The sequence below is a fragment of the Pleurodeles waltl genome, chromosome 3_1, assembly GCF_031143425.1.
Source record: "Pleurodeles waltl isolate 20211129_DDA chromosome 3_1, aPleWal1.hap1.20221129, whole genome shotgun sequence".
Lineage (NCBI taxonomy): Eukaryota > Metazoa > Chordata > Amphibia > Caudata > Salamandridae > Pleurodeles > Pleurodeles waltl.
This window is the reverse complement of record NC_090440.1, coordinates 1,655,944,573-1,656,188,365: the sequence shown is the minus strand read 5'-3', so window position 1 is coordinate 1,656,188,365 and position 243,793 is coordinate 1,655,944,573. Positions and strand designations below refer to the sequence as shown.

At 44.7% G+C, this 243,793-nt stretch overlaps 1 protein-coding gene across 1 annotated transcript; it reads left to right on the top strand.

Moving 5' to 3' along the window:
- The first annotated feature begins 1,758 nt into the window (after positions 1-1,758).
- CHRNA1 (cholinergic receptor nicotinic alpha 1 subunit) lies at positions 1,759-149,868 on the top strand. Its single transcript, XM_069225388.1, has 9 exons — positions 1,759-1,899; positions 50,769-50,911; positions 51,001-51,045; positions 68,368-68,477; positions 69,419-69,614; positions 77,597-77,834; positions 85,646-85,869; positions 103,728-103,967; positions 148,911-149,868. The coding sequence occupies exons 1-9, from the start codon at positions 1,854-1,856 to the stop codon at positions 149,040-149,042; spliced, it is 1,374 nt and encodes a 457-aa protein (XP_069081489.1). The 5' UTR covers positions 1,759-1,853; the 3' UTR covers positions 149,043-149,868.
- Positions 149,869-243,793: the final 93,925 nt, after the last annotated feature.

The window sequence follows — 243,793 nt, the reverse complement described above, 5'->3', positions numbered from 1 at the left end:
CTAGGGACATTTGCGATCACTGCCACTAAGAGCCTTACCTGTGGGGGAAGATGGAGCACCCTAGTCTCCTTGTTACTATACCCTTCCCCTTTGTTGGACCTTTCTTCCTGACAATTGGCATGCTCCCTATCACCTCTATTCCCTAAGATTTCCCCAGCCCCACCAAATTTGGAATGGTCAATGATGTCCTGCTGTTGCTGTACCAGAGTAATTGCTGTAGGAGCAGCCCCATATGACTCAGTAGCTGCTCCAGGAGTAGCGCAATCAGCAGTGCTGCCCAGAGCATTACGACTCCCTTGTCCTCCAGCTTTTGCATGGCGGTTCCACTGTCATGCAAATGCTGGCTGAGACGTGGTGCCAGGGGCCACATGGGGGCCCAGGCACTTGGCATGGGCAGTGCAGGGGCCCCCATGGGCAGCCCTGTCACGCTTTTAACTGCCTGAATTACAGGCAGTGAAAAGCGCGATGGGTGCTGTCGCACCCCACTCACTGCAACATTGCCGCCGGTTCGATTATGAGCCGGTGTCAATGTTGTGGGCCCAGCGGGAAACTCATAATAGGGCCAGCGGGTGTAAACCCGAAATGGCGGTCTTCTGACCCAACAAGGGCCTCAATCTCCCTTTCGAGGGCTCCAACGGCCTTTTGTAAAAACCTATCCAAGGTATTATTCCTCATCAATTTATCTGCTACTGAAGGAGGTATACGATTGCCTATCTTGCTCTGTGAATTTGATAACTCAAAACACAGCCACATTCAAGCATTACCCCTGCCCTGCTCACAGTATAGTAGGTAAAATTGATAATAATAGCGATTGCTACTTACTGCATGATCTAGGGCTGGTACCAGCATTAAGGGGGTGGCCTAGCCCAGCCTCTTCAGGGCAATGACGGGCTCGCTCTTGGCCCAGTCTTCTGCCAGGCGCATCCCGTGCTGCGGGCAAAGCTTGGTAGTTGCATCCCACGCTACGGCAAAGCGCCGTAGTTTTATGCGCCTCCTGGTGCTCTGATGAAGTCAGCGGCTTGTCCCTGGCTGCGGGCAGTGCTGGGAAGGCGAGCGTTCAAGGCCCCCCAGATTCTGTAAGGAGTGTCCTGGAAAATGACAACCTTTTTGTTTATGCCCATGTGTGCCACAATACCGCTTAAACACTGTACAACAGTGGTTCCCAGCTTGTGGTCCGGTGACCCCTGGAGGTCCGCAGAGCCTCCTCAGGGGGTTCGGGACTGCTTAGAAAATGTAATAATATGAACAGATTAGGTCCCCAGCTTTCAGTAATGACTTATTGGGGGGGTCCCTGGATTCCAATAATGATTCAGTGGGGTCCCCGGGTTCCAGTACTGATAAAGTGGGGGTCAATAGAAGTCAAAAGGTTGGGAACCACTGCTGTACAGCATAACCGCTAAAATGGCATGGATTTTTTTTTTACAGGAAGGTAATCTTCCTAAGATTAACTGTAGTAACACAAACATGGTCCTTGTAAAACAATCAAATTGTTGTGTGTTTTTATTAGACCAAAAATACATTTTCATGACTAAATTAATCAAGGCGTGGGGCAGTCGGTTGCAATGTGCAGAAACATTTAATTCTTTTGTTTTTCAAGCTGTTCCAATCCTGAGCGAAAGTTCTCTGGTGAGAACTTGTGCCAACTGCTATGCCCCTTCTGAGGCTGGCCAGCTCCGTGCCCCAGCTGCTGTGCTGAAGAACAGGTGCCCGACTACAATACTCCGGCGCTTTCATCCCATCCGCTTTGACAGGAAGCGGCAGAGCCTTCGCCTCTGACGGGACACTGCCACTCTCAGATCTCACACGTCCCTTGCGGAGCGGAGGCAGCCGGAGGCCCCGAGACTGCAGCACAAATGCGGTCACTGCCATTTCTCCTCGCCTTCTCCTTGTGTTGCGCAGGTAAGAAGACATTGCGGTGTTTTGGTTTGCTATTTATTAAATCCCTTTGGTCTAAAGTATTTCTCCTAAAATTGTTTTGCAGAATTAGGGAAACGGAAATTACGTTTTTAATTTTTCTTCGCCTGTGGCCTTTCACAAGCGTTCACGTTATCTATGGCGTACCGAAACTGGAGGGGCCCCCCATGCACTGAACATGGAGGGCCCCCACCCCCTCCGAGCTCACTCCGCCTAGGTGCTGTGCTGAGGGCCCCCTGGAACTCGGACCATCCCTCCAGCCCTCCGCATTTCGGGAGCTGCGGGGGCATTTGTTAGGACCCTGCTATCTTTACCTGTTTCTAAACTTCATCTGGCAGTATTACAAAGTGAAAGCAGAAATCGTTAATTTTAAAGTAAATCGCAACATACGTCCTAAAAATATTGTGTTCACTGCAGTGATGGGCCATCGGATCTTGATGGACAGCAGCATATGTGCTTCTACATGCATCTGTTATTTATAGTGTGGGCTGAATAACTACGTACAAACTGGGACATTTTTTCATTAGTAAACAACATTAATCCAAAAACATATTCAGGAACGAGCACGTTGGGCAACGGAGAATCATTTTATCTTTTCCATCTGTATTCCCCACGGTTGTGAAATCAAATATGACTTTGGAAACTGACCAGGGATCTCAGGCCTGAGACTGAAATATTACACCAGATGCCATAGCCCTGAACTTCCGTCCTGCACAAGTGGCGGATGCTTGGCCTTCTGTTAGACTGTAATAGGAGTCTCGTGACTGGCAACGTAATTTAAACTATGAGTGCACAGAGCTGGGCTCATTTGGCAAAATATTGTATGAAGCAAAAATTAAATACATTTTCGAGTATTACTGCAGAGGTAAAGTAACAACTTACAGCCAACATTGTTGTCAACCTTTACTTCTAACTCGACCCTCTCAATTGGGACTGTACAGCTCTAGGTTGTGGATATAGTTAAAGAGGCAAAGCGTGGTACAAAGCAACACAGCACTAAAATAACAAAGGGCTGAGGGGCTACTAGCAAGGTGAACGCAAGAAGAGAGGCTACAAGGGGAAAAAAGATTCTCGAGGATTTGGGAGTGGGAAGAGGTGGTCAGTGGGGAGGTACTATGGTGCTGTGATTTATTCTCTGAAGAGAAGTGCTCCCATCGTGGGCTATTTATTCTCTGAAGAGAAGTGCTCCCATCATGGGCGTCCATAGAAATGTTTTCGGGGGGACTGGGCATAATTTTAGCATCATCGGCCGTACTAATGCAGGCAGCGTAACAGTACGGCGGCCATAGTGTTACGCTGCACTGTGAGCCTGCACACCAGGCTGTACCTAAATCCTCTCCTGCAGACGCCTATCGACCCCATTTGCACGGGCCACCCCAATCAGGGGGGCCGCTTATGGCAGCGGCGCCGGGCCAGGGGAGTGGCGGTGGGGGTTGGGAAGCGGCAGTCTCCCCAGCCCCCGCCCTTGTTACAAAACCACAGCCGATTGCCTATACTGGTTCCGTGGCCCCGGATGCCGCACACCAAGGATGATGTCACGGGGGCTACCTTGATAAGGCGGATGAGGTCGGCGAGCGCGTCTCTTGCTTGCGCTCGCCAACTGGACCAGGGGCCCCAGCGACCACAAGAAGAAGGGAGTGGGGGGTGAGTGGTGTTTGGTGGTAAGAGTCCTCTGCTATACCCGGCCATATGCTTGTGTAAGTGGAGGAACAGGGTCAATTTCAGGTCCGGGCTGCGTCTTTTTCCAGACTCCCTCAGCCTAGCAGAAGGAGGCATGCTGCCTGATTTCTGCCTGGTTTGGTGTTCTTGCATTCATTGGTTTTCAGTGTTGCATTTCTGTGACTCCAGGAGCTGTGGGCACCACAGGAGAGTTTTATCTTAAAGACCACCTAAAGAGGGGCATCTCTGAGCAATTCTTTGTAAACGAGACAGCATGACTTGAAGGTGGTGGAGGCTGGCAGGGAGGCAAGTGAAGTTCTCTGACAGTGGAAGTTCTTGTTAAACTTCCAGATTCACATGACCAGCTGGGCTGCTATGAGGTTGATGCTTTCTCAAAGAGTGGATGGTGGATCCCAGCTCTTCCTTCAGTAGGAGCACATTGTGCCAAACAAATCACATATTACATATTTTTGACCTCTGCAATTGTTAACAGCGGTTAGCACTCTCTTCTAGAGGTGTTAACCACTGTTAATTGTCTACTCCTCATTTATGGGTTCAAGGCGAAAGCATAAGTATAGATTAGGGAGAAAATGTATTTGACAGTGGGTAACTTCAGGCAGAAAGTGGGTAGAAAATGTATTAGCAGCTGTCACTCAAATCTCTCCATCTCTATGTAGACAACATCCCCTCCCCCCCCCACCCAAATCTGCTTCTTATCCCTGCTTCAGGTTTTCACGTAACTTAGAATGCATGCAAATAATAGCAGTAAATGTCGGCATTCTAAAACTTTTAATTCGCTGAGCCAAGCTCAATCTTACATTGGGGGTGCTATTGAGTAATTTCTAACGAATACAAATTTTACCTTTTTGTACCAGTACTCAGAATCATTTGTTCTTAAAGTTACTTTAGAGTTAAGGTTAAACTTTCTTTGTTCTGTAAATTATTTACTTAAAAGGTGTCTTCATATCTTCCCAGAAGTTAAAATGAAAATGCCTGCCTGTAATACATGTAATAAAAACAATTTCTTATGCTCCTGCCCACAATAATACATTTTGTGGGTTTGATGGTTTTGGAGAGTGTAGGGTATAAAGTTGTATGTTTTTCAAGGCTTTAGAGATTCTTTTTTTAGTTATGGGCTACGGGAATTTGTAGTTTTCAGGGAGGAGTTATGTTTTTGAGGTTAGTGGGTTTTTAGGGTTCAGAGGTAGGAATGAGTTTAGTGTTAAGGAGGAATGTTAGGGTTTCAAGGAGTGTTTGGTTAAAATGTTTAAACATTTTTTGGGTTCAGGGATGAGTATAGTTTGGGAGCTGATGGGTTTTTAGAGTACCGGGGTGGAATGGTTTCAGTATTAAGGAGGAGTTTCTTGTTGTGTGGAGAGTTTGAGTATAAAGTTTTATGCTTTTTTAGGTTTCAGGAATGGGTTTTTGATTACAGGTTTGTGGGCTTTTTAGGGTTCAGGGATCAGTAACGTTTCGAGAGTCCAGCAATATAATTAATTAAAGAATGTGTGTTGCTTTACACTTCAGAATAACAGAACTATGCACTTCAGGACAATTTAGGGCACAGCGTGAAACAATCACTCTCAAACTCCTTAATAAGTAGAATAATCAAGTTTATTTATGGGGCAAGTTCTCTTATAGCAAAACTGACCACACAAAAATATTATGAAAGATAACATGAGAATAACTGCAAGAATATGAGCACTCTGTGATATCATGCTAAATAACCTGAAAGTAGCTGCAAGAATAAATGCATACTACACATACACACACAATATGCTCAAATGACTATAAAATGAAAGGCTTCACCAAAAAGAGGTTCTGCATTCCTCCGCCATACACCAAGCCGGGAAACCCAAATCGACTTGCGCAGGGAGTCTCGTTAGGGACAATCAGTCCTCCTGGCGTTGTGTCCAACCCAGAAGAGAGTTCCTGAGCTAGTTCATAAGGGCTCCTGACCTTTATAGTATTTACTAACGCCCAGGAGTCTTTTCGAGAAAAAGACCCCCTCCATTACAAATTGTGCAGTCGGCGGTACCTTGTTCACCCTTTGAGACATCTCCTGGGAACGGGCCAGGTTCCCAGAAGAGGGCTCCAAGGTGAAGCTTGCATTCCTCCTTGAGTGCAGGTGCATCCCCCTGTCCTAACTGATAGCTTGTGAAATGTAAATAGCGCCCTCCGTACCAGGGAGATGGAGTGAAGTTGAGCAGAAAAATACCCCACCCTGCAGCTTGCAGAAGCTTGTGGAAAAACACAGAATAGTGCTTCACGCACAGAACCAGACTCGATAAGATGGAGTTGTGAGCCAATGTAAAATGGAAGCAGAGGCCAATGGTCCATCGTATATTACTATGCATTATTTCATTGCCCTTACACTGCACCACTGTTTACCATGCACGTAGTGCAAGTAGCAATACAGAATGTTAAAAGTAACAATTTTAAAATTACTTTCAAAACAGTACATACATATATATGTATATAAATATGTATACGTATGCGTTTGAATATATATGTATTTATATGCACATTCAAATATATACTTAAAATATACTTACCTTTTACGATGTGCAGTAAATGCACTCCAATGTACAGGTACTCCCACTGTGCTTCCAGCAATTTACTAATATAGTTTTTGTATTTGAATTTGTAGAGCACATTCTGGCCATAGCATCGAAGCGCTAGCAAGTGAGAGGAGCAGAGCAAAGTGATGGAATCAGGAAAGAGCAGGTTATTGGGAAAAGAACCAGGTTTTGTGCTGTTTCCGAAACAACATAAAAACCTCCAGCTTTCTAATATATAAAGGCAGAAAATTCCAAAGCTTAGCTGCTGCAGCAGAAAGAGCCCTGTCTCCCCATCTGACTCTCCTACAGTGGGGCACAAGGGCCTTGAAGAGACCTGCTGATCTCAGTTGGCAGCTAGGAGTATACCACCTTAATGTAGAGCGAAGATATTTGGGGCCCTGGGAATGCAGAGTCTTGTATGTAATCCAAAAAGCCTTGAAAGAAATACGCTTTCTAATCAGCAGCCAATGTAGCTGTCTAAGGCTCTCAGTTGCTGATGCCGCTCTTTGGAGACTCAGAACCAAACGTGCTGCAGCATTCTGTATGAGCTGTAGCTTATGCAGAGAGCCTTGATTAATTTTCAGCAATAGTGCATTACAATAATCGAGTCTGGACATAACCAAAGAAAGGACTATAAAAATCCTAAGATCCTTAGGGTGAAAGGGTAAAATTTTCTTTAAAATTTTAATCATCCAAAAACTGGTTTTGGTAGTTTGTTTAAGCTGTAGGTCAAAAGTCAAAGAGCTATCGAACAGAAGCCCTAGGTTTTTAGCTACTTGTATTGGGGATGTTAACACCCCACAGGATTCAGGCCACCAGCAAGTGCCTCAAAAAGATCTGTCTGTACCGAAGATCAAAATCTTGGTCTTCTCACTATTCATTTTTAACCAGTTCTGGCTCATCCACTTGTTCATCTCACTCAGGAGTTCACCTCTATAGTCCCCACAGCTCACAATAGTGGATCTCCAGCTCAAAATGAATACAGTATACCAAGGTTGGCATCCCTCACCTCTGCCTGATGCAGACGTTGCACCATCAGCTGTGGAGATATAGGGGCTTATTACAACTTTGGAGGAGGTGTTAATCCGTCCCAAAAGTGACGGTAAAGTGACGGATATACCACCAGCCGTATTACGAGTCCATTATATCGTATGGAACTCGTAATACGGCTGGTGGTATATCCGTCACTTTACCGTCACTTTTGGGACGGATTAACACCTCATCCAAAGTTGTAATATCCCCCATAGTATTAAATGCCGACAAAAGATCCAATAATATCATGATCGCTACTCCTCCTTGATCCACTTGTTGGCAGATAGAACCAGCAGGGGCAATTAAGGCAGACTCTGTGCTGTGAAACCTCTGGAACCCAGATGCTTCTGCTGCCACCCTCCATCATGAAGACCTTCTTAATCCCAGCTCAGTTGAGCCTGCACTGCATTTTGCCCTGCTTTGCCAAATGCAACAGAAAGTGAAGTTGGTCTTCATCCACATGTGTCAGTTGTGCCCTCGATTGGCTCTAAGTAGCTGCTAGGCCAGAGAGGATTAGAATGGAGAGAAGATATAAAGAAGCAGTGACATAGCGCCCAATTTGTCATAAAGCGCTTCATTGTCTTGTCAGGTAGTAAGGCTACATAAACTAAATTAAAATAAAATAAGTATTAAAGGAGAGGCAGAGAAGGATACGGATAGAAATTTAAGTTTACAATGAAACAGAGATGAGAGGAAGCAAAAAGAAGAAGAAGAACTAGGTGGAGGCAAGAGGGAATAATGGAGTGGGAGGGATTAATAGCAAGAAAGGTAAGGGCCAGAGAGGAGGCAGAAGAGCCTGAGAAAGGAAGAGAGATGATGGGAGAAAGAGATCAGAGATAGGCAGTTGTCCTAGGTCAGATTTGTGCTCTTCCAGTGCTGGGTTTTGCATTAGATTCTATGGACCTGATTCACAAAATGCACTTTGTAGTACTTTTTCCAATACTACAAAATGTACTACAGATTGCAATTCGCAAACTACTTGCAGAGTTATACAATTCCTCATGACCTATACTTACATGTGCAGAGTTCTGGTTTAGGGAAGGACATCACCCCCCACACAAGACTATGGCAATAGCACTACTCTGGGGTTGGAGACATGTAACTAACACTTTTGCAGTGTTTACACTCGGGCTTTGTGCATACTGAAACTAGTACACTCTTAACATTTTACATATTTTTTGGGGTACTTAATCTAGTGAGTTATTTTATAATGCGTCAGAAAACAAAGTGTTTGATATTTTTCTTGCTATTGCTTTTCAACAAATTTTATGTCATTGGAAATGTTCTTCTAAACTTTTATAGATGGCATGGTGGAATAGTGTTTTGTATCACCATAAATTAGATACTTTATTTTTACATCAATGTTCTAAGGAGAAAAATGCTCAAGAGTTATGGTTACCATTAACCAATTTTTTATATAGAGAATACATTTCTATTCTGTGACAGATGGCATATTGTCAGAAAATTTTCGTCCTCCCTGAACTTGTCTCTCTGTCCTTTAAACGTTTATTATTGTTTTGCTTTCACTAATGACCGAGCTGACAAAAATCTCTGGAATGCACTTCTCAGTTCAAAGAAGACATTTATTATTATTTCACCATGAGGTTCCTAAAAAGTGAGATTAGTAGGTTGAAAGCAAACGTTTAAAAATAGTCACAGCAATGAAAGGAAAATATACCCAAAATGATTCTCAACTGCAATGTACACAGCAAATATATGTGAATATATGTGATTATATTATAGCATAATTGCAAGAATAAAGTAAAAATTCATCACTGTAGGGCCTGCCAAGCTCTTCATCTTTCTCATGCCAGCAAGAAGATAACCCCGTTCAACTGCTAGAAAGAGATATCCACCCTCACGGGACAACTGTGTGTCAGGCATTCTATGTCTAATCCTGACCGAGGTCTTGGAGATTCCACCCTGCTGAGCAGGGCCACCTTTTTATATCTTAAAGAACCGAAAGGGCTTTCTGGAGAAAAAAAACTCCCATGAAAGAGAAATATTCAAACATGATGGCTACTGTAGGTCAGAGTTGGAAGAAAAACATTGAAAACTGGCCAAAATCCCAAGGCTGCCCTCCCAAGGCCGAACCGTTCCCTGCACTGAAAAAATTTACATTCTTATCATGCTGACTGACTAACTGATCGTGTTCGGTGAAAAAGAATACGAAAAACAAGCACAGTTTACAATGCGGAAAAACACAGCTCAACTGCAATGTCTAAAACCACGATAAAATCAATAGGCAGCTAAACTGAATACAAAATGTAATCTGCAACTAGTGAACACTGAACAACTAATCCAAATGCAAAGTGGTGCAACACAAAGTCAGTGGTTAAACATGTATATTTCCCTACATTTCCACCCTTTGATCAATGTGTACTTTTCTCTTATTTAAATAAAAAAATAAAAAATCATAAGCAAATCAGGTTTGCATTATATACAGCAATATAATGCAATGATAAAAGCAATCACTAGAAAGCAATGGAAGTGGATTAATGTATTGATCTTATAAACATTTAAACCAGACACATCTACAATGAAAAGACTGAAGCTTATATACTCTGATTGGGATAATAACTAATTGAATAGTGTCTCTGGGATAGCAAGTTGGTGTAGAATTAGATTAAAACATCATGAGTTCTAATCATGTAAAGGTACACGGTCCACCTGAAAGGTTTGCTGGAATATAAGTAAAAGTGAGGTTCCCATCCGAGAATAGTCAGCCAAATGGCAATTTTGCTTAATGTGACTGGCAGCAGTCATCAGATGATAACAAGCCATGGGTTAGTTCCAGTGGAAAAATGTAATCAAACAGGTTGACAGAACATCCATGGTACTCTGCATTGATCCCATGCAGAACTTTGATCTGTAAAGCACAATTTGCGCAAAATGGATCCATAGGTTTTGTGCTTTAAAAGAAGCAGGAGCGTTGCACAAAGGTTATTAATCAGGTTCAGGTTGGTGGGGCGGTCCCTCCCCTGACCCCACACGCAAACGCCTGAAGGGAGACCACACAGCACACTCATGGTCAGTGGCAAGTCGTAGTAAGATCTGTAAAAGAAACAAGTATGACGTTTCTTACAAATAACACTTGTCATCTGAAATGTGCTCTCCTTTTTCCTTTCCTGGTTTTATAATCAGCAGGACATTATTGGCACCCTTTGCTATAATCTCTGCAGGTTCTGGAGGGCCATTTTGGGATTCAACCCACACCTTAACAGTGATGTTTTTATCTGCTGAATTACAGCTTCCCTTTCCTAGCACTGTCAGAAGTGCTGGGGCAGTCACTTTCCTTACCAATCCTCCATACACTGCACTTACGACAAGTTGGACAATTCTGTCTCTAATCTGTATGAATAAATCAACTTTTCCACTATTTAACAGAATAGCTTTGATTTCTATCTGTCCTAGTAACTTCCCTCTCCCCAATTGATCTTTGACTGTTTGTGGGACAGAGCCCTGTTGTGTGTACTGACAAATAGGACATTGCAAAATTACAGTTTTGATCCAATCGAGGAAAATGTGCATCCCTCTAATCTCTTCTCCCAGGTGTCCACATTTCTGGTGTGCCCACTTAGCCATCCCCACCAAGTCAGAATTCTGGGTTGACACTTCTGCCTCTGAACTTTTGTCTTTGACGTCTGCAAGGGAATTGAACCAGAGTTCTAGTGAGTCAATGGGAAAATGAGCATCTATGACTTTCCTCTGTTCTAACATTTCCCATATTTCCTGCAACAACTCTTTGCTCCACATCTCCTGTGAATGAATGAACCAGTTATGTGCATGCCATGTGGAAAGCCAAACGGCTAAACCATTGGTAATGAACCAAGAATCAGTGTAAAAATGGCACGTCCGAGGCAGCTCTTGCTTTAGAGTCTGACACACAGTGTGCAACTCTGGCTACTTTTTCCTTCTCCTGGGGTAGACAATGTCTTTTAGTACCCACGTATTTGAATGAATCATTAGGGAACCAAACATGCTTTCTATCCTCAGGGGGCAAGAATTCAAATAGTGCACTCCATTTCACTGGTGACTCTTTTACTTGTAGTACCTCCTGTACTCTCTCCTCATCCTGTACAGGGGCTTGTGACACCTGTTCATGTAGGGCTGCAGTGCCCGCCGGTCCTACTCGAGCCCTGTCTTGTATGTACCAGATCCAGTGTATGATACTAGCCTCTTGTGCATGTCCTATACGGTGAGATTTAGGTGAACTCATCACCCACTGCATGATTGATATTTCAGGTTGCAGAATTACATTATGACCTAGGGTTATTTGCTCCGTATGCATTAGAGCCCAATAACAAGCCAAAAGCTGTTTTGTCAAAAGGAGTATAGAGCTTCCCAAAGTTTTCTAATCCAAAATCCTAGGGGCACTCTTGTCCTCCCCTGTTTCTGCCACATACTCCAGTTTGCATATTGTCCCTGAACAGTTACATGTAACTCAATGTTTCCCTCTTGCACTGTACACAAGTCTAAAGTCTGTTGAATTATTTCATTTGCCAAAAAGCACACAGCTGCTCCTTACTCCATTCAAACTCATGTTTCTTCCTAGTTACTTTGTACCAAAGGGTTAAGATTTTACTCGGATGAGGACTATACTGTTTCCAAAATCAAACAATTTCATGAAACTCTGTGTCTCTTTCTTAGAGCGAATAGTAGCAAACTCCAAAATCTTTTTATTTTACCTGTAACAACATTTCTCTGTGTTCTGGATTCCACTGAATTCCCAGAAACTGTACATTTTGCAACAGTACCTGTGTCTTGTTTGAATTAATTCTACACATCGTACTCTGCAAAAGTGGTCTGAATATACCGGTAACATTGTCAACTTCTTGCGCAGTGTAATCTTTTAAAGAATGTATTTCAACTCTTGCCAAAAGGGGGGTGTGGCTTGGCCTTCCAGCAAATGGCCACCATTACGTGAGGCTCTGCTGTGCGGGGGACCTTATCCTCCATTTCTCCTGCTGGAGTCGGCCATCGGACGTCAGATTGGGGCCCTCTGCACGTGGGGCCGGGGGCACACCTGCTCAGACCTGGAGCACCGCGGATTCCCTTGCGGGACCGGCAGTAAGGAGGGCCGAGGCGGCTGCTTCGCGGGAGCGGCCTGGTTCTCGGCGCTCCCGCGGCTGGTTGTAGGGGGCGCGCCCCTCTCGGCTCCTTGCTCCTGGGAGCTGGGAGAGGCTGAAGGTTGCGGCCGTGTGGAGCACCTGGCAGGAGGGAGGTTTGCGGGGCCCGGTCGAGATTTGTTGCTGCTCCGTACTGCACATTTGGGCCTGCCGGCTGGATTGGGCATTTGGGGTGCCCTGCTGCCGCCCGGATCTCGGACGGAGGGGGATGTTGTGGTGTGGGGTGGTGGTGCTGGCCCTGCCGCTGGCGTGAGTCCCTATTACTTACTCTACGTGGCAGTGGCCCTTGGATGAGAAGACTGGCCTTGCGGCTCTGAGCGGTGGGCCCTGCACCTGTTCATCCTCTGGCACCGCTGCCTGCCGCTGGGATTCGCGGTGGCGCCCGTTTATCTTTTGCTGAATGCTGTCCTTTCAGCATGGTGGCTGGGCCCTGTTTGGTGCGCTGAACCAGCTTTTTTTGGAATTGTCGACCCTGGTGTGCACCTCTAGGCCTATGTGGGCAGCGGGTGTGCCTTCTGCGCATTTAAAAAAAAAAAACTCTGGTGTGGGCATTCGAGCAGGAATTTTTTGGGTGGCCGCTGGTTGGTGGTGAAGTCTGTGCCCAGAATGGCGAAGGCTGATCAGAAGCAGCCCAAGCTGACGTTCGAGGGCAAGAAGAAAAGTAGTCAGAAAAGCAAGTCATTGGATGTCCTTTCTCATGAGGAGGACATGCAGTCGTCCAGTGTGAAGGCTATGTTTGTAGACCTTAAGCATAGCCTGGCCAGTATCGATGGCAAGTTTGATCACTTGTCTGCGCAGATGGACCGCCTGAAGGAAAGGGTGGATGGTCATGCCACCCGTCTTGATCATGTGGAGTCTCAAACGTCAGATTTGGAGGATGGCCGCCGTGAGGAGGGAGAGAAATTGCTGAGGATGGAACGTGTGCTAGTTCATTCGTAATAAAAATGAAGACCTTGAGGCCCGCTCCTGCCGTAATAATGTTCGTATATTGGGCCTACCTGAGTAGACTGCCATGGGACGCATGGAGGATTATACGGAGACTATGTTTACATCATTGTTTCCAGGCGAGCTCTCTCTGGTGCTGGTGGTAGAATGGGGGCATCGATCACTAGACCCTAGGCCTCCACCGTGGGCGCCGGCGCGGCCGATCATTGTGCGCTTACTAAACTATTGCTACAGGGATGCCATACTTCGGCTGGCTCGTGAGCGTCGTTCAGTGATTTACAATAATAATGAGCTCAGCATTTTTTCGGACTATACACCTGGGGTACAGGCTACGCGCCGGGCGTTCCTCCCGATCAAGCGTACCCTAAGCCAAACTGATGCTAAGTTTTCTCTTATTTACCCTGCCAATTTGCGTGTGATGCACAGGGGCAAGCTGCATTTTTTCACAGATCCAAAGCTGGTGGCTAAGTATGCCAAGACTATTCCTAGGACTGCGCCTCCAGCTTGTGTTCCGGGTGAGGAGGCGGAGGATGCACCTCCTGATGGCAGTGATAATGATGGATTTTTGGCTGCTGCCGCTGATCGCTCTACGCCTCTGCCTATGGGCCGTGCTTGAATTTTGTTTTGTGAGGAGCCGACCAGCTGGTGGCTGATTCCAGACTATGAACGCTATCCTGTTATCCCCGCTCACCCACCCCCTACTGGGGTGGTTATCGGGTGGCCTTGCTGACGCCCTGGTGGATGTATCCAAATCAGTCTTTTGTTGCTTTGCTGCAGTTCTTGAGTTTGGGTGGGGGGTGGGCTTCTGAGCTGGCTTGATTGGAGAGCCAGCGTGGGTGGGGGTAGCTGCTGAGTTCTTTGATGGAGTTGTTGCTATCACGTCTGTCTCTTTTCCCTCTTTTCTTTTCTTAGCAGCTGTTGCTTCTTGTTGGCTGATTGGGGTTGTTGTACAGTTGAGGGATTGCCAAGATGGTGGCTAAAGATGCGCCTGCTATTAGATGCCTTACTTGGAATGTCAGGGGACTGAATGATAGCTGAAAAATGAGACTGATATCTGCGTATGTACAGCGCCATTCGATTGATGTTTGCATGTTACAGGAAACTCATCTGTCTGATGGTATGAAGGTGAGGGTGAGGGCTGGCTGGATTGGGGAGTGTCATATGGCGACATATTCGGGGTATGCGCACAGTGTTGCGATTGTGATCCGGAAGGGCCTGCCGTGGTGCACGGGAAGGGTGCTGTTAGATCCATGTGGCCGCTAAGTCATGTTGAAGGGCACGCTATATGATAGGCCATTTTGCTTCGTCTCCCTTTATGGCCCCAATGTTGACGATCCTGGGTTTTTTGTTGTGGTCTGGCGCCTGATCGGCTCGCTGGGTCCTGGTTCTCTGCTGTGTGTAGGAAACTTCAATGTGGTTCTGGACCCTGTTGCGGACCGGGTGAGTAGGGCCAGACCCCGGCATGTAGCTGCGGCGAGAGGTTTAGTGCATATTATGGAGAAGGGAGCCTTAGTGGACTTATGGAGAGCCAAGCATGAGGAGGAGAGGCAGGGTACGTGCATCAACCATGCGCATGGTAGCTGGTCTAGATTAGATCGCTGGTTGGGTACCAAAGATGTGGAGCTTTGGGAGACCTCTGTTGAGCATATGCCTCAAACACTGTTGGATCATGCGCCGGTCTTGTTGGAGTTGCGTGTGCCCGGAGATCCCGGCCATGCATTTTCATGGCGGCTGCCTTGTGGGGTGCTGCGGGATCCTGTTTTCTCAGACGAAATTCATACTGCTATCGTTGATTACTTCAATATTAATCAGGGCTCGGTGTCATAGGTGGGCACCCTTTGGGAAGCCTTCAAGGCTGTTATTCGGGGAGTCTGCCTTGCTAAACAACATGGTGTGCTAAGTGCATTCCGTAGAGAACTGGCGGGGTTGGAGACGCACTTAGCTGATTTGGAACGGAGATTAGCCTCTGCCTGGTCGGCGAGTCTTCTGGGCTGAATTTCGGGAAGCATTGTCCCCGTATGAGGAGGCGGCGCAGTGTGAGGTTTGTTATCTGGGTAAAGAGGTCAAAGTGCAGCGGTATGATGAGGGTGAGCGGGCTGGGAAGACGTTGGCGGCTATGCTCCGCAGACCATGGGTGGGGAACTATGTTGTTGAACTCGTTGACTCTGGGGGGACGCTGCGTACGGGTACGGCTAAGGTGCAGCGTGTCATGACTGACTTTTACTCGGAGTTGTACGCTGAGTGCCTGGGAATATCTGCCTAGGATGCCGTTAGTTACTTTGAGGAGATTAGTCTGCTTTGGCTGGAGGATTCACACAGGCAATATCTGGACGTCCCCTTCACAGTAGATGATGTGGTCCAGGCTATATGCGGCCTCTCTGGGGATAGGGCCCCGGGTCTGGATGGGCTGACGCCTGCCTTTTATAAGGCATATGCTGATGTTGTGGCGCCACATCTTCTTGAAGTTTATGCTGACGCCCTTGAGGGCGATGTCTTTCCACCTTCGTTGCGAGAAGCTCTCATAGTGACGATTCTGAAACCGGGAAAGGACCCTAGCAGATGTGATTCTTACCACTGCGCTCGCTCATAAACATAGACACTAAGATCTTGGCGAAACTCATTGCGACGCGACTGCAGCCGCTGCTGCTGTCCCTGATATTGCCAGACCAATTGGGTTTTGTGCCGGGTCGCTCTACCTCCTATAATCTCCGTACCTTTTGTGCGATCTCCCATATGCTCGGGCCTGAGGATTGTGCTGTGGCACTTTTTCTGGATTCTGCGAAGACGTTTGATTCACTGGCCTGGGTGTATATGTTCGCTCTGTTGGCTAGGGTGGGCCTTAGCGTGCGATTTCCTCAGCTGATACATTTGTTGTACTCAAAACCGACTGCTCGCTTGGGGGTCAACGGGTCGCTATCGGACTCTTTTATGGTTGCCCGGGGTATGTGACAGGGCTGCCCACTCTCACTGCTTCTTTTTGCGATAGCTATGGAAACCCTTGCGGCTCGATTATGCCAGCATCACAATCATAGGGGGTTGGCGTTCCAGCAGCGTCCTGTTCTGATTTCCCTTTACGCAGATGATATTACGCTTTATGTCCGCGACCCGCACCTTCAACTTGATATCCTGCTGGATGAGGTGGTCCATTTCAGTTCGATCTGGGATTATGATCAATTGGTCCAAGTCGATGGTGCTGCCCTTAACTGATGCAATGGTGCGATGTCCCTCTGGCTACCCTGTATGTTGGGCAGACCGGGCGGTGCGATATTTGGGTGTCTGGCTGAGCGGGCGGGCGGACGAGCTGTGGACTGCTAATTATGGAGCGGCGGTTGCGTGGCTGGAGGAAAGTGTGGCGGTTTCGCGCTCGTTGCCGCTTTCTCTGACTGGGTGGATTACAATAGCCAAGATGGTGGGACTGCCTAAGTTCTTATACCTTTTTGTTAATCTGCCTCTTGTTCTTACCACCAGTTTTCTGAGACGGCTTCGATCCCTGCTTGTGACTCTTGTATGGGCCGATAAACAATCCAGAATTCTCTGGGAAACAATGATGCTGCCATTTGAGCGGGGTGGTCTAGCAGCTCCGGACCTGGAACTTTACTATTGCTGTGCGCAGGCCCACTTTGTTTATTTGTGGCTGCATCCTGTTCGCTATCTGCCACTTTTGGCTCCTGAGGCTGATTCGGTGTGGCCGGAGAGATTGGGCGGGGTGATTGGTAGGCCTCCTCGGCCCGTAGCCAGAATGTGGACACTGTGGAGTGCTCGGCAAGGGCCTGGTCTTGCTTACTGCGGCGGGCTAAGTTGCGTGAAGTCTTCGCGCCGTCTATGCTGGTGCGGGATGTGGCGGGCCTGTCCCCTTTGAAGGATGGTCAGCTTTCTGAGTGACTTCAGGAGTTGGATATGACTACACTTGGGGCTTGGTTCCAGGCGGGGAAGTTTGTCTGGCTGGAGGCTGCGTTGGGCGAGCATGGTGAGTCCGTGATTCATAGGCTACTTTTTTATCGAATACAGGTTTATTGCGGGAGCGGGACCCCTGCTTCCCTGAGGAGCCTCCACTCTGTCGGGCGCTGGAGCTACTCCTCACGGTGATTTCTGCTTGACGACTTATCGCACGTTTATATGTCTGTTTGCAAAATACGGTGCCTATCACTGAGTCTAGGGCTCTAGTGCGCTGAGAGGCGGAGCTGGCTGTGTTTATTTCTGAGGGGCAATGGAGTTACTGCTGCGCCCAGATGAGGGAGCTCTCCCCTAACTACAGACTTCACCTCATACATTTTAATTTTTTGCAGCGGGTGTACTACACGCCTGGCAGACTGAAAAGAATGGGGTTGCGGGCGGATGCTCACTGCGAACACTGTTTGGCTTTGGAGGCGTTTTTTTACTGCATTTGGCGTGGGGCTGCGGGGCGCTGCGTGAATACTGGTCTGAGGTGCTGGCCGCGCTTGACGAGATGACTGCCCTGGAGCTGATGCGCACCCTTTTTGTGGTGCTTCTTGGTTATGGGTGGAAGGTTCCCCCTGCCTTTTGTAGGTTGGTGGGACTATTGTTGCCTCTTGCTAAGCGGAGGGTGGCTATGTGCTGGGGCCAGGGGCGGGTGCCCCGCTATACTGACTGGCTGAAGGATGCTGCATACTGTCAGGAACAATTGGTTATCTCTTGGGAGCTGATGCCGGAGGGATCCCGCCCGCGCGTTATATGGTCCCCATTGCTGGCGTATCTGGCCACTCATGCTCAAGGAGTGGATTAGCTTCTTGTGCCTCCCCTGTCGTTTTTATTCTGAGGTGCTCGATTTCCTCTGGGGATGTTGTGATAACCTGATCCCCTCTTCCACTGTTGCGCTTTTCTATGTCTCTCTCTTACCATCTTTTTTCCATGTATACATGCCTTGCACCTCGATGGATGTTCATGTTATGATATATGACTGCATTATCCTGTTACTTTCTTTATTGCTTAAATGTGTGTTGACTTTGATAGAACTTTTGCAGTCTACATTGATCTTTTGTTGGTTGGACATGGTCTTTACTTTGTGTGTGAGTTGTTGTATATCTAAAATGCAATAAATACCTAAATTAATTTAAAAAAAACACTGCTGCCAAAAACTGTGGGCTACTCTGCGCACTAACTACACTATGCTCATGCAGCTCACACTGGCCCCCACCTTTTTTAACCTCCTCATTACTGGAATGTGAAAAGCCAGATTCTCCTGTAACAGCTTGGTAAATTTCAGCTTTATCTTGCAATAATTTTCTCTGGCTGATTAGCTCACTTAGGGGGTCATTACGACCCTGGCGGTCCATGACCGCCAGGGCCGGGGACCGTGGAAGCACCGCCAACAGGCTGGCGGTGCTTCCTGGCCAATTCTGACCGCGGCGGTAAAGCCGCGGTCAGAAAAGGGGAACCGGCGGTTTCCCGCCGGTTTTCCCCTGGCCAAAGGAATCCTCCATGGCGGCGCTGCAAGCAGCGCCGCCATGGGGATTCCGACCCCCTTCCCGCCAGCCTGTTCCTGGTGGTGTAAGGCTGGCGGGAACGGGTGTCGTGGGGCCCCTGGGGGCCCCTGCACTGCCCATGCCACTGGCATTGGCAGTGCAGGGGCCCCCTAACAGGGCCCCATAAAGATTTTCAGTGTCTGCTTGGCAGACACTGAAAATCACGACGGGTGCCACTGCACCCGTCGCACCGCAGCAAATCCGCCGGGTCCATTCGGAGCCGGCTTCATCTTTGCTGGGGCTTTCCCACTGGGCCGGCGGGCGATCTTTTGCAGATCGCCCGCCGGACCAGCGGGAAAGTCGGAATGGCCCCCCCGGTCATCTGACTGCGGGGCGGTGTTTGGGCGGTTTCCGCCCGGCGGGCGGCGCCCGCCGGGGTCGGGATGACCCCCTTAATTTCTTATTTTCATATTCTAACTGTTTACATCTTTCATGCATTTTTCTCTAAGCATACAAAAGTAACCAAACCCTCCTGTCAAGAACAAAAGGGACATCATTTATTTCAAAAAACACCTTTTCTAAACATGTAAAAACATTCCACACTTTTGTTTTATCCAAGCACCCATCCCAAAACTTAGAAAGTCCTGATAAACAAGAAAATACATTAACCAAAACATCATAAGGAATTTTAATTTCACATGCATTTTCAAACATGGTTTGCGGTTCTTCCTTTAATTCTCTGAACAAAAACATATTTACACTTTTAAATCATGCACCTCCAACCTCCAACCCCTTTTTTTCTTATCCTGCCGATCTATGCCAAAATGTTTTGCTTTCACTAATGACCGAGCTGACAAAAATCTCTGAAATGCACTTCTCAGTTCAAAGAAGACATTTATTATTATGTCACCATGAGGTTCCTAAAAAAGGAGATTAGTAGGTCGAAAGCACACGCTTAAAAATAGTCACAGCAATGAAAGGAAAATATATCAAAATGATTCTCAACTGCAATGTACACAGCACATATATGTGATTATAATATAGCATAATTGCAAAGCAAAGAATAAAGTAAAAATTCATCACCGTAGGGCCTGCCACGCCCTTCATCTTTCTCATGTCAGCAAGAAGATGACCCCGTTCAACTGAGAGAAAGAGATATCCACCTTCAAGGGACAAATGTGTGTCAGCCATTCGACGTCTAATCTTGACTGAGGTCTTGGAAATTCCACTGCTACTGAGCAGGGCCACCTTTTTATATCTAAAAGAACCGAGAGGGCTTTCTGGAAAGAAAAACTCCCATGAAAGAGAAATATTCAAACATTCTGGCTACTGTAGGTCAGAGATGGAAAAAATTTTTGGAAAACTGGACAAAATCTCAAAGCTCTCCTCCCAAGGCCGAAACGTTCCCTGCACTGAAAAAAAATGTACATTCTTATCATGCTGGCTGACTAACTGTTCGTGTTCGGTGAAAAAGAATACGAAAAACAAGCACCGTTTACCATGCGGAAAAACACTGCTCAACTGTAATGTCTAACGCCACGATAAAGTCAATAGGTAGCTAAACCGAATATAAAATATAATCTGCAACTGGTGAACACTGAACAACTAATCCAAATGAAAAGTGGTGCAACACAAAGTCAGTGGCCAAACATATATATTTCCCTACAATTATATTCACTAAATTTCTATGTTATTTACTTTTATACCACTCAATTTTGAAATTTCTATTAATCTGCTTTAAATATGAGGATATATATTTGCCCTTACCTATCCTTCCTAAGTTTACCCAGAAAAACTCCTAAAAACAAATGACTTTTATTGTATCTTTCAAAGTTTCAATTTAGACGGTTTAATAAGAAATCACATGTGATATGACTTTTCTATGTTTTTCAGATTTTCTAAATAAAGTCTTTTAAACATAATATATTCACGTCAATTGCATTCCCATTCTTCATTTCTCAAAAAATGCAGACTGTCAAGGACGCCGATTCCAAATGCACCCAAAATAGCCTATTTTCACAGTGGCGTCACTTTCCAAGGCACATTTGCGAGGATTTTTTGGGGGGGGAGCTTGAAAGGGATGAGTATCAGCATGAGATGGTAAACCCTGAGAGGTCTGTAACATATGCCTTTGTTACAATCACCGTGTTGAACCACACCATGGATGACGAGGGAAGCTCTGTGTCAATCTCAAGATTGTTTCAGTCCATGATCAGTGCTTAATTTGTCAATAAAAAGTGCTGGTACCCAAAGCTCTCCTCTGAAACACGCGGCTGTTGCAATTCAATGTGCGAGCACAGAATACTGAGGCAGCATAATAATGAAGCCATCTTGTGCCTCTTTAATCAATTTACAGCCACTCCCTGCCCCTTTAGCAGACTCTTGCAGCTTTCTGCTTTATCCCTGTGTGGCGCATTTTTGAATTTCTCTTCCTCTGTCTTTTCCATATGTGTCTCTCGCTCACAGTAAATGCTAAATAAGTGCCGGCCCTCAGATATAATTGCCAGTGCCCCCCACCCGGATCCACCACCTCATATTAAGCACTGTGCATGATGGTTTGAAACTGTGCTATTTCTCCATCCTGAGGACTAAGGCCTAGATGGCAGTGGCTAAGCTTATACAGAAATAGGGATATTTTGCTGTGGGCCATGGCACTGACATGCTTGTAAACCTGGGGCAGTTACTCAAATGTTAGACTTGTTATGCTGAAAATTTACAGTGCTGGTACAGGCAGTAAGTCACAAGTCGGGCTTGTGCCTGCTAGGGCATGGGAAGAGACAATCATGTCAGGGCAGTATCTCTGAAAGCAGTGGTGTAACGAAACTTGAGGGGGGCCCCCTCTGGACTCAATCAGGAGCACTCAGGACAGGGTACGGTGCTGAGGCGGCCCCTTGAGCTTGGGTGAATCCCGCACTGCGGGCCTTTGTTACCCCACTGTCTGAAAGGCCCATGGAACTGTTGCTTCTGAAATACCCGTGGCATTGGACGGTTAGGACAGAGAGAGACTTGTGATATTGAGGTGCTGTCAGGGCATTGACAGAGACATTTGCATCTTAGACATGTCTGACAGGTGACAGGAGCACGAAAGCCAACTTCCAATCAACTGTAACCAAGTCAGATACACACAAACATCAGTGGAACGTATCTATCAGGCCAGGTGTGGCATCACCTCTCCCCAGTCAGTGAGCCTCCACTAAATAGCACGTTTGCTTAAAGGGTGAGTCAATAATCTCTTTACTTTAGCATACACACTGCATGTGTGAGTGGCAGGAGTTACACCTTGCCACAAATCTATATGCACAGTATGTCTGCACAGAGGAAAGACAAGAGACATTTCCTGCTCTATAGTGAAAGCTTTTTATGGCCCTATGCCATAGACCTGCAGTGGTAAGAATTGCGTATTCTTAGTATTCTGCCTTCTACCTCATCCTGTAAGGTATTAGTAGTCTGCTGTGTGAGTCTGTAAAACCTATCTTCCCTATAGGTTTGTCAGCTGTATAAGCACCGAGATTGTTAGGGGTGCATAGTGTTTCCTTGTTCCCCTCTTTTCTTGTCAGAAGGTTCATAGTAATAGTTTAGGCCTGTAAATAACCTTGGAATGGAAACTGAAAGCAAGTGGAAGGTAGACTTAGAGGAAGATGCTATTTACTTTTTGGAAAATGATAGAGGCCGTGTCATAATGTATATCTAGATAGAATTGTCAGCACAATTTCTGAATGTATAGCCAATCAGGAAAATACACTCTCGGACCAAAACCCTCCCTGAGTAGGGTCAAGCTTCCTCAGCTGATCACAAAGTTATATTGTATGAAAGCCCTCCTGAAAAGCCTATTTTTTATTTTAATTAATATCGCTGTAAATTGTGCTGCAAAATGCCTTATTTCCCCGATAGTTGATGTTTTTTCGAATTTCTGCCAGGGAGCAGTCCCTGAATTGTCCAGAGGAGACTCACTTGCTTGAGACAATTCAGACCTCCCCATTTTTTTTCTGTCTTGTATGTGCAAACGTGCGAATTGTACGTGATCCTGACCTTGGTGACGATCCTGTTTACCATCACTGGCCATACATGCTTGTCATCACGCGGCTCACATGCCAAGCCTGAACACAGTTCATCAGTTTATCTTCCTCTGTGTTTAAGGACCTGAAGCGGTGATCTTTCACCTCTCATCAAGTTGGCGCTTGGTTGAGATATCCTTGCGGAGCCCGATCTTCATTTTCCCTTTGCTTGAGCTGCTGTATCGCAGTGGGGCTTGGAAAGCAGTATGCCTTGTTCTAAATCAAATCAAATCATTAGCATTTGTAAAGCGCGCTACTCACCCGTGCGGGTCTCAAGGCGCTAGGGGGGAAAGGGGGGGTTATCGCTGCTCGAACAGCCAAGTCTTTAGGAGTCTCCGGAAAGCGGAGTGGTCCTGGGTGGTCCTGAGGCTGGTGGGGAGGGAGTTCCAGGTCTTGGCCGCCAGGAAGGAGAAAGATCTCCCACCCGCCGTGGAGCGGCGGGTGCGAGGGACGGCAGCAAGTGCGAGGCCAGCGGAGCGGAGGGGGCGGGTGGGGACGTAGAAGCTGAGGCGTCTGTTGAGGTATTCCGGTCCCTTGTTGTGGAGGGCTTTGTGTGCGTGGGTGAGAAGACGGAAGGTGATCCTTTTGCTGACTGGGAGCCAATGCAGGTGTCTCAGGTGTGCGGAGATGTGGCTGTTGCGGGGTACGTCGAGGATGAGGCGGGCCGAGGCGTTTTGGATGCGTTGCAGGCGGTTTTGGAGTTTGGCGGTGGTCCCGGCGTAGAGGGTGTTGCCGTAGTCCAGGCGACTCGTGACAAGGGCGTGGGTCACGGTTTTTCTGGTGTCGGCGGGGATCCAGCGGAAGATCTTGCGGAGCATGCGGAGAGTGAGGAAGCAGGCGGAGGACACGGCGTTGACTTGCTTGGTCATGGTGAGAAGAGGGTCCAAGATGAAGCCGAGGTTGCGGGCGTGGTCTGCGGGGGTCGGTGCGGTGCCGAGGGCCGTGGGCCACCAGGAGTCGTCCCAGGCGGACGGGGTGTTGCCGAGGATGAGGACTTCCGTTTTTTCAGAGTTCAGCTTTAGGCGGCTGAGCCTCATCCAATCTGCGACGTCCTTCATACCCTCTTGTAGGTTGGTCTTGGCGCTGGCGGGGTCCTTGGTGAGGGAGAGTACAAGTTGGGTGTCGTCGGCGTAGGAGGTGATGATGATGTCGTGCTTGCGTACGATGTCGGCGAGGGGGCTCATGTAGACATTGAAGAGTGTCGGGCTGAGCGATGAGCCTTGAGGTACGCCGCAGATGATCTTGGTGGGTTCTGAGCGAAACGGAGGGAGGTAAACTCTTTGGGAGCGGTTAGCGAGGAAGGAGGCGATCCAGTCCAGGGCCTGGCCTTGGATCCCGGTGGAGCGTAGGCGGGTGATTAGGGTGCGGTGACAGACGGTGTCAAAGGCAGCCGAGAGGTCGAGGAGAATGAGGGCGACTGTTTCACCGTTGTCCATCAGGGTTCTGATGTCGTCTGTGACTGAGATGAGGGCGGTTTCCGTGCTGTGGTTGGTTCGGAATCCGGTTTGTGAAGGGTCGAGCAGGTTGTTGTCTTCCAGGAAGGTGGTCAGCTGTTTGTTGACGGTCTTTTCTATTACCTTGGCTGGGAAAGGTAGAAGAGAGATGGGGCGGAAGTTTTTCAGGTCGCTTGGGTCAGCCGTAGGTTTCTTTAGTAGGGCGTTGACTTCAGCGTGCTTCCAGCATTCGGGGAAGGTAGCAGAAGAAAAAGAAGAGTTGATGACGGTCTGGAGGTGCGGGGCGATGATGTCGTCGGCTTTGTTAAAGATGAAGTGCGGGCAGGGGTCCGAAGGGGCGCCGGAGTGGATAGAGTTCATGATGGATTTGGTTTCTTCCGTGTTGATGTGGGTCCAGTTGTTGAGGGTGATGTCCGGGGAAGCGGGTTCAGTGGTGTATGGTTGGGTCTGGTGTCCGAAGCTGTCGTGGAGGTCGCTGATCTTGCGATGGAAGAAAGTGGCGAGGGATTCGCACAAATCCTGTGAGGGCGTGACGGCGTTGGCGCTGGCGCTGGGGTTGGAGAACTCTTTGACGATGCTGAAGAGTTCTCTGCTGTTGTGGCTGTTTTTGTCTAGTCTGTCGGTGAAAAAGTTCCTTTTGGCAGTGCGGATCAGGTGGTGGTGTTCGCGTGTAGCGTTCTTGAGGGCGGTCATGTTGTCAGCGGTGTGGTCCTTGCGCCAGGCCTTCTCAAGGGCACGACAAGTTTTCTTTGATTCTTTGAGGGTGTCAGAGAACCAGAGAGGTTTTTTGGTGTTGGTCTGTCGATGCGTGCGTTTGAGGGGAGCAAGGTTGTCAGCGCAGTTGGAGATCCAGTTTGTGAGGTTGAGAGCTGCGTCGTTGGGGTCGGTGGTGAGGGTGGGTTGGTTGGCGGCGAGAGCGGAGAAGAGTTGCTCTTCAGGGATCTTGTTCCACTGTCGACGAGGGATGGGTTGAGTGCGGAGGTGGGAGGTCTCGCGTCGGAATGTGAAGTGGACGCAGCTGTGGTCGGTCCAGTGCAGGGCAGAGGTGTGGCTGAAGAAGACGTGTTTGCTGGCGGAGAAGATAGGGTCGAGCGTGTGTCCGGCGATGTGGGTGGCGGTGTTCACCAGTTGTTTGAGGCCGAGGTTGGCGAGGTTGTCGAGCAGGGTGGTGGTGTTGGGGTCGTTGTTTTGTTCCAGATGGAAGTTGAGGTCGCCTAGGAGGATGTAGTCCGGTGAGGCGAGGGCGTGCGGGGAGATGAAGTCGGCGATGGCGTCGCTGAAAGAGGCGCGAGGTCCGGGAGGACGGTAGACGAGGGATCCTCTGAGGGTGGTCCTTGGGTCGGTGCGAATCTGAAAATGCAGGTGTTCAGCGGCGAGGGGGGGGTCTTCGGTGGAGGTGGTGACGCTGATGGAGTCTTTGAAGATGATGGCGACACCTCCTCCTACTTGGTTGGTGCGGTCTTTTCTGGAGATCTTGTAGCCTTCGGGGATGGCGGGTAGCGATGTCTGGAGCAGAGGAGGCGTTCATCCATGTCTCCGTGATGAAGGCGACGTCCGGGGCTGTGGAGTCCAGGAGGTCCCAAAGTTCAACGGCGTGCTTGTGGACGGAACGAGCGTTGACCAGGATGCACTTGAGGTGGTTGATGGCGCGTGGGCTTGTGGTCGTGGTAGTTGCGTGGTGGAAGATGCGTTTGCAGGAGTTGCAGGCGAAGGGTCCATGGGTGCGTTTGGGGTGAGCTAGGAAGCAGGTTTTGGAGCGCCCTGGGTTGAGGGCGTGGAGGGTGGTGGGGTCGTAGCGGATCAGCGGGGCTTGGGGGAGCTGGGGACCAGGGGTCGTGGCGCTGGGCGCGGGCCAGGCGCGGACGGGCGCAGACGGGCTTGCCTCTGGCGTGCCTCCGGCGCGCCAGCGGCGCAGTCGCGCAGCGGCCGCCACAAGAGGTAGGAGGGGGGGGGAGGGGTCAGCTGGGGGCGAATGGGAGCTGGGGGGCGGGGGCGTGCAGGAGGTCGCGGCGGGAAAGCGCGAGGGAGGGGGGGGGGACAGGTAGAGTGAGAGGAGCTGGGGGAGGGGGTTTAGGGTGGAGGAGGGTGAGTGTTAGGAGGTTTGGAGATTAGGGAGAGAGATAGGAGTAGGGTTGTGAAGATAGGGGAGGGGGGGTTGTAGAGGTGGGTGAGGGAGAGAGGTAGAGTGAGAGGATAGGGAGATAGGTAGTAGAGGGGGTGGCGGGAGGGGGGGAGAGATAGAGAAATAGATAGAGAAAATAGATAGAGAAGTCGATAGATAGGGAAATAGATAGATAGACAGATAGGTAGGTAGGAGGAGGTGGAGAGTGGGGGAGTTAGATAGTGAGATAGGGAGCTAGAGAGATAGGAAGATAGGAGGAGTGAGGGAGGTAGATAGCGAACGGGTTAGCTAGGGGTGAGAGAGGGGGAGGCGAGTGAGGGAGGGGGATGAGGAAGGAGCAGGAGGGCAGGCTCGGGGGAAGAAGACGGAGGAGGTAGAAGAGCCGAAGACAGGAGAACAGAAGACAGGAGAACAGAAGACAGAAGAACAGAAGACAGAAGAGCAGAAGAGCAGAAGAGCAGAAGACAGAAGAACAGAAGCACAGAAGAGCAGAAGAACAGAGAAGAACAGAGAAGAACAGAGAAGAACAGAGAAGAACACAGAAGAACAGAGAAGAACAGAGAAGAACAGAGAAGAACACAGAAGAACCGAGAAGAAGAACACAGAAGCACAGAGAAGAACAGAGAAGAAGAACACAGAAGACCGGAAGAACACAGAAGAACATTTGATTTGATTTGATTTGATTTGATCTTTCACCTCTCATCAAGTTGGCGCTTGGTTGAGATATCCTTGCGGAGCCCGATCTTCATTTTCCCTTTGCTTGAGCTGCTGTATCGCAGTGGGGCTTGGAAAGCAGTATGCCTTGTTCTAAGGCATCCGCCATGTTATAGTTCATTTCAAACCACTTATACCACTCCTGTAGACTTGAGGCGTTTCCAGGCCCTGCATTCACTTGTAGCAGTGAGGTCACGTAAGTGAAGCCGTTTGGTTGCTGTGTGTAGGACTGTGTGAAGCTCGGGAATGGAGTGTGCGGCGTAGTGCCCAGCTATGCTAATTATATTGTGCTATACCCTATTTATAAAGTGCTTATCCCACTTTAAGGCCACTTAGATTTTCTGGAAATCAGTTGTAACCATGATGGTATGTAAACAGAACCACTTCAGTATTGTGTGATGACATTTGCATATGTAGCATGCCATGCATTACACCAAGGTGCCTCTGGAGTGTCCTTGGCTTGAGTGAGGGGTGGGGGTGCAGAGAGAATGTTATGGTGTATAAATAAGAGCGATTATGTTACTGTGTATTCCCCGTCTTGCTCTACCATGCATCTATACCACTTCTTCATGGTCCTGCCATTTCTGTCTTGTAGCCGAAAAACACACAAGTACTCAGTCAATGAAATGCATATCAAACAATTAAACAAATTATACCATTAAATACCAAATTACCGGCACTGTCATGCACGTTAAAATGCTACATGCACATTCCAGTGCAAATATTATTTCCATGAGCTATACCGTTTCCAAAATGTCATAAGCGTAGAGGCCATAACACAAACCCCCGCGGTGCGGCGGTGGGAGGCACCTTTTTAAGCTATGAATATCTGTGAGGCATGGGGGAATAAGGGGCGCCCTTTACAATCTGCGAGGGTCCCATTATTTTGCGCTATGCCCCTGCAACCCCTTTTTATTTATGCCTAGATTTCAGAACCAGTGTAGGACGTGTTGTCCGGCTACACAATTGAATAGGATCACACATTTTGCTAAAGTGGGGAAGCTAGGATTCATACCAGGTTTTCTGGTTTCACACTATGCAGTTCACCCACCATACTGCACCCTCCGCCCCCCACCTAGCATCAGTGCGGCCCCCGGTCACATCACAAACCAAACTTTGTGGCCCCTGTGAAAATGTTTGCGAGTACCCATGCCCTAATGATACCATGTGTATGCGCCTTATTTACAAAACGGCTCACCATGGTCGGTCATCTCCACATTAGCATCATAATTTCTAATGTGGCGCTTTGCTGGATTAGCACCATGAATTGTAGCACTAATGCAGCAAAGCACAGGGAGGCCCATTGTTTTCAATAGGAGCGTCATCTTAACGCCTGCCTTAGGCAGCCGTTACTAATGAAGCTAAAAATGGCGCAGTGAAATCTAGTAAATTTCACTGCATCATTTTTCTGGGCCTTCCTACGTGGGAACACCCATTTGCATACATTATGCCTGGTGCAGGTGTATTGTGGTACAAGGGTTTACAAAGTGGTGCAATGCTTGCATTTCGCCACTTTGAAAATATGGCATGTGGGAAATGCCATCTTAACACCACATTTGTTTAAAAAAAAATTACACAAATGTGGCACAAGGTGGCGCTAGGTGTAGCATAAACATACTCCATAGTTTTTAAAGATAAAATCAGTAGGTTGTGATCATGCTATTAAATGTCTGCTGATTTGCAAGTGATGGGTTTGTGAGTAGTCGGTCTACCTGATCATGAACAGATGCATCAGAATGTTTCCTGGATAAGTACTTGGGAGTTAGATTGATTTACTACATGCTGTCGTCTGTAATCTACTCTGCACCAAATAAAGATTCTTTGGCTCGAACTGTGGGGATAGGTATTAATATTGTGTTGGGGAATGTATGACAACTGTCTATCCCTGGGGAGACGGGCATGAACCCATTTTGGCAGCAACTACAGATTCACTGGTAACTTTAGTATTACTGCCAGTGGTATGACCTAAGGTGAGCTGTATTTCAACTGAGTACCATTTGGATCAAGTGAATCAGATCTGTATTCTTTGCTTAGGAATCCACCTGCCAGCTCTTTAGTGACCAACTAAAGTTGGGTAAAGTCACAGTTTTGACCTTTTTATGAACATCTCTTGCACCCGCCATGATATCATTGAATATTACAGAGTAACGGTGTCCCATTTACCTTATCCAGTATCTGATTGTAGTGATTAGGGATTTGTGATTCTTTTTACATGGGTTCGCAGGTAATTTTGGGACTCCTACCATGTATACCAGGAAATACACCCATCCATAAAGTGATTAAGTGACCTCCCATTTGTGAATTAATTGAACTGTGAAGTGATGTAAACAGACCCAACCTGACAAATTCCCTATTAGTAACAGCACAAAGAGTTTGGAGTTCTTTCCATTTATTCAAATGTTTTATGAATATTCCCTGAATATTCAAATTTTAGATATTTTAGGGCCAATTGACAAAGGCATGTAAGTGTATGTAAAAGAGTACTATTGTGCTCTTTTAACAAGCTCTTACATGCCTTTGGGGATGTGTGCAAGAAGCCAATGTAGCCCTTTATAACCATTGCAAACATTGTTAAATAGAGTGTTCCCCTGGTCCAGGTTTGTAGCTTTGAACATGTTGGTAGGACTATAGGACGGACAATCACATATGTTGCTGTGGCTGCTTTTTAATCAGATGCAGATGTAAGCGCCAGATCCCCCCTTCTGCGAAGTTCCTGGTATATGTTTAAGCTCAATTGGTCCTAAAGTAACTCCTGTCATTCCTAACCATTTTTGCTGAATTGTGTTCCCGGAGTATACATTGACGTTCATGACTTGTAATGGTGTAACCTTCACCTGGGGTTGTGTACCTGATTTACACAAAAAGGGTTATTCAGATTTCTGAACATTTACTTTGTATTGCAAAAAGCGCCTCTGGGACGGTTGGTGTCAAGCAATCCAGATTTGGATTTCCTTCCATTCCATGCAGCCTTGTTGTACACCCATTATCGTCTCGATTCACATTATTTGTGGTTATTTTGAAAATAGAGACAAAATCAGAGGTAGTAATAAAATAACAAGCAGTAATAAGTAGCACCTGACTCACCAATTGGTGAGGGGTTAGTTTTTTGATTACCATTTCAATACCCTACTTATCAAAGAAATAATTCATTTTATGTGTATTTGGCAATTGCTTTTAGTAAATAAAATCCATATTACAACTAGAATTTGAAAATCTTTTTTTTAATTACATTTCCGTATATAAATACACAGGTCCCTCCATTGACTATACAACTACATTTGATAGACATATATCAAAACATTGTATTTTGACAAAATGCTATGGAGCCTTATGGTTTTCAGATCAGTCTGAGCTGGCAATGGCAGGTACTTCTTGCAAAGGTTTAGCCTTAAGTTGCTTATAGAGGGCCATAATAGAACGTTCATACATTGTTGTTTTTGGATGGGCTATGATTCACAATAAGTTGTAACATGGGTAGCTGCTTTTCTTCTCAGAAAGGGAAAGGTGGACAAACCATTGCATTTTTTGCTATTTTCATGAGTGAATAACTTTTTTTATTAATTCGACAAAGCAGGTGATAGTTAGCTTTGTTTCTTCTGAATATATAGAACAGGGTCCAGACCCAGTTTTGAAGCATTGGGTAGCCCTTTCGAGAGACTTGCTGCCTTTTCCAAAGATTTGCGTTGAGCACCCTTGGCATTCCAAGCTTTAGAATTGGCCAGTGCAAACTGGGACAGAAAATAGTCCAAGAACCAAAATAAAAATGGCTCCCAATAGCGAATCAGATAGACACAAAAGTAGCCCATATTGGAAAATGGGGCAGTTTTGAAAACGTAAACACATGCTGAATAGGTGTTTTGCAAGATAGGGAAGACTGCATACACTTGTCCTTGCTACAGGTAAAGTCTGGGTTAATTTCAGTGTCAGAGCCCCTTTCAGAGGGCCACAGGGCAAACAGAAGCTACAGGGCCCAACTGTGGGGGCTGTAGCCTTTTACTACTGATGTCCTGGGACCTGACATACTAAGGGTCCTGAGTAACTGGGCCAAGTACTACCTCACCAACAATTGACTCTAGGATAATGCCAAATGAGCAAGCTAAGGCTGATCAAGGGGAGGGAGGTGCAAGATATGGGAGGGCTCTTAACTTAAAATAACCCCTAGTGACCCCAATAAGATGATTGCTTGGCCAAATACTGGTCTTTAGTGTAAAAAGCAGTATTTATTATACAGACTAAGTTCAGCACACTAAATAATCCACACAATAGTCTCTTAAGGCTAACCATCTAGCAATTGTCAGGGCGGTGCTCCTCCAAGAAGTCCTCACCTCCTCCACTCTATATTCTGCATCCCTGGCAGATTCCAGGAAGTGAACCCAGGTGCTGCTCGGACATTTCACATTAAAGTCTGAATTTGACCTTGAAGGTTTCTCAGCTCTTTGTGTGGTAAACCGTAGAGCCCCAAAACACGTCTCACACCACCCTGTGGCCCTGCTTCTACCTTGCCCAACCACGGCCTTCAGACGAGTCCAGGAGCTGGGGTACTTCCTTCCCCTGAGCAGCACACTGAGTAGTTTGAACCACACCTTTCCCAGGATCAGCAGAATCAATGCGTTGGGCAGTCACAGAAAATGTTGCATTCCTGGTGCAGCAACTCTTTCTTCTTTTCAATTCTTGCAAGTAAGTTGGTGAAGCTGCAGAGTCCTTGCAGGCAGCTTCTGGACTTGTTCCCAAGCCTCTTCTTTCACTGGGGGGGGGGGCTGAATCCTCTTCAGAGCAACAGGCAAGTGGTGTTTGTGGCTTCCTCCTGGCATTCTAGGGTCAGAGATGTAGGCAACTGTGCCGATCAGGTTGGTTTCTCGGGGCAACGACCCCAACACTCTCATTGGGCCCCCCCTCCTGGCATATGGGATCACATATGGGATCACAGGCGATGGCCCACAGCCTCAGTTGCACAGGTGATGGCTCACAATCTCAGTGCAAGAGAGCAGAAAGCTCTCATGCATACTGGTTCAGTTTCGACCATGCGCCCTACTCTCTACTCACCGGCAGAATTCCTGCTCGGCCTAACTCCCTCTGGGTTTTCTCCTCCTCACACTGCTCTTAGCTGACAAGCAAAAGGCCGGTGCTCCAGGCAAAGAGCATGTGTTCTTGGCTGCTCAGTGATGGCCCCTTACTCAGATAGAAGACTAGCAAACCTTATTCCCTTGTTCAGGTTCCAGCAGCAAAATCTGTTGGTGATCTTCCCTCTCCTGACAAGACAGTGCTGTTCAACAAATTATGAAGCACATGCTTCAACCTTTGTAGCTCAAAATCAGACACATATATGATTTAATATCTGGTCTTTGAAATTCGTGTTTAGGGTGTCAGCTCTCTTAAAGTGCTCTCCACTGTGCACTGCCGTAAGTCAAAGGGAACGTCTGTCCTAGCATGACTACTCCAACTGAGTAACTGGGAATCACATCTGGCTGTCAGCCTGTACTGAAATATGATCTATAAAGGTTCAAAGGATTAGGCCTTCCTGTCTAGCAGATTCCCTGGTAATGCAGGTGCTTTTAGTCCCGCCATGCACCTGACAATGAGCCCAGGCCTCACTGGCCAATAACACATCTTTTAATCAGAGTCCCTTGTTGTGCATAGAATAGGTTCTGCTCCTCTCCCTTAAGTGTGTGTGTCCAACTCCAGCACCAAGGAATGTTAGCAATACACATCTCCTGACTGGGGGAGGCAGCCCTCACCTCTCCACTGACATCAAGCCTTGTGCTTCTAAAATGGAACCCACGGCCTCCACGTTATGTATCATCCACAGCACACACAAACATGCGCCCAATTATCATGTGCTGTCTGACACTGCACAACCCACTCAGGCCAAGGTTGAGGTAAGTACGCTTCTCCAGAACTTTACACAAGTGGGCCAGTAGGCCCCATTCCTGTGACATGTAATAAGGCCTGTTCTAATTACTGATTCTACTGAACACAAAAATGGTATTCTTCCTCTACGTGCACGTGTCACTTATCTCCAGGGAAGGGCAGTAGCCCCCTACCTTCACAAGTTTTTTGCTTGGTGTGCCCTTTCCAGTCTAAGCAGACCACATTACTGTGAGACAGGCCTAGGTCATGGTGCACACACATGATCCAAAAATCAGTGTCAGGGATCCAGATATCTTTTGCAGCTGGAGCACTTAGGGCAGGGGTGCATATCCGTCTTCATGCAGGGGACTTTTCAACAATAGGGGAAATCATTAGTAAAACCAATCAACCAAACCATATAACAGGCCCAGAAATAGCCAAAACTCAGCCCACACCCAGATCTGACAGACAAGCCATTCTGGCACAGCAAGATTGCCCTATAGGTAGTGCGCCCTGCATGCAGAGATGAATAGCCTTGCACTATGTGAACAGCTGCGCCACCTGGTTCTTTTTTGATTTTCCAGTAGTCCATGTGTTGTTGTGTTTTCACATAACCTGACAACTGATGAGTGCTCTGAGAGTGTGTCATGATTGTTTGACATTCCCTGACAGCTGAACAAATAGTTCAGGAGCAGAGACGTTATTCATTTTATCCCTGGAGAGAAAAGTCTTCCAGCTCCAAGTGTAATCTGCTCAGCCAACACAAGTGGGATATTTAACTCGCACTAAGTATTCGAAGTAGTTTGTAATTAGTTGTGCGTTTAGCTCACACATGCTATGCAGGGAGGCCTTGTGCAGTATGACTGCTATCCTGTCATTTTCCGCACACAGTCCATTTCCTATCCTGTGGAAGTTCCTCTGGTTGGGCCTTAGGGGCTCTATAGAAGTTTCAGCTTTGTCTGGTTTCTCGTTGTTATGTACAATCAGCCCAAAGATTAACTACAAGAAAGACTGACCTACAGTGGTTCTGCCAAGTCACAGATTGCCATACAAATCTGCTGGGAGATAATCTGATAACTGCACAGTTGGGTTCTCCAGAACCTGTCTGCCGCGAAACTGTCTGAAGGTGCCTCCTGGCCCCAGAAGGAGGTAGAATGTGTTTTTTATCTGGGTCATCAGTGATGAATGATAGTCACTGCTCTGTAACCACTGGATGTCCCAAACGTAACCCCAGAACAATATTGGAGACTACTATAGCGCCACAAATTTCCAGATACAGAGGCACTGTCGACAGAGACCTGTATTATTCAATTCAGTTTTTGTCCTGGTCCAGTAGGAAAGAAAAAGGAAGGAAGGCATGTTTTAGATTATATGAACACATCTTGCAGCACAAGCGCAGGGCCTTCAAAAAGTGCAGGGCCTGAGGAATTATAACCCTCATGCATAATTCTGCTACTCGTATAGGGTCAGACCTTCGCGCACATGTAAAGTGAAGCCCATGTTTTCAGATACCCGTAACTTTAGGAAATGAACTGTAAAAACAATTCAAACATACTCTAACCAAATGCCAGATTTTATATTTCAGACTATAATTTATAGTTTTAGTGTGGTCTTATTCCATCTTATTCAGATGATTATCATAAAGCCATGTGTCACATTTACAAGTGCAGTGCGCGGGCAGCGTAACCGGGCAATGGTTAAGGGATTAAAGACATTTTGTATTGTATTCAAAGAATCATTTCAAAGCATTTCCTAAAAGCTTCTAGGAGTGGTGGTGCACTTTATGAGATCCCGGCGGCAGCTTGAAAGAGTTTTTCTGGTTCTAGCGCGCATTACCACCTCTCCCCATGGGAGGAGGGGGTAAGTTTATAATTTTTTCCAGGGCTGTTTTAAGTTCCCAGACAGGCCCTGGTGTTTGCATGCCCATTAGACACTAGTGTGCTCAGGACAAATATTGAACACCCTGCAGAAAAACATGTTTAAAACATAGTGCAAATATAGTGAAAATGTCCCGGCTGAGTAAATGGTCATCTTCGATCAGGTGTTAATATACTATTTGCCGAATTATCTAATGGCCATACCAACAGTTCAGAATTCTCATGTTAGAAAAAAAAAATACAATCACCATTGAGGTGACGAGGAGGTGGTCATGAATCCTAGTTACTGATTTAAAAGGGCAGAAGGTGGGGTACGTTCTTGGGACCAAGAAGCTTTACAGGGTGTGTGTTGTGGAGCCAAGAATATCTGTATCGGTGTGAGGGCATATTTGTGTTGCTCAGTTAAGGTTAACAGGGTAACTCCTGTGATTAGTGAGGCAAAGAATTGTTTCCTAGGAGGAGTGAGTGGCTGAGGATGAATGGTTGTGTGTGGATTGCAAGGAAGAGGTTATCTGAATCTGGAGTACATAGAAAGTGATGCAAGACGAAGAGAAGCAGATAATATGCATCATGGAGTTTCAAGGTGAATGCTAGGGTGGATGCTGTGTTTCATAGTTACATGGAGAGGGCAAGAGGTAGGGGCAGATGGTGTCTTTGATCAGACAGTTGGAAATATCCCAAGTGTAACGAGCAATGAGGCAATGGGTGTGGAGGGGGCCATTGATAGGATAGACCAGGATAGACCAGACTGACATTCCAACAAAAGCCATAGCAGCCACCTCAGTGTGCTGTTGGATGCAAGATATAGGTCATGCTATGCTTCTAAGACGCTACTGATGCAAGAACCAGGGGCAATGCAGGGTTTATATCATTGGGATGCTGTTATCCGTGACACACCTAAGTGCCCAGGTAGCCTTGGAGTTCAGGCTCAGTTCTGGTAAGCCACATGTAGTAGCAATCAAACAACTGCAAACTTTAGAGTGGTGGAAGTCAGGTGGTTGGGCGAGGTCTTGAGTAAGGCTTGCTGTACCACAGTATATGGTGTAACCAAGATCAAGGCATGTTGATGGAGAGATATAAAGCTTTGGGAGTTAGGGGAGCGGACTATGCAAACCATTTAAAGGAGGGACACTTACTAAAGGAGAGAAAGATGGTTACAGTGCAAATACAAGGATCAGAGAAGTAAGAATGCAGTGACTATAACAACACCGTGGGCAATATCATGAACAGCTGTGCTGACTCAGAGCAGGGCACCTGTTGGGGGTTTGCCCTATATAAAGTGTAATCTTTTAACCGGATAATTCTCTGAAATAGAGTATTATCCTTGAGACAGCACAGCCCAGAAACAGGGATCATAGTTTACATCTTTCTGTTTCCAAACTGTGCTGACTAAATATAATACGCTACCTTGAAAATGTTCTTTAAACTGCGCTAACCTATAAAAACAGGGGGTTGAATCTACAGTGCACCAACACAATTGCTCTTGATATAACCCCAGACCTTTCAAGCAGAGTGTGTTGGGCAAGATGTACAAGGCTAAACAACCAATGAGATGGCCTACCTACGTAGGGAAATTCTAAAGATATCACCAATAGGGAAAAGGAAAGGTAAGAGTGGTGCATGACACCAGGCTATCACGGTATCAAAAATTAAGAAAAAGACAGAAGTTGGGGATTATGAGCAGGAAGCTCACATACCTGATTCTCTGTGTTGCAGGTAAAAGGAGTCGTATGGTCTCTTCTAGCACTGGTTAGGACTATTGACCTCTCCACTATTGTAATGAGAGACTGGGAAGCAAAGGATAGAAGGAAGATCATGACTAGTAAACATATCCACTTCACTTCCAGTTGGATGAGGAGGAGGCAGAAGAGCCAGGGGACTGGATGTACTGAATAACAACTGTGACCAGATCAGAAAGAGAAAAACAGGATCTTTCTTGCAACTCTGTTGTACAGAATTGAATAAAAGAGTACTGCGCAAGAGAAACGTATGTCCCTTTGTTCATATCACCGATGAGGTGCAGAGTGCTGGTGCACCCACACCAGGCCGATCACCTGGCACACAGGAGACAATGTTTCTTCAATATTGTCTCCTTGCTAGTCAGGTGCAGGAATTTGTAATGGTGCAATGCATCAAGGCCACCGACCAGTGACACATTGATTGGATGATGCCCCCACTGCTTTAGCTATGGTGTAATGACCAGAGCAGGGCCATCATCTGATCAATTTACCTGTGGTTGGTGGCCATGACCTCAGTGTAATCTCTCTTTCCTTTGAGCTGCTCGCTACTCTAGGTGCCACAAATAACCGAAGAGCTGTAATTTAATGATACTCAACTTACCATCATTCTGAGAGATGGACAGCTGAGTTTGCCCTATTGGGATTCAAATCTATGACCTTCAGATCACTGGTAACACCTGTGACGAGTGTTAGCTGAGCAACCCTGCTGGATGCCACTGGCCCTCTCCCTAAGAAAAACAGAAGGAAAGTGATTTGGGGAAAAAGACAAGTCTTTCTTTTGTAACTAAGACTAGCGAGGAGTTGCTCTCTTAAAATCAAGCAAGGACAGAAAGGAACTGAGAAGGTTGTGGTCCGCTAGCTATGTGTAGCTTCCAAGCCAATGCTTAGAGGAAACCTGCAGTACAAAATGTGCAGCAAGATGGGACTGGCATAGCAGCTGCTAACATTAGATCAAAATAAATAGTTAATCACACAATCTCGCAGCAGCTCACAGCTCGCAGCTCGCAGCAGCTCATCACACTGAAAATTTAAGTTTTACAAAATTACTTTACAAAACACCATCAACAGAATGAGGTAACTGTGTGATGTTCTGGAATGTACCTCTGAGCGATCGCCAATAGTTGAGACTAATTCAAGCATTCATTTAATCACCTTGTTGGTTTTGCAGTAGATGCCTTAAGTGTGATGTGTATGCCCATACATGGGTGCTGTGCTCACTTGCCATAGGACTCAAGCAATACCACACAGATGAAGCCTAAACAGATCAAAACTTTTCTGTGGCTGCATATATTCCCATCTGGAAGGGGTGCTGGTCTGGCAGTTTGGGCTCTACTGTTCCTATTGGAGCAGGGACAAGGCTGTTTTGCTAAAGGAAGGTCTCTGTCAGAGTGGCATACCTCATCTTACTACTATGATGTCCCAAATAACACTTTCTAGACTCTTTCCTCTTCTATCCCTCCAATATCCTATCCAATCCAGCTAACAGACATTGATCAAATTAACTTACATTTCCCTACGCTAATCCACCACTAATCATTTTGGGCTCCGGAGTAGCGTGCTATTTGCCAAAAATCGGTCGACTCCTTATCAGAGGTGGTTCGCACTGTATAAATACAAATACAATTACAAAGTATTGCAACTACACTTGCACTTGTATTATTTTAAACTTCTGTGTGGTATGCTTACATTTTGTAAGCATGTTCAAAATGGAGGTTGTCAGGCCTGTTACCAGGCTGGTCATTCAACTCTTGGTCACAAGTTGGCAGTCCTGTGCTACAATGATGAGGCATTGTTCCTGAGGCATGATCAATGAGTACAATAGCACAAGGCCCACCTGGAATTATATGATTCTACAGCCTCAGCATTACCTGCATAACAATGGATGTGCCATTTTCCCACAAAATCCATCATCTGCTGCATAATCTGCAGATTTTTCCAAAACGTGTGTTTCAAACTCATTCAGATCAAAAGTTTTTGAAAAAATGTACCAATACATGTGCCTGCGCAGTGGAATACCCTTCGTAAAGATCGACTGCTCATCTTTCTATTCCTTATTGCTGTATTTCAGTATTAATCTTGTATTAACAAGGGGCAACATTTACCCAGATAGTATTACCATGTGTAAAAATGACAAAATAATGAAATATTGCTGTCATAAAATGTGCTGAGTTACACTACATAATTTGTCTTTTCTTGCCTCATATTTTAGACAAGCATGCCACATAATTTGGTCCTCCCTTGCCAGGCTTAGCACAGAAAATACAATATTGTGCGTTTCCGCGTAGTCAGAGTTGCTGTTGGGAGACAAGATACTGCCATCAGACAATAGATCTCCTTTCAATAATGGACATGCTGCGGCCGGAGATTACATTAATGCTACTTGTTCAGGGCCATGTAGAATCCAGAGACCGTTCCTCTCACTTGCTAGGACAGATGGAGACGGCCTCGCCCCCCTCCTGAGCCCCTTTCAGCTGCTGCAGCCTAGATTTCATCACTACTGTACATAGTAGATCCTTTTATCCTACGGGGCCTGGCACTTGTTTCCCAGGCATCATCTGCAGTGCTTCTGATTGCTTCTATTGCCAGAGTAATTCAGGTCACATCAATGTCACCAAAGTCTGCCAGGTTAACTTAAATTGCTCTGACGCGCATGTTGAACCAGGAGCATGGACCACTGCGGCATAGATGGCCCTGGTTTTTCCGTGGCTGAGTCTTGATTCTGTTTCACCCCGTGGTATCTCTATTGGTGCTTAGTTTGTAAAATAAATAAGTGCCTGGTCTCTAGGTTTTTCTCAGATGCCCACGGCCTACACTGCGGAATGTCACAGGTGTTAAGTACAAGGGCTGTCTAGTCCTGATTTAACGTCATGCCTCTTTCATCCTTAACAACTCATTCCAGGGGCGGCTCCATTGCAATGGCAAAGGAGCGTCGCTTCCCTTGCTGAGCCAGAAGTTGAAAGATAAAACTATATTTCTTTATTGTTTTAGCTTTCAGCTGCTGGCCCAGTCAGCAGCATGTGAAGGGAGGGGTGGATTGGGCTACAGGAGGTGGGATGGGGGAGGAGATGAGATGAGAGTGCACATAAGTGCACATGTGTGTTTGGCCTGCTGTGTTAGGTCAGCTAAACATGTGTGCAATTAGGTTTCTCCACAGCCGGGCTGGGGTTTCTCGACAGCCGGGCTGGAGAAACTTCACAGACCCCAGGGCAGTGTCTGAGCAGCAATCCAAACTGCTCAGACCAATCCTGATGCTGCTTTCATGCTACGTTTAGCATGAAAGCAGCACCAAGATTGCTGGCGAGCCTGTGCAGGTGTCCCAGTGAATTCTGGGATACCAGAAGAAGAGGAGTGAGGTGTCAGGAGGCAGCGGCGGTGACAGGAAGAGGTACATTTTAAAAATATTTTTTATATTTCTCACTCCCTTTCCCTTCATTTATCTCTGCAAGGTCCTTTTTCATATCTACTTTCACCCTTTGTCGCTGTTTTCCAGTTTTCCTCTTCCTTCTTCTTCTGCCTTTTCTACCTTTCTCTCTCTTGTTGTGGGTCATAGTCTGGAGATAAAAAATAAGTTCAGGTCCCCAAAAATGAGTGCCAGTGGGCCCCCCCGGCAACCACAAGCCTAAATTAAGCACCGGTTTCTGCACCACTCCTGACAATTCCATGTTACTACATAAGTGGAAGTACTTCAAGGGCTCGCTGCATCAATATCACTGCTTTGAATACCCTTACATCTAAAAGGTATTTTTCTGCTACTTCTCTTTTATTTTGTTATCTGATGGGATATTTTTTCAAATGTAATTGCAACATAGCCCTCATTTTTAATGACATTCATTAGTTGAATTATTTTATGAAATCAACAGCTAATATTAACCCTAACATTTCTTTTGTCTTAATTACAATTATTTTAATCAATTGAATGCCCTTTTCCTTGAAAAGTCAGGTCTGTAGCTTTTTGCTGAATTCAAGAAGTGAAGAGGAGGCTTTTATGTGTAGCGGAAGGTCATTTTATGATTTAGGAGCAATGTAGGAGAAGGTGAACTGCTGGATCTGGTTTTCCTGTGTGTGTGGGATGTGTGCAAGTAGGAGTCCAGAAGAGCAGGTGTCTGGAAGATTTTTGAAAGCAGATGCGCATGTTGAGGCTGGAGCAGTGTTGTGTAGTCCCTTGAAAGTGTAGTGGGGAGTTTGAATTGCGCATATTTGTGTATGGAGAGCCAGTGGAGCCCCTTCTGGTGTGGTGCAATGTGATTGCGGCATGGGAGGTTGAGAGTGATTCTGGCTGCTGGGTTCTGAATGGTCTGCAGCCTTCTGGTGAGTTCTTTGTTGATCCTGTCATAGCTAGTGTTCCCATAGTCCAGCTTGCTTATGACCTGGGCGTGAGTGATGCTTATTAGGAGCCATTTGAAACTCTTTATCAGCATCTTCTGGAAATAGAAGCATAATGCAGTGACTGGATTGACTTGCACTGTGATGTGGAGTTTGTTGTAGATGACAATCCCAAGGTTCTTGGCATAGGTGGTAGAGGTGGGTGTTTGTCCTAGCTCAGTTGGCCACCTGATGAAGTCCCACAGTGAAGAGGATCTGGATTTCTGTCCTGTCGGTGTTCAGCTTTAGACAGCTGGTCTTCAACCAGTGGGCGATTTTGATCATGCACGCATTGAACCTGATCCAGGTACTTGGTTTCTGGTCCGTAAGGGAGAAAAATAGTTGTGTCTCACCAGCATATGAGAGGACGTTGATGTTGTGAGCAGATGATGCTGGTAGAGGGATCATGAATTAGTTGAAGAGGATCAAGTTGAAGGAGGATCCTTGCGGAACACTGTAGATGAGCTTGCAGGCATCCGATGTGTCTGGAGCTAGGCTGAGTAACTGAGTCTTTCCAGACTGGAAGGAACAGATTCACTGCAGTACATATCCTTAGATTTCAATGTTGTGGAGACGTTGGATGAGGATGGGATAGAAGACCATGTCAAATGCTGCAGAGAGGTCCAGAAGAATGAGTGCTGCTGTGTCTCCTGTCCAGAGTCATGCTGATGTCATCTGTATGGTTGGGTCTGAAGCCAGACTTAGTGGTGTGGAGGAGTTTGTGTTTGTTAAGGTATTTAGTGAGGCACCTATTAATAATGTTCTCCAAGACCTTGGCTGAAAATAGTAGCAGGGAGATCGGTCTGTAGTTGGTGAGCATTGAAGGAGAGGCTGCTATGCCAATAGGAAAGAGGTATATTGGAGGTAGGTGTACAGTCACATAGTATGTTCATCTCACTAGTTGTGTATTCAGATTTGTACAGATTCATCCAGGAGGGCACATTTGTATGCTGTGTTTACCTTGCCTTTAGTGTATAGTGTTTCTTGCAAATTCACCAACAGAGATACAATTCAACGGGGTGGGCAAAAAAGTTATAATTTGCTAATTATTTGCTAACCTGCTGTAGACTGCCAAAGTCAGATTTGCACAGCCTTCAAATGTTCATAGCACAGGTCTGCTGTACGGCCTAATCGGTAGCCTGGTTAAAAATGTTATTGGTGAACCATGTTCTACCAGGTTTGTTCACCAAACTTTGGTACCCTGGACTCAAAATGGACAATAGTACCTAAAAACATCTTTGTTCAATGGGGGCCAATATTTTTAAATGTAGGTCTATGGAAAGTCTAAAGACCTTGCTTCGAGAGGCTAACTAACAGTCCACCTATCTCTTGCTTTCAACCATTTCAAGCCTACTAACACATTATTGTAAAGCTCATTTTTTTTAAACTACTGTACAGATTTACTCAAAACTAAGTAATTGCACTTCCCTTAGTAAAGGTTTAGTTTCATTCCAAGTATGCAATAATTTCCTTCAGGCTAGCATCTGGGGATCTGCTGAGTTGTGAAAATGCCTGCTCAGAATTCTATCCTTTTGAGGTCAGCAAATTAAGTACTGTTGAAATGGGTAATAGTTTGACCTGATGTTTACACCTTTTATTTGCATGTTTTGTAAATTACACATTCATCAAAAATGGGTTTCTTGTTGAAGATGAAGGTCGCACAAAGCAGAGCTACACATACTAATAACACAAGAACATCTTTTTGAGATGTTTCCCAAAAGGTGAGAGCTTAAGCATCAGCGAAAGCTGGAATGAAAGCTAGATCCACAGGGCAAGACTCAAAACTAAGAAGCCCTTTTGTGCACTCCCACTCACATGAAAAAGTTACAGAACGTTCATTTTTCAGCCCCTAAAAAGGGTCATTGGGGCCTCTTTGCAAAGGTAACTTTGGTTGTAAACTTGTGTTTATGGCTAAAGGTATATTTTTCATGCCTACCGCAGGGATTCCGGGCAGGTGTTAACCATTTACAGGGGCTGAGATCTCTGTTGCAAGTGCCAAGATCCCCCCAGCCATAAATCCAACGTAAGGGTTCGGAAGTGGGCATTCCAAGGACTGGTTTACCTCTGAAACTTGGGCCCATATTTATACTTTTTTAGCGCCGCATTTGCGTCATTTTTTGACGCAAAATCGGCGCAAACTTACAAAATACAATGGTATTTTGTAAGTTTGCGCCGATTTTGCGTAAAAAAAAGACGCAAATGCGGTGCTAAAAAAGTATAAATATGGGCCTTGGTGAGGCACACAAAGATGGTAAATTGTGGGCATTTTACATCCCTTTTGCATCCTGGAAGTGCTTGCAATTTTACTTTAGCAGAGGACTAGAGTACCACCCCTGCCAAGGTAGGAAGGGGAACAAATCACCCCAAATATGTGGGGGTGGCTGGGAATGGCTTTCTCCAAGACAAAAAATATTTTCCTTGTGGAGGAAATAGATGCATATTTACGCAGGCAATCTTATTCCTGCTGTGGAGAGATCTCCGCTATGGAGAAAACTGCATAACATAAGTAAGAATATGAGCCCACATGGAACGTCACATGTCCTTCCAAGAAGTACACACAGAAACCTGATCCTTCCCAGGCACATTCTGGGAATGTTTGTGAATGGAAAAAGTAGGAAAAGTACACTGAGGTGGAACTCTCCGACCATACATGTCCTACTTTTTTGTGAATCAGAATCAATGTGTTCAATCAAAGTTCTAGGTTCAAAGATAGCAAAGCCAAACTTCTTTACCTCTTTTTTCACAAATTGTCTTATTTAGAATGTATTACATAATTGAGAATTATTAGCCTGTACTACGTTATGGACCAGTGCTTTGTTCTCCAATAAGATACTCAATTTTGAAATAATTTCCTGTGCACCAAATGCTCTAATGTACACATTTATCAGCTTTCACTTGTGCTATTTAGATACAACACCTGTTTTGCATAACGTATTATTCAAGAAAATGATCAATATTTCATAACATTGTATAAGTGTAATATTTTATTATACAAGTCTTCAGCTCACACTTCAATCACTGAATTCTATAAGTATTCAAGTCCTGGTTGGGTAGAGGTGGGTGTGACCTCTGGTTCATGTTTCAAGCAATTAACCGTGGAGGTGGGGGATTGATATAGCAACCACTTGTTCACACTTAATTCACCTCCTGACATCAAATTTATGACTTGGTGCTTTTAGATGGGCCTGAAACCTGTGTTGGTGGGAACAATCAGTGCTTTTTTCAGTGCATTCCCCCACATTCTATAAATATCTCTGCAGCCTCCTCAATCTGCCTTTCACTTCATGCAACTAAAAAAAAAAGATCCCCCCTCTCAGCTCTCATTTATGATGAGAGCTGCCATGTTCCAGTAGTAACAATTAATGACCCACGTGTTCACTAAAGTAGTGCTCTTTATCTGGCTGAACTGGTTAGTAGGGCCTCTAAACTTTGCCTTGCTATCCCTCTTAACCAGAAATGTAACTGGCTCCCTTACCTGATGGAGTCCTGTACTCAAGGAAATATAGTAACACCATGCATTTCATAGCTATATGTCTTCTTTGAAATCTAGAGAGCAATCACGTTGGTCCTGCAGGATTTGTGCATCTGAATTACCCAAGACGTTTCCATAGATTTCCTTATGTTTAAGTTAGTATGTTTCGCAAGCTAGCAGTCAATGGTATGCCATTCTTCGTTCCATTAAAATACATTCACACATCTGGCTTCACATAGTTCATGAACTAGAGGGAAGCAGAAACGGCGTAGTGGGTCAGGTATATATTTTAACACATACCATTTATTTCATTTCTGAAAATGGCATGCTCTTAATTTCTATCTGGTGGAGGCCCTGAACCCAACACTGCCACTTCATTAAGCCCACCATGTCTCTCTCAGAATGCACTAGAAGCTGTAGTATACAGCATACAAACAAACTCATATCTTCATCTAAAGAAGATCATATATAAGAGGGCAGTCATTTCCTTTCAAAAGTTTCACAATGTCATGACAGCGGAAAGAACCACATATCAGTCAGTTCCCATTGATCACTTGAAAGAAAAGTTGCAGAACCATGAACATGTCAAGTATGATTATTTAGTCACATAGCTTTTAGGTCGAGCCTAGGCAGCGCTTGTGGTGTCTCTTCAAGACATGTTGTATGTACTTTGTGGGCTTACAGCCCGCCCATTGCTTTTTGATTCATCCCTTTGATTGTCCTTTAAAAATGCTAACTTGCTAGTGATGAATCCTTCCTCTTGTTCCTTCCTTTTTGTGGTCTGTTTCCTCCCACAGAGCACCACCCAAGTACTAGTATCTTTACGCTTCTGTGTTTATGTGTTTGTTTTTGGGACTATTTTTTTATTTCTTTCCTGATGGTGTTGCACTGTTTGCTTGCCTTCTGTGGGTGCATGTTCAGCTTTGGCAGCCGTCACTTTTTGCATTTTATTGCATGTTCTATTCACTTAATCGCCCTATGCCATTCCCCCACCACCACCTCCCGTCATCGCTGCTTGTTTTTTTGTTTTTATAATCTCCCTGTGCCGCCCACACCACCACCTCCCGCTGTTTGTTTTTACTGATCTTCCATCAGGAGAGCACATGTTTTTTCTTACTTTGCCTTGCTATCCCTCTTAACCAGAAATGTAACTGGCTCCCTTACCTGATGGAGTCCTGTACTCAAGGAAATATAGTAACACCATGCATTTCATAGCTATATGTCTTCTTTGAAATCTAGAGAGCAATCACGTTGGTCCTGCAGGATTTGTGCATCTGAATTACCCAAGACGTTTCCATAGATTTCCTTATGTTTAAGTTAGTATGTTTCGCAAGCTAGCAGTCAATGGTATGCCATTCTTCGTTCCATTAAAATACATTCACACATCTGGCTTCACATAGTTCATGAACTAGAGGGAAGCAGAAACGGCGTAGTGGGTCAGGTATATATTTTAACACATACCATTTATTTCATTTCTGAAAATGGCATGCTCTTAATTTCTATCTGGTGGAGGCCCTGAACCCAACACTGCCACTTCATTAAGCCCACCATGTCTCTCTCAGAATGCACTAGAAGCTGTAGTATACAGCATACAAACAAACTCATATCTTCATCTAAAGAAGATCATATATAAGAGGGCAGTCATTTCCTTTCAAAAGTTTCACAATGTCATGACAGCGGAAAGAACCACATATCAGTCAGTTCCCATTGATCACTTGAAAGAAAAGTTGCAGAACCATGAACATGTCAAGTATGATTATTTAGTCACATAGCTTTTAGGTCGAGCCTAGGCAGCGCTTGTGGTGTCTCTTCAAGACATGTTGTATGTACTTTGTGGGCTTACAGCCCGCCCATTGCTTTTTGATTCATCCCTTTGATTGTCCTTTAAAAATGCTAACTTGCTAGTGATGAATCCTTCCTCTTGTTCCTTCCTTTTTGTGGTCTGTTTCCTCCCACAGAGCACCACTCAAGTACTAGTATCTTTACGCTTCTGTGTTTATGTGTTTGTTTTTGGGACTATTTTTTTATTTCTTTCCTGATGGTGTTGCACTGTTTGCTTGCCTTCTGTGGGTGCATGTTCAGCTTTGGCAGCCGTCACTTTTTGCATTTTATTGCATGTTCTATTCACTTAATCGCCCTATGCCATTCCCCCACCACCACCTCCCGTCATCGCTGCTTGTTTTTTTGTTTTTATAATCTCCCTGTGCCGCCCACACCACCACCTCCCGCTGTTTGTTTTTACTGATCTTCCATCAGGAGAGCACATGTTTTTTCTTACTCCGAGTGCCGTTGTAAAGAGATCTGTAAATCACTCTCAACGCGAGACTCAGAAAAAGGCAGTTTCTCGAAATAGCACTACAGTGGAGTGGCGTTGTCTGGAAATCAGAGACAACTGATTACATAAACTACGTACTTAAGATAACAACAAGTTGTGACACATAAGCCAAGTCTACCACTCCCATTTATGCCAATACTGCAAGTTCTGTCTGATGAAAGAATGAAACAACGCTATTAGTTAGAAACAATTTGCATTTTGAGATTGGACGAAGCTGGTGATGACTGAAATGTGTGTTTGATCATGTGGAACATTGCATGCTACACGTCTCCTTGCTAATCGTCCACTTCGACCAATCAGCTTGTCTCTTTGCCTCCTTCATAACCTACTGGGAGGTCCACATTTATTTTGGGGTGGTTCCAGAGATAATGCAGGTCAGTACCTGACGTTTTGATGTGAAGAGGTGTGCTAACACTTTAATATGGGAATGACCGTTTCCAGCACAGTTGTCATGCATTTCCCAGCATCCCAAGATGTGCAGTGTTCTACCAAATGAGGCAAACCCATATGACCCTTAGACCTGGGTAGTTAAACAATAAATACAAATTTGGTCAACCGGGGGAAGTATATGCCTAGACTTCCATGGCATTTATAAATAATTTATTCCAAAGGCTTCTTGCATCTAAAATATAATAGCCTTAGATTAATTCATGTCACTTTTTTTTAATCTTTTATCAAAATAATTTTTCTTTATAAAAACGAAACTTCAATTTTTCAAGAATTGGTGCTCCTAAAACAATGACGCAGTGAAAGTGATTAGTGTGATATTAAAGTGCCAAAGTGTTATATACAATATTTACAAAATGTGGTTAAAAAAACATAAGAAAAAGTGAACTTCAATGAGACCCCTTTATTCCAGGTGTCCTGAAGTCACTTTATATATTTAATCCACATACAATATAGTCAACATTTCGACCCTATGTAAAGACATAAATAATTTGCGGGTCTTCTTCAGGACTGAACAATTCTTCTAGCCAGTAACACCTATTGTTCAGAATTTTTTGACATGGATTTATATAAGTGATTCTTAGTAGTCTACAGAAAACGTATCATCATTTTTGTAAATTTCAGATTTTAACAGCAAATATCCCTTCTAATTGGTCAAACTTCTTAAGCTACGTAGAGTCAAAACTTCATTTAATTTCACCTTAGTCAGCTTTCTCTGTCTGCACTTTGAAAAACAGATGCCGTTTGTAGATGTGCAGTGCACAGAAAGCATTGTACGTCTGTGCCTTTTGCACCGGAAGATGTGCTTAATCTCTGCACCTAGTATCTTGGGATATGTAGTTCTTCTGTACATGTTACTGTGACAATTATAATGTTGCATCTACAATAGGACACAAATGACCTATTTAACCGTTCTTGCCAGCATAGAAAATGAGACAGTGGGGCACTAAGTGAAAAATAATTTCAGTGTTGACACACAGTATTGTGTGGGTTACACAAATTTCTATGTATTCCTGCAAGAATACATACAAATACTTGCCTCCCTCTGTATTTAGTCAATTATTTTTAAGAGCCAGGCCATCTGTGACATTTACAATAAATTGTGCTAATGGGCACTGGAAAGCATGACCTATGCTGTCAAATCCCAGACTTCTAGTCACTCTATGTAATGTTTTACCTCTGCAGTTACCCAAGCAAATTGCAGAATGTGAGACTTTTATTGAGTTTATCCTTAGTAGACCGTATTCAAATGCATCGAACATGCAAGATACTTTTGTTCCAATAAAGACTGTAGGCCTTGTGAATACTGCTTGATGTAAACACCTCAAGTGTGACATAGCATAAGTTAGACTCACATGTTTTGAGATCTTAATGAGATCTTGCACAGAGCAGGCTGGAACCCTTTATGGAGGCAACAGCCACCACAATAAGGAAGCCATATACATTATGGACATTAATACTAGTCTGCTATAAGAGTAGGTGTGCACGTCAATGTTTTCCATTCATGGTAAACACTGCGATGATTTTTAGAAATGTTTCTAATAGTACCATATCTGATTAATTAATTCCATTCCATTTCTTTGAGAAAGCACATTGGCTTAAAGCAAAAGTCAATGGTGCAAATGTATTATATCCTGGCAGCTGATGATTTCAGTATTGCCTGCAAATTATTTAAAAATGATATGCTTATCAACCAAGTTTGCAAATCAACCATTTAAATCACAAATAACAGTATAAATAACAACGTAAATAAATTAACTGTTGATCTTAACAGGCTGTTTCTAAAGAACTCTCTTTACTGCCTCATCCATTTAAAAAACACATACAATCGAAACTCTCTATACACATTCACTACTGTAAGGAAAAAAAACCCTTGCAAAGGTGAGACTTTTTGGCTTTGCCAATGCTTGTTTAGAAGTGATATAGCTGCAGTTTCTCATCAAGGAGACTGCCAATAACTCAAGAAAAAAGCTTCTGCTCAACACCTAGAATAAATGCCTGCCTGGAAAGGAGCCAACAGTGCATTGTCCTCACAAATAGTTTAGCTCCATAAAAAAGCAGACATACTCATTTGACATTTTTCAGATATCAATGATCCAATGATTGTTTCTACAGCAGCGGCTGTGCCACGGCAATCTTTCAGTCCTCCGGGATAATTCTTAAGGCCATAGCGCTGCTGAGGAGATGGACTAGTGCCCCAGATATAGATAGGAGAATTTGCTTCATCAACCTTGCTGGCAGGAATCCACACAAGGTCCGTTATTTCTAGCAACTTAGGCTCTGACTACAAGAATCTCCTCTGGTATCTTGAGTAGCGAGAACAACCCATACAGCTCACATCATGAGCAGACTCTACCGGCTCTGTCTAGTAACCACTTGTAATATAATGCACCCTGCCTTCGGGCTGAAGGCTATTGTAGGGGTGACACAGATATTACAAGCATTGTTTTAGGGGACATGGCACACAAGTGTTTTCAATTTTGGGAGCATCTTGTCATGCAGCTTGCAATAGCAATCTGCATAAAGTTGGTTCTGGGGCCCTCAGAGTGGCACAAGTTGTGCTGCAGCTCTGAGATGCCCTCTTCAGTACCCATGCCCTAGATACCAGGGGTACCATTTACTAGGGACTTAAGGGGGGCTGAAGGCCCTGGTCACTTAAAGATCAAGTGACAAGGTGTCTTATTTTAGGGATAGGAACAATGACACTGGGGACCTGGTCAGCAGGAACCCACTGCACTTCAGTCGAAGTTGCATCTATAAACCAGGCAAAAAGTGGGCGGGTACTGTAACCAGAACCCAGCTCTCTACTATTAATGCAGCTCAGCTGATCTTGAGGTTTGCATGTAATATACTTGTGAAAAAAGTCTCTAGCCTGGTAGATGTGGAATGGGTAGTAGTATTGTATTGTGCTGTATGTGAGCTTCCATGGCCCCTACACATACATATTCAAAGATCGAGAATCTTCAACATCCTTATGAGGTAACCTTGACATATTTGGTAGCTTAACCCTGTAAGGTGTAATGAAGGGCACGAGAAGAAACAACAGACACCAGCCATATCATTTTGAAAATATTACATTGTCAATACCATGAAATCCAGAAAACAATAATAATCCATTACCTTGCAATTTGCTTTTGGTGATAAATTAAAAGCCTATTTTCATAGTCTGTTAATTGTTGATTTCAAAATATTTAAGAAAAACATTTCAAGACAGGCCTAAAGGTGGCATCGAATTTAGTCATGTTGCCTAGTCAACTCAAGTGTTCAAAGGGCTTCGTTTTCATAAGTGTGACCAAGACGCAGGTGGTCCAATAAAGTCTTGTCATCCTTGGATTGGCTAGATAGAGTCTTGTGATTCTGAAGCCTGGGTAAGGAGATCCTCTTACTGGCATAGTCGTTTCTCTTGGTGGATGGATATTCAGTGACAGTAGAAATTCTTCAAAGTACGGACTGGTGAAAAGAGTGTCAGAGAAACCAGTGATGTTCATTGCTGGGGTTCACAAGGCAATTTCCGGATGTGCTTGCAGTTCTTTAGGGATATTTAATTTTCATACTTGGAAGTTTTCAACTGGTAGTCTAGGTGCCTGTTCTCCTTCCCCGTGTTGGTATGGAAGTATAATGACGATTGATGTGAACATATTAATATATGAATGAACCAACTTGTTGTGCTTTTTTCAACAGGACCTGCATTTTGTTCCAAAGATGAAACTCGTCTGGTCTCACATTTATTCGAAAATTACAATAAAGTTGTTCGCCCTGTGAAACATTTCAAGGATGCAGTTGTGATAACAGTTGGGCTTCAGCTTATTCAACTCATTAATGTGGTATGTGGGTGCAAACCTGTTTTTTTTAACAGCGTGCCTCAATTTAGCGTGCCACAGTGACTAACTACATTGTATCTTTCTATCCCTAGGATGAAGTTAACCAGATTGTGACAACCAACGTGCGGCTGAAACAGGTTTATCATTTGAACATTTTATTATTTGACTGCCTCAAAGACATTACAAGTTTTTTTGTTTATTCGCTATTGTTTTATGATTAGCCAGTGGAAAGAGCAAGTAGGCAATCAAGCAGGCAGGTGATCGTCAACCTGCAAGATGGGAGCCTACGAGTTACGCCTCAAGAAAAGTTAAAATGTTATTAGTGGCATTTTACTGACATTTGTAGGAGACAGTGTGTGCCCATGTTCTTGCCTAAAGGACCTTTGACCTTTTGGTGCTGTCACTTTACATACGAAATTGAGGCCACATATACGACCATCAGAGTTAGTGTCGCCAATTTATAATTTTTAGCAAACTCTAATGTACAACAGTGTTTGAGACACTGTTTGTGATTCCCAAATGGGTCACAAGGGACCTACCTCATTAATATTCATGAGGCAGGTCACAATTTGCGGCCCATTGGGATTGGCTGTCCCTCACCAGGATGGTGGCCCGCTGGGGTCAGCAGACGGCCATGTCTGTGACTGCTTATAAGTAAAGCTGTTTTTTTAATGCAGCCCATTTTCCTTAAAGTAAACCGAGATGCATTTCAAACAAAAAAAAAACAAAAAAGTTTTGTTTTAATTTTTTAAGAGTAGCAGTGGTCCATAGGAAAATGTTGGCGCGCCATTCACAAAGGGGAAGGGACCCCTTCCCATTTGGCTTATCACCACTTTGAAATTGGTGGTAATCTGCAAATGTTTTGCAACCGCATTCCGGTCGCAAAACATTTATACATGGCCCTGAGAGTTGCTATTAGGAAGGGATGCCCTTTACAAGCCCCTTCCTAATACCGAATCGCAAAAGCAAAATGTGATTCGCTAACAAGCTACTGAGTCCAATTTTGCCTTTTGTAGATGGCAAAAAGCATTTTACCCATTGCAAATGGACCGAAGGGCCGAGTGCGACCGGTAAAATGCTTTGCATATCTGGCACATAGTTTCTAAAGAGACAGTTTCCATAAATAAACTTGTGCACTGCCGAAGGACAAAAGCTTGAGAGTGACTGGCACGCTTGCTGTGCTGGGGGTGTCACAATGTTCAGTGGTGTTGATATTTTTTTAAGATTATCAAGGAAGATGCTAAGGAAGGAGACCCTTGGTGGAATATAATTGAGAAAAATCAGGATGGGTGGAAAAATATTTTATGATGTATTTCTTAGTGTTTATTTTGATCTTTTGGTCCATCACTTTGTAAATTGCATTTGACATTTTGATGGAATACAGTATGGGGGATAATGCTGTGTGCAACTGCTTTGAATAAGGGGATGCCCTTGATATTTGCTTGATAGCTCAAAAGTAAAGTTAACCTGGGCCTTGAAGATTTTAGGCACACACAGATGAGTTATACCTTCTTATTGATGGGTGCTGGTTTTGTGGTTCATGGTCCAGGCATGGAATTAACATGCATGAACAGGAGTCAGAAAAAATCTCCTTTATATTCCCATGCCTTTATGAGGTAATGGCAGCAGTATCTAAATGTTCTGGGTCAAGTAAGTGAGACTTAAAGACGGGTGTCTTCTATAGAATTTATTGATTACTTGTGTAAATATCAGGTAAACATACAGTTTTTTAATGTAATGGTCATAATGAAGATGTGAAAAAAGCAATGTGTTTTTGATCAAATCACATCATCTGCTCAGATTTGGGGACACAAAGTATCATGTTTTAGTTATATACATTTTTGTGTGCAAGAATGAGCAGATACTAAAGGCGATGGGCGACACATCATACCTAAAGAGAGTTATTAGCCACCTTGCTTATTATATAACTGTACATTATAATGACACATTAACAGAGTGGTAGATACCTGTTGAAACGTTTGAGCCCTCAAAAACATTCTAACTAGGTATTAGACTGTCACATAAATACCGTCCAAGTCCTTCATCGAAATAGAAAGAAAATTACAACTCAAAGGGAAGAACTGGCAAATATTTGAAGCATTAGAATAATTGAAGTGCAACGCTTCAGTCAAAAAAAAAAAATTTTGAAGACAAGATACGTTTGACATTTATAATGGTACAAAACTGTTGTTTGAGTGTGCAGGTGACTGTGAGATAAAACGGTCAAAGCTTCATCCAACTAGTCTACAATTAATGACTGCAGAAGTCCAAAGAAACTGCACCAAATTCCTTGACTATGTAATTCATTGGTTCTCCTTTTACCTTTTCAACCAGCTCCAGTATGTTCAGATGGGCACCTCCAGATCCCAAAAAATCCCATCACCTGTGGAGTCCCCCATTCCATACTGTCCCCTATCATCTTTAGCCACTATAATGGAGTCACTTGGGGCCCTGCTCACATACAACAGCATAAAGATTCATTAATATGCCAATTATACCCAACTCTACTTGAAAGCCTTCTCTGTCTCAGACATTCAAGACCTCAGACACTGCCTGCACACCATCCAGACCTGGATGCACAGCATCGACTTGAAGCTCACCCCAAGTCAGAATTCCTGCTGTTTTCCACAAACAAAGAAAAGACTATAAACCTGGCTCAATGAATTGAACCATGATGGCTTTGAACCCAAATGTATGCCAAATGCCAAGTCATTTGGATTCACCATGGACACCGACCTCACCATCAAAGAACACATTGCAGAAAAGAAGCCCATCTACTCTTGAATCTGGATGGTGGTAACGCCCTGCACTATGGCAACCAAGATTTCACACTGACTCCCCTAAAGGTCATCCCACGTGCCACAAAAAATCCTCATCCAGTGCCTGAAGAAGATGATGACATCACCCCTTCTTGATAGAACTCCCTTGTGAAAGACTCACCTCTTTAAAGAACACTACATCACAATGCATTAATTGTCCACAAACCAGCAACCTCACCTATCACTCTTTGACTTCATACTCCTCATAGCCCATGTACAAAACCCTGCTGCATTTTGGCTCTGTTTATGCTATAGAAATATCACATACATACAGAGATACATACATAATACATACATACATAGAGAGAAGGAAGCCATGGCCAGATGCTCTGGTACATTGTCTGCAGTGACTAGAGGCAGTTATGTTACTTCGGGTACCAAGCATCTGTTTTTTTTGGTCTGGGCTAGTCACTGGAGCAGTCTAAAAAAGACCTATTGTTTTCAATAAATGTGTAGTGGACTTTGGGTCACCCCCTTTGAACTACCTACTTTTTAGCCAGCCTTTCTCAGTCATTGGCTTGGAACTTTGTCAAGCACCTCATGGGTCACTCCAGAGGAGTATTTCTCTTTCCCTTAATGCTATTTGCTGTTTTGATTATATGTTTCCTCCTCAAAGTAAATGCATGCTTTGCAAGGTATGAGAGGGTATTATACTTCTACCTGCCTTGCCCTCTGTTGGCTCCTCGTTGCTAATATGTTGCTAACACATGCAGGAGCTGGAATGCTCAAGCTCACACTTGTGCATGCACACCTATACTTGCTATAGCTCATTAATACCAGACCATTGGCATTGACAGTGCTTGTTTATGTAAAAAAACGACTGAAGCACCTACAATTATATAGTTGATAAGTTTGCCTGCACTATAGCTGAAACTTTGGCTGCACTATACTGAAGGATTTTTTACAGTACCGATACACAGGCAAGTTAGTGCTATCCTGAAGATTCTAAGGTTACTTGGTCTAAAGAGTGTAGTGGTCTTTTCTGAAAAAAAAAAAGATTATAAATACGCATTTGTTTCTACTTGCCATTTCGATTTAATATACTTATTACACAGTATAACTTCACGGTACATATAACAATTATCTCCATACTACACAGCGATACAGCATGTTAATCTCATTTAAAATAAAGTTAAAATGTTTTATATATTACAACACACAAAGCTAGCTTTTTTGAGGCATCAGATAATAGTGGCATGAGCTAGTCGTAGTCATCATAATCACTTGTGAAATTCATGCAAACACAAATTATCTTACTATGTGATTATTTCCTAAAAATGCCATATTGATGGGAGTTGGGGGCATACCAGTGTACACAAAAATACGTCATTTGAGGTCACAGTATTTACTGTGAATATTGTAAAGAAAAATAATTCCACTGTAACAAGAATATAGCCATTTAACAAAAATGGTAGCACCATACATTAAAAATCAAAAATATGAACTATTAACCATTACAATAGTTTTGCACATGTTTTATGTCGTAAAGCACTGGTAGTTCCCATTACTCCGAATACCCTGTTTCTCGTCCCAATACTTACGTCATTAAAGTAAGTTTTGGGACGAGAAATAGGGGTGAGGAGGTAATAACATTATCGCAGTGATTTATTGACACATAGCATATTTATATTTATATATATATTGTGTTCCTTTAACACCGACAACAGGTTTTAGAAAGTCCGCAGGTTGTGAGAACGGCAGCTGAAGCTGGATTGATTGCTTCGTGACTTTTATTACAAGGACGTTTTACTATTGTAAACCGGAAACATCAAGGCCCATATTTATACTCGGTTTGCGCTCAATTAGCATTATTTTTTTTACGCTAATTCAGCGCAAACCTAACTCCATATTTATTCTTTGGCGCTAGACAAGTCTAGCTCCAAAGTTAAGTTATGGAGTTAACGTCGTTTTCTGGACGGAAAAACCTACCTTGCGTCAATGAGATGCAAGGTAGGCGTTCCCATCCAGAAAAGGATGATATGGCCTTTGCGCCATATTTTTCCCAGTGCCAAAATCCAGCACGGGGGAATGGGGGCCTTAAATAATGGTGCTAAGCTTGCTTAGTGCCATTATTTAACTCCTGGGTATGGGCAGGCGTAAGGGGACCTGTAGGCATATTTCCATGGTCAGAGACCATGGAAATTGCCCACAGGTGCCTTTCCCTGGCCCCAGGGACACCCGCACCCACCCCTACCCACACCCAGGAGAACACCTAAGGATGGGGGATCCATCCCGGGTAAGTCCTTGTAAGTATATATATTTTTTTCTCCAACACCGCTCAGTGGCCCTGACTTGGGGCTCCCTGCACGGCGCTTGTCACCTGGGCATGGCCATTGGGGTGGTGGGCATGGCTCCTGTCTGTACTAAGACAGGAGCCATGTCCACGGGGGTTGTGCGCCAGATAATGGCGCTACACTGCTTAGAGGCAATTTTTCTGCCTCTGAACAGTGTAGCGCCATAATTCAACGCACAAGCCCTGGTTTCCCCTACGCCTCCCCAGCCCTGTTAGCATCCTTTCCAAGGACGCTGACAGGGCATTTGCGCCGACTAGTGCCATACTATAAATATGGCGTCTGGCCAGCGTCTTGGAATGGCGCTAGCGATCCTATACTTTTTCACGCAAAACTGCGCTAATGCAGTTTTGCATGAAAAAGTATAAATCTGCCCCCAAATGTCACGCTGTAGATGTACGGCTTTGCATTAGACACCAACACATCGCAATGCGATTAAAATAGTAACCCAGTGCTAGAGAAGGCTTAGTGACGTAGGGATCACAGGATAGGGTTCACATACTTCTCTGCTCCCTCTCATAGGGTGACCAGATTTTGAGGAGCAAAAACCAGGACAGGTCAGTCATAAAAGAAGGACTAAAGATTTTACTCTCACTTTTATATCTGGCCTGTCCCTTTTTTTGCGTAGCTTTGTGAATGTGTGCCTATACATATGTGTGTGTTTATATATATATATATCGATATATATATATAAACACACTCACACACACATGCACACGTTCACAAGACTACATATATAAAATTTGCTATGAGTTGACCTCCCACCCTACACCACCAACCCGCCCCCACCCCCCTCTATCTGCTTCCTACTCATCTCTCTGCTGGGAGCAGACAGGGGACAGTGTTGCCTGACAGTAACAGAAACATTACTTTAATTATTTCATACTTTACTTATGCATCCCTACATGACCTGAGCTTTGTCCCAAAAACCGGGACATTTATTTAATGATCTGACCTTTGTCCCAAAAACCGGGGCATTTGTTTAAAATTAAGAGAAGCGTCGGGAAACCGGGACAGTCCTCTAAAAACCGGGTCTGTCCGGGGAAATCCGGGACATCTAGTCACCCTACCCTTTCACCCAGACATGCTTGTGTTGTACGTATAAACATATCACTGCACCGTGACATTCCATATAAACAAACAAGACTTTGGAAGAAATATTTTTTTTTAAAATTTGAACTCCAGGCCGCATGCCAGCCTCTTTTTAGCGTCTTTAAAAAAAAACATTTTTATTATCTTATGTTGCATTACAAACTACCTGAAGTACATCTGTTACATTGCACTATTCAGATTAATGTATCTTGACAATATTACATGAGGAGTCTTCATACATATCAATACACTCATCACTGGAGAGCACCCACTGAAGGCATTCAAAGCAACCTTATATAAACCTGGTGATTCTATGGAGGAGTCTGCAGAGGTATTTTCTGCCATTGAATCCACTCAGTACTTTCAGTCAGAATTATTTATCTGGTCAACTATTTGTGCCTCTACGGAATGTGGGATTATATGTCTGCTAAGAGGCAGGTCAAACCTGCCAATCTCATTTCTGGAAATCGAGGTCACAGTTACATCGCAAATGCGGGAAAGTCCGGTTTCCTCTTCTCTCTTTTGGTCTCCATATGCAGCACCTTGCTGTCACATTCAGCATTTTTTTAACACCTTCTGCTTACTCAGACTGAGTATTTCTGGTCCCTCCAACTCATTGTGATTTGATATTTCTCATAGACTAGGGGCAAATCCATGAATCTGTTAGTAACAATCTCTCTATTGAGACGCCCAAATAGCCCTAGATTCTGGTGTTTGCTCTCTACTTCAGTCAGTTAAGGAGTCTAGTGGCATTCTCCTTGTAGTATAACAGGAAAGGGCAGTTCCAGAACATAAAATAGTACTCCAGTAATCCAGATAGTAATCCAGATCTACTTCCTGACATGTTGGGCAATATGCTTGTGTGCTTGTGTAGGATCTGTTGATCTTGAGTGTTATAAATGCCTTATGTTGGTAGTAAAAATATATTCATCTGAATTTGGCGTTTCTGAAAATTTTGAGGGCATAACCGAACATAGGGCCAGATGTACGAAAAAAGCAATTTGCGAGTTGCAAATTGCGAGTCCCTGCGACTCGCAATTTGCAACTCGCAAATTGCTATGCAGTACGGTGTCTCAGACACCGACTGCAACTCGCAATGGGGTCGCAATGACCCACCTCATGAATATTCATGAGGTGGGTCGCAAATTGCGGCCCCATTGCGAGTATAGGCACTCGCTAACATGGAGGCCTGCTGTAGTCAGCAGGCCTCCATGTTAGCGACCTGCTTGTCAATAAAGCAGGTTTTTTTTTTTTAAAGTGTAGCCCGTTTTCCCTAAGGGAAAACGAGCTGCACTTTAAAAAAATCCGAAACCTTTAGTTTCGGTTTTTCAGGGCAGGGAGTGGTCCCTTGGACCACTCCCTGCCCTGAAAAATTAATATCTGGTCCAGTCACAAAGGGGAAGGGGTCCCATGGGGACCCCTTCCCGTTTGCGACTGGGTTACCATCCACTTCAAGTGGATGGTAACTGCGAGTCCATTTGCGGCCGCTTTCGCGGCCGCAAATGGAATTGCATACCAGTGCGAGTCGCTAATAGGAAGGGAACACCCCTTCCTATTAGCGAGTCGGAAATGCATTTTGCGAGTCGGATCCGACTCGCAAAATGCATTTCTGCATAGCAAACCCACGTTTGCGAGTCGCAAACGGCGATTTTCGCCGTTTGCGACTCGCAAACTGGTTGCTACATCTGGCCCATATATCCTTATTTCGTTACTGATAGATTTACTGATGTCCAAAGTCCACTTACCTGTCTAGCGAATATTTGGACTGCTCAACTACTTCGCTATACATAAGTGTTACTGCTTTGTTCCTACCACTGGTGGTGCAAAATTTTCGGAGTCCCTAGTGTACTAGTGGCTCATTATACCCAGTCTTACAGGACTTTTTGTATTGCAGCGCTAATTGAGCTGTGTAAAAGGAAGTGTCTCCAATAGCTTATGATCTCTTAACACTTCCCTAAAATCTTATAGTGTCCTTCCCGCTTTGTTTCTATTGCTTTGTCTAGCCATGGTTGTGCCCGCTCCAGTCTCCCTTATATTGTAGGACCTGTATGCTCACTAGTGGAAGTTTAGTAGTATGTGGTACAAGTGTGTGCCCAGCACAATTTTACCTTTCTCAGTTGACTTGGTGTTCCCTCTGTCTCGCCTCTCGGTCTTAGTTGTTAATAGGATACATTACAGGTGGGGTTTCGGCTATTTGTTTTCTTGTGAATTACATTTTCTCGTCCATTTCACTGCTCATTGCATCTGGGCTACTAGATTGTAAACTCCTTAACCCTCAACAGCTATCCCGCCTTCATTCACAGGGAGTCAGACTTTGAATAATGTTGTTCTATTTATTAGTACCCCCAATTCAGTACTAGTATAGTGTTGATATCCATAAATAATTCCTTTGGTATTCTGATCGGCAAAAATGTGAAGCAATGCCATAATTTTCAAAAGGAGCAATCTCTCTGCTAGAAAGTGGTAATGTGTTCCAGAACGTTAACCCTCCTCTTTGCCCCTCTATAGCCGGATTTATGTTCCCATTTAGTAGATCTACTATGGATCTGTAAATTTGTACACCCGGGTATCACATCATAGTTGATTCCCACTTCAGCCAAGAAGCCAAATCAGATAATTCTTTATCTTCTAAGATCCTGTGGGCTGGTAATATGCTGCATTTACTCCAGTTAACTCGATCTGGAGACCTCCCGACAATGTTCTAGGGCTCCTCTATCCCCTTCTGTGTGTATGTGTGCTTCATTTAAGAAAAGCAACACGTTTCTGCATAGAGTCACATTTGGTTGCTTATACCCGTGATTGTGATGCCTTTAGATGAGTTCTCCTATCTCAACAAGCTCAGCAATGGTTCCACCACAATGGCGTAACGTTGCGGAGATGGCACCTCTTGCATGTCCCCTACTGACTGTGAACACTTAAATTATTTGCCCTGTTCAAGGAAATGGCAGGAGTCTAGCAGCTAGTATTTTACTCAGCGCATCATAGTCATTGTTGAGCTTGAGAGGGGCCTGTATGATGCCATTTCTGTTTTGTGTTCACTCACGTTTGGGAGAGGCACCATCACCGCCTCTCCAACTGTGGGTGGTGACTGCACTCATTTCTCACAATACGGTATGTCTGAGTGAGAACCTGAGTTAGTTGATCAGTGTATGCTGCATACAATTCTACAAGAAGGACATCAGATCCCGTTGTTTTCAACTTTGCCATACTCATTAATGCAACCTTGATTTAATTTTCCATAATATCTTCCCCTAAGGATTCTGTTTCGTCAGGAGATGCTTCTGTAATTCCTGACTCTTGTATACAATTTTGCACCAAGTGATCATATGTGCCATCTTGTACTGCAGTGAAGACGCTACTTATTATGCTTTAGAAATATTCCCTTTTTATTTGGTCACTCGATAGCCATGCCAAAAATCATCCTGCGCTGTCACACCTGTCATGGGTCTTTGCTTTATATTCTTTATACGTCGAAGCACCTAAGTGTGTCAGGGAGGTAGGCTAACCTTTCCTTCTGCCTCCGGTTTTCGAGTCTTTCGGTATTATTTCTTGCTTTCCATGACTGATACCAGCATCGGCCTAATTCCACTCTTGTTTTAATGCAGTGTCTGTGTATGACTGTTTTCAAAGCTTCCCATTAAACTAAGATTGATCATGCTGTGACCTTTCCCCCCAATATAATTTTGAATTGTCATGGTTAATGATTGTTTAAACTTATGATCTTCTAATGCCTTTGTTTTTAGTTTACAAACAGGAATGGTCACCCTCGTTGTGCCCCACCTTGATTTTAGGAGTAATGGGTTATGCTCTAAGAAAGTTGTAGATAAATAATCAACTTGGTCTACTGTTGGATGTATTTATGAGTTACATACAAATGTGTCTAGTCTAGCATGTAGGTCGTGCATGCCAGAACATTTGTAATACTCATTATTTGAGCGATGGGCCCTCCAGGAGTCTTTCAAGTCCCTCTGTGTCAGCCTTGTAGTAAGTACTCAAGCTGTCTTTATCATCGCTGATGTAGGTAGCAGATGTGAGATCTATCCATATTTACATTCGCCACGCAATTAAAGTCACCATATAGAGCCTAGAATGGATTCTTTAAGCACATAACTTGGAAGGGGAAAAACACAGACGAAACCCAGAAATGGCTAGTAAACTGCTTTCGGCAGACGGGTACAGTTATGGGTTTGTAGGAGTGGGATAACTTAGGAATCTCAATGTTAGGAAGAATATAACTACCTCCAATACCATGAAATCCTTAGAGGAACTGAGTGAGAAGCTTTGTCTAGAGATTTCTCAATTCTTTCATTACCTAAGCCTGCAATACGCAATTATGCTACATTTAGCAACCAACACAGAGATAGCTGAATTTAACCCCTTGGAGGCCAAGCTTTCCACTTATCAATTACCCCCTTGGGCCGAATACTGGTACTATAAAGATCCCTTGCCATAAACACACCCAACACTTTCTAAACACTTGGGCAAGATTGGGAAAAAGAACTGAGCCTACTTGATGACGAGGACTGGACCTTCACTTTGATGGCCACTAGCAAATCAGCAGAGTCTACTCAATAGCATTTTATACTCTTTAAATATCTACACCAGATTTACTTGACTTGCAGAATATTTGATCCTTTCTCGGGGGAATAAGAGATACATAACAAACAGCAGTTGGCTGACCAGTAGACTAAAGGCCGAAATTCCTCTATTAAATAAATATATGAAGATTTGACAAACACTGGAAAGATCCTGCTCCATCTGTACCTTGTTGTTGGGAAAAGGGGCATTGCCCAGAATTGTAGAAACACAGATTCCCCCCACGAAAGTCAATATGGAAAGCCAGTTTACACATGTGCTATATCTTGGAAATACTGACATGTGTGGCACGTAGATACACCCGGAAGCACGGTAGGGTATGGAACACTTGGTTTCATTTCGAAAAGATGTTGGGCCATAACAAGGAGGGAAGTACTCCTTCCATCCTATTTGATGCTGAGCCTGTGTGTAAAACACTCTAGGAGAGCAGTATGCCAGATTGTTTATCAGAGTTGAACCACCTGCAATGTTGGAGTGGAGCTGAGATAAGCTTGGGGTGGGATGGGTGATGAGGGTTATGTCCATGTTCATCTACCTATAATGTCTGTGCTGAAAGTGCCAATAAAAAGAGTGTTTAAAAAAAGTTCCCATCCACAAATAATGGATGGTGAGCCAAATTTGTGAGATGGATCAATATTTCTTTCAGGAGTGTGGGTTGGCCAACATTGAACGCATATATATTTATTATTGCAGTATATTTCCCATCTAGTCTAACTGTGACCATAATGTATTACCCCTCCTTGTCTTTCATCGCTGCTCTAATAGAGAATGATACTCCCAGATGATGCCATAGCAATACTGCCACAGCACTAGCTGAGTAGCAGGTGTCCTTTCCATTGCTTTAAAGTGCAACATCGGTGTAGTCCTTTCATATTCCAAGTGAGGATTTAAATTTTCATATGATCTCTACTCATTTTAAGATTACTGTCAAGGCTCCTGGGATCATCATAATTCTAAACCCTGCAATGTATAGAGGATCCCCTTCATGGTGTTGTCTTCAGTAGACCCCAGCAAGCTTTGTGCTGTTTCCCTGTACATGTTACCCCGGGATCTCTGCAATTGCAGAACAGTTAACATCCCCAGCCATCACCCCCAGGATTGAAAGGCAACGGGCTCCTATCCATTCTTAACTCAACATTTGTTTTTATGTTCCTCAGCAGCTAGCTAGGGGGCAACACGGGTTATACTGTGCCCTGTCTCCCAGGTGACCCCTCACAATCCAGTCAATATGGTCCTTAGGAGAGTCAGACATTTCATCGGAAGGCTCATTGGTTCGACCCTTTTGCTAAAGTTTCTTTCTCGTTTTCAATGCATGTCATCAGTGGTGCGCAAAGCCAATTTAGGCATTTACTGTCCTCCCCCAGAGTATTGTGATTGATCTGAGTAAGAGTTCATTTATTCCCCCGCTGTGTCCATGGTTTACCCCGCTGTTATGTTCTCTCGAACCCTTGCTGCTGCTGACACAGTTCTCTCTCTGTAATGTTGCACTTGCAGATGTGGTGTACTCTTGGGGTAGCTTCCTTGCTCCTAGAGTTTTTGTGACATTGTGTTCGAAATCTGCCACCTTCAAGTTGAGTGAATTTCTCAGCCAAGTCCCATGTTATCTGTTTTTTTTTAAAAAGTATGGCACCCAGTTAGTCCATTGTCTTCATTTCATGGGGTTCCAATTGGAAGGTTGTGAAAGAACCAACAACGGTCCTGCTCCCCTGTATTCTCTGATCTGCATGCACAGCTTCTTTCATCATGAAGTGCCTAACTGTTGGAAATGGCCTTTTTTCAGGGTTATCCCCAAACTTTTTGCCTCTGATATCCTGTTTTTGACTGTGTGCTGCATTCTGTTTTTACTCGCTTTAGGACTCTGGGCACTTTACCACTGCTGACCAGTGCTAAAGTGCAAGTGCTCCCTGTCTAAATTGTATTGGTGATTGGTTTATCTATGATTGGCATATTTGATTTACTAGTAAGTCTCTAGTAAGGTGCACTATGTGTGCCCAGGACGTGTGTATCAAATGCTACTAGTGGGCCTGCATCACTGATTGTGCCACCTACATTAGTAGCCCTGTAAACATGTCTCAGGCCTGCCTCTGCAAGGTGTGTGTGTGCAGTTTTAAACTACCATTTCGACCTGGCAAGTGCACCCATTTGCCAGGCACAAACCTTCCCCTTTATTACCTGTATATTACCCCTAAAGTGGGCCCAAGGTAGCCCCATGGGAAGGGTAGAGGGATTTAAAAGGTAGAACATGTAATGGTGTGTTTTACATGTCATGACAGTGAAATACTTCTAAATTCATTTTTCACTATTGCAAGGGCTATCTCTCCCAGAGGGTAAAATTGGAATTAGATTGAAATATCGTTCAAGTGTAGATTCCCATTGGGAGCAGATAGAGATGTGTAGCTTGGGGTCTTTGAACTCACAATTTAAAAATACATCTTTTGGTGAAGTTGGTTTTTGAACTGTGAGTTGCACTTTTAGAAAGGGGGCATTCTCTTGCTTAACCATTCTGTGCCTCTACCTGTCTGCTGAATACACGTCTTGAGTCAGGATGACTGTTGGGCTGTTGTGCATTCACACAAAGGGAGCTGAGGTGTGCCCTGCATATCCTGATGGCCCATCAACAGGTTGATGGGTCTTCCTGAACTAGAGTGGTGGAAGTAGCTGAAACTTGCACCTGAATAGGGCTGTGTCGGTCCACACACAAACAGTCTCTAACCCCCTGGAGTGTGTCTGGGGCCAGGGTAGGGAAAGGTAGGGTCTTGTGCACTACAAAGACTTCTCTGAAGTTTGCTTACTTCAAAGACAGAAATGGGTGTAAGTACTGGACCTCTGACACCACATAGAACCCTTCTGGACTGAGGAAATTCTGCCAGGAGGAAGCGCTGGATGCTGTAGGAGGCACTGCCAATCTGTCTGTTGCGTTGTTGTGCTGACCTGCTGCTTGCTGCTTATGTCCTGGAAGTGAAAGGACTGGACTTGGCTTTCAGCATCCTGCTTCCAAAGATTCACTAAGGGCTTGGACTGAGCTTGCCTCCTGTTATGAAGTCTCAGAACATCAAAGACTTCACCAGCCAGTGCCTGGGTTCTCTTTCTGAGAGTTTTTGACTTGACAAGTAGTGCTCAGTCCAGTTCCTGGGCCCTTGGGAGTGAGTTCTGGTGCAAGAAGGAAGAAACTAGTGCATCGACTTTGAGAATGACTTCGAAACTGGCGTCGCACTCTGGCTCCGCGCCGCTGCCTGCACTAGAGTCGTGGTCCCTGCTGAGTGCAACGACCGTGACCTGCAATGAGGCCCGACGTCACCGCAGGGCCTCTGAAGTCCCGTCACAGCATGAGTCCGAAGTGCTGTGTCACCGACGTCCATGGCACCCGACTCCTACTCCGCAGCAGCACCTGTGGCCCCATGCTGTGGTCGCGACACCGCAAAGTCGACGTCACACGTATTGACCTGCTGGATTCATCAACCCCTCCTTGTCCTAAGGAACTGCCACCACTATGCCAAAAGTGCATCACCTCCCTTGCAACCGTAATACACCAATGCCTCACTTCTCTTGCCTAGCAGTAAGGAACTAACACCTCACCTCCCCGGTGGCATGAAGGAACCGATGCCACACTGGCTCCTGGCACCCTGCAACATCTTTGTTTCCTCAAGGTACTGTAACCAGTGTCTATAGGACTCCGTAGCCGGCCTGTGCTCCCTTGCAGGTGGTGCCAGAATGCTGGAAGCCACTCTTTGAAGCCGTTGTTATAGCCCCAGTTGGCGCTATGTGTTTGTAAGTGCTATACTATATTTAATTGTTGAAAATTCATATCTTTACTTGTGTATGTTGGATTTTTGTTGTTTTGGTCTTGTTTTGCTCAGATACATATTGGCTATTTTTCTAAACTGGTGTGGAGTACTTTTGTAGTGTTTACACTGTGTTACTCTGTGTGTGTATGTGTACAAATATTTTACATATTGCCTCTGAGATAAGCCTAACTATTTGAGCTAAGCTACCAAGGAGGGTGAGTAGAGGTGATCTTAGCTGTGTGACTCCCTTACACTGACTAGAGTGAGAGACCCAACTTAGAACACTGCCAACTAGAGACCCCATTTCTAACACTCGGCATTGGCAGTTTATATGATAAACCTCACTTTAGACGTGGTCTACAGTTTACGAGTATGCTTAGCACTGATCTGACACAGTCACTGCCAACTAGTTGAAAGGCACTAGCTAATCATCACTCAGTTTTCTATCTTGTCAATTGTGGATTGACTGAATGCTTGTATTGTCTATGTAGGACTGTTCAACTTCATCTCACTGCATTAGTGACAATTCCTCAGCTGTCCTCCCCACTCTACTCAGTGTCATGTCATTCTTAGTGCAAGTGTGAGTTACGTCACTTTATGTATGGTGGTAGTATACTAAATGAGTCAGCTTATGCAGGTTGAGGTGGCTTTAGCGCTAATGACATTTACTTCCATTGGTTTCATAAACTCCTGCAGGACGTGGGGTGCCTTTGCCGATCCTCCTCTTTGCTATGAGTGCCTTAGTGTTTTGGGCATTACTGCAGTTTTTGAGTTCTCTTCTCCCCACAGTGGGCCACTGCTTACAATGATATACTCTTCTTGTGTCTGTAAGGGTGCTCTATGAGTATTTCCAGCAGTGGATATTTCATTAACTGTGCAGGGACATAGGGAGTGGTACTTCTCTCACATCTTGCAGGGCTAGCTCTCTAACCACATCAGGGGCCCTATTACACAGAGTGCCCAGGGGGCGCAGTGGGTGTTTGCACATGCTTTTCACATCCTGGGGCACTTTGGTATTACAGAAGGGGCCTCAGACACCTGTGCATCCCCTTCTGTAATACATATAGTGCTTGCTCACATATAGCACCATTGGTATTATCAGAGGACATTCCCTCATTCGCATGGGAGCGTGGCCCCATGGGAATCTCCTTGCCTCTGTGCCCGTGGTATATTATAGACATGGGCGCAAAGGCGAAGAAGCTATCAGGAGGTGCACTGACAGAGTGCCACAAAAAGTAGGTGCACTATCATTGCACCGCCTGCTGCCAGCCCTCTGGGGAGTGGTGAGTCCTATTGACCCCCCCCAGACATCCTCTTGCAGGTGGGTGCAGTCACTTACCTCACCCGCCTGCAAGAGGATATCGCACCCCTCTTAAAAGTGCAGGTGGGTTGCCATTTGCACAGTGAAACACCGAGCGGTTGCTTTATAGCCACTCCATGTTTCACTTGCATGCACTGTCCTCAGGGCAGCATGAGTTTGCGGCTGTCCTGGGGGCAGTGCATTCATTCTAATGTGGTGCACTCTCCTTGTTTGTGCCCGGTGCACCTTTTGAAAGGATGCCCTTTGCAAACGAGGGGAATGTGCTGCATTTGTAATACAGCCCCAGGTCCTCAGCCCAGTCACACTTGCTCTGCTTAACCATTGCTGCTACCGATTGGGAACAGTTACTCTACTCCTTTATTTATCATCCCTCCATCTCCAAATAGCGTCCTTGTCGACTTCAGTGTCGACCCTGGGGATCCATTTTCCCAGTTTGGGCCAGCTTCACTGCTGCTAGAACTTTCTGGCCATTCTCTTGTTTTTTTCCTCGCTGAGCGGCAGCTTTCTCCTTCTAGCAGTTTTTTCATCTGAAGTGATGCCAGTCACATTAATGATTCGGGTCCCAGCAGCACCCGAACAGTGTCAGCTATACGTGTAGGGTACTCATTTTATTGACATCGGAAGAATGAAAAGCTGATTGTAACATTTTTGGAGCCAGTGGAATACAACAGGGCAGTTGAGGTGGGCTCACATTTCCTGAGGTGAAGCTAATTCTTACTGCTTGATTTTGTATCCTTTGCTGTTTCTTTATTTGCAAGTTGTACCGACCTTCCCAAACGCTAAAGCTGCAGTTATATTATTTTCAAAATGCATCACAGGAGAACATTTATTTTATTAATTTCTGCAATTTGTCCAACACCACCATTAAGAAAATATAGACACATCCGGACGGATTCCCCTACACTTGGCACTGGGTTGTGATGCAAACCCAGCGCACGGCGCTGAATTGGAACTTAATTTTCCGGATGTGGAAGTGTATCTAAAATAACAGAAAGCAGAACTATACTTTTTGGTAATACTTTGCATTAAGGGGACGTATCTTGGGGATAAAGTGTCACTAACCAGTGTGTTGTATTAAGATCAACTTTTCAGTGCAAAACTTGCACTGGAAAGAAACACTACAGTAATGCAAACCATTACTTCGAACAACTTTGCTTCATGGGGGCATACAAGAGGGAAGATTTGCCAACACTTTGCCCCAACACTTTGTCACAAACGTAGTGCAAAGCAATGAAAAGTGTTATATTGGGATTTCTTTTCCAAAACAATACAAGTTTTGCCCTGGAAATTAGCTCTACATGAATTTGCACTACTTTGAATCATGGGGGAATGGCACTCCCATGCAAACTATCCATGGATGTTGATGCAAATACCTATCTACTAACATTGCTAGACAAGGATTTGCATAAAAAGATGAATGCCTCTTCGAGGCAGGCGTAGAGTTTGTGGGGTCCACGTTATGAGATTATTTTTAAAGTTTATGTTTGATTTCACAATATTTTATTTGGAAAAGTGTTAATAGTAAATATTTTAATTGACTGAATGTTGTCTACAGAAATGGAGAGATATTAATCTGACATGGAATCCAGAAGAATATGGAGGCATTAAAAAAATCCGCATTCCCTCTGGAGATATTTGGCGCCCTGACCTTGTGCTGTACAACAAGTGAGTAGAAAATATGTATAGGGTACCACATTAGAGTTTTTAATATACGTTAGTGAAAATGTGAGTGCAATTCATGAGCGTAATGTTCAAGACTACTCAGGATGATATTCTAAAAACATTATGACTTGAGGGTGTATCTTGAGTGAATATTATAGGCGTAATAATCATAAAGTTACTTAAGCGCATAGCGTTTCAGCATGGCAAGATACCCTAAAACTACTCTTATATACAGTAGCACTTTTGTTGTATCTGTTAAGTCATCAGTTGAGTTTCTGATTTGAAAACAGTGCAAAACTGGAAATGGTTTTTTCCCTTTAATAACCGTATCAAGGTTTGTGTGTACAAGTGTGCACCTTAATCAAAATCCTTGTACACGTCATGCTGTTCCTTACCTTCAGAAGCTAAATATATCAGGGGCGGTTCCGCCATGAGGATGGAGGAGTGTTGCTCCCCGCCAGCAGCAGCAGCAGCTGCAAATCCTTTACAAGGAAACAATAATAAACACTGTTTATTGCCACGGCAACGGGGGTGACGAGTGGGCACTCCCCCTCAGAGTGCATGTGTGTTCGGCCGGCTGTCTCGGGCCAGCCAACCACACATGCCCATAGGGCTCTCTCCAGGGCTGGGCTGGAGAGAGCTTGCACAGGCTCCGAGTCTGCCTGGGAGTGCCCTGGCTGAGCGCTTCCAGCTAATCCGGCCGCAGGGCAGGCTGGGAGCCTTTGCCTGCCTGCAGCCAGCAGAGGAGAGGAACGGGGTGCGTCGTGTCATTCAGGTAAGTTTATTTTTTAAATTTTATTAATATTTTCTCCCCCGTCACCTCCCTGCCCCCTCCCTGTGTGCCTCCCCACCCACTTTAACACCTTCGAGCCGTGACTAAAATATATTACACTTGGTATAAAACAAATGTGAATACTAACAACACTTTTTATTTTTGGTTTCAGTGCTGACGGTGATTTTGCCATTGTGCAGGAAACCAAAGTCCTGTTGGACTACACTGGAATGATTACCTGGGCACCACCAGCCATCTTCAAAAGCTACTGTGAAATTATTGTTACACACTTTCCCTTTGACCAGCAGAACTGCAGCATGAAGTTGGGCACTTGGACATATGATGGTACATTAGTCATTATCAATCCGGTAAGGCATCTGATTAAAGTATCTAAATAAAGTAGCACTCATAAATCAGTACCAGCAGACAATTATATCAGAACCATATAAAATCCAATCTTCTGGCGTAATGTGTCTGGCTTAACTGGATATCTATGCTAACTGGCTTGGGCTAGCCAACTTTCTGCAAGTATCTGTGATCTTTGAGACAAAGTGAATGTCTCACAAAATTGTGCATGACAAACATTTTTTGGGGGAATGCATAAATTTTAGATGTGCATTTTTGCAAAAGAAGAAAAAGTATAAATGTTGAAACTTTTGCTATCATCCCCAGCATCATGGGGGGACGGGATAATAGGAACTGGTTGGAGGGTAGAGGAAGATTTGGACTCGAGGAGGAGTCTGTGAGTGCAGTGACCCCTAGCCTGCCGGATATCAGTGCACCGCATTAGGGTGCTTGGAGCAACTGTAAGCGTGTGTGTGTTATACAAGCCTGCCTGATAACTGTGGCACAGTGTAGCAGCGCCGAGCGAGTGAGTGGGAGTGACCACCTGTGATTGACTACACCGCATGGCGTTGTGGCGCACCGATTATTTCTTTGTGTGAGGACTATCACGGTTGACATTGAGTTTTACCTGTGCGGCCCGACTGAGGAACTATCTAAAAGTGATGCTGTGATATTTACACAGCAATCCAAGTATGCAGTTCTTGCTTCACTTTCCTGACCCCACCATCCTCACTGGGTGCTAGTGTTTCTAGGATGTCTGACTGTGCCCTGTTAATCCTCTACTGTCATTGGAGGCTATCACAATGCGTTGGAATGTGGATATGGGGTACCCGATGGCGGACAACATAGTTCTATGCCCAAGGAAGTAACATGTTATGCTATCCCCTTTACCACTTGAATTGAGTAGCTCCTGTCCAACTAGAATTCAGTGAATGACTCAAAGTTTACGGTGACTGCTGCATCCCTTGAAAAGTACTTGAGGGGTGTTTTCAGTAGGGTGAAGTGTCGGCACAAGTGAGTGGCTACCAGACTGACGATATCCTGGTCACACTAAGTCACCTTGTTGTCCTCTCAAATGAGCTCTGTAAGCATGTATTATTAAGATGATCCTCAAATTCTGAAATTACCATCTCACATACCTTGCCTTACTGTGAGACTAGTAATAGCAACTAGTGGCGGCTGTGAAGATGAGCAGGTGGATGGTTTGGAACCCCGGAGGCCACACGCTGTAGGGAAACAGAAAGAACCGCTGAGACACCAGGAATCCCTAACGTCATAGAGGGGGCCATCGTTGGTGGAAAGTGGTCCCCTTCCACCCCGTGCGAGAATACATAGACCAGGATCCAGCCAAACGCTGTAGAGCGATCCTAATGGGGAAACAACCCCCTAAACCGCAGGAGTCACAAGAGGTTATCCCAGAAATCGAGCAAAGTACCAGGACAGTGACACAGCAGATAGCATCTCAGCGGCCCTAAATGCAAGGCACCTTACAGACGATCTTAGAGGCGATTGTGGACTCTAAGGACACCCTCAAGCAAGAGATGGGGAAAGTGTCGGCCGAGCTGGGTCTTCTGAGAACTGACCATCGGAAATTGACAGAGAGGGTGGAAAACACAGAGGAAGAAATGAACGAGCTGGGCACGTCGCATCGGACGCAACAAGGCAAACTCGCCCACCTGACATACAGAGTAAGGAGACTGGAACACAGGGTAGAAGACGCAGAGGGCCAAAGCTGGCATAACAACGCCCATATCATAGGACTTCCAGAAGGTGTAAAGGGCGCTGACATGGTGGCTTACCTGGAGATCGGATGAAAGAGCTTATGGGTAAACAACAATTCATACCATTCTTTGCCCTGGAAACAGCACACAGAGTCCCAGCCAGGCCTCCTCCACCAGGGAGACTCCCAGATTGGTTCTGGCCAAGCTGCTGCACTACAAAGTTCAGGACTTACTACTTCGGAGAGTACGCAAAATAGGCCCCTTTGATGTAGAGAAGAGCAGGGTCAAAATGTTCCCGGACTACAGGTCAGCAGTACAGGCCAAAAGGGTGTCCTATACAGAAGTAAAGAAGCCCCTTAGAACAGAAGGAATTCGGCATGCCCTGTTATTTCCATCGAAATTAAAGATAATATGGGACTCCCACACCCATTTCTGCCTGAGCCCAGAAGAGGCATGGGCCTGGCTTGAAACGTATAAAGCTGGAAAGGATGACCAGGAACCGCATGAATCCCCCACGACTAGACGCCGGGGAAAGAAACACTGATCAAGGGATCAGTCTTGCAATGACAGAGTGGTTAGGCCAACACAAATGAAAGCAAGTCAGGGAAAACGTGAGGCGATTATAGCAGATGCCTCCCTGACAGAGTCGCCCACATCAGACAAAGACAAAGATAGCCACACAGATGCCCGTAAGATGGAGTACTCATCTGATCATGAGTTGGTTGCAGACCTCCTTGGCGATCTCCCACACGTGACACCTCAGACAGCTGAAGACATTATTTAGTAGATGCTATCTTACAGCATTGTAAAGAACTCCTAATACGGGAGCGGCATCCTGCATACAGAGTCCGAATGTTCCGGACACCATCAAAAATTGCCACTATTAAGATGACACATGGCGAGCACCCCCCCCATTCACCTTAGGATTCCTCCAGCAGGGTAAAGAGGATGGCCTGTCACAGACTGACATCATGCGTTTGGGCAGTCAGACGTTGCCACATTGCCCTGGGATCGTGGGATGGGGGAGTTGGGGATGGAATAGTCCTGTCATTGTTATTGTTGATGCCCAAAGAAATGATTGGTGTATGGGGTTGGGATCGGGGTGCCTTAGGGGACCCGGGCTAGAGGACATAAAAGATCTATCATGCATACTAAAACCACTCTTAAATTGATGTCCTGGAACATACGGGGCTGGGCACCGTGTCAAAGCGCCATAACATCCTGACATACATGAAGAGAAGAGGAGTCCATTGCTATGTTGCAGGAGTCACACCTCACTAAAGTGGAAGCTGACCGCCTCCATAAACGTTGGCGGGGGCAACTGTTTGCCACCACTTACTCCGCATACGCGCGGGGAGCATTGGTGTGGGCCGGAGTACCCTTTGAGTCTGTCTCGGTAGACACAGACAAGGAGGGCCGGTATATATTAATAGAGGGCCATCTGTATGGACGATTAATAGTGCTGCAGAGTATATATGCCCGAATCAAGACCAGGTTGCCTTCCTCCACACGCTGTCAGCCCGTCTGGCCAGATACCCAGATGGCCCCTGTCTCTTGGGGGGAGACTTCAGTAGCGTCTCTGACTTAGATATGGACCACTCTACTCCTCCTGTGCAAGGGGTGGCGGCAATCAGAGTGGCAAAGGGTTTGACGAGGTGGAGATCTGAGTGGGACATGGAGGACATCTGGCAGATTAAGTACCCCCTCAGTAGGGAATTCCCCTACTGCTCCCACATTTATCAAATACACACTAGGAATGACCATATGTTCTGTGCAGCACCTTCATAAACTTACAGTACCTGGGCCGCACAATGTCCGATCACAGTCTGTTACTAATAACAGTGCAGACATTTGGGAAAATATCACTGATCCAGACGTGTACCCCAGATCCATGGAAGATGAGGTCTTCCAGGGCACCTTAACGGCAAAACTGACAGAATATCTTACACTAAACACAGGACAGCCTCAACTCGAAGGGTGGAATGGGAGGCATTGAAAGTAGTGATCCGGGGCCATTGCCTGGGTCAAACGGTGGGGATCAGGAGGGAACTAAAGGCCGACACCCTTCGTATAGAAGCAGCCTTATGCAGGTGGGAACTGGAATTAGAAACCAATCCGGAGGCTCCCTGACAGCTCTTAGAAACACAGGAAGCTCATAATGAGGCATTGGAACACCTTAGATGTCATGATTATAGAACACACACGAACAGGATCCACGAAGAGGAGGGGAGGGCGGGAAGGCTGCTGGCCTGGCGGATTAAACCATAAAGCAGGAGAACGCCAATCACTCATCTGACAGCTCGGGATGGGACTATGCTGTAGTCGCCGACACACATTAATAATGAGTTTAGACCTTACTACATGACCCTGTACAGAAAGCCGCCGCCGGCAGAGGGGGCACACTTTATGACTACCTGGAGGGCCTGCACCTGAAAACACTATCGGTGCAGGAAAGCGAATAATTAGAGGCACCAGTAGATGTGCAAGAGGTGCAGACTGCTATCAGAGCTCTGGCGACGGGGAAAACACCTGGGACTGACGGCCTCCCCCCAAATTTTACCAAAGATTTGTAGGAGTATTGACACAGCGACTGGTAGAAATGTACATGGAGGCCTGTGAGAAGGGAGAATTACCTCCCTCCACTAGGGAAACATTGGTGATACCCCTTCCCAAGGGGAAATAGGACGAGGCAACAATTGCTGACGACCGCCCACTATCAATGCTAAACACTGACTTCAAGATACTTAGCAAAGTGCTAGCGAACCGAATGCTCCCACGTATGAGGGACTTCATACATGAGGACCAAAATGGGTTCATCCCTGCACGGAGCACGTCAAACAATCTGCGGCAGATCTACACGCTACTGTATAACGAAAGACACCAGTCTGACTCAGCAGCAATGATAGTGTCAGTAGATCTGGAAATGGCCTTTGACACAGTACTATGGGACTATCTGGAGGCTGTGATGTTGCACATAGGCCTGGGACCGGAGTGGGGGGATGGGTTAAATTACTTGACACCTACCCTACAGCAAGGGTCAAAACTGGCCGCACGATATCCACCAATTACGTTATTTACAGGGGGACCAGACAAGGCTGCCCGCTCTCACCCTTGCTGTATGCTATGGCTGTAGAACCGCTAGCAGAGTGTTTCAGGGGCAGGGGGCGGGAGTGGGGTGCATTTAGAGGGGGGGTTCCACACATCATTTCCTTTTATGCAGACGATCTCCTTATTGATGTACGAAATGGGAATGCTGTGCTCCCACAGGTGCTCCAGATGCCGGAAGACTTCAGTAAACACTCTGGCTTACAACTCAACAAAAGGAAGACATGTGTTCCTGATGCTCAAAAGAGTGGCGCCCCCACTCCCATGCCCGGAGGACGTACAATGGGCTTCCCGAACATTTCGATATCTGGAAATTCAGATTTATCACGATCGACAAGACCTTAGAGAGGGTAACCTGTGGAGGGCATATCAAGCTCTGAAAGCAGAGGTGGCTTTCTGGTGCTCCTTAAAGTTACCAGTTATGGCCAGAGTCACACTTTCCAAGATGGTGATGCTCCCTAGACTCCTTTATTATTTTACCAACCTGCCGCTGCACATCCCGGCATCATGGTTCCGGACCCTAGTCACACATTACTGTGTGAACTGGTGTGGGACGGAGGACGTCATCGGGTAGTGCTGGGGACTCTCCATCTGTCACCCGAGAGAGGGGGACTCAGAGTCCCTGACTTCGAGCTATACTATCTGGTGGCTCAACTGCAGTGGCCGGTGCGATGGCTAAATGGGTTAGATTTATTAGAGACCACACTGGACGGCAAAGCTGAGGAAGGGGAGGAATTCTTTGTACGACTGCTCCAGGGGAGACAAGTACCTCCCAGACCAAACATATTTGTATCCACAGCCATGGTTGCGTGGTGTAGAGCCCTTAAGAGAACAGGCACAACTAACCCCTATGCTTCAGCACTAGCCCTTATTGGAATTCCACATGGTGAAACTGGTACCTCATTCACTCCCAGACAACTGAAATATTGGACAGAGGTAGGGATCACTACAGTGGGTAACTGCTATCAAGGGGGGATGCTGGTACCTTATGGGGATTTAACGGATCAAAAGGGTTTGCATGCTGGCCTATTCTTAACTTATGAGGCTGTCGCACATGCTCTGAAGGAATTGTGGGGTGACAGCAGTGAGGAACCACCTACGACGGCAGCCCTCCAGACTATGCTGGTTGCAGGTGAGGGATCTCACCTGGTCACATGGATCTATAAGGCACTGAATTGGATGATTGAACGACCACTAGATGGACTGCGACTCAAATGGGACACAGATATAGGCAAAACCATGACGGACACTGAATGGACTAAAACCTTAGCCTCTTTACACAAGATTTCACATAATACACAACTGAAGTATATACAGTACAAATACGTACACAGGACCTACCTCACTCCACGTAGAACTAATCGGATACATGGGGTGATGACAGGAGCATGCCCCCGATGTCAGTTGTCTGACGCAGACTTATGCCATATGACTTGGGAATGTCCAACGCTAAGACACTATTGGTGGGGAATGGTTGCCCGTCTCAACAACGTTTTAAATAGACAACTAGACGATAGGCTGGCGTTATGTTTACTGGGACTTTTTGATAGGCCTCTAATTTAAAAAGTGAGGAACAGGTTTGCTGGCCTGGCATTGGTGCTGACATGCAGGAGAGTGGTGATGGCCTGGAAATATAAGTATGGGCCTAGGCTGGACACATGGTTGCGGATGTTACTCACTGAGCGAGGGCAGAGGAAAGGGCATTAAAGAGGGAGGAGATGAGGGGACTGAAGTGCCGACCAATAGCCCCCATGTGGGCAGAAGTGGTAGACACCTGGGAGACCCTGGATGGTGCCACGGATGATGATTCTGATGGGACACCAGTCCAATGTGAGCCAGAGATGGACAAGCGCTAACCCCGGCCAGTCCACAATGGGTCTACATAATGAGCGAGGCCTTGCCTGCTCCCTATCCCCTGTCTCTTCCCCCCCCCCCGGTGCTCAGTCTGCTTGGTGGTCCCCCATGCCCAGGTCCCTCCCCCCAACTGGAGAAGAGGCACCCACCGGACAGAGATCGGTGGAGGAGTGCACAGGCATGCGCAATGCGCCTTGGTCTGGCAACTGAAACCAGACACCACATGAATGATTTAATGATGTATGGGCAAGTTAATCGGTTATTTGCTTATTTAGTTATGTTTACTTATATTTCTTTATTGGTTTACGCTATGGCGGAAGACAGGTATACAGGTTTGTAAAGCTATCCTTCGTTTGATGTGTTCTTGTATTAGATCATCCTTCAATTAACTGTTCCTTTTATTTCCCTAACCTTATTCCATTTAGCATTCCACATTTTCCAGCCATTCCCTTTGTTCCTCCCACACTTACTACTAAAAAAGTACCATTACGTATGCAGAGACCATTTACAGAAAAGGTAGAAGGCAGAAGTGTTCAGTCGTAGGTGTGTCACCAGCATTATTGTAGTATGTGAGTAGTACTACTGTAGTAATACTTTATGAACTACAAAATACAGTTTCTGAATTGGCCCCATTGAGTTTTGCATAGTGAACTGCAGAGGTCCTGGTCATGTCACACACTGCATTTGCACTGAGAGGTACATGCTTGTTCAAAGGGGCCTGAATTCTGTCCCCATGCGGAAGTTATTACAATGTGATTTTCTAAAATGTTGGAATATATTTGTTATGGTTTATTAGAACAAAAATCAGTCCTCCAAAGATACACGAAACTCCTTATAAGAGATCACCAAGTTAAATATGTTTTTCTATATTAGTGTTCTCATTCCAATAATACCATATGCCTTAAAAAATGTAAATGTCCTATTGAGGCTCATGTGCAGGATTTTCTCTCGTTTTTACAAATCAATAAACAAATCACAAAAAATACAAACTAGTCGACCTCCCACTTCTGCTTGTCTTTATTTAGGCCAGTCTTAGACTTAACGAGATCGTTTGCAGAAAATATAACGAAAGACAGTGATGACAAGCCGTGGCTTATATATGCTCGCCCACAGAGGGCCGAGGTCTGACGTTGCATTTATGTCACATTAGTGTCCAAAATAAAAACACGTTTCATGGGCTCCACTTTTTCCATTTTGGTGTGTCCTTATTTTTTTGCTTGTGCAAGCATAAACCCTTTCTGTCCGATGTACGAGCTTATGTGATTTCAATTGCAATTGACTGCTCGGTTAAGTTAATGACACCGCTGTGTGATGTTTAATTTCAGGAGAGTGATCGTCCAGATTTAAGCAAATTCATGGAGAGCGGCGAATGGGTTATTAAAGATTACCGAGGTTGGAAACACTGGGTGTATTATGCATGTTGTCAGGAAACACCATACTTGGACATCACATATCATTTCCTCATGCAGCGCTTACCTCTCTATTTCATCGTAAACGTCATCATTCCTTGTCTCCTCTTCTCGTTTTTGACTGGCCTAGTATTCTACCTTCCCACTGACTCAGGTAACTATTCTTTTCATATTTAACAACAAGCCTCTCGTGCAATAAGTACTGTAAAGGTATTTTATATGCCCTAAGATTTGCAAAATGCCCGCTAAGCAAGTGCAATGTATGTTACCTTATTGTATATGGCATAGTGTGTGAGTCTAACCTACTGTTTTTATATTCATAGCCTTACTTATGGGCTGCAGTTGGAAGGAAAGCCAATCTGGGTAGTACATGAAACAGCACTTTCTAACAGAGGCAATTAAAATGATGATGCTAATAATGCGCCAAAAATGAGGAGAACTGAGAGAAACAGTCGAACTATAACATTTAGGAATGGATTTGACAGAGTAATGCTCTGAAAAGTGGTTTAAAGTGCGAAAAGAGTAAAGGCCTGATTTAGATTTTGGCGGAGGGAGTTACTCCCTCACAAAGGTGATGGATATCCCGTCCGCCGTATTATAATCCCATAATAGCCTATGGAGATCATAATGCAGTGGGCGGATCACCCTTCCGCCAAACTCTAAATCAGGCCATAAGTCTAAGAGTCTGACCGCCCATAGCTGAAACGATTTATGCATGTCAAGAAGCCAGTTCTTGATCTGGTGATATTCTTCAAGCCTGCCAGTGTTCTCAGACTAGATAACTGAAATGGGCCTTTGTTTGTAAAACCAGATGAGATTTTTACATCACAAATGGAGTTATGTTTTCTGATTGCTGATAGTTTTATCTGAAGTTGATTGCTAGCTGTCGTTCTAGACAATGGCAGTGGAGCAATACTCTGCAGCCTGAAGGGCAGCTACCAGCCTGAGGAATCAGAAAAGTTGGGTAAATAGTCTAAACATTGTAAATTGCTCTCATGTTGAATATTTGCCTGTTGAACTTTGAGATATATTTTAATCTGATGTATTGTTTTGTACAAGGAATACAGTTGTGGGATTATATATACATAACAACAAACTCATTGTACATTAAATGGTAATAGCCTTGCTCACTCCTGCCCTTGCTTTCCCTACTTGCTACTTCTCACAAGGGAGCATTAGGAAGCTGAAGTAGGAAGATTAGACTTGATATTGCCACCAGTGGCTATAGATCTGAATGACTACATATCTCCCACCAGTACATTAATAATGCCAAATTATATTACAGTATTGTCAGTTGATGATGATGTAGGAGTTCTGATAGGATATGGGGTCCAGAACAACATCCCTGCATCCATCAGGACTGCCCCAACTCTGATCCAATTTAAAAAAGAGCTGAAGACTCACCTCTTTAAAGAACACTACAGTACAATACAGTACACAACAGTACCAGTTCACTTATGCTCTCAGAAACCAGCTGCCCCTCCAACCCAGTATATCTCCAACATTGTTTTCATTGTCTCAATATCTCAGTTTTATACACAAACGCGATTTAAACTTAAAGATGGATGTTGCAAATTAGCTCAAAGTTCTAACATTTCATACTGAATATGTCGAATTTCTACATAGTACATCAAATTAAGCCATTTTTTTCTGTATCTAATTTTTATTTATTGAACAGCCACTGATGTTTCTTGACTGGGCATTGGTAGGGCACTTGTGGTCTTCCTGGTTGTATACTTGCTCCACTTCAATCTGCTTTTCCCATGGCTGCTAAATTAATGATTGTTATTCAAGTTAAGTTTACATACATTGTTTTCAAGGCACTTGTCCTGGAAGACACTGCTGTAGATAGTTCAAAAGCCTCAGACTGGTCATAGTACCACACAAAAACCGAAAGTTGGTGTTGCCACTGGTGGTCCTCGGAGACAAAATAGACACTTACTTAAGTAAATATTTTCCAGTTTTGATATCCTATTGTAGAATTCAAGTCTTTGCTTTATAACTACTGCCCCAAACCCGTGGGTATTTTAAACAAATTGAAATCTGTTATTTTCCAGCTCGTTTTTCCAGAGTTGGTGGGGCCTTAAATTTAGTAGTTTTTATAGCTGGGCAGTAGTGTCATTATTGGCGTGACTCTCTTTCACTTATTTTGTAATTGGATTTTTATTCTGACTTTAATTTTTGAAATGGGTTTTTATTTTTTGATGTTACTTTTTTTTTTCAAACTTGGAGCTCGTTCAGTCCTGGTCTTTCTTCATGAGGGACGTTATGTCTTGAGGCCTTGAGATCTTGTCAAAATCCAAGCTGTACTAGAATCTTGACATAGCGATTCCTGACTAGATTTTATTCTCCCTTAAAAGTGTGGGCCAAATTTATCATAGTATTGCATTGTCCTTGCATCACGCATGGTGTTGCAAGGGCAACGCAATACTACAGTCAGATTTACCAAGCAGCGGAAGGCCACCTTCCGTGGCTCTGTATTCCTTGTAAATTCAGAACAACGCAATGCAGCACAAGTCGCTGTCTTGTGCAACTCTGCTCTGGGAAATGGTTTCATCGGTGGAGCATTAGCGTTCCCACGCGTCCACCCATGTATTTTGGGGATTCCCAGATTTACCTAGACTGGTAAACCTGGGAATGTGTCAAAATGCTACACTTTTCCAGAAGAGCACAATGAGGAGAAATATCTTTATTTCTTCTTGTTGTTGCCTCTTCCTTAGTGTGCTTTATTTCTCCTTGTTGTTGTCTCTTCCTTAGTGTGCTGCATTCCTCAGAGGATTGTTTTTGTGCATGAAGGAGTGCCTTCCTGCACAAAAACAATCCTGTCTGCAACATGGACACCCTTGCACCATGGCGCAAGGGTACCTGCATTGGTGCTAGGCAGCAGATTGCACAGCAGAGAAGGCGGAGAGCAGGAATGTGCAATATATTCCTGCCCTCATGCAACTCAGCAATGCAAGTTTACTTGCTGATTTGCATGAAAGATTGATAAATCTAGCCCTGTGTTCCTGCCATGCATATCACAGGGATCTCGGGACGACCTAACCACACAGTGATGGAGTTTCGAATGAAACAGGCTTTGAGGGAAATGGCAACTGGGAAAACTGTGAGAGTTGCGCATAGAATTTTACCAGACCTTTGTGAAGATACTGGCACCATGATTGGTAGAAAATGTATTATGCTGCTTTGGATTTAGGGTACCTCCTGGAATCAACAAAGAATACTTAATAGTCGTACCTAAGCCATGCTGAGACCACCTAGATAGAGCTTAGATTTTCTAATTTTCCACCACTTCTGATGTTGAGAAGTCATTGGCATCCATTGTCTCAAATGGATTCATAAAGCTTCTGCCAATCACATGCCTCCTTGGATCTGTTGAAAATGGAGGCCTTGTCTCCAGCAATCACCTTCTATGCTACAGGGAGCAACAACATGTATTGTAGGCCTTTTTCTCAGAGGCACTTCTTGACTTTGACAAAGGATGTTGTTGTCTGATGCACTTCTGCTGTGTAATCCAGAAAGATGAAAACTGTGTTTTTCTCCAGCCAGAGCTGGCTAAGGGTGCAAGCCCTCTGTCTCATGAAATCTCTTTCTTTGTTGTGCGCAGACATACTACCACCACCAGCCGGTAGGGTGAGCCCAGAGGTTTCATATGACTCTGAACATTATAGGCACTTTCAAGGGAATATAATTTGGTGGCATAAGAACAGTCATCTGGCATTTTTCTTTAATAAGTGACCATATAGCTTTCTTCCACCTTATTGTGAAGATTAACTAGTAGCATAATATTATTGTGCTTAAATCCTCCCTCAGCATCCTAAACTCTATATTGGAAGAATCATAAAGTGTCTGTAAGCTCCAGCAACTGTTTCTGTAGGGCGTTTGCTCCTGCCCATCATTCACTCAGTGAAACCTCTATTTGTTTATCTTGATCTGCCAACTTCCTCTAGTTGTATCACAAAAGCCCAATGGCACTCACTACCATGTCAATTGTAGTTTCCAGTGTCTCTCTGGTGGTGGTTATGGCTTCAACAGTCTTTTTCAACTTGTCCGACAGTGAGTTAGATGGCCTCCAGCCTTATCCCTTCAATGTATGCAACCGTCATCCTTTGTAGACCCAGTCACCTACAGTTGTGATCCTGAGGCATTCATCTGCTCTCTGATGTTTCTCAGCTTGCCCATTTTCGTGTCAAGTCCTTAACATCAATGTTCCACTTATGAGGTCAAACAGACCCACATTTAGATGGCAGTTGTTACAGTTTGGGCCTGCAGGACAGCAGTAGTACTGGATGCTAGATTTACACCTGTCATATAGGGCCACATGTACGTATGGTTTTTTGGTCGTAAAACAGAGCTTCTCTTAAAAAATGAAAAGGAAACTTTTCATTTTTTTTTTTTTAATGCATCCCATTTTCCTTTAAGAAAAACAGGCTGCATTAAAAAAAATCTGCTTTATTTTAAAAGCAGTCACAGACATGGTGGTCTGCTGATTCCAGTCGCCCACCATCCCTGTGAGTGCGGCTATTCCCAAATGGGTCGTAAGTTGCAACCTGCGTCATGAATATTAAAGAGGCAGGTCCCTTGCGACCCATTTGCAAATCGCAAACAATGTCCAAGACACTATTGTACAGCAGGTTTTGCGACTTGCAATTTGTGAGTCGCTAAAGTGTTGCAAGTTGTTAGTCACAAAACCTGATGTCCCTTATAAGCTGTATTTATAGTTGTGCATAGCCAGGCAGAGTTCTTCACCTGCCCATCGAGGAGCAACTTGCCAAAGTTACATACCTCAATAGGGGTCCTATAGCAACTTTGTTTTGGGACCAATAGACTGCTTCCAGTGCTTGTGCATGTCCTCTAAATTTCTTCTGCACAGGCTAATGGCAATGGTACATGTATTAACGTCTTCTGTCATGATTATAGTGCAATGTCCTCCTCACACTTTAACAGCTATTCAGCAGCACATTGGCAGAGGGCAACAAGCCAGTCATATCTACAGCAGGTGCTTCTCAGTACACATGTTTTAAGAGTGAGCCCGGAAAGGTTGGCCATGGCAACTATAGCACCCAGCAGGCCATAGCACCATCCCAGCACACTGTGAAGACTCCTTCTCTGCTCGGCCCTCTGTTTTTAAAGGTCTTCAGTCCACACTGTTCAACACAGGCCCTCAGTTTTGGCTGCATCTCACAGCGGGTCGGCAGCCACTTTCACTCACACCGAGCCACATCCACAATCTTGGACCTAGGATGCACCGAGGCAGAACACCTCTTCTTACGAAAAATGTAGACCAGGGGTAGGTAAGTAACTTCCAAGTGGTGACACAGGCACACTGGGCAACTTCCACTGGAAGTCTCAAAGTTAGAGTTAAAGCTCCTGCCAGGGACATCAACATCCTCATCTGTATTTCAGTTTCATTATGGCTGCTCCTCCATAATATTCAATCTCTCTCACAACCTACAAGCTTCCATGATACAATGAGAGGATCGGGTGAAGCTCAATGCTTTCATCACCCTGGGGCAAAAGACAACCCAGATTTGGTCCATAGCAAGATCAGAACTATCTGTAACCCTTCAAATAATTACTTAATAATATGTAATAACTATCTTAATAATATATACTAGTTAACGCAAAAGCGTCAGTGGTCGTTCGCCAACGATCAAATGTTTGGTGCTTTTTTTGTATTTAGTACAGTATGTGTCTAGTTATCAGGAGATTGACATTAACATATTGCAACATTGATAAGTTTACAATGGGTCACCTGCACAGCCTGGGCAGGATGATGTATCAGAATTTGGGAATGGAGGCACTGAGATTCATAGTAATGAAACTTAGGGGCAGATTTCCTAATAAGTACTGGGATCACAAAAGTGATGCAAGCCTAGACAAAATGTTTCGGTTTACTTTCCAGCGCAAAGCTTGTTTTGCACTGGAACGGTGCGTTAAAGTAATGGAAAGCAACACTTTTTGCTACTTAACATTACTTTGTGTCAAGGGGCGATCCATGGGTGGTACATGGGAGTTCTTGTGCAACAACCTATGGTTTTTGATGTAAACTCCTATCTGCTTAAAATAGTAGACAGAACTTTGCACCAAAAAAATCCTCTTTCAAGCTGGCTTTAAAAATGAAAAATGCTTTTAGTTCTCCTAACTTTTCCCACTTTGCAATAAGTGTAAACTTATTATTTTGTAATTAAAGCGATCTTCCAGTACAAAATCAGTGCAAGACGTGATGAAGACACCTTTGTACAATGGTGCAAAGATGTTTGGCCTAAGACAGCTGTTTGGGTGCCAGCAATAGAGGAGAACAAGACAGTGCCATATATTAGAAGATATGGCACTTTCCTGCTCTCTACCTCCAACGCAAAACAGTGCAGCAACTTTGGTTGCTGTGCTGCATTGTGAGACATTTTTGCAAAGAGGTCCCTTGGTTTTCTTGTTCACCTCATCAGCATAGTCAATGTACAATTAAAAGCTCAGCTTGTCTCCCCACAATAAGGTGAAACGTTTGGACTGCTGGATTCTGTTTATCACTGCCATATATGTATAATGGAATGGATGCACTTCCATGTAAGGAATAAACCTTAAATACTGGGGCGACACATTACTGTGTCCATTTGTTCCGTAAGCCGCCAACAGAAGAACTGCTCTTACGTACATCAATTTACTACTAAAAAACATCAATAATCTGCAATAACTCAGGTCATATTACTGTTAACCAACATGTATGGAGAACACTGGACCTACCTCAGAAAAGTAAACAAAATTTAGAAAATTCACATGGCTGAAAACAAACTGTTAAACTTAAGGGGAAAAAGTAAAATTATTTTCAAATTTTCCTTTCCATTCTTGTAGTAATCAAGAAAAGCAATGCTATTCAAAGTTCACTATTAGAAGAAACGTTATACTCAATGGTCTTTGCAAATGCACGGGATAAATCAGTGGCTCATTTGAATCAGTGGCTGTGCCTATGCTTCTAATGAATTTGCTTTCAGTGGAGAGAAAAGGAATCCTCCCACTAATCCTTTCAACACTTGGTGCTTTAAGCTTCTCAGTGTTTTTATGTCACCATGTGTTTTACATATTAAGTAGTTTATTTTTACATTCACTTATTTCACAAACATAATCCGCGAGTGTATCTTACCACAAATCCTCTTTTAGTCTTCAAGTGGCAAGATCCTGTCTTATGCACTGTCCCATCATGTTTGTGAGGCTACTTCGAAAAAATGCTTTCAAATTTCCAGGTGGTCCAGTATATTGCTCTGTGAGTAATATTGTCTCTGACACTGATAGCGTCACTGCAAAGCTTACATCTGTACTCTTGTGCCCAGTAACAAAACAAGAAGACTTCTGAATCCTCTAGCTGATCAACAAAGCCATCCAAAGCCTAGACTATTTTTCCATAAAGTTTCTACGCAGTTTCTACGCCTAACAACTAAACAGATACCTGAGGCCTGAACCTCTAAATTTGCTCACAACCCTTAAAAAAGCTATAAGCTACAAACGGGAAATCTCTCAACACTGAAGTGCTACTTTATCTGGACCCAGAACACATCAGGTTCAGGAATATGTTGAAAACCTGCCTGTTCCACCCCACCTTTTGTCTTTACTGACCTCTAGTCAATATCCTCTGTTGGGATCTGGTTCAGGGGCTTAAATATTTCCAGGTCTCTTTGAATAATAGGATACAGCCTCTTATTGGTGTCAGTGAATTACTAATTCAGTAAATAGAAATAAATATATTGATAGCTCTGACCAAGATTTCAGCTAGGAAACCTATTATTATGTGAGCTCATAATGTTATAAAATTACATTAATATCATAGTTGTTTCATAATTTAAGATTCAGCATTTTCACACTAAATATTGGTGCTCTATGCACCAGACACCACATAACTCTGTATTGTAAATGCCAGTATAACAAAACATTACAGTTACACTTTTTCTCTAACTGTATGTTTTTTTGTTGCAGGCGAGAAGATGACTCTCAGTATTTCTGTCTTGCTGTCCTTGACTGTGTTCCTTCTGGTTATTGTGGAGTTGATTCCATCTACTTCCAGTGCAGTACCCTTAATTGGCAAATACATGTTGTTTACTATGGTATTTGTCATAACATCTATCATCATTACGGTCATTGTCATCAACACTCACCATCGCTCCCCAAGTACTCACATCATGCCCCAGTGGGTGAGAAAGGTAAGTTTTAGCAGCACAAAAAATGGAATACGTGTAACTTTGTCAATCAGAAAGTGATATTTACCCTGTCAATTCCTAATAGTAATTTGTATATGGGATCTATAAGTGTCAGACCTATCCAAAATATTTTGGGTCTGTAATTCATGCAAGGTATGTTCTGAGTCACAATTACTGTGCTGTTCCAGACTGCCTGCATGTTTGAAAATGTATGGAACACACCATTGTGGTAGTAGCTCAGGTCCCGCTCAGAGGTATCTACATAATTGTATGTCTGGGGGTGTCTACTCCAATTGTAATTTTATTGTATTGTAATTGTATTTATACAGAGCTTACTGTCCCTGATGAGGCGTCCAAGCGCTTTTCGGCGAGTAGCACACTACTTCAGAAATCCAAAAGGATTAGTGGTAGATGAGTATAGGGAACTGTGAGTACAGTATTAGTATAGGGAGGGATGAGTTAATTAGAGCAGAGGACATGTGAGTCTGTTAGTTGGATTTAATAGAATAATGAAGGGATAGAGTAGGGAAAAAGCTAGAAGTGTTAATTGGGAGATCATAGGAGTAAGATGAGGTTTGAGATGAGTAAAGGAAGGATGGAGAGTGAAAGAGTATGTAGAAAGGGATTAAGGAGATCATAGTAGTAAAATGGGGGTTCGGATGAGTCAAAGGAGGGATAAATGAGGGAGAATTCCTTAGTAGGAAACTGAGATTTGGAGTGAGCCAGGAGAGGTAAAGGAGGGAAGAGTCTAGGAGGTTATTTTGGAGATAGTAGTAGAATGGGTTTGGGATGAGTCAGAGGGTGGAGATAGACGATAGAATGATAGAGGTATAGGATGATGGTAAGGCAGAGTAAAGCTTTCAAGAGAGTCTTTTTTGTATTTTTTTATTATTACATTGTTTTTCCTCTTGTACAGTACTAGGATTAAAGTACTAAATATATACATACATGATTACTTAGTAAGGGAATATATGTGCAAGGAATATAATATATTGAAATTTAAAGTTGTGTCATATAAACACAGACTTTCAAGAGTTGCAGTATTTGAAGTTCATTTATTTGTGTACTTTTATAACATTATTTTACCTTTCCATCAATATTTCAATAGTGAAATGTTTGTAGATGAATAGTTAAGATATTTACCTATTGAGATAGATCAAATAAAAACAGACTCATAAGCATCTAATCAAACAACTTAAATGGAAACTATGCAATGACCTATGAACATGTGACCGTACAATATACATATATATAGATATATCGACATATATCTATATATATGTACATACCTACATACAAATATACATAATACATATACACACACATACACCTACATATACACTTTTCACCATAGGTAAAATGTACATTTTGTAAATAGGTCTAACGAGTATGTATATATTTTAGGATCAAATAGTTATTATACATATTTGTACAAAGAAATAATCATATTTAGATATATACATATAATCAGATTATAAAATGTTTACATACACAGGGATATGCAGTTCACTGCTGTTTGAGTATGGTGGTTATGTAGGAAAGAGCCAATTCTTCAGTAGTCTTCTGAAGATAAGATAGTTATCCGTAGATCTTGTATTTGGGGGTAATGAAGAACAGAGAAAGATGTACCACCTATTGTCTTTTCCTTGTGTAGTAGTGTTTTGAGGTGGGGTGTCAATCTTGAGCCGAGGTTTTTTTGTTGAACATATTTGGTGATTTTATTCCTGATGAAAATCAGTCCTGTTCCATGTACTGCTTTGTGAGTGATGCAAAGCAGCTTGAAGGTGGGTCTTCTGGTAACCGGTAACCAATGTAGGGCCCTCAAGGCAGGGGAGATGTGGGCTTGTGGCTTTACATGTAGGAGTAGTCTGGCAGCCGAGTTCTGAGCGTGTTGTAGTTTTTTCATAGCAGACTGAGATGATCCATGGTAGAGGCATTTGGCATAATCCAGTTTAAACAATATAAGGGAGATAGTAGCTTGCACCATGTGCAGAAATGCGAGGTGGGGAAGATGGGTTGCAGAGTTTTCATGGTGATGAAGCTTGGTTTTGCTAATTTGGCCAGCTGAATATTCATCATTAACTTGGAGTCCATGATAATTCCAAGGTTTCTTACTTCCTTAGATACTTTAGGAGGTGGTCCCAGATTGTCAGGCCAGGCGCAGAGTGGGTCATAATTTTTCCAGTCTCTACATGCGAATATTTCTGTTTTGGAAGCATTCGGTTTGAGATGGCTTCATGTCAACCACTGACAACTGAAGATTTGTGAGTTTCCTATGTATTTGGGGCATTCCATTTTAAGGAGTATTTGTGTGTCATCTGCATAGTTGTAGCATGTGAGTTGATAATCATTGATCATTGCCGGTAATGACATCATGTAGACGTTGGAAAGCATGGGTGAGATGATTGAGCCTTGAGGGACCCCTGCTTTTGTGAAATAGTGTTTGGACAAAAAAAGGGGAGTATGGATGGCATTAGTTCTGTATTGAAGGTAGGATGTGATCCAGTTGAGAGCAGTCCCCTCTATGCCGGCTTCATAGAGTCTTTGTATTCGGGTGTCATGGTCAACTGTGTCAAAGGCAGTAGAGAAGTCCAGGAGAAATAGTGCAGCAACTCCATTGCAGTCTATTGTGTTTTTAAGATCATCCAGTATGGTGATGAGGGCAGATTTAGTGCCTCTTCCTGGGTGGTATTCAGTTTGATAGTCTGAAAGTATGGAGTTATCTTCAGTGAACTGTGATATCTGAGAGAATACTGCTCTTTCTATCAGTTTTTCCAGGAAAGGTGCATCTGTAATTGGTCTGTAGTTGTTGGGGTAATGCGGGTCCAGGTTTTTTTCATTAATAATGAGCATGTGTATGCCTATGTATGCCTTTTCACGGTTGATGAAAGGCAAGAAAATGAAGGGCCTGATATAGGCCCATATTTATACTTTTTGACGCACAACTGCGCCAACGCAGTTGTGCGTCAAACATTTTACCGCCGGCTAACGCCATTCCAAAGCGCCATGCGGGCACCTTATTTATTGAATGACGTTAGCCGGCGCTGCGGACTGGTGTGCGTAAAAAAAATGACTCACACCGGCGTAGGGGAAAATGGAGGTTGGGCGTCAAAAAATGGGGCAAGTCAGGTCTGAGGCAAAATTCAGGCCTCAACCCCATTTGCGCCATTTTTTTGGACGCCCAACCTCCATTGACATGACTCCTGTCTTAGCAAAGACAGGAGTCATGCCCTCTTGCCCAATGGCCATGCCCAGGGGACTTATGTCCCCTCGGCATGGTCATTGGGCATAGTGGCATTTAGGGGGGCCCAAATCTGGCCCCCCTATGCCACAACAAAAAAACGAAAAAAAATACTTACCCCAACTTACCTCAACTTCCCTGGTATGGGTCCCTCCATCCTTGGGTGTCCTCCTGGGGTGGGCAAGGGTGGCAGGGGGTGTCCCTGGGGGCATGGGAGGGCACCTCTGGGCTCCTTCTGAGCCCACAGGTCCCTTAACGCCCGCCCTGACCCAGGCGTTAAAAAACGGCGCCCATCAGGCTGGGCGCTGTTTTTTAAGGCCTGCCCCCTCCTGTGCGTCAAAATGACATCAGAGTATAAATATGGGGCACAGGCCTTAAAGTCATTTTTTGGAAGGGAACGCCTACCTTGCATATAATTAACGCAAGGCTGGTTCCCCCTTCCAAAAAATGACGCACATGGTGGAACTTTGACGCCCGCGGGGTCGGACGTCAAAGTATAAATAAGGGGCAGGGTTTGCGCCGATTGTGCGTCAAAAATTTTGACGCACATTCGGCGCAAACAGAGTATAAATATGCCCCTCAGACTTTCAGGGACCACTCACTCTGCCTCATACAGAGTACAGAGTACTTTATCTGCAAAACTAATGTTGCAACAGCTGTAGAGTCAGGCAGATCTTCATGTTTCTTCTGGGGGTTCCCCCACTGGCTCTGCCATCAGAAACCTATTACAACGGCCTGATTAACTAAGGGCCATTGATATACGTATCAAACGATTCACCATATTTAGAGCCAATAGTCTATTGTATTTTTTTTCCTCATTCAAACCGCCTGGAAAAGCCTGGTGGTCCCAAACAGCATTGAAGAAAAATCACCCCTAAGCCCCCTGAACAAAACTACAAAGGTGTCAGGATCTTTAGTATTTTGTTTTACAAAAACACATTCTCGATTTGGGAGTTAATTTTGTAAAACAAAAAAGTTTGCTGAACTGTTGCATGGAATATAGTGGCCCCTCACCAAACTCTCATTGCCCACAGAGGAGTAGCCATGATGGCTTCTCTGAACAACCATATATGTCCATCAGTCCAGTGGAGATTTCTAAATCTGGCGGGCAGTAATCCACGCAGTGGCAGAGGCAATGATCTCCTTTACCCTGCCACAAAGCAACCTGTCTCGAAAAACTATATATGAAACTCCACTTGATTCGTTGTCGGGATGGCAGCTGCCCTGACACTGACCAAGTAAAGTAGTTACAAGCACAATCTCCTGCATGATACTGTCCTTTAGGCCAGCAATAGAGGTAACTCTAGAGGCCTGTTAAAGATGCACCTGAAGCTTAATATTCAAACAAGTGGTGGTTTGTTTTATGGTTCGCAGCATGGAATATAATTGTTTTCCGGCACCTAATAACAAGTCTGCCGAAATTTAAATCCCATTGGATATAATGGTATTTAGATTTTGGCAGAGGGGATATCTGTAACCCGTCCGCCAGTATCTAAACCAGGCCCCATATAAGATGCAATAAAACAGACAAAAAGAGTTTGAAGTCATATAATTCATATTCATTTGATTTATCAATTTAAAATCTTCAATTTATCAAAATAATACTAATTCTGATGTGTCAGATTTGATTCTTAAAGTTCTCAATACATTATTTGATGTCTATTGCTTTGGCTACAGTGAGTATCTCTACAAAGGCTAACACGTATTTCACGACATTTATTTTCACATCACTTCCTCAGGGTCTTTCGTAACATTTTTTCTTGCAGCAATTTCAACCTTATAGTGTGGCTGTGGGTATCCTTTGATCACAATAGAGTTCATCTTCAGTCTGCATAGTGAGGCATTATAATTTCCAGTGTCTTTCTCCACATTTCTTGCGTGTGCAGTTTTTAAAAACTGCAATTAAAACTGTACCGAAAGGCCCTGAAGAAGAGAGGCGAAAAAGTAAATAAGTAGCAAAAAAACGTGTCGGCTTAGTTACAGATTCTCATTGTAATAAAATAAATCGATATATTATTCTTTGCCTCAAATAAAGTGTTGAGAACTTTAGGGAACAAATCTGACACATTCGAATTAATTTGATTTGCTAAAATCGGTGCCAGTGTTCATACCACTGAAGTCTCATGTGTGGTCCAAAACGCAAGGAGTAATGTGCTACCCATCTACCGAAAGCACCTTGCCACCTCGTCAGAGGTGTGAAGCGTTATAAAAAAACAAATACCAATGAAAAAAAATCCACCTGCGGTTTGTCTGCACAGTCACCGACCCGGCTTCATCTGTATACCCTGCATCAAAGGCATGAGTCTAGAAAAACTGTTTTTCCAGAATACTCTGGAGGTCCAAAAACTAATTTATATTGATTAATGCAGGTGCTGCAATGTCTCTTTCATCTCTCTACCAAAAGCTTATTTCCTATTACCACCCACATCTAAAAACGTATTCACCGTTTTAGGGAAAGTCGGTAGAGCATTTCAGATTGAGAATAGATTCCTAGTATAGTACACATAATAATGGTCTTTTCCTTGATGCTGCGAATGACGAAAATATAATCTATTGAAAATTAGAACCATCAAATTTCAGAAACGGCTCTAAGCTTAATTTTAGTCCTTAGAACTCTCTTCATTGAGCATTTACGCACATTCGTTAAATAATTACATTTCTAAATGCAATAGAAAACAGAAATGTTGTATGAGATGATGAATGAGCCGCCTCAGAACGATAAACACGAAGATGTGCACAGCAGAGCAGGGAGGAGGGCTGAAATAAATCACCAGGGTACCATTAACAATGTATTCTGGGCCTGGAAGGTCGGAACAGCAGCTCACGCGACTTAATGGACCTTATCACACAGACAGAGAAACAGCGCACGTCACGTGGGAGAAAGGTTCATTTTATTGTAAACGAGCATAACGACAGAGATACGTCAGATAACAGTTAAACAAAATAAAATACTGAGGCATTCTGTGTCATGGACACGAATGTAAGCTGCACAGAAAATCACGTGAGAGTAATGTCAGAGCAGTGTGTGGTTTGAGAAGACAAGGCAGAGTGGGAATCTGATTTAGAGTTTTTATGTATTGCAACACGCATCATGACTGCCACGCTACGCCATGTTGGACCAAGTTCTAACTCCGCGACTTTTTTAACATCTGATAATAAACATGAACAATTCTAATATATAATTTCATGTCATATCGTGTCATATCATATCATAACATATCATACGTCTAAATTGGTCGTTAAAAACTTATCAGCACTGAACAAAGCAGATAAATGTCTGAAAATAAAAATGACACCTCCCACAATATGCAATTTGGGGACGAAGGATGCCATACCGCCTTATTGTGTGTGTAAAAGGCCTCTTTATTGGACACAGGCGCACTTACAACCATCAATTTACTAGCCTAGCGCCTCACAAAACTAATACCTCACTATACATCGAGTTATCCTATCATCCCTCCCCCTCCCCTACCCTACCCTCCTCCCTCCCATTCCATACCACATGGCCTCTTATTAACCTTTCATTGTAATGCATCGTTGCTAAAGTCCATTGTCATGTCCATAGTCTCCTGCTGCTTCGTACCCCCTGAGCACACAAATCCACCAAAACCCTTGAATGTCCGCCTCATGCTTTCTGAGTTGTCCTGCTGCCGTCCAGTCCTTTCCCACCTGTCAATGCCTTGTCGGTTCTGCCGTCCTCCCTGTTCTCATAGCCCTGTGCACTGTTGCAGTTCCCGCTTGCACCTGTTCCAAGCGACATCCGTAGAACCATCTTGTCACACCTTTGCACCCATCTCCAACCGGGCCAACATAGGTCTGCCCCTGCCCCCCTTACCACGCCGAGGAACCCCCCAAAAATACCCCTGACCTAAACCCCAATACCAGGGAGGGAGGGAGGGAAAAAGCTGCTCCGACCTACCCGGGGCACAACTCAAAATGGCACCTGAGGCATAAAATGGCCCCCTATTCATACCTCCCACCATAGCCCAAAGCGCCCAAACGGCGCCCAGGGCTATTCCACTTCCCCAAACAGCCCGGGGGGTGGATAAGCCGTGAATCGGCCATCCCCCCCCGGACCTCCTTGGGGAAGAAAGACGCCATACCGCTTTATTGTGTGTGTAAAAGGCCGCTTTATTGGAAACAGGTGCACTTACAACCGTCAATTTACCCTTGGCCTAGCGCCTCACAAAACTAATACCTCACTATACATCGAGTTATCCTATCATCGCTCCCCCTCCCATCCCCTCCTCTCCCCCCTCCCATTCCATACCACATGGCTTCTTATTAACCTTTCATTGTAATGCATCGTTGCTAAAGTCCATTGTCATGTCCATAGTCTCCTGCTGCTTCGTACCCCCTGAGCGCACAAATCCGCCAAAACCCCTGAATGTCCACCTCATGCTGTCTGAGTTGTCCTGCTGCCGTCCAGTCCTTTCCTACCTGTCAATGCCTTGTCAGTTCTGCCGTCCTCCCCCCCCTTTCTCATAGCTCTGTGCACTGTTGCAGTTCCCGCTTGCACCAGAAAAAGGAACCCGTTCCCTTTTCTGCCCCCCCCCCCCAACTGTAAGGGGTGTCACCAGGAAAAACTTCATCTCACCGTTCGCCTAACAGAGCTTTTAACACTTCCCTTACCTGGAGCAGGTACGACTCCATACCCATGAAGGATAGGTGTACACCGTCGCCCTGGAAAAACTCACGATCCTCAAAACGAAGATCCTCATGTTCTAACACCGAAATACCATAGGACTTATAAAAACCCTTCATCTCCTTATTAATCTTACGCCGAGCCTTCTCAATGGCCCCTGGCTTGCGTGCACCTCTCCAAACCCTACGCGGGACAAATGCCGTCCAAACTAAATGGCAACCGTACCATTGCCTCCATATTTCCAGCAAGTCAGCCTTCATGTCCTTCAGCACATCCAAACCCGTCCTTTCAACCAAGTCATTCTCACCCAAATGAATCAACAAAACATCAGGGCAAGGCCCCCGCCCTTTTTCTGCCTGTAAAGTCCGCAATAATTGATCCCATCGCATTCCCCCTTTACCTCACCAACGCACCCTATAACGGTCCACAGCCAACCCTAAATTAACCCCCATGGCCGTGCTCCCAGCTTGTCGTTGTGCCCACTTCACAAAGGAATGTCCGAAGAACCAAATGTGGAAGAAAGGCGTCTCAGGACCCGACCCCGAACCTGCAGCAGGAGAAAAATACGTTAATGCTCATTCTCCACACCAGGACCCCCACACCTCACATAACGCCTGAAAGCATCTGATCTCCACCTCCCCAACTTCATAATTCGCCCTGTGCGCCAGCCCCGTAAAGCCGCCTCTGTCGCCATGCCAATACGAAAGGAATGCGTACCAAAGCGGGATGCATCCTGCCCCAAATAACGCAAACTTGCTCGCAGTACCGCTAAAAGCTGACGCGCCGTTGTCCTACTCCCATTGTAATGCTGGAAAACCTCTGCTCCCCTGCGCCAACCCCGTCGCAGCGCTCTACCCAGATTGACCGGGCACAACTCCTCCACGGGATACCGTGGCAACACCACATGCGTACCTAAACCGAGTTGGTCTGCCTTCGAACTCCAAAGCCTCAGAAGTACCGAAGACCCCTGAAATTCCACGTCATCCCAACGCAAGCCAGGCTTATGTCCCAACCCCAAAAGCTCAGACACCCTGAACGCCCCGAAAAACAACCAAGACATCAGCGTCTTGAAGAGTAAAGCTTCTTTCTCGTCATAACACACCATCTCGAGACTATTCACGACTCTCCGTAAGAGCCGCAATAAAATGGGCTGCCTCCCATTACCTCGTTGTCCTGCCTCCTTCTCCCATCCATCTAGAATCCGCTGGAGTTCACCAGCGGGTGGGGCGTATCCCCAAAAGAATTTTCCCCAAAACGCGACTCCTGCTAACTTCCCTGCAATCGTTATCCGCGACTGGTTTCTCTCCACCAGCGCCATGATAAAGCGCAACATGTCCTCCACTCTCCCTTGTTGATCTGCATGCCACCGCGCCCCGGACTGCCTGAACTCCCTCCAGGCCCGCACATACGCTCGTCTAGTAGATGGAGCCAGAGAATTCAAAACCAACCTGAACATCCTCTGTCTCCCACTGACCATAAAGCCTCCGGCATCCTAGTTCTGGACAAGATCTCGCCCGCAACGAGCCCATGGAATAGGTCCCACTGTGAACGAGACAAAGCATCCGCAATGTCATTGTTCACACCTGGCACATGCCTCTCCTTAAATTGAATATCATGACGCAGGCAATGCAACACAAAAACACGCAGCAGCTGCAGTACCTGCGGATTACGAGCCGACTGCCTGTTCACTACTCCCAGCACCACCGCTAGATTGTCCACTCTGAAAAGCACTCTCTTATGTTCCAACAACGACCCCCAAATTACTTCTGCTACTACCAATGGGAAGAATTCCAGAAATGCTATGCTCCTCACCCCTCCCGTCCACGACACCGGCCACGTTTCCACGCAAAACTTCCCCTGCCAATACAAGCCGAAGCCCGAAGCCCCCGCCGCATCTGAAAAAATCTGCACATCCCAATCCACTATCTGACAAGACCGCAAGGGAATCCCATTGAACTGTTCCAGGAAAAAACACCACATCCTCAGATGCTCCTTCGCGCCCACCTTAAGCCATACGTGATGGTGTGGCAACTGCTTCCCGGCCAGAGAAAGTGCCAAACACCTGCAGAAAGTCCGCCCCGCCTGCACAACCCGGCACGCAAAATTAAAATGCCTGAGCAATACCTGCACCTCCGTCACGTTAACCTTGTTCTTCCGTACCATCTGTGAAATTGTCACAATCATGTTCCGTTGTTTTTCCAATGGCAACCGAGCCAACATCATGTCGGTATCCAGTTCGATGCCCAAAAAAGTCAACACCGTAGCAGGTCCCACTGTTTTCTCGGGAGCCAGGGGCACACCCAGGTCCCCCATAAGATCTTGGAACTGCCGCAAAACGACCGCACACTGCTCCGAGTCCGCCTGTGCCACGAAAAAGAAATCATCCAGGTAATGCGTCACCTCCTTATGTCCTGTGACGCGAGAAAAAATCCACTGCAAGAAAGTGCTGAAACGCTCAAACAAAGAGCAAGAAATGGAACAACCCATCGGCAACGCTTTATCCACATACCATCGCCCCTGAAATTGAATGCCTAGCAGCTCAAAATCATCGGGGTGCACCGGCAACAGGCGAAACGCAGACTTAATATCTGTCTTCGCCATCATGGCCTTCTCGCCAAAAACCTCCACCAGGCCAATCGCGACGTCCACCGACACATAAGACACCTTGGTCAAGTGCTCTGGAATGAAATCATTGACCGAGCTCCCTTCCGGCCAAGAGAGGTGATGAATAAGACGAAACTGACCAACCTCCTTTTTGGGGACCACCCCAATCGGAGAAACAATAAGGTTGTCCAAAGGCCACACATCAAACGGACCCTCCAGCCTGCCTTCAACAATCTCCTTATTCAACTTCTCCTGCACCAATGCCTCCTTGCCCACAATTGATTTGAGGTTGTCTGCCCATCGACGCACCTGCGGACCCGCGTACTGCAATCGAAAACCCTCCGAAAAACCACGCAACAGCAAACGCGCAACTTCAACGTCGTCGTATTGTGCCAGCCAATAACGCAGCCTGTCCAGCCTAACCGGCGTACGAGCTCTTACCCAGCGCGCCCTGACCACCTCGATATCTGCCCGCCGCTTGGTTCCCGGAGCTGGCCCCACCGGTTGCGGATCCCGAACTCTGTCCCGACACCCCGACATTCCCGGAAGCATAACAGTGGAGCACTGCATGCCTCCCGGCACACCGCAAGCATTCGTGCCGAAATTTACAATATTCCCTTGTACACAGCCCTTTGTTGTAATCCCAACAAGCCCCTGACTTGACATTTCCCGAGGTCCCCGTCCCGGCAGTGCCCTTAGCCGATGTCCCTGCCCCACCCTGGGTGGGGCGATCCCGAAAGGGCCGGTAAGTGATGGGGAGACCGCGAGCTGTAAAAACCGTCTTGCCGAATTTGGCGGGCCCCATAGTATGATGCCATAGGTCAGCATCAATTTCGCCCCACAAAACCGAGTCGTCTGCCGCTAAACGCGCTCAAAACTCCTCATCATACTGTACCCACGCATAGCCGCCATAATTCAATTGAGCCTTCCTAATAACGTCCATGTACTTTAGCAGCGCTACAGCCCTCTCTGGGAAGCGCTCACAATAGACACTGGCATAAATCAAAAAGCCGCCGTCCAATTCTCAATGGTTACCGGTACCTTTGGCCGCTTTGCCAACTCATATTCTTCTTCCTTCGACCCTTCTGTAGAGCGCACCTCTCTATGCAGTAATTTCAACATACTCGCCGCGCCAAATCTTCTCCTTTGTTGCCAACATCAAGTGCGACCCCAGCAGCTTAGCTGTACCCATGTAAGGAAGCTTTTTACTCTTATCCCCTCCTGTCCCAGTACCTGTGTCCGTTTTCTTCTCCTCCTTCCCCTGCGGAGGTGCACTCTGACCCCCCGCTTTGTCGGGCCCCACCCCTACATCCGACACATAAACACCTTTGTGCAGGCGCTCCTGTCCCTCTTCAACTTTTGCCTCCACCGTCACTGACACCACAGCAGCAGGTCTCTTACCTGACAACAAGGGCCGGTGACGCTCCTGAGTCACTCGCCCCTTCCGAATTCGTCTGTCCATCGTCATTGCGGTGTCCTGAAACGACTTAACAATGTTAGACACCCCCCCCTCACACCACCATTCCTCCTCTGCACTCTCCCTCAACTCTCCTTCTTCCATACTGTCCTCGTCACACTGAAGCTCATCCGACCGCGAGACAGGCTCCACAGGCAGGGCGCCCCCCAAATCCCTTGCCCGTGCATGACCCGTCTTACCCCTGGGGTGCACTACCACCTTACCCCATGAGGCACCTCTCCGCAACGATGGTTCCACGGCAGGTCGCCACTCCTCCACGGGTGCGTCATCAGGGGCGAAAAAACCCACTCTGCCACGCCGGCCCCGCAGAGCAACCATACCTCCACCAACTTCTGCGTCCGCTGGACTCCTCTCCGCCATCCGGCTAGCCGCTCTGGCCCTGCCTTCACTTCATCCTGGGGTCTATGGGCCGCTCCTGCCCGTCCCAGATCCTGCCGCCCTGCATCTTCGCCCTGCTGTGGAATTCCCGTTAACCCGCTTATTTCTTCGCCCCGTAATGCCTTGCGCCCCATCCCTGCCTGTATCCTACCATCCCTGCCTGCCTCTGGCCTGTGAGACCCTACATCCCGCACCAACTGCTTCTGTAGACACCTACTCTTCCCATAAGTGCGAAGAGGAGGACGTACCTTTAACGTAATCCCGTCCTCCTCCACCTCTACTGACTCATCCTCCTCACTCCACTCCCACAAGAATGAAGTAGTCACCTGTGGCCCCCAACTATCTACAGGCTCCTCCCCCCCTCCCCAAGAACCATCTTCTGACTCCCCCTTCTGGACCTCCTCTCCTAAATCCTGCCACTGGGAATCATCATCATCAAAATCCAAAATGGTCCCTTCCGGGCTGCTGGCCAGAGAAACCAGCTCCTCCTGAAAGCTCACCAACGAGCGTGGCCCCACCCCACTCCCCTCCCTCCCGCCCCCGCACTCGTGCCCTCCATGGGGCTGTCTTCCCCATATGAAGTTGGCTCAATTCCTTGTCCCAACACGCCCTGTTCCTTAATTAGTGGCCCACCTCGCCCTTGCCACTCCTCCGATATCTTCAGCGACACCTGCACCGGCCGCATCTGAGCCCCAGCCGCTCCCCGCCCACGCGCCCGCCCGCCAAACGGCCTGCGCCTTCCCCTTCCCAACCGCACTCACCTTCCTTATTCCGGCAACGCGGCGCGGAGGCGAGCAGGCCATGACAACTGCCGCCACCCCGCTCGCAGCCTTCCTCGTGGGCCGGGCAGCCGTTGCTGCACCCGGCCGCACCAGATCCAGAAGGCCCGCTTCCTCAAGCAAGCCGAGCGCTTGCTGGACTTTTGCTTCCACTGCCATACTCTGCAAACGGCACTCGCGGCACAACAAACAGTGCCGGCTAACCCCTCCGAGCAATCCGGACCGTGACGGCAAACACCACAGGTAACCACACGCCGCACAATTTCTGTGTGCCGCAACCGCTAACAATTATGCACTACTTGCCTTACTTTAATGATTTATTTGAGATATAGATCACTGACAAACCTAACAAAAAACTACTCTAATCGCCCAGAAATCTGAAAATGCCAAAAAAGCTGCTCCGACCTACCCGGGGCACAACTCAAAATGGCACCAGAGGCATAAAATTGCCCCCTATTCATACCTCCTGCCATAGCCCAAAGCGCCCAAACAGCGCCCAGGGCTATTCCACTTCCCCAAACACCCTGGGGGGATAAGCCGTGAATCGGCCACCACCCCCCACAGGACCTCCGTGTACGACCGCCTTATCATTCATCCTTATCGGAGTACTTGCCAAGTGACGGTTGCCTCATTCAAAAGACAGGATTTATTTATCCTACTCCTAAATGAAAAGACGCGGTCACCCCCATTCCCTAGGCGAGGTCATTCCCCAGTCCCTAGGTATGGTCTCCCCTCCTCTTCCTGTCTGCAATAAAAGGCAGCTTGGGTAGAACAGTTCATGCAAACTTCTCAAACACTGCAGGTGGACTCAAAAGGGAATGGAGGCAGGAAAGCCAGGACTGTGAGGAGGAACACCAGTACTCCAAGTAAAAAGGCTTATTAGTAAGTTATTGGAGCATTTATGCAATCACAGGTTTAAGATATGCCACTGGTAATGTTTGCTGACCTGTGCTAAAAGTGGTCCATCGAAAATGTTTATTATGTTAAGATCTTCACTTATTGTTTTGTAACTTTAATAATATTTTCTTATACAACTTTTACCAATATTTCAACAATAAAATATACTGTTGTCACCTTATATCAGTTTTGTTACTTTGTAGCCTAAACGTAAGGAAGAGAAGAGAGAAATAAGAATATGTGTGTACTTGTGTCTCTGGCCCTTCCTCAGCAGTGTCTAGGTATCTTTGTGTATGTTGTCCACAGTCACTATTCACCAATATAATTTCATCTTGTCCACACATATCTAGTCAGATTCACTTACATTGCGCTCATATTAGCTCCTTCACAGGAGTGTCTAATTTGTCATATCTTCAGGTACTATTGTGATATCCTATTCACTTCTAACCCCACCACTGAGTTCATCACGTTGAACCATATGGTTATATTATTAATAACATTTTCATCTATCCTGACCACCCACATCCTTAGTTCCTCAGCCAAAGCCCATTCTAGTAAATCTTCCTCCCACGCTTCCTCTACAGCATCTCTGGCGCGGCGCCCATGGATTGCTATGATGCAGTAATCCCATTGAGGCAATTTATGGTGAATTCCTGACTCTTTTCGACCAGGTGTAATACCTGATAGACACTGCATTGTTGGTGTATCGATGTTTAATAGAACATTAAAATGTTGAGAGCTCCACTGAGAACAACGGAGGAGCAGGGGCCTAAAATCACTTGCATAGGACCACTGCTGTTAACTTTCCAATGTCCAGGTCCACATCTTCTGAATCTCCCTCCCCCCAGGGGATGTGGATTGTGCAGGGTTAATAAGAGAGCCCGAGGAAGCGGATGATTAAGGGCACACAGCCAGCTCTCCCTGCTACATAACCCTATTTCGCTTAGTGACACCGGAGCCTCAAAAGGAAGAAGGGGTAAATTCCGGTCAGCTTCTGCCTCCCTCGGCTCTGCCAAACATAGAAAAGGTTTTGCAGACCCAGAGGTGAATTAGGGGCTGTCTGTTGCCCACTTTCACAGCTCTTGCTGTGCACGCTCACATTGGCAGCTGTCAGGCACACACACAACAAGAGCGGTGAAAGCCACTCAAGCGTCAGAGGTGCAATGAGTTATAGGCCCCCTGCGTGTCCCTATAAGCTGCTTTTTTAGTTATGAAAATCTGCCCCTATGGGGCAGAAGGTTCTAATAGCCTTCTAGCATGCTATGGCGGGCTATATCAGTCAATAAAGGCCTCCTTTGTTATAGGCCCTTGTCTTTGGCTCCGGCCTATAATGCTGGAGCAGGCCTTTAATAGGTGATACCACATTAAAGAGCTATTTGGCTATCTTGTTGTGACCATTTTTAGGGTCGAGCCTGCGTCGCATGCACTCGCGCATGCGTATCGCAGCGAGATGCTTTAGGTATTAGAAAAGGGCTCGGAGCCCTGTCAACGTCACGTCAGTGTTTTTCATTGGTTCGTGTGCTTGCCTATTAAAATCTGCTTGCTTTCATTGGTCGAAGGCATGCATAGGTCATGCCTTTTCCGGTGACTAGCCCTCCTCGAGCGCATCGACCAAGTACAGAAAACATGCGAGGCTCGCTGTTTTCTGTCCGGCTCGTGGACTACTTTTTCTCTATTTTCCTAGCGCAATTTCGCTTGGCAGAAGTCGAGCGCTTTACACAGTTAATTGCACTTTTTCGGGTTACGTACATAAATGCACTTTTGCCGATAGGTGAAAAGTCGGGTTAGGAGTTTACAACGCTATCAGCTCTAACATGAACAAACGCGAGACCCGTTGCATTGCAAATGCTTGTTTAATCTTGCTGTTACTTGTTTTCAATAGCCTGTCAATTTTTCGACAGGACCATGTCATATGTCCTGTGTTTATTTTTAGTAAAAATATTTTCTGTTAAAGACTCCTGCAATGCAAGTGACTGTTATTGCTTTTTTAACTTTTTCTAGGTCCTTTTAAATTTGGACTAAAATATTACTCACTCTCATTTTAACTACTAGTGTTTTGCTAAGTGATAATTTATATTTAATGTTTGTTGATAGTGTCAGTGGTTATGAATATTATTGATTAAATAAAAAATGCAGTTAAAAAAAAATACAACACGTTTTGCGTTTTACCAATCGTTAGTGGCACTGTAAAAATCCAATTGCTTATTGGTTGAAGGAAAGTGTGCAACCTTTGCATGTACATTTTTAAACGTTTGTATTTGTAGTTTTCCTTTGTGGTTTTGAGTAATGATTTGTTTCGCACTCAAAATCAGGTCACCAGTTTTGAGGTTCTCAGAGGTACACACGGTATGGTACCATAAAACTATGAAGTGTAGATAGTCCCCTTATTTCCTTATTGCAATTCATCAGAGTGCCATGAAAATATAAGAAGGGCCACTGGAATTATTCAATCCTGCAGTCACAATATTTTCTGCATAATTATGGATTTACTGCACTTTCCACATAATCCATACTTAATGCATACTTTGCAGATTTTAACCAATAAAATATTGATCCTAACTCAAACTGAGCAAAAGTTACTATAAAAAAACACATGTGGTGCTGCATAGTGGCAAACTCTTTAGAATGGTTGCCTGGTAACCTTTCAGTAGCTGGATGCTGTATTCTGGCGTTAAACTGCAAACCACGAGGGGGAACGTCTGCCCAGAGAGTAAGAGTAATAATGTGTGTTAAATAGTAAAACAGCGAAAAAATACTACCACAGATTGTGGCACATAATTCCAGTAGATCGGAGTATTAGCAATAACAGCATCATTTCTCTATTGCGTTTTACATTCTTACTCCACCATCTCCAATTGCAGCATTTGCCATTAATACTGCCATCAGATCTTGCTACAAGAATAAATATACTTTTGGCCCGTCCAATCCTATCTCATTGAATAATAAAACATACCATAGCTGCTGAGGGTCATTCTTGCAAAACTCTAAGCTAGGCCACGCAAGACTTTGAGTTGCTCACTGTGGTATGGTAACATAGAAGAGGCAAACAGGGTGAAACTCATCTACCAATCGCTCCCTGTTATGACTCGTGTGGGTAACCTAAGACCACAGTGGGGACAATTCTTTATGAATGAGCCATCTACTTATTCATACGCTCCCGCTTCTAACATAGCCTTCCTCTGACGTCAGCGACACTGGAGTAGGTTAAAGATAGAGGCATGCAAAGAAGGAGTTGTGGCACATTGTCAGAAAACTTGCAAAACTGAGAGCTCAAGCACAGGTTTCTATCCATTGTAATTCATAATTTGCCCTCGGATCTCAGATGCACATAGAAAATTGTGCATTATATGCAAACAATTTGGTGGTTTATACCAAGAATTGCAGAGTATTCTCTAGCTCGACGACGGGAACCTTTCACTTGTTACTGTTGAAACAATCTATTAATTTCGGTTGTCTAAGCGCTTGTGTCCTTTGCTGCACTGGACTGTCCGTCTGGATCAGCAACAGCTGAAGACCAGAGTAGTGAGGACCCAAAAAAAACACCCTCAGCATTTCGGCTACTTCAGAGTGCCAAGGTTATATTAAGTGATGTCTGAGCCATAAGATACTGGTTTGTAATGTTCAGTAGGCAAGTAGATAGTCAGGTGTGTTCCCTGTTCTCAGATGCTCATCAATTAATAAGTCAGCTGATAAAAGAGACGTTTAATGGCCTGTAAAAGGTACTAGAATTTCATACATTATTGCTCAAATATTTATAAAAGTGGGAAAAAACAATGATAACGTGAATTTTTTATTTAATAGACTCTAGTTCATCACTGTAAAATGTGTTTTTTCTTCCAGATTTTTATTGAGACCATCCCAAATGTGATGTTTTTCTCCACAATGAAACGGCCAGCGAAAGGCAAACACCATAAAAAGATTTTCACTGAAGACATTGACATTTCTGAAATCTCCGGGAAGCAAGGACCAGCTGCAGTGACCTACGATTCACCGCTCACTAAAAATCCAGATGTGAAGAGCGCCATAGAGGGTGTCAAATACATCGCCGAGACAATGAAATCCGACCAGGAATCCAGCAATGTAAGATGCATGTACTAGTCGATTGTTACGCTCGTTTTTAAATTCATTCACCGCTCTGTGTAGACTCCAGTTACAATCTTGAGAATGTTTCATATGAAGTGATCCTAAAAACAGTCTACAAACTGGTACTACGTTTTCAGTGTTGTTGGGGGCCCTACTTCAATAAGAAGTTTTTTTTTGCTCTCCTCGTCCTTGATAAATAACAGCTATATAAAAAATTAAGATAACCATATTTCGATCAAATTCAAATCTTAACTGGTATGTGCATTTGTCACAATAACTCCATCATGCAGTCCTTGATAGGCTTTCTCACACTGACACATAAGTGCATAATTTAATGGGCATCTGCAAAACTTTGCTACACGTTCTACTACAACCATAAGAAGAACCACATATAATATCAGTGCATTCGGTAATTAATACAATTGAAAAACACAATTGCATTGTCCCTACATTTACAGGGTAATCCTAGCCTTACCTGTTCAAAAGACACGCTCACTATAGCACATACAAGGTCGCTTGACTACTTAAATAATTTCTAGCACCACACAACGTTTGTTGGCACAAACTGATGAGTCTGTGTTTATGATGCCTGAGTATGAATCATTCCAGAGGACTTTAAAAATCATGAAGAAAGACCTAATCCATTCATTGTTCATTAACAGTTTGATAAATGTGTTTATTACGTCTTATAAGCGCCTTTTTGCTGTTGACTCGTTTGTTCACATGAGCGAAGTATATTAAGATGGTAAATGAGTTAAATGCATCGAGTGGTCAAGACTTCTCTAAATTACAGACAGCTATACATGGGTGTTCGTTGGGACAACTAGGTAGGGTGAACACGTCAGTGGAAGGATTACTGGAACATTGCATTTTTTTTTTTTTGGCATTCAGTAGGAGAGGAACGATGGAGTTCTATGTTGCCTGTCCTTTGTAAGAGTCAACCGCTATTGGCTTGCAGCATCTAGTGAACACTTCTTTTAGATTCTGGATCTTAGAGCAACAATTGGTATATAGGGGGTGATTCTTACCTCCGCCGCCCGCCAAAGTACCCCCGCCAGAACACCGCACCGCGGTCGTCAGACCGCTGCGGTGATTCTGGGTTTTCCACTGGGCTGGCAGGCGACCGGCAAAAGGCCGCCCGCGAGCCCAGTGGAAAAAAACCTTCCCACGAGGACGCCGGCTCTGAATGGAGCCGGCGGAGTGGGAAGATGCGACGGGTGCAGTTGCACCCGTCGCGAATTTCACTGTCTGCAATGCAGACAGTGAAATTCAAAGTGGGGCCCTCTTACGGGGGCCCCTGCAGTGCCCATGCCATTGGCATGGGCACTGCAGGGGCCCCCAGGGGCCCCACGACACCCCATACCGCCATGGTGTGTCAGAATCCCCATGGCGGCGCAGCAAGCTGCGCCGCCATGGAGGATTCTTGTGGGCAGCGGAAAACCGGCGGGAGACAGCCGGTTTTCCACTTCTGACCGCGGCCAAACCGCCGCGGTCAGAATGCCCTGCGGGGCACCGCCAGCCTGTTGGCGGTGCTCCTGGACCGCCGGGGTCAGAATGACCCCCATAATGTTTAGTTTCTTAGTGGAAAAGGAAGCTTTACAGATTAAACTTTGCTTCCCGAGGTTTATGTAATTGATCTACTTTGTAGTCATTTTGGTGGGTGGATAGGCAAATATTTTTTCAGCAAATGAGGCAGGTGTTTTGTCTTATTGGAGCACTGCGATGAAAAAAGTCACCTGCATGTAGACATTTTTCCACATTAATTACAGGTTAATTTCTGGCCGGGCAATGGATGGGATCTTTGTGATCATTGTAATGAATTAGGGAGAGTTCACACGAATTCTAGCTTATGAGGTCGAATGTTTTCTTGAGTATTTTGATGGGATAGACTATTTAGTTTTAATTCTTCTCCCCCTTCTGCTGGTCGTATTTATGGGCTTTGTAAGTGTCTATACTTGATTGTTCTCTTTTTGTCTTTTTACATATTTGGTGATTTAACAGTCCAGTGATATAGCACAAAACGAAGGTGCCCCATTCCATTGTGCAAGGCATTCCACGACCTTCCTATCACCCAATGCATAGCTCCTCAAACTTCGCAGGTCACCCTTCACACCTCTCTGTTATAATACCAGTGGCTGCGGCCCTCGGTTTTAATGACAGTAGGAGCCTGACCACCTTAGATTCCATGGTGCCTGTGTCCTGGGACTGGTGAGTGGAGCCCCCCCCCTCTTGGGGTTCCCTAGGGCGTGTGTGCGATCCATGCTTTTAACTTGGAACTCTTTTTTTATACCATCTTCCTGACCGGCAGTCATTTCTCCCGCTGCCCTTCACGTTTCTTGGGGATAATAAACATATATAGATATATTCCCTTTTTAACGTATGGCTTTGTTTCTTAAATCTAATTTTTTTGACACCTTCTAGCCGAAACAATAAACATGTTTAAAAAAAGAGTTCTTATCGGTGGCAGCCTTGCGCCATCCAAACACTAATAACATAACATTATTAATAGCTGCTGTTGTGACTTCCCAGGATCTCAGTGGCCCAGCATGTGTCTGAACCCGCAGGTCATCCATCAGGCTACCAGTTCGCCTTCTGGTGTCATGCTATTTTCAGATGTCAGGATAATCCATAAAGCCCACCCAAAGGACCTTACACAAGTAAAGAAGGCTCTGCCCTCAGATAGCCTTGCGAGTAATACCTAGGATTTGTAAATCTGTCTCTTGCACATGGTGCTCTGAATGCATTGCAGCAACCGGTTGAAACTCATGAAACTGACCAATCCCACTGTGACTCCATTTGCTTCTTATCATGCAATAATGATGTTCAAATTCCTCAATTTAGGCTATGAATAAAATCGCTTTTTACCAACAGTCCAGTTATCTACAGCGATGATTAATTATTTAAATGAATTATGCGTGCAAGGGCCCAGAGTTTGCGTTAGGAGTCTACTATCATCGAGAGCTAGTTACTGACTAGAAGTCTGGCTAGTCTTCATCCACTCCGTGCCCCTGTCTTCAGATCCTCTAGGATTTTGTGGCACAGATTAGCAAACTTTGCCACACAAAAATGTATATTTTGTGGCACACAGTTGCACTTTTGTGCTGCACTATTGCACCACTTTATTTTATTTTTAATCATTCCTTTTCAGCCTTAAATTAATGGAAACTACTCCATCAGAGTATTCCACTTTGGAATAATCATGTTTTATGTATCTGAGGGTGTTTGTTATTGTCATTTATTTTATCATCATCAAAATGGTGAAAGTCTGAACTGATTCTGCCAGGATTCAACCTCATAACCTGCTACTTATCCTAAAATGTAAGCCACAAGGGCTTCACTGCTCGAGTTACTTTGTGCTAAAACACCTGTGCCTTGATATCTAAAGGTTTTGCAACAGGTTTATGTTACTTTTTTAGCGCATATCTGATGCAAAATCCTAACAACAGTACCTGGAGGGACTCTGCTGCATGCTCAAAATGTTCCTTGCATAAGCTCACAGCACCCCTCACTTTCCACTCTACGGGGGGCCACTCTCCTCCCTGCACAAACTCACAAAACTCCATCACTGCAGGAGCTCCCTGCACCACTCACTGACCTCCCAGAAGGAGCACTGCAGAAGGAAAGGGTTTGCGTGAATAGTCCCTTGTCTTGGTCACTCGTTCCTTGCCTCAGCTACCCATTTTATCCCACAACCGACTGATACCTACATGTAAAGGTGGGTGAGATACTGAAAGCTCGCGCCAGGGTCGATTTTGAAGCCTGGCCTTGGCTCGGTTTGAGATCCCTTTGAAATCTTGAGCCCACTGACAAGCCAAGCTTTCATATCCATTCTGCCTACCTGTTATGACTCTGTCGTCCCATTTCTAGGGGGCGCTGTAAGGGGACTGTCGTAAGCCTGGGAATCACCTTGAACACTTATCTAGAGTCCCTTCCTGACTCCCGTTTGTTTCTCTTTTCGCCATGGTGTGCTTTTGTAGTATTACATTTGCTTCCTGGGACTGCAAATCCCATAATGCACAGCCTGGTAGTCAGGAAAGCCTGGATTCTGTTTCCCATTGTTTTCTATGGGTGAAGTCTAGTTTCTCCTTTTCACTGGATCCTCTCCTCCAGGGCTTGCAAGGGTCTGAAACTACACACACCTGAGACCTCTCCTGTGCAGCCCAATCATGTGATTCCACCTGGGGTTTTCTGCAGCTTGGAACTGCTTATAAGCAGCCATTTCCTCAAGATTCCCATCGTGCATTGGAGTTCGATTCCTTTGTGTTACAGACCCCTTATCGGATGGTATTCCAGTCTTGTTCCTGTTCTGTTCCAGCTTGAACCTGTTTCCTGTTTCTCTGCCCTGCTCCTGATTGTTCCAGCCAGAGTCTGCTCCCTATCTCTTAGCCTTGTACCTGTGTGTTTCTTCCAGAGCCTACTCCCTGTTTCTCTGTCCTGCTCCTGCCTTGTTTCAGCCTGAACCTGCTCTCTGTTTCCCAGTCCTGCTTACTGCTTATTCCTACTTCCTGTATTCCAGCCCTGTCCTTGCCTGTTCCAGTCAGAGCCTGCTCTCTTTTTCCCAGTCCTGTCTATGTTTGTTCCAGCCAGAGGTTTACGCCCTGTTTTCCAGTCCTAGTCCAGCCTTTGCTTCAGCCTGAGCCTGTTCACAGTTCTTGCCTCTAGCCCTTAGTTTGTTCCCTTCTGTTTCCATCCCTCTCCGTTTTTGTGTCTGGTAACTGTTCTATCAGTCTTCACCAGTGTATAAGTGTCCTCCTTTGTACTGGGGTTGGCTCCTGGTTTCCAGGAGGCAATTCCAGCCCCCAGTCTTGTCTAGTGTTATACGTTGTCTTTCGTGCCTAACAGTGACAGTGTACTATTGCTGTTGTTCCAGGAATTACCACTGTGTTTCCAGCTGGACCCACAAGAGCTTGTCTTGTGTATGTAAGTACTATCCTTGTTTGTGCTCTAGGGTCCAGAGACAGAATCACTTCTGCTGCCTCCTTTCTATGGGGCTGGCAGGGTGACTATCTGTAAGAGCAAACTGCACAGAGGCATTGACATTCCCTGTCACTGTGGGAGGTTCTCGCCCTACTATGTGTACAACTCCAGCGTGTTTGTCCATTAGTAATACGTTTCCTGTTTGTTCACACAAGGGTTGCTCTGCTTTTACTTTCCTGTTTCCTGTGTCTGTCCATAGCTGTCCTTTCCGTGTATGTCTTTAGCTGCTCTTCTCTCCCAGTACACTACCTCTTTAGTATATTCGGTGACCTCAAGGGGTTCCCCAACCAGAGTCCTGATCAGACTCTCCAAAAACCGTGACACTACCACTCTTGCATCCCCTCATGCACCAAACAGTAAAAACAGAACAGTAACCATTGAAATAAGAAGGAGAGACATTTAGTAAACGTTTTGCACAAGTTAAAACCAAAAAACCTGAACTAATTGCAGCTTCTTCTCTTATCCAAATAGTGTGATCCTAGACAAATCTTTTATTTTACTGATCTTCCTGTTTCTTCACTTTCAGAAATCAAAGCACCATCGAATACTTGACTTCAGAATACCAGCTGTACAAAAAACGAATGCACTTGATTTAATAGACTGTAACATTGCTCTGTGTACAAGAACCTGTGCCACATACAGGGTTCACATGACAACTGTCTTGTCTCTTAGTTCACTAATGGCACTACATTGATGTTTAAAAACTCACTTTAAATAAATATTTTCTCAGTGCAGTGCTACAATGTTAAGTATTAATGGCAAAGCATCCACATTTTAACATTACATGCCATTTCCTCCTCAGCACCTTGATGGTCCACTAAGCCTCAAGACCTTCATTTTTGCCTGCACGTGTACTCTTGCGAAATCTTTTTTGAAGAAAAAAAAATCTTAAAAGGGGCTTAGAGCCCACCATTTACTTACCTGAACTTGTCATTCGTTCATGCCAACGTCAATCTCATTTACTTGCTTCTCATTGGCCAGCACGTTGTCTCACGTCATCTGCTATCAGTTCCTGCTTTGCTTTAGCCGTCGATGTCGTTGAGTGGAGTCTAGACCAAAAACAGCTTCGGGTCACTCGTTCTTGGCTGATAGCCAGTGTCCTTCCACTTGCGACTTTACTGTGCAGGTACTTTTTTTTCTTTACAATCGAGGACTCCATCTGCACTGCCCTTTTAAAAACAGTAATGAAGCATGTTTTTACTGTAGTTAAATGTTTCAGGCAAATTGAAGCATTGCCACTCTAAGTTGTCCTTCGCAATTGCTCTTATATCTTTAATTGTAAATACATTAGTCAAACCATACAAGCCACTTCTCAGACATATATATACCTTTTTCTCACAGGTGTAAAAGTAGAGGTGCACCAATCCCCCTAACAACATCCTTGTGTCATAGCCTGTGCCTGTGGGACGGCTCACCGCCCACACTCTGTTATCTTAAAAAGCTGCAGTTCACCCCTGCATTGCCCGACTGCAAGGAGTTGGGAGCAACAGCGAGGAGGGATCATAGAGCATTCACTGGGCTCTGCAGTGTCCTGTCACAAGTCGGCCTGAGCGTCTGCAGAAACAGGTGGGTATATCAGGACGTTTCACATGCCCCTAGGGCAGGCGTTAGACCCCTATACATGTACTTTCCATCTCTTCCCACCCATTGCATAGGGTGCAATAGGCGCTATTTTACTGGGCTATATGTATTCATAATTTCCATGTCAAAGTAATAACTATTTGAGCTAAAACTTGTTATTTAGCGTAAGAAACTAGGGTGATGAAGTAGTTCTGGGAGTTGTGACCCAAACATAAGTCTGTTTGTTAAGTCCTTCCCTCTACCGATGTTTCATTATTGGCCAGGTGCACATAAAAGAATTTACGAGGAGCTGGCATAGCATGAAATCTTATGACGAAAAATTAAAAGATACAAGAAGCACAGTACCATCAGGTAACTTGGCATACCCTTACCTAACGCAGCATTATATAATAAGATGGTGTAATGTAACTGCGTAGCACAACAAAACAAGCAGAATATAACACTGCATAGCAAAAATACAGCATATAACATTGCATAACCTAGAACATCATAACCTAACATTACTTAACATAACGTAATATAACGCTGTATAATGTAATGTAACCTAGCATAACATAACATAACAACATAACATAAAAAAGACTCAGTAAATTAAATTTCAGGCATAACATAATACAGTGTTGCATTTTATGGCATAACATGACTTTGCATAATGTCATACAGCACAATATACCATTAGGATAGCTAACACAGAGGATGACATTACATAACATAACATACTCTAACACAGCTCAACACAGCATAACACTAAAATATGCAACATAAAATGAAAATAAGGTAATACAACACAACATGAGGTAGCATTGCATCACATAACACCTTCTCACTGCATCGTAAAGCATTCTCAAATATCCTGTTACACTCTACTCGAAAAGATACAGAGAGCGCATATACGACTAAAGGAAAGTAACCTGCACAACACTGTGAAGGACGAACACATTGGGTCTTGGGGTAAGCTATTGTCTGTGGCATCTAGCTCCTTAAGTTAGAAATGAGGGAAAATTGTGTGATACTGGGGAAATCGGCAAACAGACCTCTGTCTCGCATCTAAACAAACATTGGCAAAGCCATAAGGTTTTGCCTCTACAAAATCTGTTGGTTTTGTCAATGTTTTTTAGACATGTCACACAAAAGCGTCATGGTGGTTTTAAAAACACTTTAACTAAGACATGCTGTGCAGCAGCTATTGTCGCTGTGTGACATGCCTAAAAGACATTGACAAAACCAATAGATTTTGGCAATGCTTGTTATTTCTTGAGGGTGACCTCTTAAATCCTCTGCCCTTTTTTTAAGCCTCTTGTCATGCTCCTTGCTTTTTGCTTGGGGCAACTGCTCTGTAAAAGGGAGCAGCTACTACTCAGGGCTGTATCGAGGCAGGTAATTCTGTTAAGAGTCATTAACTACTGAGCCATCCGTTTTTCCCAAAGCTTATTATTGGCCTCACTCTGTGCAGAAGATATTTTACTTTTCATCCAGGAGCCTGAGTCAACCTCTCTCCATTAATAGAGGAAGTTCTCTTTCATTTGTTCTTGGGGCTCTCCGTTAATTGGAACAAATCATAAATTTCCCAATTACCGCTACCACCACTCCCTGCACGCTTGACTACCCTGTGGTCTGGTGCGAGGACTCCGCAAAGTACCCAAGTATATATTTGCACAGGGACAGGGCTGAAGTGATACAACGCAATTACGGGGCAGTGACTGAGAAATTATCAACCAAAAGCGATCAATGGATCTCCCTGCCATTATCCATAGCCGGTGAGATGGCCATTATTAAAATGGTGGTCCTTCCTTGGTTTTTGTATCTATTCCTGAACATTCCTATTGCCCTTACTAAAAATTTCTTTAACACCCTATGCAGCCACCTTAATCGTTTAATATTGGCGGGACGTCGACATTGTACATGCTGGAATACATACTATCACTCGCGCCCTCGCCATGCAATGCTGATTACCCCAGATATTACATCACTGATGACATCCTCTATGACATCATTGATAATATCACTGTAACATATGCAGTAAAATTACTAATGAGAAAACTGTACATGGTGTGGGCACGAGTTATTGTTACCTTAGTGCACGGGTTATAGTTAGTTGAAATAACTCTAACTATAAAAGCTGAATTTCCATGGTTTTGTGTGTGCAAAATTTGAACCTACTATAACGTCCCTGTAAACTTTGTTTTTTTAGTGATACATACATATATAAAATTCACTGAAAAAACAAAGGTTACTGGCATGTTATAGTTAGGAAATAAAACTAAAGAAACCTTAGAAATTATAGTTAGGTTCTGAATTTACTCATGCAAAACCATAGGAATTTAGCCGTTATAGTTACAGTTCTTTCAAGAAACTATAACTTGTGCCCTACGGTAACTATAACTCGCACCCTCACCATGCGCAGCTTTTACTTCAAATATTTGACTGCTAATGTTTCATTTATTCTTTTAAGTATGTTATAGAAGTTGGGATGACTGCTGTAATATGTGGAGTAATTAGCAGTGCATGGTGAGGGTGCTGCCCTGTGCTTTTATCATCTTTTACATTCTCGAACATTCTCCTAATGTATCCTGTTCCTTTCACACCTCTTTCCTGAACAACTTCTTTCTCACATTTCTTACAATAGGCCTACCTCCCAACCCCTTATTTCCCTCTTCTCTGTATGGTCATCCCTCCTTTTGCCTGCTACCTGACCTGCCATCTGCTATCTTTTCATTTTTAACCTATTCTATCTTGTCTGTCTGGAAGCTGAATCAATTGAAACAGGAATAACATCAGCTACGAGAAATCTCCCGGATAAAGAATTTTGTGAAATGATGGGCTTATCTACGGATGCGGTGTCAAGGAGTGGATGCAAACCTAAGTCCACATTCTGCGCTCAACTGCCGATAGGGAATAAAATTAACACATTTACAGAAATAATGATGAAGCGTTAAACAAGATCTCTAGGAACAGAGGAGGAGGAGGACAGCACCATGATTATAAAAATAAAATGATAAAAGATGAGTGGAAGGCTTTGTAGGAACTACAAGACAATACAATAATCATCAAGCCCTCTGATAAAGGGTACAATATTGTAACCATGGACAGAGAGAGATATGTAATGGAAGCAATGAGGCAAATTGGGAACAAGGAGAACTATAAATTGCTCATCCAAGAGCAGATCATGCAAGGAGTCATCATCATAAGCTGATAAATTGTCATGAGAGAGGCCTAGTAGATCACCAGGAATTTGCATACTTTAAAAAAGACCAGCCAGTGATGCCTACCATCTATTTCTTGCCTAAAGTACACAAAAATAAAGAAAATCCACTAGGTGGGCCGATAGTGAGTGCCATAGGATCCTTGCTAGAAAATACATCTAGGTTCATTGACATTTTTCTATTTCCGTATGTACCTGCTCTACCATCATACATTAGGGATTCAATTAACTTTATGAACCGTATTAATGGAATACCCTGGAATAAGGAGTATTTGATGGCAACAGTAGATGTGCCATTATTCATTTCAATAGAGTAAAACGATGGAATAAAGTTGTGTAACTACTATCTGATATCCCAATCAATGAGTCTTCTAGAACATGCAGAGATGCTGTTGGAGATGCTGGAGTTTTGTTTAACACATTTTTGTTCAATGGCATATATTATTCACAAACCTGAGGAACAGCTATGGGTACTTCATTCGCACCAACATATGTGAATTTACTGATGAGCCATTGGGAGGTGGAAACTATTAGGTAAGATGACAATACAAAGATCTTAGAGAAAATAGTCTTATGGGTACACCTAAATGATTTATTTTCCTTATATGGCATGGTGAGGAGTAGGAGTTGACAGAGATTATCAAATTATGGGAGAAGAATTTGCAGAAACTCAAATTCACACATGAAATCAGTGCGACAAAAGTCACAAACCTGGATATTTCAGTTTATATTGAGGGTGAAAAAGTATGTATCAGCATATATAGGAAACCTACAAGTAGCAATAACCTGTTGCACATCAACAGTGGACATCCACAGGCCCTAAAGTATAGTATTCCATATGGATAACTTCTAAGAATCTAGAGGAATTGTTCAGAAGAAGAAGTGTTTACATCTGAGGCAACAATAATGTGCTAGAGACTTTGCAAAGAGGATATCCATGGATTGTGGTAGAAGATGCCTTGAAGAGGGCTAGGATATGCAAGAGAGATGAGTTGTTAGTCCCCCAGCAATCTGCAGAAGAGAATGTTGAGACAGAACAGATATGTCACTATATAATGAAATACAATGCCTCAAGTACATCAGTTAAACAATCACTTCAGCAACATTGGCACTTACTGAGGATGGGTGAGAATATGAGGAATGTGTTACCAGAACACCCGAATGTGACGTATAGCAAAACAAGATCTCTGGGACAGTACCTAACTAGTAGCTTCATGAAAAACTATTGAAAAGGAAGAAAAAATAAACTGGCTACAAAAGTGACAAAGAGCTTTTTGGTGCTGTCAACGATGCAAGGCATGTTAATTTGGCTGAAATGTGTTCAAATGTAAATCACAAAATGGGACAACATTTAAGATAAACGTTCCATAAATTGTGATACCCCATATCGTGTTTGCATTTTGAAATATGGTAGCAGAAAACAATATGTTGGGAGCACTATTAACAAGTTAAAACTTTGTATTCTGCAACATCTGAGAGCAATTCAAAACAAGGACATGACTTATGCAATTGCTAAGCATATTTGGGAGAGCCATGGTGGGGACAACACAGGTCTCTATTACTATGGGATCCACCATATCATTAAAACACCAAGAGGTGGAGATTGGGAGTGTACCCCTAAGCAATCTCAGTCAAGATGGATAATATTGATAAATACTGAGATCCCTTGCGGTTTGAACTATGATACTGAACTTCATGTATTTTTACGATGAGTACAGATATTTCTTTTCTAACTTCTTCACAGGCTCTGCTTTTTTGCAACATTGATTGAGATCTGAATTCTTTTAAAGAAAGTTGTTGATGTGCAATTATGGATTGACGTTTTTCCAACACCTTTGTGGGATTAACTGTAGGCATTAGCATGTAAACTAAAAAATAGGGTACTTGGAGTACTGTGATGACATGATTTAAGGGGGGAAAGAAAAAAGGGGTGCTCCCCTTTGCCTCTTTTATATAAGATAAAATGTGGGAACGACAGAGAGTTTTAGTTTTGTTTCAGAGTAGAAGATCACAGTGTAATTATGTAAAGGTGCTATATCCAAGACCAAGAGTAGAAGTATCAAATAGATATTTGTCTGGAGAGGTTGTTTGTTGCTTCTTGGGGATTTGTGAGAATATGGTTGATTGCCCAGATATGGATGAACTTTATTGGTACTTTAAGATCAATGTATTATTAAGGTATTGTAAGAGACTATGGGGGTCATTACAACCCCGGCGGACAGTGGAATAGTGGAGATAATACCGCCACCAGGCTGGCGGTACCTATGTACCACACCGACTGCCATGGCGGTAACGAACGCCTGGCCGGAGACTACAGCCTCCAGCCTAATGGCCGTCACTAGGCCGCCCATGGCATTATGACCCCGTCCACCGCCATGGTTTCAGTGGTTTCTGTACGCACACTGAAACCATGGCGGTAGGCACTATCAGTGCCAGGGAATTCCTTCCCTGGCACTGATAGGGGTCTCCCCCGCACTCCTCCCCCCAGAATCCTCCCCCACGCTCCCCCTTCCTCTCCTAACTCTCCGCACATTTACACACATACACGCACACACATACACACATGCATACACACATTCACCCACACATTCATACACACTCAGAGCAACACCTACGAACATACATCCAGGCACACACGCAATCTCATGACACAACATGCACATCCACACACACCCACTCATGCACACACGCATTCCACATGCATGCACACATTCACACACACTCACACACCCCAACACATGCACACAACACTCCCCACCCCCCTCTCCTGTCAGAGAACCTGACTTACCTGCATGCAGGGGGTCCTCCGGCAGGAGATGGGATGTGGCGCTGCTGCGAGCAGGCGGCGGCCGCCAGCAAAACACCGCCAGGCTATATCATGGAACATGATACGGTAGGTGGTGTTTTGCTGGCGTGGCGGTGCTGCTGGCAGCAGCGCCACCTTACCGCTGTCCGCTGCCATGACCGTCGACAGAGTTCCACCAGCCTTCTGGCGAATTCCATCTACGGTCATAATGGCATGGACGGTCGGTAGCCATGGCAACAGTATGTTGGCGCCATCGCTGTGGCGGTAGGCAGCATTTGCCGCTAATGTCATAATGAGGGCCTATGTCATATGATGTGGTATTCCAATGCTCTAATTATTAACAGTATCATCATTGCATCAGCTATGGAAATGAATATTGTCAATTTGGTGTTGTATTTTTAGAGCATATGCAATGTCTCTATATAGTAATTATGCACTTTTATGAAATATGCTATGATGTATTCCTTAGAGCATATGCCACTTTAGCAATTTATAAGATTTATGCACTTTATTCTAGCACCTGTCACTTTATTCTCATGTATAGCAAGTATCAAGGTATCCTCTAAATACTAAAATGTATCTGCTCTGATTAAAACTTTTGCATCTCAATAAGATCCCAGACATATAACATATGTATAGCACATGTCACTTTGTCAGGTACCATTTTGGTCCAGTGACAATTTAATGCTTTGCACCTTAGGAGAGGAGTTGGCACTTTGATTAATATCATGCACTTTACCAAAAAGGCTGATGTTGGGGACCAAACAAATATAGTCTTGCTCAAGGGTCGGTATAACGTCTATTAAGCTTGTGACTGACATTTGAACATTAGGAAGAGGAAGTATAGAATGTGTAGTGGACAAGTTACAGGAATGGGGCTAATGCACTATCACTTATCATTCTGAATAGGATTAACAGTAATTGAACATTGAGGTCGTCAATATTAAGGAAGTATTGTGTATCATTGTGGAGGTTAAAATACAATCAGTTTCAAGGTGCTCAGAATAAGGTCCTACATACACGGGGATGAAATCCCACCCGATTGTGCCGCCTCTTGTCTAAAAGCCACTCCATGCCCCTGTAATTGGAAGTAGCTGAGAAGTGAAATTGAATTTTATATATATCTATATATAAACATATATCGATATATATAGATATATATATTTTACCTACTGGTATTTGCAAGTAGGTAGTTATATATATCACCTACTGGTAGTCACCAGGAGGTAGTTATAGTTAGATGCTAGTCTCCATAGGAAAAGAGTTGTTTGATTTGGCTTTATCTTTGGCACCGGTTGACAAATGTTAATGAAATCTTTCAAAAAAGTGTCCTCTAGGGTCTTGTTGTGCATGGAAAGTTTCAGGGTGATCTGTGAAGCGGGCCGAGAAAAAAGGGGGTGAAAAAAGTGTGTTTCCCATGTTAATTTACATAGAGATTTTAGACACGACTGCAGGCCGAATCACTGAACTGAATTACACCCAATTTGGCAGGAAGGTAGCTCTTAGTCCAGAAAACATGCTTTCTGTTATTTGGTGCAAATGCATTCAGTAGTTTTTAAGATATTAAAGGAAAACAAATGTGTATATCTGGGTGGAGCCTAAGCACGTATCTCATAGTGAGATCTGATTGACTTTCAGCACTTCAACCAGAAAGTGAAGGCAGCCATCTTGGGACCAAAATACATGATAGCACTCCACTGAAATGCATTGTAGTGAATGGCAAGTTTTGAGGGTCACAAAAAGGAGAACGTATAAGGGATGATAACAGATTTTAGTTAGGATATAAATCATTTGTTGCTAAGGTGATTTTACCCTTTGAAAAAGCCTTCTGCTGGGGTCTCATGAATCATGTTTAAGTGAAAACTGGGATCACCATGAGGACAGCATTGGAGGGACTGCAAGTCCCTAGTTGCATTTGGGGACCCGGGAGGCGGCCCTCTACTGGCAGCAGCAGCACCGGACCGCTATGCGCATTCTGCCTTTGATCTGTGCGGGATATGTATGGCGTGGGCCGCACCCGGGCAAAGTCCGGGCCAATGACAGGCCCATCCTGTGCCTGTCAGTGACAGGAAGAGGAAGGGCAGGGCCACCCCCCATTCACTCTGGCCTTCTGCAACTCTACAAGCTATTGTGACTGCTGTATTACTTTCATTACCCTGTGAAGTTACTCCAAGAGGCAGTGGTGGCCCGCTCTCCATAGAGGACGTCTTGACACAGAATCCCCCAGCATGAGTAAGTGTAAAGCAGTGGAACAGCTCCATGGGAAACAGAAGAAAAGCTCAAAGGCTGCCCCTTCTGGGGGTGATTTGAAGTCTACATCTAGCGTAACGCTGGAGGACATTGACAGTCTATTGAAGAGGTCAAGACTAATAGGGAGGTGTAAGAGTGGGAAAGGTGAAAAGCACTGTAAAGTGGATGGGAAGTTATCTCTGGTCTTTGTGCCTAAGCAGAGGACTCGTTACCAGAGCACTTCCCTAAACCTAAACCCTAGACAAAGCAAATGCTGCACACTTAAGCCTGCCTGAGGGATTTCCGGAGGTAACACAAATGGCACCTCTAATCATGGGCATGTTCCTTTAGAGCTGGTTATTGTCTGCTCTAACAGATTTGCAGCACTGACAGACATTCAACAGAGCTCTGCAGAAGAGGGGAAGTTAAGGAGGATGACAGGGAAGGGCACCCAGCTGATGAGGATTGTGGTGACTCCATAGTGTCAGCCCTAGATGTAGGCCCAAGTGAGGGGTTGGACATGTTTAGACGTGTCTAGAGTCATATCTTTGGTTAAGCGACTACAGGATGAAGTAATGGAGCTGCAGGCTCAACTGGTGTTCGTGGTGTTCGTGGTGGGGGAGGTTGTGAAGCTAAAATGAGCTGAAGTAGCTGCGAATGGACAGCAGGCCCCCACCTGCTGACTAGCGCATACTCAAGATTGATGACAGATCAAAACAAAAGGAGGGACTACCCTGCTGTAGTTAGTTACCCACCCACCCAGAGGCCTCACTTAGTGCAAGCCAACACTAATTCACTGTGATTCTACCCTGGCCCATTCCCTCTTGGCCTTAATAGGATCTATGTACCAACCAAGGGTAGCAGGAGCGATGGTAAAAACAAAAGAAAGTGCTATAATGATGTTCATATTCCTACATGCGAATGTTAATGGAGTGTGTGGGAGGTACGGATAAGGATTGAAAGAGTCTGAATAGCATCCTTCTGATGAATGCTCCAAAGCTTGCTAAAGGGGCAAAGGAGGATGAGGCGCCCTTATCCAACAAGTGCATTCACTACATAAGGCATGTTAGGAATTGTTACTCTGTAATTAGGGCAGACATTATATATGCCAAAAAACTCCACGACCCATCCCACTAAAGGGGCCAAACCAATTGTATTGAGCTTGGTTTAAGAAGTCCCAAGTTAGTAGAAGGGCTTGTGGGGTTGGAGTTGCAGAAAATGCCCTCAAATAGTGCTTTTATGCAGTTTACGTTTAAAGCTAACACACTTCAAGCATTCCTCCCACCGCCTGATTGTGGCACTGGTGCTATGCGGCTCAACAGTGATTCTGGGTTGTCACAGGTTGATTGACTCAAGGCTAGTAAACATTCCCCATCAAAGAATGGTAAGGCCCTACCTCTAGATAAAGGCACCGGGCAAGGAGTTTGTGGTCATGGTTGCGATTCATGTGGCACCCCCTACCCATATGCACAGTGTTAGACGGATAGCTTGGCAAATGATCCCTAATTCAGGACCCTAAGTAATATCAGCATTTGATCCTGGAATGTGGCGGGGTTGAGTTCTAAACTGGGTGACGAAGAGTGGGAATCTTTTATGTATATGTGCCTGTCACAAGAGACATGGAGAATGGATCCCATTCATAGGCCTGGCTATGCTAGCTTCTTTATGCCAGCAACTACTGCGGGGAAGGGGTGCCCCTCGAGTGGGTTGGTTGTATGGACTCGTATTTCCCAAATGCAGTATCTAGCTCTATATGTTCCATCCCCAGATTAAATACTACTAGTGGGCCTGCAGCGCTGCTGGCGCCACCCACTGAAGTAGACTTTCAAACCTGTCTCAGGCGTGCTAGCGCAGGGCCTGTGTGCGCAGTTTTCTGCCACAGGGACCTGGCATCTAAATTTACTTGCCAGGCCCAGAACTCTCCTTTTACTACATGTAAGTCACCCCTAAGGTATGCCGTAGCTAGCCCTATGGGCAGGGTGCCATGTATGTAGAAAGGCAGGACATGTGCCATATTGCATGGCCTGTCCTAGTAGTGACAAACAGCCTAACTTGGTGTCTCACTGCTGTGAGTGCTGCCTTCTCATAGGATTGCATTAGAAATGCCCTGCCTTATGTGTAAGGGGTATTGTCTGATTTATGAGGGGTAGTGTAGGCGTGTTTGGTATGGTTGTGATGGTGATAATAAATGCTGCTTACTGGTGTGGGTGTATTTTTTATTACTATCACAGAAATGACACTTCTAGAAAGTGCGCATTTATCGGTGCTTATGACTCTGGTGTTTTGCAGCTTGACTCCAATCCACGTCTGGGCAGAGTGACAGTCGGGGCTTTGTGCATACTTTTCAGACAGCCTGTACACAGGGAGGGTGGAGGTGTCGCAGAGGTGCATCTGCATACTGAATAGTCTTCCTGGGCTGAGAGAAGGGAGAGGCGGGTCACACCTGCATTTGTAAAGACTGTGCCCTGGCCTCACACAATAGGGTTGTTAACCCCCCACTGATGTTTGGAGCCTGTGCTGAAAGGAGAGAGGGGGCACTCCCAGAACCAGTTGTAACTGGCTGGAACCTCCTCTCCCTACCATTGTAAAACACTGTAAGAACTGACTATAAGTACAGGGGAATTTTCCCCACAATTTGGAGACTCTTGGAATCATCTTGGAACTGGACACCAAAGGCTGAATGGACTCACCAGGAACCGCCATGGACTGCTGCTGCTGTGCTGACCTGTGACCTGCCTGGTCACTGTGAAGGACTTGCCGCTTGCTGCCTTTCCCTTGTGCTGGCCTGTAGCTGGGCCCTCCACCTGAGGAACTTGTCTTAAGATTCTGCTCCCCAGGGGCAGGGTGCTGTGGCCCCTGACCCCTGCATCCATTTCTTCACGAGGGGTGCTTCTCCGTGGTTGCGGCTGCCATAGCACTGATTGCAGCGCGCTTATGGAGCCTTGGGAGCTCGTAGGCTCCTTGCTGCATTGTGCCCCTTTAAATAAGATCACCGCAGCAGCCCGGGAAGCTGGAAGAACACTCGCGCACCGCATCGGGTGCAGGCGAGTGTCTGCTCAGGCCCCAGGAGGGGTCTGATCTTCTTGTGGCTTCACGGCAGGACCAGGGGAAGGTGCGGGGCGTGCCCCCTTCCCCCTGGCCTCTGCGTTAGGAGCAGGACGCTCCTTTTCCGCTGTTAGGTAAAACGGGCATTATTGTGCCCCCCCCCCCCTTGGTGGAAGGGCCAGTGGAGGCCCGGGGGCCCCCAGAGATCGCGGGTCCCGGGAGGAGCCTGTCATTAAACCGGAGGGGGTGCGTGGTGCCCCCCTCCTGCCCTAAGTTGTTTTTGCTGGCTTTGGCCCCCCTTTTGAGGGCAGGTTGAGGCCCTGGGTGGCCCCCAGTAATCACGGTCCCCGGATGGGCCTGTCTATAAAAGAGAGGAGGTGCATGTCGCCTCCTCTGACCCCAGAGTATAAGGGAGGCCCCCGTTTTGCGCATAGGAACGCCGGGGGCCCCATTGTTCACCTTCTAGGCACTGGAGGTGCCTTCATCCAACCAGGTACTGTTTAAAGGACCAATATAGTTGCAATCCAAAGTTCTTTCTACAGACTTTTGTTTGATTCATATATTACTTACCTGCGTTTGATGTTTTTACATACATGTATGCAAATGTTCCTTTTATGGACATGCTTGCTAATATGTTTTTCTAACTTGCCATATGTTTTCTAATGTTCCTACTATGGGCATTTTATGATATTCTTATGACAAGTGCTGTGATGTAATAACGTGTTTTCCTGACTACTGCTTATGTTGCAGAATACTGAGTAACCTGTGTGTTATGTGTGACTACTGCTAGGTTGCAGAGTAACTAATGTGTAACGTTCTGACAACTGCTATGGTAGCAGGATAGTACTGATATGTGATGTTTGGTCTGATAATTGCCTTGTGTACAATACAGTATATTTTCATATAATCTGGTGTTGTGTTTCCTTTGTGGTGGGGATATTGCGTCACATGTGTGTGTGTGTGTTGTGCAAACGCTTTACACATTGCCTCCAGGTAAAGCCTGACTGCTCGTGCCAAGCTACCAAGGGGGTGAGCAGGGATTATCTTGGACGTGTAACTCCCTTGCCCTGACTAGAGTGGCTAGGTTCTGCCTGGCTGAGGTGCATACCCTAACCAACCAGAAACCCCATTTCTAACATTGGTCGTCAGCGGTGAGGATAGGACTTGCGCTTGCACAATACCATTGTGACTCATTATTTCACTACAAGGATTGCGTTTAGACCATCACATATTTGGCTTCTCTTAACTTTCTTTCTCTGGTCATTTTTCCTGTTTTCAGTTCTCACGCTTGGGTATTGTGGTTGTCACATTTGAGTTATTTGTACCTTTTCAAGATGGGGCTTACCTTTGATTTAGAGGACCTGCCGTTTTACACGCAGGAGGAATTAGAGGGGTTCTGTAGCGAGAGAGGGCTGCCTGTAGAAGGGGACCTCAGGAGATCTCTGAATTTCTTTGAAAGGTTTGTGACATATACCCAGGGAGGGAGTGTGCTTAGGGGGTACCCAGAGGATCCTGAGTGTAGCGAGGGCTCCCAATGGGAGGCCTCCCAGACCTCATCCCTAGAGAGTGGTAGAGAGACTGATCAGGAGGGTGAGAATGACCGGTTGGGGATGCCAGTTGACAGGGAAGGCCCCAGTGATAGGGAGTCCCTTGCTGGGTTCAGTGTAAGAAGCAGGGCTACCTCTCATTCCTTGACGCCTGATGAGCTAAAAGATAGGCGGGAAGAGAGGGACCTGAAGTTACAGTTAGCGCACCTAGCTGTTGAGGAGAGAAGGGCTGAGGTAGAGAAGGCCTTAGTACAGGAGAGGATGGCAGAGGCGGAGAGGGCCTTTGCCAGAGAAAATACTCGCTCTAGAGCGCAGTCTGAAGGTTCTGGACTCACCAGCGCTGCAGGTGGAGTCCAGTGGTGGCAGCAACGTAGAGTGCTGTAGCAAAGATGTTCCTCACATACCCATAGATCTGGTACCTAGGTTCCAAGAGGGGGGTGACATACGTCCGTGGTTAAAGGAATATGAGAGGGCCCTGGTAGAGCGCACGATCCCTGAGAAGGATTTGGGAACTGGCCTAGGGAGTTTTTTTCCTGAGGAGGGGAGGGATGCCCTACTGACTCTAGAAGAGAGTGACAGGGAGGGGTACTCCGCTGTAAAGAATGCACTGATTGTGAAGTATGGTTTTTCCACTGAGGAATACAGAAAAAGGTTTAGGGGTGGTAAGAAACTGTCCCACCAGTCTTGGGAGGAGTTTGTGGAGGATTGCTGCATTGCACTAGATGGATGGGTGAAGGGTAGCACAGTAAACAATTTTGAAGGGCTGTTTAATCTGATTGTCAGAGAGCACCTGCTTCGTTGTTGTTTTTCAGAGTTACGCCAACACTTGTCAGTGTGTGAGCTCTCTGACACCAGGGAGCTTGCAAAGGAGGCAGACTGCTGGTTGCGTACCAGAGGGTCTGGTGTGGCATTAGGGGGTGTTCCTAATGAGAGTGGTCTAGGTGTTTCCCAACCAGGTGTGGTGGGAAAGGCCTGTGTCCCAGGTAGGTCCCAGTGTATTGGGGCGGGTAAGGCACCCCATGTCCAGTCTCAGAGGAGAGGGTTGGGCTGAGGCCCAGGGTACCCAAGCTCCAGTTCCAGGTCTTGGAGGGTTCCATGAGTGAACGCCAGGAGGTGAGCCTAGCCTGTGCCGTAGGGCCAGCTGTTCAGAAGGATCCCATTTTGTCATTAGGACTTGGGCGGGCGGCTGGTGATAGCGTTCCGCCGGTCCTGGTGTCTGGTAGTCTCGCTCTACAGCGGAGGAGACGGAAATCCAGGCATAGGGTTGAGAGGGGGCTGCGGGCCCCAGTGGAGAACCTGTAGGGTCAGGGGTCAGCTCTGAGAGCAGAGCCCCCCAGGAATGACCTTGGTGAGACCATTTCTGGGCTGGGGGAATCCAGACTCTGTCAGATGGGCAGAGGTCAGGAGACCTGCGCCAGCCAGACTCTTGTGTGGCCCTTGGGGAAGGTGTTTCCCTGGTGGGGGGTAGGTGTGCCCCACAGGAAGTCCTGGTGCGCCAGGCAATGATTCAACCGCAGGGTGGTGACTCTGGGTTGGATGATCAGGTTCAGGGGGTAAGCTCTGATCTGGTAGGGGGTAGGTGTGCTCCCAAGGAAGTCATGGTTCGCTGGGCAATGGTCCAGTCTAAGGGTGTCGTCCCTGGACTAGATAGACAGGTTCAGGGGGTAAACTCTGACCTGGTTGGGGGGGGGCGGTTAGTGTGCTCACCCCGTGTGAAACTTCTGGTGGCTTCTCCCGAGGTGGGGAGACGCAGGACTCTGGAAGTGGGGTTCAGGGAGGGGGAAGCCCGCCCCGGACCCTGGTGCAACCCAAGGGTGTCGTCCCTAGGTTGGGTGGTCAGTCACCAGGTAGTGATCCTGGGCTGGCGAGAGAGTTGTGCAGGGCTGCTGTACCCAGCACCCTGGCAAGTGTGGATTCTGGTGATACCCCTCCTAGGAGAGGAGGGCGGGATCCTAGACAGAGGGGTAGAGGGAGGAGAGCCTCGCATCTAGCCCCTGCAGAACCTATCGGTGCGGACCCTAGGTTGGTGGATCAGTGGCAGGGTAGAGCCCCTGAACTGATTGGAAGTGGAGTGGAGACAGGTTGCTTTGCACCTGGGGCTACCGCCCCCCACTCGTTATGGTTTCAGAGACCAGAGGCTCCTAGATGGCCTGGGGCCTGGTTCTGGCCATTGGCAGCTAGAGAACCCCAGTGGGTTGGTCTAGGCTGCCTGGGAAGCATTGACAGAGAGATCCAAGTGGAGTCAGGAAGGCGTAGAACTGGAACATGCCCCTGCTGTGGGCCTGGTTCCTTGTTCTATCGCCCCAATCAGGGAAGTACATCAAGGTATTAATTGTTCTCCCCTGGCTTTTGGCTGGTAGGGGGTTGTGTTGGACTTTTTGCCATACGCAGGGTCATCCCCAGTCTTTTTGCCTCCTTCCTCCTGGTTTTTCTGACCTCTCGCAGTTGGCTCTAGGACTCTGAGCACTTTATCACTGCTGACCAGTGCTAAAGTGCAGGTGCTCTCCCATCTAAAGTTGGTATGATTGGCTTATACCTAATTGGCATATTTAATTTACCTCTAAGTCCCTTGTACAGTGGTATCTCTATACCCAGGGCCTGTAAATTAAATACTACTAGTGGGCCTGCAGCGCTGCTTGCGCCACCCACTGAAGTAGACTTTCAAACCTGTCTCAGGCCTGCTAGCGCAGGGCCTGCGTGCACAGTTTTCTGCCACAGGGACCTGGCATCTAAATTTACTTGCCAGGCCCAGAACTCCCCTTTTACTACATGTAAGTCACCCCTAAGGTACGCCGTAGCTAGCCCTATGGGCAGGGTGCCATGTATGTAGAAAGGCAGGACATGTGCCATATTCCATGGCCTGTCCTAGTAGTGACAAACAGCCTAACTTGGTGTCTCACTGCTGTGAGTGCTGCCTTCTCATAGGATTGCATTAGAAATGCCCTGCCTTATGTGTAAGGTGTATTGTCTGATTTATGAGGGGTAGCGTAGGCGTGTTTGGTATGGTTGTGATGGTGATAATAAATGCTGCTTACTGGTGTGGGTGTATTTTTTATTACTATCACAGAAATGCCACTTCTAGAAAGTGCGCATTTATCTGTGCTTATGACTCTGGTGTTTTGCAGCTTGACTCCAATCCACGTCTGGGCAGAGTGACAGTCGGGGCTTTGTGCATACGTTTCAGACAGCCTGTACACAGGTAGGGTGGAGGTGTCACAGAGGTGCATCTGCATACTGAATAGTCTTCCTGGGCTGAGAGAAGGGAGAGTCGGGGCACACCTGCATTTGTAAAGACTGTGCCCTGGCCTCACACAATAGGGTTGTTAACCCCCCACTGATGTTTGGAGCCTGTGCTGAAAGGAGAGAGGGGGCACTCCCAGAACCAGTTGTAACTGGCTGGAACCTCCTCTCCCTACCATTGTAAAACACTGTAAGAACTGACTATAAGTACAGGGGAATTTTCCCCACAATTTGGAGACTCTTGGAATCATCTTGGAACTGGACACCAAAGGCTGAAAGGACTCACCAGGAACCGCCATGGACTGCTGCTGCTGCTGTGCTGACCTGTGACCTGCCTGGTCACTGTGAAGGACTTGCCACTTGCTGCCTTTCCCTTGTGCTGGCCTGTAGCTGGGCCCTCCACCTGAGGAACTTGTCTTAAGATTCTGCTCCCCAGGGGCAGGGTGCTGTGGCCCCTGACCCCTGCATCCATTTCTTCACGAGGGGTGCTTCTCCGTGGTTGCAGCTGCCATAGCGCTGATTGCAGCGCGCTTATGGAGCCTTGGGAGCTCGTAGGCTCCTTGCTGCATTGTGCCCCTTTAAATAAGATCACTGCAGCAGCCCAGGAAGCTGGAAGAACACTCGTGCACCGCATCGGGTGCAGGCGAGTGTCTGCTCGGGCCCCAGGAGGGGTCCGATCTTCTTGTGGCTTCACGGCAGGACCAGGGGAAGGCGCGGAGAGTGCACTCTTCCCCCTGGCCTCTGCGTTAGGAGCAGGACGCTCCTTTTCCGCTGTTAGGTAAAACGGGCATTATTGTGGCCCCCCCCCCTTGGTGGAAGGGCCAGCGGAGGCCCGGGTGGCCCCCAGAGATCGCGGGTCCCGGGAGGAGCCTGTCATTAAACCGGAGGGGGTGCGTGGTGCCCCCCTCCTGCCCTAAGTTGTTTTTGCTGGCTTTGGCCCCCATCGTGAGCGCCGGTTGAGGCCCTGGGGGGCCCCCAGTAATCACGGTCCCTGGAGGGGCCTGTCTATAAAAGAGAGGAGGTGCATGTCGCCCTCCTCTGACCCCAGAGTATAAGGGAGGCCCCCGTTTTGCGCATAGGAGCGCCGGGGGCCCCATTGTTCGCCTTCTAGGCACTGGAGGTGCCTTCATCCAACCAGGTACTGTTTAAAGGACCAATATAGTTGCAATCCAAAGTTCTTTCTACAGACTTTTGTTTGATTCATATATTACTTACCTGCGTTTGATGTTTTTACATACGTGTATGCAAATGTTCCTTTTATGGACATGCTTGCTAATATGTTTTTCTAACTTCCCATATGTTTTCTAATGTTCCTACTATGGGCATTTTATGATATTCTTATGACAAGTGCTGTGATGTAATAACGTGTTTTCCTGACTACTGCTTATGTTGCAAAATACTGAGTAACCTGTGTGTTATGTGTGACTACTGCTAGGTTGCAGTGTAACTAATGTGTAAAGTTCTGACAACTGCTAAGGTAGCAGGATAGTACTGATATGTGATGTTTGGTCTGATAATTGCCTTGTGTACAATACAGTATATTTTCATGTAATCTGGTATTGTGTTTCCTTTGTGGTGGGGATATTGCGTCACATGTGTGTGTGTGTTGTGCAAACGCTTTACACATTGCCTCTAGGTTAAGCCTGACTGCTCGTGCCAAGCTACCAAGGGGGTGAGCAGGGGTTATCTTGGACATGTAACTCCCTTGCCCTGACTAGAGTGGGTAGGTTCTGCCTGGCTGAGGTGCATACCCTAGCCAACCAGAAACCCCATTTCTAACATCCAGTATATCAGAACAGCTGGAGCAAATAACCTTGAGGTCTTACTGCTCTTAATGTGTAATGTCTATACCAGAGGGGTCAGAGATGGTAGCGAGACCACTACCCTCAAGCAACTAAGGGTGATAGAGAGCACTATGTTTTTTCTGATAATGTGATCATCGCAGGAGACTTTAACACTACCTTTGAACTCATGGAACTTGACGTCACTTGCTTACTGAGGAGGAAAATGGGGAATTTGGGGGTTTCTCTCTCTTGATATCCCACCGGTGAAAAGATGGACAGAGGCTGCTTATCAATTGCCCTCTTTTAAATGAGTGTATGGGTTGAGGGCTTGTAATTGGCATACCAATCTGATGTGCTTGCATCTGACACTTACAACTGGCATAACTGTTACAATAGAATTTATCATATTTTGTTCACTTGGGCCTTCGCCATGCACTGCTAATACCCCAGACATTACATCACTCATGACATCTTTTATGACATCATTGATAATATTACTGTAACATTTGCAGTAAAATTATTGATGAGAAAACTGTGCATTGTGAGGGCACAAGTTATAGTTACATGAGGTATAGTTACTTAAAATAACTCTAACAATAACAGCTGAATTTATATGGTTTTATTCTTGTAAAACCTGAACTTAACTGTAACGTCCCTGTGACCTTTGGCTTTTTAGTGATACAATTATATATACATATATATATAAATTCACTGAAAAACCTAGAGGCAACCTAGTGGCAGTTGCCACTAGGTTGTTATAGTTAGGACCACATTTCTATAGAAAAAGTGTTTTTTGTTTTGCTAATAACTTTGGCGCCGCTTGATGAATCTTCACAAACTTTTCCAAGAAAATACAATGCTCACTTGAGCTACTGTCTGGAAAGTTTCAGGGTGATCCGTCTGGTGGAGATGATAAAAAGGAGGGTCACAAAACGTTTTTTTCCCCATTCATTTTTCCATAGGGATTTGAACAGTGATCGCACCAAAACTACTGGACAGAATTTGGCAGAAAGTTAGGCCCTGGTCCAGAAAGCAACCTTTTTTCATTTTGGTGTAAATTTATTCAGTAGTTTAAGAGAAATTAAAGAAAATAGAAATGTGTATATCTAGGGACGCAGAGAATTTGCGATTCCTCCTGATCTCGTGCTGAGATCTGACTAGCTGCCAACACTTCAACAAGAAAGCCGTTGAAGTGTTGTCAGCCATCTTGGGACTCAGCTGAAGCCAAGTCCCAGAAAAAAATCATTTTAAAACATTTTTTTTATTGTGAATTTGCAACAATGTCACCAATGCACTGTAAAAAAAAATTTAAAAAACAAAAGTGGGCTCCTGTGCTTGTTTTTAACTAAGCCCCCAGGTGGGTCAGGACTTGGGTCACTCTTTTCTTTTTAATAGGTGGGATCTCCTGGCCCCCCACAGCCCCAGGGACCACCAACCCAGGGCAAATAGGCTTTTAATAAGTGGGGGAGGCCTGATGGCCTCTCCAACAGCTCTGGGGACCTCCACCTCCCTGGGTCTATAATAAAACATGAGCGTGGGGCCCTGCCAGTTTGACAGGCTCCACTGTAAGAAAGTGGTGCTTTCATCTCTGTTCCCTGCACGCAGGTAAGAGTGCAGGGAACAGAGATGAAAGGATTGCTTAAGCAACCACGGAGCTGCTACATAAAGCATCTCCTTGGTTGCTGAAGCAGTGGGACAGCAGGGGAGGCCTTGAGGCTTCCCCTGCGGTCTCAGATAGCCCATAAAGGGCTTGCAATAACATTTTAAAAAAAGAATAGTCAGGGACTGCGGGGGGGGAGGCCTTGAGGCTCCCGCAGTCTCAGATAGCCTGTAGAGGGCTTATAATAAAATTAAAATAAAAGAATAGTCAGGGCCCACTGGGGAGGCCTTGAGGCTTCCCCCCACGTCCAAGAAAGTCTATAAAGGGCTTGTTACGAAATAAAAAAGTGCAGGGACCGCAGGGATGCCTTTGAGGGCTCTCCTCACAGACCCAGATAGCCCGTAAAGGGCTAAAAAAAACTATTTGTTTAAAAAAAGCTATAGCTCAAGTGTTAAGGTCACAGACCTTCACACTAAGCGTTCCGAGTTTGAGTCCAGCTAGACTTGTTTCCCTTTTTCAAGTAAAAATGTTTAAGGCTCATACTAAAAAGGTTCTTCTCACAGTCCCAGATAGCCCATAAAGGGCTAAAAAAACTATTTGTTAAAAAAAAAGCTATAGCTCAAGTGTTAAGGTCACAGACCTTCACACTAAGCGTTCCGGGTTTGAATCCAGCTAGACTTGTTTCCCTTTTTCAAGTAAAAATGTTTAAGGCTCATACTGAAAGGTGATATTACTCTTTTTAAGTAACAAATACATTTTTCTTTTCAAATTGTGCAGAAATATTGCATTCTAAGTATATCACAAATCAAAACCTAAAAAACTTGCTATCTCTCTCCCTCTCACTTTTTCTCTCTATCTCGCTTTCTATCTCTTTCTCCCACACACACCAACTCACACACTTATGCACCCACCAATAGACCCACTCAGACACCCACACACCGACTGACAGACCCACTCAGAGCATTGTGCACCAACCCACAGCCCCAATCAGACCCTCACGCACCCACTCACAGACCAACTCAGACAGTTACACATCCACTCTCAGACCCACTCAGACTCACACACCCACTCACAGACCTGCTGACAGCCTCATGCACCCACTCACAGACCCGCGTCCAACCTGACGCACCCACTAAAACACTGATATACGCTCTCTCACACCCAGAAAGAAACCCACTCACACCTATTCTGACACCACAGGGCCGTGCACTGCATGGGGTTGGGTGTTTAGTTGGTGTTGGCCGCTGGGTCTGGCTGCAGACCACGTCTTGCGGGAAACCTCTGCTCCTCATGGGCAAAGGCCGTGCAAGGTGTAAGATTGAGTGCTTATAGGGGATTGGCCTCAGGGTCTGGCCACCGGCCAGGCCCTTTGGCCAACCAAAGCTGCGCATGGCCAAAGTTTTTAACATGAAGTAATGAAAATTACTGTACATTAAAAAAACATAGAAATTCACTGAAAAAACAAAGGTTACTGGGACGCTATAGTTAAGAAATAGATTTTTTTTTTAAACAGAGAATTTCACTTAAAAAAAACAAATGTTACAGGGGCGTTATAGTGAGGCTCACATTTTAAACATACCAAACCATAGAAAATCACCAGTTATAGTTAGAGTTATCTCAAGTAACTATAACTTGTGCCCTAAGGTAACTATAACTAGCTCCCTTGCCATGCACTTCTAATTACCCCACACATTACTGCACTACACTCATATAATGTTTGATAACATCCTTCATAATATCAATGTAATAGTTGTAGCTACATTTTTGAGGAAAAAACTGTGCATGTGAAGAGGTGTGACTTATAGTTACACTAACATGGGCACTTAAAAAAAAAAAAAAGGGTGATGATGGTGACATCCATCCTTGATCAAGGCTCGTCTGTTAGAGCGGAAACCCGTAGGTCTGTGGTGGCCTGCCATTTGCTGCAATTGAGAAATAAAGTACTTGAATGCCTGCACCAGATTTGGGTGTACAGCACTCTTCCTTCTGATTTCCTTCTTGGGATATATATATATCAATATCAATCAAAGCTGATTCCCTGAATCTGCCAATCTTTTGTTCCCCACACACTTTTCAAATCAACTGTTTTTTTCCAATACTCATAGCCTTCAATAGCAAGCCAGGAAACAAAGGAATCCAAATAGATTAAATTGCTTTTTGTCAGTAATAGTTTTCTCACTTTACAAGGTGGCAATTTAAAGTAGTATAACTCAGCATTCCTACCGTTATGCCCATTAAAATATTCAAACTTTTCTATATATGTTTTAGAACTGGTAAAGTCCGGCAATGCTCCCATTGTGTGTAATTAAAGACTGATCTTGCGGTACTAGCTTGTTGTAGAAAATAATGTCCGTAATGATGATAACAAAAGATTTCCTCATAATTCGCTTTGTTCATACACGCATCTTCACTTTCAAATACAGTGTAATATTCAAGCACAGAAAGCATAGAATCAACTGTTTTAACATCGCAGTGGTCGGAAACAATACCCTGAGTAATAACATCACTCTTAGAAATTTTAAACACATAATTAATTTTGATTACCTCAGTAGGACCATATATGTCGAAAGGTACTTTATCCCAAACAATTCCATCTGAGATCGGAACTGCTGAGAGGACAAGTCTCTACGGACCTTATAAGAAGAGAAGTAGGGTGTTAGTACCTCATCCACCTTCTCAACGGCAGAGCACTCAGGAACATAGTGACCATTTATTAAAAGAAAGAAAACAATGATGGAAGCACTCCAAAGCAGAAAGGCAAGCAATGTCAATAGTATCCAAAGATAATATAATGGATAAAACCAATAATTGTTTTTAAGCCACATGAACAGCTCACATGTCATTGATACAGTCAATGAAATAACCAGAAGTAGTCTGTGCAAACACAAGAGCCGATGCAGAGCTGGTGGATGGACCAATTGGTGGCGGTTCATAATAGACAATGTTAACAGTCTGGGTCGAATTGGAGTAGTAAAGTTCCACATCTTTGACATTTCTTGTCAAGGAATTAGTAACAGGAATTAAAAATTCATTTTCCACCCTCCCCATGCTTGAGGAGGCAATTGTAGTATTGGTGCTTGCAGAAGCATTGTTTACTGCTTGTAGAGGTACATCCTGTTGGGCAGTGAGAAGGGAACGGGAACTACCCAACGATCCTCAGTCTACTGTGCAGGATTGGCCACATGGTTCAATTTGACGTTGTCAATTGAAACAAATCTGTTCTCATTGGAACCAGGCAGCGTTGGTAGAATGATAGTTCTGGTACCAAGAACTCCCAGGACTGGAACCGGTGTTCTGTAAGATGGGTCAAACTCCTTTTTTACAGCAATCTTTTCTCAAACTAGATCCCCAACTTTTGGAATCCAGCCTGTTGATGTTGATGGCAAATCCCTCATTCCCAAATTGGTGGCATAGGCAGATTAATTCTCATAACAAAATTGCTGTAGCTTCTGTAAAACAGCTACATGTTCATTTATGTCAAACGATGTGTCTGCCGTTACCGTGCCAGGGCCTTCCAGATCTGGGACATACACAGGTATCCCAAATAGGACCTCATATGGGGTGCATCCTCCCAAAGACCTTCAGGGCAGATTATTTAGTGATCTCTGGACCATACCCACAGGAATCTAGAACATGAGTCAACAGTGACTAAGATATATTTGTATGCACCATCAGGTTATAAAGAACCACAGTGGTATAGGTACACACATTGTAATGGTTTGTTTGAAATTAAGAGTGATGTCTGCTGTGGGCATTTGACGGTGGATCCCTTTATTTGTTGGTAAATGTCACAACAAAGGACATACTGCTTAGTCTGTTTATATAGAACTGGCCACCAAAAGCATTTTTGCAATAGAGAAATTGTGGCTGCTGGACAAGCATGGGCAGATGCAGCACCATCATGTGCTGCTTTAATGAGATCTATTCTCTGTGCTTCGTTGGGGTTCACATGATCTACCATCCCTGGAATGGTTGCGAAAGCAATGTTTTGAGCACTAAGATGATAGGAATATTTTACAGGGTATGCTTTTGGTAAAGACTTGCCGTCAGTTGAGGCTTTTACAGAAGCCAGTGTCTCATTATCTAATCTCTTATGAGAACGAGTAATTGCAGCAACAGAAGCTGTAGCTACTGCAGATTTGGCAGCTTCATCAATCAAAGTGTTTCCTACACCATGTACTCCTACACATTGATGGCCCAATGTATGTACTCTATTAGCTTTTGGTAGTCTGTTCTTATGATCAGCTACCCTTACCCACAAGTTGTTATGTTTTATGGTGTTTGCTTTGAAATCTGTGAACCCATCCAGGTGCCAGTGGTGTAGATAATCATTATAGGACTGGACACAGTAGTAAGAATCACACCTAATCAGTGTTCGATGTTCGGGATCTGTATGTTCCAGTGCCAAAACAAGAGCCTTAACCTCTGACGATTGTGTAGTAGAGTTCCCTAGGGTGTGTGGGCAGGTATTCTGAGGGTGGAAGATACCATCCCTCATTGTCCTATATACTGCTGCGCAACCAGCTGAGCATTGATGCTTAGTAACTATAGCTGGTTGTGCTGAACCATCAGTATAAGATGGTTCAATATTGATCAAGTGGTAGTGTGTTAGCAGGTAAAGGGTATTCCTGTTCATATTGGAGGAATACTTGGGTCTGAGATTTTGGGTAAAAAATGTAATCAACATCAGTGGCAGTCAGGGAGGTTGTCCATTGAATGAATCCATTGTTAATGTAATGCTTTAGCATTTGGAACACTTGCTTTGGTGTCCGCCTCAAGGGCGGGCACTGGGGTAATGAAAATAATGCGTTTCCCTTGGGCAAGTGGCCTTTCCTTGATGAAAGCCATCTGTACAGCAGACAAAAGTTTCTCTATTGATGCAAAACGTTCTGCATTAGAATACAAATGAAATTTGTATGCTATGGGTACAGTGTCACCCTCATTAAATGTGTCATAGGTGAATCCAATGGCACCAGCAATTATTTTGATGACCAAATTTGTTTTGTTGTTTCGTGTGTATAAATGTTTCGCTTCTAACATGTACTGTTGCAATTCTCTGAGAGTGAATGTCTGTTCTGCTGTCCAGTGTTGGCTTGAAAAGTCTGGACAAATTAAATCATAAAGAGGTTTTATGTGCATAATCTGTAATGTTTGTTCTGCCAAAGTTAAAGAAACCCAGCTTTGACTGTAGTTACTTAATGGTGTTTGGAGTTTGTAATTGAATGCATTTCTCAAGAAAGGACGGGCAAGGCTCTTACCTTCATCTGATAGCTCGTATCCCAAAAATAGGGCACTGAGAAAGGCAATTTTTGTTTTCTTGAAATTGAATTTATAGCCCTGGATGGCGAATCCTAACACGATCTGATCCACCTTGGCCAAATGTATATTGAGGTTGTCATCTATGAGATAGATGTCATCCACATAAGACAACGCCTCTGAGTCAATATCATGTAATATTGATGTTACTCGGGCTAAAAACAACCCAGGGCTGTTATAACCTAGAGGCAAACGACAAAAGTGAATCAGAGAGCCAAGTGTACAAAGCACTAAGATCATGACTTTCAGGCACTAGATTTTGGCAGAAAAATCTACTCGATATATCCAAGGTTGTTTTGTATTTTTTGCGCACTATATTGTTTATTAGTGCTGTACTGTGTGTGTTTTGTATTGCATATGTGTGTGTATGACTGTTCATATGTCTACAATCTAAGAATATTCTGTATGAATGGTCTGGTTTAGCAACAGGAAATAACGGGTTGTTCATTGTAGAGACACAGGGGAAATAACAGGTTGTTCATTGCAGAAACACAGGGTTCTATTACCCCCAGTATTCAATTTGTGTGAGAATTTCTTTCACTGGGGCTTTTGCCTCATGTTTAATGGGATATTGAGGTTGAGGCTGTGGTGTGGACCTTATAGGTATTTCAGGGTAAGGGGAATCTTTATCCCACCCTACGTGTTTATGGTACAGTGCGGGAGCCTGCGCCAAAGCCCAGATCAGCAGCATAGGCTTCCTTTACAACATCTGTAACTAGGACTGAGAAAGAAGGAATAATTACATCTTCCCCTTGTGGGAGTATGCGGACAAATTCAGGTGGCCAATCCTTTTCAGTCAATAATATATCATAATTTTGTGTCAGTTTTCACCCAAAAATAACTTTAAGGGTGTGCACTTTGTCTCCCTCGTTCTGGATATTTACATCCTCATTAAGAGCGTGGCGGTCTGAGGACTGCCACACTCTCGGTGACGGTTGGACCACTGCACTCCAAGGGGTCCAACTGCCACATTACAACCCTGGCAAGCGGACTAACCTAAAGACCTCCGCCCCCACCAGGAACATGGTTCCCAACGTGGTGACGTTGGCCTGAGTTGTACTCAGCCAGGGCAGCCCTGTGATCAGCACCGCCTGACTGATTACAACTCAACTTTCCACCAGCCTTTCCATGGTAGTTACCCTGCCATCAAAAGGTTGGCAGAAAGCCAGTGGCAGGGGCCACAGGGGGGCCCCTTCACTGCACTGCCCATGCCATGTCAGAATGCAGTGCAGGGGCCCTGCACTGTCAGAATGCGCAATGTCTGCTTTTCAGACAGTGCACATTCCAAGGGTGCAGGAGTGCTATGATTTTGGTTTCGGCTCCCTTAAGGCAGCCGAGACCAATGTAGTAGCACTGTTCCCGCCAGGCAGCCCGGCGGGAACCCTGTTTTACAATGTTTCCAACGGTCAGCCCAGTGGGAACATTGTAATACACTCAGTGGGGACATTACTGCCATGGCGGTGGCGTCCTCCCCATGAGTTTGGTGGTCCTGTGGTAAGATTGCCAAAGTCATAATGAGGCCCATAGTTTGTAAACCCTATCAGGTGGGGAGACACTCCTGTCTGCTGTCTCGACTTCAAGGAAATTGTTAGTTGCTGTCACAGCCACAATATCTATAAAATTCTGACGACGTATTGTGACCTCTGCGGTGCTGTCTAGCAGAGACACTGCCTACGTCCTGCCCTTCAACACCGTTCTCAATATGAGTGGCATTTTTGACTGAGATTGCAGCCTCATTTTTTTGTTACATTGGGACTTCTGTTGAGGAGCCTTGTCCTCCTTTTAAACATATGTTTCTGAGGAACATTGTGAGACCTTTTTCGTATTCACGTAGTCACGTCGGTGTTCTGACCGTCCCACTCTGTCACTCTGTTTATCTGTGTGTCCTGGAAGGAACAAGATGGGCGTGTGTCAGAATATTGTTATCTGTCAGGAGTTTTTATAGTTTCTCTATTTTTCAGATCATGGGGGTCATTACAACCCAACAGGCTGGCGGTGCTTCCCAGGGTATTACGACCGCGGCGAATGCGCCGCGGTCGCACCGCCGGGACCGACGGTTTACCGCCACGTTGGTCCCGGCGGTTTTAATCCGCCAGAGCAGCGCTGCCCACAGGATTACGAGTCCCCCTTCCGCCAGCCTTTTCCTGGCGGTTTGAACCGCCCGGAAAAGGCTGGCGGTACTGGGAGTCGCGGGGCCCCTGGGGGCCCCTGCACTGCCCATGCCACTGGCATGGACAGTGCAGGGGCACCCTGACATGGGCCCGTGCAGCTGCAGACAGTGAAAAGCGCGACGGGTGCAACTGCACCCATGGCACAGCCGCAAAACCGCCGGCTCCATTAGGAGCCAGCTCCTGTGTTGCGGCCGAGATCCCCGCTGGGCCTACGGGCGGAAACCAGGTTTCCGCCCAACGTCCCAGCGGGGATCTCAAAATGACCATGGCGGGAGTGTGGCCGCATTGGCGGCCGCCCGGTAATGAGGGCCATAATCTTCTTTCTCAGGTGTTTGGTTCTGGAGATTTTCCTCTTTGACTTCTTCTACCTTTATTCTGTTTTTATCCCAGCATTTTTTAGAACCCTCTTGTGCTTGTTTAGTACCTTCCTTAGAGGTAGTACTTTGAATTTGTGGTTTTGTTGGTCTGGCCCCCATACTATCCCAGCCTATACTAGTATAGGTCTCGGAGATAATCTTTGCCAGCTCACGCTCCTATTCCTGTTGAGGAATCTCTTGGAGCCATTGGTGAATTGCCAAGGCTGCTGCTTCCCCTTTATTATTACTTAAAATATTTGAGGACACTGTGTCAAAGCTACCCATAAGTTTCATCGCCAAGTCCAGGGCTGGGGCTGGCCCATGTTCATTTTGAATTTGTATTAACACTTCCGGTAAATTTGAAGTGTCAAGGTACCATTGCTAGTGGTATAGATTGTAGTGAAGACTGAACCGCAAGTGGCACACTCCTTTATTGAGGGAACAATTCCAAATGACAAGCACATTGTGAGAATTCTATGTTTATCTTGGGGTCCTGTATGGGAAAACACTGCTTTCAACTGGTTTGTTTTCTGTGCAACCCAGAGTGGAATCTTACCCCGCGAAGTGGGTGTGTTTCCCATAATGGATTGGACTGTTTGTGGATTTATTCCTGTAACGGCCAATTGGTGAATGGCTGGATCAGCCCTCGCTGGGGCAGTGTTTAAGGTCTGCATCACAAATTGTATTAATTGTCTATATATTGCTACCAGCTCATCATATAATGTGCATGCATCAGTTGTTTGCATAGCCTGCACATTGGGAAGTGGTGTGTATACAGCAAATGTTGGCCATGTTGGTCCATCGTTACTTAAGGGACCTAATCTAACAGGTTGTACTACATGTGGGAGGGCACCAGTGAACCAATTATGGTGTTCTTGATAAGTTATAGGTATTTCTAAGTATTGGTATGCTCTGTAATGTGTGGTACGCTTGCAATTCTGTATGTGTGAGATGTATTTGAGTCTGCATTTACTTCAGGAAAGGTGACACATGAATAAAATATTTTAGTTCTGTATGTGTTGTTAGCTTCAACAACAAATGTAACATCCCCACCCTCATTTGTTAAGCCATTAGCTAAAAGAAACTGTGTGACTGGCTGTCTACAGTTGTCTCAGATATTGACTGACTGTGCCATATTAAACAGTAGGTATCAAAGACAGGAACGCCAGTGGGGGAATCCTTTTAAGGTTCAAGCTTGAACAACCCCCACTTTAGATAGGTAGCACCACCGCTTGCGGGTGACTGAGTCTCTCCCACACCAGTTCAGAAACTGTTGGCCAATCCTACCGGCTTGCTGGCAGGACCTCATCCAGACACAAAGGGTGAAGGTGATTTGTAGCAGTCTAGCGCGTGACATTCTAGTGACTTCTCATGAGAGTCATAGTGAACGAGCCACACTCCTTTCTCTCATCAGCAATGGGTCTCTTACACACACACACAGGCAAAGATGGAGATGCAGGATAGTTTTCAATAGATTTATTAAAAAGACTGCAATCCATGATAAAATATATGAGCTAAAATGATGAGGATAATGAGACATGAACAAAATTAGGATTGTGACAATTAGTGACGTAAAAATGAACAACCCCAACATACTGCAATAAACATAGACAAATGCATCCTACCTAATGCCTAATCTCTAGCCCATGGGTAGAACATGGCAGTGTTAGCCCAATCTGTCCATTTTGAGTCCACGAGAGATGCACCCACCCCCATTACCTTGGCACAAGGGTCTGCCCTCCATCTCCATATCTGCGGCATGGATAGAAATTCCTGGCCAGAAGGACCCCTCTAACGACCCTTGGCCTACATGGTGTTTATATAGGTAAACATGTTTTGTTCTGTGAAGTTGGCCTGACGTGAACATGCGCCTAAGTGTTACAAATGTTAACGCAGTCTTGTGACCAAACATCATCTTGTGCCATTCTCATTCTGTTCTTGTCAACCCTGGGGCAAGGAATAAGATGAAAAAATGTCATGCATAACAATGAAAATAACTTGTTCGCTAAATGACAACTGATTAGGAAACTAAAACATTACAGCTGAAAGCAAGCTATTCTAAAATGAATAAATGAAAACAGTGCATATTATCTAGGTAAAGGGGCACAGGCCGCAGGCCTCAGCTAAGTTAAAACATGTGTGCCCAAACAAGACTAAAATGAATCCACAACAGAAGAAAGACTGTATGAAGTTGGGCACATCTTTTATTTATGTTTTTTTGTTACAAATGCACATGGTCACTTTTAAAATAAGTGAGCATGGTGGCGCCCATCTGTGATCAAGGCTCGCCTGTTACAACTGAACCACATAGGTTCGTGGCGGCCTGCCATTTGCTGCACTCCGGAAATCAAGCACTTGAATTCTGCACAAGATTTGGGCGTACTGCATTCTTCCTCCTGCATGAACCGAGGAGATATATATATATATATATATATATATTGAAACCACACTATCGCGTGCAGTCTGCACCCAGCACGGCAGACTGTGAATGGGTCGCGAACCCTATTCAATTTCCAAATCACTTCTTAAATCAGAAGAGGACTTCACAGTCACTTACTTGCTTCCACAAAGATTTATTCAGTCAGGCAGGTAGACAGATATGGCAGTAATTCACTCCAACGCATTTCAAGAGACTCTGCTCCCTTGCTCACTGAGACATTCCATTCCACCACGACTACAATAAACCCTTTCTCGTAAACACTAACTTCCATTATTTGACTTTAGCACTACATAATAAATATCACTACAAAGTCAGCCGGGGATGGACAAAATAAGAGAAATCTGAAAAATGATAATCAATGGAATGAAAAGAACGTTTTTGAAAATTAATGAGTATATAAGTCAATGAGTAGTAGATCAAAATTGTATGATTTTAGTTTAAATATGGACGTAGAACTACTTATAAAGTAGCCCATGCTTAATTAAGTAAATAATAAATAAGTAATACCTTCATATGTCTAGCATAATTAGTGAAAAAACAATAGAAAATAAAGTAGTGAGGAATTATGAGCTAGAAAGGATTGGAAGAATATTGAAAAACAGAAGAAATGAGAATTATGGGCCTCATTCTGACTTTGGCGGGCAGCGGAGGCCGCCCGCCAAAATACCGCCGTCAGAATACCGCTGCACGGTCAAAAGACCGCCACGGTAATTCTGAGTTTCCCGCTGGGCTGGCGGGCGACCGCCAGAAGGCCGCCCGCCAGCCCAGTGGGAAACCCCCTTCCACGAGGATGCCGGCTCCGAATGGAGCCGGCGGAGTGGAAAGGGTGCAACGGGTGCACTTGCACCCGTCGCGATTTTCAGTGTCTGCTATGCAGACACTGAAAATCTTGGTGGGGCCCTGTTAGGGGGCCCCTGCAGTGCCCATGCCATTGGCATGGGCACTGCAGGGGCCCCCAGGGGCCCCACGACACCCGTTACCGCCAACCAGGTTCTGGCGGTCAAAATTGCCAGAACCAGGCTGGCGGTAAGGGGGTCGGAATCCCCATGGTGGCGCTGCCTGCAGCGCCGCCATGGAGGATTCCTCAGGCCAGGGGAAAACCGGTTTCCCTTTTCTGACCGTGGCTTTACCGCCGCGGTCAGAATAGGCCTGGATGCACCGCCAGCCTGTTGGCGGTGCATCCGCGGTCCCCGGCCCTGGCGGTCCATGACCGCCAGAGTCGTAATGACCCCCTATGTGTTTTAAAAAATGGGGTTTTGATTTTTTTTTTATTGTAATTGTAATGTGTGTGAACTACGATATCCAGAAAGCATTGTGCATGATGAAGGGGTATTGAGTATAAAAAGAAAAAGTAAAAAAGGACTCACTTACCGTGAACAAGACTCCTTGGGGAGTTGAAACGCGTTGGTGGTTGTTACTGAATAAAGTATACGTTACTGGTGCCTCGTGGAGTGCGGTGAAAATCCTTGGTATTATATAAATTTCGAGATTGGTCTTCTCTGTCACTGGACACCGGGAGTGGATTGCGCCACCCAACAACATTTCGACCCCTTTGTTCTACTATATATATATATATATATATATATATATATATATATATATATATATATATATACACATATTTATATATGTGTATATATATCAAGTGTACTGCACAATATCCTAAACTGATGTAACACTTTGACAGTCACGAAAGAGTTATTGAGTTTGAGTCATTTCATTACTAAGGATATTATATCTATAGCGATGGGCACTGGCATGACTGCCTAGGAAAGAGGCAGTCTATATGCCTATAAGCCCACATCAGCAGTTGTCAGCCATCATTATCTTTCCACACTGAAATGGCTCTTCTCTTGGTTTGCCCTAGAGAACAAGAACAGAAGAAACTCCATGGAAGCTTATATGTGTACAGCCTTAATTCGAGGAGGACTCAGTCTAAAACATGTAGCTTGGTATCAACAAAACATAGGGGGTCATTACGACCCTGGCGGCCGGCGGTAAGCTGGCAGTAACACCACCAACAGGCTGGCGGTGTTCCGCCAGCTATTATGACCGTGGCGCAATAGCCACGGCCATACCGCTGACCCCTCCAACATACCGCCAGGCTTCCGCCTGGCGGTCATAATCCCCAGAGCAGCGGTGCAAGCACCACTGCCCTGGGGATTATGAGTCCCCGACCGCCAGCCTGTCCGTGGCGGTAAACACCGCCATGGAAAGGCTGGCGGTAAGGGGACTTGGGGTGCCCCTGGGGGCCTCTGCACTGCCCATGCACTTGGCATGGGCAGTACAGGGGCCCCCAGGAATAGCCCCGTCACGCATTTCACTGCCCGAATTTCGGGCAGTGAAATGCGCGACGGGTGCTACTGCACCCGCTGCACATCAGCATTGCCGCCGGCTCTATTACGAGCCGGCAGCAATGTTGATGTGACTTTTACGCGGGGCCAGCGGACGGTAACACTGTTACCGTCCGCTGGCCAGCGGAAAAGTCATAATAGGGAGCCAGGAATACTGCCGGCAATGGCGGTATTCTGGCTCCCGCAGCCTCGGCGGTCTTTTTGAAAGACCGCCGAGGTTGTAATGAGGCCCATAATGTTTCTTTACGGTACTGTATCAGTCATTAAATATATCGCCCTGACACCCATCACATTTAGTTTGCATTATATACAACTCCAAGTAAATAATAAAGAGAATTTTAGGAAAATGCGAATGGGGCCACTAATTAATCCACATGGAAGAATCCACATCCACTTGTACCAAGCCTACTAACCTCTAAGAGGTTAGTAGGCTTGGTACAAGTGCAAACGTTTTTATCCAGATAATTAAGCTTGAGAAGCAGAGAAGCAGAGAAGGCAGAGGTAGCTCACAATCATTCTACCTGACTAGGCAGGCTCTATAGCCACTTAAGCGTGCCTTCAAAATTTGCATTTAAAAATATCAAAGGACCTGAGGGGATTGCACTAGTGAAATAATAAAACCTTTAGTGCACTTGGATACAGTGAGAAGCAACAAGCTGATGCCATCACAGCCTCAAAATAACAAAAGAGAATATTCTGCGATCCCAAACTCTGTTGGAGGGCTGATACATACCGCATAACACAAAATTCCACATAGTGAAAAATAACAATCAGTGGGGGTTGTAGGAATTATGTGATTTTGTGTTTGAAGATGTGTGGGGTCTGAGACAGTCAGGGACACTTCATTTTAGGTGTATTTAGGGCTTCAACAAAGAACATGGTGGAGTTGTTACTGTATCACTATTAGACCACATACGGATAACTAAGGAAAGTACTTTAACACTGAAAATTAAGAAATCATAAAATGCTACAGAGCATCAATGTCTCCAGTTCGGCTCAAGGCCAAGGTCTGTCGACATAGTAGCAAGAAATGACTAATCATGAAGGTCAGACACCTTCTATGACACTGTAACACAACAAAGAGACCCACAACACCTTTGATGGCAATCTTAGGCAGTCACAATAAGAGATGTGTGGTTATAATGACTATAAAAATGACGTAAATGACTATAGAAATGCGGGAAACCTTCTTCCCACCTCTGTGAAACCCACCAACTCACCACCAACAACAGGCAAGGCTAAGCAATCCAACCAGAACAAATCCCCACTTCTAACCATGAACCCAGGAGCTCCTAGATGATGACTTGCAGAACAAACATTTCCTGAAATTGTCGACTATTCATAAAGCTCCCACCAAACATCAGAAACAAAGTATTAGAAGCACACTAGCCTGTCAAGCAATTAGTAACACTACCACCACTAAGATATTACCAACATGAGGGTAAACTCTTGTATGTCATACATGCAAAACGTGATGGAAGGAATGCTCGTAATTTGTCTAACCACTGGCAATCGCTTGGGGTAGAATTCCAATTCATCTTTCTTTTGCACACCATGCCACATCAAGGTAGACCCAGCCATGTGCAAATAGTCTTGTTCCCACTCCAATATGAATAGTCCAGGCTGAACTTCAAAGACAGGTCCTCTGTGAATCACAACAGAAGCAGCCAAAGACCGGCTTCACCCTTGTTGGGGCTCTTCAGTCAGGTGCAGCTTAGTTCCAGTGGCACAGTGAGCTACGGACCCACAACTGAGATTATCCATGGCCACTTAGGATGGTGCATCAAATACACAAAAGGTGATGGGAGGAAATCTTGCAATTTGTCTAACCACTAGAAAATGCTCAGAGTAGCATTCCAACCCATCGTTCTCTTGCCTACCATGCTTCCTCAGATTAGACCCAGCCATATGCAAATCAGTCTTGGTACTGCTCTAATCAGAACAGTTGAGCCCGAACTGCCAAGTCAGAATCTCTCTGATCTGGAAAACACCCATCCGAGTGTTTCACCCTAGTTGAGGTTCTTCATTTGGGTGAAGCTTGGATCCAGTGGAACACTGTGCAAGGAACCCATGTCAGGGCATATCACTGGCAACTTAGGTTGGTATATTAAAAACACAAAAGGAGAGTGAAAGAATGTCGCAATTCTACCATTGCCCACCACTCCACTAGATTTGTACAAGTCATGTGAAAATCAGTCTTGGTCTTGCTCCAATAGGAACTGTCTATCTGTACTGCCAAGCCAGGTCCTCTCTGAATCAGAACTCAAGCAATCCAAGACAGTTTTTCCCTAGTTGGGGCTTTTCAGTTGGTGTAACTTTGTTCCAGTGGCACCGTGAGCAAAGTGCACATGCCTGGGCATACCGTTGGCCCCTAGGGTGGTACATCAAATACACAAAAGGTGATGGGAGGAATGTTTGCAATTAGTCTAACCACTGGCAATCACTTGGGGTAGCATTCCAACTTATCATTCTTTTGCCCACAGTGCCATTTCAGATTAGACCCAGCTACATGCAGATCCTTATTGGTCCTGTAGGAACAGCCCAGCCCAAAACTCTCCTATGGGCTCCAGCTTCTCCCAATAAAGACAACAATGCAAACTCCCGACATATTTTTTAGGCGGATCTTCTGGGTAACACAATTCAATCAAATATAAAACCCGTCCATTTTGTACTTCTTCAATGAAAGCCATTCTAGTGACAAATATAGATCACACGAAGACCTATTAATCTTCTAAATACAACACTCACACTCACAATCTAATCAACAAAAATTACTACACAACTTTACTTCATGAAATCATGGTTTGCAAATATTTTGGTAAATATTCTGGATGAGGTTCTCCCACGAGGTCACAATCTCATGCATATGAACACTGAGACTGGAGAGCACAAAAAATGTTGGTAACAGTCCCAAAAGAATTGTCATGTAAGGAGATCTAAGATAAGACATACTTTATTTGTGTTTATGGCTACTTGATGTAAAGTTCATGCAACTATATTGTGCACTAAAGCAATAATATTCTGCACTCCAGTTTAGGTGATTTCTTCTTAGGCAAACCTTTTGAATTATCTAGCACCTAGAATCCAATGGCAGGAAATTCTAATAGAAAACTATAATTTAGAGACTGTAAGATATGAGTACAGGTGAACCCCAGAATTAAAAGAGAACCTGGAAACCCCCAACGTTATGAATGTACTGCACAAACAGAAAACCACAAGCTGAACTTAATGGCGTCTCATATACACTCAAAGGTTAGCAATGCACCCTAATAGAGCTTGACAGACTATTCTCTTATTACGCTTCGGTTTTCAAGCTAAATTACTAGCCATTATACTTCAGCAAGTACGAGCCTGACCCAAGCTCATTTAGACACATAAATTAAGCAAGAATGAGTTAATTAAACACATTTCATTTTAGGACCAATAAGAGGAACAATACCAAAAGATGTGCTATAAGACTTTAATCTCAACACAACCAACAATCGGAGTATCATAACTAAAATGCAAATACATTTTTTTTTAAATACAAGTAGGCAAACAAAATCTCCAAATGATGCCACCCCTTAGTGGTTACCAGACTGAATTTGATAAAGCAGAAACCTGAAACTTCAATGCATTCAGTACATCATGACTGTAGGCAAGACATTGAAAAATACACACAAATGGAATTTATAAAATAATCTAAAGAGAAAAGGTCAAACTGTGGCAATCTCATCAAAGAAGCAACCAAGGAACTGACAAAATAGTCGAGTATTTTTGGGGATTGCCAAAAATGGAAGCAATAAAAACAGCCCTCATGTAACTCAACACAAATGTGAGGAACTATTGACATTTCTAGTCTGATGTATAAGCATGTATATGATATATTGCTATTATGTTCTAAGACGTGAATCTTGACCTTTCTGGTAGTTACCCCACATACTTTTGTCCATAGTATAGATGGTCAAATACACCACGAAGTCCATTTGCAGGTGGTCAGTTTTCTTTGGTCCTAAGGGTGAGTGGTCTCAAATCAAGTGTGTTTAAGGTTCTCTTATGTTTACAGATACTAGAAGCACTTTAAGGGTAATGGCCTTGTGCTCTAGGTAAGTACCACAACGTAGGTCGGGAGGCCACAAATCCTGGATACAATGGGCCTGTGTGGACCAACTGGTCACTCAAGTTACTCCCGCATTTGAAGGTATGCAATGGGAGGACGGAAGGCAAGTTCCCACTGTTAATAATCCTCTAATATTTGCTGATGAATTTCTTACGCAGTTTTAACTCTGATGAATATGTGTTTACAAAGGTGATGTTATTGTGACCCTCTTTTTTCGAACTTCTTCTGTAGAGTGTCACTGTTATTAGAGCGAGCTCTTTTTATACCCCATCTAATGATCTTCTTTGGTAACCTCTTAATACTAACTTGGTGGTAAGAAATGCTAACTGATTATCAAATGTGCTCAAGTATGCACAACTGCATCTGATCCAACCTAACTGATCAAAGGATGGCAACATTCAGATCTAGGCAGTGTGCTTTTATCTGCCTTCTTGGCATGGACTTTACTAGTCAGTGAAGCACATCAGCATATCACAAGGGATGATTTGTAAGTTGAAAGAGTATGTTAAGAAGATGTTTTATGGTGAGGTTAAGGGATTCATTGGGATGAGGTGGGCCGGATAATGTGTTGCTCTCCACCCGTTTTATAAATTGTGGAAAGAGTTGTCTATCGAAGGTGGCTGAATTATGGCAGGGAACAAGCTTGCACCCTGCTCTGGGCTGAATAGTTGTCCATGGCAAAGAAAGGAAATGTTTGTTTAATATGCTGTAAGAAATGGTCAAGAATGGGTATCTGTTGTCTCAGCACAGGCCACAATGTGGAAGCATGTGTGCTACGCTCTGTTACAAATGATGTGTACTTTGATTTCTAGTAAAGTGCTTCAATGTTTGAAGCACTTCAAGCCTGACTGCTACCATCTACGAAAGAATGGGCAGGGTGAGTGTGCGAAAATCATTGTGAAGGATTCTATCCAAATGACTTACGACAGGGATGCATTAGTTGACGATGCTGCCCGAGGATGGTAACCAGCAAACTAGATCACACAAGCAGAGTACACAACCTGAGTTACAGAGGAATCACAGAGCAACCTCTGTTTTGTTTTCAGGGTGCCAGGACCTTACAAATTCACAGGGCAAAATAGTTGAGGAAGCAGGTAGAAGAATAACAGAAATTACAGGCAGTTACTAGTTACAAATGAGTGGAAGAAACAATATGGTGTTCTCAGAGTTTGTAAAAGTTGGCAAAATGTCTGGGAATGCGGTAAAAGGAACATCGTGCAATGTGGAATGTGTGCTAAAAGTAAGAACCTGGATGTAAACTTGAAAAGAGTTGTTTCCTTTTCATTTGCCTTGGTTCTGAGAAGAAGAATGTTGCTCTTCTTGGTTGTACTAAATGTTCAGGTGTAGTTGCAGATACTGGCCAATGGACAATTATGTATTGCAGTCAAAGTCATAACGGTTCAGGAAGTCCTGGTTCTATCACTGATGGTTTGGGGCAACTGTTGAGAAGAATGGTAGAGTTAAAGCAGGAGGAGGAAGGTAGGACAGAAGGAAGTTAGTAATAGAGGTTCCCATGTGAGGTTAAGATGGCTGTGCCAATTCACAAAGTATGTAAAGTAGTATTCCTGTAGTATTTTCTTATATACTCTTACACTCCTTTGTGAATTTCCCTCAAAACATCTAAAAAGGGAGTATTCAGGGAAAATGCATACACAGTTATCGCAAACAGAAAGGATTCTGTCCTCTTTCCCATTTTACTAGAAGAGAGTAAGGCCTTCCGTGGCAGCTTCACAAAGGCTTATAAGAGTATGTAAAAGAGTACTCCTTTAGTACTATTGGCAGTTTCTCATAAATGCTTTGTGACTTGACCCTGATACTTTTTGGAAATAGATGTAGAGTCCTGATCGCATTCTGAATAAGCATGAACATGCATGGTGTACCATGTATGAGTAGTGGTGGAACTGGAGTGCGAGCACTAGGGGGGTTTGTGAGATGGTGAGGATGAGAGGCATAATGGAAGACTATAGAAGCTAGAAGTGTTTGCCTGATAAAAGATGCTACATCAAGCTTCTGCCCTACGGTATCAATACTTTTTGATGTTTTATGAAAAGTCTGTGGGACTTAACATTGCAAGGCAGCAAGATCAACTAGTGTTGGTTCAAGGAGGGGACACCTCATTGAGTAAGTTGTGTGATTTTCAATTCTGCATATTTGCCACTTACCTATCTCTCTTTCTTTCTCTGTCTTTCATAGGCCGCTGAAGAATGGAAATTCGTGGCAATGGTGATTGATCATATTCTGCTTGGGATATTCATGTTAGTTTGTATTATTGGAACACTTGCTGTGTTTGCAGGGCGTCTCATCGAGCTCAATCAACAAGGATGAGGCTCACACTAACACCTATGCCTCAATCCACAGTAGGTGGAATTCCTGTTGGACTGCCTCTTCCCAACCAAAGGACTATCACCGGTGTCCAGCTAATGCAAACGTGTATTTGGTGTCAGTTTGCCATCATCACAATATGGTCCGATTTTTAGATTGTGGCACTAGGATTGTCTTGAAACATTTGCAGACACTGGCATGGCACGCAGTAATATGTTCTGTTATTGCACAACATTGTGTGTATCAAGTGTTGAGAGACTCGAGAAAGGTTTGAGGCAGTCTCATATTTTCTACCCTTAATTAGTTTGTGTTAACCAGATTTATCAAGTGCCACGTGTGGGCGATTATGCTGCTTCGGAGTTTTTTGGGAAATGTAAGCAATTCCAAAATTACACAAGGTAACACAGAGAACAGTTTTACCTGTGGAGATTCTATGCACAAATACGCTACAACTTTCTGTCTACACGTTTAGCTGGGATAAATTGTCATCTTTGAAAACAACAAAGAGCATCTGTGTGAGACATTTATCGATTTATGATTACCCATTCCCAATCAGATTTTGCATGTAAACTATGTGCAGTGCACTTTTTTGATTTTTAAAAGAAAACTGCTCTTACTCAGACTTTCAGAATTAAGGGCATGTGTGTGTTAAAACATTTTGCTACAATTACTTGAGTTATTGTTGTAATATTTCACGTACGTGTTCAACTAATTCCAAATCTCTTAATGAGTCGCGTGGGAAAATGTTGTTATCTATTCCTGTGTAAAATAAAGAATTCTAACAAACTTCACAAACGTTATAATAAAAAAAAAACCTATGTGACTGCAGAATTTACTGAAGCCGAAGTAGGAAATCTTTTCTCATTGACGTAGGTAGCAGTACCGCCTTGTGGAAATATTGAGAACTGCAAGGAGTGGTTCACAAATGTGATCAGGCTGAATAAGGATGTTAAATATAAATAGTTTAAACTAACTTTTTTTGGCCTCTGATGCACGACACACTAAATTTGCCGAATGCACGAACTTCGTATACAGAACCGGAACCACCAATAGGACACCTTCCAATTTTATTGTGGAATCGTAGCTTTGCAGCTTTGCAAATCGTGCAGAACGCTTTGCTGTGGATTGCGAAATCCCTTTATCCCTTACATGGTCAGGTAATGATGCAATCACAGCACAGTAGGTAATAGCTGCAATAAACAATGTAGCTTTGGTCCCACATTAAATGTTAAGAATCTGTGGATCTTTATAGTTCTGGCACAAGGCTAGCTTCTGGGAAAACGAAAAACATTTTCCGAGTTTCGCAAGAATGATTTGTAACCATCAAATAGAAAGAAAACTCGTGTAATTATTTTAATAGTTCTTGAAAGCATATCTCTTTTTCAGTTTAAAAAAAATATTTTATTTACTTTTTCAGGTGCTTTTGCACTGTATATTAACTTTCTCCCCAGACATTCTCTGAAATTGAACCTTGAGTAACCACACATAATCTACACTGTTCTTGAGATTCTACAGACACCTCATCTCCATTTGAAATGCTGGACACTATCTTGGATAAGCAGTCCGCTGCACTATTGTTGACATCAGGAATGTAATACATATTAAGTGTATATTTTTGCACTTCATCCACGCATTGGTGAATGCGAGCAGAAATAAGATTGAGCCCTTTCTTTAAAAAGATTTTCTTTAGATGTGTATGATCTGTTCCAACTGTAAACATGTTCCCCCAACAAAACACCAGAACTTCTTAATGGCCAAACAACAGCAAAAGCTTCTCTTCCCTTAATCTCAGCTGCTTTTGGTACTCTTGACACATGTGCAATTACTTTTTCAACTTGGCCATGTCTTTGAAAAGAACTGCTACTAAATCCTTACCACTTGCATCATACACTATGATAGACTCAGCAATAGGAACAAATCGACCCAGCCCAGGAGCTCTCTCCAAATCTTTTTTTAAGAAAGATAAATTCTTGTTCACACATTTGACTCCAATCAAATATGGCATTCTTTTTACATAATCCTTAGAGATTAGAAGATTTAGCTGACAAATTGGCAACAAAATGATCATAATATTCAACCATTCCTAAAAAGAATAAACCTCCTTTTTGCTCTGAGTGGTCTCTACATTGTGAATAACATTAATAAACTCTTGTTTTGGTGTAACACATTTGTACATCAAAGAATGACCCAAATAGTCATTTTATCATTTTCAAAGTTGCACCTATCCTTAATGTTAACGTGGCTTACTTGAAATATCTAAGTACATGTCTAACTCTATCATTGTGCTCTTCTTTCCATATGCTAGAACATCAACCATTGTATTTTGTAAGTTAGCGCCGCTTTTGCGTCAAAAAATTACACAAATGCAGCGCTAAAAAAGTATAAATATGGCCCATAGAATCTAAAACTCGGTTTCGATTAACCCACGTGTTTTTTGTTTTTGAAAAGGGCACACAAATTATATAATGTGTACCAAATATGCATGCTCAGGTCCAGAGATGAGGCCACCCCTTGGCAAAACCAATAGACATGCCTTATGTCTAATGATACCCCCTTCTATTGTGATTTATTATAGGTGGGGGTGGCATTGTGATTATGGGGTTTAGGACCCAGTCGGGGAGAAATGTGATATGGAAGTGTCACCAAAGGTACTTCCTTCTACCTGAAGTATATATTTCTATCTTAATTCATGGTATTTACTAGCATGTGTAATAAATGTACTTTTACTTTTTAGAAGAAAATGTACTGACTGGATAATACGTTTTTGGATTGTTGTTGCGTGCCAGTGAATTGGGATTGCAGGCCCACACCACATCCCTCATGTAGGCCTAGGACTGCTCTGCTTCGCTACCCTGAGAAGGTCAAATGCTTCATTGGGGTATTTGTTTCTTAGTGAGGGGACAATTGTAGACCTATTACTTTTGAAGGACCAACATACTTTGCAACTAATAACCCAATTTCTTACTCACATGTTCTTAAACTACACAAGCAGCTTATCCGAGCAGTCCACTGAGACTTTTGTTCTTAGTCTTTATCACCATTACCTGTCATCTATACATCGACTTCCCTTTCAGCTTCCTTTTAACAGAGTAATTGCAGTATTGTGAAATATAATTCCTAGTAAAACACTCTCTACTAGCACTATCCACAAAAGCATTTTTGTCATATATGCATCACTAATATATTTATTAAACAAATAATTTTAGTTGCATAGACTGAGGTGTGGTAATCTGATACTTTACATCATATTCCAAATTTACATACCTACCCAGATAATACAGCTGTCTCATTCCACAATCACCTCATTTTTTACTTTAGCAATAAATGTTTGCTATAAAATCTGCTAGGCTCAATTAATCTTGATGGGAGAATATTTGGGCAAAATGTTCCTACTAACTATCCATTCCACCATTCTCAACACACTGTTGTTAACAATGGGGGTATTTTGCTTTGTGTGTTTCAGGAGAGGGGGGAACAATATGACAATACCTCGGAACTATGCTGTTAATAAAACAAAAACACAGCCATTGAATACATCCTTCAATATATTATATTCACAAAGCTGGAAGCTTCCACCTTCCTTCCTGTCCTCCTTTCGGTTCCTGTCAGTTTACTATATGCCCATTGGGGTTTCTTTGATTTCTACATAAATTTCAAAAACTCAGCAAAAAATTGCTTTTATAGCTGACTGCATCAAGACTAACAATTAAGGAGAGCAATCTAATTTTTAGAGTCCTCAATAGCAAATTCTATTTATTATCGTTAACGGGGGAACGCTCCCTGGTGCTGGCATAATGTAGCGCAAAGGGTTACAAAGTGGCACGATGCATGCATTGTGTCACTTTGTTTATATGGCATAGCGTTTTTGGCCTTTTAACGCCACATTAGCTTAAAAAATTACGCTAATGTGGCGTTCGAAAGGTGCTAGGGGCTCTTAGATATACCCTAAAATGTCTTATCTGATCAGCTGTACAGACCAAGATATGAACTGCATACAAATCTATGCATTATGACCAGGAATTTAACACAGGTGGTAACAACGCAGGAGAATCTGCAATTATTTTCACCCAATGACTTCATGTAGATTGCAACCAAATAAAGGCTCAAGGGACCTCCATGTTTGCGTTCTTTTGTTATTGTCTTCAACATGACTGCCGTTGACTATTGAAGAAACTTACAGTGAATAACAAAGTGTCTCTACACTCATGGTAAAACGGGCTGCCTTTCTAGAGTCTACAGTTATTAGTACAAGATATATTTTTTCAACTATACCCTCACTCAAACATGTTTACGTGCACATTGCAATCTGGCATAAACAAGGCTATTCTTCAGCTGCGCTACTATTCCCTAGTGGTCCTGAAAGTAGGGTAAAATGCCTGTGAATCTACATAAAACAAAGGAATGTGATAAGTCAATTTTTTCAAGTAGATATTTTATGTAACTTGTTGCATATACCACTTGACCCAGATTCTTTGCGGTTGTCTTGTCCTTTGATAACACACTGTACTCCAATTTTGTTATGGTGGGCAAACATGCTATTGCAGATGCGTTGTCCCTTTGGGTAATTCTTGTTGCCAAACATGGGATGGAATGGTATCAGAGGCTCTTATGGGTCTGGCCAGATGACAGTATGTTTTTGGAAAAGAGCTTCTCACAACTAGTGACACTGCTTAGATCTGCATGTGGTCTTTCAGCTCATCTGCCCGACCAACTAAACGCAGACTTAAAATTAAATCAAATAATCATATCTGCGAGGAGCCAAACACACTGCTTACCAAATGACTCAGTAAAATACCATCTTAGTTTCGACTGTCCTCCCAGGGAAATATATACCTTAGGCCCAGCAGCAGGCAGATGGGGAATGAACACCACATGTCAATGGAAGATCCCTGATATAGGACAAGGATCCATCCACTATGCAAAAAGTAGGGAGGGGAACAAGATTAGTTGGAACTTTGCAGTTTGAGGTCTAAATTAAAGGACAACGAATGGATTGCTGCTTCCAGGAGACCTATGGCACTTGAAGAATTTACTCTTGAGGGGTTTACTGCCCATTGACTTCAGGCTACAAAAGGCAAGATGGTAAGGCCGAAAGTTTGGATTTCACTGAGCCTTCAAGTCTATGTGCGTGCAGAAAGCTTTTCGAGGAATGGAATTCATCTGCAATATCTGGAAATCACACATGATGCTTGGGCCCTGGACTTATTTAATGTCTACATCCCCCCATGGAATACAGATTATTATCCAGCAAAGTTACAAATTTTAAGTTCCTTTCTTACTAAGGTTCCCACTTAACTAACACCAAGAAGTCCCACAGCCTCCATCTTGTTCCAGTATGTGGGTTTTTAATACAAAACCAGACATATCCATGCTCGATCAAGCAAAGCTGCAAGCCTAAAGATCTCTTTCTTTGTCATGCTTTCCATCATTAGGATCTTCCAGAAGGGAAAGGGTGTTTAATACTTTCTTGCTCCAGAATACCCTCTTTATACTTAATGGTCATACTCGCTTAGATCACCCTGACAAATGTACTTTTAGGTCTGGCAGTCTAGAAACCCTAATAGATTATATACAAACCCACCAGGATTCATTGAGCCAAGTAATAAATATGATAATAACTAGGAGAATTGAGAGTGACCATGATCCATTAATTGATACTCTATACTCTTATATTTCCTCTCTCCCCCATATCTGCGGGGTCTTTTCTGCACAGAAGAGAAACAGCGAACCTGATAGTAAAACCTGGTGGGAAAAAGATTCCATGGCATAAAAAAGTACAAAAAATAATAATAAAAGGGGCTGACCCACTCATTGGAATCAAGCCTACAAGGATATGCTAACTGAGTTGGATAACCCCATTCTGACCACCATCGAGAAATTTCAATTACTGATAAAAGAAACACACTTTGTTGAAGATGGTGCAGCAGGGCTTAAAACAGTGCTAGGGTCCCTCACTTCCCTGGCAAATGTAGACTGGTTCACTGATGTGCAAAAATGAAGCAGACCCTTTCAAAAGCCCTTTGTTACAGACACTCCTGGAAAGAAGGGGAAGCAGGCTTAAAATCTCAGCGACAGGAATAAAAAACACTAATCAAACAAGAAACCACACATTCGCTTACGAGCTTGGACCACCCTCGAAAATGCACTTAGAGACAAGGATAATACATGCTTCTGGAAAATTGTCAACTAGGGTTGTAAGGGCCCTGTAACATCATTAGATCATTAGACCCAGTTATCACCTCAGCCGAATGGGTCAGTCATTTTGGGGCAATATACAAAAGCTCAGCACCATCCATGAATACAATTGTTCTACCCACCTGCGACCACAGTCAAAGGCGGGACACCCCATTTCCAGGGAAATATATGCTTATACCCGCAGTTGTTTCCAACAATAGGAAATGGACGAATACTTTTACTGAAGAAGAAATTCTGGTGGGCATCTTTTCTTAAAAGCCAAATAAGGCCCGGGCGGTGTGCCAAGCGATATTTTTTGCTGGAATGTGTCCCTATGGGCTCCTGTATTAACAGCAGTATTTAATGCAGTTTTGGTAACAGAGAAGGTGCCAGTTTCTTGGACAACAGCAATTATAGTGTCCCTCCATAAAAAGGGCCTGCTGAATGGTTCAGCAAATTACCATCCAATCTCATTGCTTGACGGTGCTGGGAAGATTTACGTAAAGGCAGCCCTCTCCAGGACTGAAACCTGGGTTGAGGATATTAATTTACTGTCAACATTCCAGGCCGGCATCAGGAAAGCCCATCGCACAAATGAACAAGCACTTAGGGGCATATTTAAGAGCCATTAGCACCTCCTTGTGCCACATTAGCATCATTTTGTTTTATGCTAATGTGGCTCAACGAGGCCAAAATCACTGCGCCACATTTCCAAAGTGGCGTAATGCATGCATTGCGTCACTTTGTAACCCCTTGCACCACATTATGCCTGCACCCGACATAATGTATGTAAGCGGGAGTTCCCCCGTTAGGGGGACTGCAAAAATAGTGCAAAGAAATCTAAAAGATTTCTTTGGGTAATTTTTTTCAGCATTTTTAACGACTGCTCAGAGCAGGTGTTAAAAGGGGGGCATGTCATTGTTTTCAATGGGCCCCTATGTACTGTTCAGGGTTAACACCAAAATTGTGGCGCTAACCCTGAACAGTATGTCAATAGCGTCAGAAATTCTGATGCTATTGCCCCCTACCCTGCACCATGGTCACATTGTATTTTAAATACGGCGCACACATGGTGGCAGTAGGGGGTGCAAGGGGCTGCAGGAAAAGTGGTGCTACAAGTAATGTAGCACCACTTTTCTTAAATGTGTCCCTGAGATTATGCAATATTTGTCTTAAACAAACCATCATAAAAAATACAGCATTGCATATGATGTTTACAGACCTTAAGACAGCATTTGACTCGATTGAGAAAGCCATTCTACGTCAGTCTATCCACAATATAAATCTCCAATAGGGGGGTCAGACAATGGTGCATCTTGGCACCCTTATTTTTTAATCTTTTCAAAAATGATATAGGTAGCGTGCTTCAAAGTTTAAATTTGGAGATTCCTCAAATCGGTGGAGACAAAATACTAATATTACTCTATGCAGATGACGCAGTCCTCATTTCCTGCACTGAACTGGCAATGAATAAACTATTGGGTTGCTTTAAGAGCTACTCCACCAAGAAACATTTTGTGATAAATACAACAAAAACTAAATTCATGATAGCAAACTGCAGGGACCCTTAGAGGTCTACCTGTAAAATATACAATAGTTATCGGTCTGTTAATTTTTTTGACTACCGGAGGATGAGAGTCAAAGACAAGTTATCATGGTCCAAACAAGCATCAAAAAGTGAAGGCACTCGCTCCATTATATTAATGCAGTAGGAAGAGGTTTCCTCAAGTGTGGAAGGAGATTAGTAGCCCCTGCAATGCAAGCCTATCAAATGTAAGCTGTGGCACAGAAGTCAGGAGACACAAAAACCAAAAAGGAACTTGACATGGTGGAAAACAGATTCCTACATCATCTTCTCTGTTTTGGGGGCAAGGACCCCAATGGATGCCCTTAGGCTCAAATTGGGTAATGAAATCAATTAAACCACTGTTGGCTCTTAAACCAGTTTTATATTCGGTGCGAATCTGGACAAAGCCCGACTAGGAAATTTACCGAAAAGCTGTCCGTGAACTATGGAGGAGTGATAGAGTGAACTGTTTACATTGGTACAAACATAATTTTAAGACCCTTGAGATGTTAGGATACAAAAGGGCATATTTATACTCTGTTTGCACTGAAATAGCGTCAGTTCTTTAACACTATTGCAGTGCAAACTAACCTCCATATCTATATTTTGATGCTAGACATGTCTAGCGTCGAAATATTGGATTTAAAGTCATTTTGTGCCTGCAGAAAACTACCTTGCTTCAATGAGATGCAAGATAGGCATTCCCAGGCAAAAATTGACTCTAAGGCCCGTGCACCTTATTTATCCTCCCGTGCAAAAATTGTGCACGGGAGGGAGGTGGGCCTCAATAATGGGGCTAAGCCTGCTTAGCGCCATTGTTTAAGGCCTGGGTCAGGGCAGGCGTTAGGGGACCTGTGGGCTTATTTAATGAGTCCACATGTGCCCTCCCCATACCCCAGGGATACCCCCACCCACACCAGAGGGACTGCGGAGGGCGGGCGACCCCATCCAAGGTAAGTTCAGGAAAGTAAAGGTAAGTATTTACCTTTTTTTTTAATGCCATAGGGGGCCCAGATATGGAGCCCCCATACATGGCGCAGGGTGCAATGGCCATGCCCTGGGGACCCTAGTCCCCTGTGCTGGCAGTTGGGGGGGTGGGCATGACTCCTGGCTTTTCCAAGGCAGGAGTCATGTGGCATGGTAGGTTTAGCAACACAAAATGACGCTAATCTGGTTAGAGTCATCTTTTTTTACTCTAACCAGCCTTGCATAATTTTTTTGTTCTAAACACCCATCTCCCATACTGCCACCCCCACCCGTCTAATGTCATTTTCTTTGACGCTAGCCCACTCTTTGCGTGGATTGCGCCATTCCATTAATATGGTGCCCGGCTGGCGTCCTGGAATGGCACAAGCCGGCGCTATACTTTTTGACGCAAAACTCCGTTAGCACAGGTTTGCGTCAAAAAGTATAAATCAGGGCCAAAGTTTATTGGACTAACCCAGAGTCAATGACCCCTGAAACTGTGCAGCGCCTGAAGGATAAATATTATGGTACTTCCGCTCAATGGCAGGAAACCATTTGCTCACCCAATCTCGGAAAAATGAAATCACCTTCGTTGTCAGAATTTTGTATAGACAATTTGTTCCCTGTTGTGAAAAGATCACTTTATATTAAATTCACCTGGGTATTTTGCCGGTCAAAACAATTAGTGAAAATTTGAAAAATCACGAGGCAGCCTCTACCAATTGTGATTGTAAGAAAGGAGGAGAAGAAAACCCTGTTGCACTTTATGTTGGTCTGTACTAAATCTTCACCATTAAGCAAGACATATCTTAGGCCGCATTTTATCAAGTATAATATAAGACAATGTAAAATAGTTATGTTATTATGCCAGTAGGCCAATAGCGTGTTAGTCTACAGCCTGTTGGCTGAATATATTTACGCCGGCCTAGAGATTAACAAGGGACTACGGGCAAATTGGTTAAATTGGTTAGGCTTGATTAATTAGGACCTGTAAAGCACTTACATTAGGGAAAAAGCATTTGCAATGCAATGGTCTCGCGTTTGCTCGAGGTAGAGCTATTAGCGTTGTTAATTCCTAACTGGACTTTTCTTGCCACACAAACTGGAAATAAAAAGTAAAACAGTGGACATAAGCAAGCTGATTCAAAATGCCGCTGTGAACGCAGAGAGAGAGACAAAAGAAAAAAGAAGTTCACTCGCAGTCAAAGTTATTGGCAAACGTGCAATTATCCATGTAACAGGGTCAATTGCCAAGGCAGTAACAAAGCCACCCTAAGGAAGGACAAATGTAAAGCATTTACCAATGATAACAATGGATTTTTGAAAGGCAAGCCCATGAACGAGTGATAGTGATTGGCATGTGGTGGGCGTGGTTAAAAGCCCAGACACAATCCAACACGTTGGAAAAGCAGCGCTTATGCGCTGCAATGCTCAACCTAAAAAGGGACAGGGACAAGAACAAGCGGTGTGTGGAAGGTGCCTCTTGGGGTAATACCATGTATAATGTGTCCATAGACATGGATGGGTGGCAAAGAACTGTAGCTGAATTATTTTTTAAATAGTATTGAGTTTTTAGGCTGAACAGATGGTGTATTTTAGGCTATCTCAGACAAACTTGCTATAGGGCCATTAGCATGCCTGTGTTGCCTTTTTACTGCTGCTATTTGTATTCAGCTATGATGAATTGTTGATTAAATTACTAGATCTTTACACTTAGCAGGATAGTAGGACAATTCGTCTACGATTTAGACGTGATTGCACAATGTTTATAAGTCATCTGGCAGTGAATGTGTTTTTGTTTTGCTGGTTATGCTGCCTACGTGTCTAGGCATATCTCATAGCAAAGTCCTGGTGTGTTAATGTTGTAGATTTCAAGTGTAGTAAGTCTGTTTAGACCTCACCTGTTTTAATAAGTCTGCTAGTGATTATCCTGAAGCTCCTTGCTATCAATTATTTTAACTTGATGTGATGACTGACTGATCAAATACCAGATTCAAGAACATGGCACTTTAGTAGTCAGAACTTGTAGTGAAATTTCAGTGTATTTTAAGTGTGTCAAATGCTTATACACTTCGTCTGATTTTGTATTGTATGGTTTATTTATATAAGCTGAAACAATAAACTTACTTGTTGTTACGGATAGATGTTAACTTGCTATATTCAGATAAATTTGGAGCCATTCCACGTCTCTCAAAAAATCATTTAGGCCCACATTTATACTCCCTTTGCGCCGGATTAGCATCATTTCTTTTACACTAATCCGGCACAAATTTAACACCATATTTATATTTTGACACTAGATCCGTCTAGTGTCAAAATTTCAGAGTTTGCGCCATTTTCTGGATGCATGAAACCGCCTTGCGTCAATGAGATGCAAGGTAGGCGTTCCCGTCCAAAAAATGACTCAAACACCTGTGCACCATATTTATCCAACCGGGCAAAAATGACTCACGGCTGGGAAGCGGACCCGGAAAATGACACAAATCCCAATTTGCGTCAAATTTTAACACCTGGGTCAGGGCAGGCATTAAAATGGGGCAAACACACCACTACTTAAGGAAAGCTCACACAAGCAACATCATTGCTCAAGAAGGACGACATTGAGGTGATACTCATGCAGCATGCCAGAAGACGCAGAGCAAAGGACCAACAGCAGCAGCTACCACCACACCAACGTGGACCCCAAAGGCAACACAGAAAGCAGGAGAGGCTATTCAGGACCAAGACAACCCTCCTGGGCCTCAGGGAACATGATATCATCCAGAGATACAGACTCAAATGGCAAGCCATTCAGCAGCTGCTGCGCCAAATTGAGCCACAGTTAACAGCCACCCCACATTATGCCATCAGAGACCAAGTTGCTAGCTGTCCTGCACATGTTGGAAAGTGGCTCATTTCAAACTACTGGTGCCCTGGTTGCAGGGTCTCACAGCCCTCATTCTCCAACTTCCTTCCCAAGGTACTTGATGCCATCATCTCCCTCACACCCCACCACATCATCTTCCTCAACACACAGCAGAAGCAGCAGGAGACCAAACATGAGTTTTACCAAATTAATGGCTTCCCACACATGCTTGGTGCCATTGAAAGCACACATGTCCGGACTGTGCCACCTGCTGCAACCGAGCACCTATACCGCAACAGAAAGCACACCCACTCCATCAATGTGCAGGCCATTGTTGATCACCAGGGATTGTTCACCAACATCATGGCAAAGTATCCTGGGAGTGTACATGATTCCTTCATCTTCCGCCACAGCACCATCAATCGGCACTTTCAGGATGGACAATATGTCAATGGCCTTCTTGTTGGTAAGTCCAGAAACCTAGTAATATACACACAGCACAGCAACCCTGTAGGACACATAAAACATACACTACTACATTGACAAGTGGGCAGGAAAACACTGAGGTGTGACACTGGTAGTTATGTTTGATATCTTGACCCAATGGGATTCACACCTATGGACAAATGACTGCTGCCAAAAACAATTGGTGCCACTCTAGAGCCACCAGGGACCAATTTAAAACAACACAGTGACAATGACATGGCCTTAACTGGCAGTACAACTTGGAAGATTAACCATTCAATATCACATAAGGCCACATAGTCAATCCCACACCCTTCCAAGCAATATGTCCTGTGTAAGGGGTGTGCAATGTGTGTTGCTGCAGGTCAAACACCATGAGACACATGGCATGATGTCGCGGACTCAAATTAAGGTGATGTGGAATTATTGAGGCAGTACCAGCATCCCACATCACTCCTGGGGTGACATAGCCAGCTAGCAATAAGGAAGTTGACTGCGCAATGATAACATGTTGCTGTGACACTAATGCAAAGTGCACACTGCTACACATACTGAAAGAGACAATTCCCCATCTACATAACAGGTGTACAGGGAGATGGGCCTCCCTACACAAAAACATCCAACCCCACAACCAAGTTAGCCAGCTCACCTGGAGCAAGTTCAGTAGTGTAGGTGAACGGTTGCACATGAGCCAACTGGGTGAGGGAACAAAAACAGGTTTGCATAGAACTAGTCACACATGGGACAATTGTGCATTGTCAATACTGAACACCTCAGTGCTGCCAACGTATGGAGATGTGTTGCGCATTGTCACCCAGCCAAATCAAAGGGCCTCACTGTTGCATTTCATCTGCAATTACATATGTCTAACTGGATGGGATGTCCAGGCCATGTAGTGCAACCATGTTACCACCACAGTGGAATCTATTGTGTGTGCGGAAGTATCATGTCACCTCCAGTGAATGCACACAAAAACATCTTGCTCACTACATAATGCATGGGAGATACACACTGAACTGCAAGTTTTAAAATATACCAGATATATCAGGTCAATTAGCCAAACACAAGTTTTGCTAGTCAAACAACCCAATGCAGATAGAACCTCACAGAAGCCTAGGAACCCACACAATACCACAAACACATATGAGTCACAGACGATAAGAACTGCCATGCAAAATGACATTCCTGGTGCAACCAACAACAAAATACTTACCCCCATTTTCTCTTTCAACTGATCAGGGTTATGGGATCCAGCCATGGATCATAACCCCATTTGCCAACCCAAGCACAGCAGCAGAGCGTGCCTATAATGAGGTACATCGGAGGACATGCACCATAGTTGAACGGACTCTTGGCATCCTGAAGTCCAGATTCAGGTGCCTGGACATCACCGGAGGCAGCCTCCTATATTCCCCAGGAATGGTCTGCAAGATCATTTTGACCTGTGCCATCCTGCACAACATTTGTGTTAGGAGGAACATTCCCCTATATGCACCTGAACAACAACTTCCAAAAGAGGAGGAGGATGCTGTCCAGGAAAACGAGGGGGAACATCCTAACACAGCTGCAGGAATGCGTTGCAGACAACATATAGTACAAAATATTTTCCAACAATAGTCGCTATCACCACTTTGTAACGATATGGAATTAAACAGCTCACTTTATCACTCAATCATGCTCTGTGTAATTATTTATACATCACATGATCTCTAGGAATCATAATCAGAGTATTACCTCAGGGAGGTTGCAGAAAGACACATTTGCATACTTCAGATGCCACATCACATTTGATGGGTATTAATGTACAGCAAATATCACACACAGTTTTTATGAAATACATCCTGTCTATTTCACAGTTGAAGGGCAATTTCATAGGACCACAGTTATGAGACACATCCATGTTGCCAACATGGTCCATTGCAGCATATGACACCCAACTATGTCACCATCAATCATAAGGTGAAAAAGTGCATCATACATAAGGCAGTGGATGTGAAATTGCATTGGTAACAGGAATGTATGACCAGACCCTTGACAGCAGTAAGTGTAACATCGGCTATCTCTGCAAGGACCATGTGTGACAAGAAGTGCATCAAACCTGAAAATGGATAGCACGAGTGCCCCAGGTATGACAAGCAATGCTCACAAGACATGCCCTGCGCAGTCCATCCCAGGTAATAAGTCCTGCCACTGCCATGTTTTAAGTCTCTGCCCACCCTTCTCTAGGGGGCGCTGTAAATGGACTATCTGTACCCTGGGAATCATCATCTACACTCACCCAGACTCCCATTCTGACTCCTGTGTGCTTCCCTTTTCAGTTTGGCATGTCATAGTTCTACTTCATCTGACTGCATGGACTTCAGGTCCCATAATGCACTGCCTGGTAGTCGGTAAGACCTGTAATCTGTTGTCCATTGCTTCCCAAGTGAAAGGTCCGGTTGGCCCCTTATTCTAGATTATCAACTCCAGGACTTGTGAGAGACTGAAGCTGCATACACCTGTGAGCACTCTCATGTAGCCCAGCCATTTGACTCTGCCCTGCCCCTGCTGCTGCCTATGAACTGCTTAGAAGCTACCATTTCCTGAAGCTCCTTGTTGTGCATTGGAGTACAATTCATTTGTGTACCAGAGCCCTTGTTGGATTGTGTTACAGTGCTGAGTACACCTGAAACTGCTCTTTGTTTCCACAGTGATGTTCCTGCTTGTTCCAGTCAGACTCTGCTCACTGTTTTTCTGACTTGTTCATGTTTGTTCCTGACAGAGCCTGCGTCCTGTTAGCCAGACTGGTTCCAGTATTTGCGTTAACCAGAGACGTTCCCTGTGGCTACATTTGCCTCATAGTTGGTCTCCATGCCCTCCGTTTCCTGGGGTATTGTGTCTGGTAAGTCTATGATCAGTCCTCAACTGAATAGAATAGTTTAATTTGTTTTCTTATCTTTTTTTGTACCAGGACATGTTTTCCAGGGGATGAATCCAGCCCCCATCCTTTGTCTGGTTTTGCATGTATTCATTAGTGCCAAACAGTGACAGTGTGCCATAGCTGTATTCCTGGATTTGGTACTGTGCCTCCAGCCCAACAAACAAGGGCTACTAATGTGTATGTAAGGACAATACATGTTTGTGCCCTGATGGTCCAGACACAGATTCACTTCTGCCACCACCTTTCGATGGGGCTTGCGTGGTGACTAGCTGTGAGATTAATCTGCACAGAGGCACTGATGCTCCCTGTTGCTGTGGGAAGTTCAGAGCCTTACCATGTACAAATGTAGTGATGAAACCTGCCTGTTTGCCTGTTACTGATGCATAAAGTATTTGACCACAAGAAGGTTGCTCTGTCGTCACCCTTCTGTAATTTCTGCTGTACCATAGCTGCCCTATCCCCTTGTATGCCGTTAGCTGATCTCTGGCTTTAGGTCAAATCTGCTTTGAAGGATACTCTGTTAATTCAAGGATTGGCTCCACAGACTCCTGACTAGACCTGCGTGTAACCGTTACACCATGGAGGCCTTTACTGACACAGGGTACACGTGGCCACACACTTGAACTGGACACTTTTTTGCAATGAACCACTGGAAATATGTGTACACATGCAGCCTGGGCTGCTGGTCCACCACAGCCACAGGAGGAACATAGCTCGTTTACATTAGTCAAACTGTGCTGTACATAACAATGGTATGATTGGATTTGAGGCTCTGTGTCACAAACGCTGTAACTACCTAACATGTTCAAATGCCTGACTCCTTGGTAGTATACACACAAGTGACCATCAAGTGGTAGCCAACATTTCAAGAGATGTGAGGGATAACATGTCTGACATAGCCCTTATCAGCCGTCCTCAATCTTTCCTGTGAATTGTTTGTCATGGGAAATGTATTGTCCCCAAAGTCAAGCAACTACACACAGCAAAAGAGGTAACAGACATTACAAACACATATCATGACTGATGTACCTCATTGATTGGTATCTGATGGTGATTTGTAACACATACAGACATGAACATTACGCCAAATGTTTTGCATGCCGTTCCCCCAAAGGCACACAAATAGTTTTAACAGTCAATTCACACAGAAAACACACAGGCCATGGATCATTTTTTTGTAGCGTAGTTTTAACAGTCAATTCACACAGAAAACACACAGGCCATGGATCATTTTTTTGTAGCGTAGCTTTGCTGTCCTCTATTGATGCACCTGCCCAAACTTTAAAAATCCATTTTAATTTCTAAAGTTTGTGCTGCTGTTGCATCAGTTGAGAGAGCTAATCCTGCACAACGATATGAGTATTATGGGCCGCAGTAGTATGGTCTGCCACATGTGCCCAAACACTAGAACACACACTGCAGGTCATACCATCCTTTGTCTAGTTATAGGCTGCATGCATGTTAAAAATAAGAAAAATGACGCAAGCACAGTTTGAATCAGAAATATTGACGCAAACGCGTAAAAAAATGACGCAAACGCACAGTATTGTCAGGAATCCCCAAGGTGCCTCCTGCGTTATCTGTCAGCATTCCCAGGGATTAAGGTTAAATCATATCTCTGTTCTTGGTTAAACATTCATGTTTCTAAGTAAACATAATGTGCTGTGTTACACAATTGGTTTTATCAATGCTTGTAGGTAATAGTCACAACACCAACCCCTGTGCCCTTAGCTCCTCCAGAAAGGTTTTTTGGAGATAGTGCCAAGTTCAACATGTTTCTTAACCAGTGCCAGCTACAGTTTTTGTGTCTGGCAGCTGCATTCCCCAACGATGCTGCAACGGTAGCTTTTATTATCTCTTATTTAGGAGGCAATGCAGCTAATTAGTCTATGCCGCTGTTGGAGCGCAATGACCCTATACCATATGATTTCAACCGGTTGAAGGAAGCTGTGACGGACTGCTGCTACAGCAAGCCGACCCGTCTTGCCGGGAGGAGGAAACTGACACTGCCTCTTCCGACCGAGAAGAGCAGAGTGCGACACTCAATCCCCTTGCACTTCCGGGTGCAGAAGGGCAGGGGAAGCCAATGCACGCCTTTCTCGGGCGTGAAAAGGAGGACGATGCGACTGAAGGGGGCGTCGGAGGAGAAACAGGCGAGGAGAAGGAGACCTGGAGGAATACTGACGACGACCAAGGAGGAGGACGTTTCGCTGCGGCAGACTGCACATCTGAAGGCCTGTCCAAGGAATCGGAGTCCGGAATCCGTGGCGCGGGTGGCGCCCAGCGCAAGCTCCGGCCACGCTTGAGGGAAAGCATGGCCACATCAGGTGCGTGGCTATACTAAACTGGGGGAGGGAAAGGGAAGACAGTATGGGAATAAGGAAGAGCACGATAATTGGGTTTTTTCATTGTTTTTGTTGTTTTTGTTGTTGTTGTTTGGTTTCGGGGAAGGGGTCGTGCCGACCAATGCAGGAGGGGACACAGTACATGATTGCCTGATAATGAAGGGTAAATAACACAGGCAGGTTATATCAGGATACGCTAGCCAATCCAAGGGGCAAGGCAAAGAGGCAAGGAAAAGGGAACATATTACATATGAAGGTATATGGTCAAGGCATTATAATGCATAAAAATAAACAATAAACGGGAGCCGCTCGGAGTAAAAGGAACTAAGGAAGAACTACCGGCCCAGACAGAAACCCTAAGAGATGAGAAGCGAATGAACAGGCATGAACTGAGAAAAAGTACTAGGTACAGCTCTAGAAAGAAAAACCAAAAGCGCACCCAAAAGAGAGATAAGGAAAGAAGAGAGGAAAAGAGGAGGAGGCAGACAGAACAGGCCAAAGGGAAGTCGAAGGAGAGCCTGACAGAGATACAGAAAAGGACGGAAAGAGACAAAAGAAAAAGAAGAGAGAAAAGAGTAACCATAGGAGAAGAGTTGAACCATAGCAAAGGACCAACCACTTACCTGTATTTTTCTCATTTTTGTTCCCACATGCGTCTCCTGGGAGCCCTGTAACAAGAAGACGAAGGGAAGAATTAAAGAGACATTCATCATAAATCAAAAAAACAGAACTGTGTGGAACAAATCTAAAAACCTAATAAAACTCACCATAACATCAGCCACTGACTACTTGTCCTCATTGCGCCAACCTGTCACAAGTGGTGTCAGAAGTGGGATCAGGACTTTGACGCAATGGAAGAAAAACCCACCCTTGCAGACAGCTGGCAGAAGGACAACAACACCTCCAGCTGGTATGGGAACAGCAGTTAAAAGAGGCCAAGGAGGAAAGAGAAGCCCTACAGACAGCTCTGAAAAATCAGGCCACAATCATGGTGAATAACCAACTAGTCCATGAAAATGCATTGGGAAAACTAACAGATACCATTGCTCACACGAAGGTACACCCCAACGTCCCGAGTAGCATGCTCATAACGTATCAGGAAAATGAGGATCCTGACTCGTTTTTTACAAACTTTGAATGAGTGGCGAGTTCTGGCAATTGGCCCATGGATAAATGGGGACAATACATCGCCCCCCTTCTTACCGGACATCTTCAGGCCGCATACCAGGCAGTAAACCCAGGAGGGGTGACACCTTCTTATGAAGTCAAGAAAGCGATATCAGAACGCATTGGTCTGGGTCAGGAAAGCTATAGAGTAAAATTTCGACAGACCAAATGTCAGCCCCAGGAAAACCCGCGCACTTTGTATTATCGGGTCCATCATGCAGGTGGAAAATGGCTAAACCCCACTGAGACCACAAAAGATTACATGTTCGATGCCATCATCCTCGAGCAATATCTGGAAGCCTTTCCAACCACTACCCGCAATTGGGTCAGACAACATCCGGATCTGACAAACCGCACAGCCATAGACCTGGTATGTGCCTTCCACCGGGCACCTGAGTTTCGAGGGGCCTATTCAAAACCCACCCCCTCCTCGTCTCGGATGGCCGTAGGGAAAATCGTACACCCTCTGCCACTAGCTACTCCTGGTCCAGAAAGAGCATCCACTCTGCACTCCTCTTCCCCTCGGGAGGCCCTAACCGGACCACAGTGTTTTCATTGTTCAGAGTGGGGACATATTGCCCGCCATTGTCCTTTGAAGAAGGAACCAGAGGAACCTATGGAGATAGGTATGATGAAGGGACGGGTGCTCTGGTCCAGAAATAAGAAAACTAAATACATTACCATACTGGGTCTCAATGGGGAAGCACAAAGGGTGCTAATAGACTCAGGGTGCAGTCAAAGCATGGTGAACCAGGACCTTGTAAAACTGGATCAATGGAGTCCAACCACCCAAGTCCTCATAACCTGTGTTCTTGGGGATCAAAAACTGTACCCCGTAGCTACTGTCTCCATTAATTGGAAAGGTTCTGAGGAACACCTCTCTGTGGGAGTTATCCCTAATTTGGGGGAAGACATGATAATAGGCACTGACTACGAGGACTTTGTACATTTGCTGACAAAAAACTGTCAGGAACATCCCACTACTACTTGGTGGGTGGAAGCGCCATTTGTCTCTTCTGAACTGGAAGCACCCAAAGACAGGCAGAAACTCAGCAAAATGAAAAAACAAGAACAGCGCTAGAACTTTTATAACCCTCACAAGGAAGTCTCCGCTCACACTTCCCACATACCCATGGCGGTGCTGACAGCAGCAGGTAGTTTTCGTCAGGCCCAAAGGGAAGACCCCACCCTGAAAAACGCCTGGCACCATGCTTTAGCCCCGGACGAGCCATCGGTAGGTCACACATTCTCCATCACCAATGATCTGTTGTATAGGACCTGCCCTAACAACCTGGGGAAACCCCCTCAGTTAGTTGTTCCCCAAACTTATAGATATCAGGTCCTCCATTTGGCTCATGGGGATAGCGGGAAAGGACATCTGGGAAGGGAAAAAACAGAGGCCGCAATACTCCAAAGATTTTATTGCCAGGCATATACGGGGATATTAGAAAACACTGTCAGGAGTGTCCGAAATGTCAGCTTATCAACCCCTCACCCAACCGCATGGCTCCCCTGCAGCCACTACCCATAATAGACATACCATTCACATGGGTGGGTATGGATATTGTGGGACCTTTGACTCTGTCTGTCAAAGGACACCAATATTTTTTGGTACTGGTTGATTATGCGACTAGATATCTCGAGGCCATACCCATTGCCAGCATGAACACGAAGACCATAGCCCAGGCCATGATTGAGTTCTTCTCAAGAGTTGGGTTTCCTAAGGAGATACTCACTGATAAGGGAACCCCTTTCATGTTCCGCCTAATGGCCGAAATATGTCACAATCTGGGGGTGCAACAGATACGTACCTCCGTATACCATCCACAGACGGATGGCTTAGTTGGACGATATAATAAAACCATAAAAGCGATGTTACGAAAGGTAATCCAAGAGTCAGGAAGAGACTGGGAAAAAAAATAGCTTTAGTCCTATATGCCTTGCGTAGCCATATACAATCTTCCACTGGGCACAGCCCATTTGAGTTACTCTTTGGCCGGCAACCCCGCACCCTCCTGGTAATGCTAACCAAACAGTGGGTGGAATCGGAGGAGTAAGTGAGGGATCTCCTCACGTACGCTAAAGACCTTAGAGACAACCTACACACCCTATGGGAGGAGGCCCACAAAACGTTAAGGGAAGCACAGGCCAAACAGAAAGCCTATTTTGACATACATAGCGCTCACCGAAGCTTAAGGATGGGAGATAAGGTACTAGCATTAATACCCACCAGTGAAAACAAGCTCTTCGCGCGTTGGCAAGGTCTGTATACAGTATTGGAAAAAATCAACCCCACCACCAATAAGATTAAGATACCCCAGGGGACAGGTAGAGAACAAATTAATCTTATTAACCTATTAAAAAAATGGTATGAGACACCTGAGGTCCACCCCACTTTGTATATTACCACTGAAACTGACCAGGACATATCCATGTATCAGGGCCCGGGTACACGTCCGGATGAGACACCACTACCCCAGATAAACAGCTCCCTCACCCAAGAACGACACAAACAACTTAAACGCCTAGTCCTTTCGGGTCTGGACGTATTCTCTAAAGTACCCGGTCGAACCCCATTGATACAGCACCACATCCGTACCATAGGGAATAAAGTAGCACGGCAACGGCCATATAGGATACCTGAGGCTAAGCGACAGGTAGTGGAACAAGAAGTGGAAACCATGTTAAACGCTGGCATAACCGAGCCCTCTTCCAGCCCCTGGTGTTCCCCAGTAGTCTTGGTTCCAAAACTCGATGGGAGCACCAGATTTTGTATTATCTTTAGGCAGGTCAACGCGTTGTCCCATTTTGATTCCTATCCCATGCCTCGAATTGACAAACGTTTAGAATGGTTAGGACAGGCCACTTATATGTCCACATTAGATTTGACCAAAGGCTATTGGCAGTTTCCCCTTAGAGCGGAAGACAGAGAAAAAACTGCATTTGCTACTCCCTCAGGCCTCTATCAGTTCACAGTCCTGCCATTTGGTCTTCACTGGGCCCCTGCTACCTTCCAACGCCTCACTGATATGATCCTTAGACCCTTCCACAGGTATGCTGCTGCATATCTGGACGATATTGTGGTGTATAGTTCCACTTGGGAAGAACATCTTGAGCATTTACGTCACATAATATAAGCCCTGCGTGAAGCCAAAGTAACTGCAAATCCAGAGAAATGTAAATAAGGTCATACTGGCATTAAATATCTGGGCTATGTCATAGGGGAAGGGAGGGTTCGGCCCAAAGTAGAGAAAATCCAAGCCATTACCCATCTACCGCTCCCACATACCAAGAAAGACGTCCAAGCCTTCTTAGGAATGGTGGGCTACTACTGTCGATTTATACCTCGGTTTTCCACACTCGCAGGACCCCTCATGGATTTATTAAGTAAAACCAAACCCAATCGTCTGGTCAGCCTTTCTCCGATGGAAAGGCAGAGCTTTGAAACACTCAGGGACCTCTTAACTTCTGAACCGGTCCTCTGTTGCCCGGACTTCGCCAAACCATTTCTGGTTCAAACAGATGCCTCTGATGTGGGACTAGGAGCAGTACTGTCACAGGCAGATGAGGAGTGTTCCTTACATCCCATTGTGTACATCACATGAAAGCTGTTACCCAGGGAATGTCACTATCCCACTCTTGAGAAGGAGTGCCTGGCTATCAAATGGGCTGTAGAATCCCTGCGTTATTATTTGGCCGGGCGGCCGTTTATGTTAATCACGGATCATGCCACTCTGACCTGGCTTGTTCAACATAAATACACTAATGCTCATGTTCTCAGATGGTTCCTCTCACTACAACCTTTCTCCTTCCAGGTCTTGCATGCCCCTGGATCTTGCATGCTCAATGCTGATTACCTGTCCCGTTATCCGGTTACGGAGTGGCTCTATCAGCCACGTGCTAGTGACTGTGACGGACCGCTGCTACAGCAAGCAGACCCGTCTTGCCGGGAGAAGGAAACTGGTACTGCCTCTTCAGACCCGGAAGAGCAGAGAGCGACGCCCAATCCCCTTGCACTTCCGGGTGCAGAAGGGCAGGGGAAGCCGAATTTATATGATCCTTAGACCCTTCCATAGGTATGCTGCTGCATATTTGAACGATATTGTGGTGTATAGTTCCACTTGGGAAGAACATCTTGGGCATTTACGTCACATAATACAAGCCCTGCATGAAGCCAAACTAACTGCAAATCCAGAAAAATGAAAGTTAGGTCATACTGTCATTAAATATCTAGGCTATGTCATAGGGGAAGGGAGGGTTCGGCCCCAAGTAGACAAAATCGAAGCCATTACCCATCTACCGCTCCCACATACCAAGAAAGACGTCAGAGCCTTCTTAGGAATGGTGGGATACTACCGTCGATTTATACCTCGGTTTTCCACACTCGCAGGACCCCTCACGGATTTATTAAGTAAAACCAAACCCAATCGTCTGGTCAGCCTTTCTCCGATGGAAAGGCAGAGCTTTGAAACACTCAGGGACCTCTTAACTTCTGAACCGGTCCTCTGTTGCCCAGACTTCGCCAAACCATTTCTGGTTCAAACAGATGCCTCTGATGTGGGACTAGGAGCAGTACTGTCACAGGCAGATGAGAAGGGTTCCTTACATCCCATTGTGTACATCACATGAAAGCTGTTACTTAGGGAACGTCACTATCCCACTCTTGAGAAGGAGTGCCTGGCTATCAAATGGGCTGTAGAATCCCTGCGTTATTATTTGGCTGGGTGGCCGTTTACGTTAAGCACGGACCATGCCCCTCTGACCTGGCTTGCTCAACATAAAGACACTAATGCTCGTGTTCTCAGATGGTTCCTCTCACTACAACCTTTCTCCTTCCAGGTCTTGCATGCCCCTGGATCTCGCAAGCTCAATGCTGATTACCTGTCCCGTTATCCGGTTACGGAGTGGCTCTATCAGCCACATGCTAGGGGGAGTGACTGTGACGGACCGCTGCTACAGCAAGCGGACCCGTCTTGCCGGGAGGAGGAAACTGGCACTGCCTGTTCCGACCCAGAAGAGCATAGAGCGACGCCCAATCCCCTTGCACTTCCAGGTGCAGAAGGGCAGGGGAAGCCGATGCGTGCCTTTCTCGGGCGTGAAAAGGAGGACGATGCGACTGAAGGGGGAGTTGGAGGAGAAACAGGCGAGGAGAAGGAGACTAGGGGGAATACTGACGACGACCAAGGAGGAGGAGGTTTCGCTGTGGCAGATTGCACATCTGAAGGCCTGTCCAAGGAATCGCAGTCCAGAATCCGTGGCGCGGGAGGGAAAGGGAAGACAGTACAGGAATAAGGAAGAGCATGATAATTGTTTTTTTTCACTGATTCTTTTGTTTTTGTTATTGTTGTTTGGTTTCGGGGAAGGGGTCGTGCTGACCAGCGCAGGAGGGGACACAGTACATGATTGCCTGATATTGATGGGTAAATAACACAGGCAGGTTATATCAGGATACGCTAGCCAATCCAGGGGGCAGGGCAAAGAGGCAAGGAAAAGGGAAAATATTACATATGAAGGTATATGGTCAAGGCATTATAATGCATAAAAATAAACAATAAACGGGAGCCGCTCGGGGTAAAAGGAACTAAGGAAGAACTACCGGCCCAGACAGAAACACTAAGAGAAGAGAAGCGAGTGAACAGGCATGAACTGAGAAAAAGTACTAGGTACAGCTCTAGAAAGAAAAACCCAAAGCGCACCCAAAAGAGGGATAACGAAAGAAGAGAGGAAAAGAGGAGGAGGCAGACAGAACAGGTCACAGGGAAGTCGAAGGAGGGCCAGACAGAGATACAGAAAAGGACGGAAAGAGGCAAAAGAAAAAGAAGAGAGAAAAGAGTAACCATAGGAGAAGAGTAGAACCATAGCAAAGGACCAACCACTTACCTGTATTTTTCTCATTTTTGTTCCCACATGCGCCTCCTGGGAGCCCTGTAATGAGAAGACGAAGGGAAGAATTAAAGAGACATTCATCATACATATGGAAAAAACAGAACTGTGTGGAACAAATCTAAAAACCTACTAAAACTCACCATAACATCTGCCACTGACTACTTGTCCTCATTGCGCCGACCTTTCACAGAAGCCTTGCGGAAACTGTTCACCAAACACCTCTTCGTGCAAGCCAGTGACAATAAGTTGCTGAATTTGCACCAGGGAAGCAAGGACCTACTGTCCCATATCACCTCTTTCAATCAGTTGGTGGCAGAGACTGAGTGGCCTGAGGAGAAGAGGACCTCCCTCTTCTATCGTGGCCTTCGGGACGATCTCATGGATGTTCTACACCAAATTGTGGAACCTCCTACGGAGTGTTCCGAGTTCATTGGCCTGGTGGTATGACTGGATAACCGCTGGAGTGAACGTAGGGGAGAAAAATTCCGGGGTGACACACGCTTAGTGGTGCTCAAAACCGAGAAAAAGGAGTCCACCATTCCCAATCATGATACACCTGAGCCCATGCAAATTGGCAGTGTGCGGGGCCCACTATCTAAGGAAGAGAAAGAACATAGGAAAAAATTAAAACTGTGTTTATACTGCGGTAAGGCAGGGCATTTTGCTTGGGAATGACCTAACAAGTCTACTCTTCCAAAGAAAGCCATCGGAGCGGTAACAGGGCCTGAATTCTCCCTTCCTGACCAGGCGGAAAACTAACTGGCTCGATAACTTCTGAGACCATTTTATCAAGCGCTTCTTTCAATATGGTCCCACATCTTCTGGCTAATACCACCAGTCCAGTACCTCGGCATCTAACTCTTATTGTGACCTTAGTGTTGTCCCCTCAGGTTCGTAAGGTCATTCCCACTTTGCTTGACTCTGGGGCTACCGGGAACTTTTTAGACATGGGGTTGGCTAAAACCCTAAATATTACGACTGTCAGAAAAGACCTCCCTAAACCAGTCAGAGCTGTGGATGGCTCAGAATTGTCCTCCGGGCTTATCGTTTATCAAACAATACCCTTGTCCATGCTTTGTGCAAACAGCAATACAGAACAAATTCAGTTTGACCTCATAGATACCCCAGTATTTGGAGCCATTTCGGTGTACCATGGCTTCAGTTACAGAATCCCAAAATTGACTGGGCAACACTCCCATGTAGTGTAGTGTATGCTCTTTCTGAGCCTCAGAATCGATACTTGCGAGACTACCTGGATGATCTATTGGCTAAGGGTTTAATTCGTCATTCAACGTCACCAGCATTGTTGTCTTTGTTCTTCGTGCCCAAGAAGAATCGTGAGCTGCGCGCCTGTATAGATTTCCGCGCAGTGAACAAAGTCACCATAAAAAATTGGTATCCACTTCCGTTGATCCCGGTACTTTTAGATCAGGTACGTCAGTCAACCATTTATACCCCACTTTCTACCTTGGTATCTCCCATAACTCGTCTCCTATGAAAGAGGGTTAAGTTCCTCTGGGATGCAGAAGCTGAGAAAGCCTTCCAACATCTTAAAAACACATTCACTAAAGCACCCATTCTCCATCATCCCGACCCGGCTCAGCCATTTTTCGTTGAAGCTGACGCTTCCCAAATGGCAGTGGTGGTGTCTTGTCCCAACGAGATCCTAGGTCTGGGCATTTCCATCCAATAGCTTACTTCTCAAAGAAAGTGCTACCCGCAGAGCAAAATTACATGGTGGCGGAGCAGGAACTTCTGGCCATCAAGCTTGCCTTCCAGGAATGGCATCACCATATACTAGGAGCTAGACACACCGTAACTATTTAACACAGGTCACCGTAATTTACAGTTTTTTCAAGCGACCAAGGCCCTGACACCTCGTCAATTATGCTGGCTTCTATTCTTTAACAAGTTTGACTTTGTAATTACCTATAGGCCAGGTACTACACAACAAAAGGCAGACACGTTGTCTAGGATGGGTTTCTCCTCTGATGTTGAGCTAGAACAGGTCAGAAGCATTATACCACCAGAACAAATCGTGGCTGCGTGCACTTCCCAAGAGTTCCTTGAGAAAATATGGGTAGCCCAACACAAGGTTCCCTGTTCAACTGATGTCTATGAAAAAGAGGGTTTACTATACCATGCTGATCAGTTGTACGTCCCTCCCAAAGAATTACAGGATACAGTGTTGCAATGGGGACATGATTCTGTCCTCGCAGGTTACCCGGGTGAGAAAAAGATGTTAGATCTTTGTCAAAGATGGTTTTGGTGGCCCACACTTGTGCAGGATGTCAGAAGCTACGTGCAGACTTGTTCCACCTGTGTTCGGGCTAAAACCCCACATTCTCCAGCCACAGGATTGTTACTTCCCATGCCAATTCCGCTGGCCCCATGGCATACCATAAGTATGGATTTGATGTCTGATCTCCCAGCTTCCAATGGGCACACTTCATATGGGTGGTTGTAGATTACCTAACTAAAATGGCTCATTTTCTTCCATTAAAATGCCTCACTACAGCTTCCAAGCTCTCTGATTTGTTTGTCCAACACATTGTACGCCTTCATGGGATGCCCACCACAATTGTTTCCGATCGTGCCCTCAGTTTATTTCACGGTTTTGGCATAGCTTCAGTTCCTCTGTCGGTATGCACGTCCACTTGTCCTCTGCATATCATCCACAAACGGATGGGCAAACGGAACGTGCCAACCAATCACTGGAGCAAATCCTAAGATGTTACATTGACACATGGTCTACTGAGTGGGATAAGGCTTTACCTCTTGTTGAATTTGTATATAACAACAGTGTCCACATGGCTACAGGAGTATCCCCATTTTACTGTTTGTTTGGTCTGCACCCAAGAATGCTACCTATAACTGGGTCTCAAACATCCACAAGAGTCCCATCAGTACAGAAACATCGTAAAGAGTTACAGGAGATTCAAAAACAAATACAACACCATTTAAAACTCTACCAAGCTCAAGTAAAAAAACAAGCAGACAAAAGAAGGAGACCTGCTCCCTCTTCTCAGATAGATCAGGTGTGGCTCTCATGAAAAAATCTCCATCTTGCAGGATCCAGAAAATGAAACCCCCGATTTCTAGGCCCCTTTCCTATTGCCAAAATCATCAATCCTGTGGTAGTAGAACTGACATTGACAGATGATTTCAAGGTACATCCCCTGTTTCATGTGTTGTTACTCCTTCCCTATTCCCTGATATCCGCGATGCCCCACCACCCCCCTGGTAAAAGTACACAGGCAATGGGAATTTGAAGTGGCCAACATTTTTGCCTACAGGCGCGTCAGTGGTGTTCTACACTATTTATTGGCTTGGAAAGGCTATGGGACTAAGGACAATTCCTGGGACCCCGCGTCCACAGATGCTACATGTCTTACAAAAAAATTCCATCTCCTGCACCCTTCCAAGCCCCGCCCTTTGAGAGAGTCCTTGGTGGGGAGGACTGTCAGGAATCCCCAAGGTGCCCCCTGCGTTATCTGTCAGCATCCCCAGGGATTAAGGTTAAATCATATCTCTGTTCTTGTTAAACCTTCATGTTTCTGAGTAAACATAATGTTCTGTGTTACACAATTGGTTTTATCAATGCTTGTCTTACCAATGCTTGTTTGCTAATGTGAGCAGGTGTAGACATGTGCTTCTAATTGGGTGTGGTGACTCATCCACATGTGGAAACTCAACTGCTTTCCTGATTGGCTATAAATAGCAGAGTGAAGCATGCCTCCCTGCTTGACTTTGTTTTGCTTGTCCCTGCTTTCATCCTCATATTCAGGACTTTTGAGGCAATTATTTTCCTCGTTCCTGTACCAGGTGACACCAGGCATTCCTCCAGCACTCCAGAAAAGACTGCAGCTAAGTGACTAGTATTCTCCAGGGAGTTAGCTCTTTGAGCGCTGCGCTTTCCTGGAACAGCTGGTGTATTTCAGATCTCATATTTTGGCAGAGAGCTTATCTTAAAGAGACAAATGCATTTCTGAACATTCTACATTATTATGTAGTTACTTGCCTAAATGTGCTTCAGGAAATCTGCTTGAGCTCAAGCACTACAAAAACTGACAGTGCCATTTTAAAAGAGCATTTACGTGACTTTTCTTTCTCTAATAGCATAACTCTTGGATTTAAATTGTGTCATTCATGCCTGTGTTTCAGGTTTGAGGAATTTGCTTTTTGAAGGGTTTTTCACACAATCAGTGAAACCAAACCAAGCTGTGCCACCCTAACTGTTTGAACCCAGAGTGGACATTTGTATTTCTTGGATTGGTTTTGTTCCTTTTAGTTTAACCCTATGCATGCAGGAAAGTTATATGTGATATCATTAATGCCCTTGTTTGTCTTTCTTGTGCATGATAAGTGCAACCACAGTTCTAATTGTAGTGTGCAACAGTGAATCTCTGTGAAGCCAGCCCTAGTGTCGCAGTACTTATTGTTATGGTACTCAATTTGGGTTTTTTGGTAATGCAGTGTTAGTAATTGTGGCAACAGTTATTACTATCCAAGAAAAGTGCTGGAGCATCCAGGTGTTCTTCTACCGCTCCCGTGCCCATATCAGAAAGAGAGATTCAGTTTCAAGGAAGTTGAGTGCACTAACTCTACTATCACTCTGTCAACAACGACCTGCCCCCCCTCTCTTTCACTCCTCCTTTCCTTTTGGGACACCTGCCGGGGTTTCTGTGTCCACCAGGAAGTGCTGAGAAGTGTTTCAGGCGGTCGGGTGCATACCATCGCCCCTGCAGACATCCTGCTTTTCAGGTGAGTGGCCCCGCCTCGACAAATATACATCAATGGGTCCCTAGCGTTAATTCCACCAGCACAACCCAGGCATGCGGATATCCATTGAAAATGTATTGATCCATGAATGCATGGGATTTTGACGCATATGCGTACAAATTCTTTTACGCAAAGTACATAAGTGTCAAAAATGTACACGCAAGACAAATAACGGGCCGCAAATGAGACAGGAAGTGATGTAATAGGATATCCAGTTTACAGAAATGGTACAGTGGGTGTACTTTCACCTTCACTTTGCAGTCTGTGATTTTTCTGTGTGGCTGTGTTTTGGATTGTTTCTCTGTGAATTTTGTGATTTTGTCTCCTGTGTGGTCTATATTTTGTCTTTTGGTGTTCTGTAAGTGTATTTTGTATCCTGTGTAAGTGTTTGTGTCTTTAATTGTAGTTAGATTTGTATTTGTACTGTTGGGAGTCTGTTTGTGGGTAGAATTAGTTGGGGTAGTTGTGGGCTTTCAGTGGGTTAGATAAGTTTCCTTTCCCTACTTCCTTTCCCTGTTTTTCTCTCTTTACTTTTAAAAACTGTTTTGTGTGATGTTGGGAAGGCCACGGCTGGGGCGCATGGGTGAGGAGGAACTAGGCGCATTTGTGTGGCTGGTGTGCCACTTCCTCCCCATGATGTTGGAGGCTGGGGGCCGTGTGATACAGGGGCATCACACGGAGGCAAGACGGCTGAAGTGGGCAAAGGTGCTGTTCCACCTGAGGCGGATTTTCAACACACAACGGAATGAGCACCAGCTAAAGCATCGCTGGGCTGACCTGGTGGCCCGAGAGCAGGACCTGCTGGACCACCTGGGTGTGGTGATTGGTGGCCCTGTTGGTGAATACCAAATTGACTAATGTGTACAGTACAATGCTCTAGAGTGACAGTAGCAGATGTTGTGACATTCTGCATGCAATGTTTGAGGACATGTGGAATGCAAGTTGAACAAACTGTAATTGTTCCAGGAATGGGATGTATTACACATGGTAATACATGGTAACAATGCAGTCCACAGTTTTGCTGAACCATGTCCGAACAGTATTCAGGGCCATACGTACCAAGCTCTTCATAACCTTCACTATTATCTTAGGCCCATATTTCTACTTTTTTCGCACTGCATTTGCATAATTTCTGGATGCAAAAGTAGCGCACACTTGCAACATACAAATTTCTTTTGCTAATTTGCACAGCGGTTGCGTCAACAAATGAAGCAAATGCGACACAAAATAGAATAGACATCTGGGCCTAGGATCACTGCATCTGTGTGTTTACTTCAGGACAAATAATCATTCACATGGCCAAACTACACCTGTGCCCATGCATTCTGTCAATGATGATCAACTAAGACACTGTCAGCATACATTATTTTGCAGTTTTGGAACAGAAAAGTGGCCAAACCATGTGTACATTGTCATCATTTCACACACAGGATCCCTGCCATCATGTTGTCATAGGGGGCATATGCGGGTTAGGGGACACTGCCAATGTGCCATATGTAACCTACATACAACACTTGCACACCTATTATGGACCACTGAAAGCACAATAATTCCTGAAAGCAAATCAACCCACATGTCCATCACACAGTTACTCATTGTCCCTTGATGCACAAGCCACAATACCTGAGTCACTGGTATTGCAGTGCACAGGAATGTGGCATTGCATGTGTCTCCCAATTACAAATGATGAAATGGAGTACCATCTGGAATGTATTATCTACAAAATTGTGTAGTCATGTTTGGCACCACATGATTGTTAGGGCCAGCGCATGTGTGCATATATGTGTCTATAATTCACTGGAGTGACAGTGTCAATGCATGTTTGCAGTGGTATGGCTGTTGGGGTTTCTACATGCCTGATGTGCAGCTCTATCATATAAAATGTTACACACAGTGATTTGTTGTTCCCACGTTTGTACAGTGATCAGACATTGAGCACATATCACCCTTCCATGTTTTACAGGTGGACCAGCCCCCTACACCATAGGTGAAGTGGCTCAATTTGAGGACCCAGACGTATCCAGTAAGTGTGAAAATGTTTCTCCTGTGTTGTGTTTGCAGCTGTTGTGTGATTGACTCCTGTGTTTTGGACTCATTGCAAGATATGATGAGCTGGCACGTGATCTGATATGTGACTTGACAGGAGGTTGACATAGTGTTCCATGGAAGAGTTAGACATTCACTGGCAGAGAGTCATATATTGGGAGTCTAGTGCTGCGCAATAGGCATGGGCAGGTGAACAAGGTGATTTGTAGCCACATGTATGCCCACAATTGATTTGGAGGTGGCCAGTGTCATAATTTAGTCATACCCTAATTCACTCAGAACAGTGATGCATCAGTTTTACACACAAACTTCTGCATCCCTGTAATGCAATGAACATGTAGGACTGTATGGGTGACTGTCCCCCAGCATCCAGCCCCACATGTTGTACTCCATTTACGTGGCACTTAAGTGATATGTTATAGGCGTGCATGCAGGTCAAGGCCAGATGTGTGTGTGCATCAATGTGGTTGATTTAGGAAATGTGCCAGTGAGATCTGATGTTGACCGTTGTCCACAAATGGAAACATGAGTGTATATGTGATTCACCAATGGTTGACTCACTCCTAGTTGGCAGGTCTCCTTACCTGTGTCACACTGACTAAATCCATGTACAGCTGGACAAAGCTTTGTGGTTGTCCTTGATGTTTGAAAAATTTATTGCATGCCCATCCCCTCTGAGGCACAGGGTTATGGGGAGAAAATAGAAGTAGCTAGGTGTGATGGTCACAGTGTAGATGACAGACATGTAATTCAAGCATTCATGTGTGCCAAACTACAATGACCCCTTATGATTACCAACTGCATACCATCCTGCCAGTTCCATATACAAATCACAGGTCTTGTGTGCCTTGAAGTTGATCCAGAAGATAGGGATTAGTTGGCCTGGCATATATTGAGTATGTGCAGCATTTGTAAGGTGACCAATAGCACTACATATATGCACAGATCAGTTAATTAAGTACACACCTTGTTGTGCATTGCTGTGCTGTTAGATAGTTGATGGGTAGGCTGTGTTGGCATGTCATTCCTCAGGGACATTCTATCATCTGTACTGTGACTTGGACTGCATGTGCTATTTGTGAGGAAGTGTTAGATTATCATCTGTACATGTATCACACAATGATGACACTAATGTTTGCCTGTCTCTTTTTTACAGCTGCCCACATGAATGCCCAGTGCGGTGCAGGCACATCCTCGATGTGGAGGCTGGGTACTGCATAGATGGGAAGGCGGTATCATCACAAAAGAGCCACAGGTGCATGGAGGGCTTTTAGCCAAGGGGGGCCAGCATTGGCCACAACAGCCGCCACCACACCAACTGTAGCCACAGTGGACACTGGGATAACAGCTACTCCAGCTGGACCCTCAACCTCAGCAGCACAAGGACCAACTGCAGCACCATCTGTACCACCACCTCCAACTACGGCAAAAGCACCTGCAACATCGAGTACAACACAGCCCACCACAGCAACGGATGATGAGGCGCATGGACAGTCTCCAGCAAGAGGTGGCCTGCAACACCAGGAGACTGAGGTCAATCAAAAAAATTCTGAGTAGGGCAAAACTTTGAGTACATTGTTCCTCACCCCTAATTCTGTCCCCTCCCTCCTCTTTCCTCATACTGTTTTTTAGTGGGTTTAGGGGGTTTAGTGATAGGTTAGAGTAGGCTATTAGTTTAGTTAGGATAAGTGGGTTGGGGTGGGGGAGTTCTATTATTACATGTTGGTTTGTGGGTGGGAGTTGATGTTGGGGTTTATGTGTATTTAAAAAGAACAAAAACAAAAAACAATATATATATATTGGAAAAAATGTATATATATATATATATATATATATATTTGTTTGTTTATGATTACTTAGTATGTGTTTAGGTTAGTATATGTTGCCCTACACATGTCCCGTCATATAAGGGGGGTGGGGGGATGATGTTTAGAGTGTTTAGTTACAAGTGGTAAGTAACTTTAGCTTAGGGTAGTTAGGGCCAGTTGTGGGTAGTTATAGTTAGGATAGGTTAGGTTAGTATAGGTGTTTGACATAGTTTAAGTTTCCTTTCATACATATATAATAAAGTTGTATGTACTCCTTTACAGTATGTGTCATATGCTTAGGGATCAGGGCCTTTGCATCAGTGTACAGTGTCAAATTTTGTGTTTTGTGCATCCACATCCCATGCTTGACATGGTTATTCACACTTCCAAATGAACTGTCACATTGGCAGCTACAACAAAGCTACATGTCTATGCATCTGCCATCCATTGAACCCACCACTCAAGGTGACTATGGTTCCCATGTATTGTAAAGGTAGGTGTGATTTTAAAGCTGTCATCGTTTGAGTCCTGCGTTGGAATCTTGGGCACTGTGGGACGTCTGCCTGCAGCCTGATGTTCATGTGAACTCTGATAAACTGAGTGGTGTCATAATCTTACGAAGTTCAGTATACATAAATCACCCCTATGAGTTTTCTCATTGTACTCCCAGGTGACGTTATTGTCCAAACACTCATACACATCCATTCCTGCTGTATGGTGTGGGTGTGGGATTTAAGTTTAGAGTCATATGTCACATACACAATGATTGTCTTGTAGGGGATGTGGGCAGCATTGAGTTTCATCTTGTAGATACTTTGGGCCTGACATATACATTTTCTACACAGCATTATACTGTTTGTGATGCTTTAACTTCAGAAATAAGCCACAAGCAGCACAGACGATGATAAAATCCAGACCCTTGTGCATAGATATCAGCCCACATTCTTTCTACACTATTGTATTGACATTTTGTGGCCATTGACATGTCACATGCATCACAAAACTCCTGCACAGTTGATGTGTCACATTACACAGAGACAAAGTGGTTGTGTAGGTGCTGTTTATTTTAAAGTGCTGTAGTGCAATATTTACATAGTCCAGGATTGTAGGTCTATTAGTGTGACGCATTCTATTGTGATGCAACACAAGTGCAATGGTGAGGAACATGTCATTGGACATGCTGTGATGAAGTGTCATTCAGTGCAGAGGAACGTGAATTTCCAATTTGGTAGTGAGAGACAATTGCAGTCCATAGTGGTAAGGTAAACAGTATATTGGAGAACAGTGCATGTAGTCATCTGTAGCAAGACTGGCATGTTATCAAGCACAGGACATAGGAAAATCACTGTCCATGTGCATTGGGCTGGTGCTACCGGGTACTCCTACGGATGAAGGTGATCTGTTCCACGTCTTCATCTTCTGATGTGTGTGTAGTCTCCTCTGCCCTAGGTGGTGGGTTTGCGGGGGCAACACATACTTCAGAGTTTGGAGATGTGGATTCTGAATTCCCGGTAGCTGCCAACTGTGCAACTATTAAGGGCATAACTGCAGCAAGGAGGAGCTGATGGTTATTGAGTATAGCAGCAACATTGCTGTGGTAGGCAGCCAGGTGGGCCCTGAGGGGGTCATGATTGTAGTCATGCATGCAGTGAAATGTTTGTGATGCCAGGTGTTGTGGCAACTCTCCCTAACTGCAGTGGTGAAGTCCCTCACACACTGTTGTAGTCCTTGCAGTAGGGATTGTTGGACTTGCATGGCTGCTGACTGTTCTGCGGATGTCATCATGCACATGCGCATCCCCTCAAGGCTGGCTGCCATATTTTGTATCCCCACCTGCACTTCCTTGGCCAGCTCCAGCTGTACTCCCACAACTATCCTCTCAAAGGTGGTCCCAGTGTCATCAGAGTCCTCAGCTGTGTTTGAGCTGGCAGGTCGTACTATTGGGGTGGTGGGTGGCTCCTCTATAATGGCTGCTACATCTGTGCTCCTCCTTGCGACTGAAGTTGAGGTCTGTAGGGTTCCCAGGATATCTTGGAGGGTTTCCTGGCTAATGGGTTTCCTGGCTAATGGTTGTCAGCTGGTCATCCAGGTCATCAGGGTAGCCCAGGACAGGCATACTCACGGGAGAGCTATTGTCCTCTGCAATGAGATATTGTACAATTAGTGTGTCTGTGTTGTGATAGTTGTAATGTGACGTCACTGACTTCCTATTAGTGGAACATTGTAATCTTGGTTCCTGTTCGTTGTTCCTGTCTTTAATATCAGCATTCTCACATGCCTATGCCCCACCTGCATGTCACATGTATAGTGGGCTGTTTGGGGAATTGTCTGCGTCACATCCTCTAGGTGTAGGTTCTGTCCAAATTGTGTCTTGCCACCTTCTTGTCCTACTCATCCCTCCCTCTACTTCCATTAGCATGGTGAGCCCTTGCAATGCCTGTTGGTGTTCTGATGCCACTTGCACCACACATAACAATATGGGCCTGACCCAGTCTATATTTCACATACACCTATACGTTGCTGAAACCTAGCACATACCATGTATTGCATTGGCATGACACGATACAGGTGTCAGCATTGGTAGTGTGTCATGTTGATGTTTGCCAATGTGTGCTGCATTGCATTGCACTGATGGGCCTGGCAGTGTTCCATTTCCTCTTATGACTGTGCGGGAGTGTTTCACTAGCTAGACACATATGTCCTCCCCCTCAATGCTGTAGTCTTAGCAGTATGACAGTTGAGATGTTGCAAGGTGGCATTGCAGCTATTGTAACACAGGCACGGGCTAGACCCTGGAATGGGCAACATGGGTATGACATTACTGCAGTGCACTTCATAATGTAAGTAACAATACATGATAGATATAGACATGCGCATTTGACAGGATTTACACTTTGTTAGGAATTGAAGGGGATTGACCACTTCGTCATCCTGAACCCTCTATTTTGGGTCTGTTTGTTCCATGGGCACCTAACTGCCATTTCCTAATTGACCAGCACACACAGCACAGGTGGTAGTGGTAACTGTTGTCAATGGTAAATGCCACTTGAGGAAATGGCCTGAGACTGGGCATTGTCCCCTGGTTCACGTTCTGACAATACCAGCTGTCCTGTGACAGCTGCCCAGTTTTACGTTCAACCCTACCTAAGGTATAAATATGGCCCTTAGTCCTGTTTTATACAAAGGAATGGAATCTTCATACAGCTGGATTCAATAATGGTTAAATACTGATTGTACCTTGACATTGTCTACCTTAATTACTCCATTAATCCCAGGTGTGTAACTGTGCCTCCTTCTATTTGCAATGTCCAGGAAAGGGTCCTGTAAATGTTTTTGCTGTATCTGTAGTTAATTTATTTACTGTGTTTGCTTTTTTATCAAACTCCAAACAAACTGTTTAACGAGCTGTTGATTAATATTATTTCCTGGCTTTCACCTTCCCTTGGAGTTGCTTTAGGGTTAATTTTTAGATTTTTACTCTGATGAAGAAGATCTTGATTATATTCTTTGCATTATTTATTCTTGTTCCAAGAATTTTATCCATTGAGATATGCGTTTAACTCGTCCCACACAAAACGTATGGGATCCTGAATAAAAAGTCGAATTCAGTGGTAGGAGTATGTTTACAACTGAAATTGTGCTCTCCATGGATTCAGATAATTAATGATGCTTCAGTAATGAAAAGGTTTTATATTACATTTGGCAAAAAATATGTAGTCTAAAGGCGGTGCTCAAACATCTATCACTGTGCGTCTGAAACTACCAAGCTTTACGCTATCCTCACCATGGCAACCTGAAATGAAGTCACCCTGGCATCTAAACAAAGCTCTGCATCAAAACGTAATTAACTAAAATCCACCACCTCGCAGCTCCTAATGGTCATCTCAGTGTCAGCACTAATAATACGCATCACAGATTAATGTTTTTCTGCTTAGCAGAACTTAATTACCATTCACACCTGCTGGCAAACATTCTACCACAATGTCTGTCACCTTTATATCTAGATTGGAGTATTGCAACAGCCTTTGCTTAGGACTGCCATGCTGTCTTATGCTAAAAGTGCAACGAGTTTGGATCAGAGAGCCCAGTAAAAGATCTTCTCCTCTGCTCAAAGAATATTTTATAAATTGCAAAACTCGGAATTGAAGTCTAGCATGCTATCCAGCATGCACTCATGAATGCTAGCGGTATTCATGAGTACAGCCGGAATCATTCCGCAGACCTTAAATGACTTACTGCACGGCCCTAACCACAATAACGTATGCTGGATAGTTTTGTGCAGCTTGCCTATCAATCCTCAAATTAAACAATTTTACTGAGCTACTCCAGATTGATTAATATAAATAAATATCTATAACCTGATTAACTCACCCAAAAAAGTCTGAAAAAGAAGCTTTACTTTACCATTCACTTACCAGTACCCAAACTAAATGAGTCTGCTCAAACCTAATGCATTGCTCAACGGAGGACTTGTATAGACATAGGTTCATACTTTTGTGAACCGTAATAGAACCTTAGAAACCAAACTCTAACAACATCAACCCACTCAAATAATTTTAAATAGATTGCATTTTTAATAGGAGATTTAAATCTACTATACCCATAGGCCTAATCCCAGAAGCAGTATTCCAGGTCTGCTCTAGCCCCACTCTAAAAGGGTCAGCCCCAACCAGACTTTTCATTCTGAATATTGTAGTGTTTCTCAAACATTTCATGTGAAATCAAGAAACATCCATCTACCAGACACCGATTAAAGCAGGTTCAAACTCACACAATTAAACTGAGTCACACAAAGCTCAGGGTCAACTCTAAAGTCAAAGTCCTGCACTGACCTCACTAGCATCAAACTTTTTCAGGACAGCGTGAGTCTGTGACCCGCTGCGGCACTCCAGGAGAGTACATCTACGAGGGCCTTCCTCCTAGCATAAACAAATATACTTGAGACCTTCCAAGGATAAGAGAGACAAAGTGTGATGAATGGCACATGGGGAAACCATGAGAAACATAGGGGAGTCCTCCTGCTATAGTCCCTGTGATATTGAAAAGTTGCCACTGTGATGACAGCATGAGTATGGATATCTGGCAAACAATAAAAATATAAACAAGTAGGCCTCCAAGATTGGAGTAATCTCCCTTTGGTCAACTAGAATAAAAACTAAATTAAAGTTTGGTCCTGAAGAACCATTTTTCCCACCAAAACGTGCATTGGCTGCTTTTATGGGTGATCCTAGCCCACAACACAATGGCTGAAACAGAAAATCTATTCCTGTTGGGATTTTTGATGTATGTGGAGTGTGGCTGGGACTGATATAAGTGGTGTATGCTAGAGGATTAGTTTTGTGAGTGAGTGAGTAGATTGAGGGATAGGGGAGATAATAATCATGTATGTAGCAATGCTGTGATATGGTGTATTGCAAAAGGTTGTTAAGGAAAATATGTAATGATGGTTCTGAGCTTTGTAGACATGCTTTTGATACATGAAGAAAAAAGTAAAGACTTGATGATTTGACTCATTGTAAATAATATTTTGGATATGTGATGAAAATGTACCAAAATGTATATACATAATGCAAAATAAACAGCCAATAAAACTGATGTAAAAGTAGTAGTTAAAACATTTTAAAATTTGTTTTTGGTCAGACCACAGTGCACTTAGAGCTATAATAGAAGCAATACAGGTCATGTAAGATGTCGTTTTTGTGGCTGCACAGCCCTATGACAGTAAACCAATTATGCATGGCTCTTGGCTATCTGCAGCAGGCATTTGGCACAGGACCTGGCCTACAGTCAGATCCTGCACCACTTCTTGGTCTGAAGTGCTAACTGCAAATGTTCTTTGACCATGTGTAATTGTATTCTGTCATACCTATTGCTTGTTTTAATTTTTTCAGGAGTACATACCTTAAAAAGTACTGAACAGATTTATATCTAACCAAAAAATTCACGTTTAAAGTGCTAGTTTCATTCCTGGTCTGGTGTAACTCTATTCAGCGATTTTTTCTGTAGTGAACAATTCCATGGGAGTAAAACACAGCTTTTTTGACTCACCTGTCTAACGCCCCCTTTCCCAGGCAGATCTGCATGAAACTTCACATGAAAGGGTTATACTTGGCTGTGTTTGCAGAAATAAAACATGACAGACATCTGAAGTGCTACTGCAAGCTGGCGCTATTCATCATAGTGTACATAAGGGGCCTCCTACAACACATGTAAAACAGCTCAGGCTAACGACACCCAAAACCTTGTTCCTCGGTTCTTCTATTTCCTGCATTGTCTGTTCAATGACACATTAGATCCCTGTTAAAGGCAGGTCGCACCTCTCTTTCCGTAATATGGAGCCGGAGCAAGGATGAAACGAGGAACCTTCCCAAACAACGAACTTCCCCAACAACCTCGGCACTGTCTTCCAAAGTGACTAAAGGACAGAAAGGAGATGCAAGGCAATGGTACCCAGAATAAGCTCAGAAGAAAAGGAGCCAAGATGTAAAGATTGTACATAAGACAGAAAAAGCACAAGGCATATAAAACGTCTCACCGAAAGCAAACAATACAAGAGAAAATATAAACAATTCAAAACAAGGAAAAAGCAAGACAAAACAAGCTCAGCGTGAAGACTAGAGTGCAAAGGGAATTTGAACATTGCAAAGTCAGAATCCTCAAAGAGTTGAAGCTTTCTGACCATCCCTTTATACAGTAAGTAGTGTTGGCAGCCCCACGCATTCCCTGGAAGCACGTTACAGTCTTCTTCTATTAGCAAACCCCATAGGAATAAATAGTACTTTCCTTAACAAGATATTCCTTGTCATACAGAACTCCAACCACCAGATGTCCTCATAGCCTTGGCATCAATGCGACCGCTGCAACCTGTTGGGAGAGTGTAGTCTTTTTCATCCTCCAACTTTATTTATTAAATTAATAAAAATCATTGCACGATGCATACCGAGCTAAGACCCATAATTCACATTGCCGACAGTCTCCCAATAATATATCTATGTTATCAAGTTATTAAAACGCGTCAATGATACCTTAAACAAGGGTGATGCCTCCGAATGGAGTCTTAAAATTCTCAATATTACATTCCGAGATGCTTGGCAATAAAAGCTCATTAAGAAGTTTCTAAAAACATCGAGAGATACTAATCTATAAAACAAATAAGCGACCATATTTGGAATCTCAGAGCTGCTATAATTCGTCAGTTTAAAAGTTAGCGGGAAGCGTGGCACTTCTCCAGAGTGCCATAATTTAAAACATCATAAAGTGCAAAAGTATTATCGATCAGAAAGTCACTCTTACAAATTCTGAGAAGAGCAATATAGTGAAGTAAAATGCTAAGAGATAAAAACACGTTTTTGGTTGTACCCACATCCCAAGCTGCTAAACATACTTTAAAGGGCTGTATTACATAATAAAGTGCTGATCAATGAAGATTCTTCATTGATTGTAACTACCTCAAAGGAAGCCAAACAGATCATGTAAACCTGACAGGTTTATGTGCCCTATATTTGCTTTTTAAAGTGCTATGTAATAAAGAATATGAAAAGCAACCTTACGAATGTTATTTATTGTTCCTGACATCCTACAGCATGTAATACACCGACAGATTTATCTAATACATTTAATGAAAGTCCATATAGGGCCATATATTTCACTGCTTCTACAAACCAGTGCAGCTGTCGCATCGTTAATAGTGCGGAGCTCCAGAGATATAAATGAAGGCGTCAGACATTTTCTACGGAGCTCCAATAAGTACCTGGAACTTTGCGATTTCCATCCAGCTCTAATATCAGCTAATGGCAAAAGCAAAAACCTCGGCGTCACTTCAGAAACGCAGGGATGCACCTAGCGCTGGTACTTAATTTAGCTGCCCAGAGCCAATGCAAGCACCCTTGCACCATAGTGCAAGGGTGTCTGCATTGCAGGGATGATTGTCCGTGTGCAGGAAGGGATCCCTTCCTGCACATAGATGATCATTAATGGCCGTTTGCTCTGCTGCAGCACACATAAAAAAAGCAAAAACTAGGAGAAATACAAGTATTTCTCCTCATTGCGCCATTTCAACGCCACCCCTGGGGTGGTGTACGTTTTTGGCTCTGCCTCAAATCTACATTTCCTTGTAAATCTGGGATAGTATCAAAAAGCAATGGGTGTTGCATGGGTACACCCACAGCAACACCCATTGCACGCCCCTCTTTCACAGAAAACTGCGTCGGGCAAACCATATTTACAAGACGGCGATAAGCCACAAAAAGTGGCTGAATGCCATCTTGTAATTATGGCACAGGGCAGAGCGCCACCGAGGCGTCACAAAACTTGACGCTCTGGTGGCTCTAGGGCTTGTAAATATGCCTCTTAGACACATGTATTTTGTTCTAAAATATTGTTTAAGACGCATTCGCTGATAATTCTGAGTTAAAGCCAAGGTGAGTGTGGCTAGTAGTAGTTTTCCACAGAACAGATTAGCTAGCTCCTCAACATTCTTAGTAAAGGAAGTCCCAATTGCCATATTTCTAGCCATTATTTTAAATACGCTATATATCCAGAGATGTTTTAAGGCATGGCTAACATGGGCAGTTTCCGGCCCCAGCCTTTAAGGGCCCCCCATGATAAAGCCATCTCTGTTCTGCAGAGAGCCTTCTCCTGATCATTTTGAAATACTGTTTATCTTTAATTTATTTTCAATGTTGGGGATCTGCGGGAGTCTTTTACAGACATTTTGCAGAGAAATGTTATGTTGCTGTTTCATTCAACTTCCATACAAAAATGTTTCTTTTACAGTGAAAAGAACTTTCAAATAATAGAAATGTGAGGGTGGGGGGGGGTCACAGGTAATATTTGCAAAAATACTAGGGAGCTGTTGCTGTGTTACAATGTAGAAAACATGTCACTATTTATGAAAATTAGATATAAACACATTTAGAATTTGGGCCAATGTGCCTATGCACTGTCCATGATCTGGCCAAAGAGGACATGAAAGAGCAAACATTGGATCATAAATTCAAAGCTGTGTCAAACAGGGGGCCCCAGAATATGTTTGGCAAGGGCCTCTAAATCCTTCAGACATCCCTGTATACATCATATTTTAGTTCCTTTTAACGGTCAGCCGCAATGTGTTAAGAATTCTGTACAAGTTTGGAATACCATAAGCAGTATATGTTTTTAGCTGATGACACGGCTCTTTTCAAATAACATAAGACTGCAAAAGTCAGAGGAAGGGTCTTTACCGTTTAAAGACCCTTCCTCTGATTTTTTCAATCTTAGACACAATTTGGCAAAATGGTGACAAGCGAGTTACAGGTGCAGTTAATAAGAACTTAAATGTAGCTTCCTTGGAATACCACCACCAGGATTGTTGAACTACTCTGATAAAAATGACTTTTTAATTCATTTGAAAGCTTATGTGGTCTGCATCCAGGAACCATGGCTTTTGAATGATTTTGTCTCATATGGATATTTTGTGCTTAGTCGTAGGAGTCACGCCAGGGGTGGCATAGCTATCCTTTTGAACAATAACCTTATTTGGAACTACCAGATTTTCTCAGGTTCGTCAAATTTATTCCAACAGTAAAATTCTCTTTAGTATCGGATAATATCTTAGACGAGTCAGTTATTGGTAAACGCCCCACACATAATGCTTTTCTCCCTGCCTTGTTTTTGTTTATAAATGTGGTGGTAGAAGAGGATGGTGTGCATAAGGTTCTATTAGTTGGAGACCTGAATTACAAAGTTTCTAACCTTTTATTCAGCCTATGTTCTGATATAGAGAAGGAAGAGGCTTTAAATATTGCCTTAACTTGCTTCCCCACAAATATAAAAACTGATGAAAGAGGTTTATTACTCAAGCATTCACTCAGAAAAAATGAGTGCATAATAGTCAGTGATACAATTGATTTTGCACCCCCCCCTACCCCGGCACACTTTACTCATAATTAAGCAACTGGGTGGTCTATAATTGACTAGCCTCTTACTCAGTATATAAATTGATTCTGCAACTTTCTATAACCAATGACTCTTTTAGTGATCAGAAAGCAATTTCCTTTAGGAATACAACAAGCTTCGGGAAATCGTCAGGTATAACCCATTGGAGGCCAATTTTGATTAATTGAATAAAGGGCTGTTGGAAGAGCCTATGAATAACACAAAATCTTTCGATGCTGATGTACTTTAGCTATATACTGAGACCATGAGACAGCCTGTAAGCCAGGATGGTGAAAGGAGATGCCCGTCCGGGCCAAAGCCCCACAGAAGTCAAATCTAGTTTTAAATAAAGGAAAAAATAGACTGGTTAGAATTCAATTTTCCTCATTCTCGGTGGAAAGAGGGAGACTAATAACTGTTCTAAAGAAGATAAGAAAGCAATTGAAGGAATGGATGACAAAAGCACATAAATATGTGAAAATAACAGATGGCTAACTATTTCTGGCCTTTTTGTTGATTACTTAACTGTGTTCAGCAAAGTTGACCACCCCACCGCATAGAGAAAAGTGTATGATCTTGGTACCATGAGGTCTCTGTTACATTTATTTACTTATTGCATTACATTCTGCCACATGGTGCCAAGTGTTGATAAGGGAGACAAATGCTTATTGTCTGTAATTCGCAGTAAAAATGGCCTGAAACAGGACTGTCTCTTGGCCTCGTTCCTGTTCTCTCTTTATATTCCTGATTTATCTCCTTTTTTGGATAATAGTCCTGGTGATCTGCCAAAAATTGGGAGGAGATCTGTGTCTTCCCTGCTATATACAGGTGATATTCCAGCAATTAGGACAGACTTTTGGTTAAAAAGTGCCTTTGTACAAGGCCTTGTGGCAATTATTCACTGGGACTATTGGCTTTTAAGAAGTGACATAATGTCATTAAGAAATATTATGCATATAGTTTTCCAAAGTAAGAAAACAAAATACTTTGGCTCATATTTATACTTTTTTAGCGCCGCATTTGCGCCGCTTTTTGATGCAAAAACGGCGCAAACTTACAAAATACCATTGTATTTTGCAAGTTTGCTCCGCTTTTGCGTTAAATATGTTCCATTTAAATCAAGCATATTTATACTCGTAGTCTGAGCAGCAGCTAAAATGTTATATTAAGCATGTTTCCTTTTATTTAAGCTGTTGCTTAGACTCTCATTTCTGTCAGAAAAAATGTGAATTTGAAGGGATAGTGAACTCCTTTATTCGAAGAAAGCTTCAGCAATATTTAACGTGGAACATTGACCACGGTGTTAGACATTGTTGGTCTCTGCTACTTCTTCATATTTTACCGTTAAGGATTTTAACTCCCAGTTGGCATCATTTGCCCACTATGGGTAATATATGTCACTTCTGTAATTATGGTGTTCAATATCTAGAACATGTGTTATTTATTTGTCCTGCGCTGCTTCTCATTCACTGTAAATTTTTGAAACCCCTGTTTCTGACTTATCAGGCTCAAATAACTGATGATGCTCTAGATATATTAATCTTTCCTCCTAATGAAACGTTTTGTATGCAAGTTTATGCATTTTTAAAATGTTTCTTGCATTTGTATTGGTTATGATGTCATAACTATTTCTTAATGTTGTTGTCTTTTTTAAATGAAATGTGTGAAGTGCACCTGGTGTATTTAAGTGTTGTCATATAAAATCCTTTTATCTGTGATGTTTGTATTGTTTTGATCTTGTGGACCTCAGATGAGTTCTAAATCTTGAAATAAAACTTGACTTGAATACCATAAGCAGTATGTGTTTTTAGCGGATCACACAACTCTTTCTAAATAACATTTTTTAAAAGACCCTTCCTCTGACTTTTTCAATCTTAGACAGAATTTGGCAAACTGATGATCAGTTGTCTCAGCTAGATTTACCAGGCCAAATTCGAGTCTGATTTTGCAAGTAGGGGAGCAGTTTGGAAGCCCAAAAACAAAAATGACAGTGGCCAAACAGATTTTACCAAGATCCATTTGTAATGTTACTCCATACATGGGGGAGCCGTAGGTGATTGCTGGAAGGAATTTAACTCTAAATTGATCAAGAATAGATGTACCCACACGGGCATTTAATTTAGAGTATAGTTGCCTTCATGGAAGCTGCACATACCTGGCATGAATTCAAATGGCCTGAAGTTGAGAACTTAATCCCATTTTGCTGATCTGCTGCACTCCCACGTATTGATAAGAATCTGTATGGGAGATCCTTTATAATACGATCCTCCACGAAACATTGTTAGGTATTTGTTTTTTCACATTTAGATTCATGTTAATCTCATTATTGTAGGCTTGCAAAGCTGTAAGTGACCATTGCAGTCCAATGAGGATGCAATCAAATAACAATGTACCAGCCACATACTGGAGAGCGGGAACATGAATTGAACATAATGTGGGAAAGAACTTTCTCAATTTCATTACTAACGTTATTAGATCAGCTACATGGAGATTGAAAAGCAGAGGGGCCATCACGCAGCCTTACTTAAGGCTGCAATTCATGAATATTTTCCTACTTACTGAAGTAGCATTACCAGTTTTCAACCTAACACAGGTATCAATGTTTAGCAGATGAATAGCAGATAAAAGGTTAAGAGGGATTTCCCAAGTAGTTAGTTTCCCCCAGAGTGTTGCTGAGCTGGTTTGAAGTCTATGTAGCAAACGTATATACGGGTTACGCAATCAATGGCTTTTTAGGCCATTAACTTGATGGCCATGCTGTTGTCTTGGTTTGCTGTTCCTTTTCTGAAGCCACTTTGATGCTGGGGTAGAATTCTTGTCTGGGACATCCAGTCCTCTAGTTTGGTTAGTAATATGCTAGTGGAAATGTGATCATCACTATCCAATAATTCAATGGTTCTGTAGTATTGTCAGTTATTCAGGCATTCCTTTTGTGTAAAGCATGAAAAATCATTCCCTACAATGAGTTGGGGATTATTTACATGTCAAAATTGCCTTGTATAGAACACGCAATGAATAGTTTCACAATTTGGAATTGTTTTTGAAAACAGACAATTTTACAGCTGGCTTGATCCAGGAGGTACATTTTGGAAGCGTGGTGTCATTCTTCGACCAAGGCAGCTGCAACCACTTCTAACTTAATAGCATTTCAAGTTTTTAATTGCACTTCTGAACAAATAACATTTGACAAACCTTGCTAGGCTAAATCAAATCAATGCATTTGAAAGCACTTTAAAACTAACATTTCGCCAAAATGCTGTAATGTTAATAGAATCTTTCTCACACTGTGTTCAATCTTTCTACTGATTGTACAAATTACCTCATCTAAGTTGTGCAAAGCATTATGGGATGCAGTAGAATGAGGGTTGGGAAAAAGCATAGCGCGACTTTCAATTAATTTCATTGTTTTACAATATATTGCAGTGCATCAGCATTTACATGTCAAGAAAAATTTACTAAAACAAAAGTCACCCTAACAGAAAGTGACACTATTTTGCTCATCTGGGATAACACACCCACTGATTTAATCCTTTTTGGTGTTACAATTAACATATGTGCCGCTATTGGCTTCTAAAAGGGAAGCACAGGACCAAGTGCACTCTCTGTGAATTCCTTCGTCTAAGTTGGCAGGTTCAATCTCTATCTAAAATATGTATTGTTTCATCCTGTAGATGTGGTGGCCACGTTAGATGGATGGGAGTCAAAATGAGACGAACTCCCTTTTGACCATTTGCAAAATCAAAATCACCACTGCAATATGTATAACTGTAAATACTTCCGTGGTTAAATACAGAATGTGAAAGTCATGCCAAAAAACACTAGCAGAAAACGGACGATTGATCCAAACAAGAAAAATAACTGAAGGGGGGTGCTCATAGCCCTTTCTCTGTGTATTGGTGTGTGTGTTGATGACATTAACTCTAAAATGACCATAAGGTTTTATACTATAGTGACAAGAATTTGCAGGAAAGCCTGAGTCCAGATGCTGTCTACGAAAACGATCACTAGCAGCAGATTGACTTCCTGTGAAATATTCAGTTTAAGGAAGGTTCTGCCATCAAATCATCCAACAGCATTGCGCATGACTACGGTTCAACCCAGATGCAGGCTGCATCAGGAAGCTCAGTTGCAGGATGATTTGAGCATCTCCTAAATAGTTCAGGATCCAGGATCCAAACAACAGACTCAGCTTAGCAGAAAGGTGGACAAATGCATTAAATCAGAGGGGAACTAAGCTGAGCCTCAAGGACACAGCATTAGATGGTTGCCTACATGCTTAAAAAGTATCGTTCATCTATGTATTTAATTGTTAAACAACAAATGTCTTTGCCAAAGATAACTTATGTAAGTAATTTCATATTGAATGTGTATGTAAGATTATACTTAAAAATAAAGTAATTGTAATTTTAATATCAAATATATTTTCTATTCTAACTCAGCAGACATATGATGACAAAACTGTGACATAAGTAAATAACACACCTTAACCACTATAGACATGGAACGATGATCTGTGGTGAGGTCATGATCTGTGGAACAGACTCAACTTACTGTGCCTGCACATTCAGCAAGCATAATATTTTAAATTCACAAGCGTTATCTTCGTTCCAAGGAACAACACTCAGGTGGTGCATACCGAACGCTGAGCAGCTTACTAAAGGACACAATCTAGGAGGCACTTCACATAGAAACATAAACGCAAATTTATTAACTACATTTTAGATGAAGTCCAGGACTGTCACTGCGTTTCAAAATAGTAGTTGCCATTTTGAAAGTATTAAGTTAAAGCTTTTGCAAGGTCCAGAGCGAGCATCCTTGCTAAGCAATTAAGATACTTCGTTGTGGCACCCAACACCTGGGGCCTGATTTAGAACTCAGTGGACGGGTTACTCCATCACAACCGTGACAGATATCCTGTCTGCCGAAATCTATATCCCATAGAACATAATGGGAGTTAGATTTCGCCTGACAGGATATCTGTCACCATTCTGATGGAGTAACCCGTCCACTGAGTTCTAAATCAGGACCCTAGTTACCAAACCTTGTGAAAATGGTGGATATTATATGTTTTTCTCCAAAAACATGATTGGATATTGAAGCTGAATACATAGATGAATGGTAAGGACTAAAGGCCTGATTTAGAACTGGGAGGACGTTTACTCCGTGACAATGGTGATGAATATCCTGTCCAGCGAAATCTGAATCCCATAGAATAGAGTGGGATTTAGATCTAGGCAGATGCGATATCTGTCACCACTGTGACGGAGTAACCTATCCACCCAGTTCTAAATCAGGCCCTAAGATGTACTGTAGAAACAAACAAACTAGTTTGAATTACTGTTTCAGAAATAACCCTGATGGAGTATAAAACTTAAATTTATGTTGCACATTTGGGATTCTAAAGCTATATCAGGAACCTAAAGAATCTGCATTACATTTAAAAGACTGTTGATATTCCACAATGCTGAAATTGTATTTAAGGTAATAGTGTGTGCTTAGCAAAGTGATTTGTTTGTGCCATTATAAAACTATATAACCCAGACAATTTTTGTTTATGTCACATTTTTAAAAACAGCAATTAAATGCATATCAGACGGAACGCACTGAACAGCATCTGATTGATTTACCAGAGAAGAGGTAAGATTTATGCAAAACGCAAGTAATATCAATTACATAGATATAGTGTATCTTTCAGGTCCAAGAATGTTAGAGTTTCACCAATATCCCAGAGAGTCTGAGGCATAAGGATACTGTGTAGGTATATCATTTGTTATAGCATGTGCCCGGTGGTGAGCTCAAATGACAAACCAAACTCTAGCCATAGTGACTAAATCACAAAAGGAGATTAGTATATTGAGGTCAGAAAATAAAGCCTTACAGTTACACTTACTTGCAGTCAAACAAGTAACTGGTGCCATGGAACAAGAGTTTAAGGTTCACTTACGCATTTGCAACATTTGTCAAATCTCTAGTGCATCCCGAAAGATGTACAAGAGGTCCAGTGAATTTCACACTATTCCTTAATCCAATCTATTATTTATGTAAACCAATGGCTTTTCAAATAACCAAGCACAAGTAGTATTTATTTTGTCATATTTAAATATAAATACTGGAGATTGGCGTGTTCCAGTAGGTGAGAAAAATTATCACTTATTAAATAATTTTTCTGCTTTTTGAAAGCAAATGCAAAGATACTTTGAAAGAAATCTGCATTGCTGTTCTTTGGACAGTGAGTTAAAAAGTTTAAAACATGGTCATAACATTTTGTTGTGTATTATTTCCACATACCAGAACTTATTTAGATCATTGAGCATGTTAATTACGTTGTCAGGGCAATGGAATAAAATACTCAATCTCCATAGAGAGTAATTCGTTATAAAATTGTTGGCCTCCCCAGCGGACATCCCTTACATTGGCAGGAACTGCCATCACTGCAGTTCCTGTCAATGCATCTAAAGTTTGATGTGCATCTCCACTGACATGATGGTGCCATCTGGTACAATTTCAGTATCTTTTTTAGTTTCAAAAACGAAATTCTGTAGCAGGATTTTCTTTTTAAAAATAAAAAAAGCAATGACCGTCACAATAGGTGCTTTCTTCCATGGCGTCGGGTTATGAAGAAGTTTATACTTTCACTTAACAGCACGTTTTGTTTGGCGATGTGTGAAAATAAAAACTGTCCTTTTGTCTGCCCACTCTAAATAGGGCGAGCAGACAAATGGTCAAACCTCTGATGGTCCTTACTCAGTCAGGCCATCTGAGGAGTATGTCAGCGGTGAGAATGAGCAATCTCCATCACTGACACACTTAAATTATGCCTGACTCTAAATGAGACAAGCCAAAATTCAGTTTGGGGGAGTGGGTACCCCATTGCCATTACAATGTAGTATCCTCACTCCAAACTCTAAATCAGACCTTAATTATTTAGTTTTTGAGAATGGATGGCCTGAAGAGAAAAAAGCACCATTACTTCATCATGAACTATAATTTTAGGATGTGCTGGCATAAGGGGTAAATACTCGTGCCATGTTTGCAGAGGTTGTACACTTCATGATACATTTAGATAATCATTTAGCAAAATCTTGTTTAGAGAAACAAAATGGAAAACTTTAATCATTATTATTTTAGTATTGTAAATTCAAGTTACAAAAAGGTACCATTTTTTTATCTTGTGAAACCTAAATATGCAGTGTGGAAGGTCAGGTAAGTAATTAAGTAATTAAAACTTTATTCGGATATAATGATATCCACAAAAGAAACACCAATAAAAACATACAGGCAAATCACTGAGACCATACATAAATTCAAGATACTAAAATTCACACAAGAGAAAAAGGCATATAAAATATAAGTAACACTTACAGGTCCTCCCTTATATGCAATTTAAACAAACTCCTATCATATGAAATGTAAAAACATATAAAATATTAAAAACACTTACAGGTCCTCGCCTACGAGCAAATCATCCCAACTGTTTTAAAACAGCATCCTCTTACGCCAGGCCTCCGCTCCTTTCAGAAAAAGGCCCACAGAGCTACATACCTCATAATCATTTAACTGGCAAAGAAAAAGCAAAGCAACCCTGCAATTGGTAAAACTATAATTTTGTAACAGAGGTACCAAGTGCAATTTTCTAAGAGGCGCATAGTATTTACAGAAGAAGATGAAATGTAGCAGCGTTTGTGGGGAGTGCTCATCACAGGGGCAGATACAGATAGTGCTGGAGGAGAACTGTCTTTGAGGAAAGGACAGTAATCAGTGAAGGGACCCTAGTCTGAAGAGGGTAAAAGCAATTTCTCATATATACATTATGTACAAACAATAAATAAGGGGCTAGGCCCGGGCACATTTGTACCATACAGTAATCTTTGACAGTTACCTTGACCACTTCATTTGATTCACAAGCCGTCCGCCTTAACTCAAAGAAGCGGTCATAAATCCATGTTTTGTCTTTTTTGGTAATCAAATGCGGATTTTTAAACAAATGTGGGCAACCCACTTCATTCAGAAGTCCTTTGGTATATTTCAGCCATGGGATTGAACTAAGAAGGCAATCCTGAATTATCAGCTGGTTGAGGATGGCTTCTTTATGAAGCCAAATTGCACACCACAGCTCCAATAGGGCAACGCTAATTCTATCCTGTGAGTATTCAAAACCCAATTCCTGATGGTCAGAAAAATGGGGAGTAGAGGGCAGCACACCCAACAATCGGCGACAGAATCGATTTTCCTCTACCTGAAGGTTCCCATCATCTTTATACCCCCACAGCCCATGCCATAGGTCACAGCCGGCAGATATTTTCTCTTCTAAACCTCCAATATGGGGGCAACCAGCTTCCACCCTATACTGGTGGCCAGGGAGTGGGTAATACCTACTGTAGGCACCATGCGTAAAACCTCGTTTTTTAAGCAGGGACGCCAACTACATGCTTCGTCAAATTCTTGCCCCAGATACGAGAAGGAACTTACTTGTTAAAGTTCGTTCTCCTATCCGCATAGGGACCGTCTTGGTATTTTTAGGGCCACAAACCATTACAAAGGTCTTCGAGCAGTTGGTTTCAAGATCAACAAAACTAGCCACTAGCAGGTTGAGCCCATTTGCAGTTCTTGCCAGTAAGACTGCATCATCCGCATACAGTAGGGCTGGAATTGCGTTATTGTGTATGCTGGGCACATTAGCTCCTGTAGAAACCAAGGTTTTCTCCAAGTCATTAATGTATAAAAGAAATAGAATAGGGGCGAGGACACACCCCTGGTGAACACCCTGACTCACACTAAAATGGAAGGTGGTCTTGCCATTCAACTCATACCTTATTTTTGTCCTTTAGCCCTGTAAAGGAGTCTCAAAAGATCTAATAGGCCGTCATCAAGACCCATGTTTAGAAGAGTTGCCTAGAGCTTTACATTTGATATAATCAAACACGCTAGACAAGTCCATAAAGGCCAAGTGAATGGACCCACCTTTCACATACTTGTACTTGGCCTTAAGAAGGTGAAGGTTCAGGCACTGCTCAATAGTGCCCAGACAGTTCCTGAAACCATATTGGGCCCAATACATTTTTTTTTTTCTCCTGCACCCAAGAGATCAAACATTCCAAAACCACCCTCCCCATTCATTTTGAGGAGAAGTTGAGCAGCGAGTTTGCCCGATAACACCTAGAGTCTAGAGTATTGCCTTTCTTAAAAATTGGAACCACTACAGAAGTTTGCCACAATATAGGAGGTCCAACCCTGCACACCATATTAAAAATCCTGGTCAACAAAGGGGCCCAAAGCTCTGGGTCTTTTATGAAAAGGTCCATCGGGCTCCCATCCGGACCAGGGGGCTTATTTGGGAGACTATCACAAATCGCCTTTAGGACCTAACTCTCTAAAAAGAGGGAGCTAGGGTTCAAGGGCAAAGTTATCTGTACAGATTGACCCCTTACCTCGTTAGCCCCATAGATACCGGAAAAATGGACAACTCAAGCATTAGGTGGGATATGCAGTGTAATTACTTCTGGTAGTTTGCCATCTGAGAGGCCAGCCTAGACTACCCTCCAAAAAGCCTGGGAGTCCTTCTTTTTAGAGACTTCTATAATATTTTCCCATCTTACCTTCAGCCTTCCGCTGTTTTACCACCAGGGTATATGCCTTTCTACAAGCAATGGCAGTGGCTTTGTCTCTAGGATTTTGGCTAAGCGCCTGGTGCAGAGAGGCATTGGGTACCCTATGTGAAGCCATTCAAAGGGACATTTTTAATTGGTCTACTCATGAGTTCCCTAATATAAGACGTGAGCTCAGCAAAACCTGTTAGGCAAATGGCAGGGTCCCCACTGCTTATTTGACTTAATGTTTGCAGTCATGGGGGGGAGGTTTGCACCTGGTCCATAATAAACGGCAGATTTTCTGAGTGCCAAAATACCCTCCTACCATTGTCCTTTGTCCCTAGTTTTAGTCTGGGACCAAGTTCTCTCGGTTTAGTCTGGGAGGGCACTTTAAGTTGAATCGCCAAGGGGTTATGTTCACTGAAAGCTAAGGGAATCACTTCAAGCCCATTGGTCAGGGGTAAGAGGTTCTGGGAAACAAATATGTAATCAATTGTGGAGCTGCAGCCCCGGCCAATAAAAGTTGGTGCCACCGCGATATATGGGCAGGATTTGGGGCTAACCAAGTCGTGCACCAGAAGGAGGGAAATATAGGTGCTGTCCCTTTGGGCTCAGCCCCTTTTGATCCACTTCCCTACTAGCGTGATCGAAGGGGGAATCCACTGTGGTGGATATATCTTTCAGCTTGTCATTGAAATCCCCTGCCAAAAGTACGTTAAAGGGCCCACCACTCGCATGAGCCCTCTCAGCCAAACAACTGATAATTAGAGAGAGGTCAACGAAGGAAGAGTTGTTAGTAGATGCAAAGTTATTGTATTAATTCACCAGATAAATTCTTAACTTGACACCCCAATGAACTTCAAACGATTGAATTCCATCCAAGTCCATTGTTATTGGTAAGACCTTGTAACCAAGATTTACCTTAAACCAGGCCACCAGGCCCCCTTTAGCGCAACCTGAAGGTGAGGGGGTGCCAAACACCAATAACCAATTCTGAAACAGCCCAGGTTTCCTGCATAAAGATAATATCAACATTTGATATAAATAGCTGCCAACCATCGACCTCTAACTTTGAAGCCAGACCGGCCACATTCCAACTAAGGAGTTTCCAGTGTTGAGTTTTATCAGTTGATGGACACCTCTGGATGGTAAAGCAGACAGTTCCCCTGGAACATTTACAGGTAGATTAACTTAAGATACAATCTGCTTGGTGACAATATTCCTCTCCCCAGTAGTTCTACTAGGCTCAATTTGGGCTGCCAGTGGTAGTCAATCCACCTCTTCCAGTTCACTCAAAACTTAGTACTGATTGCTAAGTGGAAGGCGGCTTGGAAGGGAGTGACTCCCTGAGCCCCATATAGCGGCTTGATGAAAAGTCTGGGTGTTCTCAGTATTCTGAGCATCTCTCGTGGGGACTAGATGTTTATAAAAATAACCCAGCGGTAGAACTCTAATCTGTTGCAGACTCACCATACTGGCATCAGCGAGTGCTAAAATTTCCCTGGCAACATACGGATCTCGGAAGTTGACAATCAGGAGGTCTCCAAGTGATTGTCTCCTCACTGAGCCTATACCACCCACCCGGCGGACAAACAGGATCTCTTTAAAAAGGTCCCACTTACAACTTAAATTTGTATTTAACCAAAAAATAACTTTGTTTTTAAGGGCTGTGGAAGATTCCTTTATGGGACTTTGAAGCTTAGGGACATTATCCAAAATGATCACATATGGGCAAGAGGCTGGTGGCAGATTTATAACTGGGTACTGGGGTAGGGGGTGGACAGCTTGCTGTTGTTCATGCTGGCTACCAAGCACTGTTTGCAATTTGAGGATTAAGTTCCTGTGTGTGTGAATTTACAGGAAGAGTGGCCAGCTGGTCAACTGAGCTACCTTCCCTACCTCCATTCTGTAAGCCTGGAGAGATTTGTGTGGCTACTGTATGAAGGTGATTAGGTCTCAAAACCATCCCCCTAATAGAGGGGCAATCGAGGCCCCTGACTGAGATGCTACTGACCGTGCTTGCAGGAGGTCCGTCACCGACATTGAGGCTAAATTACCCAAACTAGAATCTAGTGTTGCTAATCGAGCATGGATAGGTTGCGCTTAGAGTCCAATAAATCATTGAACCAAATCTTCAGCGAGGCCCAAGGGTCAACATTTGAGGGGGGGGGGAAGTGATGGTACAGAACTAATGAGAGTATCTTGAGTCAAGGGATGTGACTTTGGGGCAGATTTAATTTTGATTTAGCATTCCTCCTTTGCCTTTTTGATAATGGGCTGGAGTCAGAGGAGCCACACAGAGCATCTGGCACACCAGAACAATCAACAGTACTCTCACCTACGTCCCCAGCTATGTTATCCGAAACCACCCCTTCCAGGTCCACGCAAGGGGTTTGAGTAACAGGGGCAGGGGTTGGAGTATCATGCAGCGTATTTTTTGCAGAACCAATGTTGCATATGGTGGCAGAGCTCAACGGCTTGCTAGGGAGCCTAGATTCAATATCCTCTGCCACTAAAGAAAGACAGCACTCTGTCAACTTCATTTAATTTGAAACCAAATCCACTGCGCATACCAGAAAGTTGTCAATGGAGGACCGGGAAAGAGGTTGCGAAGTGAACGTGGAACTTGTGGTCACCTTCCTTTTCCCCATTATGCCACAGGTCACAAGGGAAAAGGCTACCAAGATCTGAAAATGCCTACAACAGTAATAACCCAAATATATGTATCAAAAAGTTAAAGTCTAAAGAGGCCCAGCCTAGCCTCTGCCGGTCTCTGACGGGGTAGGACGTGCCCGTCTTGGCCCATCAGCACTGCGAAGTGCCCCCACACGCTTTATAGCGCTCGTTGGTCTGGTCAAGTGGGTGCAGGTGCTGTGGAAAATGGCCGCCTACTGGGGCCTCAAAGCAGTCTGGGATATGTAGTCCCTTCAAAGTTGCTAGCGCGTCCCTGGCTGCAAAGTGCCCCCACGCGCTTTATAGCACTCATTATTCTGGTCAAGTGGGTGCAGGTGCTGAGGAAAGTGGCCGCCTCCTGGGGACTCAAAGCAGTCTGGGACATCTATTCCCTTCAAAGTTGCTAGCAGTCAGGTAATTTTGTGAAAGAATCAAGTTTGAACGGCACACACAGAAAGACAACGGTTGTCAGAAAATATGGATTCAGTAGTCCATATGATTGTACCAATAAAAATGCCTTGTGGAGAGTCAAGAAAAAAATGTGTCAGGACTTTTAGGTGCAGGAGCTTTAAGCAATTATATGGATTAGCCCTTAGGAACAGTACATTTTCATACTGGTATGATTTATTTTGTTTGTTTTAGGAACCACCAGATTTGCTTTCATTTAATCTATGCGCCTCAGTTTAAAGTAATAGTAGGTATGCCTTGATTAACATTGTATAAAACCAGTACTGATGGAACAGCTAGAAAAGTGCTATTGAATTCGAATTTTCATTTTTTAAGAATAGTTGTTTTATATCATGTGAACCATTCAAGAGTATTCCTTCGGCGGCTCTGGCAGAAAAAAGCAATACTTCATGCTGTTGTTTGTGTGACACTTCACCATCTTTTTATGAAACTTTCAGTGATGTGTATGAGAACATAAAAGCAAGTATTCTATCTCCACACTTGACTTATGACTTTAAAATTGATTTGAAAACGTGAGCCCTTGCACCAATACCATGCAGTTGAATGTATGCACTCACAGAATCGAAAAAAGAACACCTTTGGCAGGATTCTGAATAATGAGCAAAAAGTATTGAGAATTGTTAAGTGGCCTACACTAATCTCAGTTTTCTGAAATAGGAAAACCCATCACCATAATGCTATGTAAAAGAGTCGGTTTTTTATGTTTTAAAGAGGCTTACCAGGTGTTTTGGTTTTTGAAAGAACATTTTTCTTGTGTTCTGATTTTACAACATCCCAATACAGAACATCTATTTTTTATTAAAACAAATGCTTCTTATCATACTATGAGCAGTGTTTCGCCTCAGAGAAATCCAGATACTGTACAGGGTTATCCAATAACCTATTTTCTCAAATGATTTTTCCAGAAGATTTAAATAATGACCTCACTGGAAAGGAGCTTTTGGAGATCAACTGGTCTTTCGAGGAATGGAGACATTACTTGTTGCAGGCCAAACATACTACGAAGGTCTATACTGATGAAATGTATGTTTTTCTTCAAGATTGACTAGAGCATTGAGTCCCAGACAACTCGGATGGAATTTGTTCTTTACCAATATTCTATTCTTTATTAAATACTGATCAAGGCCCAAAAATGCAAATGCAGATGCTTTGCCATGTCAGAATCAACCTACAAATGAGAATGATCTGATTATTTATCTACCATCAATTCTGTCATCCAAAACTTTAAAAAAATCATCATATACCTTTAATAAATGTGGAATGATTCTTGAAAACAGTATATACAGAAATACAGTTTATAGAGAAGGACTAAAGCACAAGAATATAGAAAACAGAAAAAAAGATTAATGTAGCCAGGAGAAGCTATGTTTTGCAATCAGTTCAGCTATGACTACAGGCAATGTATTGGAGCCATGTTTCTAAAACTGCTAGGTGTCCCAGAATGGCTAAAACATTAGTACCAGATAGGAGATATTTTTGGTGGGTAAACCTGTTAGCAGATTTGAAGTAATATGCTCAAATGTATTCCATTAGTGAAAAGATAAAAAGTTCCTATAATAAACCTGGGGGTCTTGAGACCATTATCTGTTCCAACTAAACCTCAGTGTATTGTGTCGATGGATTCCTTAAAATAGATGCCTAAAAGTCAACACTTTACTGTAATTTTGAGGACTGTAGATCATTCATCAAAAATGAGTAATTTTATCTTTTTGAAAAGAATATCCACTTCAAAAAAGTTAGCAAAAATATTTGCACAGCACATCATGCAACTGCATGATATTCTACAAGTCTTGATTACTGTCAGGGAATCCCAATTCACCTCAAGCTTTCACTCTGCATTGTGTAAGGTATTAGATATGAAAATCACCTCCAGACAGACGAGCAGATGGAAAGATGATAATGTTGAGCAGTATTTAAAATGTCAAGTCTTGCAATAAGAAGAGAATTGGAGCAAGACACTGTGGTTAGCAGAATAAGCATACTGAACATACTGGGATGTCACATTATTTTTGCGTGTACGGACATCATCCCAGAATATGCGATTATATCAGTCCCCTTCAACATCAGCTCCTTGGTACAGATAACTTTAACTGAGTTGCAGAGAGTTCAAACATCAGCACAAGAAGCTTAAGGAAAAACCTAAAGCTCAATATGAGCTAAATGCTGATTGGAAATCTCTGCATCTAAATATGTGGTGGGTCACTAAGAATTTACATTTGAAAAATACTCTAAGTTGCAACCAGATGTGTAGGGCTATTTCCTAGACAGTTTCCTAGATTGCTAACCCAATTGCTGTATGGCTCAATTTGTTCCAGTACATAAAGATACACCCTCTATTTGATGTTACCTTTTTAAACCGCTGATCTGCACAAACATATCTTGTTCCGATTCAGGTGAATGCTGAAAAATAACATGAAGAACATGAGAGAATGGATGCAAGAATTGATTAAAAAAAAACAATTGCAATATCTGGTAAATTTGAAGGAGTTTGGCCCTGAGTAGCAAACCTGGGAACCAGTTCCAAAGTACTGCACCAAGGTTGTTACATGAATTTCGCACAGGAATCTAGGCAACCAGGGGTAACAGTCCAGATTACTCTGAGTAGCATTGAAATGCTGGAGGAGATACGTACAGAAACGACCCCACTTATCACTGCACATTCTGGCACTTTTTTGGTGGGCCTACTATTTGAGCGAGAAGTCTCAAGCATGTGAAAAATAGAGTCTTGGACCACAGGGAATATAGTCAGGAAATGTTGATTTAATAGATGAAGTCCCTCATCTATTAGAGAAGGAATATGACCTGCCGGTCAACCCATTCTTAACATGTGGTACAGTTATTTGAATATTTAAGGAAATGATGGGGATAAACACCACTAAACACCATACTGAGCTGGCGCACCTCCTTTTTTAATGGGAGACAGCTGCAGGATGGTAACCAAACATAGCCTAGAAGACTTGAGGATTGGTTGGGAAACTGATATTGGTAGGGAGTTACATGATGAGCAGCAGTAAAAGGCTCTTAGAAACACACACAAAGCACACAAAATGCTAGGTTTAAATATGTTCAATTCAATTATTTCCACAAAACCTAAACAACTCCTAAATGAATCAATAGGGAGATAAAAGCTAACACACTAACGACCCATATGTGAAACCATAGATGCAACATGGTATTGGATTGCCTGATAGCTAATCAGTCTGAAGAAGGGCTACAAATCAATTAGAACAGACCGCAAATTGAGGGTATTTGCTCACAGAGTAGTACGTTTACCAACCTGGCCCTAACGCTGGCAAACCATAGCACAGAAGTGTACTGGAGAGCTGTAGATCCTCTGCCATACTATACGTGGAAAAATGACATAGAACTGTGGGCTAGAAGTGAGACCATTGCACTGCATGGGGAGGAGAGAACGAGGCTATGATGAAGAGCATTGCCATAGTTATGGGATGAAGTCTTGGCCTTCTTTGAGGGTAATGTGAAAGAATAGGTAAACAGGGCAAGGTGTCAACATTGCATGGGAGAGAGGATCATCTACGCAGTGGAATCGTACATGACTGTCTAACTTTCTAACACTCACAGAGCGGTAAGTAAGAGACCTACAACTCTTTAAGCATAGGAAGATGGCCAAATGAGCTGTTCCCAACCACAAGTAGAATACTGAAGAAATTAGAATGTCAAGAAACTAAGGGGAAGAGAGCACACAATCTGCATTGATTTGTTAGTTGTTTAGAGTTTCACACCGGATAGTTCGAATGAACAATAGAACAGCAAGTTATTACTGAAGTTAAACTCAATAGAACCGAAAATGATGTACTGATTAAAGGTGATTAAGAAATTAATACTTCATAAATAAATGTGATAATTCTTATAAAATGAATAAAAGATTGCTGTAATGTTAAAACCAATAAACAGATAAAAAAAATATCCAGGCAATGAGGAACTTTACACCTGTGACAGCAGTTAATGGTGAACACACAATATTGCTACTGTCTGGAAAAAGATTTTGGGGCATATTTAAGAAAAGTGGCGCCGCACCCAATGCAGCGCCCCTTTCCTTGCGCCCCTTAGCCCCCCTCCCACCACCATGTGTACGCCGTATTTAAAATACGGCGCACCATGGCGCAGGGTAGGGGCAGTAGCGTCAACATTTTTGATGCTATTTATGTACTGTTCAGGGTTAGCACCAAAATGTTGGTGCTAACCCTAAACAGTACATAGGGGCCCATTGTAACCAACGGGGTCCCCACTTTTAACGCCTGCTCTGAGCTTTCTTAGATTTATTGGCGCCATTTTTTCAGCTCCCATAGCGGGGAAATGCCCCCCTTGCATACATTATACCTGGCACAGGCACAATGTGGCGCAAGGGGTTACAAAATGGCACAATGCATGCTTTGTGCCACTTTGTAAACCTGGTGCGGCGCTTTTGGCCATCTAACCCCACATTAGCATCAAAAAAAGTATGCTAATGTGTGATTACATGGCGCTAGGCCCTCTTAAATCTGGGCCTTTGCGTCTCCAGCGGACACACTACACCTGAAAGCAACCTTGAAAAGTACATTTCCCATGAAGCCACAGGACTCTCACAATGTATAGAAATGGTAGTGAGCATTTGGAAGATATCTATTATGAGTTCCTGCATGGTCCCGAACATTCTTGGTAGGCAATCAAGATTCTTTTCTTGCTCCCCTTAGCGACCCTCTAATGCCACCATGTGTGCGCCGTATATAAGATAGAAGCACAGTGGCGGTAGTTAGTTCAGAGCTTTGCAGGATTAGCATAAAAAATGTTGACGCTAATCCTACAAAGCGCATTGAGGCCCATTATGAATAATGGTCTGCCTCCTTTTAACACCTGCTATGAGCAGGCACTAAAAGTGCTGAAAGAAATAACACAAAGAAATCCCTTCGATTACTTTGCGCCAAATTTTCACCCCCCCCTAACATCGTTAGATGGCGCAAGGGGCTCTTAAATCTGCCCCCCTGTTGCCATGGCCAGGTCTATGTTTCCAGACCTCATGAAAACTTTGCTGATTGTTTGCTTTTCTCTGAAAGCTTGATTAGAACTCTAAACTCAAAACAGTTAAGTATTCTAAGGAATTAAGTTGCATTTTGAAAATAGTTTAAATACTGTTTTAGAGCTACCATTCATGAAGTATAAATCATAAATTTTTCTTTTTTCTTACACATTTTAGTATTCTAAAGCTATGTGAGGACCGTAAAGGATCTTCACCACCTTTAGAAGCCTTTTGATATTTCACAATGCACACATTTCATTTAAGCTTGTGATATGTGCTTTGGAAATTGATTCCTTGGTGACAGTGTGAACTCTATAATCCCAATCAATGATTCTTAACATTTCAGCTTAAGAAACAACCTTTGAATGTGTATCAAACCAGGGGCTAAAAAACAAAAGGTAGTTGTTTTACCATAGAAGGGAGTGAGATTTATTTAAAATCAGACTAATATCAATTACAATATCTCAGAAGGTCTGAGGCACAGAGATATTCTGGAGGAATATCATTTTTTATAACAAGTGTTCTTTAGTTCAATACAAAGATAAGATATTAAAGATATCAATCTTGTTTTTAGGTATCCACTACCACCCAATAGAGGCCAGCACCTAGCTGAGAGACGAGTCAGAGTGGTGCTATACAGTGTCTACCTTCCCTCTTATCCCATTCCATTTTCTCCAAGCTATGATAGCCATCATATTCCTATTGTGTTTTGCATGATTGGCCATGGATACATAGAAGTGCAGAGACAGTTCATCACTCTCATTGGATCCAGTATTCAGGTTAGTGCATTCTGACATATGGGCACTTTGAGTGATGAGGCACAACGCAATAGTGCTCTAAGCAATAGATTATTTGTTGTCAGGCATTGCGCTAGCTGATGTTTGACATTCACATAAGGCCTCTGACAGGGAACAAGCATTCTTCTCCCAGGTACTCTTGCTGTACAATATGAGTGGTATCCAACTTGTGGGCAAGAAATGGTGTGAAAGCTGGAGTAAGAGCCTTAGGCTCTGGCCTTTAACGCGGGAGTGGGCCTTTAATAGCCGGTAGAGCCCACAACGGCGGGTTCTAAGGCTATATTAGAACATTGGAATGTCGGGGCTCCATTGCAGACAATGGAGTGCTCCAGGGTTTTACCAGCCTGTAAAAGCCTGAGCGTTAACATTCCAAGGTTCTCTTTGCTCACAGCACCAGCTGTGAACAAAGCCTCACGAAGCCTGAGGGGATTTTAATCCCCACGGGCATCATGCGGAATTTGTTTTATTTGATAGAACATTCTGCCCTCTGGTTGCAGAATGTTCTAATAGCCTTAGTACCCGCCATAGCGGGCTCTTCTGGCCATTAAAGGCCCTCTCCCTTTTTAAAGGCCTTCGCCTTCGGCTCGGGCCTTTAACTTGCATACTTGCTGTGCTGCCCTGCATCAAAGGGAAAGGGCAGGAATGTGCCGTATCTATGGCATATGGGGCATTCCTGTCCTTTCCCACTGCATTAATGCTGTTTTCTCTAGTGCCAACACAGTCACCCATTCATGTTTTCGTCTTTGTTCTCGGTGAATAAACGAAGCACTATGCCAGAAACAGATCCAATGCAGGTTGACATTCCCCTTTGCGGTTCCAAATAGACTCAAAATTACACACGGTTCGCACCCCGGAGAAAGCACAGGAAATTCTGGCCCCACCAAGAGAGCGTCCCTCAACGCCGACAAAGGAGGAGAATGGGCAAGTATGGAAGCCGAAAGAGAAATTGGAGAAGCCGAGGGGGTGGGGATAGAGAGGAGGAGGTTCTTAGGGTCACCTAGTCGGTCACCAGGCTATAACTTATTTTGGAAAGAATGTAATGAGACTGTCCGATGTACTTATCGGACACAATGCTGCATGTGTCATGAGCCCTGCTCGACACTGTGCATTACTTACACAACACTTAAACTCATTTCATGGAATATAAGAGCCTTGAATTCTGCAGTCAAGGGTCTTAACGTGGAGGAAAGTGAGGGAGATTTTCCCTGGTGTCTTTTGTTTACAAATAGCCACTTGAAATCCACTGACACTCATCTGATGAAATATGACCTTCATCCCACTCAACATTCTGCAGCCACAAATATTAAGAAGGGGGGTGGGGTGATGATTGGTCTCCACAAAGACTTTCACTTTTAGGAGTACAATTTTGCCCAAAGATGACACCGAAGGCCATTACATATGTCTGGAGGTCCGGCAACAGGACGCTCCCTTCAATATCCCAATGTTTATGCACCTAACCTGTGGAGAGCCGAACACCCAAACGAGCACGGTGTTACCTTTTTCTACAATGTACAAAGATCGTACTCTAAAATGTACCTATTATGGGATTGACAAGTTGTGTTAGAGGCCACAGACTCCATTGCACATGGCGCAATAGCAATATCTGACCATGCCATGTTAATTTGGGAAGGGATGAAGCAATTGAACCATCGTTAGCAAGTGACCTGGAAATTGGACATATTTTACTTAAAGGTCGGCCAACACTGAGGAACACAATAAAACACTATTTTATGGAAAAAGATCACGGTGATGCCCCACTAAGTGTGATTTGAGATGCGGTCAAACAGTCCTTCAGGGCAGTGCATCACGGAGAGGCCAAACAACAGAGAGACCAGAAACACAGAGCCAGACTGGCCTAGAGCCTCTCTGGAAACAGGGAAAATTGGCGATGGAACAATACAAACCCATGGTGTCCTGATGGCTGTGAGAAAAATAACATTGCTGAAAGGTCAGATCGACCTGTTAGCTACCGAGAAATCTATAAGGGCACTTCTATGGATAAAACAAAGATTCTTTAAGAGGCCAATAGGACGGGCTCACTCTTGGCGAAACAGCTTAGAACACAAAAGGCGGTATGAAAGATTTATTTCTTGATTGGAAGTGGGGGTATCACCCTTAGTAAAACTGAAGATAAAACTTCAGCCTTTAAATCTGTACCTCTCTATACAAAGAAGACCCAGTTCTGTATGATGAGGTAGTAGATTTATTGATGCGGCCCGTCTTCTTATGTTGTCTAAGGCCAGTAGAAATGGCATGGAGGTGCTGATAACGGCTGAAAAGGTTTCTAAAGCAATTTTAGATATGCATCCTTATGAATCCCCGGGGTTGGATGGGCTAACAATAGAAAATATAACCATTTTAAAGCAGGCTTAATCTCCCATATATTGACCATATTTAATTCATTTTTCCTTTCTCAGACAGTATCTCCCTTGATGGCCTTAGCAAATTTCACATTGATTCATAAATCAGACAAGCTGAACAAAAAATGCAAGGCCTATCCACCTATCATGCTTCTAAACTCTGACGCAAAACTTTGGATAACAGACTCATGCTGCACCTGCCTTTTCTCATCAACTGTGACCAGTCAGGTTTCATCACACAGACACAAGCTGCAGAAAACATGAGATGTGTGCTCCACCTGATAGGAAAAGCCAACAACAGAGGGTTCCCCATGGTGCTCCAGTCACTAGATGCAGAAAAAGTATTTTACAGGGTCAGTTGAGTGTTCCTTTTTCATGTCTTTGAGACAATAGAAATCAGCCATCACATGATTACCTGAATAGCAGCCAGTTACAAAAGCCCAACAGCCCCGGTGCTTCTTCATTGAATAAGATACAAGGAAATCCCCCTAGCTAGAAAGATGAGGCAGGATTATCATCTTTCTCCCTCCTATTTGTCCTGGTAGTTAAGCCACTGGCCACAACCAATAGATAAAATCCAGATAGGGATGTTGTTCAGCAGAAGGATTATTATACAATACGTCGATTCGCTGACGATGTCCTCCTCTCTCTGACGGACCCAGAACGCTCAATCCCCAGGATAATGGAAGTTCTGGACAATTATGGGAGGGTATCCAAGTTTAATGTTAACCTTGATTAACTGGAGATGTTCTACATTGGCCTTGCTCCAGACTCTAAACCCCAACGTCTAGCTACGGCTCCAATGAGAAGGCCTACTAATAAAGAATTAAATACCTGGGAATATATAAAAATGCTGACGTATTGGTTGCTCTACACCGCAGCATATCTGAGGCTAATCAATGCTATCGCCAGTGATCTGTGTAGATGGCAAAACTCATTTATATCCTGACCTGGCAGTGGTGGTGATCAAGCAAAACATCTTACCCAGGTTGCTTTATCTTTTCAAAACTCTCCCAGTTAGACTCCCTGATAAGGATCTAAAACTTACAAAACTCCATAGATTCCTTTATTTGGACAGGGGAAAGGACATAAATCAAGGAGCGTTATGAAAGCAAATAGGCGATTCAGTGGGCTGGGCTTACCAGACACAAAGAAAAACTATCAAGCTCCCCAACTCAGGAATCTGTTTCAACGGTCTTTGTACTAAACGCCGCTGAACGCCACTGAATCCATATGGAGGAGGCAGTAATGGACAGCTCCCCTTGGGCTGTATCTTGGCTACCTACTCATGCCGGACCCCTCGCCTGCTATCACTTTGAAATATTGTGGCTGACTTTAGAAGTCTGAGATTCAGTAACAAAAAACACTGAATGGTGTAAATGGGGAAGGAATATATTCACCACATATTTACCCCACTTATGGATAAGCAACATTTTACACCGGGAACAATAAATACATTTTTTTATGAATGATCAGAAGATGGGTGTAGGATGATGCAGGATCTGTTCCAAGGAAGTGATTTAAGCCATTACCTCAATGTAAACATGAACACAGGTTATACGAAATTGACTACATGCAGTTCTTCGAATTATGACACTGGACCTTATATCTAGAGAATAAATAACCATAAATTCAACCTTTGACAGGGTGGGTGAAGTTTTTTACGACCTACGTTAGCCCCAAAGGCCTCATATCTACTATTTATGCTCTTCTTGCAGAAGTGGGCCCTGACACACATTAGTCGTATATTAAAAGATGGCAGAGAGTTTTGGGCAGTTCGTTCACCATGACATAATCACAGAAACTGTGGACCGATATTCCATCCCTATGTAAAAGTGTGCAAAACAGTGAAACAATGTATAATCTCATGATGTTGTGGTACATCACCTCTTTGAAGCAAAGCATGTGCATAAAGCAGATGTGTTATTTTAAAGGGGGTATTGGATGCGAAGTAGATGAGTTGCATGTCTGGTGGGCACGTCCAAAATTGTCATTCTTTTGATAAGAGATTCTAAGCCATATCTAGTGGGTGGTAGGATATCCAATGCAGGTAAACCCAGTGATTATTATTATTCTTTACATAGGGGCAACAGAAATTGCCACTCTGCCATTGGCAGCTAAGCAATTTCTATCATTGAAATGGATGACTTGATCCATCACCACTGTGCAGGAATGGGTTGGTAAAATCTGGACGCAAGAGAGAAACTGACCTGGAAGGTCAGTGAGATGGGACATCAACACTATAGTCAGTGGGGTATGCTAGTTGACTACCTGAAGAACAAAGAGTTTGTCAGTCCTAAATCACTGAGATCCCTTCGGCTCAATATTAATGTACAGGGTTGGATGTTTGACTAGTAAAGTTAAAGCATAAGATGAAGTACTGAAGCAGTCAAAATGGAAAGTAAAGATGAATGTTGCACTCTCGATTTTTTTCCACCTGGAGAGAAGAGGGAAGGGTGGATTAGGGTAATATGGCGGGGGAGGGGTCTATTGTGATGCTGGGCTACGATTCTATATTTTCATATCTGCTGGTTATTGGGTCCAATGTTGGTGCAGTTTAAAACGTCTGAGAAACACAATATCATTTTCCTTTGAAATTTAAGGTTGCTACAAAATAGAACCCTGGGTCATACCAAAGTGTATTGGTGTGGAAACCTGAAACTATCCATCTGGATGCATTGAGTTTATCCTGTCAGCCTGTCAGCAAAGGACAGGAGTGCCACAAGGTCTACCATACAAGCCACTGAGTGATACAGCAAAAAAGCAAAGACGTGTTCACAACATCAGCAGCCATTAGAATGTTATCAATCACATGCATCACATCTGTCTAAGTACTATAGTGAAAGCAACAGCCAGCTTAGTGGCATATAAGAAGTTTAGACTTCTCAATGTGAGTTTACGATTGATTTCAATTATTTTACCAACAAATGGGAGACTGGTAATAGGGCATATCTTGGATAGATACGTTTTGTCAAGTGTTGGTCTTCTTCAAGAATATGGAAATAATTCAATTTGCAGGACAGTTTACCTAAACTAGAACAACTTAAGAAATGGCTAGGGGGATCTGTTGAGCATATGGAAGGATTGTTTTATATTCTGCTGCATTGTCTGTATTTTCTCAATACACTCTTTATTGAATTTATTGCTAATACCAATCAAATGAAATAGCTGAGGTGAAAGGCAAGGTTTAATGCATTGAAGGATAATACTAAATAAGGAGTTAGAACAACTGATGGCCATAAGCATGTGGATTTGGCATTAATCCAGTCTCTGCATTCTCTTCCTTGAGTCCTTGAGTTTGATTCATAAACATCTGAAGACCATTGCCACGCTTTTTCAACATTACAAATATGGCACTCGATTGCCTTCAGCGTCTGTGATAGGTTAAGTCAATGGAATCAAGATCTGCAGGTAGTGAAAGTTTAGAAGATGTACTTTTCTTTTCAAAAGAAGGGAGAGGAAAGCTCTGAATCAAATATTTATATTTTCAACTATTCAGGTTGAGATTGTTTCAAAACAAATTTGAAAGAGACCAAAACATGGTCAGACCATACAACAGTTAATGGCTCAAGTAAGAGCCATACTGTGGGATAGAATAAATTCTTGCACCTGGTGTACGAAATTTACATTCACAAAAAGTGGTCATAAATTGTGCACTGACTTTCTGAAAATGGAAAACAATCTTGCGAACCAGCCTATGTACTATTAGGTCAGTCTACAAAATTCAGAATTGTAATTGATAGCAAACCAAGCAATCATGAGGTAGATTGCAAATTGAGACTCACTACAATTGAAAGCCATCACAAGAATTGTGGTCTGCTGGGGTTGGCAGGCCTCTAAGTCTGTGATCGCATTTTAATAAGGTTATTCTTTTAATGCAGTATGTTTTCCTTGAAGGAAAAGGGCTGCATTCAAAACGAAAGTGTATTTTTTAAAAGTTTGTCTGAGTGTTAGGAGTGGTCTCCTGAGCACCCTTTCCTTTTGCAAAAACACCCCAGCTCTGGGGTCTGCAACATCTCAATGTTTTGAGACCAGATTAATGTTGGCAAACATTGAAATGTCACATAACAAATTGCTATTTGGAAAGGAGGCCCTAAACACAGCCCCTCCCAAATAGTGATTTGTTATGCCCTTCTAAACCCAAATGGGTTTAGTACACTTAAAAAGCCACTTTGAGTTTGCAAACCATATAATTTTGCAAATAGCAAGTTTTGCAACTTCAAATGGCTTTGTACATTAGACTCTGGTTTTTAGACTTGATGGTCAGTAGAAAGGGTCACAATTTGCTGGTAACAAAAAGCTTCAAGTATTTCAATAAATATATTCAGCATGCCCGCGAAAGGGCACAGAATTAGAGAGATTAAGGAAACTTAAATAACCTAAAAGACAGAATATTAGCTTTGGAAAATAAAGCATGTGGAAACTTAAATCATTCTTTAGAAATTAGCTCAACTACCATCCACTCCACACATTTTGTCAAAAAGTGGTGAATAGGGAGGCGAACATTTCCCTTAGGTAGCATTTCCTTAAACAATAGAAAAGAAGACAAAAGCAGCTATATTTCAGTGATAAACAGCAAATGAAAAATTGTGCCGCAAGTAAGCCTTAAATGGAATGGTCTCAAGCTCTGCTGCAATTTTGAAGGGCACATTGGATCACATATTGAAAAATAGTAATGTTGGGTTAAGTACTCGAATTATCATGTCTAGGTGAATTACACGATTGTGATCCAATTAGGGTTTTTATTTTAGCCACCTACCAACGATATTGGTGATAGGAGCTGAAAATTTTTGCATGGAATTGATGACCAGGTACAACAAATCTCACCTGATAGACCCAGCTGTGCCTTACTGACCTGAACAAGCTCAAACAGGCCAGCAGATGCCGTTAGGTATGTGCCATTTGAAAAGACTGCCCGGACTGAACACCTTAAATAGACAGGAATGTCTGGATTACTTAACAGTTGTCTTCATTACACCAAATCATAATCTTGCTCGTTATAATCCTAACAAATGAGGTTTTACCTCATGTGCACGGACCTGTTAACAGACAGTTATCATGACAACCAAAGAATAGCTCTTCATGGCTGTAGGTTCCTTACAACAAAGCACTGTCCCATTTCATATCCTGTCCGCAGCGAGTCCTTCAAACCAAAATACCAGAATGCTTGCTTACCAGTAGGTAATGTGGGCATAACCACCTCATCCACTGATTCTTGTCATACGCCTTTCAAATGAGGACATACACGCAGAAGTTGAGTGTCCAGACATCCTACAAATAAGAGTCAACAGGAACTGTGCAAGTGTAATAGAGTGTGGAAGCCAAGCCCCAATAATCATCTGAAAACCAATATTTTGAACACCCTGATTTGTATCCAATTAATTCAGTACCAAATATCCAATAGATCTAGCAATTCGAGAATACACGCCTCAGGGAAGCATATTCATTTCAGCAGAGTAAAACTGAATAAATGAGGAAACACTAAAACAGTTCCAGATAAAAAATGAGGCAAACATTGATTTATTACAGATTTTTTAGTAAATGTGGTACATAGACAAATGCATGGAAATGCCAAGCAGGCTCAAATTCAGAAATACGGAATCATAAAACTTAGCCCTAATTAGTCATATCTAGACAAAAGTCCCAAGAGTCAACTCATAAACAGTACTAGCAGCATCTCCACAAGAAAGGTTCAAAAAATGGACAAAGTCTGAGGAGAAAAATGAAACGGTCCCTCAGCAGCAGCTAAACAAAATGAACCCTGTAAAAATATGAACAGAATAAGCCCCACAATACTAAAGCTCAAGAGTTTTTATACAGAAATCATGCTGCTATTAATAGATTCTGCATGCTCAGCATGGTATGATCATGGTTAGTGCTGCGTTGGCAAATCAGAAACAGCAAAATCATATCTTAAATCTTCAACGCTAACCCATTCCTTAAAGTATGAGAAATCTTCCACCTACTCTCTCAGCAATTGCACTCCATAGATAACAAGCATAAGATGAAACATTTCTCAAACAATGGCTCATGAAATTAACACACCTCAAACAAAACTTCCAATGGAAGTCCTCAAATATGATACTTTGGGTACAAGATAGAAGCTTCATTCACAATACAGACTTCCTGACACAATAGTTTGTTTTGAATCTTTGACGTCAATCACTTGATGCTCTGCTGAAATTAGAGGAGAGATGATTTGCAGCGGGACACTGATTGGGAGGGGAACGAGCAGGAGCAAGATGAGCAGAACATCTAAAACAACATCCATATTAAAATAAACGGTGTCTCATTTGAAAATGTGACATAACTACTTCAGTGTGTTAATTACATTTCAAAAAGACTCAGTAAACTTGTTTTGAGTGCAACATCACTTATTCATCAGTTATTACTCTATGTATCATTAAAACTTTCACATTTCAGAAATAAGTTTCACCCAACATTGCACATTTAAAAAAACACTACTACAGATCCCCCCCTCTGATTATGTTTTAAATAATCACTTAAACCAAATTAGCAACTTTATTAATCAGCTATTAGTCTTTTGATGTCTTCATCTTCTTGGTTAATCAGACATTATTATTGGTGTTAACACAGCTTGTAAGACTCAAACATCAAAACTACTTAGCAACTCACCTACCTTTCCAAAACCACTCTTGATTTTCTTTATACAAGAGCTTACAGTTTCCTACAAGCCTAGTTCTTCTAGCAACCTAATTTCATGAGTTAAATTAGTTATGTGACTAATGTATGAATCAATCACTCCACTATAATCCGGTATGTATATGCATCATTTCTTCACCTTTTTTTTATAACAAACTTTACTAAGTTTTGGCAATGAAAAGGGAATGCATGGCTCCCATTGTAGACATAGCTGAAAAAATGATCTGCGAGAAGCTGTCAAAGATATGTACTGTGTCAATAGGAATTGAGGCACTACAGCACACAATGGTGGTCATTATGACATTGCCAGTGAGTGATAAAGTTGGGGAAATACCGCCAACAGGCTGGCGGTAACTACTGCCAAATTATGACCATGGCAGTGATAACTCCCATAGACAGCCAATGTACCACACCATCCGCCAGGGCGTTAACACCACTCACCACGGTGGTAGCCATCAACAGCCTGGAGGAAGACAAGGGACCGCCCACCATATCATGACATTGCAATCCACCACGATTTCTGGGGCAGAACGCTATCAAAAGCCTGGCGGAAACACTGCACAGAAGCCAAACACTCACCATCAGAGACACAGAGAGGAACAACGCCGCCATGGAACCGGAACTGCAAGTCTTCCTCATGCTCTTCTACGCCATGCTCCACCTGGAACACCAACGCCAATGAAGACCACAACAGTGAGTACAGCTGCCTTGCACACAAGAGAGGGAGGGAGGAAAAGGAGAGTGACACACACACAACTCTCACCAGACACCATACACACAACCAGTTGCAAAGGAAAAGCAATGGCATACGACACACAGCATAATAAAGCAAGGACTGGAGTTCGAACGTACTGAAAATGTATTAGCAAGGCAAAAGCCACCACATGAACCAGATATGTACAATTGTCCACAAAGGGCCAATGCCCAGTCTAAAGTACTAAGGGCTCACATGGCCACAGGGCACATTCCAAGGCCCAACTTGTTTCCTGACAGCATCCTCACAGAACTGTGCAGGGGCATCATTATTGAAGTAGGCAGGCACCTCAGGGGGAAGGGAGTGGGGCACACCTCAGTCGAAGTCGGGAACTTGTCCACTGTTTCTGGAGGGGGCTCCATGTCCATTTCCCAATGCTGGGGAGTGCAAGGTCACAGTCTCTGAGGTGGGGAACTCACCCACTGGTTCTGGAGGGGGCTCCATGCCCATTTGTCTTTGCTTGGGAGTATAAGGTCACAGTCTCTGAGGTGGGGAACTCCGCCACTGGTTCTGGAGGGCCTCAATGTTCATTTATCTTTGTTGGGGAGTGCAATGTCACAGTCTCTGAGGTGGGGAACTCGCCCACTGCTTCTGGAGGGGGCTCCTTGCCCAGCAGTCCCTGGAGGGTGGCCCACATGTCCACAGCTGGAGGTAAGGGCTGCACGGTCTCAGCTGGAGGTGAGGGCTCTGTGACCACTGGTGGTGGTGGTACCCTGCCAGCCTCTGCTGGAGGTGAGGGCTGCTGTGTCTCAGCTGTGGAAGGTGCCTCCTGGGCAGCCTCCATTGGAGGCAAGGGCTGCTGTGTCTCAGCTGTGGAAGGTGCCTTCTGGGCAGCCTCTGTTGGAGGCGAGGGCTGCTATGTGGCAGCTGGAGGTGAGGGCTTCTTCACTTTCATAGCAGGAGGTGAGGGCTTCTTCCCTGTCCAGGCTGTTGGAGTGGGATCCTTCCCCTTCCTGGCTGTTGGAGTGGGATCCTTCCCCTTCCTGGCTGTTGGAGTGGGATCCTTCCCCTTCCTGGCTGGTGGAGTGGGATCCTTCCCCTTCCTGGCTGGTGGAGTGGGGTCCTTCACTATCTTGCCTCCATGACTAGGAGGTGCCTCCACTGTGCCCAGGACTGTTTGGCTGAGGTGCTGGGCTGGGTAGTTGGGACTCTGCTCTTACAGGTAGAACGTGCGGTGGAGGGGGAGGGAAGAAGTCAAGTTGGGCAAGGAAACGTTTTTTGGATGTGGTGGGGCGGGATGAGGGAGGAGGCATGGGAGTGGAGGTTGAGGGAGTGGTTGTTGGACGAGTACGTCTGCTGGACTTGGGTGCAGGTGCATGGACAGTGTGCTGATGTGAGGTGGATGGCTGTTGGGTGTCTGAGTGCCTGCGTTTGTGTGCTTTAGGACGGGTGGACAGACAGGGTGGGAGAGGACACAGGGGACGCGTGGGTGGATGTTGTGGAGATGTCTTCAAGTGAGGTGTGTGTGCTGCTTGTTGTGGTGATGTTGGTGGAGAATGTTGAAGCAGTGCATGCAGGTGTGAGTGTGGACATGACTGTGAGGGAGGTAGAAGAGGAGGAGAAGGGGGAGACAGTGGAGGCAGAGGATGTGGTTGTGTCTACAACTGTCTTGTGTTTGTGTGAGTGCTTGTGGGCTGAAGTGTGGTGCCTGTTCTTGACTGTGCCACTCTTGTGTGTTGTCTTGTGTGCATGCTCGTCAGCATGTGTGCATGGGATGGGTTGGGGTTCAGAAGACTGGGACTGGGAAGTGGTAGTTGGAGGGGGGACGGTAGGAACAGGGACAATGGCTGCCATCAGAGAGAAGACCAGAGCCTGAATCGATCTCTGTTGGGCTGCCAATCCACTGTGGATGCCCTTCAGGAATGCATTGGATTGCTGCATCTGGAATGCCACCCCCTGGATGGCATTCACAATGGTTGACTGCCCTACAAAGATGGATCTCAGGAGGTCAATTGCCTCCTCACTCAGGGCAGCAGAGCTCACTGGGGCAGGGTCTGAGGTGTCTGGGGCGAAGGAGGTGCCCACCCTCCTGGGTGAGCGGGCACGGGCAACTCGCTGAGGGTCTACTGGGAGGGTGGTGCTGGTACGGGGGTTGACGGCTGTACCTGCAGCTTGGGTGGTCACAGAGGTGTCCGCCACCACCAGGGAGCTTCCATCAGAAGAGGTATCTGAGTCAGTGTTGTCACCTCCTGTCTCTGCCATGGTGCTCCCCTCGCCCTCCATCCCACTGGTTCCCTCGGCGTCAGTAGACTCCTGGGTCCTGTGGGATGCAGCTCCCTCTGTCGCTGGTGCCCCTGCTCCTCCGCCAGATAATGCTAATGCACACATGGACACTATCACAGAAGGAAAAAGGGGGGGAGAGAGAAAGTGAACACTGGGTCAGTTACAGCAGCAACACCACAGTTGGCATACACAGCACCGTCACACACAGGGATCAGGATTGAGCACTATGCATTGCACTGCCATTGATTTGGGTAGATGCCACAGCAGGATCATGGCCAAACACTGCCAACTGCACCCCTCCTGGGACCCACAATGCCCTGACTGACATGGTATGCAAACAAGGTAGGTTACCTGCATTTACCATACACCCATTTCCCTTGCGCTGGATCATGCTGCAATGTCTGGCCTGGCATTAAGGGGCACCCACTAACGCACACGCAGCACCCGGATCCCATGCCATCTCCCACTTATTGTAGTAATGCCCACTGTACTCACACCCTTGTGGCTGCTGTGATGCCCTCAAGCACCCATTCAGCTCTGGGTAGGCCACTGCCAGTATGCGGGCCATCAAGGGGGTCAGGTTCTGACGGGCACCCCTTCCTCGTAGGGAGGCTATCCCCAGATGGGCCTCCGCGGTCTTCCCTGCCCAGCATCTCAGGTCCTCCCACCGTTTCCTGCAGTGGGTGTTCCGCCTGCTGTAGACCCCCAGGGTCCGCAGGTCCTTGGCTATGGCTGTTAGAAATGGGGTCTTTGGTTGGCAGTCAGGTTACCCCCTCACTCACTCACACCACATCCATGGCACCCCAAAGACACCCCAGGTTTTCAGAGGAGGAGCTAAGGGTCATGGTGGAGGAAATCATCCGGGTAGAGCCACAGCTATTCGGATCACAGGTGCAGCAGACGTCCATTGCAAGGAAGATGGAGCTATGGCGGAGGATCGTGGACAGGGTCAACGCCGTGGGACAGCACCCTAGAACAAGGGATGACATCAGGAAGAGGTGGAACGACCTACAGGTGAAGGTGCGTTCCGTGGTTGCAAGACACCAGGTAGCCGTACAGAGGACTGGCGGTGGACCCCCACCTCCTCCCCACAACTAACAACATGGGAGGAGCAAGTCTAGGCAATAATGCATCTTGAGGGCCTCGCAGGAGTAGCAGGAGGACTGGACTCTGGTAAGTCAAATCTTTACTACTTTATCCCCCCCCACCCTACCTGCATTCCATCACAAACTCCTACCCCTACCCTCACCCCATCACTCCACCACCTCACACATACCCCACCATCACAATCCACCCATCCCAATACCAAGACCTGCATGTAACACCAATGCATTGACCCCAAACACAGATCTGCATGGACACCCATCACCACAGTATGCCCAGTAGAGAGACTCACCCAGCCCACAAAATCACCACTCACACAAGGCAAGCTGACAGGGAAATCACAATCATACAGGGAAACACACCCATGCACAAGATGGCACACACACAGATACACTAACACTGCATTTGCATCCCCACAGGACCCATACTCAACGTCACCGGAGAGGAGGTGCCAGCTATATCCAGAACCCCCCCCTGAAGAGGCCCACACTGGCGACAGCAGCTATGCACGCCTGGATCAGGATGACCAACCTGGCCCATCTGGGACCTGTGGACCGACTGGTTCCCGTGCCACAGTCCAAACCCACCACAGAGCCTTCCCCCTCAGGAAACACCAGCACAGCACCCACCCAGCGGGCCCATGCCAAAGTCCCCAGGACACATCAATCAGCAGTGTGTCCACCACTACAGGGACCCCAGGCAACCCCACAAACACAGGCCGATCAGGGACCTGTGGTCAGTGGCAGTGGGTACACAGTTCAGGGGACAGAGGCATAGGACAAAAGTGAAGCTGGGAGGACTGCGGTGCGACAGGGGGAGGACAGGCCCAGGGAACCCACTCTCCACGAGGCACTCTCCAACATCCTGGAAGCATAGCACCATTCCCAGGAGACGATGGGCCAGATACTGGCCAAGTTGCAGGAGACCCAGCGGCTGCAGGAGGGACAGTACCTGGGGATCAGGGATAACCTAAAAAACATCTACACCATCCTGGTCACCATTGCAGGGGTGCTGGCTGACATGGGCAAGTCCATGAGGGAGGCAGTGGCACAACAACGGGCCCCTGACACTAGCCAAAGCGATGAACAGCCTTCCACCTCCGCCGGCGCTAGTGGACAGGAGGCCCCCGCCACCCACAGGAACAACAGCCCCTGCAGAAGGAGAACCACCCTGCAAACGGTCCCTGCGATCCAGGCAGAAGCCAGAGAACATTGCCAAGAACCCCACCAGGAAATAGGACTCTCCTGATTGTCACCCTTCTGTCCCACTCTGTCACCCTGTCCACCTTGAACTGCCATTACTCCCCTTCCTATGCCCCATTGGACAATGCACCTGTGATACCAAGAGACTCTACCATGGACTTTCCTCCACCATCAGCCCAGCCCATTGCACATCCCCCTCTACTTATGAGCACTTAAATAAACACCCTTAGAACAAATACTAATCTGGAGTCTGTCAAATGATTCACATATGTATTAGTTCAACATTATCAAAGCATTGCAAGTCAAATGCACAGTGAAATATACTTTGGAATGACCTTTGGTGGGCAGCAGTACACATAGCAGGAGCCAGAGTGGGGCACAGAGTTCTGAAAATAGAGATGCCAAAGGGTACAGTCAGTGGCCATAGACATAGGGAAACAGGCTGCCATGTACAATGTCCAACAGAAAGCTGAAAAGTTAAGTGAAGTTACAGTCTCTTACCTTTGTGTCACTGGAAGTACTGCTGAATTATATTGCTTCTGTTGTCAACATCTTCTTCCTCTGCCTCCTTTTCCTCACTATCCACAGGCTCCACCGCTGCCACAAGGCCATCTCCAGGCACATCCTCCTGCAAAAAAGGCACCTGACGTCTCAAGGCCAGGTTATGCAACATGCAACATGCAACGATGATCTGGCACACCTTCTTTGGTGAGTAGTACAGGGAGCCACCTGTCAGATGGAGGCACCGGAACCTGGCCTTCAGGAGGCCGAAGGTCCTTTCAATAATCCTCCTTGTACGCCCATGTGCCTCATTGTAATGTTCTTCTGCCCTTGTCCTGGCATTCCTCACTGAGGTCAGTAGCCATGAGAGGTTGGGGTAACCAGAGTCACCTGTGAACATCGAGGGACAACTGTTAGACACACACTCACTCTTAGGCACAACCCCATACCCAGACACCTACTCATACTGTGTTGGGACCTTGGGCTCACCTATTAGCCACACCCGGTGCCTCTGGAGTTGGCCCATCACATATGGGATGCTGCTATTCCTCAAGATAAAGGCGTCATGCACAGGGTCAGGATATTTGGCATTCACATGGGAGATGTACTGGTCCGCCAAACACACCATCTGCACATTCATAAAGTGATAGCTTTTTCTATTCCTGAAAACCTGTTCATTTCTCCGGGGTGGGGATAAATGCCACATGTGTACCATCAATGGCACCAATGATGTTGGGGATATGTCCCAGGGCATAAAAGTCAGCTTTCACTGTGGCCAAATACTCCACCTGGGGGAACACGATGTAGCTGCACATGTGTTTCAGCAGGCATGACAACACTCTGGCCAACACGTTGGAGAACATTGGCTGGGACATCCCTGAAGCCATGGCCACTGTTGTTTGGAAGGAACCACTTGCCAGCAAATGGAGCACTGACAGGACCTGCACTAGAGGGGGGATACCTGTGGGCTGGAGGATAGCTGACATCAGGTCTGGCACCAATTGGGCACACAGTTCTAGGATTGTGGCACAATCAAGTCTGTAGGTTATGATAATGTGTCTGTCAGGAGTCTGTACACCGGAGGATGCCGCCATCTCATATTCAGCCTCAGCGGTTGAAGCCTATGGAAGAAAACGGTGAGCAGAGGGTCATATTCACACATCTATTGCACTAATGATGATTTGTTTTACAGAAACAAGATGTGAATCCGACAATCAGTTGCTGTGCCAATGTCTGCTGTGACGCAGTTAGGTGCCATGCCCTGTGCACCACTGAAATGGCGGCAGCCTGACCTGTGAGGATGGACAAGTGGAAATGAGGTAATTCTGCTGAAGTTGTGCACCATCGCGGTAGGCAGTTGAAGACTGCGGCACAACTTCGCATTGGTTATCATTGGGCCCTATGGGTTCCAGGAGCCAATGGCGCTATACGCCGGCGGTGACGGTACGCACCGCCGCGGACGTCACCGCCATTTTCTATCTGTTCACTCACTTGCTACCTGACCTTCAACAGGAGAGGACCTACACTGCAAGTGCTGCTGTGACCTGTGTCTGGAAGCGACAATCGCTCATGTGTCTGGGGAAAGGACCCCTACCTTCACTGCGGAGGAGTTGGAGAAACTGGTGGATGGGGTCCTACCCCAGTACACGTTACTCTACGGTCCTCCAGACAAACAGGTGAGTACATTGTGAGCATGATGCGTGGGCCATAGATGTATGGATTGCTGTGTGTGTAAGCCACATGTAGGGGGGGGCAGGGGCATCCTTGCCAGAGGGCTGCATGTAAGGTGGTCAATGTATGTGCGTCAGGGGATAGGAGGGATATGGTGGGCCATGAATGTGACGGTCCAGACGGTTGACTAATTCCCTTTTCTGCTGTCTTTTCCATACAGGTCAGCGCCCACCAGAAAAAGGGTATTTAGCATGCCATCGCCAAGGAGGTGCGGACCCCTTGGGTGTTTGACAGGTGGAGCACCCACTGCTGCAAAAGGTGGGAGGACCTGCGCCGCTGAGCAAAGAAGATGGCGGAGGCCCAGCTGGGGCTGGCCTCCCAACGAGGAAGGGGTGCCTGTCGCACCATGACCCCCCTGATGTTCCACATCCTGGCGGTGGCCTATCCGGAGTTGGATGGGCGCTTGAAGGCATCATAGCAGCCACAAGGGGGTGAGTACAGATTTTGAATCATGACTGCACGCATTAAGAGATACCTGGGTGGGGGATGTGGGCTATGGGTGTCCCTAGGCCAGGGCGAGGATGGCAGGGTAGGTCCCTTGTTGGGCAGGCTCTGAAGCACTCCAACCCCAATAGTGTTAGTGGGCATCTACTACTGGGCAGGGTCCTGTGGGTTTCAGGTGTGCAGCTAATGGCGTTAGGCATTGTACCCCATTGGCTGGTGACTATCTTAGTAACTGGTAGTGCATGGCCTAGTGCATAGGGCTGCTCCCTGTGTGTTGTGTACACCTACGGTAGTGTTGTTGCTGGCATTGACAAAGTGTATCCTCTGTCTCTCCCCCCCCCTTTTTGTTTTGTCACCCTGTCGTTATGTGCATTAGCATCATCTGGCGGAGGAGCAGAGGCACTGGCGACGGAGGGAGCTGCATCCCACATGGGCCTGGAGGCCAAATCCACCGAGGGTGAGGGCACCAGTGGGACAGAGGGCGAGGGGAGCACCACGATGGGGGCAGGAGGGGAGACCACAGACAGCGACTCCTCCTCTGATGTAAGCTCCCTGGCGGTGGCGGACACCTCTGTGCCCAACCCAACAACAGGTACAGCCGCCACCCCCCCTACCAGCACCGCCCTCCCAGCAGCCCCTCAGCGTGTTTCCCGTGCCCGCTCACCCAGGAGGGTGGGCATCTCCTTCGCTCCAGGCACCTCAGGCCCTGCCACAGCCAGCCCTGCTGCCCTCAGTGAGGAGGCTATTGACCTCCTGAGATCCCTCACTGTTGGGCAGTCAACTATTCTGAATGCCATCCAGGGTGTCAAGAGGCATTTGCAACAAACAAATGCATACCTGGAGGGCATTCACTCTGGCATGTCAGCCCAACAGAGAGCATTTCAGGCTCTGGCCTCAACACTGATGGCAGCCCTTGTCCCTGTCTCTAGCCTCCCCCTCCAACTTCCTCTACCCAGTCCCAATCCCCTCAACCCCAGCCTATCCCAAGCATACCTTCAGACCAGCATTCACCCAAATCAACACACAGAAGTGGCTCAGGCAAACACAAGCACCACACATCATCCCACAGGCACTCACACAAACACCATCCCCATGCAGACACACCAACATACACTGCCTCCACTGTGTCCCCCTCCTCCTCCTCGTCCACCTCCCTCCCAGTAGCGTCTCCACTCACACCTGCATGCACTACATCCTCATCCACTACCTCCATCACCAGCACGCCCATCACTACTCACCTCTCACTGGCAGTCACCACCCACACATCCATGCACACGTCCCCTGTGTCCTCTCCCAGTATGTCTGTGACCCCTCCTCCCAAAGTACACAAATGCAAGCACCCACCCACCCAACAGCCATCCACCTCACAACAGCATCCAGCCCATGCACCTTCTCTCAAACTCAGCAGGCAGACACCTCCTACAGCCACTCCCTCTTCCTCCACTCCCAAACCCTCTCCCTCTTCCCACCCCAGTGTGTCTAAAAAGCTTTTGCTGGTAAACATTGACCTCTTCCCTACCCTTCCCCACCCCCATCCTTCCCCTCGGTCCAGGGTGTCCAGAACCCAGGCCAGCACCTCAGCCACCAAGTTGGCTTCCTCTGTGGTACCTGCAACTCACAGAGGCTCAAAAGGGGCAACCGTCAGCCCAGCCCGTGTGCCACCAACCTCTGCAAAGGACAAAACCATTCTGCCACCTGCCAAGGTGAAGAAGGGGACAGCATGCAGAAAGGGCAAGGAGCACGAACCACCCAGCAAGGCCTCCTCCAAAACTCCAGCTGTCAGAGCCAAGGTCACAACAGCATCTGCCAAGTTAAGGAAGGGGCAGAAAACACCAGACAAGGCACTTCAGCCGTCAGAGACTGCAGGTGAAGCCCTGGTGCCCACCAGCACAACCGCCAGCACCACCACCTGCACCGCGGGCAGCAACGACAGCAGCCCCTCCGCAAGCACCGCCACCTGGACCGCAACCTGCACCGCCGCTAGCACCACTACTGTCAGCAGCAGCATCCCCAGTGGGCAGCCGTCCGAGGCTGCAGGAGAAGGGCTGAAGCCTCCCTCCACCACTGGCAGCACTGGCACATGCACCACAGGCAGCACCGCCAGCAGCCCCGCCGCAAGCACCGCCACCTGCACCGCTGACAGTAGGACCACTACCAGCAGCAACAGCCACAGTGAGCAGCAGTCCGAGGGTGTAGGAGATGGGCTGGAGCCTCTTACCACCACTTGCAGCACCAGCACCGGCACTACCACCAGTTTGAAGCCTTAGCCGCCGCAGGATGGAGTGTAGCCCTGCCTCCATGAACTATCATGCAACCTGGTCCCTGCAAATCTCATGCTTCAGACACCCAGGTGAGGGAATGTGAACTGCCACACCCCAAGTGCTGCATCAGTGGGCACAAGGCCCCCTCCAGAACCAGTGGAGATATGCATCCACTCACCCCCTGCTTGGCAGGATGAAGCACAGTGGGCACAAAGCCCCCTCCAGAACCAGTGGAGAAATGCATTCGCTCACCCCCCCCCTTGCCAGGATGAACCGCACTGGGCACAAGGCCCCCTCCAGAACCAGTGGAGATATGCATTCACTCACCCCCTCCTTGCCAGGATGAAGCACACTGGGCACAAGGCCCCCTCCAGAACCAGTGGAGAAGCCACCCACTAGAGAGACTGTGGCTTTGCACTCCCCAGGACCAAGCAGTGGGCAAACCACCCACTTGAGAGACTGTGGTCTTGCAATCCCCAGGACCAAGCAGTGGGCAAACCACCCACTTGAGAGACTGTGGCCTTGCACTCCCCAGGACCAAGCAGTGGGCAAACCACCCACTTGAGAGACTGTGGCCTTGCACTCCCCAGGACATTGCTGTGGGCAAACCACCCACTTGAGAGACTGTGGCCTTTCACTCCCCAGGACATCGCTGTGGCCATGGAGCCCCCTTGAAGAGCAGTGGCTTTATTACATCTTCCGGCTGAGGTGCCAACCCCCTTCCCCATCCCCCTGAGGTGCCTGTGTGTTTTCAACCTGATGCCCCTGCAGTGTTCTCTCCGTTTTGAGGCAGGATTCAAGTGTGGGCTTGGCCCATGATTTTAGGCCCAGTGGCCCACGGACACTTGGAAGGGACAATGTACGGCCTTATGTACATATGGTATATTTTTGTAAATACTGTTTTTAAAAATCTTATGAATATCTGCCTATTTCTAATATATCACTGATTTAACTCAATTCCTTTTGTCATTGCATTCTTCCAGGGGGTTGCGGGGTGTAAATGTAATGTTGCATGTGTTTGTGTGTATGGTGTTGTGGGTGAGGGTGCGGTGTTGAGTGTTGCGTGTGTGTGTCACTCTCTTTTTCCTCCCCACCTCCCCTGTGTATTAGGTGCAGTACTCACCCTGGTCGTCGCCACCACTTTTTGTATTCCTGGTAGATGAGGAGGTAGACCAGCATGGGCAGGACCTGTAACTCGGGCTCCACAGGAGTCCTGGTTCTTCGTTGAGTGTCGAGAGGTAAGTGGTTTCTCTTCAGTGTTCTGTTTCCGCCATGCTTTTGATGGCGTTGGTACCGCCCCAGAAAAGCTGGCAGATTGGTGGGTTGTGATGGGGTGGGCGGTACATTGTCTTCCGCCTGACTGTTGGCAGTTACCGCCGCGGTGTTTGTGGCTACCGCCGTGGTGGTCGGAGTGTTAAAGTGGCTGTCTGTGTTGGCGGTTTCCGCCGGGGTGCCATTTTCTTTTACCGCCGCTTTACACCAACCGCCAGGGTTGTAATGAGGGCCTATATGTCCTACCTTAACCATACACTGCACCCTGCCCTTGGGGCTACCTAGGGCCTACCCTAGGGGTGTCTTACATGCAAGAAAAGGGAAGGTTCACGCCTGGCAAGTGGGTACACTTGCCAAGTCGAATTTACAGTTTAAAACTGCACACAGACACTACAGTGGCAGGTCTGAGACATGATTACAGGTCTATTTAGGAGGGTGGCACAACCAGTGCTGCAGGCCCACTAGTAGCATTTGGTTTACAGGCCCTGGGCACCTCTATTTCACTTTACTAGGAACTTACTAGTAAATCAAATATGCCAATCATGGATAAACCAATTACATACACATTTTGTATAAGAGTACTTGCACTTTAACACTGGTTAGTAGTGGTAAAGTGCCCTGAGTAACAAAAACAGCACACATCAACAACCTGGGAAACAGAGGCAAGAAGTTAAGAGAGACCACGCCAAAGATGAAAAGTCTAACACGTGTCACCCCAGGTGAAAGTGGGGAGCAACTACCCAACCTCCTGGGAGTTTCATCACCAAGGCGGAAAAATCTGGACAGACCATCAGCATTGGAGTGTTCTGTACCAGGGCGGTGTTCCACCGTAAAGTCCATCCCCTGTAGGGAAATGGACCACCTCAACAGTTATGGATCCTCACCCCTCATCTGAATTAACCATCTGAGGGGCCTGTGGTCGGTCTGAACCCGGAAGTGAGTCCCAAACAAGTAGGGTCTTAGATTCTTCAGTGCCCAGATCACAGCAAACGCTTCACGTTCTATGGCACTCCACCTACATTCCCTGGGGAGTAACCTCCTGCTAATGAAGGTTACAGGTTGATCTAGGCCCTCTTCATTAAGCTGTGAGAGTACTGCTCCAATACCATGCTCTGAGGCATCTGTTTCCACAACAAACTCCTTGGAGTAGTCAGGTGCCTTCAGCACAGGTGCTGTGCACATGGCAGCCTTCAGGGCATCAAAAGCGTTCGGGCAAGCCTCTGTCCAGATCACTTTCCTGGGTCGCTTCCTAGAAGTCAGCTCAGTCAAGGGGGTAACAATGGTACCATACCCCTTGGCAAACCTGCTGTAGTATCCTGTGAGACCTTAGAAGGCTCTCACTTCAGTCTGGGTCTTGGGAGGCTCCTAAGCCAGAATGGTATCAATCTTTATCTGTAGGGGTGCCACCTGGCCACTCCCCATCTGGTGTCCCAAGTACACCACCGAACCCTGCCCTATTTGGCACTTACTTGCCTTAATAGAGAGGCATGCCTTCTGCAGGGCCTCTAACACTCGGTTTTGCAGGGGTTCCTCCCAAACACAGCAATGTCATCTAGGTAGGCGGCACTGAACTTATCCAGCACCACCAACACCTGGTTGACTAACCTCCGAAAGGTGGCAGGGGCATTCTTCACCCCAAATGGCATCACTTTAAATTGAAGTGCCCATCTGGGGTAGAGAATGCTGACCTCTCCTTGGCCCCCTCAGTTAAGGCAATCTGCCAGTACCCAGATGTTAAGTCACATGTACTGAGGTACTGGGCAGCTCCCAACCGGTCAATGAGCTCATCAGCTCAGGGGATGGGGTGTGCATCAGTCTTGCTGACCACCTTGAGTCCTCGGTAGTCCACACAGATCCTGAGTTCTAGAGCGGCATCAGGTGCAGCAGCCTTTGGGACCAATACCACTGGGCTGGCCCAAGGACTACTGGAGTGCTCAATAACCCCTTAGGGTTAACATTTTGGATACTTCATCCTTAATGCTAGTCAGTCACCCTGTAAACCTTCTGTTTAATGAGTGGACTGTCCCCAGTGTCCACATCATGTGTGCACAAGTGTGTGACCCCTGGGATTAGGGAAAACAGTGAGGCGAACTGTCCCAACACGTGGCGACAGTCACCCTGCTGCTCTTCAGTCAGGGAGGGGGAGAGGATCACTCCCTCCACAGACCCATCTTTCTCTCCTGCAGACAGGAGGTCAGGAGGTGTCCCACTCTCCTCCTCCACCCCATCATCTGTCGTAAGGAGCACGGACAGTTCAGTCTTCTCAAAGTGCGGCTTGAGGCGGTTGACATGCAGGGCCCTTAAAGGGTTACTTAGAGACTGCAAGTCCACCAAGTAGGTGACTTCACTCTTGCGCTTCACCACCTCAAATGGCCCAGTCCACTTGTCCTGGAGTGCCCTGGGCCCCACTGGTGCCATCACCCACACTTTTTGTCCAGGTTGAAACTCGACCAGAGTGGCATTCTGGTCATACCAGTGTTTCATGTAATCCTGGCTTGCTTCCAGGTTCTCCTGTGCGAGGCTCCTGAAGCGGGCAGTCTGGTTTCTCAAAGCCAGCATGTAACTGAATACATCCTGAGGGGGGTTTACTAGGAGATTTTTCCAAAGCCTCCTTGACCAGACTTAAACGTCCCTTCACAGGGTGGGACTAAACCCAAGTCCCTTTTGAGGCACCTCCCTGTAGGCGAACAGAAGGCATGGCAAGAGGACGTCCCACTTCCATCTCAAGGGCTCTGACAGGCCCAGGATCATGCATTTCAAGGTGCAGTTGAATCTCTCAACCAGACCATTACTTTGGGGGTGGTAAGGAGTGGTGAACTGTCACAGTGTCCTTTCTTCGGGATCTGCACGTTGCTGAACAAAAGGCCCACCTTCCGGTGTCACCAACTCAGAAAGCTATTATAGCACAGAGTTATGGTGAAGCCAGTCGGGGGGAAGGGAATTAGGGTAGGGAACAGCAGGGAGAGAGATTTGAAAAGAAAAAGTTCGAACAAATATGCACTTACTCATTCATAGAAATATAACTCATCAATAGACTCTTGACTAAATGCGTCTCCAATATCAGATGGAACCCCTTTTGAAATGAGGGCAAGGCCACTTCTTTGAATCATGGAACAAGAATAAACTACGACCTCAGAACCAAGAGATGGCAAGAGCTTTGGACTATGATCATCATGGAGCAAGAATAAACTACGACCTCAGAACCAAGAGATGGCAAGAGCTTTGGACTATGATCATACTCAGAATATCAATCCTGTAACATCTATGCATTCATAACATAAACCTTTGATCATGACCTAGAAAATCTCAAAGAATTAAATATGCTTTTCACATATTATGCTTTTCAAAAAACAATGAAAACTATGAGTTGCTTATCTCCAAAAATACTTTCACATTCATAACTATAAAGGCTGAAAAGTTTTTGCTCATTGAACTTGAAGGGCTTTACTAATAATGCCAGAAATCGCTTTTACTTGTCTTGCCTGAAGCGCTACGCTCATTATGCTAAGGGGGCGCTTTACTCATGTGGCCTGAATCACTTTGATTGTTGTGCCAAGAGCCTTTTACTCCTGTGGATAGAAGCGCTTTGATTGCCGTGCCAAGAGCGATTTACATCTGTGGACTGAAGCGCTTGAATTGCCGTGCCAAGAGCGCTTTACTCCTGTGGACTGAAGCACTTGAATTGCCGTTCCAAGAGCGCTTTACACCTGTGGACTGAAGCGCTTGAATTGCCATGCCAAGAGTGCTTTACACCTGTGGACTGACGTGCTTGATTTGCCGTGCCAAGAGCGCTTTCCATCTGTGGACTGAAGCGCTTGAATTGCCGTGCCAAGAGCGCTTTACACCTGTGGGTTGAAGTGCTTGAATTGTCGTGTCAAGAGCGCTTTATACCTGTGGACTGAAGCGCTTGAATTGTTGTACCAAGAGCGCTTTACACCTGTGGACTGTAGCGTTTGAATGGCCGTGCCAAGAGCGCTTTACACCTGTGGATTGTAGCACTTGAATTGCCGTGCCAAGAGTGCTTTACACCTGTGGACTGACGCACTTGATTTGCCGTGCCAAGAGCGCTTTCCATCTGTGGACTGAAGCGCTTGAATTGCCGTGCCAAGAACGCTTTACATCTGTGAACTGAAGCACTTGAATTGTCGTTCAAAGAGCGCTTTACACCTGTGCTCTGAAATGCCTTTGATCATCGCGCCAAGGCCGCTGTACTCTGGAAACTGAAAAACGCTTTGCTCGTTGTGCTAAGGGGCGCGTTACTTCTGGAAGTAATGACTTCCTCCAAAATTGGATTCATCAAGGCCTTACCACTACGAGTACGACCTACTCGTTTTTAAAACTCACCATGGACACAAGGATACTTCGAATGGATGTCACTCTGCCATGCAGGAACTCTGCTCTTCTTCAGAGAACCCCCAACGAGGTCGGACTGCATCGAAGTCTTCAAAATAGTGAGCAACGTGCTTGGGTGTGGCTGGGCTTTATAGGCCTGCCACACCCCAAGATGGCTGCTGCCTCTAAAAACATGGGAATTGTAGTCCCTTCATGGAATAGCACTGATAAGTGCATCTTGTCCACCAATGTCCTGAACCTGCAGCTCTATGAGCTTTGCACAGGGCAGACGACGCTGATGGGCACCTTTGGAACAAGAGGGGATGACAAGTGGTGCGCATAAAGCGCCACAGAGCCGCGCAGCGGAGTTTCGGGCGGGACCTGGACTGCGCATGGCCTTATTCCTGACATGAACTTGTAGGTTACCCCACACTCCTTCCACAGATACTTCATATACGTGGATATGAAGTTGGTACCCCTATCAGATACCACTTCCTTGGGGAACCCCATGTGGGTAAAAACCCCCATCAAAGCACGACCCACCACAGGGGAAGTGATAGATCTCAAAGGAATGGCTTCTGAGTACCGGGTGAAATGGTCCACCAAGACCAGGATAAACCTGTTGCCCACAGCTGTCTTGGGATCCAGAGGCCCCACAATGTCAATCCCTAACCTTTCAAAGGGAGTACTGACAACAGGTAAAGGTTGGAGGGGAGTCTTACATTTCCCCCTACTCTTGCCACTTGACTGACAAGTCTGGCAAGACCTGCAATGTGCATCCGAGTGCCTGCGCATTAGGGGCCAGTAAAAGTGGATGACAAGCCTCTCAAAGGTCTTCCCTGCCCCACATGTCCAGCTAAAGGCACATCATGAGTCAACCCCAGTATAAAGGCCCTGAAGCACTGGGGTACCACCAGCACACAGGCTGACCCAGGCTCAGGAACCTTAGGCTCACTATACAGGAGGTCATCCTCCCAATAGATCAGGTGTGATCCTGGCTCCTTTCTAGCCGCCTAGTCTCCAGCCTCCTGCCACAAACCCTCCAGATTAGGGCATATCCTCTGTGCTTCACAGAATGCTTCCCTGGTGGGCCCCCTTCCTGCTGACACTGCGACAGCTCAGGGACCTGACCCAGTTCAGCCTCCTGTTCCCCTGTAGGCTCCAGGGCGTCACCCTCAGGCTCCGCCTCCTCCTGGCCCGTTCGAACTTCTGGGGCCGGTTTCCCGTGCCCCCTGCCCTTCCTCTTCTTGCGGTCCCCTGGGCCACTGTTTCAGGCTCCAGGGGATCTTGACCACCCCGACGGGCTGCCATTGACCGGGTGGATACACACACACACCCAGGCAGACCCAACATCTCCAAGTGAGACCTGTGTTCCACCTCCTTCCAAGGGGAATTCTCCAGGTCATTGCCTCGCAAACAATCAACAGGCATGATTGGACTCACAGCTACCTTCAAGGAACCTGAGAACCCCCCATTCAAAGGGAACCTACGCCACTCTGCACAGGCGCTCTTAGTTGTCCACTGCAACTACTTGGTGAAGTACCCGGGGATCAATCTGCTCTTCAGACACCAGCTGACTCCTCACTGTAGTCACACTGGCTCCTGTGTCTCTCAGCCTTCACCCTCTGCCCATTGATGGTCACCCACTGCCTGTATTTCTTAGTGTTCTTCGGCATGAGGGTTCTCTGGATCATCTCACTGTCCCCTAGTGAGACAAGGGTCATCTCAGCTGGCTCCCACCCACCTGAAACCAACTCCTCCCTAAGCGCTACACTAGCCAAACCCTGGGACGGCACACCAGTGGGTGCCGGTGTACTCTTGGGGCATTTGGGGTCCCCCCTCACATTACCCACCTGGTCACATGCATAACACTTACGCGGGGGTCCCCCTGTCACTGGCTTCCCTTTGGAGAACCATGGCTTCTTCTCACTGGGGGGTTGGGAATCCTTACCCTGGGAATCAGTTTGGGGCCCTTTAGAGAACTCCCCTTGTTTACCCTTACCCACTTTCTTCTGAGAGGGACCCTGCCCACCCTTTGCGTGGTCTTCCCCATACCTCTTTTGGACCCTGCTGCTCTCCCAGCGGTCCGCTTCCTGCACAAGCTTCCTGTGATCAGTCAGCTTGCTGTCAATCAGGTGCTGGCGCAGCTCTGGAAAACATAAACTGTACAAGTGCTCCCAAGCAATCAGACTGTAAAGCCCCTCATGCGTAGTTACCTTACTGCCCTTCACCCAACCATCCAGTAACCTGCAATAAGAATCAACATGTTTGGGATTCTTTCTTCTTATAGGACCTAAACTTATCCTTATACTGCTCAGGGGTGAGTCCATATCTTGTGAGTAGGGCATCCTTCATGATAGTGTAGGTGAGATTCTGAGTATCCCCTAAGGCTGTCAGTGTATCCCTCCTCTCTACCTCAAAGTGCTTCCACCGACCTGCCCCTCAATGAGCTTCAGGGACCAGATTCATATGGAGAGCAGACTCATACCCCTTGAACCACAAGTATATGTCATCCTCCCTCTTGTAATCCTTTACTAGGTCTTTTTGGGATGTGTACCCTTCTTTCAGGCTGCACTGTGCTGTGCTGTTGCTGCCACCATCTCTATTAGACTGGCTCCTCTGATCTAACTCTTTTAAGCTAAGTTCAAGAGCCAGTAGTATCTTCCTTTCCTCAATTGCCATCCTCCTGTCCTCCCTTTCCCTCTCCATCTTGAGCTTGAGCTTCTCCAGCTCCAATTGGTACTCTCTCTCTGCCTGTCTGTCCTGTAACTCTTCAGGAGTCAGACCCTTGGAGGACACACTGCTACCTGCCCTGGAGACTCTCTCCTTGGACATAACGGGCCCACCCACTATACCATTATGGATGGATTGCACCTCCTCCTTCTCCTCATCCTCCTCTTTCTCCTCTGTGTGCCCCTCAGCTTCTTTGGCTGCCATCCAGGCCCTCAGCGCCTTTGCAGCTCCTCCTTCTTGGATGAGCTCTTAATGGGGCAGGCCAAATCCTTACAGAGCTGCTTCAACTGAGCCACTGGGTAGCTCTCCAATTTCTCTGTGTCAAAAGCAGCTCTAGCTGATGCATCTCCAGACTGAGACGTGATGAAGAGTCAACAACAAGTGCAAAGTTCCAAAGGCAGAAAAACAAGTTCCCAATGAAGTTTACAAAAAAGTCAGTCAAGGGATCAGCGAGAAATAGAACAAAAAGAAGTCCCAAAGAGAAAAGCAAAAATTACCAGACAAGTAGTATGGGGTCACGTAGTGGTCTGAACTCAAAACAGTAGTGTACACTTAATTACTGTATGTCAAGTACAAATACAAGTCCAATCCCATCCGCTGATCACCAATGTTAGAAATGGGGTCTTTGATTGGCAGTCAGGTTACCCCCTGTCCAAGCAAGGACCCTCACTCTAGTCATGGTAAAAGAGAATCACCCTCAGCTAACTCCCGTTCACCCCCTTAGTAGCTTGGCACGAGCAGTAGGCTTAACTTCAGAGTGCTAGGTGTAAAGTATTTGTACCAATACACACAGTAACTTAATGAAACCACTAAAAAATGACACAACACAGGTTTAGAAAAATAGAAAATATTTACCTAAACAAAACAAGACCAAATCGACAAAGATCCACAATACACAAGTCAAGTTATCAATCAAAAACCAAAAAGAGTCTTCATGTAATTTTAAACACAACGCTAACGCTGTACCTGAAAATGTACCTTGGGCGCGTCAAAAATAACGCAGCACGGCCAAGTGTGCGTCAAAAAGGGCTTGTGATGCGTCAATATCATTCACGAGCGAGACCTTGCGTCGTTTCTCCTTTAGTCAGGTCGGCATACGTTGTTTCTTCTCTCCACAGGAGAGGGATGCCTCAATCCGGTCAGCACTCTTGGGTCCGGGCAGGCCTTGTGTCGTTTTTACAAGCCCAGCAGTGTTTGCTTTGGAAATCCAGCTGCACGATGATCCGAAAACCACGCAGCGCGGGTTGCGATCTCACCAGCCTCCGTCAGTGATGCTGCGTGTCGTTTCCTCAGCTCCGGGCATCGATCTTCAGGTCGCGTTGCAGGCGAGCGTCAACTTTCAGCCGCAAAGCCAGCGGCACGTCCATTTTCCAGCCGCAGATCGGAGTCGCGTCAATCTTTTCCCCGCACAGCGGTCGGTGCGTGGATTTCTCACTCTTGGGCTGCTAGCTTCTCCTTTCAGGGTCCCAGGAACTGGATGGGCACCACTTAGCAGAGTAGGAGTCTCTCCAGAGACTCCAGGTGCTGGCAGTGAGAAGTCTTTGCTGTCCCTGAGACTTCAGACAACAGGAGGCAAGTTCTAAATCAAGCCCTTGGAGAGTTCTTCACAAGAAGGAAGGCAACACAAAGTCCAGTCTTTGTCCTCTTGCACAGGCAGAAGCAGCAACTTCAGGATAGCTCCACAAAGCACAGTCACAGTCAGGGCAGCTCTTCTTCCTCAGCTCTTCAGCTCTTCTCCAGGCAGAGGTTCCTCTTGGTTTCCAGAAGTGTTCTAAAGTCTGTGGTTTTGGGTCCCCTTCTTATACCCATTTTGCCCTTTGAAATAGGCCTACTTCAAAGAAAAGTCTCTCTTGTTTGTGAAATCCTGCCTTTCCAAGGCTAGGCCCTAGACACACACCAGGGGGTTGGAGACTGCATTGTGTGAGGGCAGGCACAGCCTTTTCAGGTGTGAGTGACCACTCCTCCCCTCCCTCCTAGCACAGATGGCTCATTAGGAAATGCAGACTATACCCCAGCTCCCTTTGTGTCACTGTCTAGTGAGAGGTGCAACCAGCCCAACTGTCAGACTGACCCAGACAGGGAATCCACAAACAGGCAGAGTCACAGAAATGGTTTAAGTCATTTTTAAACACACAATCTCAAAATCAACTTTACTAAAAGATGTATTTTTAAATTGTGAGCTCAGAGATCCCAAACTCCACATGTCTATCCGCTCCCAAAGGGAATTTACACTTTAATCATAATTAAAGGTAGCTCCCATGTTAACCTTTTGAGAGGGACAGGCCTTGCAACAGTGAAAAACGAATTTAGCAGTATTTCACTGTCAGGACATATAAAACACATTACTATATGTCCTACCTTAACCATACACTGCACCCTGCCCTTGGGGCTACCAAGGCCTACCTTAGGGGTGTCTTGCATGTAAGAAAAGGGAAGGTTTAGGCCTGGGTAGTGGGTACACTTGCCAAGTCGAATTTACAGTTTAAAACTGCACACACAGACACTGCAATGGCAGGTCTGAGACATGATTACAGGGTTACTTAGGTGGGTGGCACAACCAGTGCTGCAGGCCCACTAGTAGAATTTGGTTTACAGGCCCTGGGCACCTCTATTGCACTTTAATAGGGACTTACTAGTAAATCAATTACATACACATTTTGTATAGGAGTACTTGCACTTTAGCACTGGTTAGCAGTGGTAAAGTGCCCAGAGTAACAAAAACAGCAAAGACAGAGTCAAGCACACATCAACAACCTGGGAAACGGAGGCAAAGAGTTAAGGGTGACCACGCCAAGGATGAAAAGTCTAACAGTGGCATGCCACGATCCCTTACTCTGATGGGCGCTGACCTGCAGAGGAAACACAGACAGGAGGACACCATTAACCATACAATCCAGCCTTTCACACCACCAATCCTGTTTCCATCACCATTGGCATACACATCGTCCGGCGCCCACCATGTACACTACCACCAGAGATCCCCCCCGATGACACGATGCTTGCACACACATCCCCATGCATCCCTCCCACATGCATCGTGCCCATGGTGTACTCACCTGTTGTATCAACAAAGAGAGGGATCGGGAGAATTAAAGGTCCAGTGTACATGCTCCCTATACATGTAATCAACAACAAAAGGTACACTGTTCCTGGCTGTAGGGTGAACAATTAAAGTTTAGGAGCTAGAACCCTCACACACCCAAGAGGGTGTCATGCTTCATCATCGGGAAGCTCCTCGTCAGACCGGCCGGTGCAATGTCTGACGGGCTCCCCTTTCGGGGGCTCTTTGCCGGAGATCTTTTTTGGTATGTGGTGGCTGCCGTTGAAGTTGTGGAGGTCAGACACTGTAACTGGCAGGAGAGTGAACGGAATTTAAGATTGATTAGAAACCCCTAAACTTATTCTGTTTAATATCTATCCAGAGGGGTTACGATCAAGATTAAAAAACACTATTAAGTGGAATCAGAGAATAATGCTCGACCACTTAAGAAAAGCCTAGAGTATTGGGAAATTGTCACCTTCCCCTAGGATCTGGTCAACATGTTTCGCGTAATATTGGTCGTGAAAGATCCTCTAACGCTTCATCAGGACCTACATCAAACTAGACTTCTCCTGGCTATATACCAAAAAAAGAAAGAAACACTATCTAATTATGTGTATAGCAGTCACTTACATTCATGTGAACTGTCTCGTCAGTAGTCTGAAACAAAAAAGGTCACCCTAGAAAACAAAAACATATAATATACACAAAACTGAGAGCACGGTTATTTAGCTTACACCCCCAATGTGAATCTGTGCAAAAAATGTGGTGTCAAGAAGAGAAGAAACACACACAACATTTGCTTACCCGCCCTCTTCGTGTAGGGGGCCCCTTAGGGAGTAGCACGGTCCAGTCTATAGCTTCTGGTAGGAGTAACGAGTTGTTAGTGCAAGAAAAATTATACAAATATGTCTACCATAAGAGGGGGACGAAATCTACAGTAGAAAAAACCTTTGCAACAAAAGGTGTTGTCATTGAAATAAGTTAATATACTGTGCAATGTTAAATTACATCATTCTAACATCATCGTAGTTACTAAATCTCATATCTGCAACAAAGCCATATATAAATTCCTTTAGTTTATAACGAATATCTGGTGGGGCAACTGAATCAATAAGTTAATGGTAATAGTCTAAATCAAAGGGTATTCCGTCCATCATTTCGGATAGAGCAGTCTCACTCTGACAAAAATTGATTGTTTTTGTTCTAAAAGTATAGAGCTAGTCTTTTTCGAGCGCTATCCTTGAAATAAAAACCCCCCCACACTTACTTTGCTAACGGCGTCTTCAATTTGAGACACCTACCCGTCGGCGTGCTCACCCTGGAAGTGGAGAGCCGATGTTCGGTCGGCACATTATAAACGCGGATTAGAAGCTAGTTGCTTCCGCGTTGTTTCCACGTAGGCTCGTAGAAATAAAAAACGGACTAAAAAGAGTCCGATTGATTAGCAAGTGCCGGGTTGCTTACTATTCGTGCGTCGGCCATTTTAGAGAGGGGTTGAGGCAGCTAGACTCAGATTGACTTAAGGGAATTTAGATGAGGACAAATAGTAAAAGTATATTGTTGTAGTATTAATCGTCCAGAAAGAATTTGTTTGGGCGATATATGCGTTTGTAAGTCAAAGATAGAACAGGCTATCATCTAGCGGTAAAGAAACGAAAATTCATTGCTCTTTTAATTGTGAAGACCCATTGTGGGGGAGGGTGAGTGATATGAAGGAATTCGTTTAATTTAATGTAAGAAAGTCGTCCATGATCTTACCGCGATAAAGATGCCCAAGGAATGTCATCGTTCAACCCAGTCATGTTGGTATGTAATTTAAACACCCAACGTTGTTCCAGTCTAAACAGTGATTGGGAGGAGTCATTGATGAACTTCGGGGATTCTAACACTACCCAGCGCAAATCGTCTGGATGGTGGGGTTTCTCAAGAAAGTGGGCACTTAACTTGGTAGTTATTCGGCCACATCTAATGTTACTTCTATGTTCATTGATCCTTATCTTAACAGGTCTAGTGGTCATTCCTATATATCGTAGACCACATGGACATGTTATCATGTATATACAATACTTAGTATTACAATTTGTATGCTTTTTCAGGTTCCATCGGCCGATGGGTACCAGATCAAGTGTCTTAGTGTGATACGTCAAAGGGCAGACGTTGCATTGTCCACATGGATAGTGTTCTGATACTGGAGGGAGGTCCCAGAGTGTCGCCTGGGTCTGTATGATGTTTCTAGGGCGAGTATGGATTATCAAGTCCTTGATATTCTGTGATCGTTTAAAGGCAAAAAGTGGTCTAGGAATATTACAGCCACTGCTGCCAAGTATTGCCCATCTTTTCAAGATAAATCTCTTGATTTTGTTGGACTGGGGGGTAAAAGTAGTCACGCATGTCATTGATTTCATGGTGTCCCTGATATTGGGTGCGAGTAAAGCTTCACGATTGTTATTCCTTGCCCTTTTCCGGGCTAGGTTAATGACCTCCCGGGGGTAGTTACGTGCCAACAACTTGGTATGGAGGTCATTTGCCTGTGTATTGTAGGTGTATGTTGAACTACAATTGCGTCTTAGTCTCAAGAATTGACCAAACGGTAAGTTATCACGTAGTGATTTTGGATGGTGGCTGTCGTATGTCAAGAGACTATTACGGTCCGTTGGTTTTTGGTATGTACTGGTAGTTAGTTTGCCATTCTGGATAGTAATT

Bases quoted from the DNA above. Each gene is read 5' to 3' on its own strand.
- CHRNA1 (XM_069225388.1), top strand. From the start codon at position 1,854: ATGCGGTCACTGCCATTTCTCCTCGCCTTCTCCTTGTGTTGCGCAG. The intron at 69,615-77,596 runs GTAAGGCATCTG...GTTTAATTTCAG, and splicing joins CATTAGTCATTATCAATCCG to GAGAGTGATCGTCCAGATTT. The intron at 77,835-85,645 runs GTAACTATTCTT...TTTTTGTTGCAG, and splicing joins CTACCTTCCCACTGACTCAG to GCGAGAAGATGACTCTCAGT.